Genomic DNA, 262,777 nt, shown 5'->3' on the forward strand with positions numbered 1-262,777 from the left:
TTTTTCTTCCATTCCAAAATGTATTAATTCATGGCATATTTTTAGTTATAATTCTCCATTATATACAATGACTTTCAAGGTCATCAGGCAGCAAACGACAACAACTGCAACAATAACAACAACGAATCAAAACGAAATGAAACTGACAGCGATCATGAGAATGAAGACAATTTGCTGGTGGTATTAAATGTAACTTTTATGGCACTTCCCCGGGCTTAATATATTAAATCACAAATGTTGTTGAGAGTGTGTGTGAGTCCCCTTGTGCGTGTGTGCTATATTTGTTATTACAAGGCAGCCGGGCTGGCAGTTCGGCAGGCGTGTATGATTGTGTGTTGTTATTTTTTGGATTTTTTGTGATTTATTTGCGTTAGACAGTGGTGACATGCAATAAACAACAGAAACACAACGAATGCCAACAGTAACAACAAAAACAAAAACATCAACAATTACATTTTCATTACACAATCCCAACGACAACACCGAAACCGAACAACAATCCCAGTCGGTTATGGCGTTTTACTTGTTTTCTTAATCTATATTGTATAGCATACCTTTGGGCTGTTAAAGTAAATAATTTAAACGAATAACATTAGGAACACTTAGAATTTACTTCTTTTCCATAAAAATGCTGCTTAAGCAAAATTTAATTTCCTTTCTTGAAGGATAGGAAACCCCATAACCGAAATAAATCCCTAACAGAAAAAAACCAAAGCACAATGTATTAAAATTAATTACAATAAATATTTTACGAAGATGTAGGAAAGAAAACAAAATAATTTCGGCTTTTCATTAGCCTAACTAATGGTTATGGTTGACATTGCCGGTGGTTTATATTGGCTTCCTATAGTGACGTCAAAACCAAATTGCGTTACTTTTGTCGCTGAGAAGAATATTTCTCTAACAGCATCATTAATTAATTACAAGGAATTTTTGGGTGTAACAAAATTGGCTATATAAGGAAATGAGACATTAATGAAGGAGAATAGAGTGAGAGATATAAATGAAGACATTTTTCAGTGCCTAAAGTAGGCCTCATTCTGTAAGGCAATGTTAATTTTATGTGGGGAAAATTTGGCTTAAGAATTTGACTAAAGTTTTTCTGTAGAAAAAATATTCGCTCGTTAGATAATATTTTCTATATAAAAAAATCATACAGTGAGCTGTTTGCTAGAGAGCATTTTCCAAAATAAAAACATAAGTACGCCCCATGCACAGGTTCTATGATGAACAGTTCACATAATGAATTGTTTCCACTGGAAATTCGCTGCGATATTCTAAAGGAAAGAATTCAACAGATAAGAAAGAGATCTGTTGAATTCTTTCCTTTAGAATAGTTCATCTGATGAACTCTTTTCTATAGACTAGTTCATCTGCTGAACTCATGCCTACAAAAAAGTTCCTATGAAGAACTCTTTCCTACAGAAGGTTCATCTGATGGACATTTTCCTATTGAAAAGTTTGTCTGATGAAATGTTTGCTGTAGAAAAGTTCATCTGACGAACTGTTTCATATAGAAAAGTTTATCTAATGGCCTCATTGCTATAGAATGTGAAATCTTTCCAATATTTCATCTGATGAACATTTGCCTAAGGAAAGGTTTATCTTATAAACATATTCCTATGGAGAAGGTCTTCTAAAGATCTCTTTGCTGTAGAAAATTCATCTGATGAATTCTGTCCTATAGATGAATTCTTTCCAATAGAAAAAATAATATGGTGAAATCTTTCTTATGGAAAAGTTGATTTCAAGAACCCTATTCCATAGAAATGTTCATTCGATGAAGTCGTTCCCAGAGAAAAATGTATCTGATGAAATCTTTCCTATAGAAAAGGTCATCTGATGAACATCTGATAAACTCTTCTATATAGAAAATTCAACCGATGAACTTTTCCATGAGATGAACTCTTTCTAATCTTTCTTTCTAATAAAAAAGTTTACCATCTAATAAAAAAGTTCATCTGATGAACTCTTTCCCAAAGAAAAGTTCATCTGATGAACTAGTTCCCAAAGAAAAGCCTTTTCTATAGAAATTTCATCTGGCGAACTTTTTCCTATAGAACAGTTCATCTGACGAACTCTTTCCTATAGAAAAGTTCACTTGATGAACTCTTTTCTATATAAAAGTTCATCTGATGAACTCTTTCCTATAGAAAAGTTCATCTGATGAACTCCTTTTTATGGAAAAGTTCATCTGAAGAATTCTTTCCTATAGAAAAAGTCCTCTGTTGAATTCTCTCTTTCCTATAGAAAGCTTCATCTGATGAACTTTTTCCGCTAGAAAAGTTCATCTGTTGAACCCTTTCCCAAAGAAAAGTTCATCTGATGAACTCGTTTCCAAGGAAAAGATCATCTGATGAACTCGTTCCCAAAGAAAAGTTCATATGATAAACTCTCTCCTATAGAAAAGTTCATCTGATTAAGTCTTTCCTATAGAAATTTCATCTGATGAACTCTTTCATATAAAAAAGTTAATCTGATGAAATCTTTCTAATAAAAAAGTTCACCATCTAATAAAAAAGTTAATCTGATGAACTCTTTCCAAAGAAATATTCATCTGATGAACTAGTTTCCAAAGAAAAGCCTTTCCTATAGAAATTTCATCTGATGAACTCTTTCATATAAAAAAGTTCATCTGATGAACTCTTTCATATAGAAAAGTTCATCTGTTGAACTCTTTCATATAGAAAAGTTCATCTGATGAACTCTTTCCTATAGAAAAGTTCATCTGATGAACTCCTTCTTATGGAAATTTTCATCTGAAGAAATCTTTCCTATAGAAAAAATCCTCTGTTGAACTCTTTCCTAATAAAAAGTTCACCATCTAATAAAAAAGTTCATCTGATGAACTCTTTACCAAAGAAAAGTTCATCTGATGAACTAGTTCCCAAAGAAAAGTCTTTCCTATAGATATTTCATCTGATGAACTTTTTCCTATAGAAAAGTGCATCTGATGAACTTTTTCCTATAGAAAAGTTCATGTGATTAACTCCTTCTTAGGGAAAAGTTCATCTGATAGCATCTTTCCTATAGAAAAGTTCACCTGATGAACTCCTTTTTATGGAAAAGTTCATCTGAAGAATTCTTTCCTATAGAAAAAATCCTCTGTTGAACACTTTCCTATAGAAAAATACATCTGATGAACTCTTTCCTATAGAAAAGTTCATCTGATGAACTTTTTCCTTTAGAAAAGTTCATCTGATGAACTCTTTCTCATAAAAAAGTTCATCTGATGAACTCTTTCATATAGAAAAGTTCATCTGATGAACTCTTTCATATAGAAAAGATCATCTGATGAACTCGTTCCCAAAGAAAAGTTCATCCGATAAGCTCTCTCCTATAGAAAATTTCATCTGACAAGCTCTCTCCTATAGATGAACTCTTTCATATAGAAAACGTCATCTGATGAACTGTTTCATGTAGAAAAGTTCATCTGATGAACTCTTTCATATAGAAAAGTTCATCTGAAGAATTCTTTCCTATAGAAAAAATCCTCTGTTGAACTCTTTCCTATAGAAAAATTGATCTGATGAACTCTTTCCCAAAGAAAAATTGATCTGATGAACTCTTTCCCAAAGAAATATTCATCTTATGAACTCTTTCCTATAGAAAACGTCATCTGATTAAGTCTTTCCCATAGAAATTTCATCTGATGAACTCTTTCGTATAAAAAAGTTCATCTGATGAACTCTTTAACATAGAGAAGTTCATCTGATGAACTCTTTCTAATAGAAAGGCTGATCTGATGAACTCTTTCCTAGAAAAAAGTTCATTTGAAGAATTCTTACCTATTGAAAAAACCCTCTTATGATCTCTTTCCCAAAGAAAAGTTCATCTGATTAACTCTTTCCCAAAGAAAAGTTTATCTGATGAACTCTTTTCCAAAGAAAAAATCATCTGACGAACTCTTTCCCAAAGAAAAGTTCATCTGATGAACTCTTTCACATAGAAAAGTTCATCTGATGAACACTTTCATATAGAAAAGTTCATCTGATGAACTCTTTCATATAGAAAAGTTCATCTGATGAACTCTTTCATATAGAAAAGTTCATTTGATGAACTCTTTCATATAGAAAAGTTCATCTGATGAACTCGTTCCAAAGAAAAGTTCATCTGATAAGCTCTCTCCTATAGAAAAGTTCATCTGATTAAGTCTTTCCTATAGAAATTTCTTCTGATGAACTCTTTAATATAAAAAAGTTCATCTGATGAACTCTTTCATATAGAAAAGTTGATCTGATGAACTCTTTCCTAGAAAAAAGTTCATTTGAAGAACTCATACCTATTGAAAAAATCCTCTTATGAACTCTTTCCCAAAGAAAAATTCATCTGATGAACTCTTTCCTATAGAAAACGTCATCTGATTGAGTCTTTCCCATAGAAATTTCATCTGATGAACTCTTTCATATAGAAAAGTTCATCTGATGAATTCTTTCCTAGAAAAAAGTTCGTTTGATGAACTCTTACCTATTGAAAAAACCCTCTGATGAACTCTTTCTCAAAGAAAAATTCATCTGATGAACTATTTCCAAAAGAAAACTTCATCTGATGCACTATTTCCTATAGAAAACTTCATCTAATTAAGTCTTTCCATCAGCTGATGAACTCTTTCATATAATAAAGTTCATCTGATGAACTCTTTCATATAGAAAAGTTCATCTGAGGAACTTCCCATATAGAAAAGTTCACCTGATGAACTCTTTCTAATAGAAAATTTCATCTGATGAACTCTTTCCTAGGGAATAGTTCATCGGATGCACTCCTCCCTATAGAAAATTCATCGTATGAACTCTTTCCTATGGAAAAGTTCATTGGATGCCCTCTTTGCTATAGAAAAGATCATCAGATGAACTCTTTCCTATAAAAAAAAAGTTCTTCTGAAGAACTCTTTCCTATAGAAAAGTTCATATTTAATTTTCTAGAAAAGTTCATCTAGTGAACTCATTCCTCTAGAAAAGTTTATGTAATGAACTCTTGAAAAGTTCATCTAATGAACTTTTTCATCATCTGTTGTATTTTTCCTACAGAAAACCTCATCTGGTGAACTGTTTGCTACAGACAAGTTTACTTTTTCCCATAAAAAAATGTTTTGTCTGATAAATTTCTTATTTCATTTGATAAACTCTTTCCCATGGAAAGTTCATGTGAAAAACTTCTTAAAGAAAAGTTGCTAATTAACTTTTTTTTCTACAAAAGAATTCATCCGATGAATTTTTTCCTATCGAAAAGTTCATTTGATGAACTGTGTCTTATGAAAAAGATCATCCTATAGAAATGTTCATCAGATGAACTCTTTCTGTAAAAAAAAAATTATCTGGCGACCTCTTTCCTTTGGAAAGAAATAGTGCATACTTTAAAGCATTAACTATGCACCAATACCAAAACATCTGCATACTTTTGAGAGAAATATTGTGCCGTTGATGTTTGTTTCAAATTTGTTTATCTGTTTAGTGAGTTTGTGTGTGTATTTTTGTTTGTGCAGAAGAAAAGTGAAATTAATCTTTCGTTTGGGGCTCAAGGCATTTTGGCTGAAAAGTTGTTAACATAATTTATTAATTATAATGTCCGAAACATGTCTAGGATGGGTGTTGCGTTCTTCTCTGTTGTTCATGCTACTAAATTGAGCAGATAATTGTATGTGGTATATTTAAAAATAATACGAAAATAAAATTTTGAAACTAAAAATGAAAATAAATCCTGATTAAGGGTTAATGTGAAATTCATACTTGTGGCCTTTTCTTCTTATAAATTTCATACACATTTCCTAAGGCTCTTCCCAAACTTAAGAGAAAAAAATTGGATTGGTTGCAAAAACAAAAAAGATTTATAAAAGGTCCAACAATTCAGACTAAAGGTTAACGTAAGGATACTTTTATTTTGGTATCGTTTTGCAAACCATTAAATTTATTTTTATTGCCTGTGAAACGTTCATACATTTTAAGTCCCTTCTGTGTGTTTCCAATAATTCTAATAATTAATAGCATACATTAAGGGTAATATGAAATCATTGAAACACATGTTGAATGCTACAATAATGCCAACAATTAAGTGCATACTTTTGGGTGTTAACAAGTATTATTATCGAGTGTGCTAAGCTTATGGCATTACCAGAACATCATGGCTATGCTAAGAGTGAAATAATAATCATTAATTTTAATGGACAAATTTGAAAATGAGAAAGGAAACTATTGCATACTTTTAGGTAACTCAGAATCTTATTATAAATACAGCATACACAAGGATATGTTGGGATAGAGACAGATAAATGTTAGCTAAAAATACAAGTCGTATAACGCTAAAGCACCCTTTAAGCTGTGTTCCTTTATAATTAATCCCTTTTAGGTGATTATTTATTTAGAAAATGAAATTTGTCTGTAAATTAAACAAGAACAACAAATAATGATGGCAACATCAATCACATTATTGCTTTCATTCGTTCCTCCATTCTTTCGTGTACTATACGATGTGAAAAGAAACCTATTACAAGGTTCTAAATATCCTTAGAATCAACAAAAACATTCTGACACACACCGCACTGAAGCATTTACATTTAACATCACGCCACAACGTGATGTAGCAGTGATAGTTGAACACAGCTATGAGGAACAGCAGCTTTTCCATTTTAATCTTCCTTGAAGTGCACTCAGATGTGTTTTATTTCACAAATCATTGAGTTGGCTCAAAGAACTATCAACGTCTTGCCTTTCACCCAGCACCACCAGCCACCACGTAGAGAAACGTCATCATCATTTGATATATCTCAGTGAATTATCAACAACATTGACGAATATAGAAAATGTCATTGAATAAATACAATAAAAGAAGCCCCGGTCCTCCCTTCAGTGGGTTCTTTGTTTGTGTGGTTGCTAATGCCCTTACTAGGGCTGGCCATCACTGGCTGTAGCCAGCAAATGTACTTTAGCATTTTAAGTAGAAGAACATCTTGAGATCATATTTTGTGCTGTCTATGTTCGACGAATGCAAAGAAAGTATCATCTGCTTCTTATTCTTCTGATTCTGATAAAAGTGTGTTAACGTTTCTTTAACGAGTGCCTCTGAATATCTTGTTGAGTGCTATTGGTTTTCCTCGGCCTTGTTTTTTTTTTGTATATTTTGTGCAGATAATGTCTTTAATTCGAAGAAAAGTTTGCAATCATATTAATCATATTTGTTTGTATGGGTGTTTTGATTTTTATTTAGATTTGTTGCATGGAAAAATCTATTTACAATTTCCAATAACCGTTACATTACTTCTTAGAAGAGGAAAACGTGTAAGTAATAAAGGTATTTCGAACAGAACAACAGTTCGAGGCTAAAGCTAAACTAAAACCTTCAAACTACAGATTAACTGGAAAATTCTTTGAACATTGGGTAGATAAAGTAGGATTTTGCTCTCTTGTGCTTGCGGTGGTACAGTATTCGGCTCTATGAGGATATATCGGTTTATGGGCTCGATTCGCATCAGATATTTGTTCGAAGGAGTGCTTAAAGCTTATGGCACCGCACTGAGACAATATGTGAGCGTACTAAGCCCAGGTAAATCTGGGATCTGCCTACGTGCCGATTATTAGCTTGCTAAGACCAGAAAACTAGACAGGATGTTCGCTGTGTTGGCCCGTAGTGTTTTAAGCCTGGGAGGTAGCTTGGAGCTATAAGAGTGTTAAACGAGAGGACTGGGCATAAGCCAATATCAATTGTGCAGTAGATTGAAACAGTTTCTCCTTTTTCAATGAATTTCCTGCGACCTTAAACATGTTTGCAAGAATTCTAGTTTGTTTTCCAAAATATTCAATCAAATGTGAAAAATTGTAATTTTTTGAAATTCAAATAATTTATATACATTTCCTTATTTTGCTTACATATACCGTTGACACTAACATTACAAACAAAATCAAATTTCTATGGGCTTGTTGTTGAGTTGTATTTCTTGTAGTATTTACTTTACCTTATTTATTCTACCATGGGGCGGGGTACTTTCCCTAAAAATCAAATGTCGTTCGTTGGCAATGGCATCAGTTGAGAACGGCCGGACCGATTTGGATAATTCTTTTTGCGAAATGTTCGCCATAACCCGACTTTTTATGTGAAGAAACTTTGACCACTCCCACTCTTACGCCCACTTTTTTCAATTTTCACTTTTTATCTTTTCTAAAAAACTACTGAACTGATTTTCTGAAATTGTCAGGGAATGTACAGTGATATGGTAGGCTGCATATTTTGTTTGATATTTAAAAAAAACCTTACATTTGTAATAATAATTTATCTAGAATCTAGGTGCTTCTTTTGGGTCTAAAGACCTGATCACGCTTACTTTTTTAAATATGTTATATCTCCAAAACTACTGAAACGATTTCCATGAAATTTGCAGCAAATGCCCAAGGTTTGCCGTGACAAGAAGTAAGGGTCTGAAGAAGGATGTTTACTATATATCCGGCCATTTCAGTCATGATACGTTCGTTAGAAGTGAGGTTGCTGTTTACATTCGTTGAAAATAACGATTGTATCAATCGCTTTCTTTTAATGTTCTCTCCTTCCCCATAGATATGAGGTGCCTTGCTAATTTTGTGTTACCATAAAGCTCTCACCTTGTTCACCTTATACTTCGAGCTGACGATTGATGTTTGGGTATAAAACGTTTTTTATACCCTCAGCCTTTAGGCTAAAGAGGGTATTTACACTTTGATACGGCCAAAAATGTGCCTCATCGAAATAATGGTTTTAGACCCCAAGTATGTTTGTACGATATCCGTTTCAGACAATTTTGAGTAGATCTAGCAATGTCCGTCCGTCTGTCTGTCTGTCTGGCTGGCTGGCTGGTGCGCACGATAACTCTCGAACGGATCAATCGATTCGGTTCAAATTTTGGGTATCGAAATATTTTGTCCAGATTTGATTTAAGTTCGAAGATAGGCCATATCGGTCCACTCCTTCAGGTATCTCCCCCACAAAAGTTCAAAAATGTTCGGAAAAATTGTTGCACGATAATTCTTGAAGGGAGTAACCGAATTAGTCCACACTTTGCACATCGTGACATTTCTACTAGACATAGATGAGGTTCCAATATGGACCCTATTAGTTCACTCTTTCAGGTACCTCCCACACAAAATTTTGCTTAAGTGCAGTTTAAGGCCTGTTCTCGAATCGCTTTGATTTTTGTTGCAGCCACTTGTATTCACTACCCCCATTACGACGGTATAATTTTTTTCAGGAGCAAGTCCATATATCCTCAGAAATCAGCACGAAAACTGCAAACAACCCATATAATACCATATGTCGTAGTTGGAGTGGACGATAACTCTCGAACGGATCAACATATTTGGTTAAAATTTTGGGTCTTTCAATATTTTGTCCAAACTTAGTTTAAATTCGAAGATTGACCATATCGGTCCACTCCTTCCGGTACCTCCACCACAAAGGTTCAAAATTTTTAACCAAGATTGGGGCATGATAACTCTAGGAGGGAATAACCGAATTGAGCCAAACTTTGCTATTGGTAATATTACTTTCAGGCATAGATCGAGTTCTAATATGGACTATATCGGTCCACTCATTTGAGTACCTCCCACACGAAATTTGGAAAAAGTATAGTTTAACAACTCCTCTCTGATCTTATTAATTTGTGACGCAGCAGGTTGCACTTGCGGCCCCTGTTACGACGTTGCATTTTTTTTCGTGGCAAAGTCCATACTTCCTGAGATAATGACCCAAAAAGGTCCAGAAAATCCTACCGGCACCACCTAAACTGGCTAATGTGTAAAATAACCCTTTAAGAGAGAAATCGATTTAGCTCAAACTTTGTAAATTGAAAAGTAAAATTGTAATATATCTATTTAAATTCAGAAAATTAAGTACAACATATTTAATTATATAGTCTGTAAGGAAAATATCCATAGACTAAACAAGAAAAAAATATTTCCTACAGATTTGTATTAGGTCCGAATATGTACTACATCGGATCACTCCTATGGGTACACCCTACCCAAAGTTTGGAAAAAAATGTACTCGTCTTGGATCATTCTGAATTTTGTTGTAACATGTAGTTTTTTGCGACCCTTTCCATCCTGCAAAATTTTCCCAACAGCTAAAAAACCTACAGTAGTATTGTGTTAACTTTTTTTCTTCGGGTACGTGGCTGAGGGTATATCTCTGTCGGCTCAGCTGACTGATACTTTCTTACTTGTTCCATTTTACTTCAATACAACTTGTGGTGGAGGGTATAACAAGTTCGGCCCTACTTGTTTAAATATGTTATATCTCCAAAACTACTGAACCGATTTCCATGAAATTTGCAGCAAATGCTCAAAGTTTGCCGTGACAAGAAGTAAGGGTCTGAAGAAGGATACTTACTATATTTCCGGCCATTAGAGTCATGATACGTTCGTTAGAAGTGAGGTTGCTGTATACATTCGTTGAAAACAACATTGTAATTGATACCATCGCTTTCTTTTAATGTTCTCTCCTTCTCCATAGATATGAGGAGCCATGCTAATTTTGTGTTACCATAAAGCTCTCACCTTGTTCACCTTATACTTCGAGCTGACGATTGATGTTTGGGCATAAAAAGTTTTTGTTGTTGAAGAAGTCATTGAAAAATAACTTCGGTGGAGAATATTTACAAACAAGAAGCAAGGGAACTGATGAGATCCTGAGGCGAGGATCGAAACTAGTCTTCCCTGCCTTGCCCCTTGGCAAAGAATGTCAAACTTTTTCCACTAATAAATTAGTTGTTTTAAAATATTAAAACAACAACAATGGGATTAAGCCAGAATATTTTGAAAAAAAAAAAAACAAATTTGTATCAGCTATCCCAATAAAAAACACCACCAATGTTCTATTTATAGCTCGCATCGTACACAGTCCGTCCTTGTGATCCATGTCGTACGTACATAAATGATGGTTTGGGCTCACCAAGACGTTTAGAAAACATTTTGAATATCGATGAGTGTTGGCTGAGTGTAAACTGCGAATGGTACGACACCTATTTTTGGAGAATCTATAATCCGGAGTACTTACAAAATGTGACTAGCATTTTACTTAAGGGTTTTTTAATCCCCGCGCAATATTGTTATGTTTACTGGCCTGTCAATTCAAATTCATGCATACAAAGTTCAAGGCAGGCACGATAGGCGTTTCAGCCTTCCAAAAAGCAAATTTCTTATTAATTTACAATAAAACGCCATCTATCTTCCCTATAAACCAAGTGGTTTCGTTATATTGAAGACAGATGGCGACACTCTACAGCTGTGAGTGTCTTCGATCATTGAGTTATGCCAATATTCCCAAGTTGGTGTCGTAGCTGGATCGTTTGGATCGCGATCGGCTATAAAAAAAAATACAGACTATAACGTATCTGTTGGGGATAAGAGAATAATAAGTTATAGCGAAACTTCGTTATGAAGACACTATTTAGTGTGCAAAATCATATTTTAGGTCAGACAATCTGTTACAAAGATATAATAATAACTGTTCTACAAACAACCCAGGCGGGACAAGGGAGACTTGTCTCATGTCAATGAGTGTACCCCGATTCATATTAGCTCAATGATATGGGACCTACAGTTTATCGCCGAGTCTGAACGGAGTGTCCTAAGACACCATTTGTAGAGAAGTTTTACATGGCTGAAATACTTAGGAAATGTCAACAATATTACTGAGGGGTATTTTGCCACCGTTGAAAATTTAATGTTGCCTAGCTGGGGAATCGAGCCAATGACCTTCTGCGTGCAAGGCGGGTGTGCATACAATTGCACCACGGTGGCACCGTTACATAATTGATATGTAAGATAATTTCCACTAAATTCCCTAGTGGGTCGTAACAGTACGCCACCTATATCATAAACAGCTTTTTCAGCCAGCTCTCCTATTGTCAGTGTCTGTGCTGATTGTTCACAAGTAGGTGGCGTATATGAACACATTAATGTGGAACTCAATCTATCTTGCCAAAAACAGCGCCTTCACCGAGACACCACAAACCAGCTAAAATGGACGAATTTTGGAAAAAGTAGTCAAGCTGAATAGATATTGAAGTTATTATATTAGCCACTACGGCTTCAATCAGATCTTGTCAAGTTTAAAGTCACTAATTTAATGATATTTTTGTTTACAAATAAGTGTAATAGAACGCTATCTATTACCACAAACTGTTTCACTTAAGCAGCTCTACAGTTGTGAGCGTCTTTTCTAATTCTCTGCTGTAATTTTTTCACAAATATGTAGCCTTTCTGGAACACATTAATGGAATTCAATCTACCTTTACCAAAAAACATTACTTGGATGTGGAACATTGTCAAACTGCCTAAAATGGACAAGGTTTGGAAAAATAGGTACTACTGGCAATCTAAAAAAAATTCAAATGGCTGTATTGTTCACTATGGCTGCTTCAAGGCTTTAGTCACAAGTAGGTGGCCTCTTGTGGTGCTAGTATAGCGCCACTAGGTTGTAATATTACGCCATCTCAAAGATATATAATACAATAAGATGGGACATTTCCATTGCGAGTATATATCGGCAGATTTCACTGGTGGTCTAACATAATGTGATGTATTGTAACATCACATTATGTTAGACCACCAGGTAACATAAATTATTTTATGTTTAACATAGTCCACATTGGTGTACGCTTTTGTTTCTGTTAATTGTCTGTTATACATAAACGCCCTCTATGATTGAATATTAAAATTAACGCGATTGTGCATAATGTCCAATCTTTACCATTGTATGTCTTTGGCCATCTAATCACAAAGAGTTTCCCCCAAAAATATATATTACAATAGGATGGGAGATTTCCATTGTTACTATACATCGGCAGATGACACTGGCAGTCTAACATAATGTGATGTTACAATATTGTGACATGAAATTATGTTATATTTAACATAGTTCACATTGGTGTAGGCTTTTGTTTCTGTGTTTATGACCTTATTATTATGTATTCAATAATAGTGGTTTCCACTGGGCTGATTAGGTCAATTGTTCGATGGAATAAATAAAACTAATTTATTTCATGATCAACTCAACGTTTCGTTGGCCTTTTTCCAACTTCATCAGGAGTTTTTATTTGAAAATCCTACGACAAGAATACATCATTTTTATTGCACAATTTTGGAATTTTTAGGTTTTTATCTTTTACTTACAATTAGTTTATTGTAACATGATTATTAATTATGTTCATTTTTATAAAAAAAAAACTGGACTTCACAAGACAGATATTTGTATAATTTAAAAAATAATCAATAATAATGTATAAAAAAAAAAAAATATTGCAGCAAAAGACTTAACCTATGTGTATCACAGAACCGTACTAATTTAAATGATTGCAACTGAATATTGATGTTTGATATTATCTTTATCTTCTTTGGTGTTTATAGATTTGTTTATTCTCTCTTGGATGCGTAAGCTCTCAAGAGTGTATCGTTTGTTCTCTCTTTTTTCTTTGTCTAATATTCTAACATTTAAAAAATCTGCAAAATGACCGCTCTCCTTTATGTGTTGAGATAATGCGGTGCTTTCTTTGCCTTTCTTTGCATCAGCTATGTGTTCGTTTATCCGGGTTTTTTGTTTCTGTTGTATTCTGTTAATAGTCTGTTATACAATAACGTCCTCTATGCTTGAATATTAAAATTTAACTCCATTGTGCATGATGTCCAATCTTTACCATTGTACGTCTTTGGTTTCCCTCAGCCAGCTCCACAGTTGTGAGTGTCTTTGCTAATTTTTGTTTGTCATTTTTCACATGTAGCTGTCCTTTCTGGAAAACATTAATATGGAACTCAATCTATTTAAAAAAACACTCCTTTATTTAGATCCAATGTGTATACCATTGACAATTTACTTTCGCGTGAGAGCACCAAACTGGCTAAGAGCAGGTTTTAAAAAAGTAGGTACCAGTGGGAATTTGAATATATATTGTAATGTATATATTCCTACTAAGGCTTCAAGATCTGCTTCAGGCAACTTTAAAGTCGCTAATTCATTGTTGTATTTCTTCACAAAAAGGTGGTCTTTTGTAAATGCTAGTGTAAGGCAACTAGGTTGTAAAAGAACGCCATCTATTACCACAAACAGTTTTCCTCAGCCAGTTCTACATTTGTGAGTGTCTTTGCTAATTCTGTGCAGTTATATTTGCACAAGTAGGAACTCATGAATATGGAACTCAATCTATCTTTCCCAAAAAACCACTCCTTCATTTTGATTTGAAGGTGTGGAGTTTCGTCAATTTTGATCTGAAGGTGTGGAGCTTCGTCAATTTATTTCCGCTAGTTGTGGTATCTCTGCTTAAATCGGCGAGGTGTGGAAAAAGTAGGCACTAATGGGGATCTGAATACATATTGCAAAGATTATATTACCCATTAAGGCTTCAATCAGATCATGTTAACATTAAAGTCACTAATTCAGTGCTGTCTTTGTTCACAAATAGGTGGCCCCTTAGGGTGTAATAGTACTCCATCTATTACCACAAACCGTTCGCCTTAGCCATCTCTACAGTTGTGAGTGTCTTTACTAATTCTGTGTTGTTATTTTTCACAAGTAGGTGGCCTTTTTGGGATACATGCATAACGCCTAATTCAAGTAGCTTTTTTGTTACTGAGGCACAATGGCACCAAATCTATTTTTTGCAAGAACCGCTCCTACGATTTGATCTGAAGATGTGCAGCATTACCAATCTACCTTCACTAGTAATCACGCTTAAAATATGAATTCTAATGTTTATATTCCCTACTAAGATTTCAAAAGCTGCGTAAGTCAAATTTAAAGTCACTAAGTCAGTTTTGTCATTGTTCACAAATAGGTGGATGGCCTTTAGTGGATGCTGGTATAAGGTCACCTGTGAAATATTGCGAATAGAAGGTACTACAGACAGGGAAGATAAAAAACAAGGGAACTGATGAGATCCTGTGGCGAGGATCGAAAATAGTCTTCCCTGCCTTATCCCTTGGCGTACAATGCCAAACCTTCACTAAAAAATTAGGTGTTTTAAATATTAAAAAACAATAATGGGATTAAGCCAGACATTTTTGAAAAATCATAAAAGATAAATAAATAAATTAAAAGAATCAAAATGATAACAAATTTAATTCGTTATAAAAATGGTATGATTCGATCTTTCGACATCGTTTGCAGAATAATGCTAAGTAGACATATGCTATATATTTGGAAATGTTTTGTCTAGCAACTCTAGCTTCGCCTGTAGCAGTACAACTTTTCCACTCTTAAGGCCTAGCTACCTTGCCTGCTTGCTTCTGATAAAAGAATAAAAAAGAAAAGGGCAACCCAGTTCGAAATTTTCTCTGCCTTCTTTTTTCTTTTATTTTTATTATGTCAGAAATGAAGCAGGAAAGCAAGACTATCAGGCGATGCAGCTTATGTACCCAGACCTTTAAAATTATGAAATAAATATTCCGAACATTCGATGGTTTAAAATCCACATTGATCTTCTTTTTCAACATAACAGTAACAATTCGTCGCCTATATCTGAAGTTCAGAGTGTCAAATCTAATAAGGTGCTATAATTTTCCCTGTGGGTGACTTTTCCAAACACAATCCTACTTGCGGAAACAAAAACTTCAACCTTCTTCTAAAAATTTTCACAAAACAAGCGAAATTAAGGTTTTATTCCGAAGTATGAATATAAGGAATCAACAATTCAACTTATAGTCCAAAATATTATATTTATCGAAAGTTATCGAAATTTTTGAAGGAATCTATTTTAGCACTTAAGTACCAGGAATGTCCCCTCTTTGATATTTTGCTGCATTATCTACCAAAAAAAGAAACAAATCTTTAAACAATTCTTCATAATATTCTTAGTTATCGAATGTTATCGATATGAGTGTAATGTTTTTCAGTGTTTATGATGATATGATAATATTCTGTTTTAAGTTCCACACACAATCCTAAATCTAGGGAAGTATTTCCGCCATATCTCATATCAATTTCGAAGAATTTCCACTTTAAATCTTGCGGTAGATTTCGATGCAAAGAATCAGTAGAAAAATCCTCTACAATCACGAAGAAGAAAACAGCTGATACCTTGAGCACAGCTGACTGGACAAATGTTTAACAGTGAATGGTGAGTGGCATGGCCTGGCATGAGGAAAACATTACCAAGTTTGGAGTATGCGCACAAAATCCTAGCAATAGAGACTTACTGGCCATAAAAAGAAATACCAAGAAAAGCAACAACAAAACATATCACATGTTGAGTAAGAATACTGCAGAAGTGTAATGTAATATCTACCCAATATGACACAGCAAGCCGTCAGGCAGGCAGACAACCATTTAGCCACCCAACAATGTTGTAATACAATAACCTCTTACCCCAATCTGCAGGTCCTTTCCTCTTCCCTCCCCCTCTCTGCTCGTTCTACATAAGCGAAGTAAATGAAAACTTTGTATGTACCGAACAGCTGGAGAGGAGCTCAAGAGGGGGTAGCAGCACACAACTGGCACAGAAAAAAAGCTTCGACCTGGTAGTACAACTGCCAAAAGCTATGGCCACCAATTCAGTATTAAGCGAACTGTGAGCTTAAAAAGGCAGAACCCTAAAAATAACAACAATTAAATCAATATAAAGCCGGTTAAAGGAAAAATATAGGCACAATAAATCTCACTGTATGTGTGTGGAAAATCCAACAACAACAAAAGAAATAAGAGAAAAATCTCTGCGATTCGAGTGTGTGTATATGCGATGACATAAAAAATATGTTAAAAATCTTGTGAAATTTTCCATTCTTCAAGCCAAAAGAAAAAATAAAATTCAGACTATTTTCCTTGGGAAAAAGACTGATGCTTGACTGTTCGATAATATATTACTGCAGCTGAAAAAAGAGACTATTTCCAAGGGGCAAAAGGCCAAGAAAACAACATTATACAAAGACCCCCCCACTCAGTTGAAAAAGAGTTCTATAAAGTTTAAGCAAATGCACTAAAAAAATCAATATCCGTCTAAAGTTTATTTCGGTTTCGTCATAAATAAAATACGAAAATACCACAGAAAAAATTATTTATGTGAATTCTATTTGGAACACAGAAAACCACTGCATAACCGAAGAGGAAAAAAAGAAATCGTAAAGAATAAAACCCCTTTAAAGCACACCTTATTAAAGTTGTATAAGAAGCAGCAAAGAAAAAAAACCCAGGATATTTCCAACCAACCAACCAACCAACCAAAAAAGTCCATTTTATGTGTTTAAAGCTTAAGTGATACAGCAAAAAATTTAATATTTAGTAAACGAAAAAAAAACCCAAAAATATTTAAAATAAAATATTTAATTGCCTAAACGCTTTAACGCCAGAAAAAATACATACATACAAATATACGTAAAATAGAAGCTAGCAGCAGCCGCAGCCAAAAAAATTAATGCTTTTTCTTCTCCATCCATTGTAAGACAATTTTGCGAAATTTTCGATAAATCCGCAAAGAAAAAACAAAAATCTAAACAGCAAACACCAGCATAATTATAATTCTAATTAAAAAACTAAAGAATATCAGCGTAAAACTAAGGTAAAATAAAATATAAATGTTAATAAAAACTCCCTTGCATAAGGTTTGCTTTTGCCTTTTCTTTCTCTGCTACTCTTTACATTGGTAGTCGCCAATCAGTTCGTTTTTTTTCTTTGCTTGGGGGTTAAGGTAAAGAAAAAATAATTCAAGCTAAACTAGGAAAGAAAAAGTTACAGAGAATTGCAATGTAGAGCTACAGCAGGTCTTGGTGAACTTTGCAACGAAAAAAATATAACATAAATTATTGTCATATTGTTGGTTCTAGATCAGGGATTGGGATTGCCATCATATATTCTTCGGCATACTTTAGGGAGCTATCATTGTGTATGCGTGTAGAGAAACATTTTCACTGAGATCTTATGACCCTCTTTTGTGTATCGATGTTCGGGATCCATTTCTTATCCTATGAATTAGGAAACTCATGAGGAATTCAGTGTCAGAACCCATTAACCCCATATGGAAGTCCTAAAAGTATGCACCATATACTAAATTTGTCATGGAATAAGGTGACCTGATGCTCATAGGCCGAGACATGTAAAGGCCATGAGATTTTTTATATGAATCACAATTTCTTATTGTAGAAGACCATAACAAATTCTAATAAGAACATAAGGTTTGCTCATAGGAGACCATTATGTCTCTTTGTGGAAGTCCAAAGGGTATATTTATGGAAGGTCTTGAGGACCCCTGCGTACGTCCCTGCATACAAGACCATAAGCCTTCTCATAGAAGAACATTAGGATTTCACTTAGAAGGCGTTCACACAGAAGGCTTCTTATAGAAGACCATAAGGTCTTTTTGTAGAAGACCATAAGGTCCTCTTATCGGAGACCATAAGGTCTTCTTATAGGAGACCATAAAGCCTTCTTATAGAAGACCATAAAGCCTTCTTATAGAAGACCATAAAGCCTTCTTATAGAAGACCATAGGGTCTTCTTATAGAAGACCATAAGGTCTTCTTATAGAAGACAATAAGGACTTCTTATAGAAGACAATAAGGACTTCTTATAGAAGACCATAAGGTGTTCTTATAGAAGACCATAAAGTCTTCTTATAGAATACCATAAAGCCTTCTTATAGAAGACCATAAAGCCTTCTTATAGAAGACCATAAGGTCTTCTTATGGAAAACCATAAGGTCTTCTTATGGAAGACCATAAGGTCTTTTTATAGAAGACCATTTGGTCTTCTTATAGAAGACCATAAGGACTTCTTAAAGAAGACCATAAGGACTTATTATAGAAGATCATGTGGTCTTCTTATGGAAGACCATACGGTCTTCTTATAGGAGACCATAAGATCTTCTTATAGAATACCATAAGGTCTTCTTATGGAAGACCATAAGGACTTCTTATAGAATACCATAAGGTCTTCTTATAGAAAACCATAAGGACTTCTTATAGAAGAACATAAGGTCTTCTTATAGAAGACCATGAGGTCTTCTTATGGAAGACCATACGGTCTTCTTATGGAAGACCATACGGTCTTCTTATGGAAGACCATACGGTCTTCTTATGGAAGACCATACGGTCTTCTTATAGGAGACCATAAGATCTTCTAATAGAATACCATAAGGTCTTCTTATGGAAGACCATAAGGACTTCTTATAGAATACCATAAGGTCTTCTTATAGAAAATCATAAGGACTTCTTATAGAAGAACATAAAGTCTTCTTATAGAAGACCATAATGTCTTCTTATGGAAGACCATACGGTCTTCTTATGGAAGACCATACGGTCTTCTTATAGGAGACCATAAAGTCTACTTATAGAATACCATAAGGTCTTCTTATGGAAGACCATAAGGACTTCTTATAGAATACCACAAGGTCTTCTTATAGAAGACCATAAGGACTTCTTATAGAAGACCATGAGGTCTTCTTATAGAAGACCATAAGGACTTCTTATAGAAGAACATAAGGTCTTCTTATAGAAGACCATAAGGTCTTCTTATGGAAGACCATAAGGTCTTCTTATAGAAGACCATAAAGACTTCTTAAAGAAGACCATATGGTCTTCTTATGGAGGGCCATAAGGTCTTCTTATAGAAGACCATAAGGACTTCTTATAGAAGACCATGAGGTCTTCTTATGGAAGACCATAAGGACTTCTTATAGAAAACCATAAAGCCTTCTTATAGAAGACCATAAGATCTTCTTATAGAATACCATAAGGTCTTCTTATAGAAGACCATAAGGACTTCTTATAGAAGACCATGAGGTCTTCTTACAGAAGACCATAAGGACTTCTTATAGAAGAACATAAGGTCTTCTTATAGAAGACCATAAGGTCTTCTTATAGAAGACCATAAGGTCTTCTTATAGAAGACCATAAGGTCTTCTCATAGAAGACCATAAGGACTTCTTAAAGAAGACCATAAGGTCTTCTTATGGAAGACCATAAGGTCTTCTTCTAGAATACCATAATGTCTTCTTATAGAAAACCATAAGGACTTCTTATAGAAGACTCTAAGGTCTTTTTGTAGAAGACCATAAGGTCTTGTTATAGAAGACCATAAGGTCTTGTTATAGAAGACCATAAGGTCTTCTTATAGAAGACCATAAGGTCTTCTTATAGAAGGCCATAAGGTCTTCTTATAGAAGGCCATAAAGCCTTCATATAGAAGACCATAACGTCTTCTTATAGAAGACCATTAGGTCTTCTTATAGACCATAAGGCCTTCTTATAAGAGACCATAAGGTCTTCTTATAGTAGACCATAAAATCTTCTTATAGAAGCCAATACGGTCTTCTTATAAAAGACCATACGGCCTTCTTATAGATGACCACAAGATCTTCTTATAGAATACCATAAGGTCTTCTTATAGAAGACCATAAGGACTTCTTATAGAAGACCATGAGGTCTTCTTACAGAAGACCATAAGGACTTGTTATAGAAGAACATAAGGTCTTCTTATAGAAGACCATAAGACCATAAGGTCTTCTTATGGAAGACCATAAGGTCTTCTTATAGAAGACCATAAGGACTTCTTAAAGAAGACCATAAGGTCTACTTATGGAAGACCATAAGGTCTTCTTATGGAAGACCATAAGGTCTTCTTCTAGAAGACCATAAGGTCTTCTTATAGAAGACCATAAGGTCTTCTTATGGAAGACCATAAGGTCTTCTTATAGAAGACCATAAGGACTTCTTAAAGAAGACCATAAGGTCTACTTATGGAAGACCATAAGGTCTTCTTATGGAAGACCATAAGGTCTTCTTCTAGAATACCATAAGGTCTTCTTATAGAAAACCATAAGTTCTTCTTATAGAAGACCATAAGGTCTTCTAATAGGAGACCAGAAGGTCTTCTTCTAGAGTACCATAAGCTCTTCTTATAGAAGACCATAATTTCTTCTTGTAGAGGACCATGAGATCTCCTTATAGAAGACCGTAAGGTCTTCTTATAGAAGACCATAAGGTTTTCTTATAGACGACCACAAGGTCTTCTTATAGACGACCATAAGGTATTCTTATAGAAGACAATAAGGCCTACTTATAGAAGACCAGAAAGCCTTCCCAGAGAAGACCGTGAGGTCTTCTTATAGAAGACCATATGGCTTTCTCATAGAAGACCATAATGTCTTCTTATAGAAGAACTAAAAGAAGTCCAAAAGGTCTTATTATATAAGAGGATACGATCTTCTTATATAGGGGCAAAAGGCATCTCAAAGAAGACCTTATGGTCTTCTTATAAAATATCATATGGTCTTCTCATAGGAGACCATAAGGTCTTCTTATATAAGACTACAATATCTTCTTAGAGAAGACAACAGTTCTTCTTATAGAAGAATATAAGGTCTGCTTATAGAAGTCCGTAGGAGTTTCTTATATAAAGTCTTCTGTTAGAAGACCACTTCTCCTCTACTTATCAGTTGAGGTAATTTGTTTTCTTACTTGGGTAATTGGATTACAGCGAGCGTCTTGAACTGTTATAATATCCAGGACAATTATAATCAGTCCCAGGCAGTTCTCTAAGGCGATAACGCAGTAAACCCTTTTCAATCGCCTTTGCTATGGTTTGGAATAGTATGGCATTCAGAGAAGCAGTGATAATGTGGCAGATTATTCTCTAACCCTCTTGAAGACCTGAGGAATAAAGTAGCTCTTCAGACTATGAATTCTGAATTCTAGACAATTCTTTTAATAAAGGAAAAAGTCAAACCCCAGTCTCCGCTACATAACCTAGCCCCAAACCATTATAACCCTCTCAATGTTCCATCACGGTAAAGGTGTTGATTATTTCATTCCTGTTTTGTATCCTTTCATTTTTATATCACTCTTCTGCTATCTGTTTAGTATTCTTGGGAAAATCTCTATATTTCCTTTACAGTCGTTATATACCGACTATAGCATACATGGCATAAGCCGAAACCTCTATGTATGTAATGGAAAACAATTCTTATTCGTTTTCCCTTATTCTCGGCAGCTAACAAAATTTTAAATTAATTTCCTTTTCAAAGAAAAGACAAACGAAAAAAATTAACATTAGAAACCTTTTAACACTTTGTTGGCCCAAACCATTAATTGACTCGGGGTCTGGCAATGGGTTGGGAAGACAAGAAAATGTAAAGAAAATTTGTGAAAAATCGAATTTCGTATTTCTTTCATTTCATTCTCTGTACTCAACCTATTTCAAATTTTTCTTTAAGGGTTTCTTTCTTCTATCTTTTGCTGAGTTCCTTCTTTGCCCACTTTCGGTTCGTTCTGATACTCCAAAAAACACTCCTAACCTATAACTCGCTGGTAACAATGCTGTCGTCATCATTGTCAAACTTTAACGAGTAGGTATGCGGCTTTTTTGTAGAGGGTTTTTGTTGCAAAAAAAAAAAAAAAACACAGCCCTTAAATCTGAGCATTCATGCAGAGGTAAGCTTTTCTGCCTTTGCTGTGTCTGTAAAGAAAGGCTGGAGAAGAACCACCAAGCAGGTGTCTGCATGTGTTTTAGGAAATGCCAAATACAGACGGCTGAAAACAGCTGTTTTCATAAACACATGTGAAAAATCGATAACAGGAATCAGATGGTCATGGTTGGATTTTTTGGTTTCTGCTGTTTCTCTTCCAAGCCTTCAATGCGAGCCTATTTACCCCCCTTATGAAACGCGGCGATGACTTGCCAAGTTGTCAGGGGTTATGACACAGAGACACCCAAAATGTTATAATGAGAGATCCAAAGGAATATTTAGAACGAGAGAAAAAGAGAGGGAGAACAAAAACTAGTTGTTAAAAATTAATAGCTGTAATAGAGACATACAACAGCTGTTGTGTTGTTTCCCAACAGCTGTAGTGTTTTAATTTTTATACCAATTCTGATTAGAAACAGGACGTTGAGAGAGACTCTTATAGAGAGAATAAATTTCTCTCTTTTGAGAAAAAAGTGGGACGTACCTTTTGAGAAAAAAATGCCGGCATTGTTAGTGTGAATTATAATAGATATGCAGAGAAACTCAACAACAAAAACAATATTTGTTGTAAGACAAGGAAGGAATGACAACTTAAAGTAGCGGCGATATTCCAAATAATAAGGATTTTTTATATAATGGAAGTATAACAAGGATTTTAAAGAGTTGCTTACTACTTTGAGGATGATTTACAACACAACAATGACAACTATTGTGTTTATAGCTCATTTTAAACATCTTAATGAGGAGACAGTTATTAAGAATTTGAGATATTTAAAAATACATTATTTTTATCCAAATAATTTAAGTGTGGGTTATAAATTAATAAAGTGACGAAGTTTAGTCCTATGAGGTGCTATTATAGGGAAAATTTATAAGTCGATAAACTATAAATGCTCACTTAAAATCATTTATCGAGTGTGATCGAAATACAGTATTGCGTTATGAAGCATTATGATGAGCAATCAAATATTTGTAGTTTACTCCGTTTTGCCTTCTCGATTTTTCCGTACAGTTATATCAAGAAAAAAACCTGGTTCTAAATTCCGATTAACTCCGATAAACTTATTACAGTAGAATCGCGACAATTCGTACCTCCATAATTCGAAATTCTGTATAATTTGTATAAGCTGTCGGTCCTTTGAAGCCATTTTCTTCGCATTTTAACCTCTCTAACGAAAACCTCGATAATTCGTATAAATTGGGGGGACCATTGGATTACGAATTATCGAGATTCTACTGTATATAACTAAATCGATAAATATGTAGTTTGGTGATTTCATTCTTACAGCCGAATTTATTATATTGTACTCCCAAGGGCCTTGCTCTTATTTACTACTCTAACTGATACCGAGTTTCAAGACCCTCTCCTTCACTTCAGCTTCCAATCGCAGTTTTTACCTTCTAAAACGACTTTTTTACTTTTTTTTCCTTTCACAGAAGTAGAAGAGTTTATTTCCATAGAAAACCTACAGAAGGATAACTTGTGTAGAAGGATAACTTGAAAGTGATGCAAAGGTGTCTTTGAAAAGTCTTCCTCTCACAGAAGATCTGTACTTCTTATAGAATACGTTAATAGATCCTCTACCACAAAAGACCTGTAGAGGATATTCTTTCCAGATACATAGGTATACATAGTTTATTCCATAGAAGACCTAGGGTTGACTCCCTTCCACAGAATACCTGTAGAAGGGCTTCTTTTGTAGAAGACCTGTAAAAAGACTTTTTTCCATAGAATAGCTCTAGGAGGAATCTGTCCATAGAAGACCGGTAGAAAGATATCTTTCCATAGAAGAGCTGTATATGGACTTCTTCGATAGATAACATCTAGAGGGACTTTCTCCAAAAAAGACCTGTAGAAGGACTTCTTTCCATAGGAGACCTGAAAAAGGACTTCTTTCCATATAAGACCTGTATAAGGAATCTTTCCATAGAATACCTGTGGAGGTACTCTTACACTGGAAAACCTGCAGAAGGACTTCTTTCCATAGAAGACCCTCAGACTTCTTTCCATAGAGGATCGGTAGAAGATAGTTGTTTCATTGATTCAGTTTTTGAGTTCAGTGTTATGGAAGAAAAGCTTCTTTCCATCTATAAAGGGACTTCTTTCCATAGAGTATCTCTAGAAAGACCCTTTCCCTTGAAGACCTGTAAAAGGACTTCTTTGCAAGGACTTCTTTCCATAGAAGACCTGTAGAAGGACTTTTTTTCCATAGAAGACCTCTAGAAGGAATCTGTGCCTAGAAGACCTGTAGAATGACATCTTTCCATAGAAGATCTCTAGAAAGACATCTTTCCATAGATGTGCTGTATATTGACTTTTTTCCATAGAGAACATCAAGGGGGACTTTTTCCAAAGAAGACCTGTAGAAGGACTTCTTTCCATAAGAGACCTGAAGAAGGAATTCTTCCCATAGAATACCTGTACATTGACTTCTTTCCATACGAGACCTGTAGAAGTAATTTTTTCATAGAATATCTGTGGGAGGACTCTTACTCTAGGAAACCTGAAGAAGGACATCTTTCCATAGAAGACCTGTAGAAGAACTTCTTTCCATAGAATACCTGTGCAAGGACTTCTTTCCATACAATACCTGTAGAAGGAATTTTTCCATAGAATACCTGTGGGAGGACTCTTTCTCTAGGAAACCTGAAGAAGGACATCTTTCCATAGCAGACCTGTAGAAGGACTTCTTTCCACAGAGGATCTGAGAAAAGTCTTTCCATCTGCAAAAGGACTTGTTTCCATAGAAGACCTCTAGAAAGACTCTTTCTCTAAAAGGTCTGTAGAATACCTGCGCAAGGACTTCTTTCCATAGAAACGTCTAGAAGAACTTCTTTCCACAGATGACCTCTAGAAAGACTTCTTTCGATAGAAGAACTTCTTTCCATAGAATACCTTATTTCTGTAGAAGACTTATAGACTGACTTATTTCCATAGAATATCTGTAGAAGTAATCTTTCCATAGAGTTCCTGTATAATGACTTCTTTCAATAGAATACCTGTAGAGGTCTTCTTTACATAGAAAGAAAGGAAGGACTCGTCCATTAGAAGACCTGTAGAAGGACTTCTTTCCATAGAATACGTGTACAGGGACTTCATTCCACAGAGAATCTGAGAAAGATCGTTGTTTCATTGAAGACATGTAAAAAGTTTTCTTTCAATGGAGGAAAGGGTTCTCTGTAGAAGATCTGTAAAAGGACTTCTTTCGACAGAAGACCTCTAGAAGGACCCTTTCCCTAGAAGACCTGTAGAAGGACTTCTTTCCACAGAGTACCTATGCAAGGAGTTCTTTCCATAGAATACCTGTAAACCGACTTTTTTCCTATTTCCATAGAAGATCTCTAGAAGGTTTTATTTCCATAAAACCCCTGTAGAAGGGATCCTTCCATAGAAGCCCTGTAGAAGGACTTCTTCCTATTGAAGACCTGTATGAAGATTTCTTTCCATAGAAGACCTGTAGAAAGACTTCTTTACATAGAAGACATGTCGTAGGTGCAAGGACTTCTTTCCATAGAATACCTCTAAAACGACTTTTTCCCTCTTTCCATAGAAGACCTCTAGAAGGTTTTATTTCCATAGAATACCTGTAGAAGGGCTCCTTCCATAGAAGCCCTGTAGAAGGACTTCTTCCTATTGAAGACCTGTAAGAAGATCTCTTTCCATAGTAGACCTGTAGAAATACTTCTTTACATAGAAGACCTGTCGTAGGTTTTCTTTCCATATGCGACCTGTATAACCTCTTTGTTCTATAGGAGACCTATCACCTTTTCCTAGGGGACTGGTAGATGGGGTTCTTTCTATTGAAGGCATGTAGAAAGACTTATTTCCAGGTCGTCTTTCCATTGCTGACCAGGAGAAGATCTTTTTTTAATAGAAGATTTGTAAAAGGGTTTCTTTCCATAGGGGATCTCTTTCCTCTTTCCATAGACATTTTTAAACGGTCTTCCATGGATGGAAGACCTAGAGAAGGCTTGTGGATCTTCTTCTTTTAGAAAATAGTTAACCACAAAAGTCACATGAAGGCCTTACAAGTTCCATCTTTCTATAGATGACTTAAGCGCGTCAATTACATATCTTCTGGTTGTAAGAGACATTAGAATGAATTTTTCTGTTCCCATAGAAAACTTGGGAAGGTCTTCTTTGAATAGAAGTATTTGGAGGGTATTTTAAAATAGAATACATTCTCTCCGAATATTTTTATACCCTCCATCATAGTATGGAGGGTGTATTAAGTTTGTTTTTCCGTTTGTAACGCATTGAAATAATCATTTGCGACCCTATAAAGTATATATATTCTTGATCAGCGTAAAATTCTGAGTCGATCTGTCCTTGTCCGTCCCTCCGTCTGTGGTAATCACTCTAGCATTCACAAAAATGGAGATATGACGCTGAAATTTTGGGAAGATGCGTCTTTTGTTTGCAGGCAGGTCAAGTTCGATGATGGGCTATATTGGTCTACGTTTTGGTATAGCCCCCATATAACTGTACCTCCCAATTTGAGGTATTTTGAAGTTTTTAGTCACATTTTCAAACCGAATTAGTTATAATTTGACATCTAGGGTTCCTAGTGATCAACAAACTACAAAGGATATGGGCATAGGTCCATGTTTTGGTATAGCCCCCATATAACGGTACCTCCCGATTTCAGGTATTTTGAGAATTTAAGCTACAATTTTCACCCGAACTAGCTGTAAATTGACATTTGAGGTTCTCCACCGAACATCGCCAACATAGGTCCATGGTTTGGTATAGCCCCCATATAACAGTACCTCCCTATTTTCGGTATTTTGAGAATTTTAGGTACAATTTTCACCCGAACTAGCTGTAAATTGACATTTGAGGTTCTCAGAGGTCATCAAACTTCTCCACCAAACATCGTCAACATAGGTCCAAGTTTTGGTATAGCCCCCCATATAACGATACCTCCCGATTTTCGGTATTTTGAGAATTTTAGCTACAATTTTCTACAGGGTCTACATTGTTTGATGGAACTACCCTCAATTTAATTTGACTTTTGAGGTTCTCTGCCGTTACAAAACTTTTCCACCAAAAATTATAAAGATAGTTTGACACTTTGATATAGTCCCGTAGGTGGTACCTTTCACCTGGCTGAACACATTTTTTAGATTAGATTTAATAATTAAGACAATTGGTGAATCTATCGAAAATTATTCCATTTTAATTAAGACTATTTTATGGTGGAGGGTATACAAAGTTCGGGCCGGCCGAACTTAACGACTTTTTACTTGTTTTTCTTTATTTTATTCCACTTGGGAACATAGTGCTTCTACAAGATTATTCCAACCTAATAATTTTTATATCATCATAAGATTTACTTATATTTTTTAGATCTTTTAAAATAGTTCTTCGCTACGTCATTTTCGGTCGACCTAGCCTCCAGCTTCCTTGTGGATTCCATTCTAGAGCTATTCTTGCGATACACTCCTCGTTCTTTGTGAGGTTGTGGCCAATCCAATTCCATTTTCGTCTGCATATTTGTCGCGCCATGGGTTTTTGTCTTGTCAACCTGAGCAGGGCCTCGTTTGAGATTGTGTTTGGCTCAAAAAAAAAAAATATTTTGCATATTATTCGTAGGCATTTGTTCACGCATCCTTCAATACAAAGAACTAAGAGAACTGTGGAACCAAGTGGCGTTGGACGAAACTAGTCTTCTCTGCCATCCCCAAAAGTAATCAATTTTAACTACATCCCACTGGGTTATGTTGTTGTTTATAGTTGTTTATAGGCCACGTTTCGCTTCCATACAACAGGGTCGATTTTACACAGGAATTGAAAATTCGTAGTTTTGTGTTTTTGGAGTTTTTTGTTGAGCGCCAGGTTTGGCTTAGGCGTCCAAATGCAGATCTTGCTTTATTTAGTCTGTTTCAGACATCGTCTTCTACTCCATTCTTTTTGACATTACACATCCCAAATAGCAGAAGCTTTCCACGTATTTTACATATTTTCTGTAGATATAATAACCAATGAATATAACCAATGAACTTTTTCTATTCATAGAATATCTTCAAAGGGAGCTTTTCACCATGTATGCAGGGTCGTCTATCCATAGATGATCTATAGATGGCCTTCCATCCGTTGAAGACCTCTAGAATGCTTTCTTTTTCAAGAAGGCCTGGTAAATCTATTATTTTCCATTAACATTTTTAAAAGACCGTCTTGCTATAGCAGATCTTAGTTGTCCTGCTATCAATAGAATACCTATACAAGACCCTCGATTGTATGAAAACCTTCTAAGGTCGTCATTAACTTAATTCATTGTTCCCATAATAACCATGTAAACCTTCCCTTTTTAGTTTTACGTCTTCAATAAAATTTTTGATGTGTGGCTTTGCCTCAATTCTTAAGAGTGTTAAACATTTAACATTCAGCAATTAGCTGACATAAAGCTTAAGAAATGTGGGTGTCTTTGTAGTTCTAATTTGCTACTCATCATTCTTATTGGTCATGCTTTTGGATCGTGACCCATGGCTGGATAACTAAATGTAGGCTACAACAATTTAGTTTTATTTTAAAAATACCAAAGAGAATGTAGAAAAAATAGGGGTTTTTTGGAATGGACAAAGGCGAGAGGTGGACAGTTGTTTTATTTTTTGCTCAAGGAAAGGATGCAAATTTTTTTAGAAGACTGCATTTTAATTTTGAAACATTCTTATTGTTTCTTACTATAATTTTAGTTTTGATTTAAAACAAAATTCCATTGAAAGAAAGGTGAATAGTTTCAGTCATTGTCTCTAGTTATCTTCCTTTTTTCTTGTTTGGGAACAAAAAGCTTACTTCTTACTTGTGTTGCATGAAACTGTAAACATGTGTCACATTCCCAGTGCCATGCACCCCTACTTGCTGGGAATCAACATAACATTGGTTGTACTAATAGAAAGGATTTAATTTTGCCAAGTATTATGTTTTTAAATAGTAAAAAAATATTTTTAAATATATCCATTAATTGCTCTAAAGAATGTTGTTGTCTCTATTTTAAATTTTCCACCTTGTTTTTTTTTCAAAATTTATTAACATGTCCTTGAAAACACCAAACACCCATTAAGGCAATTGTTTAAATACAAATTACCCTCCCCCCTTTCTCCCTTGTGTACCATCCACAATTGTCCTTTTAACAGTTAAAGCAATAAAAACAAATTTGTGTCATCTGTCAGTTAAAGTAATTTTCGAATTTTCTTGGAATGGAAGGATAGTTATCCTTAATTGTTTGATGGCTTTGTCACATGTTTAGCACACTTCGGATCTAAGCTCTAAAGCGGATGTGCAATATTCTCAAATGCATTCATCCCCAAATCCATAGAAGTTGTGTTTTTAAAACACACGCACACACACACTACTCTAAATGACAATCATTGTAAAAGGCGAATGGACTCGGTGTTTCACTTGTATAACTTGGTTTTTGGTAACTACCCTTACTGGATCAGTAGTAGCATTGTTCGCTCACACGCAGTGCAGATGACGTCATTTATTCCTTGGTGTGAAATGCATTGTGTCCATTATTTCGTTTCGTTTTTTGTTTTGTTTTTGTACAACCATTTACTACAGCAATGCATATCCAATGATCCGATCCGATTTCAAATAAGATTTCTTTTGTAGGGGGTGGAGGGTAGGTGGTGGTAGTGGTGCCATTGGTATTGTATTTATGTTTATTGTACGATTGTACCCATTGCGTTATGTTATGTTGTTTTGCTTTTTTTTTTTTGTCTTTTTACCCTCTTATTTGTACATTTGTGGACAATGCCATAACCATAATGGTAATGCGTTCCACAAGGATAACACAACGAAAATAAGGAATATGTCACGGAAACAAATGGTTGGAATAATACAAGGGAAAACATATTTGTTTTAAATTTGGTGGTTGTTGAAGTTTCGATACCCAAAAAGGAATATATTAATTTGTATATTACCATGATTTCCATGTTTTATTTTTTGTTTAGTTAGCTCAGTAGTGTGAAATCCATAATAATATCTGGAAAATTTCTACAATATACTAAATCGGTCTCGAAAGGAAGTTATAAGAATTTTCTCTCATTAGAAAGAGAGTTTCCATGTTACTAATCCTCACGAAACATAAGAGTTTTAAAATGTGTACCTCTTTTTCCCAAGATTTTGTCTATTCCTTTATGGTCTGTTCCTTTAATTTTTAAAATGGCAATAAAAAGTAGTAAAATTTGGAAACTGATTTCATATCAATTGTATGTTTTTTGAAGTAAGGGAAAGCTTTGTTTTTCGAGTAAAAATGGTAAAACTTGAAGGTCCTTGCACGTAAGGGAACAGGGGCTGGATTCTCGTTCTATGAAAATTTTTCTTTATAAAAATTTTTATTTGACATTTATTTCCTTTATAAAACTTTTCATTTTTTACAGAACAAGAATTGAGCCCCAGGTCTTAATGGTTCGAGCCTTTTAATGGTTGGTGTATTTGCTAATTGAGTTGTTGTCACTTTTCCTCATTAGATGGCGTTTCTGATCATACCCAATATGCTGGCAATTGGTGTTAAAAGGTTTCTAGTTGTTTCTAGTTCGTTTTGAAACCTCAATTTATACTAGAAGACAGGGAAATTGTTTTTTTGGAACTGTAAAATTTTATATAACAAGTAAAAAAGTATCAGTCGACTTGGCCGACAGAATACCCTCAGCCTGTGTATATTGAAACAATTTTTCCCAAAAAGCGTATGTATTTAGAGGGTTTTAAAAATTTTGGGAGTATGAACCGACAAAAATGAAAAAAACTTTTACCATCGTAATTGAGGCAGCGAATGCAAGTTGCTTCAACAAAAATCAAAGTGAATCGATAGCAGGTCTTAAAGTGAATTCTCCGAAATTTCGTTTGGGAGGTACTGGATGAAGTGGACAACTATAGTCCACTAGGATGTGTAAAGTATGTACCAATTCGGCTACTCCCTTCAAGAGTTAACGTACGAATAATTTTTCCGAACAGTTTTAAACTTTTGTGGGTGAGGTACCTGAAGGAGTGGACTGATATGGCTTATCTTCGAACTTAAACTATGTTTGGACAAAATATTACTAAGGCCAAATTTTGGACCCAATCGGCAGATCCGTTCGAGAGTTATCTTGCGCTCCAACCACCTCACACGGTGTCATAGGGGTTTTGTGCAACTTTCGGGCTATTTTCTCAGGAAGTATTGACTTGCCCCTGATGCAGATTATACTGTTATATGGGGGGCAGAGGATGCAAGTTGCTACAACAAAAATCAAAGCGATTCTTGAACAGGCCCTAAACTGAATTTTGCCGAAATTTTGTGTGGGAAGTACCCGAAGGAGTGAACCGATTGAGTCTTGACATTGTCAGTGAACTATAAGTATTTATACCAAAATTCATCTGACAACGCCAACTCCTTTTATATTTGACCACCGTTTATTTGAACTCGCGACATACATAGTGCAGCGTTTTTTGAGGTTATGCGCCATTATATCGGGAACTATGGACTTGCCCTCGAAAAAAATTACAATGACGTAACGGGGGCCGCACGAACATCCTGTTACAAAAATTTTCATTACGATTCATGAGGTGTCACTAAGCTGCACTTATTTCAAATTTTGTGTGGGAGGAGTGGACCGATATAATCCATATTCGAACCTGATGTATGCCTAGAGGTTGTATTACCATATGCAAAGTTTGGTTCAATTCGGTTACTCCCTTCGACAATTTTGCGACAATTTATGAACATTTGTGGGAGAGGTACCTGAAGGGGTGGACCTATATGGCCCATCTTCGAACTTAAATCAAATCCGGATATTTAGATACCCAAAATTTGAACCGAATCGATTGATCCGTTCGAGAGTTATCGTGCGCACCAGCCAGACAGACGGACGGACATTGCTAGATCTACTCAAAATTGTCTGAAACGGATATCGTACAAACATACTTGGGGTCTAAAACCATTATTTCGATGAGGCACATTTTTGGTCGTATCAAAGTGTAAATACCCTCTTTAGCCTAAAGGCTGAGGGTATAAAAAGAGCTATGTAATTATTTTATAGAAAGCCTATTCCTCTGCTATTGAAGGCTTCATATAATATAATAATATTACAACAACTTACATACAGCCGGTCGTCTTTTTATACGTGTCTCAAAGATTGTAAACATTCTCTATAAAAACGAAACATCAAGTATCCAGGTCATTTGCACCAGATGCCTTAGTGGATGCTGCATCATTGCTGTTGATATTTGGTTAATCTTGGTCGTTAAAGAAAAGTTACACCACATTATTCACAAAAAATTTTGCAGAAAAATTCTAATATTTCACTGGAAAGCTATACTTCAACTACCACCAATAAAAGCAAAAGGTAAACATCAGCTGTGCTTTTCTCTCAAACTTGTCCTACATCTTGCAATCGATAGGCAAGTCACTGTGTTATCGATATCGTTATCGAAATAGAATCATATGTTACCAAATAGCAACAGATGAGTGTCAAGCGCACGCTATTATCGACATCTCCAGATCACATTAACACTGCTCCCAAAAAGTTTTCGCCTTTTCAAAAAATGAATACAGATAGAAACCAAGACGTTTTCTCTTGGAGCAAACTGGGCGATATGTTGGACGACAAATTGAAAGATGTAGCTAAAAAAGAGGACGTTGCTGCAATCAAACAGGAAGTGGAAGATTTAAAAGCAGAAAACTTCAAACTGAAACAGGAGGTTGAAAAGCTAACTAGTCGCATTGAAGTTATAGATCGTAGAAGTAGATCATCGAATGTAGTTGTGAGCGGTCTACCACGCCAAAATTATCACTCTGCCAAGGAGAACTTTACAAAAATATGCAAAGAAGACTTAAATGTGGAGATTAATATAGTAAACACGAGAATGCTAGCCTCTGGAAAGTCGTATGTGTTTACTCTTGATATCCCTAGTCAAGTTCAAAGTATTATTGAAGCAAGGAGAAAACTAAGCGGAAAAAATGTATACATACAAAAAGATTACACGGCAGCTGAACAGATAAGTAGATACAACCTGAGAAAAGTGTCTAAGATTTTAGCTAATAGCCAAACCAAAACTAAGATACGCCTAGGAGAGTTTTGCTTATACATTAACGATGTAAAGTATATATGGGTTAATGGAAAAATACAATCGCCCACTCAGAAGGATACAGACTTCCTCACAAGCATTTTAACTGAGGTTGGTAGCCCGATCGAAGTTTTTTGTAAGCAGTCGAGCACCACAAATACTATTGATACAAATTCATCTACACAATAGCAGTTTCTTTCGTGTCATTTAATATCCTTCAATGTTTCAAACCTTCAAAGCTGCATTAATATGGGAAACTTTATAACGTTTTTAAATAAGTTCGATATTTTCTTTTTGTTTGAAACTCATGTCGTTCACAATAAAAGATCAAATTTTTCATCATACTTCCAAAATTATTACCTTCATTGGGTTGATGCAATTAAACTAAACCGGTTTGGTAGAGCAAGTGGTGGCTGTTTATATGGCTATAAAAAAGAAATTAAAAACAAATTTAAAATCGAGTTTATAACGACTATTGCTTACCCCTTATTAAAGGTTACTTTCCATGGAAATGATTTTTACCTAATACCTGTCTATTTAAATTGCACCAAATGGAAGAATGATTTTGACCAGTTTGAAGCCTTTTTGTCGAGTTTTGCTCCATCAAACTTTTGCATTTTTGGTGACATGAACGCGAGAGTAGGAAACAATCAGATCTTAGATAACAACATACTGCAAAATATATCCCATATCTATACTCATAGACATTCTAAAGATTCAATCGAAAATTCGCGAGGTAAACAATTGTTAAACATGATCGAAAATATAGGTGGCATTATTGTTAATGGCAGAGTAGATGGGGACATTGACGGAGAGTATAGTTTTTCTGGTATAATGGGTAATTCCTTAATAGATTATTGCATCTGTTCCTCTTCTTTCTTACAGTATATAGATAAATTCAGTATTCCTTTTAAATCATATTCAGACCACATGCCACTATGTCTTGAGTTGAAAATATTCACTCCTACAATAAACGAAAAAGCTGGAAAGTGTTTAGAAAGGTTATATTGGAATAACAAATATAAAGGACAATATGTTCAAGCCCTAAACACTATTTCTCTAGATCAAAGTGTTATCAATAATACAAGTATCGATGAGTTGGTGAATTTTATTACTAATTCAATTAAAACAGCCCAAAGTCGAAAAAGGAACAGAAAGTTCTTTGAACCAAGGCAAAAATGGTTTGACTGGTCTTGCTATCGTCAAAGATCAACAATGCTTAAACGTCTAAAGTTATGTAAAAGAGAAAATTCCCCTATTAACAGATCACTTTATCAGTCTGCGAAAAGCAGCTTTCGTAAGTTGTGCATAAAAAAGAAACATGATTATCTTAACAGTAACCTACAAAAATTAGACCATGTAAATAGTAGCAAAGATTGGTGGAATCTATGTAAATCCTTGAAGAACTCTACAAACAACAGTAAAGGAAACCTAGATTCTGATGACTTTAAGCAATATTTTAGTTCGCTTTTAGACAACCCCGATGAATTTCAAAGCATAAATTGGTGTATACCACTTATTACAGACCCCTTTCTGGACTCCCCTTTTGAGCTCATTGAACTACACAATGTTGTAAAAAATCTAAAATTGAATAAATCTCCTGGTCAGGATGGTATTCCCTATGAATTTTATAAATATGCTCCCCGTACCTTCCTGCAAAAGTTAATAAGCGTTTTCAATAAAATATTTCTTAGGGAAGAATTCCCATCGTCTTTCACTGAATCTATACTAATACCATTACATAAGAAAGGTGATGTAAATATCGTAAGCAACTATAGGGGTTTGTCTCTCATCGATTGCATATGTAAAATATTCAACTCAATACTGTTAAATAGATTAACAAATTGGCTATCAACTCATAATATTTTAAATGAATTCCAGGCGGGCTTTAGAAAGAACTATTCAACAATTGATAATATTTTCAATTTAGTTAGTATTGTTAACCTAAACCAATTAAAAGCCAAAGCGACTTATGCGTTTTTTGTTGATTTTTCTTCGGCTTTTGATTTGATACCAAGAAATAGCTTATTTTATAAACTCTGCGACTTAGGACTATCAACAAAATTCGTCACAATACTAAAATTGCTGTATAGCAATACTAAAAGCAAAATATGGGACGGCAATACTTACTCGGAACATTTTACCGTAAGCTCCGGTGTAAAGCAAGGATGTATCCTTAGCCCAATACTATTTTCTTTATACGTCAATGATTTGCCCAACATCCTTCCGGGTGGTATAAATGTTGCAGACGTCAATGTTAAATTATTACTATATGCCGATGACATAGTATTGCTTTCTGAATCGCCCAATGAACTGCAAGGAATGATCAATGTCCTACAAGATTACTGCTCTCTATGGAGCTTAAAAGTAAATTTATCAAAATCTAAAGTAATGGTTTTTAGAAAAAGTCCGAAATTACCTTCTAACCTAAAGTTCAAATACAATAACCATGACATTGAAATTGTTAATAGCTACACATATCTTGGTGTTGAAATCTCATTTAACCTTTCTTTTAAGAATCATTTGAAAAACAAGCTTTCAATGTCTAAAATGGCAATTAATTCTAATTGGTCAAATTATATGAAAAATCCTAGAATATCTCAAACAAACAAATTAAAGATATTTGATTCCTGTGCGAAATCAGTAATGTGTTATGCTTCGGAAGTTTGGGGGTATACTAAATATGATGATGTTGAGAAGTTATTTCGTTTTTTCATCAAGAAAATCCTGTATCTCCCTAACAATACCCCAAATTATATGTTGTATCTAGAAACTGGTTTAAAGTCCCTATTTTCCCATACACTAAAAATGCATTTATGTTACATCAATAAAGTCTTAAACCTCGATGCTAATCGACTACCTCGGATTTTAGCAGAGAAAATATTAGAGTTGAACACGTCATGGGCTGGTGAATGGTCATTATTGAGTCAAAATTTGAATTTTTATCCTGTTGACAACAGTCTTCCATTATGTTTATATTGGAACGATGTTATTGATACACTAAACATCAAAGAAAAAGCCGATTTTGAACTGTCTGCTAGAAGTTCCCAGTACCACGATTTATATCCACAACTAGAATATAATATGATCCCAGAACTTACTTCTAATCTTGCTGCACGTGCAAAAAGTTTGATTTTCAAAGCTAGAGCCGGTCTACTTGATCTGAATTCCAGGTCATTTTCAAATCTCACTGATGGATTTTGCTCAATTTGCAACACGAATGAGCCTGAAAATACTCTACATTTTATTGGAACATGTCCAATTTATAAGGAATTCAGGAAAATCCATTTTAAACGCACTACTCTCAATGAAATTGAAATCATACGTATATTAAATGGCACGAACTTTTCTGCTCTATATTTATATTTAGAATGCTGTATTAAATATAGAAAATTAATATTGAATGAATTTAACTTTTAATGTAATTTTTAAAACTAAATATTTATAATAGGCAAACAGCATTATGCTATGCCAAAAATAGATTTTAAAGAAATGATATTCAATTGTTTGTTATACATAATTGTTAAATTATCAATCTATTAATAAATAATAATAAATAATAATATAAGTGTTCTCTTATTAGACATTTATTATACATGGAGATTCTACGTTATTGGAGAGGTTAAGAACTTTATATACACAGAAAAAAAAATTGTAGCCATTTGATAAAGAAATTCAAAGATTCAACCAAAAATTTATCGATTTTCCGGCAATAAAAAAAATTGTCATATTGACAAAATTCGATAAACTTATTTAATCACAAAGTAAAAATACAGTTTGATAAAATAAAATTGTAATATTGACTAAAACATTTATCGAATTTGTTTATCTTGAACTGATAAAATATTTCACATATTGACAAAAATATTTATCAAAATATTCCACATTTTTCTTGATAAAAACAAAATATTTTCTTGATTAAAAAAATTGTTGAATGCATTTTTTTCAATCGATAAAAAATTTTCATATTTACAATTATTTCGTTGTATTTTTTGTTTTAATACAAACCTAAAAGCCACAAAGAAGATACATACACACATTTATAAATGGTGGTGGTGTTTATTTATTTAATTAAAAAGCATAAAAATAACAGATACATACAAGAAATAACAAATGAAAGAAAGAAAAACGGAATGGGATAATAAATAACAGAAGTAAATAATTATTTGGTGCCACACTTCAATTTTAATAAAAGAAAACAAAAAAAATTACTTTTAAATATAAAATACAGGGAACATCGTTGAACGCTTCTCGTTAGTTGTGAAATAAAGCACATTCTTCCGCCACATTAAAAATCATCAGCGGAAAAATGGATATCTGTAATTACAAATATATTACATACATTTTTCAAATATATAAAATGTATTGACGTTATTACCAATATCACATGCAGTTGCAGTAAAATATTCTTATTCTCCTTTTTCAGATACGTGAATTCAATTATAAAATGTATTGAGAATTTAATTTACTTGAAAGACACCTTTACCTTAAGAAAACACAGAAACACTGATTTATTTCTGCGCTACCGATTCACACAGAACGACTGCTTTAAAGAGAGACTGCCAAAATTAACCAAACTGACGGTTAAAAAATATTATCTGCCTAAATTAACCACCAAACAGAACAAAACATGAGAACTCGTACCATTTTTTCCTTCCCTCTTCGTTTGGTAGATTCATAAAAAACAGTAAGAAACTTATTGTATACATACAAGCCTTCACCCGAGCACAAGTAGATAAACAAACCAAATGCCAAACAAACGCATCATTCCTCCATTCCGCAAAAATGCCCATAAACATAGCAACGACACTCGCATCTCATAAAAAAACACAGCACTTTGTTGTAGCGCTCTCTCTCTCAATGCCTTAAAAAAGTTTTTTTTTCTCTCGCTCTTGAGAGCGGGAACATGCGACAAACGTTGAAACCCATTTTAACAACAGAAATTCATTAATAACCATAAACAAATTTCAATAAATTTTTTGTTTGAAATCGTTTATCGATCGCTTTCTAGTAACATTTTCATGTTTGATAAACATTTTCCCTATATATTCGTAATATTTTATCACCATTCGACAAAAATATGGTGATAAAGCTTTTAATCAAAATGTTCAGGTTGGCTTTTTTTCTGTGTATGAGGTTAATGTGGTCTTATCAGGAGTGAGTACGTGATAAAATATATATTTCACATATTGACTAAAATATTTATCGATTTTTTATATATTGAACTGATAAAATGGAATATGTGGAATATTTTATAAGTATTTTTGTCAATATGTGAAATATTTTATCAGTTGTATTTTTACTTTGTGATCAAATAATTTTATCGAATTTTGTCAATATGACAATTTTTTTTTATCGCCGGAAAATCGATAAATTTTTGATTGAATTTTTGAATTTTTTTTTATCAAATGACTAAATTTTTTTTCTGTGTGTGGAAGTTATGAAGACTCTTTACTGCTATCTACAGAAGATATTTATTTGGTTTTATTTTAAAAGAGGGCTTATTCAATCCATTAAAGATCTATAGAGGTTTTTCTATCTTATATCCAAAGAGTATCTGCAGAACGTCTTATATAAGTAAGACTTCTAAAAGATCTTCTATGCATAGAAGACCTCAGGAGATACTTCTATTCACAAAAGATATACAGAAGTTCTTCTATCCATAGTATGCCTGTGGAGGTTCTTCCAACCAAAGAAGTTCTGTACAATAATTTTCCGTATGGAATAACTCAATTGGAGATCTTAAGAAGGTTTTCGTCTATAGACATTTGGAGTTTTCTCTATCTTTTTTACAATGAAGGTTCTATCCACCGAAAATGTGTATATAGATGATTTTTAATTCGATGAAAATCTACAGACCTTTGAAATTTCTTCCATCAATAGACGTTCTATAGAAGACCCTCTACCTGTGTTATTCAGGTCTTTTGTCCATTGAATACATATATAGGTTCCTTTGTCCACAAATAGTCTTGTTGGCATAGAAGAACTTAATCTCTAGAAAACCACAAGAGACCTTTTGTTGTTTGTAGAAAACCTCAAGAGGTCGTCTGTTGTCTATAGAAGACCTCAAGAGGTCTTATGTTGCCTATAGAAGCCTCTAGGGGGTTTCTGTTGCCTGTAGAAGACCAAACGTGGTCTTCTGTTGTCTGTTGTTTATAGAAGACCTCTGGAGGTTTTCTGTTGTCTCTAGAAAATCTCAAAAAGGGCTTTTGTTGTCTATAGACGCCCCGAGAGGTCTTCTGTTATCTATAAGAGGTGGTCTGTTGTCTATAGAAGACCACAAGAGGTCTTTTGTTGCCTTTAAAAAACCTCAAGAGTATTCTGTTGTTTATAGAAGACCTCAAGACACCTTATGTTGTCTATAGAAGTCTCAAGAGGTTTTCTGCTGTCAAGTTGCAAGAGCTATTTTGTTGTCTTTAGAGGGTCACAAACGGTCTTCTGTTGTCTATTTGACAAGAAAGATCTGCCAAAGGTCTTCTATCCATAAACTTGGAAGGAAGAGCTATAGAATCTTCAATACACAAAAGACATATTTTAAAAGAAGTCCTTTCGTAAGTCTTGCATCCAAAGAAGATCGTTAAAAGATCTTACATACGTTACATATGATGTATTTTCAAGATATCAGATATTTCAAAGGAAACCTGTATAGTTTTTTTCCATCGATCAGACAATATTTGTGGTCTTTGGCCCCATACAAATTACTATGGTTGCCACGACTTAACCTTAACCGATCGCCACAAAATTTCATATATAAGGTTTTTAAATCAAATGGAAAAACTTTGGGGGTCTCTTTTTTTGGGTCACTCTAATGTACGTTTTCCTTCAGCAAAATAAGATAATAAGCAACATATACCCATGTACATATGTTTGAACGAAATCCGTTTTAGACAATTTGGAGTCGATTTAGACCTGTTCAACCGACCTTCTGTCTGTCTGACTGGAGTAAATGATAACTTTCGAACGAATCAACCCATATGGCCCTCGTAATATGTTGTCCAAACTTAGGCCAAGTTCCAAGATGGACCATACCGTTGCGCTTCTTTCTTAACTCTCAAACGGATCAACCGATGTGATCCATCCTTGTAATATTTCAACCAGTCATAGATCAGGTAAGAATATGGACTATATCGGTCAACTCCTTCGAATACCTCCCGATCCCGGTCGATACAATTTTTTTTTTTGTAGTGGGAATGTCCATACTTCCTGAGTTAATGGCCTTAAAGCTCCAGAAAACCCTGCTTACACCAACTAAGCACGATTACTTAACAACTAAGTATCCGATGTGGCCGAAATCTTGCACATCGTAAAATATCTTTCAAACATACATTTGACATACAATTTCCATGAAGGTCGGGCAACACCTTCGGGCACATCCCTCACAAATGTTCAAAATTTGAACTTTTGAAAATAAAATGTACACCAAATTTCTAAAAAATTACGATCATGACATTATCGTCGGTGCGCGTAATCATCATAATTATGACAACAACATTATATCACACTCTTTTGTTTGCTATGGGAAGACAATGCTTCCAGAGATATGGGCCCCGAAGTTATAACATCTTTTGGGCTTCTACTTTATACATCTCGCGCTTTAAAGTTTTTAGTAATCTTTGTTACACTATTATAATTTTATTCTTTGTCAGTGGAAAAATTATACCCACTGCACAGTGGTCCCACTCGTTTGGGAAGGTGCGACAAAAATATTTATAATCGTCGGATCAATCCGATTTTTTCAGTATATGTTAAAAATAAGTAAAAAATACTTTAGCCAAAAAATCATCAATATGGGTCCAGTTTTTTTCTATAGCTCCATGTAGCGGTACCACCCGATTTCAGGTATTTTGAAGCTTTTATCTACATTTTCGGCCCTAATTGACTGTACTTTGGTATTTGGGGTTCTGTAACGTGGTTTTGTCGTAGGCTGGGGTAGACTTAGTCGTGTCCAGGGTCGCCATAAGGGCCCACTAAACCTTACGGAATAATAAGACGAGTAATCTCCCTTTCCTGGGGGTTAAATCGGATATTTATTGATGTAAAACTAGTTTATAATCTACTGATGTTTAAATACGATAAGAAGGATAATTGGCTGGGGAATCGGCAACTTGGATTCAGTAAATGATTTGATGATGATCGGGAACTCGGTGATTCGCCGTTCGGTGGTAGGCGATCTGAAGATAATCGGGAACTCGGTGATTCGCTGTTCGGTTGTAGGCGATCTGAAGATAATCGGGAACTCGGTGATTCGTGTTGTAGATGTTCGGCCACTCGGGGTTCGTATGTGTTCGGCCACTCGGTGATTCGTGTTGTAGATATTCGTCCACTCGTTGTTCGTATGTGTTCGGCCACTCGGTGATTCGGTGTTTAGGGTTCAGTGTTCGGCCATTCGGTGATTCGTGTTGTAGATGTTTGGCCACTCGGAGTTCGTATGTGTTCGGCCACTTGCTGATTCGGTGCTGTAGCTGTTCGGCCACTCGGGGATTCGGTGTTCGGCTACTCGGTGATTCTGCACTCGGCTCGGCTGTTCGGGTTGTCGTTCGTTAGTGTTAGTTCTAAGTTAGTCTCTATGGTATTCTACGAGTACTGCCTAGTGGAACAACACCCGAAGGTGGAGTGAATGTATTAGTCACCGCGCAAAGGGGTAGCTCTCAAAAATACTTCCCAACTTCTTAACACTCTCGTGTCGGTTGGCGGACTACGAACACAACAATTGTACTCAAGCCCGTATGGCTGGCTCCCTGCAGTAGCAAGCCTCTCTTTCGCCAACGAAACTGGAATATTAGTGTGTACAGTCTCACAGAGCATTTGAGAACTACTCTGCAGTTGTTATGCTGTCGCTTGCCTTAAAATTGCACACATCCCACTGAAACGCAAGCGAACCCAACAGTTAATATGGATTGGCAGGTTGTGACTCTGTTGGGTAGTGGGGCTTTGCTGTTCTCCGTTGGCCGGTTGTAATGTTGTTGAGGTAGCGCTGTCGTTGGTTTTATGTATGTGATCAATTTGTCACGTTACAGTTCCCAATGGTCAAAAACCTTCTGCACCAAAAATTGTGGTCTTAGGTCCAGGTTTCGGTAAGCTCTCATATTACGATGCCTCCCGATTTCAGGTATTTTGAAGATTTTATCAACATTTTCGTCCCGAATTGGTTGTAATTTGCCATTTGGAGTTCTCATATTACGGTACCTCCCTATTTAAGTTATTTTGAGTCTTTTTTCTACATTTTCGGTTCAAATTGCTTGTAATTTGCTATTTGGAGTTCTTAGTGGTCAAAAAACGTCTCCGACTGGAATCGGGGACAGGAAAGGAAACAAACTATTCTATTTGAGGTCAGAATATTTCATGGTAGGGGATATATATGTAGCATCATACATATATCAAAAATATACAAATGTAAAAATACACTCATAAGTAGATCCCAAAACAAAAATGTCTGAATTTTTAAAGAAAAAAAACCCAAAACAAACAATTAGAACACAAAACAAAGAAGAAACTGAGAATACAGTAATACGACATATTCACTGAAGCGACCAGAGGCATCGTCAGTATTTTTAATGTCACACACGGAAATGCAAATATATGCAGCTGTAACCACATTTTTTGTAAACTTGACACTATTTCGAACATTTTTCAAAAAATTTGGAGAGTGGCGAATGATGGCGAAGTTAGTAAAACTCAACTTCAATTTTTAGGACTTGGAAAAAATCCGCAAAAATGTACTATAAAAAATGTGATTCCCAGCACATTTTATGCCAATAATGTGTACAAATTTTTATGTAAAAGTAATTAGAAAACCTTGTCCTAAATTGTTTATTTCGAAAAAAAAAAATAATTGTATTCTTTCAATTTTGAGTTACTTGCCTTGTAAGAAGTCACAACCTTACTGATGTTTTTAAAGTTTTTAAGAGATCATCTGTTTTGTTTTGTTAAATACCGCTATAAATAACAAAAACAGTGCTGGAATATTAAAATATGATATGTTTAGAGACAATTTTCTGAATTGTCGCAGAGATTTGCTGATATCGATTTTTCGATTTTTGTCGCAGGTTGGGACCAGTGTGCACTATTTTTGGTACCTACGAGTACCTCACAAATGTCGTAAAAATTACGCTGTAAATTTTAAAATTTCTTTTGTCACCTACGAAAATGCTATTTATTTTTAAAACTAGGGATCTGTACCTAACACATTTAGGTCTGCACAAAAAAAAATAGTAGCAGGAGCGATGCTGTTATTATTTGTTTGTACAGAAACAAGGTGAGGGATATCTCTATCGGCAAAGCTGGCTGATACTTACTTGTTTTTATGTATTTTGAGTACTAGGGCATATAATCGGTCATATAAAAAGATGATCATTCAACACTGCTTTGACTCGCTCTCAACGAAACTCCTCGATTTTACATATTTATACCCTCAGCCTTTAGGCTAAAGAGGGTATTTACACTTTGATACGACCAAAAATGTGCCTCATCGAAATAATGGTTTTAGACCCCAAGTATGTTTGTACGATATCCGTTTCAGACAATTTTGAGTAGATCTAGCAATGTCCGTCCGTCTGTCTGTCTGTCGGTCTGTCTGTCTGGCTGGCTGGTGCGCACGATAACTCTCGAACGGATCAATCGATTCGGTTCAAATTTTGGGTATCGAAATATTTTGTCCATATTCGATTTAAGTTCGAAGATGGGCCATATAGGTCCACTCCTTCAGGTACCTTCCCCACAAATGTTCAAAAATGGTCGCAAAACTTGTGCGCACGATAACTCTTGCAGGGAATAACCGATTTGGTCCATACTTTGCACATCGTGTAATTTCTACCAAACTTAGATGAGGTTCCAATATAGACTCAATCGGTCCACTCCTTCGGGTACCTCCCACACAAAATTACGGAAAAGTTCAGTTTAAGACCTGGTCTCGAATCGCTTTGATTTTTATTTACGCAAGTTGTATTTGCTGTCCTCTATACGACGCTATAAGTTTCATTAGGGACAAGTCCATACTTCCTGGGAAAATAGCCTGAAAGTTACAAAAAACTCTATGACACCGTGTGTAGTGGTTGGAGGGCAAGATAACTCTCGAATGGATCTGCCGATTCGGTCCAAAATTTGGCTTTCGTAATATTTTGTCCAAACTTAGTTCAAGTTCAAAGATGGATTATACAGTGGGTACACCAAAAAAATATTTGTCGTGCAGCAAAATGTCCGTTAATAATCAGCAGGACGTATTTTCATGGAATAAGCTATGCGAAGTTCTAGATGATAAACTGAAAGACGTTGCAAAGAAGGAAGATGTCAATGCGTTGAGAGGTGAAATCCAAGAACTTAAAGAAGAAAATGCAAAGTTAAAGGAGGATGTTGCGAAGCTTTCTAATCGTCTGGAAATATTAGATCGTAAATCTCGATCTACAAATATTGTTGTTAGGGGTCTTTTATGCGCAAATCCGCACCTGGCGAAAAATAATTTTTTGGATATATGTAAAAAAGAGTTGAAAGTCGAAATTAATATACCCCATACCAGATTACTGCCATCAGGCAAATCGGTCATGTTCACCTTAGACACATTTAGCCAAGTTCAGTCTATTTTATCAGCGAAATCCAAACTAAGAGAGCAAAAAATCTATGTCCAGAGAGACTACACCCCTGATGAGCAGAATACGCGCTATAACCTTAGACAAATAGCAAAGAATATGTCAACGAAAAAGGATCTTAAAGTTCGTCTTGGCGAATTCTGCATTTACGTTAACGACAAAAAGTACACATGGGCCAACGGTAAAATATTTGCAGAATCCGAATATGATGCCAACTTATTATCTGTTATTTTAGTAGATTGCGGTTGTCAATATGAAATCCTACATAAACCTAATCACAAATATCCATACGTTAATAACGATTCACAATAGCAATTCCAAACATGCCGTTTAGTATCCTACAATATTGCAAACCTTGAAAATTCATTAAAATTTGGTAACTTCATAACATACTTAAATAAATTTGATATTTTTTTCTTATATGAAACTCACGTAGTGAGGAGTAAACAATTTAAGTTCTCAGCATACTTTGAAAACTACTGTATACACTGGGTAGAAGCAGATAAAATACATAGAGCTGGTCGTGCTAGGGGAGGTTGCCTGTATGGGTTTAAGAAGGATTTAAAAAACAAATACAGCCTTCAATTTATAAACATATATGATCATACGTTACTCTCCGCTAAATTCAATAACACATTATTTTACTTTATTCCTGTATATCTCAATTGTACAAATTGGACAAATGATGCGGATAAGTTCGGAAAGTTTCTACAGAGTCTAAACCCCATAAACTTTTGCATAGTTGGAGATTTTAACGCTCGAATGGGTGAAGAACAAGTTTTAGACAGAAATCTGTTAAGCGATTTTCCGCATATAAATGAAATCAGGTACTCGAAGGATAGAATGATTAATTATAAAGGAAGAAAACTTTTGAACATGTTTGAAAATATCGGTGGTATCATTGTAAATGGCAGAACTGTAGGTGATGAAAATGGAGAATTTAGCTTTGTTGGAGTTATGGGTAACTCAGTCATAGACTACTGCATATGCTCTGTAAACTTTTTGAAACATATTAACAACTTCAGTATTGACTCAGAACCATTTTCAGATCATATGCCTTTATGCCTCAACTTAAAGATCCCATTACGTTCTAGCAGCTACAGAACTCAGAACAATTTTCAAAAATTGTATTGGAAAAATCAATATAAAGATCAGTATAATCATAAACTCTACTGCCTTTTTTGTGACCAAACGATGCAGAATGATACCACAGTGAATAATATGATCAACTTGATTACTGATAAAATAAGAAATGCAAATATAAAGCAACCTAAAAAGAAGTTCTTTGAACCAAAACAAAACTGGTTCGATTGGCAATGTTATCGTCTCAGATCCCTTATGCGCAAAAATTTGAAAGAATATAGGAAAAACCACAGTGTATCAAATAGAATTAGATATTATACCTCTCGTGCAAATTTTCAATCATTATGTGAGCAAAAAAAGCTGGTTTATCTTAACAATAATTTGAAAAAATTAGACTCTGTTACATGCAGCAAGGACTGGTGGCATTTGGCAAATTCTCTTAAAACCCCAACTACGTAACTAATGGTGGTCTATGCGCTGATGACTTCTTGCCACATTTTGGAACATTACTACTCGATAGTGAAGATACTCAGAAAATGAATTGGTGCATACCTTACTGGATAGATGCCTTTTTAGACTCTCCACTTGAAATGTGGGAGTTAACTACTGTTCTAAGAAATTTGAAGTTAAATAAATCTCCGGGTGAGGATGGAATTCCTTACGAATTCTATATATATGCTCCAGAATGTGTTCATAGCTATATGCTAAAACTCTTCAATCAAATATTTCTTCATGAGCAAATACCAATTACTTTCAAGCGATCGCTAATTATTCCGTTATATAAAAAGGGGGATCCTAGCATTGTCACAAACTACAGAGGTCTTTCATTAATTAATACCATATGTAAAATTTTTACCAATATTCTGCTGAATAGATTAACTCACTGGGTTACTAGGAATAATGTCCTGAACGAATTTCAAGCCGGTTTTAGGAAAGAGTATTCGACGGTCGATAATATTTTCAATTTGACAAATATTGTTTCGCTAAACAATCTCAAGCATAGCCGTACGTATGCGTTCTTTGTAGACTTTTCATCTGCTTTTGACCTTATCCCTAGAAATAGCTTGTTTTTCAAATTAGCCAGTATGGGTCTATCATCCAAGTTTGTTAGAATTTTGCAATCTTTATATCATAAAACTAACAGCAAAATCTGGGATGGCAATACTTGTTCCTCATGTTTCTCTGTTGAGTCTGGTGTGAGACAGGGTTGCATACTCAGTCCATTGCTATTTTCTTTATATTTGAACGACCTACCTGATATTCTCCCAGGCGGCATTAGCGTTGCAAATACCACAATTAAAATATTATTATATGCGGATGACATTGTCATATTTTCAAATACGCCACATGAGCTACAGGAGATGATTGACTCCTTACGAGAGTATTGTCTACATTGGGGTCTAAAAGTAAATTTGTCAAAGTCAAAAATACTCATTTTCCGAAAAGGGGCAAGAATACCTACTGATCTGAATTGGCATTTTGGCAATGAAGTGATTGAAGTTGTTAACAGCTACAAATACCTTGGAGTAGATTTAACATTCAATATGTCATTTACAGGTCACATAAAACAAAAACTTTCTTCATCGAAAATAGCTATAAATTCGACATGGTCCAAGTATCTAACTCATAACAAAATTTCACGAGCAAATAAGTTAAAAATTTTTGAGGCTTGCTCTAAATCCTTAATGCTATATGCTGCTCAAGTATGGGGTTACAAAAGATACGATGAAGTGGATAAGTTGTTTCGCTTTTTTATCAAAAGAATTTTATATCTGCCCGAAAACACACCTAATTATGCAGTCTATATTGAGACAGGATGGAATACTATGTTTGTCTCCTCGCTAAAATTGCATTTTTCATACATAAACAAAGTATTAAGGCTTGGTCCGCACAGATTGCCGAGAATATTGGCGAAGGAAGTTATAGAGAAAAATATTAGTTGGGCAAGTGAATGGACAAATCTATGTTCTACCCTACAATATTCTCCTCCATCTAACAATACTCCAATCTGTTACTATGCAAAAGAGATTTTAGAGTTACTGATTTTTAAGGAGCGGGAAGAATTCCACAGAAATGCTTCTAACTCTCAGCATCATGACTTGTATAGTGAACTAAGTTACAACGTATCGTCATTATATACAGACCACTTATCACCAAGAGCGACCAGTTTGATAATAAAAGCAAGGTGTGGCTTGCTAAATTTGAATGCTAGAAACTTTAGAAATGATAGAAATATTTTATGCTCTCTGTGCAACTTAAACGAACCAGAAAATACTTTACATTTCATTGGCATTTGCCCAGTGTATAGAGAATTTAGGTCTGCTTATTTTGGTAAAAGTACACTTAATTTAACTGATGTTTGTAGTATCCTAAATGGCTCAAATTATAATTTGTTATACAAATTTCTAGAAACTTGTATTAAATATAGAGGTTTACTTATAAACGAATTTAATTAATAAGTAATTTTAAATGTATATTCTTACATGTAAATGTAATTTAAAATGGCTCACAGCATTATGCTAGCCAAATATAGATTGAAATTTATATTATAAAATGCTATGTTATATATTATATGAAAAAATCTATTAATAAATAATAATAATAATAATAATAATAAGATGGATTATATCGATCCACTCCTTCAGGTACCTCCCCCACAAAAGTTCGAAAATGTTCGGAAAATTTGTGCGTACGATAACTCTTGAAGGGAGTTACCGATTTGGTCCATACTTTGCACATTATGAAATTTCTACCAGACTTAGATGAGGTTCCAATATGGACTCAATCGGTAAACTCCTTCGAGTACCTCCCACACAAAATTTCGGAAAAGTTCAGTTTAGGACCTGCTCTCGAATCGCCATGGTTTTTGTTGTAAAATCTTGTATTCACTGTCCCCTATACGAAGGTACAAGTTTCCTCAGGGGCAAGTCAATACTACCTGAAAAAATAGCCTGAAAGTTGAAAAACAAACCCTATGACACCATATGTGTGGGTGGAAGCGCAAGATGCCATTTCCGGCCAAAATTTGGCCTTCGTAATATTGTTTCCAAACTTAGTTTAAGTTCGTATATAAGTCATATCGGTCCACTCCTTCAGGTACCTACCCCACAAAAGTTCAAAAATATTCGGAAAAATTGTGCACGATAACTCTTGATGGGAGTGACCGATTTGGTCCATACCTTACACATTCTCATAATGTCTACCAGATATAGATCAGGTTCAAATATGGACTATATTTGTCCACTCCATTCCGTACCTCCCACACAAGATTTTAGATAAGTTCACTTTAAGTCCTGCTTTTGAATCACTTTGATTTTTGTTGAAGCAACTTTCCTTCGCTGCCTTAATCACGATGGTAAAAGTTGTTTCAGGGGCAAGTCCTCTTCTTGAGAGCAGCCCGTAGGGCACCCCCATGGTCTATGTCGGTCCATTCCTTTAAGTACCTTTTCCTCAAAATTTTTGAACTTTAATCCTAATCAACATTTTTGTCGGTTCATACGACCAAAATTTTGAAACCCCCTAAATGCATATGTTTATTGTGAAAAAAGGGTTTCAATTTGCACAGGCTGAGGGTATATCTCTGTCGGCTCAGCTGACTGATACTTTCTTACTTGTTTTAAAAAGCTTAGGGTTTCTTACAGGCAGCTCTCAGGTATTCTGTACTATATTTTTTGTTTGGCTAGCCCACACTGAATATTAAATATGAAAAATATTTCCTAGAATAAGAATAATGCTTTGGATTTCCTTTGCCTCAGGGTACTGGCTACTTCTAAGATTTATGTACAATGTTGCACAGCACTGTCCTTAATATTTCAAATGAATCACATGGATCTCCTTAAGCCAATAATAATGTCACATTCAATATTTAATTTATTTATGGTCACTTACATCCATCCAAACTAAAATACTTTAGAGTGGAATGTAGACTACTTGTCCAGTAGTTGTGGGCTCCTTAGAGTATATTCGTCTTCGTTAGCTAATATAAGTATTTACAACAAAAACAATAAGAAGAAGCACAAAATAAACAAACAAATAGAGGCAAGCTATACAAGATATCATTTGATGTTATCTCCTGTTTGGAAACGACTTTTATTGTGACTTCATTATGGCTACAAAATGTGCTGGTAGTATAGCAACAACATCAACAACAACACATACTACGGACATTATGAATACTATGATGGGTTTGTCCCCCTCAAGTCTCACTTTTCCCCCCAGCAACTTAATTTTATTGTAAAAAGCCACTTCAACAAGCAATTCTATTTGTCTTGAGCTTTTATACTTGTGTGGGTATGTGTGTGTAAGAAAACTCCTGACAATTGATGCATTTTCTTAAAGTTTTCTTTTAGCCATTTCGTTTTTCTTTATGTTCTTTGTGTGTGTTTTGTTCTTCTTCTACATGTTTAAAACTCTAGTTTCTGTTTTGGAAGTTTGCCGATTTCCAATTGTAACTGGAAATTGCGTAATTTTTATTCCACACTAGAGGAAAGAAAGAAATGAAGAAAATAATAAAAAAACAATAACAAATCTTAGTAGAGTTGAGTATTTTTGTTGTTGTGAACAACGAAGTTCTAATTTGAATCCTTTTCTTGCAAAAATCTATTCTCATTTATACCGAATAGAGTATAATATGCATGTGAGAGACCACCAATCATGTGCGTGAGTGTGTCTGTGTTATACTGAGAGTCCTCATATCTAGTATAGTTTTTAGTGTATGTGTGCTCAGTCATATGTTGATGTAAGAAATCCTTTTGCAAACAGAAAATCAGTTGTTCCAAAGCCGTCGTGAGTTCTACATGTCCGCTAAATAAGAAAAATATCAAATCAAAAGAGAATTTCTTGCACTTATTTGAAAGAGAATAATCAGAAATAAAATCTCAGCGAAAACCAAATTGTAAAATCGTTTACTCAAATTCAACGGAGGACTTCAACAGTTTACGTGTAACACCGTTGTCGTTAAGTCGCTTTAGAAAAAGAATTCGGTCTAACCGGATTTCTTTTCAAAACACGGGTCTACTTCGTTGAACTCTTGAGTTGAAGGTAATTTTGCCAACGGAAAAGTGAATAGAAGTTTCGAAGTGAACAAGTGCCAATGGGAATATTAAAAAAATTTTCGAGTCTTTTGGAGGATTTTAAATGAAATTGTTGATAATTTTAGTTGTTTAAAAAAAATTTTAAATAAAAACTATTACAAATATTGTTGAGAAACAGCTGACACTCAAAAACAATCAGCTGTTGACGAGATCCAAATTATATATTGGAGAGAATTGTACACAACCATAAAGAGTTTTAGCTAGTACTGAAGTTATTGCAGAGATCTTTTAGACCTTAGGAATGCCTTTTAAATTCTCATCTATACTCACTATGGTTATTCTATAGCCCGATTATTAAATATTTCAACAATATTATTCGAATTAGAAATAAAAATGCAACACTAGAAGAAAATGAATGAAATCAGCTGATTGGTGAAGCAGCTGATTGTGGAACAACGTTACGAAAATGCCCGAACAATCAGCTGTTTGAGATAATTTGTGGGGGTTTTGGAAATAGAACCATTATAATAAACGTATATTTCGGATAGAGTCTGAAGTATCTTCAAAATGATAACAATGATTCTGTATGGTTTTTTTTTTCTCTCTAATTCGCTATCAGAGAGTGATGCAGCTTTGAATTTATTGCCAAACCTCCATTATTGATTTTAGTCCTCAAACTAAGGCCTTCCTTCTTCCAATTTCTGGCTTATCAAAGGTCCAAACAGAAGTGAGAAGAAACAGTTGATTTGTTGCCAATTGTTCAGTAAGTCCCAAACTATATTGATTTCATTGAACAAATTGCATAAAATTATGCGGACCTAGGTCAAGTTCCATATTAGATCAATGCCGTTCTTTGGTATTGTTGAAGTTACGAAGTTTTTCGGCAATTCACACACGGCACGAACGCAACGAAAGAGCACACACAAGAGAGCAAATGTTTTGATTTGTTTTTGTTAGAGTAATATAATGAAATTGATGTAGTGGGGAACTCGATCTAAGAACGCCTAACTTCACGAAATTTTTCAAGGAAATCACTGTAGTGTGGACCCGGACTAAAGAGTTACTGATAAAAATAAAAAAATAATAATATTTTAGGTCATCTAATTTCTGGATATGATTTTTCTGGAATCATAAAATATCTAGAATTTCGATGATTTGGGGGATAGTTTTCCACTATATGGTTAGACATAGATATTCTACATTCTACATTACAGATATTCTGTAAATTTTTAGTCTCCATGAAATTTAAATTGACCACAAGGATTAAATGACTTCGAATTACCATCCATACCTACTGGCCCATGAGTAATCACAACAGTTTTCCTTTAGTAGTCTTCCTTTGAAATTTTGCCAGCGCATTGTAGTCAGTTAGACCAAGAACCATTGTTTTTCATCCAAAAATGCCAGTAACTAGAGGTCTTGCCTTCCCCCCAACCATGTATAAGACGAGCACATTGGCTATTTTCATTACTGTTAACTGAAATTCTTGGCAGAATATCAAAAAGTATGGTTTTTACTTTTAAAAACCGCAATAAAGGATAATAAACAATTTTCGTCATTAAAATACTGTCCAAGGATGGGACAATGGAAATTAAAATGCCATTAGACCAGTTAGTTGGAAGATACATAACTATTGAAATTATTACAAGCATACCACAATGTGGATTTAAAGGAACATAAAGGATACATCACTTAGCAGGCCCTAGCAAAATCTCAAAGAATTCACCAGTCGACAATAGATGAAGAAATCCAATGACTTCAAATACCAAAACCAATGAACTAAAATCTGTTCGCAGAGTCCTTCTTGTTTATTTTTGTTATTTTAAAACATAAGGATTCACATCCTCTTATGCATGACTCAATTAGTAGAAGAAGAAATGGTCAGAGGCTTCATCTCTTTTCACGGAACTCTTTGAAAAAGGGAAGAATTTACAGGGTTCTTTCTTATTTTGATCTAAGGATGTCCAAGTCAATAATTAAAAATGGCCACAAAACTTATTTGTATATGTTCGGTGTTTGCCAACTACAAAGAATTACATACATCTTTTCTACTAAGGAAGAAGGTCATAATACGAAAGAAAAACCCTGACCATTGCAAATTTATGGGTGTTATATCTACACGCAACCCTACACAATATTCTCAATTTAGAAGAGCTTTCCCACTTTTAGCCCTAAATACTGAACAAAATATTACAGCATCATATGAATAATCAAAAACGACCTCTACTGGGTAAATACTGAAATTAGCAAAGACATTCACCTCAGTTATGTGGTGAAGCTTCTGGTAGGAGGATTGTTACTCTTTCTGACATCCTCCTAAGCCATTATAGTTTGCATACAAAATTCAAATGGTTTTCTAGCGTATGCAGATACTTCTCCGTAAAAATGAAAATTAGCAAATATACCTACCACAGTAAACAGATAAATCTCTTCTATGTTTTGTTAGATGGCTCTTCGGTATTAGGTATTGTTTTGCCATGTCTGCCTACAGACTGCTATTGAAAAGTATTACCCATGAATATCCCTAAAGGGATAATGGTAGACTTCTCTCATACCAATAAGTTCAGTTCAATTCATTTTTAGTTCAATAATGGGACCTCCTTTTTGCTTTTTTATATCAAACATAACACTAAAGGGTTTTGTCACCGCTGAAAATTTCTGGTGCTGTTTGGACTGGGAATCTAAACCATGTTGAGCGTTCCGGGCGTGTGTTCTCACAAATTGCGTTTCGTAACCCACTTAGCGCCGAGAATTTTTTTGCGAGAAAACTTATAATTTTATATGAAAATGATATTTTTGAGATTTTTTAAGCATTTTTTTTAATAAATACATTTTTTCTCTAAAACGTATAGTTTACCTGCAATCGGTCCATTTTTTATACCCTCAGCATTTATGCTAACGAGGGTATATACACTTTCATACGGGCAAAATGTTTGGACGAAATGTGTTTCAGACAATTTGGAGTTGATTTAGCCATGTCCGTCCGTCTGTCTGGCTGGCTGGTGCGCCCGATAACTCTCGAACGGTCCTCCCTAATGGTACCTCCCCCACAAAAGTTCAACTTTTGTGTTAATTCCTAATCCACATTTTTGTCGGCAAGTTCAAAAGTTAAAAAAGGGCCACAAAATTCTAAATACAATATCTGTCCGTAAATGTAAGTTTCAATTTAGATTGGCTGAGGGTATACCTCTGTCGGCAAAGCCGACTGACACTTTTTTACTTGTTTAAGTCCCGAAAATTTTAAAGGGTTTTATATGTGTATTGTTCCATGCCAATACCTTGGTTTTTGATTGAGAAGATACTCTTGGTATACTCCTAACAAATTCCTGACTTTATATGAATGTAACATTTATGATTAAATTTTTATCGCATATTTAAATTTTTCCACCAAAAGTCGAAAATTACAAAAAGTTGATTTTTTTGAATTGCTTGCGTTTTAGGCCAATTGCCAAATAAGGCTTTATGAGCATGGAATGACAGATAACAGACAATACTGTAAGAAAATGCAAAAAAAAACCCACAAAAATGTGCAAAAATATCCAAGTTTTACGTCAATTTTTGCAACCATTTTTGGTGGCGTTTAAACGACCAGTGGCTTTATGTGGGTTAAACCAAATTTTTCCCTACTTATATACTTCAAAAAAGTTCCTAAGAGATATTTCCGCGCTTTCGCATAGAAGCTGACAACAATGGAAGCAGGAAACGCCACCTACTGTGTGGAAATTATAAGACATAAATTAGCAAAGAACTTCACCGGAAACAACCTAAAAGAAAAAGTTGTTTCTGGGTGTCAATAGGTGGATCTGTGGTATCATAATAAGGCAATGACTACACCAGAATATATAACAGATCTAAACTAGAAGAAGACTAGAAGTCCACATTCATTCTAATGAAATTGCTACACTTGAAGTAAGAAAGTACTTTAGCAGCACACTCGCTTCCTGGATAGGTGTCTCTCTCTTGATCCCTAACCTATTCTAGAATACTTTTATTTGTATTTAACGTTATTCCTGAACATGTCACCTACAAAACTACTTAGAACATCACAGACCTCTACTACAAAATAAGTGAATGAATATGGCTCGTTCAAAAGAAGTTTCAGATTTAACTGGAGAATGGCACTGATATGTCATCTACAGAACACTTAAATTAGCAAAGACTTCTTCCACAGCACCAATGCATGGAAAAGCCTTAACCCGATGAGGACAGATGACTCTCTGATAGCATATAGTGTCCCTAAATCCAATCTAATGCAATTGCAACACTTAAATTAGCAAAGACTAACACCTGAATAATTTACTGATAATTTATCCAATGACATACAATAGCAAAGATTGGACATAATGCAGTTAAATTTTACTATTAAACCCTAGGTGGAGCTTGTGTATAACAGAAACAAAACCGAACACAATAGAACAAATGTGAACTATAATATAATTTCAAGTCTATAACAATGTGGTGTCGAATGTATATGAAAAAACAAGCGAAGATTGGTGTAACTGCCGGAGGAGCACTTTGTCTCATTGTGATCTTATCTGATAGTTACATAACGTGTTGGAATGGAGATCACCCCTTGTGATCTTATCTGATGGTTATGTAACGCGTTAGATTGTAGATCACAAACTGAGCGATTTTATTGAATTTTGTTCTAGCTTAAGTACTAATCGTGAGAAGAAATAGTAGGGCGTAAAAATTTTCGTAATAGTTTACAGTTGCATAAAATGGTATATCGAAAGTAGTAATGGACATTAATGAGTTGTTTTACAAGAGTAGTAGAATAAATTATTTACATGGTAGCATTCTGTCAGTTAACTTTAAAATACAATGAATCAATCACAATGGGAAATAGGAATATTTACAAACTCACAACGACAAAGCTACAAAACTATGAAAATTGTTACTATTGAAATGTAGAGGGCATGAAAGTGTAATTGTTGAAATATGGATTGCTTCAATCTCCCCCTCTGATGCTGAAAGCGTCCCGATGAAGCATCAGAAATTACGGATTGTTGAACTTCTGTTGTAACCTGCATCAGGATTGTTGCATCTGCTTAGGATGGACTGCATCAGGAACAATCGGTTGTTGAAACTGCTATTGTGACAATAAGACTGTAGTAATTGCACAAAGATGGCGTTGAAGACTTTCTGCGGAACCTCCCCCTGGAGTAAAGGTGACTAACTAACGGCAGAGGTGGATGTATTTTGCCTCCCCCTTGAGTAAAACTGCATCGTACACGTACATTGTTGGTGATTCATCAAGCTACTTTTCCAACAGGCATTTTCTTCTTGTGGGTCATCTAACATAACATAATCCAGCACCATCTGCCGATGTATAGTAGCAATGGAAATGTCCCATCTTATTATGTTATATCTTTGATTTCTCTCTTTGGTGACGATACATGGCACTCTAGTATCGTAATTATGCTTTGGTAAATCAGATTATAAGATAGGACTAGGTATCTCACTCTAGAACAATTTTACAGACAATTTTATTATGTGTAAGTAAAGAACACGCTAACTTCTCAAGACCTCCTTCGCCGCACAACATAATGGGTGAGGATAGGTGGCTCTCTTGCATATATGAGTTAGAATGTAGTGCCACCAATTGCAATCGAGTAAATTTTGCCCCATTTCTAAAGTGTGTTTGTTATTTGACCTAGTTTGTCCCCTGTAAGCTCGGCTCTTCACTATTTAGAACCTTAGTAAAAACACATTTCGCCATAAGGCCCCTAATATGATGACACCTACTGTAGAAAATGAAAGTATTAACCAGAGCAAAGATCTTCACCACAACAGCTCGCTAAAGTGCGATGACTGTTAGATGGCGCTCCGGTAACATATTCAGTAGTGCGATTCTCGAACTCATGTTTTAACCGGCAAAAAAATCGGAGTCACTGTTCATATATGATGATGGAGGGTATTATGGAGAAACTTCTACTAGCTTTTGGAGCAGCAGTTTTATAAAATTGTATAGAAGGTCATCAGTATTTAGAGAACCAATTTTGTAATAGGTTTACTATTTGTGCCGAAAAGGCATGATGGAAATTTGTCCTTGAACGGTTCGAAAAATGTCATAAATTTGCCAATATAACGCCATCTACATTTCATATTTATTGAAACCAATTATTGACCCATTGATTAAAAGAGATGAACCTAGGCATTATCTAAAAATGCAGTGATATTGCTTACAAATTTGTTCTAAAAATAAACACATTTTTTGTTCTAATTTTCGAAACAACATCAAGATAAAGTCCCTTTGTGACATGTACCTCTGTACCTCACCTATGAAATTCATACACATGTATGTCTGCTTTAAAGAATTTCTAAGAATATATTCCTTCTCCTTTCTTAGATAACTGACAAGCCTAACTAAACTATAAAAAACTTCTTAAAATGTTGTTTCCGTGTCCCTTTGTCTTCGGTGACGGCTGGGCCTTTCTTTAGACACAAATAAATGCCATGGCATGCCTTTGTATCCTTTCGTTTAATGCGGCTCCATTTAGGCGGCTAAATAAACTATTTTCTTGGTGTTGTTGTTTTAGTTTCAACATTTTATGGCTGACAATTTTGTAAATTTGGTTTCCACGACTTGTTGTTGGCCACCGCTTAGAGGAAACACAGGAGATTTCGCCGGGGCAGGACGGTTGTGGCATTTCAGGACATTTCAAAAATCAAGCAAAGCTTATTTTGTCCTGTGATGATGAAGCAGCTGTTTTGGTGTTGTTTGACTTGCAAGAAACAATACCCGAACCATGCTGCCTGCCATGCCACCACCGTGATGAGTGTGATATTTTTGGCTTTTGGCCAAAAATAACACTTTGCACGAACATCTATAGGCAAACATGCCAACTTTTGTTTTTGTTGTTGTTTTTGTACACAAAAACTTACCACGATTCCAATGGGTGAAAGACAGCAAATCGTTCTTCCAATGGAAAATTGGAAAGCTGTCAAAGAAAAAGCACATGCTTCGTTGGAAGTGCACGAGACAAGACGAGACATGAACACGAAAGGATAACACCGCAATCACGAAGGCTGCCACAAAGAGCACATTCGGAACTATGAATGTTAGGAATTTTCAGTCTTCGTCGAGCTTTCACAACGGTTGCAACTGGAAAAAGAAATCAAGAGCATTTTTTCTTTCCAAGCAGAAAAATAAACCTCAAGAATTAAAAATAAAGCGGTGAAATGAATAACGGTAATGAGGGAATAAAAATAAATAAATAAAAATTTAAACAAAAAACTGTTTTACAAAAATTGAAAACAAACAATATTGTGCAATTGAAAATCTTTTGAAAATAATATTCAAAATAATAGTGAAGTTTTACATAATAGTGGCTCTAAAAACTTCCGTTTCCTATCGTGGCCTGCTTTCCGTTTTTCGTCTTTCTTTTCAACTCACAGTTGCTCTCTCACTCCAACTAACTCACCGAGAAGTTGTTGTTATTGTCATATGGTGGTGTGATATTTAAACTATGACTCAGTTTTTTCTTCTGCAACTTTAGTTTTTCCATAAAGGAGTTTTAAAAAGGAGTTGGCATATTTTAAGGCTACTGTGAAAAAAAACAAACCTGAAAAAGAAATTTCCTCTGCAATGCCTGAGGAAAAAAGTATCAGTGTCTGTGTTGTTGTGTAGAACGAGGCTCCTTTAAATGACTGTTTCGTGTTGTACGCCGCCGAGGGGTTAAGAGTGCATTTTGCCGATTTAAGGCTCGTGTTGTTGATAGTGGAGTTGTTGTTTTTCTTTTTCCAATAACTATCTCATTGAAGTTGTTTCACCACCAGCCCTGAGACATCCTGCTGGGCCACAGTGTGTTTGTGTAATAATAATTGTTGTTGTTGTTTTTCGAGAAAAAAAAACTAGAGCTGGTGTTTTGCCATATTGATTCACATAATGATCCTTTCTTCTGTCTTTGCCTTGCCGTTTGTTTTTTTGTTTATTGTGTGAAACATTTGCTCTATTGTTTGTTGTTTTTGTTGTCCTGTGTCTGAACCTTTGTGTATGCGTGTGTGTGTGTGATGTATTATAAAATAGCAGCAATACTATATAGAGTTTACACCCTATATGTTGGCCTGAAACAGAACTCCAATTGCACCCCATCCCAACCCATACCTCCCTCCTTGTCTCTGTCATTGTTGTCATGCTACGTGCACTGAAAGCGTAATCGTTGAAAAGGAGCTGTGAAAATAAAGTTGTCAGTTGAATTTTATACGCCGACGGGTGCGGTCCTTTTTTATGTTGTCTTATAAGCGTGTCGTTTGAACAGCGTGCGGTTCTCATTAGTGTTTTATTGAAGTTTCCCAAGAACAAAAGAAGCAAAATAAGTGGAATCCAATAAGAATTTGTAAGGGAGTTTTGTAAATTCAAAAAAAATAAAAATAAAACAAAATAAGGACATTTGAAAAGAATCTATACAAAGTGTGAACATTAACGACTGAAAAAATCAACCAAAAAGCTTGAATAAAATTTTAAGTGTACCAAATTCTAGTTTCAAATAAATGAAAAAAATCTGAATTTACTAATACATTCAATAAATGCAATTGGGAAAATGATTGAAAATTAAGCTATAAAATTTATTCGAAGTCTTTCGAAATGCAAATTTATTTTGCATCCAAAAGTTTGTTTAATTGAAAATTGTGCAACTTTAAAGAGACAAAGCATAAGTAACTATGTTCAAAGCCATCAATTTAAAACAAATCTAACTCCTGTTTTTGCATATTACCATCATTCTTCTGCTATTGTAGGACATGGAATAATTTCGAAATGAATTGATTGCAATTTTCATAGCACCTTAGAAAAACAAATTTCCAGACCCCCAACTATTCTAAAAGTGGTTGCCACATTTCTGAAACCAAATAATGTTCCGTTCATTTTAGAAAATATCCCAGAATTTTAAATCCTTTTTATGACTTTTAGTTCTAAAAACTTGAATTTTTAATTAGTATTGGATTGATTTCAGATAATTATTTATGTATATACTCGTAATACCCTATTCCTGCAAACATAAGCACTGGAACACAAAGTTCTCCAACTGTTTTTGCTACAAAAATTATTTGTGGTAACATCATAAATTCTTGAGGCTTAGTTTTCAGAACTACCTACTGCGATGCCTACTTTTAGGAAACTACAACAGTGAATGCAAATTCTAAGAGAGACTTACAATCAAGCTTCTTTGGAATACCTCATTAAATGTGAAAACAATTTATACAGTGTATACAATCAGGGCAATCATTAATAATTCCCTCGGAATTTTCCGCACGGAAAATAATTTTAAAAACTGAAATTCTTTTAAAATCAATATTTTAGAACTTTGAAAACAACTTGAGTCACTTAATTATGGAGTATTCTCATCGAATCGACAAACATATTCTCTTTTTGGACATAAATATGGAAATTAAAAATTGCGAAATTGGGGAAAGGGAAGAAATTCCGAACGGAATTTTTATTCACGATTGCCCTGAATATACACATTTTGAAATCAAACAATCATGAATTATTTGGACTACGACATTTAGTCGTTTACAAATTGCAATTAATGCCAACAATAACCACATCTAGATAAACTTTTAGAACAAAAATCCGAAAAAATTTCAAACGCGGTTCAAAATTTCGATATTTTTATAGTGGTGTCTAATAGTGTTTAAGCACTCATATTCAATGTTTTATTTTATAATTCTTTTATGTTATTAATACTCATAAAATTGTTCGAAATTAAAAGTAATGTCTTAAATACTCGTATTTGCTCTTTTCCAGAACCTGCAATATTTTTTTTGAATTTTTTGACAAATTTAAGAAAAAATTGTCGAGTTTCAAATATATTAAATTTTTTCGGTTTCTATAGTGTGAAATTTATTGGAGATTTATGCTTGAATTCTATAGTCCTTAACATCTGATAAACATGTGTTAATTAAAAGTATGTGCCTACTTTTAGGAGCTCTAAAAAAATAGACATGATTATAATTTCTCTGACCACTTGGTTGGAAACTATCTAGAAGATCTTTATAACTGATGATTTATAGGACCGATTTTGCCTTAGTCCTATGAACCATGATTTGTTGTTGCCCTTCTGAGGATATTTTGCCTTAATGTTTCGATGTCAAATATTCCTGGATCCACCTAGGTTCGTCAAATCATAGGGATGTGGAACTGCTACCAAATAATCTAAAACAGCGTTTGGTAAGAGAACGCACACGTGCTCTCAGTGAACGTTACTCTCTCTACACACACAATTGAACTTATTGAAAAAGCATGCACTCACATAATGACACCCCCTAAAGTATGCAATACAAAAATTCGGTGCCTATCGCTGATCTAAAAGTCTACATGATGCAATACCTGAAAATCTTGTGGAGAATATAAAATGTGTGCCTACTCAAAATAGACTTGAAAACATCCTCAAATACCCGAAAATGAGAGAAATTAATTTTAATTGATGATGGGCTTTACGTACAGGCCGTGGTTTTTCCCCTTACCCCACTTGCCAGCAAAAGTCTTTGACAAAGAGTATTTCCATTGTATTGGAGTAGGTTCCGCTTGTTTTGGCATAATGTCTTAGTTATTGGAAATTTTCGATTCTGTGGAAATTTATGGCCTGTTTTTTCTATGACGATTCGAATTCAAATTGGTTCGAATTACTACCAAACTCATATTGTTATAGGAAATGTTTGTTTGAAAATAAAAACAATTCAAATATTTTTTTCAAAAACAGAAGTTTGGTAGTAGTTCGAACGAATTTGTATTCGAATAATCTTAGTGAAACCGGCCATTAATGTCTTTTTTTCATAAGATATAACGAATCTATATCCACTTCCTGCATTCTAAAGACTATTTTACTATGACCCGCAATAGCAGGAAACGCCACCTAGTTTTGAAAACGGGAATAGCATAACTAGCAAAGCTCACCAGGGCTCAAGAGGTCCAATTGAGGTGAATACAGATTGCTATTTGGTATCGTTGTAGGAGAACCATAATGCCTAGTCAGTATAGGGCAATATAGGACGCAAAACAAATTTAATGGAAGCGAAATTGCATTGCCGACCAAGGTAAATGGTTTTGCAAGGAAAGAAGTTGCATCACGGAACCATTTACAAAGTCCATTTCCATTTTTATAAAGTAAAATATATTTTTAGATTTATTTAAAGACAAAGTAAAACAAAATTCTCTATTGTTTTCTACACCTTTACTTTCTTACCCGAAAACCTTGTAGAACTGAAGTGGCACTAAACGCCATCTATTCTTCAAAAATGTAACTCAGTAATTTGTGGTGACAGTTAGGTGGCAAGTAAAACGAAATATAGTCTAATTCCGTTTATTATGTGGGTTGTTGTATTAGCTTCTAGATGTATGTGTATGTCTTCATTGTATTGATTCGGCTCTACCTCCAGCTCATTGATGCTCAGAAGAGTTGGTGTATTAGTAGTGGTAAGATACTCTTCCCATTGCTAAACAGTGGCAAATCAAAAATAAAGACAGAATACACTTTTAAGTATGAGGGCGAGCATCGCTGCTACAGCTCCAAGTTCAGAAAGGACAACACCTGGATAGGATTAGTTCAAAGTGAGGGTGGAGTTAGATGAATCGGCTTCGCTAGGCGCTTAAAGAGAGAAGATATTAAGCGTTGTGCCATCAACCTTGGCCCAATAATCTTAGTTGTGTCAACATGACTCTCGTTTGCGTTGGTAGCTTTAACGCGGGTTAAAGTTCTTGTCATGGAATTATTCTGGATATATATTGAAATATATTGGTATCAAGACTATTTGTAGACAATCAGTTCAACGATCTCTACATTTTACCTTTTCCCCGGAAGGTCATCAAAAACGTTTAAAATCATTTAGCAATGATCAGAAACTTCAAAACACCTTAATTTGTGATAAGAGATATCTATCTTGGATACCAACCAAATCTTAATTATGTGGGGTAAAATTCTTGTTGTGGTGTTATTTTGAATTTACTTCTGTCTTTCCGTGAATATTAGCTGTATGATTACCTCTAATTTAAGTTTTAAGTTTTTACATTATTCCAGAACACCATCAAAACTATCTTGGAATGATAACTACTGTAGAAAAAAGTAAATATTACATTAGCAAAGATTTTCACCAAAATAATGCAATAACTCGATGCAGTGACGTATAGATGGGGCTAATGTATCAGAAAGGAAAAATATGTCCAAGTGAATCGTAGTAAACATGTTGTGACCAAAACTTTGTTAAAAGAGTTTTAGTACCACTCTCTTTGGCTTCGAAATTGTTTGGAGACCAAGATCGTTGTTAAATTATGTTCACCAATATAACTCGTTAATATAAAATGAAATTTAGGTGGCTCTATGGTATCAGAACGGAAAATTTATATCCACGTGAATCGAAATGTAGAGTGGCTCCAAACGTAGATTGTGTGGGTTAAATTGTGTGGGTCTTTTGGTGGAATAATTTTGAAAATATTATTCTTTCCGTGTATATATCATCCAAGACTATTTGGAGGCAATCCGTTCTATGTTTTAATTTGTAACTTTTTCCCTGAGGACCATTAAAACTTTCTTGAAACGTCATCTACTGGAGTAAATGTGAGCATTACATTTAGCAAAGAATTTTACCAAAATATCTTGATAATGCGATGTAATGACAACTAGATGGAGCTCAGGTATTTCATTGGCAAATTTATGTCCACGCAAATCGTGTAAACATACTGTCTTCAACACTTTTTTAAACGAGTTTCAGTTGAAGTCCTTGTATAGTCAGTTTCTCTTAAATACTATTTATATTCTAATTTTAATACTTTTTAATTTTTGATGCCGATAAGACAAACAAATTATCCACATAAGTCCAAAATTTTGTAAATAGTTTTATGGTGGATCGTATCAAACTTTAGGTAATTTTTACTTTTTCTTCTCTTCCGATGTATTTCTGATATTGAGTACGGCTACTTGTTAAAAATTTAAAGATTAGTCAAGCTCGAGGTCTACTAATCTATTGACTAATCTATCAATTTTTAAGAAAGGAAAAAAGGTCGAATAACAGAAGACACTTTGGTACGGCTATTTCCATAATGTCACCCCTTTATGGTAACCTCACTTTGATGCCTTTGCTGCAAGCTGATGGTGATGATTTGTTTAGCATTGAGAGGATGACAATAAATTCCCTAAATGCGCTTACAGGCTTTCAAACAAACCAGAGAAGTTATTTGCATTATGACTCAGTTCCACATTATTAAAAGTTTGATGAATTTAAATGAGGATCCTTCTCACAACATCTGTTCTTATTTATTTAGGTTTTGGTTCTGTTTTCTAGAACTCGGTGTATACTTTTAGGCGACCAAATGTTATTAAAAACATTGACATTGACCACCTCAAAGTGGTGAAATATCTTTGTATAAGTAGATTCATCCAAACTGACTATTGTCGAACTTTCTAGTCACAACTAGGATATCTCTTTGCCGCTATCCCTTGAGTTCTCTTTTTGGTTCTTAATTATGTGTATGGATTTGGGGTGTGTTACCCCATGTTGTTGTTGTGACTACCACCAAAAGGTGAATGCCCTTTTGTAGAAATTATGAACATAGAAACACAGGTGTGAATATGTTTTTTATGGCCCTTAGCTGACCACCAAACCATAAAAAAAAATTCTCTTCTTTTTTGGCTGCAGTTCATAGTTCAAAAGGTGCAGAAGAAAGCATACTTAAATTACTTTTTTTATTTCCTTTAATGATCCCCTTATATTTCCAAAAAGCCATAACTTGTGTTCCTGCCACTAAACACCCTAAAAATGAAATTATAGACATCATAATGGTGCCTATATGTGGTGTGTATGTTGATGTGTGTGTTTTCTGGGGTGACACTTTAAACCTCACCACAAAAAAACATGCACATTAGCATTAAACTCTTATTGGAGTTTTGCTGCAGTGCCATACAGAGAACACACAAGGAACGCTAGAGCCTGCAAGACTCCACTTGAAGTGTGTGTGGCACAAGAAGTACACAGACCATGGTGCCTGCTGTATGGGCAAAGCCGAAAAAAGTGACTCATAGATTTCTTGATTCGTTGGATATATGTGTGTGTGAGCTCCGTGTTGTTTGCGTTCATTTTGAATTTATAGTTCCAGCCTTATTTTGGAGGGCACTCCACTTCTTCTTAACATTGCAGACACATAACGGCGACACCCCAACCCCAGAAACAAGCAACAACAAAAAGCACACAAAATGTACTATTGCCGGGTTTATTATTAGCATGCGGAAAGCTGCTGCTGCTGTATGCGGCAATGTTTTGTTGCCATTTTTTGTTTGGTTTTCTTGTTGTCGTCGTTGTTTTTTTGCCAGAAAGTAAAAGGGCCTTTAATTCATTTATGCGATTATTACAATTTTGGATGGTTTCCAAATGAACGAAGCGAAAAGACAGACATGACAAAGATTTCTGACGACATGTGGATTATATTCCATAATAATGTTTTAGTTTTTCGCAGAGTATTTCCTTTGCTGCCGCCTTCCAACGAAATGGCAAAAATAAAATCTAAAGGAGGAAGGAGGCTGTGTGTTTGAAATCAATTTCAACGTATGTACATAAGAGACTCTTGATGGTGCTTCTTCCTGGTTACAATTGTGTGTGCGTGTGTGTGGGTTTGTTTCCTTGTTGCCTCTGATGATGACATGAAAGCAACGACTACTATGATGGACCAAGACATTGATGGATGAAATGATGTTGTTTGCACTGCCAGAGCGTCACCACAACCACCACTATTTTTATGGCCCCAAGACATTCGAATGTAAAATAAATGTGTTTTCCACCCTACGGCAGCAGCGGCAACAAAGCAAGAAGAGACAGTTAGTCAGTCACTCATTTTTGCAAAAAAAAAAAAAAAAAAAAATTGGAAAAAGAAAATAATATATCTTTTACATTTGTTCTAGGTCTGGATATGAATGTTTTCACTTTGTTTTGCCAACCAGGATATTTTTAGAAAATATCAATTCGTTGTCTATGTTTTTTTGTTGATTCCCCATATGTGTGGCTTTTGACCATTCCGTTTGGATGAAAGCAAAACTTATTTGTAATTCATATCAGATACTGGGAAAAAGACAAAATTAAATGCATTTTTCCAAGAAGGGACATTGGCTTTCCAGTATTTATTTATGATGGATTTCTCGAGAAAAAAACATAAAATATAAGTTTATCTCATCAATAGAGAACCCAATAGAAATTCACTCAATGTTGAGCTAATGAAATACACTCTGGGAGGCCCTGAGGAAACATGATGAACTTCAAACAATCCCATAGCTTTCCACACTTTTCCCCTTCCTTTGGGATTCTGCAAACATTTTACTTTTGTCACACCAACTTTTTTCTTCTCCCGAAGAATTGTGACATCTTCATCTCAACAAATATCTTGGGGTTTTAGCCGAAATTTGTGGCATTTCAGTATCTTGTTTCCATTTGCCATTAAAGTGTCTAGAACTTTTTCCACCAATGAGAAAAAGCAAAAATATAAAAAAGTTCTTTTCTACTTTCCAAGAACAAAATCCATGACTTTAGGAATCGTTATATTTTTAGTATCTTTTCTAGTTTATGACTCCATGAAAAGGTCAGAAAAGTGATACGCCAACCCAAACACCTCCTCCCTCCACACTGCCTCTCCAAGAAACCAAAAAGACACGAAAAAAGTACAAAAGTTATACAACAGCACTTAAAGTTTGACGCCACAACGACGACCGCCACGACATTTGGTGTGGCATGTGCCAGGCCCAAAAAGAACATTCATTGGCCGCTGGATTTTTGCCGACAACAACATCATCATCGTCATCTTCATTGTTGCCATTGAACACATTGGCGTATAAAACTTCTTCAAAATAATAGCCACAGAATATAAAAAAAATATTCGTATTAAAGTAAATGATGTGTGGACAATGGCCGATGTAATAAAAGTTTTAACAAATGTGGGAAAATTACCAAGAAAAATTATTTGTGCTTTTTTCCCCCAATAAAACATGTTTTTCTTTAGAAAGGGACATATGGGGATGAAAAAAAAAAAAAAAATAAATAAATAAAATTGCTGCCTTAAATATAAAACATTTTCAAAAAAAAAAAAAAAATAAATAAAATAATAATAATAATAATAATAATAATAATAATAATAATAATAATAATAATAATAATAATAATAATAATAATAATAATAATAATAATAATAATAATAATAATAATAATAATAATAATAATAATAATAATAATAATAATAATAATAATAATAATAATAATAATAATAAAAATTCGAAAAGCTTAAGCTTCTGTGCAAACTTAAAAATGTGGTGTATATGTTTAGGCATTTGCATTTTGCTCTGGCTCAGAACCTGCAAGTTTCTACAGGTTTCTCAATTTTTTTTTCAATTTTTTCTTTTAAAAATTTCGAAATGGAATTATAATTGTTTTTTTATATAGAATTAAATTTCTAAACAATAATTTATAGGCACAAATTTAAAAATGTTGGTCATACTTTTAGGTGCTCCATTTAAAAGAATAACAAACAATATTGAAAGCATAATTTTTGCTAAAATATTCAAATGATGAAAAAGAGGAAAAATACAAAGTTTTTGCCTTAATTTTAAAATATTTTCCAAAAAATTAAAGTTTTCGCAGAAACATAAGGTTTAATGCAAAGTTAATAAAGTGGTGTATACTTTTAGACATTTGCTCTGGTTTCCAAATGTTTTATAATTTTTTTCTTTTTTTAATTAAAAAGTTGTTTTTATATAGAAAAATACTTTATCCATTTCAAACATAAGGTTTACTGCAAAGTTAATAAAGTGGTGTATACTTTTAGACATTTGCTCTGGTTTCCAACATTTTTATAATTATTTTCCTTTGTTAATTAAAAAGTTGTTTTAGTAGTATATATTTTTATAAAAAAAAAAAACCAAAAAACCATTTCAAACAAATAATTTTTAGGTAAAAAATTAAAAATATTGGGCATATTTTTAGGTGTTTCATTTTAAAACGAATACCCAACAATGTAATTTTTGATAAAAACTTCAAATGGTAAAATCTTTTATTAATTAAAATTAAATTTCAAAATTAAATTATTTTAAAACATCAATAATGGCGACAAATTTAAAAGTTGGGCATACTTTTAGGTGTTATATTAGAGACATTTAATATGCTTTCCTTGAAAGAAAGATAAACAAATATTATTACATAGAGACTATATATGTATATTATACATAGACACTCAGAAGAGACAATCCTTAGCTATTGAGAAAATCAAAAGTGGTGCATACTTTTGGGGAACCATATGAAACCACCTAACAGCTGGGTCGAAATAAAGTAAAGAAATAAATTGTTCTTTATAGATTGAGAAATAATAGGTATTAATCGTATCTTTAAAATAAGCCAGTGGGAGAAACTACCCTAAGAGATTTGAATTCTTTTGGTTTAAAATTTATAAATAATTTAAAAAAATATATATTAATATATATAAAAATTATAATTAATTAATAATAATTTCAATAAAAAGCTCTTGAAAAAGCTGGAAAAAAGCCAGTGAAACGTCGAGCAGAAAATTAAATAAAACTCGTTTTTATTGCCATAAAAGCAATCTGACCACGAATAGCCCAACAAAATACATAATAAAAAATAATAAATAAATAAAGTTGTGGCTATTGATCGGCTATATCTCGAAAACTTATTCGAATTAAATGATATTAATCTGAAAAACTCCATCTAGTGACACAAACCCTTCAATATTTTGTGGCATTTGTTCACCTTAAATGACAATTTCTACCTGATAAATGTAAAAATTATTACTATTTTTATTTAACTAATTCCCCCTTCTTTCCTTTTCTTTCTTCTCTTTGCAGATTTACAAATTTTAAATGATATTTAGCAGCCAATACTTTATAAAGCAAAACAAAAACCTAACCAACAAATCCAACATCATAAAATAAAAAAAGAACAACTAAACCAAGCAGCAGTTATTAACCAAAAACAGAGCAAATATTCATGCAAAATTTTGAAAAACAATTTCAATTTTTCAATTAAAAACACAAATCAGCAAATCTCCCAGAGAAAGGCATACCAAATTTTCATTGAACAAAGCAAACATTTTAAAAAATTTAATTAGAAACTAAGAAGTCCAGTTTTTTTGAGATTAATTAAAGAATCACGCCATTTACAAAACCAAAAAAAAATTAATTAAAACACTCCAAAAAAGCAAAGTTTTAAGCTTCATAAAGAATATCTTATAAAAAAAATATTTAAAAAAAGGTGAAGTGAATTTTCCTATTCCAAAAAAGAAAATCCGAATAAGAGCAAAAACTCCCTGCAAAGCTCTTTCCAGCCAAAAACAAGAGAGCAAATCCTCTGCAAACACTAAACCAACAACAGCAACAACTGCAAAAAGAGAGAGTGTGTGTGCGCGCGAGTGAGTAGTGGCCAAGTGTCTTGTGTGCGGCATATTGCAACAATTTGTGGCAACTTGGAAAACAGTCTGCCTTAACAATTGCCGCAGATCGCAACTAAAAAAGCAAAGCAAACCAAAGAAGATACAACTCTTCAGTATTACAAACGGACACACCAAGTGTTAATCCAAACTTCTAAAATAAATTAATTTAAAAAAATCAGGTGAAATTGTAAATTTCCCAAAAAACACAAAATATTCCAAAGAAAATTCAATTTTCTTAGCGAGTGTACAAAAAAGTATTTTGAAAGAAACGTTTTTTTAAGAAAAGAACTGAACTGAACAAAGACTGATGGTTTGAAATTACTTCCCCAGGGAAATAAATTGTTGAAATATTCTGTTAAGAAAAACAAAAGAACATAACCTCAACGAATCTCTACACGGTTGATAACGAAAGTCAAACGGAATTGTGAGATTTTAAGATTTTCAAACAAAATTTACAAAACCAAAGAACGAAACCAAAAGAAAAAGAAACATTTCTAATTTTCCAAGCCATACCAAAAGACAACAAACAAACGTTCCTCTCTAAACAAAAGTGAAAGCCGGGTGTTTTTTTGTAAAGAACAACTTTAATTTCGTAAAAGAACAAAAAAAAAACGATCTGTGATGAGTGATCAGGTGAAAATGAATGGCAATGGTGGTGCTGCTGCTGATTCGCCTGCCATTGACCCTCATAATGGCAATCCCCAAGAAGCTGGGGACTCTGGCATTGACCAGGCCAATGGTAATGGTGGTGGTGTTGGCCAACAACCGCAGAGTTTGGATTTAAGCGGTGGAACTGCTGCTGCTAATGGTGCTGGTGTTGGAGGTGGAAATGGTGTTGGCGCGGCTGCTGGCGGTGATGCAGCTTCCGTGGCTGGTGACGATGCTGGTACCGATGCCGGTGCCAGCTCTATACCACCATCGGAAGCTGGTGGTCGTCCACCCTTGGATACGGTGGGTTCGGAAGGTGGCGGACCCTCAAGCATGGGTGGCATGGTTGGTCCACCAAGTCCTTTAACCGGTTGTTATTTATTGATCATTTTGGGTGAGCCGCATTCGGAGGAGCATAAGGATAACATTTTGCAGCATTTGCTAAAGGGTAAGTTAATGGAAGACTTTTAAAAATTGTTTTTAAGAAATCACAGAGATAGAAGAGGAAATTTCATAGAATCGATTGGTACAGCTCCAGTAGAAATGTTTAGGGTTGGGGAAAATTTTGCTGCTCGAGGCATGATTTTAAGACCAATGATGCCCGCTTTCAGAAGCCCAAACTAATCATCACTTTAACAAAACAAATTTAGAAAGAAACTAGCACAAATATCCTTACAAAACCCTTTACTAACCCATTATTTTAATAAGAACATTTCGCTCGAAATACAGTCGAACTTCTCTGTAACAAATACCTCTCTTTAACTATGTTGTTTTTAAGACACAGCTGAAAATTCCCACACAAAATAATCTATAATCTATATATAGAGAAGTTCGACTATATAATTGGTTATTTTTTTATTTATTTATTTTTTTTTAAATAAGTAGTTCCCAAAATAGCAATTACTTATATAACTATTGAGCACGACATGCCCTTGCTAAAATAATGGGTTTTGTAAGAGATATTTTTGCTGGGAACATACTCCTTTTGGATTAGGGGGATGTACCCACTCCCTCGGGTACATCCCCCCACAAAAGTTCAAAAAAGTTACCGAAGGAACTAACCGATTTGGTCCCTACTTTGCACATCATGTATCATATCGGTCCACTCAAATTGAAAAGTGAAAATTTTTGCTAAAAGGAAGTCACTGAATATGGGCTGTATCGGTTCACTTTTTTTTATGTACTTCCCACACAAAATTTCGTAATATTTAACAAAGCGCAGTTTAAGGCTAGTTCTCGGATTGTTTTGAAATTTTGAACATCGTCAAATTTTTTTCCAAACAGTGCAGTTAGCCAAAAAACAAAATGTCAATCTAATGCATAGTAATTTATAAATATAGAAAATTTTACATAATATCTGGAATCCTGGTCATTAGCTGGTAAACTATTAGGAGTCGATCCTAGCAAACAAATTTCCAATAATGTGCTCAGCAGTTCTTCATAACATTCATACATGCAACTCCAAAATACTTATTTCATTGTGTTTCAGCGGTCATACCATGGATCATATTTTTGGGATGTTATATTGCAATAGATTTCAAATAAATAATTTGGATATGGATGGTCTCGTAATGTTTTAAAATCGCTTTCGTTTGTTGTTAAATAATAATCTATGGGCATGTGTTTCCAAAAACGTTGCCATGTCTCAAATCCTAGTATCCATAGTAATCCTCACATCAAAATTATGGTTTCAGTCACTCGTCAGATAATTCTTTTATATACAGATTCATAATTCAGTAACATTTATTTTAAAACACATATATTGATCTTCTAGCTAAGTTGGAAGATTCTAGCTTCAGCCGTTATGTCTGTCATGAATCAAGAGTAAACTTTATTTGAAGATAGCGGCTTCAGTCATTCATTAGCTTATTCTTTTGTATATACATAGATTGAAAATTCAGAAACATTTATATAATAAATTTAATATACGAGTCATAGATTTCAAATATTAAAATCAATCTCCTAGCTAACTTTCAAGATCCCTGTTTTAGCCGTTATGTATAGTTAATAATGAAAAATCAATGTCCAGCAGAAGCCAACAGAGTTTATGTATGGTTCTCCCCACTTCATGATCCTGGCTTTAGACGCTTTGTCTGGGCCTAAATGATTAATCTATGGGCCAGTCATTCATCGGCTTACTAATTTATATACATATGTATATGTATGCAATAACTTATCTATGTATGTGGCATACTTTTGGGATGAATAAAATCTTTCCTCCAAAAAATGGCTTGCATGAAATTGACCTTTTAACATTTTGATTAAACAAATATTTGATTAATTTTTTAGAAAGCCACCAATGTGTATGAAGAAAAACAAACTGTAATCACAAATCCAGTTAAATATTCATTTAAGATTATTTAATTATTCGTGTTAAAATTGTCGAAACAAAATAAATGATAAACAAATATCATCATCATCATTAAAATGATGATGTAGATAATTCGCACAAAAAGCAAACTTTAATTATAAATTTTCCATCAAAGAATAAAGACCAACACCACATACATACAAACAACAACATTCAAACAAACAATGTACAATTAGATTACTATCGCATATCGTTTTGTTTTTTGTTGTTGTTTTCATTTGGCGGCACAAAAATCACAGCCATTGCTCAGTGCATTGCAGCACACAGAAGCAGTGCCATAAAGCATTAAAAGACAAAATACAGCTAATTAAAAAAATGCCAATCAAAGGAGTCGTATATATTGAAAAAATTGAGACATTATCATAATTGAAAAAATTAAATATATGAATTTTAATTTTATGAAAATGAAAACATTTTTAATCAAATTTGCATAACATACTTTCAGGCGATTGTTGCTTTAATCGTAACAGTTGTGTTTTATTGAACAAAATATATTTGAATTTTAAATTTATGGAAAAAAGAAAACAAAATATATCATATTTATATAGTATACTTTTAGGCTATTGTTTTTAAAGGTAATTGTTCTTTGAATACATAGATTTTAATTTTGTGAGACGGAAAAAATTAAAAAAAAAACATAATAGAAGTTGTAATAAGAAATAAAACAAAATTACATGTTTATATAGCATGCCTTTAGGAGAAAATTGTATTATTTTTAAAATATGTTAGCATTTAATGGGAAAAGAAAAATATAATATTTATATAGCATACTTCAAGGCGATAGTTTTTAATCGCGAAATTGTAATTGATTGAAAATGTATATTTAAATTTTAATTTTATGGGAAAAAAGATAAAAATAATCATATTTATATAGCATACCCTCAGACGATAGTTGTTTTAATGGTAAAGGTTGAGTTCTATTGAATTGAAATTAAATTTGTGGAGATAAGAAGAAAAAATACCATATTTATATATGTAGTATACTTTCAGACGGTATTTAATTGTACTTTAATTTAATTTTGTGAGACGGACCAGATTACTTCCGTGTTATGGCGTGATGAAGTTTTTGCAAGAGACCCTGTAAGCCATCATGAATTAGCATTATATGTTTGTTTGTTGTTTTTGTAGAGCACTTAAGCAACAGTGAACAAAGATATACGGCTAATTCCTGATGGCCCACAGGGTCTCCAACAAAAATTTCATCACGCCATAACGCGGAAGTTCGACTCACGGCGGATCTGTCCTTCGGGGTTCATAATATACTCACCAAGGCCTTTCTTCCCCAAGAGGAATTTTCCGTGCCCCAGACTTTCACCTCCAGTTTGTGGCACAGTGTTATCTAATCTTATCTAAAAAAATGTGTTCAGCTAGGTGAATGGTACCACCTACGGGGCTATATCAAAGAGTCAACGTATCTTTAAATTTGTTGGCGGAAAAGTTTTATAGCTGCAGGGAACTTCAAGAGTCAAATTGAGGGTAGTTTCATCAAAACAATGTAGACCCTCAAAAATGGACCCATGTTGACGAATTTTAGTGAAAAAATTTCGTGACTACTGAAAATTCCCGAAAACCGGGAGGTACAGTTATATGGGAGGATATACCAAACATGGACCTATATTGACGATTATTTTTGAATAGACTAAAATTCTCAAAATACCGATCATTACAGCTAGTACGGTTAAAAATTGCAGCTAAAATTTTCAAAATACCGAAAATCGGGAGATACCGTTATATGGGGGCTATACCAAAACATGGACCTATGTTGACGATGTTTCGTTGGGCATGTTTTATGACTACTGAAAACTTCAAATGTCAAATTACAGCTATTTCGGTTAAAAACTGTAGCTAAAATTCTCAAAATACCGAAAATCGGGAGGTACCGTTATATGGGGGCTATACTAAAACATGGACCTATGTTGACGATGTTTGGAGGAGATGTTTCATGAGCACTGAGAACCTCAAATGGCAAATTACAGCTAGTTCGGTTAAAAATTGTAACTAAAATGCTCAAAATACCGAAAATCGGGAGGTACGGTTATAAGAGGGCCATACCAAAACATAGACCTATGTTGACGATGTTTGGTGGAGATGTTTAATGACCACTGAGAACCTCAAATGTCAAATTGCAGATAGTTCGGTTACAAATTGTGGCTAAAGTTCTCAAAATACCGAAAATCGGGAGGTACCGTTATATGGGGGCTATACCAAAACATAGACCTATCTTGACGATGTTTGGTGGAGATATTTCATGACCACTGAGAACCTCAAATGGCAAATTACAGCTGGTTCGGTTAAAAATTGTAGCTAAAATTCTCAAAATACCGAAAATCGGGAGGTACCGATATATGGGGGCTATACCAAAACATCGACCTATGTTGACGATGTTTCGTGGAGATATTTCATGACTACTGAGAACCTCAAATGTCAAATTGCAGATAGTTCGGTTAAAAATTGTGGCTAAAATTCTCAAAATACCTCAAATCCGGAGGTACCCTTATATGAGGACTATACCACAACATGGACCTATGCCCATATCCTTTCGGATATAAGTTTGTTGATCACTAGGAACCCTATGTGCCAAATTATAGCTAATTCGGTCTGTAAATGTGGCGAAGAACGTCAAAATACCTCAAATCCGGAGGTACCGTTATATGGGGGCTATACCAAAGAGTGGACCGATATAGCCCATCTTCGAACTTGACCTGCCTATGGAAAAAAGACCCTCGCGTTCAAAATTTCAGCACTCTATCTCAATTATTGCGGACGCTAGAGTGATTACAACAGACGGACGGACAGACGGACATGGCCAGATCGTCTTAGAATTTTATTCTGATCAAGAATATATATACTTTATAGGGTCGCAAATGATTAGTTTGATGTGTTACAAACGGAATGACAAACTTAATATACCCTCCATGCTATGGTGGAGGGTATAAAAAGATCATGTTTATTTGTATACTTTCAGGTGGTATTTAATCGTAAATTTTCTATAAAAAATATATTGATTTTAATTTTGCGAGACGGAAAAAATTGAAAAAAAAAACAAAATTGAAGTTGCCATAACAAATAAAAAACGTCAATATTATTAAAAAAATTAATGTTTATATAGTATACCTTTGGGCGAAAATTTTACTGTTTTTAAATAAATATATTAAAATTTTATGGGAAAAAAACCCATATCATATTTATATAGCATACTTCAAGGTGTTAGTTTTTTAATTGCGAATTTGTGTTTGGTTGGGAAAATGTATTCGAATTTTTAATTTTATGTGGAAAAATATAAAAATAATCATATTTATGTAGTATAATTTCAGGCTGTTGTTTTTAGTCGTACAGTTTTATGGGAAAAAATATAAGAATTTTAATTTTGAGAGAAGAAAAAGAAATTTTTATAAGGGAATAGTAATTTTATAAAAAATAAACAAAAATTCGAAAAAAACGAAAATGAAAGCTGTCATTCCAAATAAAACTTGAAAAATGTCTAAAACATTTAACCCTATTTATATAGTACAATTTTAGGCGATAGTTGTATTAATTGATTTTAATTGCAAATATGAATTCCAATTTTACGAGAAAGGAAAAATAATTATATTTATATAGCATACTTCAGGGCTGTAGTTTTTGACGCAAAATTTGTTTCTAATTGAAAAACTGATGAATTTATTTTTACAAATAATTGATAATAAGGAGGGGCGGGAGAGAGAGAGAGTAAATACAGGTTATTCGACACTGTTCGACGATGGCAACACAACCCAGCAGAGAATGGGTGTTGAGCAGAAGCCCACAGACATCATATCGCCCATTTACTCAAATACTCGTAGTGACATATCCCAGATTGGAGAAAACGCGTTTTAAATTGAGGATCGTAATTTGACTTTCCAATTAAAAAAGATTACTGCCCAAAAAATAAAAACACTACTTGGACTCTAATTTGCAAACAGCTTGTCAGATATCAGTGACAAGTTTCTGTGCAAGATCAAGCATGTTTTGAAGTGTTGCAATGCTTTAATGATCGTAAATTAAATGAGCTGTTACTCGTTGAGTTTTAGAGATGAAAATTTTACACAAGTAGAAGTCAAAGAAAAATATAAATTGCTAACTCATTTAGTAAATGAGCTATATGTATATATGTACATGCAGTTCTTATCGATTGGGCCTTAAAATGTAGGGTACTAATGATTAGGATGCACGCAAACTTAGTTATTGGGTTCAAAATGCCACAAAATAGGATCACAGGATCATTTGGGTACGCTTTAAAAATAGTCTTATATTTTTTATTTATAACATAAACCAGTTTAATCGTAGATTAAGTATTTATTTATAATTCAAATTTCCTTCGAATAATTTCTTCTAAGCTTGCCCTAGCTACCTTTCTAACATTCTCCATTTGCCAAAGGCATAAAGCGTTAAAACACTTTTCTCTTACAATTGAATTGGTCAATTATTATCAAATTACAACAGCTAGCCATTGCCCTTACATGGAATAGCAAAAAAAAAAAATAAAACTTCTGCAGCCGTCAAAGTGATTATAATGCCATAATATTGGCACTTGTTCGGTGTGTGTGTTTTATTTTTTTGTTGGCAAACTAATTTCTAGTTTCCAAGGAACAAAAAAATAAAAACTAACACAACAGCTCTAATTGTTTCTTTCTCTAACAATAATTCCACATTTTTGTGGCGTTAGCCGGCATTCTGTGGCTAGTTGAGCTGATTATAACCGCCGCCAGCTAGAAACATTTACAAATAGAGACAAAGTCAAGCAAGCCAGGCAGACAGACAGACACTCAATAATTGTTGGCTACAAGGCAGCTGTTTTGTTAACTGTTCATATTATTATTTGAAGAGTGTTGGGTTTTAGATTGGATTTTGCGTTTTTTTTTTACTTGAAATTTAGTTTGAATATAAAAAGACAAAAAGCAAAAAAAAAAAAAAAATACACACCACATAAAGCCCAATGTTGCAGACACGCGACGTTAATTATTCAAGCGTTAAGCGTTTTTCTACTGCTTCTTTTATAAACGTACGAGTTTATTGAGCATTTAGGCGTTAAATCAAAAATAGTTTTACTTTGTTTTGTGGCATTCCAATTGTAAAGAGCTGTGATCTGTTTTTGATTACCATTTTATAGATTGTGGTTCTGTCAGAGATTATTTCTTTTTGTTATTGGAAATGTTTTTATATATAGGTCACAATTTAAAATAAAAAGAGAAGAGAATGAGAATTTAAAAACAGATATGGAAAACATGGATTTTATGCAAGACTGCACATCAAGAAAGGCATTGAAGTTGTTAATTGTTTAATAACAGGGTTAGTACATTATTGGTCTCTGTGAGGGGTGGGTTAATAGACAAATGACATCCACTGATGGGTTAATCAAAAAGTTCATAGCTGGCTTTGTTGTACCGTTCTAAGCATTTGTTGGTAGATTGGACTTCTGCGAGGTTCAATGCCTCAAAGTAGGTTTAAAAATATATCCATATACAGTTATCCTTAGAGTATGCAACAATTATTAAGATTTTCTACTTGTGTATTACATTTTCTAATTGGATTTTGAAATTAACTTTCCCCTTAACCTTTTGTTGCGTACTTTAAATTTTACCAATTTCCTAAAATTATTCTCTATTTAATATATTTTTGATTTGCCAAAAGTTGTTGATTTATCTAACTTTTTAATAGACCCTACTACGTTTCCATCTCTCACCAAAACTTTTCTTCTCAAACTAAACAAATTTTGTTTTTTTTTTCATTTTAAATTTTTGGGCGTTTTCATTTATGCAAATTTTCCATTTTAGCTTTGGGCAATGGAACGAACAAAAACTGGAAGAAAAACTTTTACTTTCAGGTTTGTTGATAATTCACGTTGATAAGATTTTGATTAGCCTGTAAAGCTAAGCAACACAACAAAAAAAGGTTACAACAAAAAACAATGCAAATATCTTGGAAACATGCAAATGTAATTTGAAAAATGTTTTTCTACTGCCAAAAAAATTCAAGCCGAAAAGAAAACTTGGAGAAAATGAGAAACGTGTTAACTGAATTTAACTAAAAAATTTTGCTGGCATGCACTTTAAATATTAAGAAAGGAAAGAATTTGTTTTGTATATTTGTTTCAAAATAATAATGGTAAATTGGATAGGTCTTGGCTCAATTTAATGCACACACATACTTGCTATTCCAACTGTCGCCCATCCCTTGGTCATAGGTAGCTATGGCATCTATCTGCAAACACTCAGGTAGGATAGAACAACTCTGCAGAATATTAACGACCTCGTAACATGATATGACCAATTGTTCTTGACCACTACGTGACCCCTGCATGGAGCAGTAACATGGAACTGCTGTTGTTTGTTCGTTTTTCCTACTCTTCAAACAATGCAGATTTGAATTTCCATCGTCCTGTCTTTTTTTGTTGAGCTGTTATTTCCTTGCTTACATATTTACAGTGGACGTTTGTTTAAATTACATTGTTAGCTTCCGAGACATGCATGCATAATACTTCGTGCTTATTAAATAAAGGCCTAAATGTATACTTCACTTCTACATGAAATATGTTATGGTTACAATACACATTAGTATTCAATTAGCTTACAAGCTAAACATGTTCACAAGTTTCTTGCGAACATTTGTAATTATTAATATTACAGCCTAAAAGTAGGCATTTATTAACAGCAAATGTTTTCGGCATAACAACATTTCTAATTAGAAAGTAAAAAAGTATGTTAGGAATGTTTGCGAACTTATAAATTCTGAGCAAAAACAAAAAAACGGAACATAAATTCAAGTTCGAATATTCTTAAATAACTTTGCCAATATCTCCACCACAGGATGGCCTCTTAAAGCAAAGCTTCCTTACATCTTCTTCTAGCCCTTTTCTTAAAGCCCAAATTTCCTTAAAATATTTTCTTCTTATAATTTTATTATTACGGCCCCTGCTTGAAATACCCTAACACCATCATCCCATTCCCTGTGTAAATTCTTCTCCTAAATGTATGCTTTAATTTGCTTATTCAAATTGTTTGTATTGGCAAGACATGAAATTTACATAATTTCAAGTGTTTGCTCTCCAAACCACGAAGTATACATTGAATACGAAACGAAGCCCATGCCAAGAAGCCACATTCCCACAATCTAGGCAAATATCGTTGATGAATTTTTATCTTATTCGGCGACAAAAAAGGAAGTGCCTATTGTTAGGCAGCTTTGTTTAACAGCTGGTAAATGTTTGATTATCTACATAAAGTATGCTATTGAGTTGATGCTGATGAAAGAAATTAAAGCGCAAATAATTTATAAGCACCCAAAAATAGGCTATATTGTAGGGAATTGCTTTAATGTGTGGTAAAACCATCGGGAGAGGTGGATAATATTCATAGGTAAAAAAACTAGGCCAAAATCATTCGAAAGTATACGAACCAATCCGCCTACAAAAGGAATATCGGTGTCATAGGACTAAACTTTCTGTTTTTTTGAACATCTCTTGTAAGAGGTCTTCTTTTCCGAAGGGGACCTTCAAACAGATCTTCTTTCCAAAGCAACCTCTAAAAAGACCTTCTTTTTCAAAAGGGACCCCTTAAGAGTTCTTCTTTTCCAAAGGGGTATCTTTGGAGGTCTTCTTTTCCAAAGTTTAACTCTAAACAGGTCTTCTTTTCCAAAGTGCACCGCTAAAGTGGCCTCCTTTAGCAAAGGGGAGCTATTAAGAGGTCTTCTGTTCCAAAGTGGACCTCTTAGGAGATTTTTTTCTAAAGGGAACATCTTAAGACGTCTTCATTCCCAAAAGGGTCTTTTAAAGAGGTCTTCTTTTCCAAAGCGGATCTCCTAAGAGGTATTTTTTTCAAATGTGACATCTAGAGAGTTCTTCTTTTCCCCAGGGATCCTTTTAGGAGGACTTTTTTCCAAAATGAACCTCTTAAGAGCTTTTATTTTCCAAAGCGAGCCTAATAAGAGGTTTTCTTTTCCAAAGGGGACTTCCTAAGTGATCTTCTTTTGCAAAGGAGAGCTTTTAAGAAGTCTTCATTTCCAAAGGGGACCCCTTATAAGGTTTTCTTTTTAAGGGGAGATTTTAAGACGTTTTCATTTCCAAAGGGGACTTCTAAACAGCTCTTCTTTTCAAAGGGAAACTCTTAAGAGGTCTTCTTTATCAAAGGGGGCCTCTAAAGAGGTTTTCTTTTCCAAGGGATCCTTTTAAGGGGCCTTTTTTCCTAAGGGAACCTCTTAAGAAGTCTTCTTTTCTAAATGGGGCCTTTTTAGTGGTATTCTATTCCAAGGGGGGCCTCTTAGGTGGTCTTCTTTTCCAAAGGGGACCTCTTAAGTGGGGTTTTTTTCCAAAGGGGCCGTTTTCAAAGGCGACTTATTTCCAAAAGGGCATCTTAAGAGGAGTTATTTTCCAAAGTGTAATTCTAAAAAGGTCTTCTTCTCCAAAGTAGTCCTCTAAGGAGGTCTTTTTTCTCAAGGGGACCTCTTAAGGGGTCTTCTATTCCAAAGTGGGCCTCTTAAGAGGTCTTCTTTTGCAAATGGGACCTCCTAATAGGCCTTCTTTTCCAAAAGGGATCCCTAAATAGGCCTTCTTTTCCAAAGGTGACATTTAAAGAGGTTTTCTTTCCAAAGGGTCTTTATTTTCAAAAGTGAACCTCTAAAGTGGTCTTCTTTTGCAAAGGGAAGCTTTTAAGAAGTCTTCTTTTCCAAAGGGTACCCCTTAGTAGGTTTTCTTTTTTAAGGGGAGATCTTAAAACTTCTTTATTTCCTAAGGGGACATCTAAAGACGTCTTCTTTTCCAAAGGGGACATCTTAAGAGGTATTCTTTGTCAAAGGGGGCCTCTAAAGAGGTCTTCTTTTCCAAGGGATCGTTTTAAGAGACTTTTTTCCTAAGGGGCTTCTTTTCCAAAGGTGACCTCTAAAGAGATTTTCTTTCCGAAGAGTCTTTCTTTTCAAAAGGGACCTCTAAAGTGGCCTTCTTTTGTAAAGGGGAGCTATTGTTGTGTTCTTTTCCAAAGGGTACCTCTTAGGAGGATTTCTTTTCTAAAGGGGACATCTTAAGGCGTCTTCTGTTTCAAAGGAATCCTTTTAAGAGGCCTTTTTTCAAAGGGAACCTCTTAAGAGGTTTACTTTTCCAAAGGGAACCTCACAAGGGGACTTCTTTTCCAAAAGTGACCTCTTAAGTGGTATTCTTTTCCAAAGGGCACCTCTTAGGCGGTCTTCTTTTCCAAAGGGGACCTCTTAACAGGTCTTCTATTCTAAAGGGGGCCCTTCAAGAGGGTGTCTATTCCAAAGGGTACCTCTAAAGAGGTCTTCTTTTCCTAAGGGACCTCTAAAGAGGTCATCTTTTCAAAATAAACCTCCCAAGAGGTATTCCTGACCATAACGAACCTCTTAAGGCGTCTGAAATTTACAGAGGAGTTCGAAAGACGATACTTTAAACAAAAGACCACAATTGTAGCTTTTACTAAGGTTCCTTGAACACATTTATAAACTCAAGTGAAGAAAATATCAAAACAAATTTTAGTTGGAGCAGTACAAAGGCCTTTATGCCCATACAAGTCCGGAGTGAGTTGGTCTAAAAGTATAGGCCTACTGTCCTACCCCACTAACATAGAAATATATAATTTTACTTGTTGTGTATTTATTTCAGCTATAGTCCATATTTTGTTGCTTCAAAATTTGAAGAAACAAAATGTTTAACAGTTGATAATGAAATTGATTACTACGAGCGGAGGCAGAGAATACTATAGTTTCGGAAGCAGCCAAACTTCCTCATCAGTTCTCTTAACCGCTGACTCGGTGTCGATAAACAGGTCAATAAGAGTGACCAGAAAATTAAACAGAACGAGAAATTTTCTGTATCCTCCTAAATCTGTTGACCGGACAATTGAGTCAGAATAATCAAAATCATATACCCACTACTGTTTTTTATGCTGTCTTTGCATCGCAAAGAAGACAAGCATAAGTAGTGTTGTTTGCAGTAAGCAGAGATCACAACAAAATGTTGTTTTTGCTTTATGCGTAGTCAACAAGTAAGGCCGTGCTGATTGCCTGTTATTGTTGTTGGCTTTGTATTGTTGGACTGCAAAATAATACTTGTTGTGTATTTATTTCAGCTATAGTCCATATTTTGTTGCTTCAAATTTTGAAGAAACAAAATGTTTAACAGTGGATAATGAAATTGATTACTACAGATTTAGGAGGATACAGAAAATTTCTCGTTCTGTTTAATTTTCTGGTCACTCTTATTGACCTGTTTATCGACACCGAGTCAGCGGTTAAGAGAACTGATGAGGAAGTTTGGCTGCTTCCGAAACTATAGTATTCTCTGCCTCCGCTCGTAGTAATCAATTTCATTATCCACTGTTAAACATTTTGTTTCTTCAAATTTTGAAGCAACAAAATATGGACTATAGCTGAAATAAATACACAACAAGTATTATTTTGCAGTCCAACAATACAAAGCCAACAACAATATATAATTTTATTCACTAGAAATTTGCTAAAAGAAAAAACAAAAATATCCTAAAAGTATGTTTATAATATTTTATACACTAACTCCTTAAATTATGCAATGAAATGTGATTACCTTAAATATTATTTTGTCATAAGTTTCTTATGTCGTATTTCTTTTACATCATCCATTTTTTTTCTTTGTCAAACCTTTGTTGTAGAAATTCACAAAAGATATAGCAAAGAAAAACCACTCCTCCTCTCCCCAAAATATGCTTTGTTTCTGTTTCTCTTTTTTGCTTTAGAATTTATGTTGAGCAACATCTGTGTCAACTTGAAATTTGAACTCTTTTGACATGTGTCATATAAAGATGTTTGTTAGCCAAAACACACACAAAAAAAGATTTATGACAAGCCTTGCTGATGATGTTCATAATTTTTAAGTAGCACCATAAAGTATGCTTTATGTTTCGGTTTTGAAAGATAGACAGTTTTAAGGGGATTTGGTAATAAATGTTAAAAGGAGAATGTGTGTTTTTACAAGTATTGTTTTTAAAGGTTAACAACTCATAAATTGGAAAAATCATAATTGAAACGAAAGATGGAAAGGGATTAATTATCCGGAGCTATATGGCATAACCTTAGGTCATTCGTTGCCTTCATTAGAATTTTTCAAATAAAAAATATTTTCCATAGCTTTAATTGGCAACAATTTTATGAGAAGTTGGTTTACTTTCAAAATTTTCCAGTTTGTGGGCGAGAAAAGGTTTTAAGAAGTAAAGATACTCCATTAGGTTCTCTCCTTCCTAAAAATCGATAATAGCCCCAACAAATTATATTTTGTCTCCCAAAATACGTGGAAAAAAACCAAGCGAATCTAATAGATACTCCCAGTAGTATGCTTTATTCAAATAATTTCCTTTGAATTTAATATTTGAATGCAATTTTATTTAAATTTTGTGGTTATTTAAAAAATGTGATAAATTTTTCCCACAAATTGACCTTGTCTAACCGTTAACAGATAACAATGCCATATGTCGTTGATAACCCCCAGAGTATGCTTGACCTTTTACAAAATAAAGAAAAATAAAACAAAACGCTTTTAACATATGGCGCTTGCTTCCTAAAAATAGATGCAAACATTGTCGGAAATACTGTGTCACATGAAATTCACATTAAAACGGTGTTGAAAATAACAACAACAAGAGCACAATACAAAATAGAATTATATTACTCCCAAAGGGCAAATTAACTTTAGTATAACGTAGGGTTTAGCAAACTATTAAAAAGTGCTGCCAATGATTTATGAAGTGATTAGGTTTGGGATTTTTATCACGAATTATTTTAAATTTGATTTTTATTAAGAAAAAATTTACAAAATTAAAATTATAAAACATTAATAATTAAAAATTAGGCTTGACTTTTCAGAAACATAATTGTTTCCATTAAAATTAATTTTACTGTAAATAGTTATTTAAAAATTGTTTGTTTCCATATCTTGTACCATAAAAAGGGCTTTTAATAAATTACCCCAAGGCATCGTCACTTTACTAATACTCTTAATTATCCTTGCAATTTAATTTTTCCCCTCGGTTTTGTCTGCCCCCTTTCTTCCGTGAATCCATTAAATTGCTCACATTTCCTCCACTCAGACAACATGTACTTGAGTGTTAACTATATGGCCCCTAAAACTATGCATGTTTGACATTTGTATCGTGAAACTAGTCTCCTCGTATCGATGAACATGACAAACATCGGCGTTGAATGTTGAGTTCACAACTGTTTTTCCGCCATCAATGTAAATATTTGCCTTAAGTCGTACATGATTGGTTATTTCTGCACGTTTGTTTTGTTGCGTAAATCAATTATCGTGTCAGTGTGATTGCAATGCAGCAATGCACTGCATACTTATAGGCAGCAACTATGGCACAAAATTACAAAATAAAATTATCGCCCGCCCCTCCCTTCCTATTTAAATACAATTAAATGTTATGTGTTTTGACATGAGCAATTTCAATGGCTTTCATTCAATCTCTTGGCTGATTAATTGTGAATTTTAATTAAAACTCATCTCCACATGTATATGGTGGCGACGGGGTGGCAACCACACATCACATGACTGTTGAAATCAGCCAATCATTGATTCGAAAAAAAACCGAATGCAATCATCACAAAATTGCAAAGGGGGGAATAGGGATGGACATCACACAGCAGTAGCAATCCATTTAATTAATAATTGAGGTTATTGAACAGCAAACTCTTGCATAAAATATAAATGTAGCCATAAAATAAAGCATGATTTTAGGAGGAAAATCTTTATTAAAAGCTGTTAAAGGAAAATAAATCGATTATATTTAAATATTAACAATTAGGGCAAGCAAATTTTAAATGGCGGCTTTCAATATTGTTATCTTTTACTTAATAATAAAATGATGAATAATTAAATAATGAAATGATTAAAGTAAAGCCTACTATAGGGGAGAAATTGTTGCTTTTATTCCATTCTAAGGGACGGGTGTAGTATAATTTCAATTGGAAACTAGGCAATCACTTCAAATTCAAAGACGTGCAAATCTTATAAAAGCAAAAGAAGTGGTGTTTATTTTTAGGATAGTACATAGAATTAAAAAAGTGGTGCCTACTTTTAGGTCAGTACATTATTTTGGAATAGTAAATAACTTTGAACTGCCAAAGCAACTGGTGCAATAACAGTAAACAAAAATACTAAAATGGTCCTCAAGTGGCACATACTTTTAGGCTATCATATATAATTTTCTAAGATCCTTTTGAATTCTTGTAGGAAGTTAAGTTCCAGTTGAAAATTAGTTTATAAAGAAATCTATCTAAGAGCAGTATAAAATAGTTTATCCCCATGGTTGGAAACACTGTGCAACATTTTTAAGGTGATCTTGTGCAAACAATTTGAACTGCGGATTTTTTGAAAGTACAGACCCAAACGACAAGAAACCCTAGTTGGGTTTTGTTTTGTCAGATCCAGCTCGGATTTTATGGTCCCATCTAAATATGGTTAAATATTGAGTTTTTAAAGAAATTCGGGGCTATATCTCTGAAACCAATGCGAATCTTCGTCTGACCTCTGAAGCAAATTTGTAGATAAGAACAAGAATAAAATATTTGGAGAAATAATGAACTCAAAAAACTACATTTATTGCCTCAAATTTCAAAATATATGCAAAAATTCCACAATTTTTATACATTTCGCACCGTATCTCCAAAACCGTTAATTTTTTCTGAATATTTTCTTTTGGAAAAATATTCCCTGGAATGTAATACACAACTCTTCAGAACATGTCCTTGTTGTAAAATGACTCTATGCCGTTGTTTTCAGCACATTTTTCAACGACGATTTAATAAAAATGTCAATAATGCAGTGAAATCCGAAATGCGAGAATAAACTGTTGGTGTGAACTGTGTTTGAAATACGCGTTGTAAAAGATATGATGCAAAATACCGCTGAAACAACATGAAGTAAGCACTTTAGAGTTTCAGAATGTTCTAAAGAATTGTTGAGAACTTTATTTGGAAGATTTTTGCAAAAGGTTACTTGGTTCAACTCCCAATAGTTTAGGCGATACTGACCAGAATTTCAGCAATTATGTAAAATTTTCCATATTTTATAGATTTTGATGCCCCAGATGGAGTTTTTCTTATGTGGTTTCTACTAGTTTAGGGCTACAATATTGCTAAAGACAGCAAGGCCAAATTCCTGTTCGTTTCTGAGATAAAGGCTGATCAGTGTAAAAAAAGTGTAAATTTAGTCCGGTTTAGATGAGGCCATAAAATCCGAACTGGATCTGACAGGACAAAACCCTACGAGGGTTTTTATAGCCTAAATATGTACTTTCAAAAAATGCACACTAGAAGTTGTTTGCATTTTCAGTGTTGCACAGTGAAATATATATATGTCAAAAGGACTTTTTCTGACTTCGAGGAGGAATGCAAAAGCAGTGTGTGGTGCATAATTTTAAGTTATATTCAATGGAACACTTTAAAAATAATAACAGTATTTTTCTATAGCCGGAAAAAATTAAAATAATTCGTAGGGAAAATCCCAACTCTAATCACCGTGGTGCATACCACTGCACACATTAGGGTTATGACTTTTTACAACCTCAGATCGCTGTATCATAGCGTGATGAGTTTCTACATAAAATTTTAATTATAAGGTGATTCGGTGAAAAAAACCTCACTCACCAAGTAATTTTAAAATTTAAGTTTATCAGAATTGTGGGCAATTTTTTGAAGTCATTGTAAGCAGATATAAAATTGAAAATGAAATTTAGAGCCATATGAGATAACTAAACTCACATAAGATCGGTTGCTCATTAATTTTCTTTAATTCTCAGAATCATATAAATGTCGTAAACGCTTTTTTCCAAAGATATAATTTTTATCAAGAAAATAAAAAAATATTTTTTTTTCAATATTTGAATGAAATAAACGTTAGTTTAGTTATGAGTAGGCTTAAATCTACTCATTCGTGCAACAGGAAATAAATTTTGAGATTTTTTTTTTTCATTTCATAAATTTTTTTTTCAAAACAATATTTTCTTAAAATCGATTTATGCGTTAACTTTTTTATATTTCAATGGAATAAATAGATGAATAGTGATTTATAGGCAAAAGTTTATTCATCCGTGCAACAAGAAATCATTTTTAAAAAAAAATGTGGAAAAGTCATAACGCTAATGCACACTCGCCTTGCACTCAGAAGGACATTTTCAACGGTGACAAAATACCCCTCAGTTATTTTGGCGACATTTCATGAGTATTTCAGCCATGCAAAACTTCCCTACAAAAGTGGTGTCTTAGACACGCCGTTCGGACTCGGCGATGAAAAGGAGTTCCCATGTCATTGAGCTAATATGAATTGGGGTGCAATCCCTTGTGCCTTCTGGGATGATTGTGGAATAATTATATACAATTATTATATATAATCAGGTCATACGTCACTCCGAACTTTTCGTAACAGTCAATTTAGCTCTCTGTCCAGGGCTCAATTCTGTTTCTATGAAAATGTGAAATGAAAACTTTTATAAAGTAAAAAACTGTCAAATGAAAAAAAATTATAATGAAAATATTTTTCATTTCAAATTTTCATAGAACAAGAATCCAGCCCCTGTTTCAGTTAATGTGCGTCCCCTGACACAAAAACTGGGAAATCTTTTGAAATATATAAAGGAGATTTTTTTGCCATTTTGTTGTTGTTTTCAACGCCTTTTAGCAAGAATTCCATATGTCATAGTATCACCTCCAAGTAATTAAAAGGACAAGCATTGTGTTGGTGCATACTTTTAGGTAAAACAAAAAATAAAAAGTGACACATATTTTACAGATTTCTTCAAAGTAAGACCTTAACGAACTTACTGCAAAACAAAGGTGTTGTTATTTTTAACTCAAAATATCTTTGAAATAAAATTTTACAAGTCTAAAAAATGTGCATACTTTTAGGCTACAATTAGCTAAAACAAGTGGCTTGGTAGTTTGAGTCTAATTTATGTAAGGGCGTTGGAGAGGAATTTAGTAAAATACATGATTAACCACATCCCTCTCTTTAAAGTAAACGGGAAATTTTTCAAATTGTGTACTTCCTCATCATAATCCCCCAATTCTTTAGATTTAAATTGAAATTTTAAACCGTCGTGACAGTAGCAAACAAACGATAAAATTACAGTTAATTAACAAATATAAAATAAACATAAATTATTACCAAAAACAACCTTAAGGACCATTTGCTCTCTCTCTTCCTTTCCATCCCCAATAAACACAATTCATGTAGTCCAAGTTTGCCCAACCTGACCGCAGTTAAGCTGTAATGGGATATCAGTTACATACAAGAAAAACGCAAATTTAACCGTGGCCAAATGTAAGCAAGCCAACGCAAAGCTAACAAATAGGGCAATGCGACAAACTGTCTAGCGAAAGAAAGGTGGTGGTTAGTTGGATGAATTAACACAAAAAAACAGAGGCCTGTAGGTGTTTGCATTGGTGGTGGTGTTGATATTGGTGTTTTGAATGTCAACGGAGTGGGTTTGGAGCCCACTTTGGTTTGTTTGCCTTGGTGGTATGGTTTCAGAGGCTTTTAAGGCACTTCCTCAAACACCATTGCTGAGTAATTATATTACAAGCGTTTTATGGCCTGTTTTTTTGGTGGGTTTCCGTTGTTTGCTTTTTATTTTGTTACATGTCGGTTGCTGTTGTTTTTTTACAAGAATGCCGTTGTTTTTTATATTTTTTAAATTAAAACTGTGGCTAGTTCCTTTTCCATTTATCCCTTAACCCCAACGATAACAACAATAAAAGGGATGTAGTATGGGATTAAGGAAAGGAAAGCTTTTAAAGTGGCAACGTTGTTAAAACTAATACATATTTGTTTCATTACATAAGTTTAGCTTATGTTGTTGGTAATAAAAAATTGTAGCAGACACCCACATGTACACACAAACACACCTTGTTTTGTGTGTAGCTGTGTGTTTGAAATGGCTTTGTGGCATGCAATTTTTTGCCCAATGACCAGCAGCTAAACGAAATTGAGTCACGTTCGCCTAACATGCGTGTTTTGTTGCCACAATAGTTTGGCGTGCCTTGGCCACATTGTTGTCAGGTTTAATGCGTTCCCTGGTCAGGTTGTCTGTCTCTGTGTGCATGGAATAGCTTTTGTGAGATATATTCCAATTATGGAGGAATTATGGCCAACAAAATAAAAACACATAAAATTGGTTATAAAGGAGAAACAAATTAGAGTCCAGCAGGAAAAGGAAGAAATTTTGGATAACTTCCCTTGGAGGCTATGCGAGAGATGGCCTTTCACAGGAGAATATAACCTTGCAAATCACTGGGAATTTAGGAAAATAGTCTTTGTAAAGTTTCTATAACAACAAAATCGAACTTTTTTTAAAATTACGAGAAACCCCGCACAGATTATGGAAGAGGACCGAAAAAAGAAATACACGTGTATCGGCGTTTTGAAAGTTTACGTCGGGAAGTAACCTAAATAGGCATGGCAATTTCCGCCCACTGCTACAGGTTTTGAAATATTCGACATCAGATTCCTTGGAATCCTGCATTTTAGGTATAAAGTGTCTCTGACAATCTTACTGACAACAATGCAGGTAATCTTTTTATGAAAAAAATTAACCCTCATGCGAGTCACTAAAGGGGTCTTTTTGGCCCCTTTTTTAAAAAACGTTTAAAAACTCCTTTAAAATGTGATCGTATCAGATCAAAATATTCTACAAAATTATTTGCCATAAAATTTTACTATAGGTCCCCGAATACACCAAAACTCTAAATCGTACCTTAACGCCAGGAATCTGCCAAAAGTAAAATCACGTTTTAGGGTTAATGTTGTACTTTATCTGAGTTTATTAAGTTTTGTCTCACAAAACTTCACTCCAGATAGAGGACGTCAAAGACAAAAATATTCTCCATTAAATTTCAATATAAGTCGCCGAATAAATGAAGTATGTAATTGCAATATACATCAAGAAAATATATACATCAAGTTTGCCAACAAAACACCGAAATGTTTTTTGAATAAATTTGTTTTGTTCTTTTTTCGAGTTGGTGCATGAAAGTAACATGAAATTTAGTTCTAGACGAAAGGTGTTAAAAAAGGAAATGTTCTACACAAAATTTCACTGTAAGTCCCTGAACAAACCAGATATCTAAGTAAAATAGTTTGGTAAGACAATGACGTTACAAAATTAGATATTATAGGTAGAAATTATTTGTTGCACTTTTAGACTCTTAATTAAAATATATTCCATACTGAGTCAAAATCTCCTAAAATACCGCACTTTTTGGGGGTTGTGTCAAAAGAAGAAATGTCCCAAATCAAATTTCATTATGAGTCTCTGAAGAAAAGAAATTTGTAGCTATGACATTTAACATCTCCAGAAGCTTACGCTTTTTATATATGATTTAGGACCATATTCTACCGTTTTTATTCACATTTCCGTTATCAGAAGATTATGTGTGCTCGATCCAAAACTGTTTTTGAAATATCTATGGTGACTATATATAGGGCAAATATTGATAACCCAGATCGGACTTTGACAAATTACGTATTTTAGTACTATAAACTAAAATAACGTCATCAGTATAAGCCATAGGATCCTGATATTGTATGTGAAAATGCGGGGATAGTCTACGGCTACTGTCCAGTGAATATACATATATCTGACATACGAGTCCTAACATCCATGGTTTTGACATGGTCCTAAATACTATAATGTTGGCAGCTACTCCTGCTCTGATAAAATTGACTGATGAGCTGCAAAACGAACAGCTGAACCAGGTCACATAATTTGGTGGTTGTTTGGGTTCGAATCGCCGGCTTTCCTTTTTTACATGCAAATATCTTCCATCATCAAGATCTATACTTTTCCATAAAATTTTGTACAAAAGGGTCTACTTTTAGGCAGTAAAAGTGTATTTCTATGACAATTTATTTATATTTTACCTTCAAGGACCATTTTGAAGTAGTACAGGGTCTTAAAACAATATTCCAGACATAGATGATGCAATTGCACAATTTTAACACATTTTTATGTTTTAAGGCAGGCTGGGAGAAAAGCCGCACACATACTCTCAGTAAAAGGGTCTCCCCACATACACAAAGTGTATCTACTAAAAATTCAGAGCAGCTGCCCATTAAAAAAATTAATTTTTATACCCTCCACCATAATATGGAGGGTATAATTAAATTTGTCATTCCGTTTGTAACACATCGAAAAATTTGTCGGAGACCCTATAAAGTATATATATTATTTTGATCAGCATAAAATTCTATGTGGATTTGACCATGTCCGTCTGTCCGTCCGTCCTTCCGTCTGTCTGTTGAAATCAAGATACAGCTGGTAATTTTAAAGATAGAGAGTCAAAATTTGGTACAGAAGTTTGTATTACTTGCAGGATGGTTGGTATTGAAAATGGGATATATCGGTCCACGTTTTGATATAGCCCCATAGAACGGTACCTCCCGATTTTCGGTATTTTTAAGGTATTAGCTTCATTATCCTACCAAAATGGCTGAAATTTGGTACGTAGTCTTCTTTAGGGGTATAAAACTTTCCCCCAGAATTTTGTCGGTATCGGTCCACACCTTCATATAGCCCCCATAGAACGGAATTTCCCGATTTTCGGTATTTTGAAGGTTTTAGCTTCATTATCCTACCCAAATGGCTGAAATTTGGTACGTAGTCTTCTTTAGGGGTATAAAACTTTCCACCAGAATTTTGTCGGTATCGGTCCACACCTTCATATAGCCTCCACAGAACGGTACCTCCCAATTTTCGGTAGTTTGAACGTTGTGGCCTAAATATTCCACCGAAATGGCTGAAATTTGATATTTAGACTTCGTTGAGGGTACTCAAACTTCCCCTTTAAATTTCTCGGTATAGGTACACGCCTTCATATAGCCCCCATGGAAATGTACCTCCCGATTTTTCGTACTTTGAAGGTTGTGTCTTCAATATTCCACCAAAATGGCTGAAATTTGGTATTTCGTCTTCAATGTGATATAAAACTGTTCGCCAGAAATATGTCTGTACGGATCCACGCTTTCATATTGTCCCATTTCTGACTAAAATTCGTCGGTATAGGTCGATATAGCTCCCATAGAACGGTACCTCCCGATTTTCGTAATACTGAAGATTGTGACGTCAATATCCAACCGAAATGGCTGAAATTCGTTATTTCGTCTTCCAAGAGTTATAAAATATTCCAGAAGAGTATTATCAGTATAGGTCCACGTCTTCCTTTATCCCCATAGAAGCGTGCTTCTTGATTTTCGGTATTTTTTAAGTTTTAGCCACATTCTCTTACTGAAATATAGGAAATTTGGTATTAAGTCTTCTTTAAGTCTAAAAACTTTCGATCAGAAATTTGTCGGTATAGATCGACGTTTTGAAATAGCCCCCATAGAACGGTGCCTCACATTGTTTTACCGAAATTGCTGAAATTTAGTATTAAGTCTTCTTCATATACGAAAGGAAACTATTCCATTTTACTTCAATACAACTTGTGGTGGAGGGTATAACAAGTTCGGCCCTGCCGAACTTAACGCCGTTCTTGCTTGTTTTTCTCATATTATGCTTCTATTTCCCATTTTTTTTATTAAAAAAATAGCATACTTTTAGACACACTATTAATTTCTACTCTTGGCAAATATTTAGGCTTAATAAATATTTTCTGCATTTTCATTTTGATTGATTTGTTCATTACAAAGTCTGCAAATTTATTTCAATATCAAGTAAAATTATTATGAATTCAATTGCATTTATTTGAAAGCAACGAAGTGTATCGTATATCAATAAATAAGAAATTGAGCTGCTCAATGATGAGTGGAATAAGAATAAAATAACATGAGTGTGTAGCTAATGTTTGAAATCATCAGAACCTACCCAACACCACTGCAGTTTCACATATTCCCCCAAAGTTGAAAGGGCCCTTGAATAAAATGTGCTGATCCGCTGAAATGTGACAATCTAAAAAAAGTGGGAGGGAATGGGTGGGCACCTAATGGCAGTGTTCAGCATCACAAGTCGATGGCAAAAGAAGCAGATATCAACATTCATAACATTTGACTCGTATTTGTATTCTTCGATAACAGTTTCACACCAACAAAAAATTACCCTTGAGAATTTGTTACTAAGCACCAGACTCCCCAATAAGCTAAAAAAAGCAGGCTCCTTAAATATGGCAGAGCAGCAGCAGTGGAATAAACAGCAACAAAAATAAGCAATAAATTAATTTTCTGTTCAGTGAATCAATTTTGTTACCATGCTTTGCCTCTTCCCTTGCACACTATATGGCAAAATATTGATTTGAAATAACAGCGTTTCAGTTCACCCCAGCGTTCTGGCAGAATTTCGCTTTAACGGCAATAAAAACTCACAAAATATTTTTTCAACACATCCCCTAGTCTGGCTTTTTGCAAGAGATAGCTTTGTTGTATTCAGCACTCATCTTGGAGATTGGATTATATACACATGTAATATATAACCATTTATCTGATTATCAATACACACATCTTGCAAGCGTATTTTTGTTATCAGCCTGGATGTATACTTTAATAATGGTTATTGAAATTCCATGATATGCATTGCATTGTATACTGTAAGGCTGTCATAAATAATAAAAAAACGGCAACAAAAATTGAAGAATCCACAAAAATGTGTTAGAACACCGTTTTTTGTTGTGAAGCAAAAAAAAAAAAAAAGAACGAAGGAAATAAGCGAGCAAGAAAATTTCTTTTGGTATGCTTAGAAAGTTTGTTTGTTTGCCAAAAAAACAAGCAACCAACCATCAACATATACAAATATTTAAGTCCTTACAAAAACGTTGCAAACCCCCTCTTTATTGCTGAGTTCTTTTTTTTTTTCCTGCGTTTGTTAACCATATCTATGCTTGTATACCTTTTTATAGTACACCTAAAATTATGCCATAAAATCATGTTTTGGCTTTTATTCATCTTTTTTATTTTTACTGCTTTGCAAGCAGCATCTATTCAGCTTTTTATGACAACAATTTCTTTATATCGTTTCTTTTTTTGGCCACAAAAGAGCGAGAAAATTTCTTAGATAAACATTTTTGTGGTGCATATTTTTAGGAAAACAAAAAGCTCTATGCAGTGGAATACATGATATTAAGATAATAATAATTTCAAAGCAAAAAAAAAATCCAAAAGAATTTGGTAAATTTATTGTTTTACAATATCCAAAAAAAAATGCTGGAGATAGTCAAAGTGTGTATGTAGGTTTCCATAAACATCCTCGAAAGGACAATGAAAAAATCAAAATTCAAAGGATGAGTAGCACAAATTTCAGTAGCATTTTGTGATCGCTAGAGCCTCGTTAACCGATTCAAAATGATTTGATAAAAACCTCAATTTAAAAAATAAAGCACAAGAAAAAGTATAAAACGACTTTGCCGACAGATATATATCCTCAGCATGGGTAAATTGAAATTTTCATCTATGGACAGATCCACACCAAAATCGTATTCCTCTAACATTATGTGTGGTTCGCAGAATTTTGCAACTCTTATTGGACGTATGCATTTTCGATAAAAAATATGGATTTGGATTAAACCACAAAAGTGTTGGAGAAGAGTTGCCTGAAGTAATGGACCATATTGTACATTTTAGAGTGCTTCTTTTTTAGTCATTCCTTTCGATAGATATCACGCCCACCAGTTGTTTCAGTTGGTCACGTATAATTCAGAGAATATGGACAGGACTTGCCCACGAAAAACATATTTGCCGTGGACAGAACAACAAGGAGCACCTGCGGTAAAAATTTCCAAATGATCGTCGAACTGAAACTGCACTTAAACAAAAATGTTGAATTTTTTTTGAAGGAGTGGCCCATTTGCGAACTTAAACTATGATTCAACATTTTAGCAAATATTTTGGAACCTTTGTGGGTGAGAAACCGGAAGGAGTGGACCGTTAAGCACCAACTTCGAATTTAACCTAATATTCGCCAAAATATCACGATAGGCAAAGTTACGAAGGACTTCTATTCTATGGATACCCCTACAGGTCTTCTATTCAATAGGAGATCTTCTACTCAATGGAAGACCCCTACGGAGGTCATATACTCTATGGAAAACCCATACGGAGGTCTTCTATTCTATAGAAGACCCCATACGGAAGTCTTCTATTCTATAGAAGACCCCATACGGAGGTCATCTACTCTATGGAAATACCCTACGGAGGTCTTCTATTCTATAGAAGACCCGATACGGAAGTCTTCTATTCTATAGAAGACCCCATACGGAGGTCTTCTATTCTATAGAAGACCCCATACGGAGGTCTTCTATTCTATAGAAGGCCCCATACGGAGGTCTTCTATTCTATAGAAGACCCGATACGGAGGTCTTCTATTCTATAGAAGACCCGATACGGAGGTCTTCTATTCTATAGAAGACCCCATACGGAGGTCTTCTATTCCATTCGGAGGTCTTCTATTCTATAGAAGACCCATACGGAGGTCCCCTACTCCTATTCTATAGAAGACCCCTACGGAGGTATTCTATTCTATAGAAGACCCCTACGGAGGTGTTCTATTCTATAGAAGACCCCTACGGAGGTCTTTTATTCTATAGAAGACCCCTACGGAGGTCTTCTATTCTATAGAAGACCCCTACGGAGGTCTTCTATTCTATAGAAGACCCCTACGGAGGTCTTCTATTCTATAGAAGACCCCTACGGAGGTCTTCTATTCTATAGAAGACCCCTACGGAGGTCTTCTATTCTATAGAAGACCCCTACGGAGGTCTTCTATTCTATAGAAGACCCCTACGGAGGTCTTCTATTCTATAGAAGACCCCTACGGAGGTCTTCTATTCTATAGAAGACCCCTACGGAGGTCTTCTATTCTATAGAAGACCCCTACGGAGGTCTTCTATTCTATAGAAGACCCCTACGGAGGTCTTCTATTCTAGAGAAGACCCCTACGGAGGTCTTCTATTCTAGAGAAGACCCCTACGGAGGTCTTCTATTCTAGAGAAGACCCCTACGGAGGTCTTCTATTCTAGAGAAGACCCCTACGGAGGTCTTCTATTCTGTAGAAGACCCTTACGGAGGTCTTTATTGTATAGAAGACCCCATACTGTGGTCTTCTAATCTATATAAGACTCCTACGGATGTCTTCTATTCTATAGAAGACCCCTACGGAGGTCTTTTGTTCTATAGAAGACCCCTACGGAGGTCTTCTATTCCATAGAAGACCCCATATGGAGGTCTTTATTGTATAGAAGACCCCATACGGAGGTCTTCTAATCTATATAAGACTCCTACGGAGGTCTTCTATTCTATAGAAGACCCCTACATTGGTCTTCTATTCTATATAAGACATCTACGGAGGTCTTCTATTCTATAAAAGACCCCTACGGAGGTCATCTATTCTAGAGAAGACCCCTACGGAGGTCTTCTATTCTATAGAAGACCCCTACGGAGGTCTTCTATTCTATAGAAGACCCCTACGGAGGTCTTCTATTCTAGAGAAGACCCCTACGGAGGTCTTCTATTCTAGAGAAGACCCCTACGGAGGTCTTCTATTCTAGAGAAGACCCCTACGGAGGTCTTCTATTCTGTAGAAGACCCCTACGGAGGTCTTTATTGTATAGAAGACCCCATACGGATGTCTTCTAATCTATATAAGACTCCTACGGATGTCTTCTAGTCTATAGAAGACCCCTACGGAGGTCTTTTGTTCTATAGAAGACCCCTACGGAGGTCTTCTATTCCATAGAAGACCCCATATGGAGGTCTTTATTGTATAGAAGACCCCATACGGAGGTCTTCTAATCTATATAAGACTCCTACGGAGGTCTTCTATTCTATAGAAGACCCCTACATTGGTCTTCTATTCTATATAAGACATCTACGGAGGTCTTCTATTCAATAGAAGACCCCTACGCAGGACTTCTATTCTATAGAAGACCCCTATGGACGTCTTCTATTCTATAGGAGACGCCTGCGTTGGTCTTCTATTTCTATAGAAGACCCCTACCCCCCTAATTTTAAAACTGTTTCCTCATGGCGAAAAGTTAAAAAAATTCCCAATCAACCATGAAACCATTTTCATGCAATTTTCCCAGCTCTCACATTTCTTTTCAATTATTTCTTATAAACCATATGTATTTTCTATTTTTTCGCTGCCTTAAAATATGCAATTAAAAATAATTTGAATCATATTTTTCCAGACCATAACCAATTTAAGGCTTAAGTAAATTGTAAAGCTTGGTGTCTCTCACACTTTAACCATGGTTCTTTTCTCTTCGTCTTACATCTGACAAACTATACAACCAGTATAGTATGTACTAGTATATTGGGTGGTAGTAAAACGTCATCAACGTTATATGTATGACCTTGTTAATGTTCACCTTATAATTCATTAAATATATTTTCTTCATGGACCAACCTTCCAAACAACCTTTAACGGCGGTGATGTGCCAAAACACACACTCTGCTTACTACTACTTACTTGCTATAAAAAAACATATCTCACATATAAACATTTTCCATGGCATATTTTCCGGCTGGTGATGTGAAATGAGTGTGCTGCCTGCTGATATAATGGTTATGGCGGTGGTGGTGGTAGATGAAATGTATTTGGTCTCTGACATTTAAAACGTCATTGTTGTTCTCGTTGTTGTTAACTGTGACAACTATTGTGTGTCTGAAATGGCAAAGAGACAGCACACCTTTTGTTATAGACAACACCTACTTTTCTTCTTCTTCTTGTCGTTGTTGTAACTGGTAGACAAAATTCGTTAGAATGGAAAAAGTAACAACAAAAGCAGAGAAAGAAACAAAGAAAGTGGCTTATAACCTTCTATACATTTGTTAATTTTCCTTCTTTTTTGACTTAACGTTCTGTTTTGTTGTTGTTAGTTACCAAAAATAGAACAGCTGTTTCCATTGCTGCAGAGGATTAATTTGGTTGTAGCCCCATCCTTGCTTCCTAAAATTGGTGATTCTTTATTTAGTTGTCATAAGAATTAATTGCCCAACAGGAAAGAAGTATTGATCACCAAACCCTTACCCTTCCAAGTTCAGCAGTTTTGCTTCGCTCTGGGTGTGTAATTCATCATCTTAAAGTATCACACAAAAACTTGACTTAAAGGTTAGCAATTTGTTACAGTTTTCCGGTGGAATGAAGAGGTAGCAGGTTTGGGCAATGATAAATCGTCGCACCAGCTGCTCTAACATTCGTTTGAATGTGTTTGGGAGAGATTATCTGCATTAATTTTGTTTACCTGACAATCGATAATATCGAACAAGAAATAACCAGAATGATGGCATACTTTTGGGAGGTGGCGGCATAACAATGTCTGTCAACAAAAAATATAGCACAATGGAAGGCTGTAAGTGTTGGAGAAAGAAGGCGCCGCCGACAGTATGCTTTGTTCTTTAGGGTTTTTTGCTTTCGCCGAAACAAATTGTGTTTGCCTACAAAAGAAAGCTGTGAATAAACCCCCCCCCCCCCCCTCCGAAGGGTAGGCATAAACTAAACAATTGTGTAATAAGCCCCTTTCTTACATTTATTGTGTGTAATACGGCGTCTTTGAAGGCCCACAACAAACCCAAGATAATGACGGTTTTTTTGAAAGGAAATTTTGCGGGGAATGAAGGTTTGGCAAGTCATTGTTGAAGATAGCTGATGGATATTGTAGCAATAAGTGGTTTTTATGGATGTATAATAAAGGGAAAGTAAAATTTGGAATTGTGGTTTTAGTTTTGGGGGAGGTATAGCATAAAATTCAAACACCAAAGGCTTCAATTTCAATTTCAAAAAAATGTAATAATGGTAGTCTGAGTGGTCTCTCAAGACGATACGAAGAGAATATTTTAAAGTCTATTGTAATAATTTAATCAAGAAGCCTGCTTTTAGGAAAGGGAAGTGTAGGCATCAGTTTTACTTGAATGACTTAGCACCGACTTCGTTAATCAAAACGCCTGCTTTTAGGAAAGGGAAGTGTAGGCGTCAATTTCTCTTGAATGACTTAGCTTTAACTTCTTTGGAGTCTTGTGTATAGTCCCCCCATATGTAGATAAGCTGTAGATGGCTGAAGTAATCAGGAAATGAAGTCAACATTACGCTGAGAGGCTTAAACACCGCACGCTGTTTTAGTAGTTGATGTTATTAAACAAAACCACATTTTCTGCCACCATATATCTTATTCTCCGCGCTTAAGGTAGCAAAAACATGTAAGAAAGTACCATTCAGCTGTTCCGACATAGATATACCCTCAGCCTCGGACCTAAAGACTTCTTTTCTTTACACACAATACTTCAGACGTCTATAGGATTTTTCCGTTTTTGGTTCAATTTCTCAGAAAGTATGAAGTTGCCTTAAAACAAGTAAAAAAGTATCAGTCGGCTTTGCCGACAGAGATATACCTGTGTATATTGAAACAATTTTTTCCCAAAAAACGTATGTATTTAGGGGGGTTTAAAAATTTTGGGCGTTAGAACCGACAAAAATGTTGATTAGGATTAAAGATCAAATGTTTTGATGAGGAGATACTAAAAGGAATGGATCGGCATTGACCATTACAGAAGTGGATCTCCAGCCGCTACATATGGTGCCTATGGGGTTTTTACACCCTTCGGGCTGTTTGTTCAAGAAGTATGGACTTGCCCCTGAAAAAAACTTTTACCATCGCAATTGAGGCAGCGAATGCAAGTTGCTTCAACAAAAATCAAAGGGATTCGATATCAGGTCTTAAAGTGAACTTATCCGAAATTTTGTGTGGGAGGTACCGGATGGAGTGAACAAATATAGTCCATATTTGAACCTGATCTACATCTGGTAGATATATTAGGATGTGTAAAGTATAGACCAATTCGGCCACTCCCTTCAAGAGTTACCGTAAGAACAATTTTTCCGACCATTTTTGAACTTTTGTGGGGCAGGTACCCGATATGGCCTATCATTGAACTTAAACTATGTTTAGACAAAATATTACTAGGGCCAAATGTTGGACCGAATCGGCAGATCCGTTCTAGAGTTATCTTGGGCTCCCACCACCCCACACGGTGTCATAGGGGTTTTTGGCAACTTTCATGCTATTTTCTCAGGAAGTATGGACTTGCCCCTTATGAAACTTGTACCGTCGTACGGGGGGCAGTGAATACAAGTTGCTAAAACAAAAATCAAAGCGATTAGAGAGATGGCCCTAAACTGAACATTTCCGAAATTTTGTGTGGGAGGTAACCGAAGGAGTTGGCCGATTGAGTCCATATTGAAGCCTTATCTAAATCTGGTACACATTTCAGGATGTGCCAAATCGGTTATCCCTTCAAGAGCTATCATGCGCACAAATTTTCCGAACATTTTCGAACTTTTGTGTGGGAGCTACCGGAAGGAGCGGACCGATATAGCCCATCTTCGAACTTAAACCAAATTTTGGGCAAAATATTACGAAAGTCAAAATTTGAACCGTTCCAGAGTTATCGTGCTCGCCAGCCTGACAGACATACGGACGGACATGGCTAAATCAACTCCAAATTGTCTGAAACAGATTTCGTCTAAACATACTTGGGGTCTAAAACCATTGTTTCGATTTATATAGGCTGAGGGTATAAATAGAAAAGTACTTGAAGTTGTAGCAGGGTTCCTGATAACAAATATATTTTATTTTTTCATAAATTCCTCCTTATATCTGAGCTGAATGATCGAATATGTTTTGAATGTTTGAGGGGTAACCCCCTCTCAAAAATTCAAAAATTGTATTTTGGCTTCGGATTCATTAACATTTTCCTTTCATTTCAAACAAAAAGCCACGTTTTTAAATATAACCCTAAAAGTATACTGTGTTTCCACCCATTTCTATTAATATTACTTATACGCCCCTTTGCCACAATGTTTTAAATTTCTTGTTTTAATTTCTTCTCATACGATTTTAAAATGTTAAAAACTATTTTAAAATGAGTCTGCTGACGTCCATGGTAAAATCGTTGTCTTTTTCTCTTTTTCCAAGGCATTAAGAAAACGAATAGTTTTTTGTGTACTTCCCTTCTTTTGTCTCTTGCAAGTTTGTTTATGGTATAATGGTTTTTAATTGCTGTTAAACATGACTTATTTTGCCTTCAGTTTTGTGTTTTCTGCCTCGGTTTCTTCTCTTTATGCTTTACAAACGTTGAACTTTGACCTAATGCTAGTCATCACACAGCCATACATTTCCCTGACAAGCTTGCTTCCGCGCAAGAAGAAAATCGTCTGTTAAGAATAAACTTTTCTCAATTGTTACGAGAAAAGTAATGTATTATGTTTATTGTTTTATGTTGGCATTGTTATTGTTGTTATTAAGTCTAGTACACATTCGTGACATGTAATGTCATGTTTATTGTCTATGCCAAATGTTACCAGTTTTGTTGGTTACAAAAATATATTCACTTGGCAACCAGCAAACAATTTTGCTAATGAGCCACTGCAGTGGCCATAAAAATTGTTTTTATCATCTTAAAGGAACAATTGAACAACCTGAAAGTGAAGCGACATGCAAATATAAAATCCGCAAAACTATATCCCAGAAAGTCGTTTGCAATGGCCAAATACTCGTAAATTGTTATCAACTGCAACTGCTGCAGTAGTATTTTGTGGTTGGAAAATGAAACCAAACCAAGTTTATTTCCTGTTATTCCGTTTGTTATGCGAATAACGTCCACCATGACAACAACAGCAACAACAACAAACAGTACCAATACAAACACAAAATATGATAAGTTGCATGCCAAGACAATGTGCTGAATTTTCTTGCTAAATGATGAGGTTTAAAATTCCTTTTGCCAGAGAGTAGTGAAAACCTAGCCTAAAAGTATGCCATACCATTTTCGACAGACACAATTTTAATGAAGTGATATTGGTAAGGAATTTGTGGTTGATTGTAGTAATTAATTTGATATTTCCTGTAAAAATTGTGGTGGAAAGGGGCAGAATGATATGACAGCATTTAAAATTTGCCTGAAAGTAGACAATAGCCAGAAGGATTAAACATATTTTAGGAAAATTTATAAAAAGAAATGTTAAACAATTTTTTAGCCTTATTGTACATATGAACGACACGTATGAAAATTTATGGATTCTTTGTCATTATTATTTTTTTGGGTTCCCAATCAATGGTTTTGGAAAAAGTGTGACATTATTTAAAAAATATATATTATAATTATTTTCCCATCACTGGAAACAATACGATCTAGATGCTTCCCATCAACCAACCCTTTGAATACACTAAAACCCCTTCTCACAATAATGTCACTAATGTACACAATTTTCTTAAAATCTTGATTTTACACAATAAAATATAAATGTAATTTTTTTTATTTTCGAAACAATACACTTATATAACCTCAATTATATTACATTAAGCCGTTAGCTTAAGTTTGTATCGATTTTTTTAAATATAATATTATTGTATTCTGTAATTTTAATTCTTTCTTTATCTTTTCAGGTAAGCGTGGAATTTTTGATTTAAATATGCCATAATACATTTTAATTGCTATTGCTAAGGTAAGAATTGAGATAAATTGTTGTATACTATAGCCCACTTTAAGGAGAAAAATAAAAATACAAGTAGTTTTGATGTGAAGCATGCGTTTGAGCACTGATAGGGAAAAAATTTTATGACTCTAACTGCCTTGAAATTTTTACTAATAACACTGTACAACTAAGTCAGTCAATTTTGTTAGAGCAGAAGTAGCTGCCATCATTATAGTATTTAGAACCATGGCAAAATCATGGCTGTTAGGACTCGTATGTCAGATATATATTCACTGGACAATAGAAGTGGACTATCCCCGCATTTTCACATACAATATCAGGAACCTATGACTTATCCTGATGACGTTATTTTAGTTTATAGTACTAAAATACGTAATTTTTCAAAGTCCGATCTGGGTTATCAATATTTTCCCTATATATATTCACCATAGATATTTCAAAAACAGTTTGGATCGAGCACACATAATCTTCTGAAAGAATTTATTATCAAAAAACATCAATAAAATATATTTTGTGACCGCAGATAACAAAAATGTAAATAAAAACGGTAGAATATGGTCCTAAATCATATATAAAAAGCGAAAGCTTCTGGAGATGTTAAATGTCATAGCTACAAACTTCTTTTCTTCAGAGACTCATAATGAAATTTGATTTGGAACATTTCTTCTTTTCACACAATCTCCAAAAAGTGAGTATTTTAGGAGATTTTGACTCAGTATGGATTAAATTTTAATTAAGTGTCTAAAAGTTATCCAAAAAATTTCTACCTATAATATCTAATTTTGTAACGTCATTTACTTAACAATGTATTCTACCTAGATATCTAGTTTATTCTGGGACTAACAATGAAATTTTGTGTAGAATATTTCTTCTTTTAACACCTTTCGTCTAAAACTAAATTTCATGTTACTTTCATGCATCAACTCGAAAAAAGAGCAAAACAAATTTATTCAAAAAATATTTGGGTGTCTTGTTGGTAAACTAGATGTATATATTTTTTTGATATATATTGGAAATACATATTTCATTTATTTGGCGACTTATATTGAAATTTGATGGAGAATATTTTTGTCTTTGATGTCTTCTATCTAGAATGAAGTTTTGTGGGACATAACTTAATAAACTCAGATAAATTACAACATTAACCCTAAAACGTGATTTTACTTTTGGCAGATTCCTGGCGTTTAGAGTTTTGGTGTATTCGGGGACCTATAGTAAAATTTTATGACAAATAATTTTGTAGAATATTTTGATGTGATACATTTTAAAAGAGTTTTTAAAAGTTTTTGAAAAAATGGACCTAAAATACCTCTTTAGTGACTCGAATGAGGGTTAATTTTTTAATAAAAAAGATACCCCGCATTGTTGTTGGTAATATTGCCAAAGACGCTTTATACCTAAAATGCAAGGATTCCAAGGAATCTGATGTCGAATATTTCAAAACCTGTAGAATTGGGTGGAACTTGCCACGCCTGTATAGGTTACTTCCCGACGTAAACTTTCAAAACGCCGATACACGTGTCTTCTTTTTTTCGGTCCTCTTTCATAATCTGGTCGAATTATATTGTAATTATTTTTTGTGGTGTACAGTGTAATTTAAAAAATAATTTATTTATTGCCAAACAATTTATTAGATGTTGCATACATTAAGGGGTCTATGTTTCAATAATATTTTACCACGTACTCCAGTTAAGATCTATTTCAGACGAGCCAACAATGTTATAAGTACCTAGAAAAAAGCTTTTCATATCTACCCGCTCAAAAAGACTTAATTTCAGTGCCTATTTGCTGGTATAAAAACAACAAATAAATATCGTATGAAAAATAACAAATATGACTTAAATTATTGATTATGTTTGTATAAAAAATTACAGCACATATGACATTGATGGCTCGTTTGAACTAGGCCTAAACGAGAAAAATTTCAAGGGATATTAATCATTAATTAATTAATTGATCATTTAATAAAATAAGCAGACTTTTAGGGATCAGATTTGTTATAGTTTATTTTTTATTTATATAATATTATTTATAAATACGGGACTAGTAATACTCTCTATCAGGTTAAAGACCATCACAGATTCCAATAGCCAGCAAATATGCATTTTTATTGCCCATTATTGAAGCTATTAAAACTTGTTTTTTTTAGAAAACTTTAAACATCAAATTATTTATATCTGTCAACAAAAAAAGCCCATATGTAACAACATACTTTTAGGAGCTGTAATTTCAAATAATTGAATTTTATTAAAACTTTTGTTTAAATAACGAACTTTAATTGATTTATATGTTCACTTTCAAAGGCAGATGTAACACAGCAATAATTCTTATTTATTTGTTAAATTCAATTCCAATCATGTTTGGTTTTGTCTCCATGCTCATCTACTTCAAAACAAAGTTTGTAAAATTTATTACAACATTTTATGGCCCATTGCAAAAAGAGAGCACAAAAAATGCATTACCCAACAAAAGCAGCAAACCAACAATTGTCTGATAATAAAACCTAAAATCCAATCAATAAATTTTGTTTTCATATTATCGGTCCCAAAAAAATAAAAAAAACGAATGGGCAATAACAACAAGACCAATAAAATAAAGAAAACGACCCAAATAAAAAATAAAACTATGGCAACAAAATACATTTTCGATAGACGTGGTGGCTGGCCAGGAAATGAGAAAAGAAAACTAGAGAGAGAATGAGTATACAAACAAATTGGCAAAATCGCATTAAAATCTAATAAACAAATAATCCAATTTACAATTTGTATCAAATAAATGGCCCAAACAGACGGGTTGACTAACAGACAACAGGCTGGCGGGCTGTCTTACTGGGCTACAGGCGGCATGTAGGACCCCACACTAAGGGAGAATCAAGCAATTTTTCCAATAAAACCAGGTGTTTTTGTTTTCGTTTTTCCCAAATGTAACTAGCCAACCGAATGTTGTTGTTGTTGATGTTACATGAATAGTAATTAACTGGGTTTAAAGGGAAATTAGATGACACATCTTCGTCGACTACGTGGAGGCCCAAAAAAGAACAGCGTGCTGGAGAAACAACCATCAAGGTAATTAGTTTACCATGGACATCAAATGGAAGCCGCCATGTAAGATAAACAGGGAAATAGGTGACACGTTTTGGGTATTTCAATTCGGCTTTGGCATTTGATAAGGGTAGACAGGGGTTTAAAATGAAATTTAGGGAAGACCTAAAAGTTTCAAAAGGAAATTTGCCATGGGCTGAGAAAATATTCAATTAACTGTTACACGATAATACACAAATTGGAAAATAAAATAATTTGAAGTATAATTTTAGGGATTTTGTTTTTATTGCTGTGTATAGCATGATTTTGGGAGTGAAAGGCACAAACTTCAAATTACATATATTTTTATTAAGTTTAAAAAATTTAAGCGGTAGTTTTTAATATAGTTATGTAGTTATTTGGGAAAGATCATAATTCCATTATTGAGCTATTGAGTTAGTACATTATTGAGTTAGTACAGGGTTTATCAACTATTTTAATTGTGAGTGTCTTGAGAGAAACGTTCACTAGGAACAAGTTTGCGTCCATTTGCTTGTCGCAGTCATGTGCTTAAACATGATAATACCATAAATTGGGACCGTGATGCACAGAATGTGGGTTCGAAATTTAATAAAAATGTTTACCAGTGAAAAAATACCTTCGTTCTCTCTTTTTTAAGGGGTTATGGCCACTTGCAAATTTTACTAAATCGAAAAAATTTTTTATAAGCTCATATTAAAGAATATGTAGAATAGAATAATTTGAAGAAAAAATTAGAGTCGATCGGCTTTAGAAAGGAAAAATTCATTGTGATTTGTGTTATATCGAAGTTTTAATTGATTTTCTTGAAATGACAATTTTAAAAGTGGTGTCCATTGTTGTTCGAAAACGGATGATCCGATCTTCATACGTTTTTTTTTTTTTGATTTGTTATTATTATACACATAAAAGGCTTGTCCTTAAGTGAGAGACTTTAAAAAAATGTTGACTGATTTATTGCGAAATCGAAATTGAATTTGACAGTGCATCATTTTTTTAATAAAAAATCTTATTTTTTAAACCGTTTCGCTTTAGGGCATGATAATTAGGTTCTTAATGATCCCGCAAAATCATTTGCTGTTTCGTAGGCAGCCATTTGTCATTTTTCAAAAAAAAAAGAAAAAATCCGATAGTAGTCCAATGTGTTACCTTTCAAATGAAACCTATGACGATTCGAATACAAATTCTTTCAAACTACTAAAAACTTCAATGTTTTGAAAAATATTTGATTTGTTTTCTATTTTCAATCAAACATACATTTTCTACAAAAACAGGAGTTTGGTAGTAATTCGAACGAATTTGATTTCGATTCGTCTTAGATACACAGGCCAAAAATCTCCTAAAAATGTTTGGTATATTTTTTGTAAAAACAATCATGAAAAATGTTTTTTTCGTACTCAATAAGCGTCCATAACCCCTTAAGAATCGGGCTAAATTAAAAACGGAACTCACTCTTACGAAATTGCATACTTTGTGGCATTTTTAATATGCCAGCGTATGCTTGCAAACTTGTAGACAATTAGAGTCTTCTATGAATTTTATTTCTTAGCTTTCAAGATTTTTTTTTTCAATTTATATGGGTTTTAAAGAAAAACATTTTCAACAAAAATAAAAAAAATTCGAAAGTAGTCCATTGTGTTATCTTTCAGATGAAAACAAAATCTTCTAAAAATGTTTGGTATTTTTTCATGAAAATTCATGAAAAATGTTTTTGTAAGTGACCTTATGAATCGAGCTAAATTAAAAACGGAAATCACTCCTGCACATGGGTGAGGTCTACGAAATTGCATACTTTGTGGCATTTTTAAATATGCCAGGGTATGCTTGCAAACTTTTAGACCATTAAAATCTTCTCATGAATTTTGTTACTCAGTTTTGAAGATTTTTTTTAATTTATATGGGGTTTTAAGAAAAAAATTGTCCATCGCCTTATTCAACGAAATTTTTAATTACTTCCTCTTAAAATCACAACATAAACGCCATAATTTTTTAAGTTGCATACTTTTAGGCCACATTTTAATTAATTACTAATAAAATTGCATACTTTTAGGCATTTGAATTATTTGATTTGCTATTCTTGCAACATTTAACTTTTTCCACACTATTGGCCTGTAATTTTATAGATAAATACACACACACCCACACAACATACATAGTAGTAAATTATTTAAATTCAATTAGATTAGTTACAAACTGCAATTAAATATTAATTTAGTTCTAGCTATGGCATGCCATAGCTTGCTGGTTGGCTGGCTGGTGTGTTCTGCTGACTAAGACTAATATTGCCAAGTAATTAAATGATTTCCTGCTGGGCTAATGAAGATATACGGCAGCAACAACAACAACAAAAAAAGTAAACTGAAATTGAAATTCACAGCCTTTTTTCACCAACACCACCCCTTCCCTTGCTTCTCTCAATCGATAAAAGTTAACTGGCTCAATAATGTTCGCAGTGGTACATGGCTGGCTGCAAGGTTGTTATCTAAAATGAGAAATTAAGGACAAATGTTCGAAGAGAAGTGGTGTGCATGCGTGTGTAAAGATAAACAAATTGTTCGAACAATGTACGTGGCAGAAATGTTTATTAGATACTAAGAGGATTATTTGAACAGCAGTTTTGCCATGGTAACCATTTAATGGACAATCGAAGCGGAGCAATTCATCTTAAAGACTTAGAGGGGGATGCTTTAAAAACTTTAGGGAGATATTTAGACTTTAAAAATGGAACAATATTTGGACATTTTAATCCCTTTAACCCACAAACCTCAGCGCATTTTAGACTCTGCGAAAAATTGAAATAAGTTGCCAGGGCTTTCCATGGGTTTCCTACACAAAACACCCCTTCTGTTTAGCGCGAGTCGTAAAAGTCATTGCAGGAAATAAATTTCAAGAGGATTATTAAACATTACCTCCACATTATTAAAGCAACACCTAAGAACTTGCCAATGTAAACACAAGTTTATTAAAAAAGCAAGCCTACTTTTAGGATGAAATTTCTCTTGTACACATAACAATGAATATTTAATTTTATACTATCAACCATAATGGCAAGTGACCCAAAATCTCTTTAAGGAAAATAATTTCCAAATTGCTTAAAACTTTTAAGGCTGTTGTGTCAGTCTCTTTGGTCTAATGAACTATTGCCTCACAAAATAATCTTTATAAACTAAGTTTTGGGCCAACAAGGAACACGACATCACGAAGTAGATAATTTATGGTATAAAATTAAAGGGATTATGCCAACAATATCTAATTAAGGCGGTTTTAAACAAATATTAACATTAAATCTTAGGAAAATGAAGTTTTTTGTCAGTGGTGGTCCCCACCTAAAAGTAGGCAGTATAAAGTATGGGAAATTATTTTTGATCACACTGCTAATGAGCGCAATTTATACAAGAGTAAGAATAAGAATTATGTACAGACAACGAAGTGCTGCGAAGTGCTGTCAATGTTTTGTCTTCAAAAAATCTAAAGAAGATGTGTCTTTCGGCCAGTTTAACGGTTTGTGTGTAAGCTACTGGTTTTAGTTAAACGAAAAATCTAAAAAATCTAAATTTTAAGTTTCAAGTCAATGCCTATATAGGGAAATTTGCGAGCAAAGGCCCTAATTCGAAGGAAAACAAATAAATAGTGTTCGGAATCATGGTAAATATCTAGGTCCAAAACCTGTTTGTCTACATCTGATAGAATAAGAAAAAATTAAAGCTTTCCTTATCTATATATAAGTTTGTCTGTAGTATGACACCAATGGTAGGTATATTCAGCCAGGCTGAATAGAAGTTTTCCTATGAAAAGCAAGGCTGAAAACATATTTTCCTATGGAAAACCTTATTCAGTCATGCTGTATAGATGTTTTCCTATGGTAAACCTTATTCAGCCAGGCTGAATAGATGTTTTCTTATGGAAAACCTTATTCAGCCAGGCTGAATAGATGTTTTCCTATGGAAAACCTTAGTCAGCCAGGTTGAAGAGATGTTTTCCTATGGAAAACCTTATTCGGCCTGGCTGAGTAGATGTTTTCTTATGGAAACCCTTATTCAGCCAGGCTGAATATATGTTTTCCTATGGAAAGCCAGGCTGAATAGACGTTTTCCTATGGAAAACCTTATTCAGCCAGGCTGAATAGACGTAATATGCTATGTAGGCAGTAATTCAAATTTGGATTCACTAGACCACATGGTTTATTGCAATGACATCTGCCCCAATTCGTTGAACATTTTAAGGAATAGGGAAGTTATTGCCTACTTTTAGTGTCCATTTAAATTCATTACTGTGTGCATAATTTCGGTTACTCTTTTTTTCATCTTCCTATTGATGCATCCTTTATGCAATAATTTAGTGTATGCATAATCTTGGGGACATGTTAATAAATAATATTTTGCATACTTTTAGACATGTTTTTTAAGACATTGAATATTATTTTCCCCTTTTATTTTTGTTTATATTTCAAAATATGTTTTAATTTCCCGTTGATGCCAACCCAATTTATGTAATACAAATATTAGTGAAGAAAATAAATGGAAATGAAACACAAATACAAAAAAAAGATCCAGTCATTCATTCATTCTTTTGCCAACTGTAAACGAGAATTTAAATTTCAAACTTGGCCCAACCATCATGAAAACAAAAAATCGTGAACGCCAAAACAATGTTATTGAGAATAAATGTAGTCTACAACTAATTTATAAAAAAAAGTTTTTCCATTTACGGTCACCAGGCAATTTGTTTGCTTTTCTGTTTTTTTTTTCGTTTCATTTGTTTACCCGCCATTCTTTCATTTACTCATTTATCCATTCAAACAAAATGAAATATTTACTCGTCAGTTGGTTTTGGTTTTTTTTTCCTGTGGCTCTTGTTCTCATTTGCCTGTTAAGGATTTCAGTGGTCTGGCCTGGTCCGGGTGTTAACAAAAAGTGCCAAATAATGCCTTCGGAGAAATGGAAAACAAGCAATTAATATTGTTGTTTTTTGTTTTTTGGTGGTGATAATGTTGTGGTCATTTATTATTTGAAATGTTTGTTTGGAAATGTTTTTATTTTTTCATTATGCCATAAAAGTTATTTATATGTTAATGCCAGGCAAAAAGCCGCATAGATTAATATATAACACCCCAATATACATATTCTGGCACCTGAGGTAGCTGGGCAGGGAAATATGACATAATAATCATTAATTTTGCATAAAATTAAAATGTGAAAATATTCAACACAAAAAGTCATTAAAAATGTGGCATAATATTTTAATGGTTGTCAATTGAGTGGAAGGCAGCAAGGCAAAATAATTGTATGAAAATAATTTCAAAGAGCCTAGAATTATGCCAGATTTTTGGATTTTAACTAAACCATAACCTTAAACCATTAATAAGGCCAAAATAAAACCATGCTTCGTTTATAATAAATAAAATAATTTATATGCAGAGTTGTAACTGGTTTAAAAATTAGCAACACTGTACCTAAAAGTATGCTTCAATTCTTGGGTCTCCAAAAAATTTGCTCAAAAATATGTACCTGAAAGTATGTATGAGATAAGTGCTAACACATGGACTGTGATAGACTTTACAATCCCTGAAAGTATGTTAAATATGTTGGTATTTTCTCATGCCCAACAGTATGTTCAGTTTTTTATTTTACTTAATACAAAACAACTATGCTTTAATTTATGTTAAATATAGTGTGTCTTTTCCCATCCATATACTTGGAAAACTTTTAAAATCTATAAGAGATTTTTGCTGGTTATAGAAATTTAAGAAATATTGATCCTAAAAGTATGCATTATTTGTCGTTATCCAAGAAGAATGCCTTATTTGTGGTTATCTTTGAAGTATGATTTTTAATAATATACCATATTTCCTACCTTAAGTCCATGACCCCATAAATATTTGCCACTTTTTCTGCCCAAACTTAAATATTAAACACCTTTCCCCCAACTATAGGAACCTTTCTCATTTAAACCTTGTGTGATAAACGACCTTCACTTTTAACACCCGCCCAGAGAACAGTTCATCAATGCGTGCGAAGGGCTAACATGCAACATATTTGCATATCGAAAATATAAATCTATCCATCCGTCCACACAAAAGTTTATAGCTGTCAAAAGATAAAGCTAGTTTTTTCGCCAAGCTCAGAGTTCAGGAATGAAAAAACATTAAAAACTAAAAAAACCCATTTATAAAAAATAATATTTATTTACATTGCCAGAATCGCCCTAAAGCTAACCGGAATTCTGAAACCCAACCTTTCTGCAATTTATGGGCTTTTCACAAAAAAAAAAAAAAAAAAAAACGGTGTTATGAAAGTGATAGTGTGTTTGTGTGTGTGGGGCTGTGTGTGTCTGCAATAAATCTTTACGTCAGGTAACTATGAACACAAAAATACTATAAAGCCTAGCTTTAGGTGTTGCGAAGCAAAAAGAGAATGAAAGCTACACAGATAATGAAAACGAGAAATAAAAAAAGAAAAACAAATGGTAGATGTAAAGTCAAGTGGAAAAAGTTTTTTGTTATTAAAATAACAAAAACAGGTTATGAAAAACAATTTTAACGGAAGCAAAAAATATGACAAGGTTTCTGGTGGATTTTTTGTGATAAATATAGACGGAATAAAAGGGAAATAACAACACAAGGACTGAAATATTCAAACCATTTTTGCATTTTTGCACATTCTCCTAAATGTATACTAACAAATTTCTTAGAAAATATATCGAAGAGGTGGTAAAGGAGTGGCCGCCCCAGAGCAATGTGAGGAAAAACTCCTCACGACATTTAAAAAACCAAGCCCTATAGGAATAACACAATGTGGGCCCCTACAAGTGTGATTCTGTTAGCACACCCTGAGCTTACTCTAATCAAGGGATATGCTGGTTTAGATTCGACATTGTTCGCATGGCTCCTTGAGATGTCCAATTTTAGAATTATATTTTTAAACGCAAACTTCCAGATTTATTTAACCAAGGGATACTGCTTTAAGAATTTTATAAAAGGAAGGCAACCTAACTTGGTTCTCGTGACTGCACATAAGCTTCAGACGTCGGACTGATTTAGCTTAGATGACATCAAATTTTACTTTCAATACAGTTAGTGTGGTGGCGGAGTTGGGACTGAGGTACTTTTTAAAGTTAAATATCATCATGTACTTAGCAATTTCCCCTTATAGCATTTTCTCAATTCTGATGGCAATACATGAGCCATTTGATTTCCCGCAAGAATTCCTTCTACTGACATTTTTGCATAATGGTCTATATTTACATACGTCACAAAGTTACTGCTTCTTCATAGAAGACGTGTTTACCACATTTCCAATTAATTTTAAAAAATGAAAGACAATATCTTTATATTATCATCTTTATTGTTTATATTTCATTCCTTTTCTTTATTATATTGATTGATTATATTGATTATTTTAAATACCCAAAAACCAAAATTAGACATTTCTATGAAAAATCTATTTACCAAATATCCACAACCTTAAACTTTGTTATTCAATTAAATCACTAGATTAAACATTTACTCGACTTAATTAAAGGGTTTTCTTTATTCAATATTTATTTTCCATAAAAAAACAAAAAAAACAAGAAACAGGAAATGTGCGTCTGTCTGTGTGCATTGTATGGAGTCTTCATCTTAAAATATAATTTTATTTAAAGGAATTTTACACATGATTGAGATTATTTGAAACACAAACACACCGCACACACACACACACACACACACACACACCAACAAAAGAAAGGAAATGGTATTTTAACAGTGAAATGAACAACAAAACCAATATTTTATTGGTTGTAGATATTGACCAAATGATTACACAAATAAAACGATTTGTGTTCAAAAGAAATCGAAGAAGAAAATTCTAAGAATTTCAAACGAGAAATGAAGTGGCGGGCAGGATTTATTAAATATGAAATTTTTGAGTGAATAAATTTGTTTGTTAAGAAGTACCAATGTAACCACAAATTTATTACTGGGAAAGACAATTTAAAAAATATTTTGTGGAGGATCTTGGCTATCCATCATTAATGTCATTGCAGTAACAGTCAAAAAGGATGTATGACTTTATTCGCATATTTTTCATATTAAATTATACTGAAATTAATATTGGAGCATTTGTGGCGTTTTTTTTATTGGGATAGCTCTTTCAATTTACAATTTTTGTTTTTAGGTGTTAGGCGAAAAATGCCAAATTTTCTCAACTAATTAATTCGTTGTCTTTATACCCTCCCCCATAGTATGCAGGGTATATTAAGTTTGTTTTTCTGCTTGTAACGCATAGAAATAATCATTTACGACCCTATAAAGTATTTATATTCTTGATCAGGGTAAAATTCTGAGGCGATATATGCATGTCCGTCCGTCCGTCTGTGGTAATCACTCTAGAATAGGCCAGGGCGATTTGTATGGAAGGAAAAAAGTGATAGTTGGCGACTGGAGTTTCTGATTCTTGGGATTGTACTGAGCAAAAAAGTCCACTAGATCCTATGTCTACGGTGAAAACCGAGCCACCGGATTTTGACTTGAAATTATTTTCAAAGATATTTTGGCCAAACCATTTCTCAGAAACTTGAACTATCCTCAAAATTTCCTTTTGCGTTCTTAGTACACTTACCAAGGCCTTTCATCTCCAAAAAGAAATTTCCAACCACTGACTTTAAGTCAAATTTTGTAGCACAGTGTAATTTATCGATATTTTCAGAAAAATGTGCACATTCTCGGGGCCATAACTGTCTGAAGGAGCTTTCCAATGCTTTTGCTATGTACTAGAGAGGTCTATGGTATTGTCTTGGCTACCATTTTTGTATTTGTGTTGGTTCGCAAATCTCAGTGGTTTGGCTGTTACATATATGCCAAAATATCCAAAAAAAAACCTTGAAAAAAACTTCAAGTCAAAATCCGGGGGCTCGATTTTCACCGTAGACATATTGTCTAGTGGACTTTTTTGCTCAGTACAATCCAAATAATCAGAAAATCCAGGCGCCCGTGGTGGTGTTCAAATCGACCCACCCTACTCTAGAATCCACAAAAATGGAGATAGAACGCTGAAACTTTGGGAAGATGCGTCTTTTGTTTGCAGGCAGGTCAAGTTCGATGATAGCCTACATCGGTCCACGTTTTCGTATAGCCCCCATATAACGGAACCGCCCGATTTAAGGTATTTTGAGGTTTTTAGTCACATTTTTAAACCGAATTAGCTATAATTTGACAATTAAGGTTCTTAGTGATCAACAAACTTACATTCCAAAAACTATGGGCATAGGTCTATGGTTTGGTATAGCCCCCATATAAAGGTTCCTCCCGATTTTCGGTATTTTGAGGAGTATAGCTACATTTTTTAACCGAACTAGCTGTTACTTGACATTTGAGATTCTCAGTGGTCACGAAACTTCTCCACAAAAAATCGTGAACATAGGTCCGTGTTTTGGTATAGCCCCCATATAACGGTACCTCCCGATTTTCGGTATTTTGAGGAGTATAGCTAAATTTTTTAATCGAACTAGCTGTTACTTGACATTTGAGATTCTCAGTGATCACGAATCTTCTCTATCAAAAATCGTCAACATAGATCCGTGTTTTGGTATAGCCCCCATATAACGGTACCTACCGATTTTCGGTATTTTGAGGAGTACAGCTAAATTTTTTAACCGAGCCTCCATATAACGGTACCTCCTGATTTTCGGTATTTTGAGGATTTTAGCTACAATGTTTAACCAAACTAGCTGTAATTTGACTTTTGAGGGTCTCAGTGATCACGAAACTTCTTCACCAAAAATCGTCGACATAGGTCGATGTTTTGGTATAGCCCCCATATAAAGGTACCTCCCGATTTTCGGTATTTTGAGGATTTTAACTACAATTTTAAACCGAACTAGCTGTAATTTGACATTAGAGGGTCTCAGTGCTCACGAAACTTCTCCACCAAAAATCGTGAACATAGGTCCGTGTTTTGGTGTAGCCCCCATATAACGGTACCTCCCTGTTTTCGGTATTTTGAGGATTTTAGCTACAATTTTAAACCGAACTAGCTGTTACTTGACATTTGAGATTCTCAGTGATTACGAAACTTCTCCACCAAAAATCGTCAACATAGGTCCATATTTTGGTATAGCTCCCATATAAAGGTGCCCCCCGATTTTCGGTATTTTGAGGAGTATAGCTACATTTTTAGCCAAACTAGCTGTAATTTGACATTTGAAGTTCACAGTGGTCACGAAACTTCTCCGCCAAAAATCGTCAACATAGGTCTATGGTTTGGTAAGCCTCCATATAACGGTACCTCCCTGTTTTCGGTATTTTGAGGATTTTAGCTACAATTTTAAACCGAACTAGCTGTTACTTGACATTTGAGATTCTCAGTGATCACGAAACTTCTCCGCCAAAAATCGTCAACATAGGTCCATGTTTTGGTATAGCCCTCATATAAAGGTACCTCCCGATTTTCGGTATTTTGAGGAGTATAGTTACATTTTTTAACCGAACTAGCTGTAATTTGACATTTGAGGTTCTCAGTGATCACGAAACTTCTCCACCAAAAATCGCCAACATAGGTCCATGTTTTGGTATAGCCTCTATATAACAGCACCTCCCGATTTTCGGTATTTTGAGGATTTTAGCAAAAATTTTTAAGCGAACTAGCTGCAATTTGACATTTGACTTCTCCACCAAAAATCGTCAACATAGGTTCATGGTTCGGTACATTCCCCATATAACAGTGCATCCCGATTTTGGGTAGTAAAATGGCATTTGAGGTCCTCTGTGGTCACGAAACTTCTCCACCAAAAATCGAACTAGCTGTAATATGACATTTGAAATTCTCAGTGGTCACGAAACTTCTTCACTAAAAATCGTCAACTGTACCAGCCGATTTTCGGTATTATGAGGGTCTTAGGTACATTGTTTGACGGAACTACCCATAATTTGACTTTTGATTGCCCTAAAAAATTAAATACTTGTAACATCTTTATGGAATGACATCTGAGAATCCTCTTTCCCCTATAACAATCTAATTCCATAAATAATATGAAATTGTTTTCTTTACTCATATTTGGTTCCATATAAATAGCAGCCCTTTTGATTTAAAATATTTCATATTTCCAATAATGTGACATTTTTCTTTATTAAAATATTTCATTCCATCGACATTTGCTGACCTTTACCTGTGCTGAAAATATCAAAGGTTTTTGTTTCACTTTTATCTTTTCGCAAAAACAAACAATTCAATTTTTGTCTACTGCCATAAATTTTACTTATGTTGTCAAGAGGAGGCAGAATCTATTTCAAAATGACACTCAAGTGCAAACAAATGCATATTTATAGGTGTTCCATAAAAAATAACATAAAATATGTGGCATAGTTATAGGGTGCTGACAAACAACTTTGCTAAAAATTGCGAGTAAAATAAATTTCTATTGAGCAGCATCTCAATGTGTACACTGCATGGTAATATTTTAGAGATTTATGTCTTACATTTTCACTTTTTTTATTTTCATAAATTTTACTTTTTACAATTTTCTATTACACTGCCATTAAATCTTGCTACAGATATATTATATGTATGTTTTTTCATATTATATGTATGTATATAACCACAGAGAGAAAAAAGTGCCACACTAAAGTAGGAAATGAAAATTTATATGTAGTATTTTACATGACAAACATGGCAAACGCGATGAAAATCATGTTGGGTTGCTTGGCACCTCAAGTACAACTAAAAAAAAAAAAAAAAAAAACAAAAAACAACCACAAGGGCTTGGCTTATATGACCGCAATCTTTCTTCCTTCTTCGTCTTCTTATTTTTCTTCATGTTCTGCTTGTAAAACATTGAACATATCAATAGCTCAAGTATTCGAACGTGTTGTAGTGGCCATAAAATATTGAACCCCCTACAAATATATGTATGTATCTATCTCTCTAAGATGTTTGAGGAGAAATCAAACGCCTCTGCTTCTTCTTCATCATCTATTTCTATGCTCCTTGAACTAAGCCAAGCAAGACTCCTTGAGTTCGATAAAAATCATTTGTAAAAAGCAACTATTAAGTATTGCAGTATATTTAGTTGCATCTAGCAGCCTTCCATTTCATCCATAGTATACTTTTAGGAGCACTAAATAGAAGACTTAATAAAATTGCTAGTTTGCAAGATTTACTTGAACAGAAAATTAATTTTATTGCTTTTCCTTAGAATTTATTCGAAAATTTTATAGGTTGTAGTTAATTTGGTAGCATACTTCTAGGGGCAAAGAAGGTGAAGAAATTCATTGCAGTAGAAACAAAATTCAAATAAAAGAAAATTCATTAAAATTGTCATTTATTTGTAACTTGGAATGTAAACATATATATTTCACAGTATAGCTTTGTATTGTACGAGTTTAATTTAAATATATATCCACAATATAGCTTTATATTGTGCGAGTTTAATTCAAATATTCTCTGAAAGAACCGCCAAACAAAAGTAAGATCATACAAAGAAGAAATCAAACCCAAGAGATATTACAGATTGCCAGGTAACGACATTTGTCAAAGTGGATGACACCTATTACTTATGTAAGGGAGTGTAGGACTGTTTGTCGGATTTCAAATTAAATCCTTTATTTTCATCATGTCTGTTCTCCGCTGTTTCAAAATAGAAGTTGTTTCGCCCTAATAAAAGATTTTTTATTACATGCTTCTGAAATTCTCATGCGACTGTTCTTAGAATTCCATACGCCAAAAATTTGTTGAACAATTGTCACCGGAATCTAATAAAATATGTATATTTTCTTCTTCTTCATCAAACCCCAAATATGCCAAATGGTATATCATTTACATACTTTTAGGCGTTTCTGTGAAAAGTATCAGTGATATTTATGTATGTAATTCATATGAATTCGTTCGCTATGCTCTTGAGATTTTTTTTAATGCAAATTAACATAGATTCAGGGGGAAATTGATGTCAAAAGAAAAGAAAAAAAGGGGTTGATATGAAATGAAAATAATGATAACAAAAAAAAAGAGGAAGAATTGATAAAGAATTACAGCAAAAAAAACTTGGCAATTTGTTCATAATATATGTTGCCGTTATGAATTGTCATTGAGACAAGCATGAATAGCCAGCCCCCTTTTTTCTTTTCATTGTTGCGCAGAAAGAAAACATATTTTTTGACACATAGTTTGTGGAATTCAGGGCCTACATTTAGGCATAGCATAGTTGTAAGGTCATGTGAATGATGGTCAATTAAAAAGAAAGGAGTTTTTGGACAAGTAAGGCAGCTATGCGAAATGAAAAATATAGTTTGAATTATAAAGAGAGGAAATATTAAAAATTCTTTAAAAAAATTTAAGCAGTTTTGTTTGGAAACTTGTTAACGTTCTGAGCCACCATCAACTTGTCAAAACATTAGTAGACAATAATTGGTGATCAAAATCTTCTAATATAGAAGAGCAAGTACTACTGACGTAGGTATAAAACCTACCATAGTATTTGTGAACATTGAAAAATGGAATTACCAAGCTGGACTATAGGAAAAGTTTGGAGTTTCAATTAACTGACATAATTATAATTTATGTAATGAATTGCGTATATATACTAGTTACCAAGCTTTGCCTTTGTCTGCCACAAAAACAACATCCTAATATGCCTGAAGATCGGCCTAACCACCCGTGAAACGTAGCATAATGGTTGGATGCGTGGGACTTCTCCTAATTTTTCAATGTATCTCTTAGGTCTAAACAGCTCAACTCGAAAGAGAATTAATTAAATAAATATCACTATAAATGACCTTCGCCTTAACAAGGCAAAAATAAAAAAGGAATTCGATTTATTTTAATTGATTTTCGGTAACATTTATCATTTTAATTAAAATCCCATGTTTGAAGAGCCCTTAAGCTAACATTATCCAATGGCCAGTATGTTTCCCTTGTACACAGAATGTCGTAATTTCAAAACAGCGGAAGATATAATAAGACAGGCTGAAGCGAATCTTTATAGAAGATCGGGAGTTAGTCTTCATGATAAAAACGACCTGAAGGAAGCCTTTATAGATGAGCTGAAGGTTTTTTTATAACGACCTAAAAGGAATCTCTTTAGACGAGCTGAGGGGATCCTTTTTATAAAGAAGGAAAAGTCTTTATAGGCGAGCTGAAATGGGTATTTATATGCGAACTGAGGAGAGTTTTATAAATCTGAATTGAGTCTTTATAGATGATCTGAGGGTTGAGAATCTTTATATCGAGGTTGACGAGAATCTTTATAGATGAGCTGACTACTTTATGGGTTTCTTTATAGACTTAACTTATGAGGTCTTTATAAAACTACCTGTAGGACTTTTTTACTACCTGTAGGTTAAAAACTGCGGAAAGATAGCCTCGTATTTTCAGTGGTGATTGGATGCTACCCAAATTTTCCAAGTAATACGACTGCGTTTTTATTAGTTTATTTCACTTCGACTTCTGCGAGCTTCGATATGCTATGTTCCACGGACTCGGGAATAAGAAATGTGCCCATATTTTCTTACTAAAGATGGAATTGAACAGCATTCAAAGATAATTTTTGTGGAATAAAATATTAATTTTAATGGCTTTATGACTAAGCCATGAGAAAACTTCAGGGCTATTTGGATTAATTATTCTGAAATTATGTTGCACCTGTGAAATAAAAAATAAATATTTTTTCAAAAGCATATAATTTTTTCCAAAATAAATTTTGATTCAGATGCTAAGATTTTCTGAAAAAATTTCCAGTTTATTTATACAAACAATTTAGAAAAGTTATTATAAGTTTTCTATTAGAAATGAACCAACCACTTGTAAAGGTCTAATTTCAATAAATACCGACGACTACCACATCCCCATAAATATGTATGTGGTCTCATTTAAGGACCCAACAAATTATCATGGCTTTTGTGTGCGGTTTACAGATTATTTGCCACATCAGTGATTTTTCCATTAGTTACAGCATATTATTTCAAATATTGCAGGTTTTCTGTTCTGTTCTGTTCTGTTCTGTTTTTTTTTTTTTTTTTTGCTACTAAAACTTGTGTCATCACCCACTCAAGATTTATAGTATACATTTAGGGGCTTTTTATAACAAAATAAATAAAACCGCATACATTATTGTTGTTGATACCCTTTTTATTTTCGGCTTTGCTCTGGTCTGGTCTGCTAAGACTTTAAGTATTATTTCCATTTCACTTTCACCATTTTCCCTGATGGCCATTTTAAGCTTCTTTACAAGTAAACAAGTAAAAGATTTAGATGGCATACCTTTAGGGGCTGGACTTTTAAAGGGTCCTTTTGAAAGATTTTAGTTAAAGAAAAAAGTTTTTATGTTGTCTGTAGCAAAAATTTGTTTTTTAAGTAAAATTTAACAACTTGTGGTTGTTGGAGAGGATTTTTATTAGGCCAAAATGTTACACCTCATTATTTAGGATTAGCCAAATTGATTGGAAAATTTCCACAAAATATGTATTTTTTTACATTTAAAATAAATTTTATTTAATTTCCCCCACCTACATTTACTTCCACACATTTTACATTTTGCATTTTGGTCTTGGTCTTGTAATTGGATTTCCTTCCTTCCTATTTTTGAGTGTATCTCTCAGCTTTTCACAAAATACCAGAGATTGTCACACATTCACATGTTCTTATGAAACACCATTTCGCTAAGGATGTGATGAATTTCATCACAGCATCCATAACACACATCATACATTTCAGTGACTTTGGATGGATGATGAAACTGCAGGAATAGATAAAAGTGACAAGCCAGCTCACACATCCCCTGCTACACTCTCTCTCTCTATCTCTCATGAACAGTAGAACAATATCTGTGGATTTCTCACTACTTTGACATTGATTTCATTCCATGTGTTGCCATGCAAATTTCTGTGTTAACGTGCCAAACAAGCGCCCCACCAAAATGAAAAGGTTTGAAATTGGTTTTATACAAAGAAATTACAACACATGATTTTTTTTTCTCCTCCTACACCCTTGTCCGCCCTTCTTTAATTTGCCTAGGTGGTGCCATGACAAAAAAATGGTTTTCAATTTATTAAAATTGCTGTGAAATTCAATTAGTTTTCAGTGAAAATCTTTGTCTGTTTGTCGGCATGTTGTGAACATGTCCCATATTTGTCCATAAGATTTTAAAGATATTCACAGGATACTGATGGTAATACTTTATTATACTCATCAAAAAAAGAAAGAAAAGAAGCGAAAAGTGATTGATTGTCGGTCCCATGTTTTTAAATGAAGAAGAGAGATAAGCCGCTGTTTTCAAATTGAAACGATAAATGGGCGAAAATCATTTAAAAAGCGAAGGAAAAAAACCACGACAAAAAAGTAATTATTTTCATTTATTTGTGGTGCTCTTATTTGACGGATAATGTTACAAGAACAAATTTTGTACAAAAGGAAGACAGATTTTTCAGAGAAGACAGTAGACAAAGATGGGCTTTACTTCCGTTTAGACAGTATGGGATCAATATGCCAGCATCAGAGCTGAAGAGAGTACTTCTAACGAGCTGAAGTAAATTTTTACATAAGCTGAAAAGAGTTTTCGTAGAATAACTAAATTGATTCTTATAGCCGAGTTAATAGAAGTTTTTATAAAAGAGTCGAAGGGAGTCTTTACAGACAAGCTGAGTTTTTATAGACCGGCTGAAGCGAATCTTTATAGACGATCGGAAGTTAGTCTCCATGATAAAAACGACCTGAAGGAAGCCTTTATATACGAGCTAAAGGGTTTCTTTATAACGGACTAATGGGAATCTTTTTAGACGAGCTGAGGGGATCCTTTACGTAATAGTTGAAAGAAGTCTTTGTAAAGGAGGGAAAGTCTTTATAAGCGAACTGAAATGGGTCTTTATAGACGAACTGATCTTTATTCTACCTCAAGGGATTCTTTATAGACTACCTGTATGGGGGTCTTTATAGACTACCTGAAGAGAGTCTTTATAAACTACCTGCATGACTTTTTATTGACTATCGGAAGGACTTTTACTACCTGTGATAGTCTTTATAGACGAATGACTTTTTACTGACTACCTGAGAGAGTCTTTATAGACCACCGAAAGAGACTCTTTATAGATGAACTGCAGGGGGTCCTTATACACGAGTTAACGGGAATATTTACAGATGAGTTGAATGCTTAATGACTTTTTATTGACTATCTGAAGGGCTATTTACAGACAATTCGACTACCTGTGAGAGTCTTTATAGACGAACTGAGACCGATTTTTATACACAATTGATCAGGATCTTAATAAAATAGCTGACTGCTTGATGCGAATATCTATAGACTACCTTATGGGGGTCTTTATAAACTACCTGTAGGACGTTTTATTGACTACCTGAAGAAGTTTTTATAAATGAACTGGCTACCTGTGACAGTTTTAATATACGATTGACATTTTATTCACTACCTGAGAGAGTCTTTGTAGACAACCCGAGAAGACTTTTTATATATGAACTGCACGGCGTCTTTATACACGAGGTAACGGGAATCTCTACAGGCGAATTGAAGGGGTCTTTATAGGCGAGGCGAATGACTTTTTATTGGCTAGCTTCTTTACAAACAAGTCTACTTTCTGTGAAAGCCTTTATAACCCAACTGAGGGGAAATTTTGTATGCGATCTGAAGTCAGTCTTTATAGACGAACTGAGGGCGGCGAGGATCTTTATAGATGAGCTGAGTATTTGAGGGAGTCTTTATAGACTACCTTATGGTGGTCTTTATATATTACCTGAATGACTTTTTATTAACTACCTGAAAGACCTTTTACAGAAGAAAGTTTTTGTAGATGAGCCGACTACCTATGATAGTCCTTATAGACGAATGACTTTTCACTGACTACCTGAGTCTTTATAGACTACTCGAAGAGACTATTTATAGATGAACTACAGGGAGTCTTTATACACGAGATAACGGGAATATCTACAGACGAATTAAAGGGGATCTTTATAGGCGAGCTGAGTGACATTTTATTGGCTAGCTGGAGGACCCTTTACAGACAAGTCGCCTACCTGCGAAAGTCTTTATAGACCAACAGGGGAGTTTTGTAGACGATATGAAGTGAGGAGTTTATTCAAGGGAGGGGGGTTTATTCCTTATTCACGAGTTGACGAGAATCTTTATAGATTAGCTGAGTATTTGAGGGAGACTTTATAGACACCTTATGGGGATCTTTATGAACTACCTGAAAGACTTTTATAGACTACCTGAAGGACTTTTTACAGACGATTTGAAGAGTCTCTTTATGTATGAAGTGCAGGAGTTAAGGGAATCTCTACAGACGAATTGAAGATGATCTTTATAGGCGAGCTGAAGGAATTTTTATTGACTAGCTGAAGAACTCTTTACAGACAAGTCGCCTACCTGCGAGAGTCTTTATAGGCCAACTGAGGGGAGTTTTGTAGACGATCTGAAGTCAGTATTTTTAGACTACCTGCAGAGAGTATTTATAGACGGATGACTTTTTAATGACTACCTGAGATAGTCTTTATGTAATACCCGAATATGATATAACTGGAATACCCGAATATAATATAAGGAACTGGGGAGTCTTCATTTACGAATTGACGAGAATCTTTATAGATGAGCTGAGTATTTGATGGAGTCTTTATAGACTAGATTATGGGTATCTTTATGAACTACCTGAAACACTTTTTATTGACTACCTGAATTACTTTTTACAGACGAATTGAAGGGGATCTTTATAGGCGACCAGAATGAACTTTTTTGACTAGCTGAAGGACTCTTTACAGACAAGTCGTCTACCTGCGAGAGTTTTTATAGACCAACTGAGGGGAGTTTTGTAGACGATCTGAAGTGAAGAGTTTATTCTTTATTAAGGGGGGGAGTTTATTCTTCATTCACAAGTTGAAGATAATCTTTAAGATGAGCTGAGTTTTTGAGGGAGTCGTTATCGACTACCTTATTGGGGTCTTTATAAACTATCTGAACATTTTTATTTGACTACATGAATGATCCTTTACAGGCGAGTTGAAGGGGGTCTTTATAAACAGCCAACTACCTGTGAGAGTCTTTTTAGACTACCTGCAGGGAGTATTCATAGGCGGATGACTTTTTATTGACTACCTGAGATAGTCTTTATATACTACCCGAAGATGATATAGATAGTTTTTACATGCTTTGTAGGGAGTCTTTATAGACGAGCTGAATGACGAGAATCTTTATAGATGAGCTGAGTATTTGAGGGAGTCGTTATCGACTACCTTATTGGGGTCTTTATAAACTATCTGAACATTTTTATTTGACTGCATGAAGGATCCTTTACAGGCGAGTTGAAGGGAGTCTTTATAAACAGTCAACTACCTGTGATAGTCGTTTTTAGACTACCTGCAGGGAGTATTTATAGATGGATAACTTTTTATTGACTACCTGATATAATCTTTATCTACTAGCCGAAGATGATATAGATAATTTGTACAGGCTTTATAGGGAGTCTTTATAGACGAGCTGAATGACTTTTTATTGACTACCTGATGGAGTCTGTATATACTAGCAGTAGCGAGTCTTTATAGACTATCTGTATGGATGAAGGGAGTATTTACTGACGGACTGAAGGCAGCCTTCACAGTCGAGATGAATGGAGTATTTATAGACAATCGGAAGGGAGCCCCATGATAAGTTAGAGCCACTGTATAAAGTAAATTGTATTTTATTATATTTATTGGCTTGTTCGTATAATTTAGGAACTAAACTTTCAAAAACACTTTACATATTTCTACGCTGATATAGAATACCTTGGCGTAGGGTTTTTTCTATTTCAGTCCCAACTTGTGGAGAAGAATAACACCCTTTGTCCTTACTCCTTGTTGTCCTCCTTGCAAAGCATTTTGTACTTGTTTTTTGTAAATAACATTGAAGAGACACCATCTGTTATTGTTTAGAAAATTTACATAAATCAATTCAATAAGTTCATGTCCTTATGTCGTACTACTACTACAACTAGTAATACTGTTCGTACTCGAACTATTACAACTATCTGCTGAAGTTTATTGTAAAGTTTTTCTATTTTTTTTTTATTATTATTTTTATTGAGTTTTGTGTATAAATATTATGTACATATAAATTATTTGTACTCCTCACTCTCTCTCTCTTCCTCACTCCCTTTCATTTTGCCTGTCAACATGCTAAAGACAATTTCAATATTGACTACCATATGTCTTCTGTTCTTGGTCACGACATTCGTCCAGGCCATGGAGAAGATATTTTCTGTTGTGTGTGTGAGGGGCAGTAGTGAAAGGGGATGTTATGTTTTACATATTGTAAACAATAATGGCAGATAACAGTTAAGATGTTGTCTTCCTTCAAATTGGGATTCGTATGCAATGTTGTTGTTACTCATGACTGAGTTTTTTTAATGACTTCAATGGCTTCTACTGCCCTGGAGAGTCTTTAGTTTCTTTCATTTTTAAACTTAGAAGGTTTGCAAGTAATTTTATATTTTCTTGTATATATTTACGGTATACATCGTTGTTTTAAGAGAATAGAGAAGTTGATCAGAGTTTGGAGGATTTTATCTTAAGCAACCGGGTCAATTCGAACGAAGAGTTTAATTTAAGCAAGAGATTTGAGGTTTCTAGGGAATAAAAAACTAGGTGTGGATTATGACATATTGGAGAGTTTTTATTTCCCATATTTTTTAATTTGTAGTTTCAAAATGAAGATCACGGGGTCGTATACATATTATCACACAATATTACTTATACGAAATGAAGCTCAAAACGAGAATAATTTTTATTAATTTTTCTTCAGAGTTGAACTGAATGATTGAATACATTTTGGCAACAAAGATGGATAGCGGCCGAGATTCCAATCTCTACACATAATGTAACCGGATCGGAGTTAGTTAAGCAGCTCATCAGACATTCAAAGAGTTCCCAGAGTGCAAACTTATATATCACCGAGGTGGAGTAGTAACCATGACCGCCTTGCAGGCTGAAAGCCTGCATTGTTCCTGTTCCACAAAAATTTGAAATAAAAAATAAAAATTCGTACTACGTTAACAATTTTTAGTTTATGCTTTCGAAAAATAGTTCCTTTAAAAATTTGATAATTTCACATTTTCATAGAAACAGAATTTAGCCCCAGATAGCATCAACACTTTTTCAACCAATGCTTAACCCCCTCATCGTCATTTTGAATTATATTTCCTCAGTACATTTACCCATTTTAAACCTCTCTATATGTGTAGAGTCAGAAACGATGTTCGGACTTGGAAATAAAAAGGATGTACTATTATTATTGAACTAAATATAGAAAAGAAGTTCCCCTTTGCTCTTTAAGGAAGCTCATGGGAAATATAATTTTTATCCTAATTTTATTTTTTTATTTTTTGTTTTGAACTGCATCAACATTTCCCAAGTCATCCAGTCAATATAAATTTCAATATCCTGCTGAACATTTTGAACATAAAATGCTTGTCAAAATTTGAAATAAAAACTGAAAACTTGTAATGAGTTTCTTAAATTTCTGTTATTAAATATCTCAAAAAATAAATTAAAAAATATTCTTTTGACATAGACAAAGACTGCAATTGTCGTTTGTCAATCACAACTCCTTCTGTCGCTAGAAATAGAAAAAATATATCTTTTTGAATGGATGCCAAAAAAATTGCAAGTTTTTTTCAATGTTTCCTTTTTCTTTGCATACGTTGCAATGAAGCACAACTAAAGGCCATGGCTGGCTGATAGATTCAAAACGACGCTCTGCAAAATTATAAACGTTTGCCTTGGTTTCCGCAGTTAGTTGCTGTTGCTACTGCTGCCGTTAGTTGTTCATGCTTCATTTGCCATGTCATCATTGTCATTGGGCAAGTGGAAAAGTGTCAGATGCACATGTAAATGCCAGACATTGTGCCATTGCAGGCGTACCAAGCATTTCCTTTGCACTTGCATTCACTTTTTTTGTTTTTGTTTTTGGTGTTTTGTATAGCCTGCCGCTGTCTGCAAGTTTATGGCATTCTATGGAGTTTTTATGGAAATTTCTGTGTTGTATGGAATATTTTTAGCTTGCTAGTTTTGCGTTTAATTTTGAATTGGATGACTTGACTTGTGTTGGCACTGCAGCTGCTTCTACAGTTGTTGTTGTTGTTGTCATTTTTTGCCACACAATGAAGCATGAAAAGAAATGAAAAAAAACTAAAGTAATGAGGTTTTCCATACCAACTAAAGTGGAAATTTATAACCTCAAGGGATTTCTTCATTAATCCATGAAAGAAATATGTTGGAAGAGGCTGCCGCAGCAGCAGTAATGCTTCATTAAAAAATATAAATGAGTAAAGGGATTTTCATGTGGTAGAGTGAATGAAATTAATGAACAAGAAGAGACGCTTTTTGGGCATTATTTTTAAACAAAAAATATTCTTAACAATAAAAATTTTAAATTAAAAGTTTACGCAAGGATAAACAAATTCTTAACAATAAAAATATAAAAAATTAACACGCTTTTGTTACGGGTATTCCACAAGGATAATAAACATCATTAAAAAATAAATTTAAAAATTCACTGGTATTCCAAACGAATAAAGTGGATCTTTGTATTCCAAAAGGCCCCGCATATGTTCTCCAACCAGCCATTGTTCTGAATTTAGTGTTCCACTCACATCTATCTATTTTCCAATCCTATTAAGACTTTGTGCTGCCTTCCCCAATCAAACATTGTTTTGCATTTTATGTTCCCTCCCTAGCTCTCCACCAGCATTTATCCATTTACCAATCCTCTTAAGTCTCTCAATTAATAGCATGTCCATTTCACTTAAACTGCTGACAAATCATACTCGTCAGTTACCACCATCATCATCATTTGACTAACCTTTGGTGATTTATCACATCTTTGCAGATCCATTGTTCTTCATCATTCATATTGTCATCATCATTTGCTGCTGCATCATCCAATAAACTTTATAATTTTTCATTGGTTTTGCTTGTTTTATTTATGATGGTGGTCAAGTGTGTTGAATTATGATGACGGTGTAGATGATGATGACGATGACATTGAAGATTATGATGGAATACTTAAGATCGCATGGCGTGCTATTGAAAGCACTTAAAAGATGGAGACGGCTTGATCAATATTTATAAGCATATGTTTTGTGGTCAAGCGAGGAATTTATTTGGAAGAAAAAAAGAGTGACTATATATTAGGTCAAGTACAGCTCAATGTAGCCTCTTTAAGAACAGCAGAAAGTTTTCATATGCCTCTTCTAAGTTACTATTTAAATAACATCCACATTTCCATATTTAAGAATTTTCTGAATTCTGAATGGATTTAGTGAATAGTTTACGGAGAGTATTTTTACATTAATTTTAATATTTTTTTTATTCTCTTCATCTTTAGCTGGTCACTGTTTTTCTATGTTTAGGACCAGAACAATAGGCGCGTATTTTTTAAGAAAATGTTCTCTAGGACCAATCAATAAGACTAAATCTAAGATTTGTAAGACAATTTTCTCTAGGACCAATAGAAGTAAAGGCTTGGATTTCTTAAGAAAATTTTCTGTACGACCACTAGCACTAAAGGCGTGGATTTTTTAAGAAAATTTTCTATAAGACTACCAAGACAAAAGGCCTGGACTTTTTCGGAAAATTTTCTATAAGACTCCCAGAACAAAAGGCGTGGATTTTTTAAGAAAATTTTCTATAAGACTACCAAGACAAAAGGCCTGGACTTTTTCGGAAAATTTTCTATAAGACTCCCAGAACAAAAGGCGTGGATTTTTTAAGAAAATTTTCTCTAGCACCACCAGGACTAAAGGCGTGGATTTTTTAAGATTTTTTTTCTCTAGGACCACCAGGACAAAAGGCGTGGATTTTTCGGAAAATTTTCTATAAGACTGCCAGGACAAAAGGCGTGGATTTTTTAAGAATTTTTTCTCTAGGACCACCAGGACAAAAGGCGTGGATTTTTCGGAAAATTTTCTATAAGACTGCCAGGACAAAAGGCGTGGATTTTTTAAGAATTTTTTCTCTAGGACCACCAGGACAAAAGGCGTGGATTTTTCGGAAAATTTTCTATAAGACTGCCAGGACAAAAGGCGTGGATTTTTTAAGAATTTTTTCTCTAGGACCAACAGGACTAAAGGTGTGGATTTTTTAAGAAAATTTTCTCTAGGACCAACAGGACTAAAGGCGTGGAATTTTTAAGAAAATTTTCTCTAGGACCAAAAGGACTAAAGCCGTGGATTTTTTAAGAAAATTTTCTCTAGGACCAACAGGACTAAAGGCGTGGATTTTTTAAGAAAAATTTCTCTAGGACCAACAGGATTAAGGCGTGAATTTTTTAAGATTCTCTAGGACCACCAGGACAAAAGGCGTGGATTTTTCGGAAAATTTTCTATAAGACTGCCAGGACAAAAGGCGTGAATTTTTTAAGAATTTTTTCTCTAGGACCACCAGGACAAAAGGCGTGGATTTTTTAAGAATTTTTTCTCTAGGACCACCAGGACAAAAGGCGTGGATTTTTAAGAATTTTTTCTCTAGGACCACCAGGACAAAACGCGTGGATTTTTTAAGATTTTTTTTCTCTAGGACCACCAGGACAAAAGGCGTGGATTTTTTAAGAAAAGTTTCTCTAGGACCACCAGGACAAAAGGCGTGGATTTTTTAAGAAAAGTTTCTCTAGGACCACCAGGACAAAAGGTGTGGATTTTGAAAGAAAAATATCCATAAAACTACCAGGACAAAAGGTGTGGATTTTTTAAGAAAAGCTTCTCTAGGGCCATTAGGAGAAAAGGCGTAGATTTTTTAAGAAAAGTTTCTCTAGGACCACCAGGACAAAAGGCGTGAATTTTTTAAGAAAAGTTTCTCTAGGACCACCAGGACAAAAGTCGTGGATTCTTTAAGAAAAGTTTCTCTAGGACCACCAGGACAAAAGGCGTGAATTTTTTAAGAAAAGTTTCTCTAGGACCACCAGGACAAAAGGCGTGAATTTTTTAAGAAAAGTTTCTCTAGGACCACCAGGACTAAAGGCGTGGATTTTTTAAGAAAATTTTCTCTAGGACCAACAGGACTAAAGGCGTGGATTTTTTAAGAAAATTTTCTCTAGGACCAACAGGACTAAAGGCGTGGATTTTTTAAGAAAATTTTCTCTAGGACCAACAGGACTTAAGGCGTGGATTTTTTAAGAAAATCTTCTCTAGGACCAACAGGACTAAAGGCGTGGATTTTTTAAGAAAATTTTCTCTAGGACCAACAGGACTAAAGGCGTGGATTTTTTAAGAAAATTTTCTCTAGGACCAACAGGACTAAAGGCGTGGATTTTTTAAGAAAATTTTCTCTAGGACCAACAGGACTAAAGGCGTGGATTTTTTAAGAAAATTTTCTCTAGGACCAACAGGACTAAAGGCGTGGATTTTTTAAGAAAATTTTCTCTAGGACCAACAGGACTAAAGGCGTGGATTTTTTAAGAAAATTTTCTCTAGGACCAACAGGACTAAAGGCGTGGATTTTTTAAGAAAATTTTCTCTAGGACCAACAGGACTAAAGGCGTGGATTTTTTAAGAAAATTTTCTCTAGGACCAACAGGACTAAAGGTATGGATTTTTAACGAAAATATTCATTTGGGTGCCACCGTGGTGCAATGGTATGCACACCCGCCTTGCACGCTAAAGGTCGTGGGTTTGATTCCCCGGCCAAGCTACATCAAAACATTTTTCAACGGTGGCAAAATACCCCTCAGTAATGTTGGCGACATTTCCTGGGTATTTCAGCCTTGTAAAACTTCTCTACAAGTGGTGTCGTAGACACGCCGTTCGGACTCGGCGATAAACAGTAGGTCCCATATCATTGAGCTAATATGAATCGGGGTGCACTCATTGATATGAGAGAAGTCTCCCCTGTCCCTTATGGGATGTTTGTGGAACAATTATATATTCATTTGGACCAATAGTACTAAAGGCAGGAGTTTTTTAAGAAAAATTTCCTTAGACCAATAGGACTTAAGATGTGGATTTTTTAAAAAATTGTTAGGAACAATAGGACTAAAGGCGGGGAATGTAAAGAAAATTTTCTCTAGTTTTGACAAATTTCTTTTGTTTAAATCTTGAAATATGCACTAGTTGTTGCGTGGGTTCCTCTAATTTATATTCAGAACAAATATACACCTCTCATAAAATAATATAATTTTCTGCATACATAATAATAACTGGCAACAAAATAACCCTTCTTTTTTCAAAGTAGTTTTTTTCTAACATAATTTGCTATCCTTTTACACAAAAATATAAATTTGCATAATTTACGGCACACATACACTCCCAATATTATGGGACATGTCACTGCTACCCATTTCTGCTTTTAATTTTATGACCACCTACGAGGATACATTTATCTGACCCAACCAGTTTTTATTTTTCCACATTTGCATATTGTTGGCTGTCCGTTATTATGGAAGTAGATATACATAAATGTCTGTATATAGTTTTTTATGATCATTTATGGTTATAAACTTAAAAATGAAAAGAAAAAAAACAGCAGGAAAACTGTTATACAAATATTTATTTCTGTCCTGTTTTGGTGCGAGCTCACTCATACATATACGCATAAGAAATGTGTAGCCGTTGTTCCATGGTTTTTGTTTTTATTTATACTCGTATTGTTCGCTTTCTCCCTTTCTTGATTATTTATGTGATTGTGGTTTTACTATAAACCACAAATGACAACCAAACTGGACTGTAGCTCATAAAAGAACATTAGAAACGTTTATAAATTATTGTTGTGCCTATATTGTTGTGTGTGTGTGTTTGTTTTATCTATGCAATGTGTGTCAGTATTGTATTGTTTATGATGGAAAGAAGCGAATAACAAAAGTGGTTGTGTTCTTCACTCTTCTTTTTTTCCATTAGAACTATTTAACTCATTGTAGCTTCTCTTCTATACATCAATTGTTATTTTTAATGTTTTTTTAATTTAATTTTCTATGGGAAATTTATATTACTTAATGGTTGCATTAGTGTTGGACTAAGTAATGCATAAACGAATGTCCCAGTGGCAAGATATGGAATACTTACAGTGTAAACTAAAATAGGAAAGATCAAAAGAATATGTACTGAGGCAAAATAATAACAAACCAAAAGGATCGGCTATTGACGATCGCTAATTAAATAGAGATATAGAATAGGTGGGTTTCAGAACAATTTTCGCCAGATATAGTAAAAACAAATAGGCCCTCGAACGGCAGAGATAAACTAACGGTGGTCTTAGTTTATATCAAATTGAAACAATAACTTGGTTTAATCAAAAACTAACTTCCCATCTTGTGAAAATTTAAAAAGAACCCTATTTCCCTAAACTTAGATCAAGAAAAATTGGCTTTATTCCATTTTTGTTGTAATTTTTTTCAACATTTCATTCCCAACGTTTTGAAGAGAATTTCATAACAATTCCCTTTCTTTAAAGAGTTAATTGTTCTGTCAATAACTCAACAATGTGTAATGTTGATGCTCCTTTCTCTGCCACACACACACATACGCACCTTCAATTTAACCAACTGCAAAAGCTATTAACTCAATTGCACTGCTGATGATGGATATAAAAATAGTTTCAAAGACTGGTTGAAACATGTCAGGTAAATGCATTTCATGTTCATTTCTTCGATCTGTGGTTATTTAGGAGAAAGAGAGTCGGAAGAGTTAAATAAAAGCTTTTAATGGCAAACATGATTGTAAAAAAAAGTAAATGGCAGAATGTGTAATGAAAATTCCTTAAATGGGTAAGATATGCTCCATAAAAGAAGTGGGATTAAAAATGCCATTTTGCCTTAAATGAGGACGTGTACCTTACCTTACCTTATTATACGTTTTATTTGTGAAAGTATTCGCAATTGTTACTGAAATGCAAATACAAATCAGGATTTTTAAGAAAATGGTGCGGCGGACTCTAAGTTCTAGGAGCATTAGGACCATAGGCGTGGATTTTTAATAAAATTTATTTATAATTATTAGAACCACAAGGACAATAGACCTCGACTTTTTAAGAAAATTTCCTCTAGGACCACCAGGCATGTATTTTTTAACAATATTTTCTCTAGGACCAGCAGGACAAAAGGTTTGGTTTTTAAGAAAATTTTCTATAGGAAAATTAGAACCGTATACGTGGATTTTTAAAGAAACTTTTCTCTAGGTCATCAGGACAAAAGGAGTGCACTTTTAAGAATATTTTTCTCTAGGACTACCAGGACAAAAAACGTGACGTTTTTAAGAAAATTTTCTCTGGGAACACAAGAACTATAGGTGTGGATATTTTAAGAAAATTTATCTAGCGCCACCAGAATTATGGGCTTGGATTTTTTAAGGAAATTTTATTTAGAACCACCATAACTAAAAGCTTGGATATTTTAAGAACAAATTCTATAGGACCATTAGAACCAAAGGCGTGGAATTTTTAAGAAAAATTTCTCTAAGACCACCAGGACTATAGGCGATGAATTTTTATGAAGTTTCACCAGGACCATTAGACTATAGGCGTAGATTTTAAAAGAAAATTTCCTCTAAGACCAAAATGCATTGATTTTTAAAGACAATTTTCTCGTGGATTATTTGAGAAAAAATCTAGGAACACCAGGACTTTATGTGTTAATTAGTAGAGAAAACTAATTGTCTTTTGGAACACCAGGACCTTATGCGTGGATTTCTAAAGAGAATTTTCTCTGGGACCACCAGGAATTTATGCGCGGATTTTTAAAGAAATTTTTGTCTAGGACCACCAGGACTTTATGCGCGGATTTTTAAAGAAAAATTTCTCTAAGAACGTCAGGAACATAGGCGTTGATTTTTAAAGAAAATTTTCACTAAGATCAAGAAGACCATAGGCGTGGATTTAAAAGGAAATTTTCTCTAAGACCACCCGGACTATAGGCGTGTATTTTTTAAGAAGTTTCACCAGGAACGTTAGACTATAGGCATGGATTTTAAATGAAAAATTTCACTAAATGAAAATTTTCTCTAAGACCACCAGGACTATAGGCATGTATTTTTTATGAAGTTTCACCAGGAACATTAGACTATAGGCGTGGATTTTAAATGAAAATTTCCCCTAAGACCTAGAGGACTACAGGCTTTGATTTTTAAAGACAATTTTCTCGTGGATTATTTGAGAAAAAAATCTAAGACCACCAGGACTTTATGTGTTAAGTAGTAGAGAAAACTAATTTTCTCTTGGAACACCAGGACTTTATGCGCGGATTTCTAAAGAGAATTTTCTCTAGGACCACCAGGACTTTATGCGCGGATTTTAAAAGAAATTTTCTCTAGGACCACCAGGAATTTATGCGCGGATTGTTAAAGAAAATTTTCTCTAAGAACATCAGGATCATAGGCGTGGATTTTAAAAGAACATTTTCTCTAAAACCACCAGGACTATAGGCGTGGATTTTTAAAGAAATTTTCTCTAAAACCACCAGGACTATAGGCGTGGATTTTTAAAGAAATTTTCTCTAGGACCACCAGGAATTTATGCGCGGATTGTTAAAGAAAATGTCCTCTAAGATCTTCAGGGTCATAGGCGTGGATTTTAGACCATCAGAACCATAGGCGTGGACTTTAAAAGAAAATTTTCTATAAGACCATCAGAACCATAGGTGTGGACTTTAAAAGAAAATTTTCTCTAGAATCATCAGGACAATAGGCGTGGATTTTTAAAGAATACTTTCTCTAGAACCGTCAGGACAATAGGCGTGGATTTTTAAAGAATACTTTCTCTAAAATCATCAGGACAATAGGCGTCGATTTTTAAAGAAAATTTTCTCTAGAATCATCAGGACAATAGGCGTGGATTTTTAAAGAATACTTTCTCTAGAACCGTCAGGACAATAGGCGTGGATTTTTAAAGAATACTTTCTCTAAAATCATCAGGACAATAGGCGTGGATTTTTAAAGAACATTTTCTCTAGAACCATCAGGACAATAGGCGTGGATTTTTAAAGAAAAATTTCTCTAGAACCATCAGGACAATAGGCGTGGATTTTTAAAGAACATTTTCTCTAGAACCATCAGGACAATATGCGTGAATTTTTAAAGAAACATTTTCTCTAGAACCATCAGGACAATAGGCGTGGATTTTTAAAGAAAAATTTCTCTAGAACCATCAGGACAATAGGCGTGGATTTTTAAAGAAAAATTTCTCTAAGATCATCAGGGCTTTAGGCATGGATTTTTAAAGAAAATTTTCTCTAAGACCATCAGGTAATAGGCGTGGATTTTTAAAGAAAATTTTCTCTAAGACCATCAGGACCATAAACGTGGATTTTTAAAGAAAAATTTCTCTAAGACCATCAGGACCATAAACGTGGATTTTTAAAGAAAAATTTCTCTAAGACCATCAGGACAATAGGCGTGGATTTTAAAAGAAAATTTTCTCTAAGACCATCAGGACCATAGGCGTGGACTTTAAAAGAAAATTTTCTCTAAGAACATCAGGATCATAGGCGTGGATTTTAAAAGAACATTTTCTCTAAGAACATCAGGATCATAGGCGTTTGTTTTAAAAGAAAAATTTCTCTAAAATCATCAGGACCATAGGCGTGAATTTTTAAAGACAATTTTCTCGTGGATTATTTGACAAACAAATTCTAGGACCACCCGGACTTTATGCCTGGAATTTTAAAGAAAAATTGCTTTTAGACCGCCAGGACTTTATGTGTGAATTTAAAAAAAATGTTCTCTAAGACCATCAGGACCATAGGCGTGGATTTTAAAAGAAAATTTTCTCTAAGACCATCGAACCATAGGCGTGGATTTTAAAAGGAAATTTTCTCTAAGACCATCGAACCATAGGCGTGGATTTTAAAAGGAAATTTTCTCTAAGACCATCGAACCATAGGCGTGGATTTTAAAAGGAAATTTTTTCTAAGACCATCGAACCATAGGCGTGGATTTTAAAAGAAAATTTTCTATAATTTTATTCTTTAGGTCCTCCAAGACTTTACTCGTAGAGTTTTAGAGACAAAATTTGTCTAGAAAAAATTTGTTTAGGACCTCCAGGACTATAGTTTTGGATTCTTACAGAAACAATTTCTCTAAAAAAATTCCCTAGGACCACCAGGACTATAGGCGTGGATTTCTACAGAAACAATTTCTTTAAAAAAATCTCTAGGTCCTCCAAGACTTTACTCGTAGATTTTTAGAGACAAAATTTGTCTAGAAAAGATTTGTGTAGGACCTCCGGGACTAAGTTTTAGATTTTTAGAGAAAAAATTCTTTTGGACCCCTAGAACTATAGTCGTGGTTCGTTATGAAAAAACAGATTCTCCAGCACCGCCCGCACTATAAAGAAATTTTTTCTAAAAAGACAGGACTATCTATTTTTTGCAAATCGTGTTTCGTTGGAGAATTGCGAAAATAGCCAATAGCATTTACAGGAATTGAGGCGTATTTCACATACAATACTTATACGCCCAGGTATACCATTAATAAATAACAATCATTCGCCATATATGTATAGCCATTTTTCCAAAATGTAATGTTTGCCCTCTGGGAGTCACAAAACGCAAATTTTAACAAAAGTTTCATAAATATTTTGCATAATTTTTCACAAAACCTCATATCTAGGTTTGGTTACTCTTTGTATGGATTTACAAAATTTCAAACCTAAGCTCGTGTTTTTTTTTTCTTTTTTTTTGTTTTGTATTCAAATTATTGTCCGACTATTGTTTAGTTTTGTTTTTGGAAATCCTTTTTTTTTGTATTTTGCATGGATTCTATTATCTGTGCTTAGGACACTAGCCGTTTATATTGTGTAAAAGACAAGGGTTTCACCAGCTAACTATGAACTTTTTGACTGGCTTTGAATGAGGAAAGGGTTGAAAAGAATTGCTTTATATTTTATCTCAAGTTTTGAACACATTATTGTGGAAATTTCTTCTGGTTTCACATGCCAGCTCACACACAATTGATTTGCCATTTATTATGATGCCAGACAATAGAATTTGACTTATAATGAAGTGATTGTAGTTATACAACCCAGGCGAACGAAGAATATAAAACTTAGTCACGTATTTATATTTCTTCGTGTTCTTTGGTTCCCTTTCTTTAATACAAAACTATGTCAAGTGTGTGAGAAGCATTCACAAATACATACATTATAATGCAAATATTGTATTGGCTGTGAGACATATGATGCTACGCTTTTAATTAAGATAAGATTCTTATCATTTAATTGCATCATTCGAGGGTTAGAAAGGGAATATACCAGACAATGACTTTATATAATACATATCACTAGTATTTGTTTGAGGGAAGCAACCACCAGTGAAAGGTGGATTAAAAGTGTGTCTCAAAAATTCAGTGGCAAATACAAAATCCCTTCTTGCCCCCTCATCTCTAGTGAGGAATTATCCTACTTCGTATTCAGGAAATCCTTTTCTGTTAATTATGAAATGTTCCTTCCTAGATTGGGACAAATTAAATATGTGTTTCTGCCTTCCTGACACACAGATGTTTCAAAATTAATTAAGAAATGTTCTTACTTGTTTTTGTTATCCTCATCAGCAGCAGCACCACGGCCACCATCATCTGTTTAACAATGCGATTTACCATTATTGTGATAATCATCTTTATCATCATCAGCATGTTTGTTATTTAGCAAAACTTTTGCCAGCAACAACAGGACACATGTTCATACATATGTATCATGATGCTGATAAATAATCCTCTGTTAACCTCACGTAATTTATCACGTCCTTCACTCTTTCCCTCTCTAAATGCTACCCGTGCCATTGGTATCTAATACCATGTCATCGAAACTTTTTTGCCACAACAATTATCGTGGTTTTGGGTTATGGAAAAGTTGTCGATGTCGTTATGATGATGACACAAAATAAATGCATGTTTTGTGTACATGTGTGGGTGTTTTCCTTGTTAAGTGATCCACTTGTATTTGTTAGAATGAACAGATCATCAACAAGAAACTTGGCACTGGGTGTGCTAAGGAGATAATTGGAAAAATGGAATTAACCTGATGAGCTAATGCAAAGGAAATCTGTGAAAAATCAATAATAATTTCCTGGTTCAGATTGATTTTTATGCTGTTAAAGATATTAATAGGAATTACTGTAAAACATACGCTCAGAGGTAAGGAGTGCTTAAAGGACATATTAGCAATTATACACCCCATACAGCCACAATAAAACTAATCACGCAAATTGGGCATTAGCGCATTAGAAATTAAAAAAATATACATTTAATATATTTGAAGATATTTACATAGATATTTCTTACCCATATTTCCTAAATACACATAAAGGATAAAATTGGGGTCGCGAGTTCCTTTAGTGGATTCCATCTAATATCTGCAATAATAACTTAATACAAACTGATTTAAATTAGCCGGAAGTTGACAATGAAAACAATGTTTATTATTAAGCATACGCCCATTGGTACTTAAAACTTACCTTAAATAATATTACTTATACGTCCCATAGTCCCTTCGTCAAAGAACGTGGTGAACACAATACACACTACACCTCTTTTAGAGATGAGTGGCATGAAAAATAAACGATGCTGACCAATTAATTCATCGCTGTGCAGTGCTAAAAGTAAAATTTTGGCTGTTTTGGTATAAGGGAATTGATTTAATTACTTTCCTTAGGACTGCAGCCAAAAGATAAGTCCAAATTATTGCACATACGCCTCCTTATTGCGTTTTCAGCAATTATTCTCTATTACAAACTTCTATTTTAAATTAAATAAATTTTTAAATATTTTTTTGATTCCATGCTGTTTGTTATATATTCTCCAACAAACAATAATTTTTGTTCCCACTATTTGTTTAACATTTAAATAAATAAAAAAATCTACAGCTATTTGCTTGTTTGTCTACGAACAAAAACAACATCAACAAAACAACACTACAAACAAGCTATAAACAATATTTGTTTAAGTCTAAAGCTTCTTTATTGTCGACGATGTACATGGCGGCGGATGTACACAGCAAAAAAAAAACGTTTGTACTAGCAACAAAATATCACTTTATTTATCATAAGTAAACATGTTCTACCCATGTACACCGCACACACACAAACACTGATTTCGCAAACACTTGGAGTCTATGGACTCCAATGTTCGTGCATTTGCATTGGCACCACCACACAAAGCTTACAATGACTGCCAAGCTGCAACTGCTGTACTTGTCGGGGCTTATGACTGACGCTTTATCATTCTAGCACCCACTACCAGTGGATTTAGAATAGGGAAAAATGACATTTAAACATAACAGATCACAACTCGACATGATGGCATAAAAAACCAACCAAACAACAACACAAAATCACAGTCCATGACAGTTTGACAGCTTAAAAATAACTACACAAAATAGAAGAAGAAAAACAACTTTGAGATAAACAAATAAACACTGGTGACAAACTAAATTCCACTTACCTATTAAATAAACAAATATTTTTTCGGCACATAGAGTGTGAGAGAGAGAGAAGAGTATCTAAAATGGACAATTTTGTAAAATTCAATTTACAAGTTTTTCAATTAAATGGCAGCAAATTTGAAAAGGAAGCAAAAAAAGATTTCAAATAATAAATATTTGTTTTTAATAGTGGAGCGTATGATTGCTATTAATTTATTTGCTAGTTGGGTTGTCGTGGCGTATGATTGATGGAGAATAATGTGGTAGATCACAATAAAACAGGGGTTTTGGAAAATCCTAGAAGCGAGCGTTGACATAGCACATATTCCATAGAAGTAATTTTTTGTAAGATGTGAAACCGCCATCTCATAGTCGCTACAAAACTCCATATTTTCTCCTCACCGCTTTCGTGAACAACTCCCTGCTTCTTGACATGACCGAAAAGTTTTAAAAATTCCACTTACTTTCGACAGGAATGAATCTGTAAATTAGACTTCCAATATGGGCGATGTCAGTCCATTCCCACAAAAATTCAACATTTTTGCTCTTTAATCCAGTTTAAGGCCTCATCTCGGAAGTGGTTGAAATTGTAATATCGGGTAGTCGTTGTGATCATGCTTACATAAAGTCTTTCGTAGCCTACAGAAGAACTCAAGCTGTTCTCTGTTGGGTATAGAAGTCCTCAATAGGTCTTCTGTTGCTTAAAGAAGACCTCACGAAGTCTTAGGTTGCCTATAGAAGACCTCAAGAGGCCTTCGGTTGCCTATAGATGACCTCAAGAGGCCTTCGGTTGCCTATAGATGACCTCAAGAAGTCTTCTGGTACCTATAGAAGACCTCAAGAGTTCTTCTGTTACCTATAGAAGACCTCAAGAGGTCTTCTGTTACCTATAGAAGACCTCAAGAGGTCTTCTGCTACCTATAGAAGACCTCAAGAGGTCTTCGCTTGCCTGTAGAAGACCTCAAGAGGTCTTCGCTTGCCTATAGAAGACATCAAGAGGTCTTCGCTTGCCAATAGAAGACCTCAAGAGGTCTTCTGTTTCCCATAGAAGACCTCAAGAGGTCTTCTGTTACCTATAGAAGACCTCAAGAGGTCTTCTGTTACCTATAGAAGACCTCAAGAGGTCTTCGCTTTCCTATAGAAGACCTCAAGAGGTCTTCGCTTGTCTATAGAAGACCTCAAGAGGTCTTCGCTTGCCTATAGAAGACCGCAAGAGGTCTTCTGTTACCTATAGAAGACCTCAAGAGGTCTTCGATTGCCTATTGAAGACCTCAAGAGGTCTTCGCTTGCCTATAGAAGACCTCAAGAGGTCTTCTATTACCTATAGAAGACCTCAATAGGTCTTCTGTTACCTATAGAAGATCTCAATAGGTCTTCTGTTACCTATAGAAGATCTCAAGAGTTCTTCGTTTGCCTATAGAAGACCTCAAGAGGTCTTCTGTTACCTATAGAAGACCTCAATAGGTCTTCTGTTACCTATAGAAGACCTCAAGTGGTCTTCGCTTGCCTATAGAAGACCTCAAGAAGTCTTCAGTTACCTATAGAAGACCTCAAGAGGTCTTCTGTTACCTATAGAAGACCTCAAGAGGCCTTCGCTTGCCCATAGAAGACCTCAAGAGGTCTTCGGTTGCCTACAGAAAAATTCAAAAATAACCTTTCTCTGTGATTGGGTTCATCTCCAAAATATAATCATAAAAGGCACGGAAATGTTCCTACAAAAGTTGGGAAGAATTGGAAGTTGCGAGCAATTTGCAACAAAGATCTCAATTCGTTTGTCATTTGAGCTTCCGTTTTGCTATCCGTCAACGTCTGTTATAAATAGCCCAGGGGGCGTATAATTTGTATTAATACCTGTGTACGTCAAATTAACTTCAAAAGAGGCAACAAATATACATAATTATCGGCCTGATTCTTTTTTGGAAAATATTCTTAACTCAAAATATAAAAATACTTTACAAAATTATTTGCCACGAACAGCATTTTTCGCTGCATTTGGCATGACATTTTTTCATTTTTGAACACAGTCCAAACAATTAGTGAATTTTTCCGCTTCCATTTGAGTTTAAAAGAAGCATACGCCCGAATCACAATTATTATACAAATTAATATAAATCATACGCTCCAATATCTAAAATAAATATTCGGTCATTTTTGGATAAATGATATTTGTATGACTGACGTTGATAATTTGTTTCTGCAGGTGGGCATTTGCAGCGTATTATTGTTCTAAAGCTTGCATGACGAGAAGATCGCTGGAAATCTTGAAAATAAAGTTTCCTCATTGCGTTTTGCTGGCTTTTGCTCACATAGTCGCTACAAAACTCCATATTTTCTCCTCACAGCTTTTGTGAGCTACTCCCTGCTTATACGCTCTAATATCTAAAATAAATATCCAGTCATTTTTGGATGATAGGATATTTGTATGACTGACGTTGATAATTTGTTTCTACAGGTGGACATTTGGAGCGTATTATTGTTCTAAAGCATGCAATTGATCGAGAAGATCGCTAGAAATCTTCAAAACAAGGTTTCCTAATTGGGGTTTACTGGCTACTTATTTTAGATACGGTAGCGCATGAATGATATTAATATTTGTAATATATGGAATTTGGGGCGTGTTATTAAACATCAGAAAATCTCAATGCATGATGATTTTATAACAGTTGCAAGTGTGGGAGACCTTGTATAATCTCAAATTATCTCAATTTTCCAGCTCTGCAAATCTCTACATTTTTCATTAAAACATCCACAATAATAATTCTGGTTTGGTGACGTATAAGTGCTGACAAAACGTATACGCTACATGCCACTATGGATTATACCGACCACAATGCGTATTATCTCTGACAATATGTATTCAATCTCCTACTAAGGTGGGTCCTTATAGAATATTTGTGCCATAAGAAAACATAAAACAAATCCTGATGATTTTATAACAGTAATAAGTCTAAGATACCCTATCAGAATATATGAAAGCACTAATGACACATAACAAGTGTTGCCGAATTTGACGATTTACTGTCCTTTTTATGATTTTTTGGCCCAAAATTAAAAAATGACGATTTGACGATTTTGTGGTCCAAAATGACGATTTTCCACGTAATCCAGAATAAAGGACGAGAACTATATTTTAACCAAAATTTCATGAAAGACTTTAAGGAAAGCGATCTTCCGAACTCGATTTTATGATCATTTTAAATTTTTATATCAATTTCCAGATAGATTGGCTATATTTAGGCACATATCTGGAATACAGGTATTTTCATAGTTTTTGCATCATCTTCGATTTACATTAGCTGAAAATATTAATTTAGGAATGTTAATGGATGAAAATCTTTCTTGAAAAGTTTTCGAGATAAAAACTTTCTACCTATGCTCTCTTTAACGACAGTTTTTGTCGATTTCCGACTGTCCATCGATCTTGGCATTAACAATTTAAATAAATTGAAATTGAAATGTATGTGTACTGACAAATATGGACGATCACAGCGACATTTAAGCTAATCTGTCATTCAAAATTGGCAATGCGTACCCAGATTTACCTTGCTACATTTCTGCAAACTCGATAACCATAGGGAAAACTATCATCTGCTGAAATCTGTGTTTATATCGGTATTTAAGTGAGATTGGGTTAGATTTATTGCTGCACATAACTCTCTTAATTCTTGAAAAATTATTTAAAAATCAGGTGGCTTTTGCCAAATATTCCTTTAGAATTCGCATTTATAAACGGTGCTATTTATTCTGAAATAAGTTCGAATTTCCAGCTTAGTACAGTTGTTTGACCTGGGTGCGTATTAGTTGTGACAATAGGTATACGCTCCACTTTACTCACATTACATAATTTCTCATTGAACATCAGGGTTTTATTTAATGCCTATGTGCCATAAGTGTAATTGTAATTAAAGTATTACATATTATAACATCTCAAAACATGCGAATTTTATATAAAAAGGCTTCAGTTTCAATTTGAAATGTTATTTCACTTAAATTTCTGCTGCTACAATCAACATAGAAGAAACACTTTCACATTTCATACTATACATAAAAATTAGGTGGTAACATTTGGAAAGGAAATGGCATGTACACATTTACATTTCTTATTCTCTCCACAGACCTTCCATCCTCTATCTAACCAAAAATTCAAATATTACCACCTAATTTGCATACATTAATCACCACTATACACATTGCTTTCCCTCTTCATGGATTCATTTTAAAATTCTCCAAATCCTTGCCTGCTGGATGGTCCCGGTTTGTCTTTAGCAAACACTTTTTTTGTGTTGGGTCAAAAAGAAAAAAAAAAGAAAACTTACCGAAAAAAGGGCAAAAAGAGAAAGAGAGAAAAACTTTTAATGAACCACTTTTTAGTTAAGTAAATATTTTACGATTTCTTGTAACTATTCGAAGAACTTTGTTAACAACAAATTAAACAATGAACGCAGCAGCACACAGATGCGGCGAAAAGGAAAAAGTATGGCAAACAGTTTTATGGAAGATGTCTTTTTTTTTGGGTGTGGTGGAACATTTTAAGGAAGCAGCTAAGGATATTGCTCTTACTTGCTAATGGATGCATAATTAGCTAATAGAAATTTTGTACAACAAATATTAAGGAGAGGAAAATTAGCTTGTTAATAATAATTAATATTATGTATGCGCATTAAATTACATGACATTTAAATAATTGTAAATAATCAAATATTCCAAAAGGCTTCAAGGAGGAGGAGTTTTATTATCGGCATGATTTGTGAAATTTCAGGGAAAATATGTAGCCTCACATGAATGTAATTGGTGTAACGTATTTTATTGCAAAACATCAACTCACAATATCGCCAAGATCCTACTGTGGTCCTTTCCATATGCCATGTTTTATTTTCTTATTACCTCTGGGTCGTATGATTTATTAATATTTTTCGTTCTTGCAATCACATTATTTCTACCTTAAATTAATCATACGCCATGCAGTATGTATGTATGTGAAAACATCATAAAATATATATGAGTTCATTTTCCCATTCCATGGTTCTCGTTCGCCTCATTTAGACATGGATGTGTGTGTGTGTGTGCGAATATTTGCCCTTAGGCAAACAGAAATATTGTCTGAGTAGCTTCATTTTATTCCAAATGATTGCTTATAAGGGTCACATGGAACTACAACCAGCGTAACATCAAGAACATCTCAACCATTGTTGTTCTTGTTAAAAAAAACGAAGCGTCTAAGAGCTTCAGTTTGCTCATTATATTCTTACTGTTTGTATGTTGGCTGTTTTTTTCTTTCTTTCGTCTTCTTTTTTAACTTCTACAAGGGAAAAAACCATACGAAACACCAAACACTTTAAGCGTTTTAAAGTATAAAACAAAGTGAGTAAAGCCAAAGCAAATCACAATAGAAGAAAAGAGGGGGAAGTGTGAAAAGGCTTTGCTTCGCATTTGTGCTTCAAATTGCCTTGGGTTAAAGTCAAAGTTAGAAGTGTGTCTTTTTTCACTTCTGTTTCCAGCATAAAATTACGTTAAATAAAAGGGTTGACTTCAAATTAGTCTCACAAGACTAATGTGCAAATTAAATGGACTGTAAATTTTTTTAAGAATTTTTAGTATTTGTTTTTCTTTTTCCAAGTTGGGGAAAAGGTAAGGACACGTTTTGAGGCAATAAAAATTAAGTAAAATTGGTGTTTTTAGAGAAGTTTAAAGAAAGAAGTTTAATTTGAATTTTACTTAAGTAACCTCTAGTTGGCCATTTGTCTTGACATACACAAATCATGAAAATCTTTTCCGATATTTCTCCAATATGAAAACAAGAAAATTACTGAATATGTCTGATAACTAACCAACCAAGATATCGCTCTCGAATTTGGAAAAAAATCCGTATGAAAAATATTCTTTTAGAATCCACATTCCTAAACCCATTGTCTGTTTGTCCTTTGATATGTATTCTCAACAAATTTCAAATGTCCAGTTCTGCAAATCTCTAAATTTTTCATGAAAACATCCACAATTATAATTCTAGTTTGGTGTGGCGTATAAGTGCTGACAAAACGTATACGCTACATGTCAGTATGGATTATCCAAACGCGACTGCGTATAAGTTCTGAAGTTCTGGAACACTTGCCACATAAGGAAACTTAGAATAGATTTTCATAATCGCAAATATTTAGTGTTTTTGTTCTAAAACTCTTCTATAGCGTTCCGAATTAGAAAAACACACAAAATATCTTACATTCGTATTACCATCGTAGTTTTGGTCCTGTATATAATATCGCCATTATGATGGTCATATTTTTTGTGGTGTTTTTAACATTAAAATAACTCAATATAATGGTCTAAAGGTGTTTGAAAATTATTCAAATTCACGTAAAAATATTGTTACGGAATTAGATTTAACTAATCTCCAGTAGACGTTGTTTTATTTCCCAGTACGATTTGTACTGGGATTACGTTTCTACAATGCTTTATTTACTTTATTACACTTATTCGGAACCGACTTTAATTACTAAGCACACAGCTTGTCTCTAGTTAGCACGCAGCTATTCATTAACCGATCTGTTCAGATCAACGCTTAAAACACAAATACTTCGTCGTTGATGATTCCACCTGTATTTATCTCAAAATCCCCTTGTTCAAAAATTCTCCAGACCACATCTGGCAACACCTCGAATCTGTGCAACGAACACACAGACGCACATTCGCATTAAGCGAACAACCACATTCACATACATGGTCTAAGATCAATACAAGTGGACAAGCACACTAATGACGTAATTACAAAAACAAACATAAAGAAAGCACAACGAAACAAATACAAGAAATGGCAAACTAAACGATAATTGCATGACTATAGCAAAACAAATGAAAACACAAGCACATTAATAAACGGTAAAGTAAGAACTAGAATGATGAAGAGAATTCTACATGGTAGTTGTTGTTGCTTAAATAAAGTAACTGCGTAATAAAAACTTTACGTTACAATTCAAATTTTTAAATTAACGGATATCAAACTAAATTAACTAAAACCTATCAGTTACATTCGTAACAATATTTTCGAATATTTAGCAAACATTTTTATAATTATTATTTTTTTTTTTTCTTCAAAAAACAAATTCCCCATTTTTGGCTATGATAGCTCTTCAAACTCGGTATAAATTAAACGCATACGCTACATATACCTTTACTGTAAGCATAGAAGGAGACAGTTTTTCGAGCTTGATAAAGAAGTTATTTTTCGGTCTTCAGGTCTCAAACATAGAATATATATTTTAAACGCCATAGAATATTGCCTGAAACATTTTTCGAATTTTTTCCCTCCCCTTTGTTTCCATATAAAAATCAAGTATTAAAACGGTGAACCAGTAGCGTATTAGTACTTACAAAACGTGCACGTTATTTTCGCTAGGTTGAGCACAGATTTTGGACCTTATTGCGTATTAGTTGTGACAATATGTATACGCTCCACTACCAACATTGATGGCTGCTCACTGGAAATGTCCCTTTTAACTATCCTCAAAAGAAACAAGTAAGTTTTAGTTGTGAAAATATGTACACGCTCCACCGGCAACTTCTATGCCTCCTCATTGAACATTTCCCCCATTAACCCAACTCAAAAGAATCAAGTAAGTTTTTTTTATGAATTGTCCCCAAGCCTTTAGATGTTTTGAATTCAAATAAAATTTTAAACACTACTTAAATATGGACACATGTCAATCGAAACCCTTTAGGCCTTTAATATATATAAATTCCATTCCTCCATCTGCCTGCCATTCCTCTATGACACAAAAATAGGCCTCCCATACACTTATATATTTCTTTTTTCATTTCTTCTTATTGTACGGTTGAGATTTTTCTTCATTTCACTTTTGTTTCATCTCTTGTTTTTTGCTTGCTTTGCTACAGAATTCTTAATGATTTTTATGTTCATTTATTTTCTGTCTGTCCGTTTTCTCTCGTTTTTTGTCTTTTGTGGAAAGTTACAGAAGGTACAAAAACAAAGTGGCAAAAGCTTTAAAAAGGGAAACAAACAATACATTCAAACGTACATACATATGAATGTTTGTATTACACCAAGGAATAATGTTATGTCTTTTTGTAGCATACTTTGGAGGGTTTAAGTTGTGATTGTGTTTTCAAAATCCATTATACAGACATTGTTGGGGAGGGGAACAGATTCCACGTGTCACATTCATATAAATATATGTGGTTGTTTTCTTCTGCTGCGTATTGCCATTTACGCATTTCAAGTTCTTTTTGTATTTCAAGAATCTATTCTCTGGTGCCTTCAGTTTCATGCCCAAGCTCATTTACATGCATAAATGTTTATGGGTTTTTATGTTGAGCCAGCCAGCCAGCCATTGTTTGGTCTTCTCTCTCTTCGAATGGTTGGTTGTTTCCTTTGCAAAGGAAAATATTAAGATTCTTCTTCTTCCTTTTTCCACTTTCTCCTTTGCTTATTACATTTTTGCATATAAAACTAAAACCATAAATATGTTTATTAGCTAAAATTGCCTTGTGCTTTTAGCATATTTCGAACATGTTATCTGTTAAACGTGTATCAAGATACATGTGTATGTGTGCCCTTACCAGTAGTCCAACCTGCTTAATATTTATTATTAAGCAAACACGCAGGAAAAATTGATTACTCACATTTGTCTTATAAAAATTCATAAACTAATTTCCCAGCTACTACTTTTGATCTGATACTGAGGGGAATCGTCCGGGTTAAATGAAAATCATGAATGTTAATTCAGTTGTAAAAATGTTGAAACATCCTTTAGGGGGGAGACTCAATTAGTTGCAGTTTTGTAGGGGAGGAATGAATGCATAAGACAAAAAATACACGTTGCTCTTGAACCAACTTTAAATGGAAAGTGCTTACAGCTGGGAAGTTTTTGCGGATTCTGAAACTACAATGGTCATAGATGAGAAAAATAAAAAAAAAACGAAATCTCAGGAATGGTAAAACCTACGAAAATGTCATAAAGGTCACATTTGTAGAGAATTATCACAGCTACAACATTTTCTCAAATACCATTTCAATAGGACTTGGGGATTCCAAGCAAAATAGCGAATACCTAAAAACCCTAAAAATGTGAAATTTGACCGAGATTTATTTAAAAAGCGCTCCGTCCACTTTTTTTATTTTTCTCATCTATGAACATTCTAGTTTCAGAATCCGTAAAAACTTCCCATTTAAAGTTGGTTCAAGAGCACCGTGAATAATGTGGCGAAAGAGCATATTAAATTACTATTAATGAAAGAGGGTGCGTATGATTAATATCAATGTGTTAAGTGATTTATAATGGGCCGTATGATTAATATAAATACATTGCCATAACGTTAACGACAACATGTCACTTGTTTACTCAAAGAGTGTCAAATCTCAAAAAATCAAATATCGAGCAAATCGCGTTTTAACTTGGTGATTGAAATTTGACGTCCCAACTTAAAAAGATTATCACAGAAAAAAGAATAACCATAACATCTTTTGTAAATAGTTAGCCAGATATCAGCGCTAAGCTGTAACTCGAGGAGTTTTAGAGATATCAAAATGGAAATAAGACACAAGATAAAGTAGAAATTAGGCATTATTTGGTTTACGTCACTCTTTGAGTACATGAGCGATATGCAAATTTCTCTGCATAAAGGTCTTCCAATATATATTTGTAAAGCTTTCGGGCCTTTCAGTGATCATTTTTCTTCTTATTTATTTATTTAGTTTTGGAAACTCCACAGGACCTTCCACTAATTCAATTTAAAGTGGTAGCCTATAAAGCTTTAGTTGCTTGTATGGTGATTTTGGGAAAACATTTTCTTAAAAACTTGTTCCCATAACAAAATCTATGTCCTGACGGTGAAATCAGAAAGTAATTCCACGTTTGATATTAAAATCCTTGGAACAAATTATAATTCTCCACTGGGACAAAGCTCTTATAATTGATATAATTAAATGGTTCGTATTTTTTCCTTATTTGTTTCACCTCTGGGTCGTATGACTAACATCATATCCCATACGCCCTATGGATCATATAACTAATAACGTCTCTTATTAATATTGGTTCTCAGATTCTTAATACCAACATGGGCAAAATTTTCTTAGGTAATACAAAATTTCATTAAAATTTCAAAATTTCTTTAATTATCTCCTCTAATTGAAAGTCGTAAATTTAATTTCAATTCTAATAAAAAAAAAATCAAAATGAATTGTTTTCCATGAATTTCTCCTCCCTTTAGAAGAGGTTAACTTATGGCTTCCTTAAGAATTCTATATACATACAAATGTATATCCCCCTTAATACAAGCCTGTCTGCGGTTTTGCTGTTTCGTAAATTTATTGACTTGTCATCACTTATTCCATCTTAAACTTATCAATGTCTGTGGCTTAACCAAGTCATCTGCAATGCAATTGGAATTTAGTATTTATATTAGTGTCGTCTTCGTTTTACATCTTACATCTTGGTTGAATGCTATCAATTTCAAATTCCCAAGTGGCCATTTCCAGCACACAAACAAACCTGCATGTGGTTTACTTGCATGAAGTCAAGCACCTTTAACATCATTGAAGATGCTTTCTATTTCTCTTGTCTTTGGTGAGAGAAAGATGTACACTTGAAGGAATGTTGTGTAAGGGAGGTGAAGTAAGGTAGTAGCTTACACAAAGTGGTTTGGGTATTTCCCCCTCTGCAAGAGTATGTAACTTTGAGTTGAACACGTACATTCACCATTCCCGTTAGAGCAACGAAATAAACCTCAACCCAACAGTGTAACGTGGCTGTGTAGTTCATATCAGCACCTTTAATCCCTTAACTTCTATATTAAATGATACATTTTATATGAGTACATACAAATATACACACATATGTATACATAAATATGTAACTACGTGTATAATAGAAATTCATTGTTACTTGTTTTTTGCAAACTGTAGTTGAGTGAATTCAACAAAGAAACGGTTCTCAATCAATGGGTGGTCAAAAGCAAAGAGACTTATAGTACGTTTATATATAACCGGATTTAACAAACCGACTGGGTTTCAAATGTCAATTACATTGCTTATATTTCAAATAAATCCTCATAAAAAAGGTAAACCCTTGAAATAGCTATAATATAAACATGACCTTATTGTGCAAAAACAAAAAATGACTGCTAAGGGATAATTGAAATTGTCAAAAGTAAAAGTTTATCTAAACGATTTATAGGCTTCTAGAATTAAAAAAAAAAAAAAAAAAAAACACAAAAATTCTTCTTCTCTACATGCACAAAGATGTGGTGTCTATGGGATTGCAACTGTTAAGGGGATAACTAGGCACACTCTTTGTGACACCTAAACCACAAAAATCTGGAAGCTTTCAAAACTACTTATGTCCCCTACGAGAATTTTACTTTCTTTTAAAATTAGGGGTCTATTTTTTTACAATCATAGGTCAGTTGTCGAAAAGGCCTTCATTTGTCGAAAAATCCTATAGATGCTATCTTTTTCCTTGTTCAAATAGATTTTCTCGTTTATGGACTATGTGGCGTATGAGTGCTAACTTACTCATACAACCCAGAGGATATAATTATTATTACTTATACCTCAACTGGGATCAACAGATTTTAATTCTTTGTTTCTCTTTACGGTTCTCAATCAATGGGTGGTCAAAAACAAAGTGACTTATTATGCAAAAACAAAAGGAAAAATGATTCCTTAAGTACATTTCGAATTGTCAAAAGTCAACGTTCTTCTAAACGATTCATGTGCTTTTAGAATTAAAAAAAAACAGAAAATTCTTCTCCTGGTTTTTACTACAGGTACTCCTTGTGGTGTCTATGGAATTGCAACTTTTAAGGGAATAACTAGGTACACTCTTTGTGACACCTAACCCACAAAAATCTGGAAGCTTCCAAAACTGCTTATGTCACCTACAAGAATTTTACTTGCTTTTAAAAGTTAGGAGTATATTTTTTGTACAATCATAGGTCAGTTGTCGAAAAATCCTACAGCTGCTTTCTTTTTCCTTGTTTAAATAGATTTTCCCGTTTATGGACTGTGTGGCGTATGAGTGCTAACTTACTCATACAGCCCAGAGGATATAATTATTATTACTTATACCACAACTGGGATCAACAGATTTTAGTTCTTTGTTTCTCTTTATTTAAGATTTTAACCTTTATTTTTCTATACTTATTTTATTAGTTATGCCATTTTGCTTTCCAACACCTCTTCTCTGCTTAGTCTTTCTTACAATTCTCATGCTAAAGTATATTTGTTTTTAGCCACATAAATAATTTATGCAATCTACACGTATTTTATAACATTATATGAGTTTCACCTTAACTTGTTTCTCCTCCTTCATTATATTCACTCGCCAAAGAATGCGAGTGGCAAAGTCAAAGGCATACATAGTGGAATCAGCAAACAGCCTGGCAAACATAATAAGAAGAGTTCATAACTTTTTCATAAACACATTTAATGGGTGGAATTTGTGTGTGTGTGAGTGATGCTGGGCCTTCCCAACAGAATATGCCTAACTAAGCAACAAGGAACCCCCAAGGAAAAAACGGCAACAAGGCTCATCTTTCTCAATAAAAGCATGTGTGTCATCATACATTTTTGTCATCTCCAAGAGCACCATTATCCCCCCATGGTATTAGATAGACTTGCAAAGACTTCTTGTTGTTAATCCCTAAGGAAAATGCTCAAAATTTTCAATTAGAGGTTGAAAAAAAGAAACAACAACAAGAACTACCTATGTTTTGTTTTTTCTTAAAGTAAAGGAATGCCAGTCAGACTGCTCGTTAAGGCTTTATTTTATGCTTGCTGAAATTATGGTTATTATAACGTTTCACTTCAGCAAACATAGGCAGACAGACGGGTAGAACAGCAACAACAACAACCGGGCACAAAAAGAGGCAATACAAAGGTAGACAAAGACAAGGAAAGAAATTAAAAAAACGTTACAATTGTAATAATCCACCAGCAAGGTTGGCAAGGTAGGGCGTCATGTGGGAAGAGTATTTTAAATGCCATAAAGTTGTGATTATTAAAAACAATGTCATAACTTGTCAGGAAAATCATTATTTCCCTGTGTAATCTCATTAAAATTAAGTATTGAAACATCTCTTCTCCGTACTACACGTCGAGGTGGATGAGTAATTTATGAAGATTAAAAAAATTACATATATAACTCATACGGTATGTGATGCTGTAGACCGACATATATATGTATGTTATTAAACTTAATGGCATTTATAATGAGTTGATAGGGAGAGAGATGAGAAATGAAAAGCTTAATTTAAGTGTCCATAAGGAAGTAATGTTTAAGATTTAAATGTTTTCTAAGATTTTAAATACGTTTTAATGGAAAGGGGTGAAAGGTGAGACCTTCCATTGGGTCGCATGATTGACATAAAATTAATATTCATATTTTTTATGGATGCACATAAGTGATATATTATGTATACTGCCAGAAGAATACTATTACCATAAACACCCTTGAAGAAAATGTTCGAAGGATTTGTTAATTATGAAAAGCTATACCAAACAGTGCAAAAGTCCTGTAAGGTCTTCTTGTGGATATTGCAAGAGCCGCTTGTCGCAGCCTGTAGTAGAATACCAAACATCGAACAGTTGTTTATTGCCTAAGTATTTGGAAAATGTGTCAATAATGAACTCATAAAGTTCTCAGGGCTAAAAAAATTTAACAAAGCTACCACACCTCGCATGATCATCACAAAACGTATACTCACACCTTGCACATGTACATATAAGTAGAGTTGGGCAATCTCGTTCACTTGAACGGTCCGGATCACTATCCTCGTTCAAAAACGAATGAGTAACATCATAAAAACCAACGTGTGAAATTACGTATACGCAGTTTTGTCAAAAAAATTACCGGTGTCCATTGAACGAGATAGTGATCCGGATCGTTCAATTGAACGAGATTGCCCAACTCTACATATAAGTACTGTATTACTCAAGTACTGTAGTACTGTACTGTACATAAAAACCAACGTGTGAAATTATGTATACGCAGTTTTGTGAAAGAAATTACCGGTGTCCATTGAACGAGATAGTGATCCGGATCGTTCAATTGAACGAGATTGCCTAACTCTACATATAAGTACTGTATTACTCAATTACTGTAGTACTGTACTGTAGTACTGTATTACTCATACGATATGTCTAGAATTCTTTTGCATACAAATGTTGACCTTAAACACAAAACAAACCATTTAAATTGAAAAGCTCTTTTGCTATGCTTTATAATCTTACATAACGAGTTGATCTCTCAGAAAAGGGGGCTTGTAAGACTTTCTTACCTTAATAAATCCTATTACCACATTTCCTAAAAAAAACTCTTGTAGGGTTGTTTGTAGTGTTTTATGTATCCCATGTCATGGTCTGGAAAAATAATAATAAAATTTATTAAATATTGCCAACAGTTCAAACCACACAGAAGGCATATATACACACAAAAGAAAAACACAGAAAAAGGAATGGTAACAAATACTCAGGCCAACACCACAAAAAACACTTAAGTCGGTTTGGGAGAAAAACAAAGCTGTTTAACTATTTAAGGATTAAATTGTTTATTTCAACATACAAACTAACGCATATTTCACACACACACACACACGATACGTAGAGAGCAAGGGGAGTTACCAACCAATACAGTTAGAAGGATTCTAAAACCAACCGAGAAAAGAATAAACAAACATATATTTACATGAATATACCAGTATCTCGTTATTGTCTACATATGTAATCCTCTGCCTAGTTTTTTTTTTTGCAAATTTCCAGGCCAACAATTTGAGGTTATGTTATTTGTTGCAGCGCCCAACTCATGTGTTATGTGAATATTCATATGTGTGGCATTTAGTTAAAAGATTAAAACGAATTGGATAACACAAAGGATAAACATGACATTTGTTAAAGCCAAAAAATGAAGAGATGCTTGTTGTTGTCTCATTATCCTTGTTGATGGCATTATGGCACTAACTAACAGATAATCTCGGTTAGCTTACAATTATTGTTTTGTAGTTGGAAGTTTTTAAGAGAAAAACTAGAATTCTACATATATGACAATTAGTGTCATATTTACCCTTTTATTTGAAATGTTTTCATTTGTAAACACATATTTTGGTAATTTACCTTTCATTAGTATTCTTCCAACTTTCGCTTTGTATGTAATTTTATAAAGAGAACTATGAAAATGCTTTATAAACATGTGGCAATTATGCTCTCCCCCTTTTGCTTAATTAAACCCCTTTGGGGAATTTACTATTTACTCTCTTCCATTCTCATTAAAAGGTAATGCGTATGTAGTATATTAATGTGAGCAAATGGGGTTATGTATGATTAATAAAAATAGAATGTAATGTAATGCGTATGATTATTATTAATATAGGATATTAAGGTTACGTTTGTTCAACTAAAATTGAAAATTATATATTAACTTTAATTTTATAATTACAAACATTTACTAATGAAATATTATTCCCTTTTCCCCGTATTCTTTACAGGTTTCCTCTCATGGGACGTAGCTGATTGTCATGTCGATTTGGAAGAGGAACTGAATACTATAACCAAACATGCACCCGAAGGAGAGGAAGCACGTTATGGTAAGTTTAACAAAGAAATTGCATATTTTGAAAGATAATTAAAAAGGGAAATATTCGTACAGATAAGAAACGATTGGGAAAGCTTTGAAAATGAAAATTTTGAAAATGTTTGAGAGTTGACTTCCACTCTGGCCATTTTAATATGTGCCAGGAAGATTTTCTGAGCTTTTGAGGCGGACGCAAACTGCACTTTTCCCAAATTTTGTATGGGAGGTACCCAAAAAAATGGACTGATATAATCCATATTCCAACCTGATACATGACTGGTGAAATAATACGATGCGCAAAGTTTGGGCCAATCAGAAAATCCCTGCGAGAGTTATCTTTTGGATTTGTCATTTTAGTTGGTGCCGTTAGAGCCTTTAGGCCATTATCTCAGGAAGTATTGACTTGCCTCAGAAAAAAATTGTACCGCCTGCTGAAAAAATTCAAAACGATCCGAGAGGAGCTCTTTTCCAAAATTCACTTTTCCTAAATTTTGTATGTGAGGTACCCAAAAGACTGGACCGACATAATCCATATTCCAACCTGATACATGACTGGTGAAATAATACGATGCGCAAAGTTTGGACCAATCAGAAAATCCCTGCGAGAGCAGGCACCAACTAAAATGAGAAATCCAAAAGATAAGGATTTCTCATTGTAGTTGGTGTCGTTAGAGCATTTAGGCCATTATCTCAGGAAGTATTGACTTGCCCCAGAAAAAAATTATACCGCATACTGAAAATATTTCAAAACGATCCGAGAGAAGCTCTTAAATTTCACTTCAAATTTCAAATTTTGTGCGGGATGTGCCTGAATGAGTGGAACGATATAGTCAATATTCGAACCCGATCTTTGTCTGAAAGGAAAAGTAGGATGTGCAAAGTATTGAACAAATCGATTGCTCCCTTTGAGAGTTATCGTTTACACCATTTTACAGAATCGGTTGATCCCTTTGATAATTGTCGTGCCAGTCGGCCAGACAGACAGACGGACATGGAAAAATCGACTCCAAATTGTCTGAAACCGAAATCAATATTTCGAAGAGGCACATTTTTGATCGTATCAAAGTTGCTAACGAGGGTAGCCTAAAGGCTGACGTTAAAATAACGAATAAGAAACCTATTCCATGAACAAGCAAGACGGAGTAAGATTGGCTTATATGAAACAATTGATGTTCGATTATATTTTAACCGAAGTGTTTTTTATTGCAATACATAGACTATATTCACTACAAATGACCACCTGGTGGTATGATTGTTATTAATTTCGTATTCGTGGCGTATGCGTCACATTTAAGCAATCCACAATCATTCGTCACCCTTGATAATGCAAACCATACAAAGGCAGATGAAGATAGTTGGAAAATATCCAGGAATAAAGAAGAAAACCCTCGTTGTACATTCGAAATTGGACCTTATTTAGATTTATAAAACCCCCTTCTGTTCTATTACATCTGAGAAGACTTTTGACGTATTCAACGAGTGCTAAAAAGGGAGATTTAAGATCTTCGATTATTGACTCTTCTTATCTGAGCATCTATAGAAAAGCTCTAAAGCTCTAAAGGTCCTCTGACATGTAATAGGGAAATAACATAGACTATTTTCACTACAAATGACCACCTGGTGTTATAATTGTTATTAATTTCGTATTTGTAGCGTATGCGTGATATATAAGCAATCCACAATCATTCGCCACCCTTGATAATGCAAACTATACAAAGGCAGATGAAAATAGTTGGAAAATATCCAGGAAGAAAGAATAAAACCCTCGTTGTACATTCGAAATGGGACCTTGTTCAGACTTATAAAAACTAGAGTTGGGCAATCTCGTTCAATTGAACGATCCGGATCACTGTCCTCGTTCAAAGACGAATGAGTAACATCATAAAAACCAATGTGTGAAATTAAGTATACGCAGTTTTGACAAAGAAATCACCGGTGTCCATTGAACGAGATAGGGATCCGGATCGTTCAATCGAACGAGATTGTCCAACTCTAATAAAAACCCCTTCTGTTCTATTACATCTGAGAAGACTTTTGAGATATTCAACGAGTCCTAAAAAGGGAGATTTAAGATCTTCGATTAGCGATTCTTCCTATCTGAGCATCTATAGAAAAGCCATCTACTGCCATATAAAGATCCTCTGACATGTTATAGGAAAATAAGGAGCGACGCTGATTTCATCTACTGACCTATTAAAAGCCTCTTAACTTTTCTGTTAACATATTGGAACTTCTTTAAACAATCTAATCCAAAATATTGTAACTGAATTAGGCTTAACTTAACCCCATGTCGGCATTGTTTTATACCCCGATACTATTTGTACCAAATAAAACGAGGGTCCTTTAGATTACAATGTCTTATTGCATTATTACTTCTTTACCAGCTAACGGTTTGAATTCGCGGTCTAATTTACAACTCACCCACCCACCTACTATTCTGGCGCTGAAGCATAGACTGGTCTAGAATCCTTAATCCGAAGGTTTTCAAATAATCCATAACATATCTCTCAAGTCACATAGAATAATTCTAAGACATTTAACTGGGTTGTATTACACCTATGATGGGTTCTACTACTGATCCAAAGTGATGTTCTTCGGACCTCTTCTCTTCTATCGAAGGCATCTTCTCCTCTAATTTATAGAAGGCATCTAAACTGACCCAATGAAGACTTCCATATTTTTTTAGGGCCTTTAAAACTTTTTTCTCGTCCACAAAAGACTTTCAAGTCCTTTTTCTGACATTTATATCTCTTTAGACAACCTAAAAACTGTTTAAAACTTCCTGAAGCTTTCCAATAGTCCATAACCAATTTCTTTAATCGTCTAATAAGCTGCTAACTAATAGAATATATCAGAGTTCTTCCGGCAGAGAATTTCCACGATCATTTTCTGTCTTATAAAAATCCCGAAAATCTCTGAATTAGCCGTAACAACTCTCCATAGTTACATATACAACTTCTAAGGCTTTCTGTTGACCTGTAGTGCTACCTGGTAATCCAGTAACTTTTTAAAACTTTCTAAGACATTTCCTTTGGTCCATAACATATCTCAGAAGTACTTTGGACAACGTTTGATGTCTATTTACTTACAGAATATATCAGAAATCTTCTAAGGAAAACATCCATCATATACTAATTTATACAAACCCCGAAAGTCTTCCAATAAGCCCCGATAGACCTCTAAGGTTTCTTGGAAAACCTCTAATAACTATTAACTTCAAAAATACATCTGTGGTAAGATTCTCTAACTCATGTTTTGAGTTACTGACAAAAATCGTTGCAATTAAAATGCTTATAATTTCTGTAATTAATGATATTATTCGGTAAGTTTGAGTTTTCATGCTACACTTTTTGTCGGTAACTCAAAAAATGAGCTAGATAATCGCACTACTGAGTATTTCTACTAATCCATAGAAGATATCTCAGAACTCCAATTGACCTTTAGACGACCCTTGAAATCTTCTTAGACATATAGTAAAGCTCTAGATGTTCTAATTACATATAAAAACACATGACTTTTTCTTCTGAGCTATAGAAGGCAATTCAATACAATTTTAAGGCTTCCAGATGTCATTCAATGTCCCATAACTGATATCTAAGATTCTATAGACAATTTTAGAATTCCTTTACTGGCACATAAAAGATTTCCGCGATCACCCAAATTGTTGCTAATGACTTATAACAGAGCACTAAGCTTCAAAAAGGTACTTCTATTGACTTTTGGTCAATTTAATGACTTTAAGAACCGCTGAGACCCTCAATTGCAGTAAAGAATATATTTGAGGTCTTCTGATGCTCACTCGGAGAGCGTATAAAGACACCATAATTCTTCTTGTGGTCAATTGAAACTGCCACAAGGATTTGCGGACTTCTGAGGTCATATACTGACTTACAGAGGATTTTCGAATGTTTTCCTTAGTTACAGAAGTCTTCAGCGAAAATATAAAAGACTTTTGAAATCTTCTAATTACTGAAAGAAGAGTTCTAAACACCAATGGTTTTTATAATTTACTAACTTACAAAAGATATCGGAGACTGCACTGTGAGATATGCGTGAAGTCATCTACTGATCCTAAAAATAGGTTTGTCTAATTCCACTGTTTTAGATTTTTTTGCACGTTTTCTCCCCATTTAAATTAAGGAACATTCGAGAAAATATCCAATGTTCAATCGGTCGTATGATTGTTATTAATTTAGTTTATGTGGCGTATAATTAATATTAATATAGTTCACAATCATACGCCATCATTTACTATTTAAAACAGAATTATATTTATGGGAATAACCGTTATTCTTTCATATTCTCTGTAAAGAAAGTGGAAAATTGTCCAATGAATAAAACCAAATATCTCAATATATATAAAACTAGCATGTGCCCGTTACTTCGTTAGCGGAAGTGACACAATTATAAAGAAAATCTCAACATTAAAACTATTTTTTTTTTTAATAGAAATTATTTCTGTTATTTCTGACCGATTTCTGAATTTAATACCCTAATTTTGTCTTCAACAGCATCTCATATGTTCAACAAACCAAACATTATTGAATGAATTTTTGTTTTAATTTGAAATTGAAAATCAAAATTTTTACAAATTCATCGTTTGTAATCATTTTTTGTATAACTGGATTTTAAAGAAAGAAAATCTTTTGTGCGACACCTGTTATGTGAAAACAAAATTATTAAAGAGACGTAAATCATTCGTAAATCAGAATGAAGTTTATACCATTATCACCAACTGCGACATCTGTTGCAATGAAAAATAACAACCTTGATTGTCTTTCCAATATATATTGGTTTACGATAAAATAAATGCGCCTAGAAGTAAACTACAAAATTTGAAATTGTTTGTGATATTTTACGGTATTAAGAAATTATAGCATTTAATTTGACAAATGGGTTGCCAACTAAGTACATAAGTAAGTAATAACAGTGAATAATAAGGATTTTTGTTATTATTATTTTTTGTGGTTCCAGGCCGAATTTTGAAAAACTCGGCCTTATCTCGCACTTTTGCACCAACAGTGACCTACTGGTAAAATTTCAAGCTCCTAGCTTTAGCCGTTTTAGCTGGGACGACTCGAATAAAAATTCTTTCGAACTATTACCAATCTTTTTAATCAAACTAACATTTTCCAAACAATAGTAGTTTGGTAGTAATTCAAAAGAGTTTGAATTTGTATTATCTTAGAAACACAGAGTATTAACTCCCAAGGGAAAACTCCTTTGTGTGTTATCATCACATTTTCTCCTCTCGCGAAACATCATCCGTGCATACATATACAGACAATCAGTCCATGTACCAAGTATACATTTGATCTCCAATAAAAAAACACTCATTTCCATTCCAATTAGTTCATGTATAACAGTAAAAAAAATTGTCTAAATGTATATTACATTTTAATAATTACTAATTATTTTTATTTATTACTTCAACAAACAATAATCTAATTTGGTGTGTATTATTTATTGCAATTTACTTTATTAATTAATTAAAAAAAAAACATCCTTGAACTCTTTACAAACAACAATATGGCTGGCTTTGTTGTTATTGTTTTTTCTTTTGTGTTTTTCAAACACAAAAACCCATTAATTATTACTCCATAACGTGCTTATAGGCGAATTAACGCAAACAACAGCTTTAATTATAACAATATACCACACACACACTCATACAGAGGGCCCACAGTATAAAGCTCACGCACAATATTGTCACGTAATCCAGACATAAGGTGGCATGTTCATGACTAAGGCAAGCCCACAATTATCGCTCTTTCTTTCAAAGTTTATGTAATGAGACATGTTTCTCAAAGTCTTTGCACCGCTGAACACTTAACATGTCTGTAACGTCTGCTAAGGGGGTGGGGAACTTTGCAATCATGTCAATCATTCTAATTAAAATTACTTTCACAAAATGTCTTACCTCATATTGTTGATGATGCCGACATTGGGTGGGCTTTGTGGCATGGAAGCCATATTTCCCCTCAATGCAAATCTATTCATCTATGAATTCAATACAATTTAGCAACAACTTCAAATTGTAACATCCAAATGAATAATAGATTATGTCCTTAAGTACTTCGTAATGTCATGGCAAATAGAAATTAAAAATTTATTTATTCAACATAGATTGGCAGGGTATGGTATGGTATGGATGTTGGTTGATCAATGTCAGTTTTATTCATTGCATACATATATGCTCATGTGAGTGTTAAGATGAAATAAATATCTAAAATGTGGCATAGTTTTAGGGAAACGATTTGGAGAGGGGTTTTGGGTGATAAGGCAGGGAGGAAGTTGAGTTAAATTGTAACTCTCAAAATGTATTGAGTTGTGGGCTTGATAATATGGATTGATAACAGTTTTTTGTTAACTAAAGTAAAGTTTTTTTTAACAGAAACATTGTTATACAAAATGTAAAACTGTTATACAAAATGTAAAACTGTTATAAAAAATTTAAAACTGCTATACGGCATGTAAAATATGCTAATAATGTGCTTTGAAAAAAACTGTTATACAAAATAAAAAACTGCTATACATAACTCAAAAAGGTTTTTTTCCAAACATAAAACTGTTATACAAAAGTTTGAAAATCAGAAAACTAAATTTAAAAAGTAAAATTACTTAAAAGATTTAAATGACTTAAATGCTTTTTAAAAATTTTGTTTGAAGAAAAACTGTTATAATGTTATAAATGTGCATAGAAGTATTTAGAAGACCCCTATGGAGGTCTTCTATTGGATGGAATACCCCTACCGAGACCTTCTATTGCATAAAGTATCTTTACGAAAATCTTGTATTGTTTAGATGACCCCTACAGAGATATCCCATTTCAAAAAAGTCCTATACAGAGGCCTTCTAATTTATAGAAGACCCCTATTGAAGTCCTCTATTTTATAGAAGATCCTTATTTTATTTAAATAAGGCCCCTGCGGTGGTCTTCTATTCTATAGGAGATCCCTGCAGTGGAATTCTTTTCAATAGGAGATCCCTGCAGTGCAATTCTTTTCTATAGAAGACACCTACGAAGCTGTTCTGTACTGTATAAGACCTCACAAGGACATTTTATTCTATAGAAGATCCTTACAGTGGTCGTATATGTACTCAAAAATACCCTTACCGAAGTCTTCTATTTTATAAAAGACGCTTACAAAGGACATCAATTCTATAGATGACCCCTACGAAGGACTTCTGTTCTATAGAAGACCCTAACGTAGATCTTCTATTCTATATAACACATTTACGGAGGTCTTCTATGCTAGGGGTCTTACGCAATCTTATATTTTATAGAAGACCCCTACGGACGCCTTATATTCTATAGAGAGGTCATCTATTTTATAGAAGGTCCCTACGGAGTTCTTCTGTTCTATAAAAGACACCCACAGATGCCTCCTATTCTAAATAAGACCATTGCAGAGGTCTGCTATTTTAAAGATGACTCTGTTATTTAGGATGTTCTCTATTCGACAAAAGCTGCGGGGATCTTCTATAGAACAGAAGGCCTCCGTAGGGGTTCTCTATAATATAAATGTCTTCTATAGTATAAATGTCCTCAAATGAGGTCTTATATTTTATTAAAGACCCCTACAGAGACCTTCCATTACACAGAAGACCCCAACAGAGGTCTTCTTTTATATAAAATAACCTTACGTGGGTCTTGTATTCTATAGAAGACCCTTACGAGGGTCTTCAATTCTCTAGAAGACCCTTACGGAGGTCATTTATAATATATAAGAACATAAATGAGGTATTATATTCTATAGAAGAACCATACAGAAGCCTTATATTCCATAGAAGACCCCTAATGAGGTATTCTTTGTGACTTTCTATTCTATGGACAACCCTTACGAGGGTCCCTGCGAAGGTCTCCTATTCTATAGAAGACTTCTACGCAGGTCTCTTATTCTATTAAAGACCCCTATGAAGGATTCCTATTTTATAGAAGACTCAAACGAAGGTTTCTGTTCTATTAAATACACATGCGAAGTACTCCAATTCTATAGAAGACCACTACGAAGGTCTTATATTCGAAAGAAGACCCTTACGGAAGCCTTGTCTTGTGCAGAAGACCCTTAAGAAGGCCTTCTATTGTGCAGAATAGGGCTTCTTCTCCTATTTTATAGAAAATCCCTACGGAGGCCTTCTATTCTATCAAATACCGCTCTGTTATTCCATAAAAACGCCTCCGGAGGTATTTTATTCTATAGAAGATACACACGGAGTACTACTATTACTCAGAAGACCCTTACAGAGAAAGCTCTTCTAGTCTATAAAGGAACTTTACATAGGTCCTCTATTACCTAGGAGTTCTTCTATTCTATAGAAGACCCTACATTAAATGAGCTCTTTTATTCTATAGAAGTACTTATGGAGGCCTTTAATTAGATAGTAGGCCCCATGGAGGCCTTCTATTCTATAGTAGAGTCCCAAGGAGGTCTTCTTTTATATAAAAGACACGCACTTCCTTCTATAGAACACCCTTACATATGGATTGATAACGGTTTTTTTGTTAACTAAAGTAAAGTTTTTTTTAACAGAAACACTGTTATGCAAAATGTAAAATTGTTATACAAAATGTAAAACTGTTATACAAAATGTAAAACTGTTATACAGGATGTAAAACTGTTATACGACATGTAAAATATGTGCTTTTAAAAAAAACTGTTATGCAAAATATAAAACTGTTTACATTACTCAAAAAGGTTTTTACCAAACATAAAACTCTTATACAAAAGTTTGATAAACAGAAAACTAAATTTAAAAAGTAAAATTACTTAAAAGATTTAAATGACTTAAATGCTTTTTAAAAAACTGTTATAATTCAAAAAAATTTAATTATGTAATTGTAAATTTAATACTATTTAATATTCATTTATCGACATGGCAAAACATCATTTGAAGCAAACTGTTATAAAGAAATAAAAGAGGAAAAATTGTTACATATTTAACAGTTAAATAAATAATTAATTACCTTTTTATATTGAATTTCTTACGAAAAGAATTTAAAATAAATTAAAAATCCTTAACATTAAAATTTTTACAATTTCATACATTTGTCCAACAATACTTAAACATCATCTCAACCATAAATAATGTATAGCCTTTTTTGAGCATATTGTGCCTTTCTTTTCTTGCGGAAAATCCCCCCCACACACACATAAAGATGTTTGGAGGGGCTTCTTCCAACGAATTATATGCTTCAATTTAATTCAAGTGCACCGTCACATTTCTAACTTCCTGTCATAATAAAAATTATTATATAATAATGTGCTTAAAGAATGTTATATAATTATGAAATGGTTCATAGTTTGAAGGATATGCTATTGTGTGTTGTTTTTCCCTCTCTCCCCGTGTTTAACAATTACACTAGGCAAAAGGGGAAACTAAAAAGCCAAACCAAAGCTTCAGGAACAATTTGAGGCTATATCCAAAGAGTAGAAAACAGCCAAATAAAATTCTTCATGTGTGGAAATTTTTAGTGGATTTTTACAATAGAGGCTTATTAATGACTAGTGATGAATGTCAAGCCAAACAAGCGCAGATGTTGGTCTTTAGGAAATCACTGTGCAATTTTTAAGGAGTATTTAAATGGGGGTTTTTACGTTATTTTCAAAAAAAGACATGCTACTTCTGGAAGCAGAGAAGTTTCCCTTGTCCCTTCAGGGATGTTGTGGGATCATAAATTGGAAGAAATCTCACCCCACCACCCCACGGTAAAGATGTTTCACATATTTCAAAATTTTGCCTATATATACTCTTTACAAGAACCTACAAAAATCTACTATTTTTAAAATTTTGAAAATCTTTTCATTTATAAATTTGTCAAAAAATTTAAAAGTAATATATTCTTGCAGGAATATTTAAAACATTTTAGTTTCCTTTCCACATCATAGGTAATTACAGTTTGTTTGTTTTGTTTCTCGCATACAATTTCCACATCAATGAGTTTACAACAACATACAAGTTATATCTCTATTAGCTTGTAAATAATATAAAACAAAATTTATTATTATTATTGTTTTTATGGAAGGTTAACAGCAACCACAACATAATGGGCCATAAACAACCACAAACCTGTAGACATGCCATTTTTTACAATCAATTGCACACACAATTATATTTATGGATATTTTCATTAGAATGAATGTTAATTTATTAAAATTGTCAAATACCCCAACGTTTGTTGCACATATTTGTTACCTAAAAATATGCTCCAAATATTTTACACATTGCAATTTAAAATAGATATACACACCTACATATCCATACATACGTGTGTGTGTATGGCCATCTATGTACGCCTGCAATAAGTGTGTTAATAGGTATGCGTGTTTGCAGTTATGTGTGTTGTTTGTTTTTGTCCACAAGGGCTTTTGGACTCTCAGCCCAAAATAAAAGAGGGTTGAGAGTTATTGTATGTGGCAGTTGCCTTAACTCTCGCCATTCATTTGCATACCCAGTGTATAGTGAAATGTTCTGTAGGCCCTTTCTTCAATAGTCATACATACATTAATTGTTGTTGTCGTTTGTACTATATACAAACAAAACAATAACAACAACAGCAACCAAGGCCCCAACAATCCAACGACATTAACAACAGCAACAGCTATATTTCACATAAAATCTCCCTTTTTTCTCTATCTATCTTTTCTGGTCCAAACACTTGGCACTCTGTTCTGTTGTGGCTCTCATGTATTGCTGTTAAGTATACAAAGACACTTCGCTAGGCATACACCACCCACCCGCACAGAGTCGCATACATATTGATGTGATGTGAGCATTCATGTTAGTATGAATGCCAGTATTCTCCAGGGATGGAAAATTAAAAAATTCAAACAGTACTAAAATGGTACTTTTTTCATTGAAAAGGTATTTTTTTAATATTTTTTTAGGAAAAAAAAATAACTGAAAATTGATACTTTGTATTCGATATAGATATAAAACACTCCTATAGAGAATGTGGGTATAGATGCACGTTTTAAATAGCCTAGAGCTGGCAAACTATCGTTAGTTCGACTATCGTTTTGATCGCTGGCGTAAAGCCTTGTTTATATTGGACTCTAAACAAATTATTTTTTAAATAATTCGTGACAGATAGTCCAAAAAAGTTTTGGTGGCCGATATAAACTTTGTTTTTCGTCAGTAATAAAAACGATAGTCAGACTGTCTTGGTTTTGTAGGACCAATATGGCCCCCATAGAAGAGATATTGCAGATTCTCATATTGGAATCATGGTAGAACAAACCAGGTAAAGTAAATACTACAACAAATACAACTCAACAACAACCACAAAGAAATTTGTTTTTGTTTGTAAACGTTAGTGTCAACGTACATGTAAACAAAATAAGGAAATGTCTATAAATTATTGGAATTTAAAAAACTAATAATTTTTCACATTTTATTGAATATTTGAAAAACATGAATGGAAACTCGTTAGATTTTCAATTTTAATGTTTCCATATCATTCCACTAAATGCATAATTTCTCGCAGAAAGTAGAATTCTTGCAAAAATGTTTGGGGTTGCTGGTAATTCATTGAAAAAGTAGAAGCTGTTTCAATGGTTTGCTTTTGAAAACAAAAAGGCACATGTTTATTAGGGCTTTATTATTTTCAAGTTTAACAAAATACCTCGCATATTAACAAATATTGTACCGCCTCTATAAGCGGTGTTTTAGTATATGGCATGTCGTTCGGACCTGGAGGAGGTTACATGTCAATTATATGAAGGAGTCTTTATGGGAAATAGTTTTTTTTCTGATGAATAAATTTGTTCTTCAAAAAAATATATATCCCTAATATACATCGAACATAGAAATAAATATATAAAATGTCGTATTGAATTTGACACTAACACTACAGCCCAGTTCAGTCAGCTGGGTATTGCTGCTACCTTTTCTTGTTCTACCATGTATTGGAATGTACTTCGATACCGCTCGATGTGAAGTCTTCTAAATGATTGATACCGTTGTGACTGTAACTTGATATTTCGGATTCTCAAAGAGTGGAAGAACTCCACAAAGAAAATGATCAATATATTTTGGTATGTTCCCAACATATATCCAGATTTTTAAAATTTCTAGTAAACTTACCTTGAATTTAGCATTTTTAGTTCCACATAAAATTTTTCTAGACTATAGTATGGAAATGGTACTTAATTGGCCGCGGGGGTACTTCGGTACTTTTTATAGTGAAATGGTACTGAAAAAATTACTATTGTACTGAATTTTCCATCCCTGGTATTCTCACATTATCATTGAGTGTTTGTTGTTATGGACAATTGTTGTAGTTGTTGATGTTGAGAGTATGGAAACGAGGAGAGTATGTACATAATGGGATAATGAAGAGAATTTTGATTTTTGTTGGCTTATGGAGATTTTCGCTCCAATAAATTAAATAATGAAAGTTAAAGGAACTAAACTAAATTTCCATAAAAAAATGTTTCATTAGCCATAAGGCGAGAAGATGAATAAAACTAAAAAAATACTTTACTTTTTTCTTCAATTGGAGCCAGCATATCATTTAGTGCCCGCATAACTTCTCTACCCTGTTAATTTTTATTTTCTTTAACTTATCACACCACCCTGCCTATCAGCTTTGATTGTTATATCCATTCATAGCTAAGGGTATGCTTAATGTTTGTTCACTTGGTTTGTCATTAATGTTGATTGCCCTTTTCTGTGAAATTCTGCGAAAACCCTTAGCATTTGTGGCCCGTCTAACCATTCCCCTCACCTACTTGACAACCTTTAGCCAGCCCTTTACCACCGCCTACACCATTTGCATGTCACACTCATCATGAATAGGGAATCATATTACAAATATGACACTTCAATGCTTTCATCTGCCATAAAATAGAGAACGACTTTCCCAACCCACTCCCTTTCTCCTCCTACCCCTACTTCCACCACCCTCCCAATGAGTGTTCATGATAGATAGTGAGTAAATAATCGAATTTCAATGCAAACGAAATTCTGCAATTTGTTTTCTTCATTAAACTGAACTTTTCCTCCATTTCAAAAGAAGAAGAAGCACCACAACAGCAATAGAAACTTCAAAAAAATATTAGCAAGAAAAATTGTTTTGTTTGTGTGTGTGAGTGTGTTCAAAAGTTGGTAAGGAAGTTCAAGTGATTGCAGGGTATTGTTCATTTCCAAGGTTTTTGCAAAAGAAATGCAAAAACCAAGAGAATGCATTGCAGAAGCAGTTAAAGTTGTTGATTTGTGAGAGGGACATAAGAGGAAATATAGAACAAATAAATTTGCTGTTATTGTCAGGACAAATGGCTTTCCAAAAGTTAAGTGAAAGTGAAAATTTGATAAATTGCCAAACATTTGGGAATTCAGCACAAAAAAACCAGTAAGGAAAGGATCAAAGTCGGGCGGGGCCGACTATATGATACCCTACACCACTGTGCATATGTAAAATATAAATCGGAGCTATATCCAAATCTGAAACGATTTCGATATAATTTAGCACATTTATTTCTAAACCGAATTCAGTCACACATTCCAAATTTCATCGAAATCGGAAATATATAGCGTGTTTGGTAAAGAAAATACGTGAAATCGGGCGAAAATATATATGGCAGCTATATCCAAATCTGAACCGATTTCGATATAATTTGGCACACTTTTTTCTAAATAGAACGAATTAAGTCAACCATTCAAAATTTCATCAAAATCGGACGTATATAGCGTGTTTGGAGCAGCAAATACGTGAAATCGGCCGAAAATATATATGGGTACTATATCCAAAACTGAACCGATTTCGATATAATTTGGCACATTTATTTCTAGACCGAATTCAGTCACACATTCCAAATTTCATCGAAATCGGAAATAGATAGCGTGTTTGGTAAAGAAAATACGTGAAATCGGCCGAAAATATATATGGGAGCTATATCCAAATCTGAACTGATTTCGATATAATTTGGCACACTTATTTCTAGACCGAATTCAGTCAACCATTCAAAATTTCATCAAAATCGGACGTATATAGCGTGTGTGGTGCAGCAAATACGTGAAATCGGGCGAAAATATATATGGGAGCTATATCCAAATCTGAACCGATTTCCACCAAAAGCAACAGCGTTCTTCCTATGGCCAAAAAAATTGTAGTCCCCAATTTTCAGCTAAATCGGACAAAAAATGCGACCTGTACGTTGCGAACAAAAATACATGGACAGACGGACGGACATGCATCGACTCAGAAAGTGATTATATGTATATCCCCAAAAGGAACTATGGATCTATTTCGTTTCCTTTTGCATGTTACATACAAATGCACAATGACATAATACCCCTTACCACAGTGTGGTGTAGGGTATAATGAGGCATATCTAAAGGCAATGGGATAAATTTTCAATTTCAATACATTTATAAATGTAGGGTTAGGCTGAAAGTGCTGGTATTCTAAATGCGCATAGTAGTATTTAGAAGACCCCTATGGAGGTCTTCTACTGGATGGAGTACCCCTACCGAGACCTTCTACTGCATAGAATATCTCTATGAAAATCTTGTATTGTTTAGATGACCCCTACAGAGGTATCCCATTTCAAAAAAGTCCTATACAGAGGCCTTCTAGTTTATAGAAGACCCCTATGGAAGTCCTCTATTTTATAGCTGGACCCTTATTTTATTTAAATAAGGCCACTGCGGTGCTCTTCTATTCTATAGGAGATCCCTGAAGTGGAATTCTTTTCTATAGGAGATCCCTGCAGTGTAATTCTTTTCTATAGAAGACGCCTACGAAGCTGCTCTATACTGTATAAGACCTCACAAGGACATTCTATGCTATAGAAGACCCTTACAGTGGTCTTATATGTACTCAAAAATGCCTTACAGAAGTCTTCTATTTTATAATAGACCCTTATGAAGGTCTTCTATTCTCTAGAAGACCCATGCGAAGGACTTCTGTTCTATAGAAGACCCTTACGTGGATCTTCTATTCTATATAACACCTTTACGGAGGTCTTCTACGCTATATAATGCCCTCTCCGCAATCTTATATTTTATAGAAGACCCCTACGGACACCTTATATTCTATAGAGGACTCCAAAATAGGTCATCTATTCTATAGAAGGTCCCTACGGAGTTCTTTTGTTCTATAGAAGACACCCACAGAGGTCTCCTATTCTAACTAAGACCATTGCAGAGGTCTGCTATTTTAAAGAAGACCTTTCTGTTATTTAGGATGTTCTCTATTCGATAAAAGCTGCAGGGATCTTCTATAGAACAGAAGACCTCCGTAGGAGTTCTCTATAATATAAATGTCTTCTATAGTAAAAATGTCCTCAAATGAGGTCTTATATTTTATTAAAGATCCCTACAGAGACCTTTCATTATATAGAAGACCCCAACAGAGGTCTTCTTTTATATAAAATAACCTTACGTGGGTCTTGTATTCTATAGAAAACCCTTACGAGGGCCTTCAATTCTCTCGAAGACCCTTACGGAGGTCATATATAATATATAAGAACATAAATGAGGTATTATTTTCTATAGAAGAACCATACAGAAAGAAGCCTTATATTCCATAGAAGACCCCTAAGGAGGTATTCTTTGGGACTTTCTATTCTATGGACGATCCTTACGAGGGTCCCTGCGAAGGTCTCCTATTCTATAAAAGACTTCTACGCAGGTCTTCTATTCTATTAAAGACACCTATGAAGGACTTCTATTTTATAGTAGACTCAAACGAAGGTCTTCTGTTCTATGCGAAGTACTCCAATTCTATAGAAGACCACTACGAAGGACTTATATTCGAAAGAAGATCCTTACGGAGGCCTTCTCTAGTGCAGAAGACCCTTAAGAAGGCCTTCTATTGTGCAGAAGAGGCCTTCTTCTCCTTTACGGAGGCCTTCTCTTGTGCAGAAGACCCTTAAGAAGGCCTTCTATTGTGCAGAAGAGGCCTTCTTATCCTTTACGGAGGCCTTCTCTTGTGCAGAAGACCCTTAAGAAGGCCTTCTATTGTGCAGAAGAGGCCTTCTTCTCCTATTCTATAGAAAATCCCTACGGAGGCCTTCTATTCTATAAAAGACCGCTCTGTTATTCCATAGAAACGCCTCCGGAGGTCTTTTATTCTATAGAAGAAGATAGAAGATACACATACTCCTATTACACAGAAGACCCTTACAGAGAAAGCTCTTCTAGTCTATAAAGGAACTTTACATAGGTCTTCTATTATCTAGGAGGTCTTCTATTCTATAGAAGACCCTATATTAAATGAGCTCTTTTATTCTATAGAAGTCCCTTATGAAGGCCTTTAATTGCATAGTAGAGCCCCATGGAGGCCTTCTTTTCTATAGAAGAGTCCCATGGAGGACTTCTTTTATATAAAAGACCCGCACTTCTTTTCTATAGAACACCCTTACATAGGTCTTCTAGTCTACAGCAATTCTTAAGGAAGTTTTATATTTTCTAGAAGACCTCCACCGAGTTCTTCTATTACATATAAGATCCCTGCAGAAGACTGCTGCCTTTAAAACTTTTTTTTAGTTTCCTTAATAATTTCCAAATTTGTTGTATTTTTGTTGTTATGTGGTCCAGTTCAAATTATTATATCCCTTCTGGGGATCCTTATCACAAAAAATCGTATTTATGTTCTGTTGCCTGCCTAGAAATGAAGTGTCTCTTCTTAATGGCAGCTCTTAAAAGTATTTAAATTGTGTCGTTTTTTGTTTATCTTTTGAAATGTTGAAACATGCTGCTCAAACACTTGCCAAATAAAACACAAAACTAGATGGCCAAAAGTTTGAATAAAAACTAAACAAAAAAATTAAATTTAAGAGAAAATTGAAATGCCGGAAGGAGATTGGCTGTTGGGGTGAAAAGTTTTCACTTTATTAAAATTAAAAATGACTCAAGTAACTAATTACTTAGCAATAACTATACTCACACACACATAAATAGGAAGGCTGGTAAATCAAGGTTTCACACACCATGACCCTGAAACTAAAAACAATGGTCATCTATTTTTTTTCTCATTCGTTTCATAATTCCTAGCCAACAAATAATGTCCACATTAAAAACAGGCCTAGTTATTGAAGAGGAACAAGAACACAAATTAATTGCAAATCCATAACAAAAAAATAACAACAAGAAAAATGAACAATGAGTGAAGAAAATTGTGATTAATTATAGGCTGGGGAAATCATGATTACGTTTTTTTTTTGTCTTCCAATCTTCCGTGGTAGGTATGGGATTTTAATACAACAAAGAAAAACAATAACTACAAAATATATGGGTTTTCCAAACGGTAGATAATTACTTTTGGGAATTGTAAATTATAATAAATATTTGTAATGAATGTGGATAGCAGATAGAAGTATAACCTAATTTATGGTGTAGAAAAAGTAATGCCTAATTTAGGGAGTAAGATAAAAAAGTCTGTCTATCTTATGCCAGACAAGGGGAGACTTCTCTCATATCAATGAGTTTAACTTTCCTACTTTTAACTTCTGTTTTGTAGACTCGACACTGAAAATTGTATATGAATTTATAGCTAAACGAAGTGAGGAAGGAGCTTCGTCATAAAACTCCCCAAATCTCAGAAATGTCTCCACGCTTCTTCAAGGTGATTTTAAAAGTAAATAAACTTGGTTTAAAAACAGTGTGCATACTTTAAGGCGTCATCATTATAACAGCTTCTCTAACGAATATTTAATTCGTAATAATTCCAAATGTCTTTCCTTAAATCACGATTTATTCAAATCAAAACTTTTAATGATTTGCAAACTAAATGTCCTTTAAGATTCACACCCAATAGCAAAAACAAAAGAAATGTTAACATTTTCAAATGTTGACAACCACATCCGCCAACAGATGTTTTGTCAAAACTACTCTCCACCCGCACAACAAAGTTCAATAAAGCTCCAGGCAACTGCCAATACCTAAAAGCAAACAGGATAACAAACATTCAGAGTAAATGAATGACAAGCGTTGAGTGAGTCATTCATTTAATGTTCCTTTTGTTTACGTGATAAAGTTTAGCATTTGAATTTTTAACGGTTACATGGATTTCCTTTTAAACGAATAGAATAGATAAAATGGTGGCCAAAGGATGTCGATGGAATTAAATGGACAGATGACAACACTTTCGAAGGTTTCACTCAATTGTGGTATCTAAAAACCAAGATAATGGTGTTGTTAAGCATTGTAGCCACAAACTGAGTGTCATCTTCTACGAGTCCCAAGCGATTGCTTGTACGACTGTGGTTTTCACAACAATTCGCAAGCAAGATAAGCATTCATCATATCTTTGCATTATACACTTGATGATATGTTGTACACCATTTATGGCAATTTTCACCTGTCTCCAACAAATATCCTTTATCCAAGGATATGTTTAATGTTTGTGCGTACCGAGAGAGATATGTACAATTTTAATCGTAAGCAATGATAGCAAAATTGTTATCGTTTTCGTGTCATTCAAGGTTAAATGTATATTGTGAAGAACTATAGCACACTTTAGGCAGTGGACGTTTTAAAGAAATATTTTGGGTTAGTTATCACTTTAAATTTGGTGCAGCAAAAATCTTGCCAAAAATTCATTAGAGAAAGCTAACATAGAAGACCGGCACATTTAGTCAAGCATAAAAACGCAGGAAGTGTGAAAACGCATTTCAAAACAATAAATGGCTGACAAATATTCGCCTATACCCCAACATGAATGCGAACATATGGTTGCCAAGGGATTGTAGGCGGCTATTAGGAAATATTTGGCAACGGTTTAATGTGTGCTATGATCACCAAATCTCATGGCCTGAAATGAATTTGAAACCCACACCCCGTTGAAAAAGGATAACAGCAATTTTCTTGGACATAAAACAAAACATTTGCATAGCTCTCAAATAATGCATATAAACAGTTCAATTTCTATAAGATTTGAAAAATATACAATCTGGACCACAATTATGACACAGGAATGGTTAGATTCTTCTATGGCACATGATATTTACTTCTGAATAGCTTGTACATACTTAACTATCTAAACCCTACATAATTCTCTCTCTCTCACCCTTCTACTTACAGGCGAACGACTCATTCAGTATGCTAGCGAAAATCTAGTCACTGAAGTTTTGATACATCCTCAATATAATACTCTTATACAATGTATGCGCAACATGTTGAGCAGCTTTACCAGGCATCGTCACATTATACACGCCGGTTATACCTTTTCGGGAAATGGTTCCTGGATACTACAGGTGAGTTGTTAGACCCCAACCCTCTCCCATTGAGATTTCCTCTTCATCACCCACTAAACTTTACTTTACAGGATGGAACCTTTTCGGTTGGTGACTTTGCTGAAGCTTTTCAAGAACATGATGTCCAAAGAGTTATACGAGCTTATGCCGATACCATTACCATGAATATCCATTGTGCTGATGCTGGTCTATGGCACACATTGCCAGATAAAAGTTATGCTCGCCTCTGCAAAATACGCATTAATCCAGTTGATGTCTTAGATACCAGCAGTGAGAGTATTAATGCTTTTATAGGTAAGTAGCTGAGCTCGTTAGTTCTAAAAAATGCATCTACTTTAATACGGCAATGTGATTCCTTGTAGACTATTTGGCTCCCATGCTGGTGCCTACATCTATACGCGAACTACTCGAGACCTCAGACGTTGTTGGCAATATACGCTTTACACATCCCACTCTTTATGTCTTCCCCGGCGGTCAGGGTGATGCTGCCCTATTTGGCATCAACGGTTTTAATATGTTAGGTAAGTGATACTTGACAGCACTCCATAATCTCACAGACTTTTTTCTAACTTATTTTATTTTTTGTCTACAGTTGATGGCGGCTTTAATCGCAAGGCCTGCTTTTGGGATTTTGTCCGCCATTTGGATCGCTTGGATGCTGTGTTGATGACCCGCCTTAACAACAGCAACATTCAGGGTCTCAGTTCCGTTGTGGAACGTAAACGGGATGCCCCCGTTTATCCCCAGATTGGTCATTTCTTTAGCAATATACCTGATCGCAAGGGTGGCTTGCCCAGTCCCGATGGTGATAAGGATCGTAATCCACTATTGATAGATCTCTTTGAGAGAGGCCATAATCTAGTCAGTGACTTAAAGTCGTTAGATTTAAAACCACAAACCTGTTATAGAGCACCCGAACCTATTAATTTGTATCACAAAGTGGGTCACGGTACCTTGGATATGTACGTCATAAGTCCTTCGCGTGATTCGCGTGAAGTCAAGGAATTCCTCCAGAAATGGAACTCTGGCGATCAACGACTGTTTGCTGCCCGAGATTCCAAGGACTTCAACTTCCCCCTGCAAAATCTGGTTTCGATTTGTGCCCTGCTTGTCTGGCAACCTGCCAATCCTGATGATACCATTACACGTATACTCTTCCCCGGTAGTACACCTGACTACAAGATCCAAGAGGGTCTGGAGAAAATCAAACACTTGGAATTTATGAAGCATTCAACATGCACTGCCAAATCAATTGCACCTGCCATACAGACTGTCGTCACCACTCGTAAAACTCTGAAATCCGCCATTGAGCCATCCGGACCCATGATGCCCTCAAAGCCTGGTCGATTTGTCCCACCAGCAGCAGCTACTGCAGCCACACTGGCCACCATGCAGCAGGATAATAAAATGAAGGAATCCGTTACCTCGGTTGTGGCCGAAGAGGAGAAGATTGAGAAAATCTATCAGGAGGAAGAGAAACTCGCTGCCTTTAAGAAGAAGGAAGACTCAATTGAGACCGCCGATGAACAGGCCGTGGAAACGGGCGATGAAGCCATGCCAGAACAAATGGCAGAGACAACAGCCAGCAAGGAGGAAGAGGATCAAGTGGACCAAGTGGACCAAGCAGAAGAGGTAGAGGTGGATAACAAGGAGAGTACAGAGAAGAAGGTGGAGGTAGTTATTGTCAAACCTCAACCCCAGGCTCCAACACCTGCCAAGGAAATCATTGAAACGGCCGCGGAACCCATTAAACCTGCCAAAGTGGCCAAAGCCAAAGCTGAAAAGCCCAGAGCTGAAGTTAAACCATTGGTGCGCTCCCGCGTCGATACTCGTCCTCCCAAATCAATGGAACGCAAAGTCGCCAAGAAAGACGAAAAGAAGAGTTCCCCAACTGCAACACCACGTAAACAGGAAGCTGCTAAGCCGCCGGCCAGAGAAGTGAAAGCCAAAATCGGTAGCCGTCCAGCCAAGGCCAGCCCAAGCAGTACCCCAGCCAAAAGCGCCAAGGAAGCCAATAACCGAAAGGTCTTCGAATCGAAACAACAATCCATTAGACAGACTTCCACAACAACCAGCACCCGAAGAGAAACATCACGCTCCACAGTTAGTACCGAGAAGCGGGATGCCAAAGCAGCTGAGCCCCGCAAACCCATATCTAGAAGACCACGAGGTGCATCACCTTCGAAACGTGCTCCAGGCAGTCCTGTTAAATCCATCAAACCCAAAGCTGCCGACCTCAAGAAGGCTCGTTTGGACAAAGGTGGTACCACCGACTCAAGCCTAGTATCCACTCCTTCTGCCGATGATGCAGCTGCTGCCAAAAAGCTGCAAGAACTGACCGCCTCCCAGGAGTTGGATGTAGAGAAACAGCGCGAATTGGACGATCTGAAGGAGGAACAGGAAGTGGTGCGAGAAATCGAAGCCGTATTCTCACGGGACGAAATGAAGCGGCACCAACAAATCAAGGCTGAAATCCGTGAAGTCACAAAACAAGACAGCACTACAGAAGCGGAAGAAGATGATGAATACCTGATAATCGAAAAGGAAGAAATAACCGAAGACTCCATTGTCGAACAAGAGGAGAGCAGTGTGACCAAAGAGGAGGAAATCCAAAAACATCAACGAGACTCTCAAGAATCTGAAAAGAAACGCAAACGCAGCGCCGAAGAAGAAATTGAAGCCGCCATTGCCAAGGTGGAGGCCGAAGAACGTAAAGCTAAACTAGAAACGGAGCCTAGTGCCCCTCCTTCAGAAACTCCCGAGCCTGATGAAACTGCCCAGGAAGTGGAAGCCGACGAAGAAGCCGAAGCCAAGGAAGAAGTAGAAGAGGCTGAAAAGGAAGCAGATGCTGAAGGCAAGGTTGAGCTTACAACTGCCGCCGAAACCGAACTAAAGGCGGAAGTCCAAGAAATTATAGCCACAGCCAAGGAAATTGTCACATCGAAAACTGATGAACATTTGGCCAAGACCGAAGAAGACATATCATCGGTAACACCCGATGAACGTATCAGCAGTGCCAAGAAGACTTCCGATACCAAAGACGACATGGTAGGCATGCCAGTCGAAGTTATACCAGCCAATTTGCAGGAAAGCTTGCCGGAAGAAAGATTCTCGGCCACAATAGAATCGGGGGCCACTACAGCCCCCACGCTACCCGAAGACGAACGCATACCATTGGACGAAATCAAGGAAGATCTGGCCATTGAAGAGAAATACGTCAAAGAAGAAACCAAAGAAGTTGAAGCTGTTGTTGCCTCAGTCAGTGCTCTAACATCCATTATTCCACCATCGGAAACCAGTGCCGAACCTAAGGAAATTCTGGCCCAGAAATATACCGATCGCATTGTGGCTGGTATTGGAACAGCCGAACGTATTTTGCCAATCAAAATGGCTTACGACGCCCAGCAGATGCGTGACGTAGTCAAGACACCCGATGAAGTTGCCGACCTACCTATGCACGAAGAGGCCGACATGGGCATGTATGAAAAAGATGCTCAAGAATCTGGCAAGTCAATTTCCCACAAAGAGGAATTGGCCAAAGAAGAAAAGGAGGAAGAAGAAAAGGTAACCGAAATTGAAGAGGAAGATGAAGAAGCTGAGGAAGTCGAAAAGGAAGCAACAAAGGCAGACGAGGAAGAAGCTCAAGAAACAGTAACAGCCGTCCAACAGGAAGAAGCCGAATCCAAAGAAAAGCCCGCTGCCTCAACAGAGAAAGCTCCAGTATCTCCAGGCGAAAAAGTTAAGGATGGAAAAGAAATTAAGGAAGAAGAAATTCAAATTGTCGAAGAAACAGCCACTGAGGTAAAGAAAGAAGAAATCACTGCAGTAAAAGTTGCCGAGGTTAAGGAAGCAAAGAAACTTCTGGCATCCCCCGAAGAAAAGGAAGTCAGCGAAATTACTTCGGAAGATGAAATCCCAGCTCAAATGCCATCAACAAAGCCTGGAACAGAGAAACACGAGGATACCGTTTCCGTTGAAAGTCCAGCAACAATTGAGGAGGCCATTGAAGTAGAAGTGCAAAAATCATTGCAGGCCAGTCGCAAAACATCAGTAGAATCTAAGGAGTTGTCTAGAAAAGCCTCAGCTGAAGTTTCCAAAGAAACTTCACGTCGAGAATCTGTGGCGGAAAAGCAAGCTGAATCTAAGGAAACTTCAAGACCTGAATCTGTAGTCGAGTCCATAGCGGATGCCGAGAAGACAACTAAGTCCAAGGAACCTTCTGAGAGTGCTTCAGTAGGTGAAGCTTCCCGCAAGAGTTCAGTCGAAGAAAGTGACAAGGCCAAGATATCTGCTGCAGTGTCAAGGGAACCATCCAGACCTGCTTCAGTAACCGAAAGTGACAAACAGGAAAAATCTGTGATGGAAAGTGAGAAGGCAGACCTTACCGTGGTTTCGCGAAAAACTTCGGTTGTAGAGACTGAAAAGGAACAAACGATTTTATCTGCCGATGTGTCGAAAGAACCATCTGAAACAGTATCAGCTGCCATTAGCGAACAAGATGACAAATCACCAGTTATGTCGAGGAAGCCATCTACAGCTGAGAGTGAGAAAAAATCTGCTGCAGAATCCAAAGAACCTTCCAGACCCACTTCCGTGGCTGAAAGCAAAGATGACGAAGACAAAAAAGAATCGGTGGTAGAAAGTGGAAAGGATACCAAGAGTGCCGAGGCATCGAAGGCGCCTTCTGAGGTTGTATCGGCAGCGGTCAGTGAAAAGGATGACAAATCACCCTTTGCTTCCAGAAAACCATCTGTAGCTGAAAGTGAAAAGGAACCTGCCGAAGAATCCAAAGAACCTTCTAGACCAACATCTGTGGCAGAAAGCAAGGAGGATGAAAAATCTCCAGTTGCATCAAGAAAGGAATCTGTGGTGGAAAGTCTGAAAGATGTTCTGTCCACTGAGGAATCCAAGGTTCCATCCGAAGCCGTATCTGCTACTGTCAGTGAAAAGGATGAGAAATCTCCTATCGCATCCCGAAAGACATCTGTAGCAGAAAGTGAGAAGAAATCAGCAGAAGAATCTAAAGAAACATCTCGTCCCACTTCTGTTGCGGAATCTAAAGAGGAAATTGTATCACGAAAGGAATATGTTGTGGTGGAAAGTGCAAAGGATGTCAAGGCAACTGAGATTGAACCATCAGAGACGGTGTCAACAGCTGTCAGTGAAAAGGATGAGAAATCTTCCATTATTTCTAGAAAATCATCTACTGAAGAAAGTGAGAAGAAGTCCGAAGATGATGAAGTCAAAGAAGCATCTCGACCAACATCAGTTACTGAAAGTAAGGAGGAAAAAGAAGATGAGAAATCCATTATTGCTTCTCGGAAGGAGTCAGTAGCAGAAGATGAAAAGAAATCAGCAGAACAATCCAAGGAAGTCTCAAGACCAACATCCGTTGCAGAAAGCAAAGAAGAAGACAAATCTCCAATTGCTTCCAGGAAGGCTTCTGTAGCTGAGAGTGAAAAGAAATCAGCAGAGGAATCCAAGGAAGCCTCACGACCAACCTCTGTTGCTGAAAGCAAGGAAGAAGAGAAATCCCCAATTGCTTCCCGGAAGGCTTCTGTAGCTGAGAGTGAAAAGAAGTCAGCCGAGGAATCTAAGGAACCCTCACGACCAACCTCTGTTGCTGAAAGCAAAGAAGACGACAAATCTCCAATTGCTTCACGAAAGGTATCATTAGCTGAGAGTGAAAAGAAATCAGCCGAGGAATCCAAGGAAGCCTCGCGACCAACATCTGTTGCTGAAAGCAAAGAAGAAGAAAAATCTCCAATTGCTTCCCGGAAGGCTTCTGTAGCTGAGAGCGAGAAGAAATCAGCCGAAGAATCCAAGGAAGCCTCGCGACCAACATCTGTTGCTGAAAGCAAAGAAGAAGCCGAATCTCCAATTGCTTCAGGGAAGGCTTCTGTAGCTGAGAGCGAAAAGAAATCCGCCGAGGAATCCAAGGAAGCTTCGCGACCAACATCTGTTGCTGAAAGCAAAGAAGAAGAAAAATCTCCAATTGCTTCCCGGAAGGCTTCTGTAGCTGAGAGCGAAAAGAAATCAGCCGAAGAATCCAAGGAAGCCTCGCGACCAACATCTGTTGCTGAAGGCAAAGAAGAAGACAAATCTCCAATTGCTTCGAGAAAGGCTTCTGTAGCCGAGACTGAAAAGAAATCCGCCGAGGAATCCAAGGAAGCCTCGCGACCAACATCTGTTGCTGAAAGCAAAGAAGAAGAAAAATCTCCAATTGCTTCCCGGAAGGCATCTGTAGCTGAGAGCGAGAAGAAATCAGCCGAAGAATCCAAGGAAGCCTCGCGACCAATCTCTGTTGCTGAAGACAAAGAAGAAGACAAATCTCCAATTGCTTCCAGCAAGGCTTCTGTAGCTGAGAGCGAAAAGAAATCAGCCGAGGAATCCAAGGAAGCCTCGCGACCAACATCTGTTGCTGAAAGCAAAGAAGAAGACAAATCGCCAATTGCTTCCAGGAAGGCTTCTGTAGCTGAGAGCGAAAAGAAATCAGCCGAGGAATCCAAGGAAGCCTCGCGACCAACATCTGTTGCTGAAGTCAAAGAAGAAGACAAATCTCCAATTGCTTCCAGGAAGGCTTCTGTAGCTGAGAGCGAAATGAAATCAGCCGAAGAATCCAAGGAAGCCTCGCGACCAACCTCTGTTGCTGAAGACAAAGAAGAAGACAAATCTACAATTGCTTCCAGAAAAGCCTCAGTAGCCGAGAGTGAAAAGAAATCCGCCGAGGAATCCAAGGAAGCCTCGCGACCAACATCTGTTGCTGAAAGCAAAGAAGACGACAAATCTCCAATAATTTCAAGAAAGCTATCAGTAGCTGAGAGTGAAAAGAAATCAGCCGAAGAATCAAAGGAAGCCTCACGACCAACATCTGTTGCTGAAAGCAAAGAAGAAGAAAAATCTCCACTTGCTTCCCGGAAGACATCTGTAGCTGAGAGCGAGAAGAAATCAGCCGAAGAATCCAAGGAAGCCTCGCGACCAATCTCTGTTGCTGAAAGCAAGGAAGAAGAGAAATCTCCAATTGCTTCCAGGAAGGCTTCTGTTGCTGAGAGCGAAAAGAAATCAGCCGAGGAATCCAAGGAAGCCTCGCGACCAACATCTGTTGCTGAAAGCAAAGAAGAAGAAAAATCTCCAATTGCTTCCAGGAAGGCTTCTGTACCTGAGAGCGAAAAGAAATCAGCCGAAGAATCAAAGGAAGCCTCGCGACCAACCTCTGTTGCTGAAGACAAAGAAGAAGACAAATCTCCAATTGCTTCCAGGAAGGCTTCTGTAGCTGAGATCGAAAAGAAATCAGCCGAGGAATCCAAGGAAGCCTCGCGACCAACATCTGTTGCTGAAGTCAAAGAAGAAGACAAATCTCCAATTGCTTCCAGGAAGGCTTCTGTAGCTGAGAGCGAAAAGAAATCAGCCGAAGAATCCAAGGAAGCCTCGCGACCAATCTCTGTTGCTGAAAGCAAGGAAGAAGAGAAATCTCCAATTGCTTCCAGGAAGGCTTCTGTAGCTGAGAGCGATAAGAAATCAGCCGAAGAATCCAAGGAAGCCTCGCGACCAATCTCTGTTGCTGAAAGCAAGGAAGAAGAGAAATCTCCAATTGCTTCCAGGAAGGCTTCTGTTGCTGAGAGCGAAAAGAAATCAGCCGAGGAATCCAAGGAAGCCTCACGACCAACCTCTGTTGCTGAAAGCAAAGAAGAAGAAAAATCTCCAGTTGCTTCCCGGAAGGTTTCTGTAGCTGAGAGCGAAAAGAAATCAGCCGAAGAATCCAAGGAAGCCTCACGACCAACATCTGTTGCTGAAAGCAAAGAAGAAGAAAAATCTCCAATTGCTTCCCGGAAGGCTTCTGTAGCTGAGACCGAAAGGAAATCAGCCGAGGAATCCAAGGAAGTGTCGCGACCAACATCTGTTGCTGAAAGCAAGGATGAAGAAAAATCTCCAATTGCTTCCCGGAAGGCTTCTGTAGCTGAAAGCGAAAAGAAATCCGCCGAGGAATCCAAGGAAGCCTCGCGACCAACATCTGTTGCTGAAAGCAAAGAAGAAGAAAAATCTCCATTTGCTTCCCGGAAGGCTTCTGTAGGTGAGACCGAAAGGAAATCAGCCGAGGAATCCAAGGAAGTGTCGCGACCAACATCTGTTGCTGAAAGCAAAGATGAAGAAAAATCTCCAATTGCTTCCCGGAAGGCTTCTGTAGCTGAGAGCGAAAAGAAATCCGCCGAGGAATCCAAGGAAGCCTCACGACCAACATCTGTTGCTGAAAGCAAAGAAGAAGAAAAATCTCCAATTGCTTCCCGGAAGGCTTCTGTAGCTGAGACCGAAAGGAAATCAGCCGAGGAATCCAAGGAAGTGTCGCGACCAACATCTGTTGCTGAAAGCAAAGATGAAGAAAAATCTCCAATTGCTTCCCGGAAGGCTTCTGTAGCTGAGAGCGAAAAGAAATCCGCCGAGGAATCCAAGGAAGCCTCGCGACCAACATCTGTTGCTGAAAGCAAAGAAGAAGAAAAATCTCCAATTGTTTCCCGGAAGGCTTCTGTAGCTGAGAGCGAAAGGAAATCAGCCGAGGAATCCAAGGAAGTGTCGCGACCAACATCTGTTGCTGAAAGCAAAGATGAAGAAAAATCTCCAATTGCTTCCAGGAAGGTTTCTGTAGCTGAGAGCGAAAAGAAATCAGCCGAGGAATCCAAGGAAGCCTCGCGACCAACATCTGTTGCTGAAAGCAAAGAAGAAGAGAAATCTCCAATTGCTTCCAGGAAGGCTTCTGTAGCTGAGAGCGAAAAGAAATCAGCCGAGGAATCCAAGGAAGCCTCACGACCAACATCTGTTGCTGAAAGCAAAGAAGAAGAGAAATCTCCAATTGCTTCCAGGAAGGTTTCTGTAGCTGAGAGCGAAAAGAAATCAGCCGAGGAATCCAAAGAAGCATCGCGACCAACATCTGTTGCTGAAAGCAAAGATGAAGAAAAATCTCCAATTGCATCCCGGAAGGCTTCTGTAGCTGAGAGCGAAAAGAAATCAGCCGAGGAACCCAAGGAAGCCTCGCGACCAATCGCTGTTGCTGAAGGCAAAGAGGAAGACAAATCTCCAATTGCCTCCAGGAAAGCTTCGGTAGCCGAAAGTGAAAAGAAATCAGCCGAGGAATCCAAGGAAGCCTCGCGACCAACATCTGTTGCTGAAAGCAAGGAAGAGGAGGATTCTCCTGCTTCGAGGAAAGCTTCGGTAGCCGAGAGTGAAAAGAAATCAATCGAAGAATCCAAGGAAGCTTCACGACCAACATCTGTTGCTGAGAGCAAGGAAGAAGAGAAATCTCCAATTGCTTCACGAAAAGCCTCACTTGCGGACAGTGAAAAGAAATCGGCCGACGAATCCAAGGAAGCCTCACGACCAACATCTGTTGCTGAAAGCAAGGAAGAAGAGAAATCACCTATTGCTTCAAGAAAAGCTTCAGTAGCTGAGAGTGAAAAGAAATCGGCCGACGAATCCAAGGAAGCCTCACGACCAACATCTGTTGCTGAAAGCAAAGAAGAAGAGAAATCACCAATTGCTTCAAGGAAAGAATCAGTAGCCGATAGTGAAAAGAAATCTGCTGAAGAATCCAAGGAAGCCTCACGACCTACATCTGTTGCTGAAGGCAAGGAAGAGGAGGAATCTCCTGCTTCGAGGAAAGCTTCAGTAGCCGAGAGTGACAAGAAATCAGTCGATGAATCCAAGGAAGCCTCACGACCAACATCTGTTGCTGAAAGCAAAGAAGAAGAGAAATTACCAATTGCTTCCCGGAAGGCTTCTGTAGCTGAGAGCGAAAAGAAATCAGCCGAGGAACCGAAGGAAGCCTCGCGACCAATCGCTGTTGCTGAAGGCAAAGAGGAAGACAAATCTCCAATTGCCTCCAGGAAAGCTTCGGTAGCCGAAAGTGAAAAGAAATCAGCCGAGGAATCCAAGGAAGCCTCGCGACCAACATCTGTTGCTGAAAGCAAGGAAGAGGAGGATTCTCCTGCTTCGAGGAAAGCTTCGGTAGCCGAGAGTGAAAAGAAATCAATCGAAGAATCCAAGGAAGCTTCACGACCAACATCTGTTGCTGAGAGCAAGGAAGAAGAGAAATCTCCAATTGCTTCACGAAAAGCCTCACTTGCGGACAGTGAAAAGAAATCGGCCGACGAATCCAAGGAAGCCTCACGACCAACATCTGTTGCTGAAAGCAAGGAAGAAGAGAAATCACCTATTGCTTCAAGAAAAGCTTCAGTAGCTGAGAGTGAAAAGAAATCGGCCGACGAATCCAAGGAAGCCTCACGACCAACATCTGTTGCTGAAAGCAAAGAAGAAGAGAAATCACCAATTGCTTCAAGGAAAGAATCAGTAGCCGATAGTGAAAAGAAATCTGCTGAAGAATCCAAGGAAGCCTCACGACCTACATCTGTTGCTGAAAGCAAAGAAGAAGAGAAATCACCAATTGCTTCAAGGAAAGAATCAGTAGCCGATAGTGAAAAGAAATCAGTCGATGAATCCAAGGAAGCTTCACGACCAACATCTGTTGCTGAAAGCAAAGAAGAAGAGAAATCACCAATTGCTTCAAGGAAAGAATCAGTAGCCGATAGTGAAAAGAAATCTGCTGAAGAATCCAAGGAAGCCTCACGACCTACATCTGTTGCTGAAGGCAAGGAAGAGGAGGAATCTCCTGCTTCGAGGAAAGCTTCAGTAGCCGAGAGTGACAAGAAATCAGTCGATGAATCCAAGGAAGCCTCACGACCAACATCTGTTGCTGAAAGCAAAGATGAAGAGAAATCACCAATTGCTTCAAGGAAAGAATCAGTAGCCGATAGTGAAAAGAAATCAGTCGATGAATCCAAGGAAGCTTCACGACCAACATCTGTTGCTGAAAGCAAAGAAGAAGAGAAATCACCAATTGCTTCAAGGAAAGAATCAGTAGCCGATAGTGAAACGAAATCTGCTGAAGAATCCAAGGAAGCCTCACGACCTACATCTGTTGCTGAAGGCAAGGAAGAGGAGGAATCTCCTGCTTCAAGAAAAGCTTCAGTAGCTGAGAGTGAAAAGAAATCGGCCGACGAATCCAAGGAAGCCTCACGACCAACATCTGTTGCTGAAAGCAAAGAAGAAGAGAAATCACCAATTGCTTCAAGGAAAGAATCAGTAGCCGATAGTGAAAAGAAATCTGCTGAAGAATCCAAGGAAGCGTCACGAACTACATCTGTTGCTGAAGGCAAGGAAGAGGAGGAATCTCCTGCTTCGAGGAAAGCTTCATTAGCCGAGAGTGACAAGAAATCAGTCGATGAATCCAAGGAAGCTTCACGACCAACATCTGTTGCTGAGAGCAAGGAAGAAGAGAAATCACCTATTGCTTCAAGAAAAGCTTCATTAGCTGAGAGTGAAAAGAAATCGGCCGACGAATTCAAGGAAGCCTCACGACCAACATCTGTTGCTGAAAGCAAAGAAGAAGAGAAATCACCAATTGCTTCAAGGAAAGAATCAGTAGCCGATAGTGAAAAGAAATCTGCTGAAGAATCCAAGGAAGCGTCACGACCTACATCTGTTGCTGAAGGCAAGGAAGAGGAGGAATCTCCTGCTTCGAGGAAAGCTTCAGTAGCCGAGAGTGACAAGAAATCAGTCGATGAATCCAAGGAAGCTTCACGACCAACATCTGTTGCTGAGAGCAAGGAAGAAGAGAAATCACCTATTGCTTCAAGAAAAGCTTCATTAGCTGAGAGTGAAAAGAAATCAGCCGACGAATCCAAGGAAGCCTCACGACCAACATCTGTTGCTGAAAGCAAAGAAGAAGAGAAATCACCAATTGCTTCAAGGAAAGAATCAGTAGCCGATAGTGAAAAGAAATCTGCTGAAGAATCCAAGGAAGCCTCACGACCTACATCTGTTGCTGAAGGCAAGGAAGAGGAGGAATCTCCTGCTTCGAGGAAAGCTTCAGTGGCCGAGAGTGACAAGAAATCAGTCGATGAATCCAAGGAAGCTTCACGACCAACATCTGTTGCTGAAAGCAAAGAAGAAGAGAAATCACCAATTGCTTCAAGGAAAGAATCAGTAGCCGATAGTGAAAAGAAATCTGCCTCACGACCTACATCTGTTGCTGAAGGCAAGGAAGAGGAGGAATCTCCTGCTTCGAGGAAAGCTTCAGTAGCCGAGAGTGACAAGAAATCAGTCGATGAATCCAAGGAAGCTTCACGACCAACATCTGTTGCTGAGAGCAAGGAAGAAGAGAAATCACCTATTGCTTCAAGAAAAGCTTCAGTAGCTGAGAGTGAAAAGAAATCGGCCGACGAATCCAAGGAAGCCTCACGACCAACATCTGTTGCTGAAAGCAAGGAAGAGGATGAATCACCTGCTTCAAGAAAAGCTTCAGTAGCTGAGAGTGAAAAGAAATCGGCCGACGAATCCAAGGAAGCCTCACGACCAACATCTGTTGCTGAAAGAAAAGAAGAAGAGAAATCACCAATTGCTTCAAGAAAAGAATCAGTAGCCGATAGTGAAAAGAAATCTGCTGAAGAATCCAAGGAAGCCTCACGACCTACATCTGTTGCTGAAGGCAAGGAAGAGGCGGAATCTCCTGCTTCGAGGAAAGCTTCAGTAGCCGAGAGTGACAAGAAATCAGTCGATGAATCCAAGGAAGCTTCACGACCAACATCTGTTGCTGAGAGCAAGGAAAAAGAGAAATCACCTATTGCTTCAAGAAAAGCTTCAGTAGCTGAGAGTGAAAAGAAATCGGCCGACGAATCCAAGGAAGCCTCACGACCAGCATCTGTTGCTGAAAGCAAAGAAGAAGCGAAATCACCAATTGTTTCAAGAAAGGCCTCAGTAGCTGAGAGTGAAAAGAAATCTGCTGAAGAATCCAAGGAAGCCTCACGACCAACATCTGTTGCTGAAGGCAAGGAAGAAGACAAATCTCCAACTGTTTCAAGAAAAGCCTCAGTAGCCGAGGGTGAAAAGAAATCAGCTGTTGAATCTAAGGAAGTCTCGCGACCAACATCTGTTACTGAGAGTAAGGAAGAAGAGAAATCACCTATTGCTTCAAGAAAACCCTCAGTAGCTGAAAGTGAAAAGAAATCAGCTGAGGTATCCAAGGAAGCCTCGCGACCAACATCTGTTGCTGAAGGCAAGGAAGAAGACAAATCTCCAATTGCCTCCAGAAAAGCGTCAGTAGCCGAGGATGAAAAGAAATCTGCCGAGGAATCCAAGGACGGCTCACGACCAACATCTGTTGCTGAAAGCAAGGAAGAAGAGAAATCACAAATTGTTTCAAGAAAAGCCTCAGTAGCCGAGAGTGAAAAGAAATCAGCTGATGAATCTAAGGAAACCTCACTACCAACATCTGTTGCTGAGAGTAAGGAAGAAGAGAAATCACCTATTGCTTCAAGAAAACCCTCAGTAGCTGAGAGTGAAAAGAAATCAGCTGAGGTATCCAAGGAAGATTCACGACCAACATCTGTTGCTGAAAGCAAGGAAGAAGAGAAATCACCAATTGTTTCAAGAAAAGCCTCGATAGCCGAGAGTGAAAAGAAATTAGCTGATGAATCTAAGGAAGCCTCACGACCAACATCTGTTGCTGAGAGTAAGGAAGAAGAGAAATCACCTACTGCTTCAAGAAAACCCTCAGTAGCTGAGAGTGAAAAGAAATCAGCTGAGGTATCCAAGGAAGCCTCACGACCAACATCTGTTTCTGAAAGCAAGGAAGAAGATAAATCACCAATTGTTTCAAGAAAAGCCTCAGTAGCCGAGAGTGAAATGAAATCAGCCGAGGAATCCCAGGAAGCTTCACGACCAACATCTGTTGCTGAGAGTAAGGAAGAACAGAAATCACCTATTGCTTCAAGAAAAGCTTCAGTAGCTGAGAGTGAAAAGAAATCAGCTGACGTATCCAAGGAAGCCTCACGACCAACATCTGTTGCAGAAAGCAAAGAAGAAGAGAAATCACCAATTGTTTCAAGAAAAGCCTCAGTAGCCGATAGTGAAAAGAAATTAGCTGATGAATCTAAGGAAGCCTCACGACCAACATCTGTTGCTGAGAGTAAGGAAGAAGAGAAATCACCTATTGCTTCAAGAAAACCCTCAGTAGCTGAGAGTGAAAAGAAATCAGCTGAGGTATCCAAGGAAGCCTCACGACCAACATCTGTGGCTGAAAGCAAGGAAGAAGAGAAATCACCAATTGTTTCAAGAAAAGCCTCAGTAGCCGAGGGTGAAAAAAAATCTGCTGAAGAATCCAAGGAAGCCTCACGACCAACATCTGTTGCTGAAGGCAAGGAAGAAGACAAATCTCCAATTGCCTCCAGAAAAGCCTCAGTAACCGAGAGTGAAAAGAAATCTGCACTGGATTCCAAGGACGCCTCACGACCAACATCTGTGGCTGAAAGCAAAGAAGAAGAGAAATCACCAATTGTTTCAAGAAAGGCCTCAGTGGCCGAGAGTGAAAAGAAATCAGCCGAGGAATCCAAGGAAGTATCTCTACCAACATATGTTGCTCAGAGTAAGGAGGAAGAAAAATCACCACTCGCTTCTAGAAGGGCTTCTGTAGCTGAAAGTGAAAAGAAATCTGCCGAAGGGTCCATGGATACATCCCGACCAGTGTCAGCAGCTGATATCGATAAGGACGTAAAATCGCCTGTCACTGTTACTGGCTTAACATTGAAGACAGTTTATCCAGTTATTCTTGATACGATTTCTTCCCCCGTTGATGAAGCTGGATCGGATATAAGCGATGCTAAACATAAAAAGGATGAATTTACTCTCGACCTACAAACAGTCGAACAGGTGGGTAAACTACAAACTTCTTCCAGCCCTGTCGATGTCGCTGAAGGTGATTTCCCAGCTGCAACTGAAGATTCAGGAAAAGATTCAGTACACCATGAAGGTTTCGATATTTCCGCTACGGCCTCAACACCTGTTGATAAAGCTGATGGTTTTACAGAAGAAATCGAGAAAATTATTTCCTCTGAAAAGACTTCTCCTGCCGAAAAGGTTTCGCCCAGTCATGTTGAAACCGTTTCATCACCAATTGATGATGCTTTAAAAACCGTTGAGGAAGTCATAATGAAGAAAGAGGAATTCTCATTAGAACTCACATCGGGTTCGGCTATTGGTCAATTACCAACATCCTCCAGTCCAGTCGACGTGGCCGAAGGTGATTTTGAGAAAGAAGTGAAGCAAATCGAGGAAAAAGCTGAAATGAAGTTCGCTGTGAGAGATACCGTCTCAACGCCCGTTGATGAAGCTGCGGAATTGATTCCAGAAGATGAGGATAAGGTTGAGGAGAAGAAGGAAGAAGATTTGCCATCACCAAAATCTAAAGGCATTTTCGAATCGATAACAGGAATTGTTAAGGATATCTTCACCAAGGAATCCGAAGCAGTCTCTGAAACTGCTACTGCCATTGAAACTTCCGCCGATAAGCTGGCTATGGACATGAAGAAAGCATCGGAAGAGACACTTAATGAACTTGCTAAGAAATCTGACGAATCCGAGCACGCACTTGAGACTAGGTTTGAAGACCTCAAAGACCATGCCAAATCCTTATTGGACATTTCATCGAAACTTGAAATGTTAAAAGACTCAGCCGCTCATGCTGCGGAATTGCATGCTGCCACTGAAAAAGCTATCAAAGTTGAAGAAAAGGCAGTAGAAATTCTTGAAACTAAATCCAAAACTGTAAAGGAAGATATCGAAAGTTTAAAGAAAACTGTTTCGGATCAAGTAGGAGACACAGTTAAGGACGCTAAGGGTGGTATCGAATCGGCGGTGACAACAATTCCATCAGAAATGGAAAAGCTTGAAGAAAAATCCCAAGAAGTTGTAAAAACTTTGGAAGAAAAGGTATCCGAAACCAAGGAGGCGATTGCGATCAAAGCCGAAGGTATTAAGGAAACATCTGTAACTGTAGTTTCCGAAGTCTCAAAATCGGTATCCGAAGCAAAAGACACAATTGCGGAACAAGTCGCTTCGGTGAAAGAAGATATCACCACAAAAGTCGAAGAAGTCAAAGATCATGCTCAGGAAGTTTCAAAAATTGTATCCGAAAGCGTTACTGAGAAGGTTGTGGAAACTGTGGAAGAGTTAGAAGAATCGGTTGTAACTTCAATTGAAAAATCAATTAAAGAAGCAACCGAGTCGAAACAAGAAGTCGTTGAGAAGGTTGAGGAGGCTGTGACTTCATCAGCTGAAACAGTCACCGAAAAAACAGCTTCAATTGTTGGAGATACCAAGACCACTGTGGAATCAGTTGTCGAAGCAGTTACCAAAGATGTAAAGGACTCTGTGACCGACAAAGTTGAAGTCGTCGAAGAAATTCTTAAAACAAAAGTTGAGAGTTTGAGCCAAGAAGTGAAATCTACAGCCGCTGATACCCTAGCATTCACTACCGAACTTCGTGAAACACACATCACTACTATGGACTCATCACCTGATCTGAAGATTACAATTGTCGACAAAGAAGAGCCCATTCTCCATGATATTAAGGAAGAGGAAGAAGAACATCGTACAAGTCCACCCTCAGATTATACCCCCGTTTTGGGAGAGGTTGCCGTACCCCGACCAGTATCTCCACGAGAGGTAGAAGTATTCAAGATTGTTGCCGATGTTGCCAAAGTTTTGAAATCAGAAAAAGATATAACCGAGATCATACCTGATTTCGACGAAAAAGAATTAGAAGAGAAACTTAAATCTGTGGAAGAACCTGAGGGTCCAACTGTTCAAAGAATGCTCGTTACAGCTAGTAGTGAAGATGGTGGTGAGGAAACGGAAATATGTCCCAAAGGTTCTATTCAATTTACCCCAGCACCGATTACTGAAGTACCCGGCGAAAAAGACAAACCTATTCTTGACAAAGTTCCAAAGACGGAAATTGAATCGGAAAAGTCCTCTCCAGATCTCAAATCATCTGGACCTGCTTCAATAGAAGAAAAAGACAAAATTGAAGAGTCAGAAAAAGCCCAGCTTCGGGGAAAACGAGATGTAAGTGGACGCAAAGAATCCACCTCGAGTATGGAACTGGAATGGAGAAGAGAATCTGCCATTAGCGCCTACAGTGAAAAGGATTTGACCAAAGATGAAGACACATTCGACAGCAAAGCAGATTTCTCGTCCAATCCATTTGAAGACAAGGAACGACCAGACTCTGCTGCCAGCCAGATCTCTTCAAAGGAAAAGGAATTACCACATGAGACTGAGGAATCAATAAAGGAGAGTATAAAGGAATCAGTTCTATCAACAGCAGCTGAAGAGGAAGAAGTTAAGGCAAGTTTAGTTTCTCCCTCGGCTTCTCTAACCAGCGAAAAAGATGTGAAATCACCATCTGGCCGAGAATCTGCACTTTCAGTAGCAGATAGTAAGGCTGGAGACAAATCACCTTCATCTGAAGCTAAGGAAATCTCACGTCCTGCTTCCGAAGCTAGCCACACAAGCATCATGGAGGATGTGGTCGTTTCTAGAAAAGAATCTGTAATATCTGCAGCTGATCATAAAGAAATTCCAAGGCCAGAATCAGCTGTTTCCCATGCTGAAAGCAAAGCAAGTGAAAAATCCGACGCATCCGAACCAAAGGAAGATGTAACTGATGCTGTGTCTAGAAAGGAATCTGTCGTTTCAACTGTGGAGGAGAAGGCCATCGACGAACGAGATGCATCTCGACCAGAATCAGTTGTCTCACAAGCCGAAAGCAAGGCCAGTGAAAAATCGGCTGCACCGGAACAAAAGGATCCTTCAAGACCATCATCGGCCACTAGTCACGCTGATGTTTCGGACGTCGCCGATGTCGTATCCAGGAAAGAATCAGTGGTTTCCACTGCTGAAGAGAAAATCACTGCAGATGTTGCCTCTAGGAAGGAATCAGTCGTATCCACCGCTGACGAAAAACTAGCATCTCGACCAGAATCAGTTGTCTCCCAAGCAGAAAGCAAGGCTAGTGAAAAATCGGCTGTATCAGAACAAAAGGAAGATGTAACCCAGGCTGTGTCCAGAAAAGAATCCGTTGTTTCAACTGCAGAAGAAAAGGCCAGCGACGAACGAGGAGCATCAAGGCCAGAGTCAGCTGTCTCACAAGCGGAAAGTAAAGACAGTGAAAAATCGGCTATCGAGGAAAAACTTAGTTCTGATGTTGCTTCTAGGAAAGAATCAGTTGCATCCAATGCTGACGAAAAACAGGTGTCAAGACCTGAATCAGTTATCTCACAAGCCGAAAGCAAAGCCAGTGAAAAATCAGCTGCAACCGAACAAAAGGAAGATGTTTCAGATGCCAAGTCCAGGAAAGAGTCAGTCATTTCAACTGCTGAGGATAAGGCCATCGACGAACGAGAAACATCACGACCAGAGTCAGTTGTCTCACAGGCGGAAAGCAAAGCCAGTGAAAAATCGGTTACGGAAGAGAAAGTTACTTCCGCTGTTGCTTCCAGGAAAGAATCAGTTGTATCAACTGCTGACGAAAAACAGGCATCAAGGGCCGAACCGGTTGTCTCACAAGCCGAAAGCAAAGCAAGTGAAACATCAGTTGCAGTCGATCAAAAGGAAGATGTAACTGTTGCTGTGTCCAGGAAAGAGTCCGTGGTTTCAACTGCCGAGGAAAAGGCCACTGACGAAAAACAAGCATCTCGACCAGAATCAGTTGTCTCACAAGCCGAAAGCAAGGCTAGTGAAAAATCGGCTGCACCTGAACAAAAGGATCCTTCAAGACCATCATCGGCCACTAGTCACGCTGATGTTTTGGAGATCGCCGATGTCGTATCCAGAAAAGAATCAGTGGTTTCAACTGCTGAAGAGAAAATCACTGCAGATGTTGCCTCTAGAAAGGAATCAGTCGTATCCACCGCTGACGAAAAACTGGCATCTCGACCAGAATCAGTTGTCTCCCAAGCCGAAAGCAGGGCTAGTGAAAAGTCAACTACATCAGAACAAAAGAAGATATAACTGATGTTGTGTCCAGGAAAGAAATCCGTGGTTTCAACTGCCGAGGAAATGGCCACTGACGAAAACAAACATCTCGACCAGAATCGGTTGCTTCACACGCCGAAAGCAAGGCTAGTGAAAAATCGGCTGCAGATGTTGCCTCTAGGAAGAATCAGTCGTATCCACCGCTGAAGAAAAACTAGCATCTCGACCAGAATCAGTTGTCTCCCAAGCCGAAAGCAAGGCTAGTGAAAAGTCAACTACATCAGAACAAAAGGAAGATATAACTGATGTTGTGTCCAGGAAAGAATCCGTGGTTTCAACTGCCGAGGAAATGGCCACTGACGAAAAACAAACATCTCGACCAGAATCGGTTGCTTCACACGCCGAAAGCAAGGCTAGTGAAAAATCGGCTGCATCCCGAACAAAAAGAAGCCTCACGACCAGCCTCCGCTATCAGCCACGCTGATGCTACAGATGTTGCTGGTGCCGCATCCAGAAAAGAATCAGTGGTTTCAACTGCTGAAGAAAAAATAATTTCAGATGACGCCTCTAGAAAAGAATCTGTCGTTTCCTCCGCTGACGGAAAGCAAGCATCTCGACCAGAATCAGTTGTCTCACAAGCCGAAAGCAAAGCTAGTGAAAAATCAGCTGCATCTGAACAAAAAGAGGACGAAACCGTATCTAGAAAAGAATCCGTAATTTCAACTACGAAGAGAAGGTTCTTTCTGAAGTTACATCTAGGAAAGAATCAGTTGTATCCACTGCTGACGACAAATTGGTATCGCGACCAGAATCAGTTGTCTCACAGGGCGAAAGCAAAACCAGTGAAAAAGCGGCCACATCTGAAGAACAGGAGGACGTAGCTGATGCTGTGTCCAGAAAAGAATCGGTCATCTCAACTGGCGAGGAAAAGGCCACTGACGAAAAACAAGCATCTCGTCCAGAATCAGTTGTCTCACAAGCCGAAAGCAAAGCTAGTGAAAAATCAGGAGCTTCAGAACAAAAAGAAACCTCTGTAGCAAGTCACGCCGATGTTGATGTCATGTCCAGGAAAAGAAATCTGTGATTTCTACAACCCGAAGATAAGGTTACTTTAGATGTGGCCTCCAGAAAAGAATCTATTGTTTCCACAGCTGATGAGAAACAAGCCTCAAGGCCAGAATCAGTTATATCACAAGCCGAAAGAAAAGCCAGTGAAAATCTGGCGTATCTGAACCAAAGGATGATTTAGCTGAAGCCCTGTCCAGAAAAGAATCAGTAATTTCAACTACCGAGGAGAAGATCTCCTCCGATGTGACCTCCACAAAAGAATCTATCGTATCTACTGCTGAAGAAAAAACAAGTATCAAGATCAGAATCAGTTATTTCACATGCCGAAAGCAAAGCCAGTCAAAAGTCGGTCGCATCCGAACAAAAGGATGACTCTCGCCCCATGTCTGTTGTCAGCCACACCAGCGAGATTGTTGGTGAAGCTTCTCGCAAGGAATCAGTGGTATCAGCTACTGAAGCTACAGAAGTTGTATCCCGAAAAGAATCCACAGTTTCTTCAACTCAAGAGAAAACAGTTTCAGAAGCTGGTGACGTAATTTCTCGCAAAGAATCTACAGTATCCACCACATTAGACCAGACATCATCGAGACCAGAATCGGCAGTGTCACAGGCAGAAAGCAAGACCAGTGAAAAGCCGAAGACATGTTGACCGTGGAGGAAGCAGTCAAATCAGAAGCCAAGGAAATATCAGCTACCAGTAGTACATCCATTTCCGAAGCGCCAAAGAATCAGCTGAAAAGATTTCCACAATTGTTACCACCACAATCTCAACATCCTCCAGCGAAAAACAGAAAAGCCAGGCATCTGCCGTCGCAACATCCTCCCTGGAAAGCAAACAAATTGTTACCGAAATAAGTCGTCTTTTGGCCAGTGATACGGCCAAGGTTTCAAGCGAGTCTCTTACTGAAAAACAAGAAAGCCAAGCATCTACCGTCGCCAGTTCCTCCCTGGAAAGCAAACAAATTGTTACCGAAACAAGTCGACTTTTGGCCAGTGAAACTGCGAAGGCTTCAAGCGAGTCTCTGAGCGAATCTCTAAAGAGCGTTAAAGCTGAAGTTGGTTCCCTACACGAGTCTCTTGCAAGCCTTGTCACAGACAAAGAAACCTCCAAGACCATTGAAAAAGTAGATTCTCTGTCACATGCCGAAGATTCACAAGCCTACTCTGAGGAATGCTCTCCGAATCGATGGTTAGTGAAATTCAAACGTCCACACAAACCAAACAGAAATCCGAAAGCTCTTCGGTGTCTCTGGCCGCCGAGTCTTCCGTTAAGGAGAGTCTGAAACAGACTGTCGAAGAATTCTTGGCTACTGAAAAAATCATATCTACCAAAGAAAGCATGAGCGCTCATGAAGCCATTAGCAAGTCAAAGGCTGGAACATCGGTCACTGTGACGACAACAACCACATCTGATAGCCGTCGCCCATCAGCGATGAGTCAAGCCAGTGAAGGACGTCAAACCCATAGCGACGTTGAAGATGAATCTGAGGATGATGATGAAAAGGCACACATCAAGGAGGGACGTTCCAAGTCGTTCGCCAACATAATGACCACCAGCATTTATAAGCCTTCGGAACAAGTCAGCGCTGCAGAAACTCTAGAAGAAGAAGAGACATTGGAGGAAACTTTGGCAGCACTGAGAACTTCCTCGGTGCACATATCTAGCACCCAACAGCAAGAACAACAACACAAATCTCAAACTCTTACACAAAAGGAATCAATGACATTGGCCCAAACTTATGAGCATGAATTGGCTGATCGCAAAACACCACCCACAGCACCTGTTAGCCCCGGCATTATTAAGACTACCACCACCACCACTACTGTGGCAGGAGGAGCTGCTACAATTGGCACTAAGGTCGCCTTGTCAGAGACCACCGCCACTACCACAACGACTGCTACTCACAGCGGACCCCTCTCACCCAAGGATATTAGCGGTAAGTCAAGCCCAGGCGCCTTGACTTCTGAAAGCCAATCAATACCAACTCCATGGGTAGAGAATCACTGACTGAAACCCCAGAATCTTCACCCAAACCCACATCACCCTTCCCCCGGGTCACTAAGGAAGAGTTATCATCATCAGCTGCCACATTTGGAGCTGCCGAACAGCATGTTGAATCGAGCGCCTCGTCAGCTGCCATGTCGGCCGCCATGACTACATCCATTTTGCGTAAAGACTATGAAGCCTTGCCTGACCTGCACGAAGTGCGGGGCATTGAAAAGACTGCCGCCCTCAGTGGCAGCACTGAAAAAATCATCACCACCACCATCACAACGGTAACCAAGGTCATCTCCACCGATGGCAAGGAAATCGTTACCGAAGAAAAGACAATCACAACCACAGACTCCACAGATCCTGAGGGCGAAAAGGTCACGGTGACCACCACACGTACCACCAGCGAAAGCGACAAGAGCGATGTAATATTGCCCAAAGAAGTTGCCATGCTGCGTAGCATGTATCGTTCTTCCACGCCCGGCAGCGACGACACCAGCGACGATGAAGTGCCTGCTTCACCACACTCCACCGGTTCCTTTGCTGGAGCCAGCTACGATTTGCAACGTTCCGGTTCGGGCGTTAGCAAACGTTCCGACTTTGAAATAGACGAAAGTCAGGACGATATACCACCACAATATGAAGAACTCTCTGCCGCCAGATCAATTACCTCCAGCAGTCATTTCGCCCACAAGATTGTTGATCCAATGAGCACCTCATTCTACGGAGCACTGCCAGACTCATTCGATACCAAACCAACACAACCCATAACAATTCAGGGCGCCACACAACGCATGCAGCAACAAGACTTTGCCGAGTCGCCAATGTCACAATCTTCCGGTTCGGTGGATAGCACACGGCACACGACAACGGCCGAAGATATCAAATTCCTCGAAGAGGCAGAAATGGGCTTCAAACAGGCCCTCAAAGAACATGTTGAGTTGCGGGGAGCTGATGTAATGTCCTCGGTGACCGCTAAATATTCCTACTCACCATCAAAGGCTGAAGAAGTTGAGCAAACGGTTAGCAGTGCCGAGCAACCCAAATTCCCGCTAAGCAGTGTACAAAAAGCAAAATTCTCAGAAGGAGGAGCAGCAACAAGTACCACAACAACCTCAGTGGAAACGACACAAGATGGTGACGGTAAATCGACAACAACCACCGTGACAACGGCAAGCAGCAGCCACTCAACGGTAGGCGGTGCCACAAGCCGTCTAACATCCACAGAAACCACAACATCTACTCAGTCTAGTTCGTCCGCAACCACAACTACCAGTGTTGATGACAAACTCAAGGAATGGGGCAAACCATTGGGCTTGCCCTCACCCGCCCCCATGGCTGCCGAGGGTAGTGGTGATGTACGCACCACCCCCAAAAAGGAGAGACGCCTAATGGCCACAAAGACTAGATTGAATAATGAAAAGAATTTGCGCAAACGTTCCGAATCGCCCAGCAAAGCTAAGAAACCCTCTCCCGTTTATGTGGATCTGACCTATGTACCACACAACGGCAATTCATATTATTCACATGTGGAGTTCTTTAAGCGGGTACGAGCACGTTACTATGTATTCTCAGGTACTGAACCCAGTCGTCAGGTATATGATGCCCTATTGGAGGCAAAACAAACCTGGGAGGATAAAGAATTAGGTAAGTTTGTTGTAGTCCGAAATGGATGTTGTTGGATTTGTGTAATGATTTGGGGTGTTTTGTTTTTTTTGCAGAGGTAACTATCATTCCCACCTACGACACCGATGTCCTGGGCTATTGGGTAGCCGAAAATGAAGAGCTCTTGGCCAAATATCGCATCGATCTGTCACCATCAGCCTCCAGATGTACCATAAATCTCCAAGATCACGAGACATCTTGCTCTGCTTACCGTTTAGAATTCTAGGCCACGGGGATGTTTGTAGCGTTTTCGGAAAATTAAGTTTCAAAATTCAGTTATAGAGACAACTTTGAACGAACAAAGAAGAAAAAAACAAAACCAAAAAGCTAGTAGTACTACTCTCTTAAGAAACACTTTACAGAATAACAGCAAAAACAACAACAACTCATACTCACTCAGAAGAAAGAAACACAAAAACAACTACTGCTGATGATAATGATGGCTTACGAAAACTAAAAGCTTTACTTTTAACGATGAAGATGAGATGATGAGGAAGACGACGCCGACGACGAAAAAGAGGGAAAGCAAAGCTTATTTTCGTAATTCAGTTACTCCAAGGCAAAACACAAACGAATACTGCAACTAGGCAAGCCAGTAAAGCTTTTGCGGGATGGCAAAAGTTCTATTGTTGCCGAAAACCGTTGAGAAAGCTCACAGGTCCTTTTGATATTTTCATAAAAACGAATATGGCGGGGTTTTATGACGGGCAAACAATTGAAGCTCGTTTTTGTTTCTATGTGAACCGCTTATTTGTTTTTAAATGCCAGCAACACAAGCAACAACAACAACAACTACAGAACAGAAGCGAACTTTAAGCTTCAAGGTATAGCTATTTTTATGATTTAAGAAATAAAGAATTTTGTGTTAATTTTTTTTTTATTATTATTTAAAAGAAAATAACAAAATAACAACTATACATAGAGCAGGGGCAAACCAAATAAATGAAAAAAAAAAGAAAAAATAGAAACAAGTGAATTAAAACAAAAGAAACTATTTTCATGTAGTCATTTAGTAAAGTAATTAAAGCAACAATAAACAAAATAATAATAATAAAATCAAATCATTTCCCAGTGTTAAATCACAACAGCATTTTCTATAATAAATTGTCACCCAAAACAAAGATTTATAACGAGCTAAACCCAAAGATGTCATCTATGATTTTCTTATAATCTCAGAAAAAAAAAATACACTCGAATATATATCCCCAAAATCAGGTCAAAAGTTATTGAAGAAAACAAAAAAATTAGCACCTCTACCAAAATGTTGTAACGACGATATTGAAATCCAAATCAAAAACAAAATGTAAACCAAATATATACATAAACAAATACTTATATATATACAAATACAATGTATGTGTTTGAGTGTGAAACAAAGTATTAAGAAATAATAAGAATATTGTAATTGGAAACTATATAAATTATTATTTTTATAATTTATAAAAATTAAAAAAAATATATATTTTTTAATATGCTTTTATAATTTATTAATAATAATATTTTTTTATAAATTATATAAAAATAAAAAATTTATGTTTTTATAATTTATAAAAAATAAAAATAATTAATTTTTTTTAAAAATATATTTTTTATATATAAAAGATTTAAAAAATTGGTTTTAATTATTAATTACAAATTAATTAAAAATTATAAATTTAAAAATATTCTTTTCTATACTACAACATTAAAAAAATTGCTTTTAATAATTTATCAAAAATTAAAAAATAATTAAGATCGTTTTTTTATATATTATAAAATAAAACAATTTTTTTTGTTTTTAATAATTTATAAAAATATATTATATAATACAATTAATATATTATATTGTATATTAAAAATATATTTTTTAATTTTATAATAATTTATGAATAAAAAGTATTTCATAATTTTTAAATAATTTGAAATTGGGAACATTTGAAATGCGAAGTTTAAGATAATGAATAACAAAATTTTCCCCTTATAGAGTATAGTTTCAAATTCGAACTTCAGTTTGTGTTAACAACAATATTTTCTATAAAAATTCTTGAGAAAAATATGGCACATATGTATATTAAAAATTACTTTGTAAATTGTTGTGAATCATGACGTATAAGTTTTTGACGCTGTGTATACATAGCGTTTTACCATAATTAATTTGATGGCTAGCAGAGAACGTTTGTTCAAACAGCCCGACAACAGATTTCGAAATATTCTTTTTTATTTAACTTTCCCATTTCCAGGAACATATACGTACCGATATCAGTTATACGCAGTTATATGAGACGTATACGTTGCGATATCAAATATACGCACCCGTGAACAATTTTTAAATATTCTGATCCTTTGATGTACAATGAATGCGCGATAAAAGAGATAAAAAACAAAAAGAATTGAAGAGAAAGTTATGAACATTAGGACTTGTAAAGGATTCTGAGAACTACATATATTTTTTAAAATTCCATTGAAATCTTTTGCTATTTTTTTATGATGGCGTATACGGCAACCGTTATATGCACCTGTGTGTTAGACGTTCCAAGAATTTAATACCACTAAGAATGAAGAAAACACTAAATTAAATAGGATTATTTTCAAAAGCATCCGCTTTTCCAAGGTTACCAGGGACGTATACGTTCCGATGACAATTATACGCAGCAGTGTACAGTGGACGAATAAAAATGAATTCGAGAGACAAATTGAATAAAATATTATGAGAATGAAGGCATGTAGAGGATTGGGAGAGTAAACTTCTTCTCTTGTGCATTTTTGAAGTCTTTCTAAGAGCAGAAAATAGAAAATATTGTAAAATCAGCTAAACCAATTCATTGTAGGCATTTACGAAAGCCAAATTTGACATCTTCTCTTAAACTTTGCATTTTAATTTTCCAAAAAAAAAAATATATTCTTTAATTTATAAATTATTATTTTAACTCAAAAACAAACCAAGTATTATTGCTGTACTTAAAAACCAAATATGTGTTGTTAAAAAAAACTCAAAAAAATAAACTACAACAAAAACTAAAATATTAAACAAAAAGATATGTGCCTCTCTTAAAGAAGAAGCCACGAATTTTTTTCTCTTAAAAATATTTAATATTTATTTATTTAATTTTTGTACTTATTTTATAAAAAAAAAAAACCTAAAACGAAAATACTTAAATGGAATGTAAACAATTTCATAGCTTACCAAAAACATTTGTGTAATAATTTTCAGTTCCTTTATTTTTTTGAAAAATATATATTTATCAATAAAAAGTAATTATAATTTTTTTTAAAAACAAAAACAAAACAACAAACAATTGGATTTTTTATTATTTATTAACATTTCAAAATGCTTTTTCTTGACAGATCAATAATATTATGATTTTTGCATGCATGAAATTGAAGAAACATGACGATGATGACGGCGTAGTTAGATATTTAACATATAAAACCAAGCTTAGGGTCACAGGTTAAGAATAAGAAAAAAAGGTATTTAAATACGGATTTTATTTTAGAGAAGGTTAAAAGCCAAGCGACAAAACAATAACCACAACGTAATACAAAAAACCAAAACTGAGGGATAAAAAATTGAAATAAACTCGTAAAGGTTTTATTTGAAGTTTTTATCCGAACAAAGAATCAACTTTTTTACATTTTTTCATAACAGCTTCAAGAAAATTGTTAAGGGATTAGTATGAAAGGACATTAAAAGAAATAGTAGTAAATCGCAGAAACGACACACATACATCACATTTTAAACATTAAAATCGTAATGTTTAAAACATTTTAACTTTGTCGAGAATGGAAAAACTTTGCTAGCTACACATTAAGGAAAGAGAAATCCGCAAAAGAAATGCACCATAAACAGTTTAATGGAAACAAAGAAATAAACAAAATAAATGAAAACAAAATAGTCTCTAAGTCCAAACACTTACACAAAAAAAAATTATCATACATACCAACAAACAACAACAAAAGGCTTTTTAAAAATGAAATTTTTTGCAGCAAAGGAAACAAAGAAAAAAAAATTTAGGTAACAAATTTAGAATTGAAATTTTATTAAAATACCGAAAAAAATAATACAAAAAAAAAGAAATATGAACACAAACCAAACTGGCTACCGTCCAGTACAGAGTTCTCAGAGTAACAGATGCCTAGGGCGTATGCATTGTGACAGCAAGTATACGCAGCAGTGTATCAACCATTTCCTAGCTTAAGTAGGAAAAAGACAAATACAGAAGAACAAAGGTACATACAGAAGAATTAATTGAGTCTGATTTGAAAGTTTGTAAACATTTTAGAGGCCTCAAAGTATGGTTAAGAGGATTTTTCGAATATCCCCCATACTTACCTTCATACATTTCTTTGTTCACAAGGATATGAATATGTATATAGATTTCTTAAAAGTTATTATGGCTTTAAAACATATTTTAGTTGTTTAAGGTACTGGACTATGGACGTATAAGTTTTGCGCATCTATTTATTATAAATGGAAATTTAATTTATTCAAGAAGCAAATTGTAGAGAACTCTTTCCCGTGAAGACTTTTAAATTATTCTTAGGGTGAAATACATCTCTCGACGTCTCTCTGGATTTTTTATGCACATTCTTATCGGAAATGAATATCATAGAAAATTCTATTAGAACAAAAATTAATATTAAAGTTTTATAAAAAGTTTAAAAGTCACAAATATTGGTTAAAATTATTTACATTGAAAATTCTTAATACCCTACAAAATGTGGAAAATTTGCGCAAAAACTCTTAACTCTGAAGCGTATACACCACCAAAACAATTATACGACAGATACTACTAAGAATGGGACTTATTAGCTGTGATATCAAATATACACACTAATGAATAATTTTCATATTTTGCATTTTTGATGTACTGAACCATGGAATTCTTCATATTTTGACTTTTTGATATACTGAACCATGGGCGTATACGTTGCGATGTCAGTTATCCGCAGCTGAGCACAATGATTGAAAAGAAAATTGAAAAGAACAGTATGCACATGTGGACATTTAGAGGATATTTATGATAAAATACATCTCTTGTGGTCTTTCGGGGATTCCTTCGAAAATCCTTATCACTAAAAAATATCGGGGATAAATTTTGAAAAGAAATCTCTTTGAATTAGATTTAATATGACAGTTTTATAAATATTTTAGAGGCCACGAAGAATGGTTAGAAGAAGGGATTCTTAATATCTACACTCGGAAGTATGGACAATTTTTGAAAACTCTTAGCAAAACTCGTATACGCCACATATACATCACGAAAACAATTATACGATACCTATATACGCACCTTTATTGATGTACGGCACCAAGGGCGTATACGTTTCGATGTGAGTTATTCGCCTCAGTGTACAATGTATGATGAAAAGGAAATTCAATAAGAAAATTTAAAAGAAAATTATAAACATGAGAATTTGTAAAGGATTCGGAGGACTACAAACATTTCTTGAGATTCTTTTGAGGTATTTTGTAATGTCTTTGATGAAGACGTTCAAAAATTTGATACGTTACAAAGATTTCTTGTGCGCCTTACACCTTATTTATAGTTTCGTTAATGTCTATAAAAGTTGGACTATATAAGACTATAATAAGTACCTTAAGGCCCACAAAAAACGTGGTATAAATCTCTTTCTCCAATTTTGGAGTATAGCAAATGCTGCTTATTTCATTGGCCGCAGGCCTTAGTCTTTGGCATAAAGAGAAGTCGTCCCTTATTCCTTCTGGGATGTTCGTATGAAATGGAAGCCTTCTCAACTCGGAAGATGCGCCAATGATGCTTCGGCCAGGTATAATGCTACTTATTTCATTGGACTATAATAAGTACCTTATGGCCCACAAAAAAAACGTGGTATAAATCTCTTTCTCCGATTTTGGAGTGTAGCAAATGCTGCTTATTTCATTGGCCACAGGCCTTAGTCTTTGGCATAAAGAGAAGTCGTCCCTTATTCCTTCTGGGATGTTCGTACGTCATGGAAGCCTTTTCAACTCGGAATATGTCGACAATGATGCTTCGGCCAGGTATAATGCTACTTATTTCATTGGACTATAATAAGTATCTTATGGCCCACAAAAAAAAACGTGGTATAAATCTCTTTCTCTGATTTTGGAGTATAGCAAATGCTGCTCATTTCATTGGCCGCAGGCCTTAGTCTTTGGCATAAAGAGAAGTCGTTCCTTATTCCTTCTGGGGTGTACGTACGAAATGGAAGCTTTCTCAACTCGGAAGATGTCGCCAATGATGCTTCGGCCAGGTATAATGCTACTTATTTCATTGGTCGTTGGTTTTAATCTTTGACATAAAGAGAAGTTTTCCCCTATCCCTTTTCGGGATGGTCGTACGAAACTTTATTTTCTTCAACATGGAAATATTTGGATAACGACTCTCAAGAACATAATCAGCGCACCAACTTCGTTTTAGAAAGTTGGCTTGTAATTATAAAATTGGATTGGACGAAATTGCTATTCATGTTCAAACTAAGGCGTATACGTACCCACGTCAATGATACGCAGTAGTGAACAGAATAATAAAAAATCAAAGAACTAAAGTCAGCCATTTACACTTTCTTTTAAGAAATTCGAGATAAAATTTGTGGATTGGAAATATATATCCTAGTTGACCAAACTTCCCGTTAAAAGCTGTGAAATTGGATAAAGATCGACAACTGCAATTTATTAAGTATATACTAGGGTACTTCCTGGTCGCAGAATCCACAATATTGTCAGGGTAAAAGCAAGTGTAAATCAAAATCTAATATTTATCGGCAGTAAAAAAGACTCCTGACAGCTTACAGCAGCGAAGAAAGATAACTGCGGAACCAAGCTGAACCCAAACTCCCTGTGAACATGCGACAGCTAGTGCTGACATAGTCGGGCTGTGTTCAAATATCACCATTCAAACCAAATTCCCTGTGAGACTATAGAATTAAAAGGTAAAGATAAGCACATAAATAGCTTAAAGTGTCAGAAGCGGTTCTACTGAAATGGCCGCCCGTTTATTAAGATAAAATTGAAGACCTGAGGGCGTATGCGTTACGAAATATAATACTTAAATTAACCATTAACATGGACCATGTGCCGTATACTACTTGTCAATAATTATACGTTCCACAGTACTAATTCGAATAACTAAACTTCATAAACCACTTCAAATGTATTCAAATATATTTTCCCCCAAACCCTTCACCACCTGAGAACTCTGATACAGTATTTAGAGCAACTCAAAATATATATAAAAACAAATTATAACCAAAATAAGCATACATATAACACAAAACAAATATTTATTTCTTCATAACAATTTTTTTAGAGCAAAATGTGATAATTTTTTGTATAACGCAAAAGAAAACATTTTTTCAGTATTTTTTGCCTAACAATTGAGGAGAATAAAGGAAAGAGTATTATCAATAGTTTACAAGAACTCATCGGATTATGATATTTTTTGCAGAGATACATTTTTTTAAATATTTTTTTTATTTTATTTAATTGTTTTAAAGAAAAAAATGAGGCAAAAAGCTTAGAAATGAATTTAGTAACAAATAATTAAGAAAAAAGAAAACAAAAAACTATTTATGATTGTTAAATAATAAGAATAAATTAATATTAAGAACAACTTAAAAACATAACAAGAACAACAACTTCAAAAGTCAAGGAGGATGAGGAAATGTTTTCAAAATGCAAAAGGTTTTACAACAGGGTTTTGAGCATTGAGCACAATGCACAGTAGCAAGGGGACAAAGATGTGAAAAGAGTAAGACGTAATTTATATTTGAAAATTAAATTAATAAAAAAACAAAAGCAAACGTATCAATGTCCTTAAATGTTATCTAACAACTGCAAGAAAAATATAATAAATTTTAAAAAATATATATTAAAAATTATTACTATATATTTACACAAATTCCATTTATTGTTTATGTTTCTTTGCCAATTACCAATTATTGCATTAAAACCAAAAACCTTGTTAAACCTAATAAACGTGTTTTGTTTTATCCACAGCTCTCTCCCTTACATATAAAAACAAGGGAGAGCAAAATTTTGTTAATTGAAAATAATGTTAGCTTAAATATTTATATTTGCCTAGGAAACCGCATAAAACCCCCTGAAGAACAACAAAAAAATTAACACAAAATAAAAACCTAAACCTAAACATATTAGTTGTTTATTTCTTAATGCCTTAATAACCAAAAACCCTCTCCCAATTTAAAACTCCTAACAAAAAAAAAACCATTAAAAAATTTGTTAAAAACCAGAATATTAGCTTTTAACAACCCAATGATAAACTTCATCAAAAGAAATTAAAACCAAAAAACTCCTTCAACATCTCTAAAAACTAAAAAAATGAAATTAAAAAAAAAAAAAACAAAAAAAAAATAAAAATATATGAAGAAACAGTGAAGAAAATATATATCTCCAAGAACACAATTAAAAATTTAACATTTTATGAAAAAACAAAAACAACTCCCCAAAAACAACCAACAAGCTTATCTCAGAACAAAAACAAACAAAATCCATTATATTTCAATAATTAATAAAAAAAATCAATGAGAAAAATAAATAAAGGTATTTATGTGAAAAATACATTAAACAAATTGAAGAAATGTTTTATTCTGTAATGGAAAGTAAGTAAGTGTATTGGTATTGGAACCGTGGGACGTATACGTTGTGACAGTCATTATACGTCTGGGTGGAGCGAAACAGAAATTTGACAAATGCAGACTTCATTTGTTTGGTACTTTTGCTTTGAGAACCACCTTCAGGAGAAAATAATTTGGCACCATGCAACAGACTAAGAGTATGAAGTCCTAGGTAATTGAGAAAAATAATTCTTCAGAACTTTTTTATATTTAAACAGCAACCGTTCCCTACCAGGATTTGCACTTACGAACTGCAGCGCAAATTCCTTAAAGCTTCTAATACTCCTCAAAATATATATGATGATAACGAATATCTATTGGGTGATAGTTCCCAAAGTGTGGAAAATACTAATAGTGGTAATGCCTTGCCAAGACGTGACCAAAGACAGTTCACATAAAGCGACTATCTACCTGTTAAAGAAACCTGAAGCTCTTCTTCTCAAAGATGAGAACAAATTGTATAAAATCTTCGATTCTCTCATTGTTGAAGTTGTCATTAAGGATATCAAGCCATTGAATATCAGAAAAATAATGCTGACCAGCAAGTAAAGTAACACTTTCCATATCGAAATCTGTCTCTCTCGCATCTGTGCTCTATTAGAAATCCTAAATCGATAATTAAAAGTAGAAAGTGTAGTACAGAGTTTTTATTAAATAGAGATCTAGGGCGTATGCGTTGCGACAACACGTATACGCTAAACTTTAAAAGGGAAGCATATTGATATGTCTACATGCCCCGGAAACTACCTAGACAGATATCAACTTATTCTGTTGTCTTGCAATGACCTTTGATCAGTCTTTTGATTTCAAACTTCCAAACACGAAATATTGGAATAATAGATAACCACTGACGGTATACGAGACCAAAGGGAACACGGACGGCTCCGGTTTTCAGGCTGAGATACTGGCCATAAAGGAAGCTTGTATTATACTTCTTCAGCATAACACATCAAACTCTATAGGAATTTTTGGTCGACAGTCAAGCGGGGCTTTTAACATTAAAACCAAATACTTTCATATCAAAGATCGGGAAAGAATGTAAAGAAGAACTTGCTAAGTTAGGCCGACTGTCAAGATAAAGATTGCATGTCATAAGGTAATGAAAAGCCGATGAACGGCTTGAGCAGCATCCGCCTCTAACCAGCTCTGGAACATGTCAATTATCAACATATATATGACCAAATTAAATCATTAAACGTACAATGTTCCTGATTAGGTGAAATCGACAGAACCTGGCATGACTTATTAACGTCACTGTGCTATTGGTAACGGACGACGTAGGGGATGGAAGATACCAAGGAACGGTCCTGACCGGTTTTAACATGGCAAAGCCCAGGATTTATCTTGGTCCCTCTTTCATCTCAAGTGGACACTGACCTCCCCGTGGTGTCACCTGGAGAACTGCCTTTAACACCAGTTAAAGGTAGTGAGCTAACATGTGCCGCGCGTTCCCCCATAAGAACGTTAAACACTTGGGTTTGGGCGCCGGGTTAGTAACCTTCCCCTAGAAAAAACAGCCTACTATGAAAATACGAAGGAAAAGAAAAACAAACCCCTCTAAGTTGACGAACCCCGCAAACGTTTTAAGGACCATGATCTGCGAATCTGCACCTGGAATCTTCGCACTCTTTATAGAGAAGGTGCAGTCTTCGCATTGGCAGACGTACTTGAAAAGTACAAGACCAATATTACTGCCATACTGGAAATACGATGGATTGTGAAAGGCGTCACAACAACACCTAAAGGTGACGCACTGTATTATAGCTGCCATGACGTAAAGCATGAGTTTGGTTGCGGATTCGTAGTTAGTCGGAGGCTAAAACATCTGGTATCAAGCTTTACACCAGTGAATGAAAGACTTGCTGCAATTCGAATAAAAGCTAAATTCTTCAACATCAGCTTTATTTGCACTCATGCTCCCACTGAAGAAAAGGACGAACAGACCAAAGATATATTTTACGAGCGCTTAGAAGAAACATATAACCGTTGCCCTGCCCATGACATTAAAATCATTCTAGGCGATTTTAATGCCAAAATTGGAAAGGAGAATATCTTTGGCCCAACAGTCGGGAAATTCAGTCTCCACAGTGAAACATCTGACAATGGTATGAGGCTGATAGACTTTGCAGCTGCAAAAAACATTAACTACCATTAAGTACCAGATTTAATCATCTCGATATTCATAAGGGCACCTGGCTGTCTCCAGATCAAAGAACAAGTAATCAAATTAATCATGTTGTGATAGATGGAAGACATTCATCGAGCGTGTTGGATGTACGATCGTTCCGAGGCGCAAACATTGATTCAGACCACTACCTTGTTGCAGCAAAGGTACGTACCCGTCTAAACGTTGCAAATAAAGCACGAACAGACACAACGCGGAAGTTGAACATCGATAGGCTGCAAACACAACAGATAGCCACAGCATATTCCACTCAACTAGCCCAATTGCTTAATACGAGCACTCCTTGCCCCGATAACATAACAACACAATGGCAAAATATTGCCCACTCCATGCAAACAGCCGCAAAATCCATACTTGGATTCCACAGACCTCCACAAAGGAATTCATGGTATGACCAGGAGTGTCGTGCTGCTACCGAAGAGAAAAATGCGGCATATAAAGCTACTTTACAGCAGGAGGAGGCATTGTGACTCACAAGAGAGCCAATGTGCTCTAAATGAGCGTAAATTTGTTATCGCTCACAGCCTGTGTAGATGCTAACACGTTGTGAACAACAACAAATTTACGCTCATTGAGAGCACAAGAGAGACCCAAAAATGTTCTCTGCCTCACTCTGCTTTACAGTCAGTAGCAACGCGTAGCTCACGAGAGAGATATCGGGAGAAACGGAGAGAAGAGAAACGTCTTTTCCGCAAGAAAAAGAGAGAAATGGAAAAGCGAGAGTGTGAAAAAATCGAGATGTACAGGAGCCAGAATGAAGTCCGAAAATTCTACCAAAAAGTGAAACATCAAACAGATGGCTTTGTTACAGGCACATCCTCCCATAGAGACCAGCAAGGTTATCTGGTAACAGATACAGATAGCGTGCTCAGGATATGGAAGGAACATTTCTCCAATCTGCTGGTATCCAATAGTAGCGAAGCCGATGATACCACAGATCCAATCCCAGAAGATGGTATAGAATGTATACCGCCCGGCCAAGATGAGGTAAAAACAGCAATCAACCGGCTGAAGAATAATAAAGCAGCAGGAACCGATGGCTTACCAGCCGAGCTGTTTAAAACCGGAGGCGACGCGCTGATAAGGTGTATTCATCAGCTAGTTAGCACCATCTGGCAGGAAGAACGCGTACCCGACGATTGGAACCTGAGCATCCTGTGTCCCGTCCTCAAGAAAGGAGATAAGAATGTATGCTCCAACTATAGGGGCATACGTCTACTCCCTATTGCCTACAAGATCGTGTCAGGGATATTGTGCGAACGACTGAAGCCAATGGTCAGCGAAATAATTGGACCATACCAATGTGGCTTTAGACCTGGCAAGTCCACCATTGACCAGATATTTACCCTGCGGCAAATCCTCGAGAAGACCCAAGAGATGCAGATCGACACATATCAACTTTTTGTCGATTATAAAGCAGCAATATCTGAATTTGGTATCCACGCAAAGCTCATCCTTGAGGGCATCTATAAATAACAGATGATCTCTTGATGTCATTTTGTACAACTGAAGGCTTCTTAAGGTCTTCCATAGACAACAGAAGATCTTTTGAATTCGTCTATAGACAAACAAGTGAGAAAAGGCTATAGTCGGTACTGGGCCGACTATGTGATACCCTACACCACTACCTCGGTGCATAATCTTTTCACTCGAAAACATTTCTTTTAGGGAGATACGAAAGTTTTCACCTATCTGGCTTTTATACCAAATGACTTAAGGCGAACTGAACAAAAATAATTAATATTTGACTACTATCGACATCACCAACATCAATTGGCTTTTATCTCTGTGAGAAAATTTCGTGATGGTCCGATCAAAATTCCGACCTGTAGTGTGATTGCAGAAAAAGTGGAAAAAAGGGATGTATTACCGACTATTGCAATATCTACGTTATTTGGTCACCTACGCCGACCTAGTTTGCATCATTGTAAAGATAGGATCTTCTACTTTCATAGTCAGGCTTTGCTTTTCAAAAGTCTCTAACCAAAGCTGTGATATTCGTCATTATAATTAAAATCGCAAGAATGAAAATTTGGGTTTTATTTGCCACTATTGTAATATCTCCATTGTTTGATCCCCTACGAGAACTTACTTTACATCATTAGAAAGGTGATATTTTCTACTTTTATTATCAGGTCTTGCTTTTGGTATGCCCCATATAGAAGCTGAGATATTCGCTTTGAAAAAAAAACGTTGTCTTTTTATCCACATAAGTTTTTTGCCCATTTCAACCCCTGGACATTATCTGACCATCACCAAAATCAATAGGCTTCTTCCCCTCATCAACACTCAAAATTTCGTGACGATCCGATCAAAATTGCGACCTGTAGCGTGATTACAAGGTTTAAAACCTCCTGAGGAATTCAAAAGATAACAAAAGCTCTCTTGAGGTCTTCAATAGACAACAAAAGATCTCCTGAGGTCTTATAAAGATAACAGAAGGCATATTGACGTCTCCTATATACAACTGATAACCTCAATAGGTTACAGAAGACCTCGTGAGGTCTTATAAAGGTAACCGAAGACCCCTTGGGGTCTTCTATAGACAACAGATGACCTATTTAGGTCCTGTATAAACAACAAAAGACTTCTTGAGGTCTTCCAAAACATCTGATGACCTCTTTAGACCTTCAAAGGACAACAGAATAACTCTGCTTGAGGTCTTCATTAGACAACAGAAGACTTCTTAAGGTCTAATAAAGACAACAGAAGCTCACTGATGGTCTTCTAAAGACAACAGAGGTCTTCTATATAAGACCTTTTGAAGTATCCTATAGACAGTATAATACCTCTTAAGATCTCTAATAGAAGGTCTTCTATAGATAACAGAAGACGTAAATGTCCCGTCGTTTATCAGTCCCCACTTCATGTCATCTATAGTCCATAGAAATTGTCTCTATTGATTCAGTACTGACATATGGCGTATACGATGTCATAACACTTATACGCCATAACGTATTTAAGATTGAATCTCTTACACAAAATGTGAAATCAATTTAGGCGTCCTGTTATATATCAGCAATTTTTCCTCTAACATCTGGTAATTGACTTATTAATGGAATTTGATTCATGCATAGATCGGGTTAGAAGCCGGACAGTATCAGTTCAATATTTGGAAGTTGCTCCCTTCGAGAGTTATAACTTGGTGCCCATGCCTATCCTATTATAATGGTACGATTTTTTCGGAGACAAAATCTACAATTTCTCTTTTAAAAAAAGTTCAAAATTTTCGCTTAAGTACAGATTCCTCTGTTAATTGACTTCTTAATGGAATTCAATTAAAATAATTATTCTGAAAACGGTGACAATAAAGGAATATACTTTTGGTCAATTAAGCCTTAATTGTCCTTATTTATAACTAATTTTCTGTTATGGCCAATCACAAAGAGCATTCCCTATCCTATGTCTAATTTTGTAATGCATTTTCTCCAACCGAACAAGAAGCAGAAACAAAAACAAATTTGAACTTGTTATTGTCACTAATGGAAAGTACGACTACCATGGTGGTCGTGGATTGATGGATGATAGATGGATTGTTTACTGACATACTAATTCATGGAAATGTGCTTTTCTTGTTTTGGCCTTAACTTCCATACACCAACATAGCAAATCTTAGCGTGCAGTCTGTTGTTACATTTCGAATAGCCCAACACTGGCGGCATTGCTACCGGCTTAATATCGCCACCAAACTAAATACGTATATATTTTCTGCTCATGTTATCGCTAATTTGTTTAACAATTCTCCCCATTTGAAATCCCAATTTCTCTCCCTAATTCGCATGTTTGACAATTATCTGGATAATTGGTTATTGTTTGTAAGCAGCAAAGATAAGAGCGTAACGCTTAGACAAATAAACGCTTTTGCCAGACAATATATTTTACCGAAAATTTCATTTTACCTTCGACCAGCGTCAGTGGATGAAAGCAATCGAAAAAGAAAACTATGGAGATTATGGAATCTGTGGCCATATTCCAATTAATTTATCAATTTGCCAATTTAACACCGTGGTCCATAAATCGTAAAACATGGACTTATGAACGTAGCCGTCTTTTGGAGTTTTACGGTGGAGCAGTTATTTTCATATCGACAGGCGTTCTGCTGCATAGTTTGTTTGGACAAAATGCCATAATAACCATTAATTCCAATGATATTGGCAAGACAGTGGATTTCATACAACTGGTTGGTATACGAGTGGCTCATATTGTGTCCATAGCCGAGGCCCTACTACGTAGAGAGGACCAAAAGATGTTCTATCAGCAACTAATGGAGATTGATAAGATTTTTGAAAAATCTCTAAATTTAGATGTGGAGAATGGGTAAGAATTGATGAGTCGCCGTACGGGATGAAAAAAAAAAACACAAAACACTTTTCCTACTCTTTTTAGAAAATTCAACTCCCTTGCTATAAATCGTTCCCTCATAATATCATCCGTTTACATTATATCCGAGATTTTCATACTAATTACCCACTTAATATCGGGCGATAATGAAAATTTCCATGTCTATTGGATATTCTATTTGCTGCCGTTGATAATTTGTGGTTTGCGGTATTTTCAAATATTCACCACAATACACCTGATACAGAGGCGGCTAAAGAAGCTGATACTTGTTATAAATGAAATCAATTTAAATAAACCCCACAAAGGTGATGATAAAGAAAAGGAGACATTCTTTCCAACCACACTGGAACCGATTAAAGTGACCACCGCCCATTCGGGATTGAGTGGATTTGACGGCTTGTCTTTGCAAAAACGTCTGGCAAAGGAAAATGTTGATTTGAAACGTTTACTAATTGTTCGGGATTTGTATAATCGCATTTTCCTGCTCACCGAAATATTCAATCGCTACTTCGGCATTTCAATGTTAATTAATTTGGGCAATGATTTCATTTCCATCACCTCGAATTGTTATTGGATTTTTATTAATTTTAAAAATTTTGCCTCCACAACAAAGGATTTTCTGCAAATTGCCGGTAGTTCGGTGTGGTCAATACCTCATCTGCTGAATGTTTTGATATTGGCCATATCGTGTGATAAAACCATGGAGAGTGTGAGTAGAATGAATGTTTGGGATTCATTGTTTGGAATATTCTTATGGGCTTTTTTCAAACATTTCCAGACAACTAATATGGCTTTGGGCTTACATCGCATAAACATCGATACCTTCAATGATAATCACAATTCGGTGGTAAGTAAAAAATAAAACTATTTCTCATGAATTTCACCATGGATATTCGAACGAGTTTGAACGACAACCATAGTACTACATCGCTTATAGAGAACGCTGAAAAGGTAAACAAGTAAAAGGTTAAAATTTGTCATTTCCTGTGCACAATTATAGGTGGACAAGTTTTTCGACCTATGGATATATGTTTACAATTTTTGGGGTAGAAATTTTACGACCACTGGGAACCGCAAGTTTCAAGTAATAGGTAGTTCGGCCAAAAAATTGGGATGTACAAAAACACGGACCTAAGTTGAAAATTTTTGTGTTATAATTTTGTGACCACTGGGAACCTTAAAAGCCAAATAACAGGTAGTTCGGTAAAAAAAATTTGGCTAAAACCCTCAAAACACCTGAAATCGGGAGGTAACGTTATATAGAGGCTATACCAAAACAGAGACCTATGCTGACAATTTTTGAAGGAGAAGTTTAGTGACCACTGGGAACCAAATAAGAGGCAGTTCGGTCAAAAAGTGTAGCTAAAACTCTTGAAATACATGAAACCGGGAGGCTATGGAGGCTATACCAAAACATGGACCCATATTGACAAGTTTTGATGGAGAAGTTTAGTGACCACTAGGAATATCAAATTACACATAGTTGGGTCAAAAATTTAGCTAAAACCTTCAAAGTAGTATAAAGATGGGAGTGCAGAATTTTATGGGGCGCCCCCTTGTAGTCAATAATGAACATGAATGGAGTTGCCAATGATAATAGCAGAGACACAAACCAAATGTTGTATCGCTAACAGTATTGCCACCTATAACAGCAAAGACACAAAAGGTGAATAATAGATATATTCAAGTAATGAGCACTAGGTGGCGCCCAAAATTTGCACTCCCATCTGTATACTAATCCTTAAAATACCTAAACTCGGAGGTACCGTTATATGGAGGCTATAACAAAATATATACCTATCTCGTCATTTTTTCATGGAGAAGTTTTGTGACCACTGGGAACCTTAAATGCCAAATAAGAGGCAGTTCGGTCAAAAAGTGTAGCTAAAACTCGTGAAATACATAAAACCGGGAGGCTATGGAGGCTATACCAAAACATAAACCCATATTGACAATTTTTGATGGAGAAGTTTAGTGACCAATAGGAATTTGAAATATCAAATTACACATAGTTCGGTCAAAAATGTTGTTAAAACCCTCAAAGTAGTATAAAGATGGGAGTGCAGAATTTTGTGGGGCGCCCCTTGTGGTCAATAATTGAACATGAATGGGAGTTGCCAATGATAATAGCAAAGTCCCAATCTAAAGGTTTTATTGCCAACAGTATTGCCAACGATAATAGGAAAGGCACAATTCAAAAGGTGAATATTAGATATATATTCAACTATTGACCACTAGGTGGCGCACAAAATTCTGCACTCTCATCTTTATACTACTCCTCAAAATACCTAAACTCGGAGGTACCGTTATATGGAAGCTATACCAAAACATAGACCTATGTTGACAATTTTTGATGGAGAAGTTTTGTGATCACTAGGAACCTTAAATGCCAAATAACTACCTGTTCGGCCAAAAAAAACGCAAAATACCTGGTTACCTTAAATGCCAAATAACAGGTAGTTCAGTCAAAAAGTGTAGTTAAAATCCTTGAAATACCGAAAATCGAAGGGTACCGTCATATGAGGGATATACCAAAACAGGGACCTATGCTGAAAACTTTTGGCGGAGAAGCTTTGTGACCAATAACAACTTCAAATGTCAAACAACAGATAGTTCGGTCAAATAATGAAGCTAAAATCCACAAAATACAGAAAATCGGGAGGTACCGTTATATGGGGGCTATACCAAAACATGGACCCATGTTGACAATTTTTTGTGTAGAAGTTTCGTGATAACTGGGAATCTCAAATATCCAATTACATCGGTCAACAATTTTAGTTAAAATCCTTAAAATGCCGAAAATCGGGAGGTACCATTTTACGAGGGCTATACCACCCCTTAGGCCTATGTTGACAAATATTTGGTGGATTCGTTTTGTGACTACTTGGAACTTTAAATGTCAAATAACGCGTAGTTCGGTGAAAAAATGTAGCTAAAATCCTTAAAACCCCTAAAACCGGAGGGTATTGTTATATGGGGGCTGTACCAAAACATGGACCTATTTTGTCTTCCTTTGGTGGAGAAGTTTCTCAGATGTCAAATAAAAGATAGTTCAGTCAAAAATCTAGCGTTCTAGCTCAATAATTGTGGACGCTAGAGTGATTACAGCAGAAGAAAGACGGGCATGTCTACATCAACTCAGAATATTATCCTGATCAAGAAAACGGAAAAACAAACTTAATATACCCTATGGGGAAGGGTATAAAGAGATAGGCTAAAACGTCTATTCCAACAATCAGGACTTGGCATATAGAGCCTGGTCTACTTACACAGGCTCTAAGCCCATCGTCACATCGAAGTTCTTAGTTAAAATACTGCCGAAGAAGATGTTTCCTTCTGGTGAGAAACTTATCGGCATAAACTTTCCGTCAACTCAAACTCTCTCTATCCCTTAAAAAATTAGTTACCCTTCGATGAGTTTGCTTATCGAAGACAAACGATATAATTTTATATAAAATTAATATATAAATAATATATAATATATAAAACTTATCTGTCCTTTATCCTATGGCGAATGTCCGTATTTTCGTCATAAAAGCCTCCGTTATATATGCTAAGAAGGCTGCTAGGGCACGGGGTGTTGGAAATTCTGCACAGTAAATATTTGAACAAATTCCTATAGGTCATAATTAAACCCATCTTTGGCAACCACGCAGGTTAGTATCTGCTCTGGACTTCGTGAAAAGTTCCAATTATGCTATCTTAAAACAACCGAACAACGATAAGAAAAGGAAAATGAATAACTGTTTGTTCTATAGCATCCACGAAGATCTCCGGGCCTTGAAATATTGAAGTGAAACCTTTCCTTAGAGACATTTCAGAACGTATGGCGAAAATACTGCCTGCGCTTCGCTTTTTTAATCGCGTTAGAAACATCAATTTCTAAAGGAATATGAGAACCACTCTGTAACTCTACTGTCGGTCCACTTTTATAACTCAGCTTCGACAAAAAATGAAATGTTATTTGTGTTACAATTGAACCATAATTGATTTGAGTTATCCTTCTTTTCCAGATCCAACAATTCTCCTTGCAGTTGTTACATCAAAAAATCATCATAACCGCAGCTGGATTTTTCACAATAGATTGCAGCCTCTTGTATACGGTAAGCCTTATTCATATCATCCAAATTCGTAATTGGATACAAAAATCCTTTGAATATTTTTTTTTTAATTTATTTACAGATTGTTGGAGCAACAACAACTTACCTCATTATTCTCATACAATTTCATCTCAACGAAGAACTGGAATCTTGAATATCAAACGAAGCGAATCTTTATGAAATTCAATACTTTTTATTTTATTAATTTATGGATCTTAAAATATAATCAGATATTTGCTTGATAATTGCATAATGAAAAATATTCTGGAATTTTCCGTTTGCATTCACTTCCCAGCTTTACTAACAAAATAGATTCGACTAAAATTACAATTTTCAAGTTCAATCCTGAATCTTCAATTATCCATTGATGCATGAACCTCAGTTTTATTAATGTTTACACTGTTATTGTCACTTTTTGTAAACTGAATGAGAATTATAAGATGTGTGACAATCAAAACACAAATCTATAAAGAAAGTAAATATTAAAAACTGCATAGGTTATAATGGATACCATAAATGACAAATGATTCTTCTATAGAAGAGCATCTTTCTCTACGAGAATTCTTATATCTTGTACTTACCCCAAATATACATTGCAAATCGAAATTAAAGAAGCGCTTGCCAGTAACCACAATCTTTTGATGCAGCAATTGCAATGAAAAATCATGGACCAAACTTTTATAGTCCCTCTGCAACTCCAAGCAATTACAATTAGCGTCTGAGACATATAAACGTGTGACCAATAAGGCTGTGCGGCGGCACTATAATTATGACAATAAAAATAGAGGATAAAGACAATAATTTGATAAGTCGATTAGAGGTAAACAAGTCCACATTTGGTTATCGAAAAGCGAGTCTTTGACTTAAGCTGGGTACACATTGTTAATTTTGAATGACAGCGTTGCTCATATAATCGGATGCTTGCTAGTGAATGAATCATTTTTGTTATTCATCATGCAACCACAAAATATTTTGTGGTTGTTGGACGGTTGGACAGTTATCGATAATTGCAAAAATCAACCTTCAAAACTGAAAACATTCAACGTACTTTTAGGACAATTCTTTGGAAAATAACTATTGTTTTGCTACATTTGTTTTAAATACAATTGCTCTGTTCCAGAACCTGCAAGAAGCCACTATTTTTTACTACGATAACATTTTTTCCTCTATGTTATCGAAAAAAATAGTAGAAATTATTAGGTTCTTGCAGTACTGGAACAGACCAAATATGTAAAGTATTATTTAGAGATTAGAAAAGCAATTATTCTGCTAGATGTTGATATTAATGAATTACTCCCCGCTTTCAATTTCGAAGCAAAAACGTCGAACTCAAGTTGCAGTTCTGTTTAAACGATAATACAGTTCTGTTTAAACGATAATAATTATTTTATGTATGAAGAAAACTGCTACTCCCAAGTATATGGCATGCCAATGGGGAATCTACTATCTCCAACAATAGCTGACATAGTTTTATATACTCTCTTGACGCAAATATTACAAGATCTGGACAAGGAAAACATTCGCTTTAAATTCTTGACCAAATATGTGGACGATATGTTTGCCATAGTTGAACAAGGAGAGGAAACAAGAATATTGGAAGTGCTCAATAACTATCACAAAAAGCTAAAATTCACTATTGAAACAGAGGAAAATAATTGTATACCATTTCTGGATATAAAAATTCATAAAATTGGAAACAAACTTTATACTGATTGGTATACAAAACCAACCTCATCTGGACGAATTATGAACTTTCACTCAACACAACCCCTACAACAAAAATTAAACACTGCGATCAATTTCATAAATAAAGTATTAACACTCAGCGATGAACAATTCAAAACCAAAAACATATCGAAGATCAAAGAAATACTTAAACAGAACTGTTACCCGAAAAATTTAATTAACAAACTTGTCCAAAACGCAATATCCCCAAAAGAAACTGAAAATAAACAATCTGGCAACACCAAATACTTCAGGCTCCAATACATCCCAAAACTCTTCATCACAAATTATGGATGAAGAGGGAATCGCTGTCGCACACAAACCCTATAATACCAATTCAGCATTATTCACCAAAACAAAAACGCGCATAGAAAAAACTGACCAAAATAATGTTGTTTATGAAATTAAATGCAAAGGGAATACTGAAGATAAATGCGGCAAACTATACATAGGCACAACAAAAAGAAGCTTAGTCACACGAATGACAGAACATAGCAACGACATACAAAAATGTAAACATACGACTGCGTTAGCGCAACACTGCATAGAATACGGACACTCAGCTGATCTAGTCAATGTAAGGATACTAGATAAAGAGAGAATCGAGAACAAAAGGTACACACTCGAAAGCTTGCGAATACAGCAAAAAATGGAATCTTCGATTAATAGAAAGGAGGATAAAGACAACACAAATGCAGTTTACACCTTAGCAATAACTTGGTCGTATTCAAACACTGTGATAGCTAGTATTAAGAAAACTGTGATTTTTACATTAATTTTTATTTATTTTTGCATTTATACACTAATATAATTATTGTGATATTTTATTTTTACAAAAACCCCCCAACTTGACAACCATAAATGTAAAACTGACGAAAGATTATTTGTAAGTATTACTTTTCTTAATACCAGTAACACAAGAATATGTAAGAATGTGCAATTGGTCTGTTCCTTTACTTTTGAAAATGGTAAAAGTGGCAAAAGTTGTAATCTACTTCCATGTGAATTGTACGGTGTCTGAAGTAAAGGAACGCTTTTCTAGTAAAAAGTTGTAAAACTTGAAGATTCTTGCACGTAAAGGAACAGAGCTAATAATAGAATACTAATAAGAAAGACCAAAACTTAAAACTCGACGCCTGACGTGTGCGTACAAAAATACAAAAACAAAATACATGTATTTGTTTTTGTTTTCAATTTGAAATACATGTATTTTGTTTTTGTATTTTTGTACGCACACGTCAGGCGTCGAGTTTTAAGTTTTGGTCAAATATTATATATTTATGTCGTTACCAGATTGAATAAAAATTATCCCTGAAGATGTTGGCAAATCCCAACGAAACGTCGGGTAGAAAAATGAAATAAATAGTCTTATTTTCATTGAAAAACAAAAGACCTTATAGCCCAAAAAGACAAAGTTTTAAACATATAAATAATCGATGGTTTGATTGTTTGTTTTTTTTTTTTTAATTTGTTATATTCTCCAACTTACCTCTTGTTTCACCAATTGGCAGGTATAGCAAAATTTATACGTATTCAGGGATAACGGTATTATCGTAATGACCGACGAAACAATACTACCCGCTGGGAAAAGTTTATCTAAAGCCAATAAACACCAATAGATGTGACAGGTACAATCGAGAAAATACGAAGCGGTAACAGCAAACATTGATGCCTGGCCAAATTCATTGAGGCAATGGAATGCTTCATAAATACTCGAATACAACTCTTTGATGTGGTTCAAATATTCCAAAGTTTCCAAATGTTTATAATCAATATCTAACAACTGTCCATCGTGGTTGGTCTTCAACGACACCACTTGTTGTAATTTTTCATTTAAAGACCACAAATAGTGGTTCAATAACTCCACATACATCTGCAGCTGCAGAAAACGTAAACGCATGGCTATAATGGCAAATAGTGCCCAATAAAAATAACCCTTATCATCCATAAAGGCTGTGGCGTTTACACCAAATATTAGCAAGCCGCTCATGGATATTGCAGCCAAGGTAATGAGAATTATACGCACTTTCTTTGCTATTTCACAGTTAGCAACATCGGATCGAAGCTTTATCTTGAATGTAATCTCAATCTCATTCAAGAGTCTCAAGAATTCCGTGTGTTCTTTTTGTTTGGCCAAACATTCCCACATCATAACGACATGACTAAAGATTTGCGACACAAAAACGAAAGCAGACACAAACCATGAAATGATATAATCATTTTCCAGCGGTGTCAAGAATACCCCCAAAACACAAATTGTGCAAAGCATTATCATTAGAAAGCTGGTGTAAATGGTACAGCCAATACTCAAGCGACGGCAATACTTGGGTTGGGGTATATATATACCAAAAATTGCACAGCAATTGAGAACAAATTTCAAATCCTTGTCCATGCCGGAAGTAATTCTTGAAGGTAACTAAACGAACCAAGGGTATTTGCCAGTGTTCTTTGTCTGTCGGTGTTTAAAGTGTGAGCTACTCTTTTCTTGATGGGCAGTTGGGATCATAGGACAGTTTCGCCACATAACCACAAATTTAAAGAAACCTCAATAAGACAATGAAACATTCCAACAGCTACTGTAGTTGTGTTCCAAAACTAACAAGATTTGTGGCTTTGCTAAGTAGGGGATGGAAGATACCAAGGAACGGTCCTGACCGGTTTTAACATGGCAAATCCCAGGATTTATCTTGGTCCCTCTTTCATCTCAAGTGGACACTGACCTCCCGCGGTGTCACCTGGGGAACTCCCCTTAACACCCGTTAAAGGTAGCCGCGCGTTCACCCATAAAAACGTTAAAAACTTGGGTTTGGACGTCGGGTTAGTAGCCCTCCCCTAGAAAAAAACCCTCCCCTACTATGAAAAATCGTCTAAAGTTGACGAACCCCGCAAACGTTTTAAGGACCATGATCTGCGAATCTGCACCTGGAATCTTCGCACTCTTTATAGAGAAGGTGCAGTCTTCGCATTGGCAGACGTACTTGAAAAGTACAAGGCCGATATTACTGCCATACAGGAAATACCATGGATTGGGAAAGGCATCACAACAACACCTAAAGGTGACGCACTGCATTATAGCTGCCATGACGTAAAGCATGAGTTTGGTTGCGGATTTGTAGTTAGTCGGAGACTAAAACATCTGGTATCCAGCTTCACCCCAGTGAATGAAAGTCTTGCTGCAATTCGAATAAAAGCTAAATTCTTCAACATCAGCTTTATTTGCGCTCATGCTCCCACTGAAGACAAGGACGAACTGACCAAAGATATATTTTATGAGCGCTTGGAAGAAACATATGACCGTTGTCCTGCCCATGACATTAAAATTATTCTAGGCGATTTTAATGCCAAAATTGGAAAGAAGAACATCTTTGGCCCAATAGTCGGGAAATTCAGTCTCCACAGTGAAAAATCTGACAATGGTATGAGGCTGATAGACTTTGCAGCTGCAAAAAACATGGTAGTTAGCAGTACCAGATTTAATCATCTCGATATTCATAGGGGCACCTGGCTGTCTCCAGATCAAAGAACAAGTTGGAAGTATTGATTCTCCCCTAACGCCTTTGCAACACACAACTCATTATGCTAAGCAACAGAGTATGATCGCACACACAAGATGTGCACATGTGTAAATAGCCCTAGCATAAGTTTTCATACCTAGCAGTTAAGTTGTAAATATTCTTGTTATGATCACTCTCAATAAAGCAACCACCAGAGAACAGAAGTGTGTCTTCTTATTTTATCATCGGCAGCAACAAGAATAAATAAAATAGTTTCAACAGGTTATGGGCCCAGGAGACTCTGAATGACAATTCTAAAGGAAAAACGTATTGAACACTCGTAATAAAGCACTCAACAGAGCAACACGCATCGTCTTTCATTTTACCCGCTGCAGTCACCACCAAACAAGAATAAGTTTCAACAGGTTATGGGCCCAGCACGCTTCCACTGCGCACAAAATGTCTTCAATGTTCAGTATCGAGAAATTGGCTGAAGATAATTATGAATCGTGGAATCTTCAGATGAAGTCCGTGCTTGTCCACCAAGACTTGTGGGAGGTGATATCCAATAGTAGTGATGCTGCTGAAAAAAAGACTGCCGAGTGGAAGAAGAAAGATGAGAAGGCGATGGCGACGATAATTCTATGCATCTCCCCAGTGCAATTGTCGTACATCAAGAAGTGCAAATCAGCCAAAGATGCGTGGAATTCTCTCAGCGATATTCATCGACCAAAAGGGCCAATAAGGAAGGTGTCTCTCTTCAAACAGCTCCTCAATATGAAAATGGAAGAAGACGATGCCGTACAAGAATACCTGTGCCAATTCGCGTGTGTCGCAGACAAATTGGCAGAGGCAGGTATTGAGCTGAGTGAGGATTTGTTAGTCATTATGATCCTCGCCAGCCTGCCCAACTCGTTTGAAAATTTTGTGGTTGCGTTAGAGTCACGAGACAATTTGCCCAAATTAAGTGCTCTAAAAGCAAAATTGGCTGAGGAAAATGAGAGGCGAAAATATGCGTTGGACAAAGAATACGGTAATTCCACGATGGCATTTATGACGAATAGTAAAAGTAGTCCCAACAACAACAACGACAGAAGAAGAAATCACAACGCACATCAGCGGAATCCCAACAACAAGAATGCAAGAAACTACGACGCAAATAGACAGAACCCCAACAACAACACAGGTAGCAGGCAAAGGGGATCGCACACAATCAACAACAACAATGTGAAGTGCTACAATTGCGGAGGCAGAGGCCATTTCGCTGCACATTGTAAAAATGCACCAAGAAAGGGTGAGCATGCGTACACAGCATTGACGACGGTCCACAACAACAACGTCAATAAAAACACATGGTGTTTTGATACCGGTGCTTCATCGCATTTATGCTCTAAACGTAATTTGTTTACGAGTTTTGAGGAGCACCATGAGGAAATCTCCCTAGCTGATGGCACAAGAATTCAAGCGAAGGGGAAGGGGAGAATTCATTTAAATGAGGGTGACGTTGTGCTGAACGATGTGTTGTTTGTGCCGAAATTACAATGTAACTTCATATCGATTGGAAAAGTAGCTGTAAAAGATCATGTGAAATTTGGAGAAAAATCTGCGACAATAATAAACAAGGGACGAGTGGTGCTGAAAGCAAGGAGAGTGGGAAATATGTTTTTGTACAGCGAGCCGAATAAAAGTGTGTCTATGGCGAATGCAAAAAGAAATCAGATGAAGTCCCGTTACGGTCACCATAATGGGGAGAGCCCAAAACAACGACAACGAAATTCGAATGTGTTTCGAAAACAAAGAACAGTTAGGTCAAAAACTGTCGATCCCTTGTAACTGAAGCAATATGCAGGAGGAAAAAAACAGATTGTTTGTCAATCCTATTAAAAGAAATGGCTTAGCATAGTTAATAGAATACTGTGTGTATTTATTGTATTTTGTAATTAGTTTGCAAAATTAGTTTGGAAAAATAAATAAAGATTTTTTTGAGTTATTGTTTTTAAAGATGAGTAGGTGTGTTGAGGAGGAGTGTTGGAAGTATTGATTCTCCCCTAACGCCTTTGCAACACACAACTCATTATGCTAAGCAACAGAGTATGATCGCACACACAAGATGTGCACATGTGTAAATAGCGCTAGCATAAGTTTTCATACCTAGCAGTTAAGTTGTAAATATTCTTGTTATGATCACTCTCAATAAAGCAACCACCAGAGAACAGAATTGTGTCTTCTTATTTTATCATCGGCAGCAACAAGAATAAATAAAATAGTTTCAACACAAATTAATCACGTTGTGATAGATGGAAGACATTCATTGGGCGTGTTGAATGTACGATAGTTCCGAGGCGCAAACATTATTCGGACCACTACCTTGATACAGCAAAGGTACGTACCCGTCTAAACGTTGCAAATAAAGCACGAACAGACACAACGCGGAAGTTCGACATCGATAGGCTGCGAACACAACAGATAGCCGCAGCACATTCCACTCAACTAGCCCAATTGCTTAATGAGAGCACTCCTTGTCCCGATAACATAACAACACAATGGCAAAATATTGCCCACTCCATGCAAACAGCCGCAAAATCCATACTTGGATACCAGAGACCTCCACAAAGGAATTCATGGTATGATCAGGAGTGGCGTGCTGCTACCGCAGAGAAAAATGCGGCATATAGAGCAATGGTGAGCAAAACATAATTTAAGAGAATTTAACATTTGTCGTTTTTCATGGATTTTCTAAATTGTTTTTTATTGTGAAAACACAATTTTAATCTAAGATCGTGGATGAAATTATTTATTAAGTAATAATTACAAAAAATATTTAAACGTCTGAGTTTTGTTGAATTAATAAAAGTAAGACTATTTTACAGCAGCCACCAGTGGATGCCCGTGCACAGGGCTGATATAGAGCTACTTTACAATCAGTAGCAACGCGTAGCGCACGAGACAGATATCAGGAGAAAAGGAGAGAAGAGAAACGTATTTTCCGCAAGAAAAAGAGAGAAATGGAAAAGCGGGAGTGTGAAAAAATCGAGATGTACAGGAGCCAGAATGAAGTCCGAAAATTCTACCAAAGAGTGAAGCATCAAACAGATGGCTTTGGTACAGGCACATCCTCCTGTAGAGACCAGCAAGGTAATCTGGTAACAGATACAGATAGCGTGCTCAGGGTATGGAAGGAACATTTCTCCAATCTGCTGGTATCCAATAGTAGCGAAGACGATGATACCACAGATCCAATCCCAGAAGATGGTATAGAATGTATACCGCCCGGCCAAGATGAGGTAAAAACAGCAATCAACCGGCTGAAGAATAATAAAGCAGCACGAGCCGATGGCTTACCAGCCGAGCTGTTTAAAACCGGAGGCGACGAGCTGATAAGGTGTATGCATCAGCTAGTTAGCACCATCTGGCAGGAAGAACGCGTACCCGACGATTGGAACCTGAGCATCCTATGTCCCGTCCACAAGAAAGGAGATAAGACTGTATGCTCCAACTATAGGGGCATAAGTCTTCTCCCTATTGCCTATAAGATAGTGTCAGGGATATTGTGCGAACGACTAAAGCCAATGGTCAACAAAATAATTGGACCATACCAATGTGGCTTTAGACCTGGCAAGTCCACCATTGACCAGATATTTACCCTGCGGCAAATCCTAGAGAAGACCCAAGAGATGCAGATCGACACATTTCACCTATTTGTCGATTATAAAGCAGCATTCGACAGTCCCCTCCGATCAAAGGTATTCCACGCAATGTCTGAATTTGGTATCCCCGCAAAGCTCATCCGGCTTTGTAAGATGACTTTAACTGATACTAGGTCCTCAGTTAAAATTGGAAAGAACCTCTCCGAAGAATTTTCGTGTGACCTATTCAACATTTTGCTGGAAAAGGTAATACGAGATGCAAATGTCAAAAGAAATGGCACAATTTACACCAATAGCCACATGTTACTTGCTTATGCTGATGACATATACATCATGGGACGATCAGTAAAGGAAGTAACTGATACAACTGAAGACCAAATTGATGGTGTCGACGCGCAAAGCGTCCATAGAGCTCGGACCAACTGTGGAAGTTGGTACCTACAATTTTGAGGTAGTTAAAGACTTCGTCTACCTCGGCACTGCCATAAACACAACAAACAACATCAGTTGTGAAATAAGAAGAAGAATTGTATTGGCCAACAGATGCTACTATGGTTTAAGTAAGCAATTTAAAAACAAAGCCACACCTCGTCAAACAAAAATAACACTATACAAAACGCTGATACTACCCGTGCTAATGTATGGCTCCAAAGCATGAGTACTTGCGCAAGCAGATAAAGCAGTGCTTGGCGTGTTTGAGAGAAAAAATCTTCGAAAGATCTACGGACCAATCTGCGTTGACGGTGAATATCGACGTCGCATGAACCACGAGCTGTATCTGCTATACAACGACATCAATATTGTTAAACGTATCGAGATGCAGCGATTGCGTTGGCAAGGCCATATCATAAGAATGAGCGATGATGAACCCGCTAAAAAGGCGTATAAACACGGACCGCTTGGCGGTGCACGCAGAATTGGCAGGCCAAAGAATAGATGGCGCAAACAAGTGGATGAAGAGATGACAAGGCGCGGTATTCCAAAAAGCAAAGCACTAAACAGAGAGACTTGAAGATCTTTTCTTATTTCGGTCTATGGAACAAATGTTCTGTAATGGGCCAGCTAAGTATGTATTGAGAAATGTATAAATGTATTGGTAAAAAGGTTTGTATCTTTTCTATTGTCTGCTCAAAATTGTTTGTGCGTTAACGCCGGATTACTAAGATTGTCTTTGGTTAGTGGTCATTTTATGCAATTTTTTATTCCATCAACTCCCACTGGAGCATAAGACGCTCTGCTATATAGAGCAATAATAGTTCTGCTTATATCTACAATACAGCTCTCTTTAAGATTTTAATTTTGATAACCAATATTATGGATGACCCTTCCCACAATAAATAGGTGGCAATAATTCATTCACACTACACGGAAGATAAGAAAAAAATTACGAATTATTAAACTTACTCTGCTAGGAACTAATCTACTTCGTAATTTTCATTTATGTATGTTTGTGGTCATACCTTATGTTAGTCTAAGTAATAACAATATGCCTGGACCGAATTACGTACTTCGCTATCACGACAGTAGACAATGAAGGCAAGGTTGGTATGTATAAGGTGACATAGTCTACTGGTTTAAATCCTGGACCACACAAAAGCATGTCCGAAGCCCCATGAAATTCCTGATGGCCCATAGAATCTGATGCGTTGTCGATTAAAGAAATTGGTTGGTATATTTAATTATATTATTCTTAGATTATCCGTAGGCGGTCATCAGACCATCTGCTTTTTCAAATGTAGCAGCTCACTACTTCCTTTTCTATATCAAGTATTTCCTGGTAATATCAAACAGACAACCGTTTGTTGATAGCTAGAATGAGAAGGCGACCCGTTCGTTGGCAACCCCAACGATAGGATCGGACGCTGTGCCCAATCAGATTACAGAAACATTAAATGCCCTATCTCTACTTGAATTCGATCGGAAGTACTGCTGCGAGTAGAGAAAACAAATCGAGTATACTCTATTTTCCTCGAATAACTCGAATAAGAGCGTGAATGCTTTGCACGTTTTTGAGTAGAAGTAAAATACGCTCGAAATCGAGTAGAATCTACTCTTGTCCAATACGGTTTTTAAGTGGAAGTAAAATGCGCTCGACAACATCAAAACCAGTTAGCCACTACTACACTACGTAAATTTATTTTTCCATTCAACTTCACTCTTAGAGTACACTACTATTATATTAACGTCGTCTAGTCCCCCAAGGTCTAGAAGGAAGCAGTATTTGTACCGATTTCCAGCAGCAGAGCTTAAAAAGATCATGGATAAAATGAGGATATTGAGAGACTGCACTAAACGTATGGTTTCAAGACGAAAAATACTGGATTTGACGAAAGTCTTCGTTACTCAAAATCCAATTATTAAATGAACAAACTTGGCAAGTTCTCCCGAGAAAAGACCAACAATGCAAGTAAGAGTTGATGAAAAATATCAGTATAAAGACCGGTCTATGTAGACATGCCTGATATAGCAGGATTCCCTAAACGATTTGATCTTCCTACACAGAAAAAATATTTCAAGAATTTGTACATATCTTCGTTCATGATTTAGTTGTTTCATACTGTACAGGTACCTCACATAAGATACATGTGCAGTTTCTTTTATCAATCCGAAAGCCACTATTTTTTCAAAAATATGTAAGATTCTCATGAGATGCAAAATCACTTTCCTATTTTTTCCTATTTTTTCCTCGGGAGAAATTGCTGTAACCATTATTTCCTCTCTTGTTTGGTAAATGCTCTCAACTTTGTTCTCTTTTTCTTTTGAATGGTCTCATCGTCTCACCATCACATTGACACTGTATCAAAAAACCACAACACAACAACAGGACTGAACTACAGTTAAACGTGGTTTTTTCCTCCCTACCATCACCATCGTCTCACCATCACATTGAGACCAGGCCAAAAATTTTTGCCGATGGCTCTGATATCCGATTTTTTTCCGAGATTTCTTAACCTTTTTCCGATTAGTTTTCGAGTACTCTGCACATACTCTAAAGGGAAATTTTAATTAGTTTTTTTCCGATTAGTTTCCGAGTACTCTGCCATTATCTGCAAAGAAATGTTGATTCGTTTCTTCTTTTCGTGAGCAAAATTCGCGAATTTCGGTTGAGAGGGAAATTTTTTTGGTTTTTTTTTTTCATATGCTGTAACTTGTGTTTTTCGCAGCAGTTTAGTGAGTAAGACGTAGCGGAACAAATTATTGTGTTTTATCAGAAAAGGCTGATAAATACAACTAAAATACATACAACTAAACAGGGATGCCAACTGTTCCGAGGTAAAAATCGCTACAGCCACATACGCACCATAGGTTTGTAGAGATTTTTACCTTAAAACAGTTGAGATTACTGCTTAAACAGTGGTTTTTGTACGTCAAAAATCACCACAAGTAGCGGGAAAACCACCAACTTGGCACCCCTGCAACTAAACGCTTTACGCTAAACTACCCCTGTCGTACCAACTGACAAACCAAACAACTACAGCGCGTTTGGTGTCGAAAAAAACAAAGTGATTGGCTGTACTATATAATCCGCATCTACAATTTTTTAATTTTTTTAATATAAAGGCAACATCTAATATCTCAACCTAGTGCTGATAGACTCAACATGTATGTATATTAGGTCTATAACCAAAACAATACCACGCCAGTACCATGTGCGGAATAGTGTCCTGATAAAGGAAACGTGTGTTTTAGTTCGATTCGGTGAAAAAAGTTTCCGCACCGACTGCGCCTAGGGTCCTTATGATATTTTTTCTATTTAAAAATTTAAATTGGCATTGTTTGAATAAACATAGAAAATAAATACGATTCTCACAGGCAAATTCATTAAAAACAGTCTGTAACTTTCACGAATTCGTTGCAAATAATCACGTATTCTCTTGTCCGATAGGTACAATAAATATAAACATAAAATTCGCGAGTTTATAAAGAAAAGCAAAAAATTGCAATATTGTCAAAGGTATTGTTAAATGCTTTGAAATATCGCGATTTGATAACAAATTGGTCCAGAATCGGTTGATATTGATTTTAAATTAGATAAAAATTATGAAGAAATTATTACGAAAAACGTATATGACATTATAACAAATAAAATTAAATAATGCATTACTGGGGCCTAATTATGTGATTGGATACCGAGTTGTTTCGAACCGAGTACTCAAATTTGTAATGACAACATTCATTATCGAGTAAAATTATGGAGTTATTGAGCAAAAATTTGCGAGAAATTACTCGTAGCTAAATTGCCTATCGTAAACCAACAAAATGAAAGAATTCTTACCCCCATTATTATAAGTCTTCTTTTTACCGAACAGATTTATAGCTTTCCGGTTAACATAAAGTTAAAAGTGATGATTGAATTTCAAGGAGGAACTTCTTGGCAATAACTTTCAATTTAAAAATTATATTTTTAATGCCTCTAAATTGGTTTATTTTGCGTTTTCAAATTCATCAGATAGTAAAAGAACACATATAATAATGGCCCTTAATGTCTTTTTGTATAAAATGTAAAAATTGTTGTTTGTTGACGGTTTTAGAAGAAAAATAAAATTAGTAAAAAATCTCAGCATTTTTTTAAACACAAAATAACAAGAAATATTTATTCATTCATTTGCTCTCCTTTGAGAAATAGTAATAAAATTTGAATTAAAAAAATATATACAAATTTATGCATTCATTAGCCAAAATTTACTGTTTGCAGTCTTTAAAAATTATTTTAAAAAAAGTAAGCATTTCCGCAAACAAAAAAAAAAATAATATTATGGTTTGTTCCAGTACTGCAAGAATCTACTAATTTTTACTATTTTTTCCGATAACATAAAGGAAAAAATGTTATCGTAGTAAAAAGTAGTAGCTTTTTGCAGGTTCTGGAACAGAGCATTAATATCCTTTTTTATAGGTGAACAGCATTTAATAGAATACACCCGCCGTTGTTTACCAAAGAAACGCCTGTCTCAGAGAGGCTGAGCATTTATTTTGAAAGAGAACTATTAATGTAGATGTATTAGCAATATGTTACAACAAGGTAAAAAAGATTTTGTAAACATAGATAATTTTCTTATTTTCTTAGCACTACTTCATTCCGAAATTATTATTCAATGTATTATTCATGGCACAATTACCCAGGTAGTGGCATCGTAAAATTTTAAATATGTTATGTCAAAACTTTCTTTATGTTGCTGGGGAAATTACAACAAAAATATTTTTTTATAAAGGGATTTGACTTTTCATGTTCGATCAGCTGGTGTGATACCACTACCTGGTATTTCTGCCATGGTATTATTCTACAAATTCCACAAATATTTACATTTTTCATTCATAATTTTGGCTTTTAATTTTTGTTTTAAAATAAACACATTTTTTCCCTGAAGATTACCTGATCGATTACCGGTTACTACCGAAAAAAAATCGATAACATTACTTGAACGTTTTCGATCGAGTTTTGTCATGCCGGTTTTTATCGTGTCGAAAACTTATTCACGAGCAAATTCTCGATCGAATCGAATCACGTAATTAGGCCCCTGAACTCCAATGCATTTGGTGCGGAAAATTTTTTCGCTATAGAGAGGAAATGGCTCCATTTTTAATAGTAGTTTTTTATAATCTACACGGCTATGCGGTGGTATTTTTGATATTTGCAAAAATTGCAAGAAGTTATAACCCTAATGTATATATGGTTCATAACATAGCAGAATGTTCAGAAGACGATAACACAACTACAGTGAAAATCATTTGAAGAAACGGTAAATTACAATAATACAAAATAAAAGCATTAATAAAAATCAGCGAAATTTGTCTCTGGTTGTTGTTGCAACAGTGTTTTATTATTATGTTTGTGTGTTCGTTCTCCTGTTCAATCTGGCTCTGGCCCTGTTCCAGGAAGTTGGCTACTTCGATGGGATGTAACCACAGATCCACTGGAGTCAGATGAGTACTCGTAGGATTGGCGGGGCAGTTGAATAGGTGCTTAGTATCGTGCGGGCCCATGCCGCATACTGGCAGATGCACGGTGTGATCGATTCCCGCCCAATAGGAATTTAGGCGACTGCAATATCCCGAGCGTAATTGAGCCAAAACTACTCTGGTTTGTCGTGGCAGCTGACGCTCTTCAGCTGCGATAGATGACGGATGTGCTCCTATGACTGCATTCACAAAATAATTGCTTATGGTCTTAGCAACTGTGTCCGTGTGAATGCTGTTCAAACCTGCCTGATATGCCTGTTGATCTAGAGGTTCTCTCCTATATTGTTGGACCTTCGTCTATTGATATGCCTGGGTGTAACTTTGGCCAGCAGATGGTGATTGGGATGGCTCTCACGGTAACACCCGAGCAAGTACTGCAACGAAAGCATCTCATTATGTTGTCGTACTGGAAGAATCATTGTCTCCTCATGTAGATGATCCACTGTAGATTTGAGGAGGCACCCTGTTGATGTTCTCAGGGCGGCATTCTGACAAATTTGAATCTTATCCCACTGCGTGTCACATAAATTCGGGGACCAAACTGACGCCGCATAGCTTACCACAGACCGACCTATCGCTTTATACGTGGTCACAAGGTTTCTTTATCTGCACCCCAAGTGCTGCCGGCTAGGGACTTGTGGACCTTGTTCCTACATTTCAATTTATTGCAGATAGCTGTGGCATGCGCGGACGACGTGAAAGTGGTGTCGAATGTGACCCTGATATTCAACTCTCTTCTATACTGCGCCGTCCATGTGGTGAACAGAGTGGCCGTCGATTTAGTGGCGGATATCTGCATGTTCCTCGCGTGGAAAAATGTGGTAAGATCGGTTAAATAGGAGTTCAGTATATAACAGATGTCATCAGGGTAGGTACCTGACGCCAGGATTGTACAATCATCCGCATACGTTACGATCTCAATGCCGTCTGGAGCGGGCGGAATAAGGAAAGATAGAGGTTAAACAGTTCCGGAGATATCACCCCTCTTTGGGGAACTCCCTGTTTCACTCTACGGGGCTAGGATTTCTTGTTCCTGAATTCCACATACGACTGGCGACCACACATGTAGTTGATTATCCAACGTTTCAGACTTGGCCGGAGGGTTGTTTGCTCGTTGCACTCGAACAGCGTGGAGTGCTTGACAGTATTAAATGCTTTTGATAAGTCAAGCTCCATCATCACTGTTCTATCACACGGCCGCTCCTGGTTCAGTCCTAGACAAATATGTGTGGAGATGGCGTTCAGCGCTGTTGTCGTGCTGTGCTGCTTACGGAATCCATGCTGATGATCGGCAACTTGATAGCTATTTCTAATGCTGGGGAGGACTAAGGATTAGTTTACACTATATGTAAATGTCATATGACACGAAATAAAAACATTCCATATCTACACAGCAGGCAATGGGGAGACGTGATTTTATTACATTGTTGCTGGTGTGAACGCACAAAGTAAATGACGTAAGGAAAATCCCCAATATTGCATATATTAGCGACGATGATGGAAAATTTCATGTCATATGACATTTACATATAGTGTAAACTACCCCTAAGGCCTCAAGGGTCTTCGGTGACAAAAGTGAAATCGGCCTGTACGATTCACCTTTGCTGTCTTCAGTAGCGGGACCACCCTGCCCATTTTCCAGACTTCGGGAACAATAAGGGTGGCTAGCGACAGGTTGAGAACTTTAGTGAGATACTCCACTCCCGGGTCATCCATCTGTTTCAACATTACCATGGAAATTCCGTCAGGGCCCAACGCTTTGGATGATTTAGCGTTCCTGATTGCATTCGCAACATCATCCATTGTAATCTGTGGTGGTTCCTCCTCGGCAGGAAGAGATCTGATGCGACGTAATACTCTTCTCTTCGCCCTGTCACTGTCGATTGAAATATCTTGCGCACCTCTTCGGGTCAGTCAACATAACGTCGCCAAACGTGACTGGGGTCCTATCTTCCCTTCTTCCAGGGTTCGAGAGTGACTTAACCGTTGCCCACAATTCACCTATACCCGCTCCAATGTTGCAACTCTTCAGTTGATTTAACCACTTGTTCCGCTTATGCTCGCCGACCAGCATGTTAACTTGCAGTGTCAGCTCGCTGACTCTGGGGTCATTGGGGTTGGTTCGGCGCAGCTCATCTTGCTCATTTGGTAATCCCGTCGCCTCTGCTGGGAAGTTTGGTCTTACTTCGGGTATTCGACCAGCAGGGATATGGCGAGCGGCTGCAGCAGTGATGATGTCTCGGAACGTCCTTTCCGCTACCCGAACATCAGAAGGATTAGGCAATTCTCTGAAGCGGTGATTGATGAACTCTCTGAAACTCGGCCAATCAGCTTTCCCATGATTGACGAATGTGCGGCGTTCAGAGGTGATGAAATCGGGTGGTCTCCTGATGGAGACAATTATGGGGAGATGGTCTGATCCAAGGGAAATGACGGCTTGCCAGGTGACGTCATTTGTCAGACCAGGTGACACGATGGTTATGCCTGGCGAACTGTGACACGCTCCTCTAATTCATTGACCGAGCAAAACGTAGAGCTATCAATCTGCTCAGCCAGCGCTATACCTCTCTGGTCGTTTTCGAGGGCCGAATGCCACATCTCATGATGCGCATTAAAGTCCACCAGGACCAGACGATTATGACCTTCCAAAAGCGGGCTAATGTCAAGCTTATAATCTGAGATTCAGCTACTTCTCGGCGGGATGTATACGTTCAGCAACTCTATCTCGGCAGTTCCACACCTGACCGCTACCCCCATACATTCCATGTCTCTGGTGGTGTGTGGTGGTTGTTAGTCAATAAAAATAAAACAATTCACCAATTTTTTTTTTTTTCAATCTCTCAGAAGAAACCAATATTTCTTTTTTGCTTTATGAAAGGCGTTCATGAAATGCAGAAATTTGAACCTTGGCAAGACTTTATGAATACTATTCCTAAAATGCAGTATTTTTTTCTTTGTATGAGCATTGTAAACTCGCTTTGGAAGCACTCTGAAACGAAGGCCAAATGTGTATCAAAGATATAAATACAATAATATGGGACATTTCATCGCTGTTATAGATCGGAAGATAGTGCTGGAGTCTAACATAACGTTATGCTACAATATTGTTAAATGTTATGTTATATTTAACATAGTTCAGATTTGTATAAAATGTATCCGGGTTTTTAAGATCGCTCTGGAATAGATTCTTGAATCCATATTTTTCATTCCAGATACTTTTGTTACTACAGTATTTTATAGCGATTTTTAATTAGCATATTTCTGTCATGTTTCTATGCATTTTGGTTAGATTCTTTTGTACACAAATAGTCGAATAAACCCCGATCCCAATGTATTGAAAGTCACATTCGAAAGTTTGTTTAACTCGTCCGCATATGCACAGCTATCTGCAATAAGATAAAAAGTAGGGAAAAGGTTCTCAAGCCCCTAATTGTCAGCACTTAGATTTCGAAACTGCTTGCATATGGCTCACTATTGAGGAGAAGGTGCATAAAATGAATGGACTTTAGTGCCAGCATTACAAAAATATCCGAAATTTTGCACTAAATAATAAAGTGCCATCTATTTTTCATATTCATCATTGTTATTGGACTAATGGCCTGAAGCAACAAACTTTTGAGCCTATAATTAGGCGAAATACTTAAAAATATCAAATTGTGGGATTTTCTGTTCCAGTCTGGTCCTAGGTAGGACGCCTCAAATTCCATACATTATCAGATCTAATTTATCTTTTCCATATTCCAGAATTATTGGCAAGTTATCTGATAAACACAACTTGAAGTGCCTAGTTTTAGACCAAGTATTAAAAATAGCACAATAATTAATTTTATAAATTACTCAGACGATCAGACATTAAAAATAACACATGGAAATGTTTAGCTGTTAGTAGACAGCGGAGGTGAAGGTGTTCCCTTTCTCCATTCTTACCAAAAAATCATTGTCTGGCACAAGACTATGACAAAAAAACTAGGTTTATCCTTGTGCTGGAAAAGTATTAGTTCCCATTCTTGGTCTTTGATTTGTGAAGGTTCCTCCTGCCTTATACCCACTCCAATACAATGATTTGACTGCTCTATATATTTGCATTTAATATCCGTTGTCCACTTATTTCCCCTTAATGGCATATAAAATGGTTTGAAGTTTTGCAATTCATTCAAAATAAATAGAACTATGCTTTGGCCATCAACGCTTAGAAGTAATTGCTTAAAAATGATGGATGGATCCATTCATGTCTAGTTCTTCTGGTTTTTGTATAGCCATTTACAAATCTTTGCCTCAGTTCTAACGAAACTTTCTTCGCGACTAAAAATGGAAACCCTAATCAAGATTGTGCGCATTGTACTAATGTTACTGATCATAGTTTGTGGTTTCTATCCTTTGCATCGCTTTCCATGGCTAACATTTGTGTGGCGGATTGGCCTCCTTGTATGGCTATTTTCCACAATTTTTCTAATATTTTATCTAAGAATGACCGGTGGTGATACTTCAATTGGCGGACTTGTGGGTACAGCATCATTTGTATGCAATGGTACTGCAAATATCATCATCATACTGGAGGCCATGATTCGTAATAGTCATGAAAAGGATCTAAAGAAATTGGAAGATGAGGTTGCCTATATAATTAAGCAAAATTGGGAACATGAAATACTGCAAATGGAACAGCTCTTTCGGAAAATGACAAAAGCAATGTTGGTGATTTTCTCTATCCAAATGACATGTATTGGTTTCAAGCTATGGATAAATGCCACATCGAAAGTTCAACCTGTATTTTGGTATGCATTCCCCACCTCTATTGCCCTGAGGGCACGTTATATACAAATTTTAGCCATAATTATAAAACTAAATGGTCATCTGGAGATATTTAAACGTTCCTTGGATGTGGCTACGAAAAAGAAAACATCATTCCATACTTTGGATATATGGCAACCCTATAAAGATGAAGAATATGTGCAATTGAATGGTAGACGACTGGTTTTCATACGCATTTGGGAAATGTTAAAATGTGTCAATGATGCATTCGGTTGGTCGATGTTGGTTCTGTTTATGACATCGTTTTTTGATATTGTCTGCAACTGCTATTGGACATTTACGGCTGTTTATAAACAGCAGTCGTATCATAAATATGTTTTCAATGGAGCCACGTCGATATCCTTGGCCAGTTTGGTTATTATTCTCTTCTATTTTACTGATGCAAGCTATGAAAATGTAAGTAAAAGCTATGTATAGATAAAATAATGTGTTGTGAGTGACTGGCTAATTTTCAGGGCCAGAGTTAAATGGCTGAAGCTAAAATCTTTATTTAACCAATGCTTTTGAAAATTCACACTATGCTCCATATAGGCATCTAGTTGTCGAATTTTGGTTGTTATGCTTTCTCTGAAACTCAAAAGTTGCTGGGGCATACTTTTAGGCGGAATATATAAAATTGAAATGTCATAAGTTTTCTTAGTCCCAATTTACATTAGGCGAGTTTACTTGCGGCAATTGTCAGTTTGTGGGTGAGAGAGGGTGTTGAGAGGCAAAGGGTTACCATATACCTCACCTCTCTCTCCATCAAACTGACAATTGCCGCAAGTAAACTCGCCTAATGTAAATTGGGACTTAAATCCTCACTACATATTGCTCATTTAATCAAAGAGTGACACATAAAATCTAGTTTCGAGAAAAACGAGTTTTAAGTTAACGGTTGAAATTTGACCTTCCAACTTAAAACGATTATTACACAAAAAATAAAATAACTACTTGGACCATATTTTGTAAACAGCTAGCAAGATATCAGTTCTAAATTTTTGTGCAAGATCAATCATGATTAGTGCTGATGATGATTTTTAGAGATATCAGCATGAAAATTGGACAAAAGATAAAGTAGAAGTCATAGAAACAAATAGAAATTGCAAACTCAGAAAACGCATTTTTTGAGTTATGCCACTCTTTGAGTAAATGGGCGATATGTCTAGAACATCTTTCGATAAAAAGGGTCACACGTGCCCGCGGAGAGTTTCTCTCAACAAACTGAATAACCACGCATTCACACAATAACAGCTCCTTAAAGTATGCAAAAGAAACAAGTAAAAAAGCATTAAGTTCGGCCGGGCCGAACTTTTCATACCCTCCACCATAAAATATTCTGAACTAAAATGGAATAATTACTTTTCATTCCTGTCCCCAACTTTAAGTGGGTACGTTAAAATGTCAGATAATGTTTATGTACATTTATGCTTCATTCGGGAGGCCCTTTTTTATGGTGCCTATATTACTATAACTATGTATGTTGACAATTTTTGGTGGGCTAGAAATTGGAGGTACTGTTATATAGGGTATAACCCCTATAAAACATGGGCCTATGTTGACAGTTTTTGATGGGAGCCTTTAATGTCAAATAACTCCTAATACGGTTAAAAAATTTAGCTAGAATCTTCAAAATATCGAAAATCGGTACATAACGTGGGAACTTCAAATGTCATTAACAGCTAGTTCGGAGGTATATGGGCTATACGAAAATATGAACTTAAATGAACCGTTATATGGGGGCTATACCAAAACGTGGACCTATGTCCACAAGTTTTGTCATATAAGTTTATTGACATTTAAGAACTTTAAATGTCAAATTATAGCTACATCGGTCTGAAAATGTAGCTACAAACGTCAAAACACCGCAAATCGGGGGTACCGTTATATGGGGGCTATACCAAAACGTGGACCCATGTCCACAAGTTTTGTTATATAAGTTTATTGACACTTAAGAACCCTAAGTGTCAAAATATAGCTAAATCGGTCTGAAAATGTAGCTAAAACTGTCAAAATACCGTAAATCGGGGGGTACCGTTATATAGGTGCTATACCGAAACGTGGACCTATGTCCACAACTTTTGTTATATAACTTTATTGACATTTAAGAACCCTAAATGTCAAATTATAGGTACATCGGTCTGAAAATTTAGCTAAAAACGTCAAAATACGGCAAATCGGAGGGTACCGTTATATGGGGGCTATACTGAAACGTGGACCTATGTCCACAACTTTTGTTGTATAAGTTTATTGACACTTAAGAACCCTAAATGTCAAATTATAACTATATCGGTCTGAAAATGTAGCTAAAAACATCAAAACACCGTAAATCGGGGGGCACCGTTATATGGGGGCTATACCAAAACGGGGACCTATGTCCACAACTTTTGTTATATAAGTTTATTGACACTTAAGAACCCTAAATGTTAAATTATAGCCAAATCGGTCTGAAAATGTAGCTGAAAACGTCAAAATACCGTAAATCGGGGGGTACCATTATATGGGGGCTATACCAAAACGTGGACCTATGTAAACAAGTTTTGTTATATATGTTTATTGACACTTAAGAACCCTAAATGTCAAGTTATAGCTAAATCGGTCTGAAAATGTAGCTAAAAACGTCAAAATACCGCAGATCGGGGGTACCGTTATATGGGGGCTATACCAAAACGTGGACCTATGTCCACAAGTTTTGTTATATATGTTTATTGACACTTAAGGACCCTAAATGTCAAATTATAGCTAAATCGGTCTGAAAATGTAGCTGAAAACGTCAAAATACCGTAAATCGGGGGGTAACGTTATATGGGTGCTATACCAAAACGTGGACCTATATCCACAACTTTTGTTATATAAGTTTATTGATACTTAAGAACCCTAAATGTCAAGTTATAGCTAAATCGGTCTGAAAATGTAGCTAAAAACGCCAAAATACCGCAAATCGGGGGGTACCGTTATATGGGGGCTATACCAAAACGGGGACCTATGTCCACAACTTTTGTTATATAAGTTTATTGACACTTAAGAACCCTAAATGTTAAATTATAGCCAAATCGGTCTGAAAATGTAGCTGAAAACGTCAAAATACAGTAAATCGGGGGGTACCGTTATATGGGGGCTATACCAAAACGTGGACCGATATATCCCATCTTCGAACTTGATCTTTCGACGGCTAAAAAAATGGTATTCCCCAATTTTCAGCGAAATCGGTCAACAAATGCGACCTGTATGTTGCGAACGGACGGACGGACTGACGGACATGCATAAATCGACTCAGAAAGTGATTCTATGTATATCCCTAGAAGGAACTATGGGTCTATCTCGCTTTCTTTTGTATGTTACATACATACAAATGCACTAACACATAATACCCCTTACCACATAGTGGTGTAGGGTATAAGTATGGCGTCGATACATAACCTACATAACCTGAAACAGCTGTGCACTGTCTTTGCAATTCTGCCACCGATATCCATTATAATTTGGCTTCGACAAACAGAGAATTCGGATTGTGTTCGAGGCGTTATTTTTTAAACTTTTCAACGAAATACCAAAAACGTGTTGTGTATGCTCCCCAAAAGTATTCTTCTTAGCGTTATCGACCAAGTGGAGCACGAATGTTCTATACATCTTTATATCAAACAAAATCTGACAATATTTTCTCCCTCATATTTATAATTTTTTGCTCTCACCTGTCCTTGACAAAGAATGGATTACTAAAAGCTTTCATTTTCCATGACAAGCCATTTTTCCCCATAGCGAGGAAACCTATATAAACCTTCTATACACTTGCACTGGGACATTATTTAGTTTTTGTAAGCGAACAACAGCAATGTTTAGTACGGGTCACGCTGCATTACGTGGAATTCCCAACCACTTGGGCTATAGGATGGGAATATTTTTTACCTACGTCCTATTGTGGATATTTGGTTTAACACCATTTACCAAAAATCCCATCATCTATTTGTTATATATCTCCTGTGGATTTGCTGCCATTATCGGAATTTGTTATCGTGTCATAACACATCGTCTCATCGGAGACAATGATGGTTTGAATGGATTTGTTAGTGTCATACTGTTTATGGCTCACATGTGTGGTCATTTTGTGGTTCTACTAAATTGCTGGACTATGCGTAAACTTCGTATACTCATCTATAAGAAATGCTCTTCGATCAGTGGTACACTTCACAAAGTTACTCATGTTCCATACCAAGCCAAAAGAATTATCCATGAATTCCTAGCATTTGCCATTGGATTTAGTTGTTTGTTGCTATTCGGTCATGGTTTTATTATAGCGACAACTTTCAAGACCTCATCAGCTGCTGGAAGCCTTTATAAATATTCACTATTCAGTTCATTGGCTCTACAATTGAAAACATGGGAGTTCCTCATACTCATTATCCACATTAACTATTACATAAGGCTAATGCGTGAGAACATCAATGAAATGGGAGAGCGAAACATAAAGAAAATGTTCTTCAATGGCTCTTCACATCCCATGCAGGAAGCGCCAATGAATGTAAAATTTATCAGTGTTATGGCCTATCGTCAGGAGGAAGTTGATGAACACCAACTGGAATTGTTGAAACAAAGTTACAGTGAAATCTATAATTTATTTCAAATTATTAATCAAGCCTATGGTTGGACGCTGTTGGCCATAACGGCAGTGTCTTTTGTGGAATTTGTCTGCAACTGTTATTGGGTCCTATTGGCTCTCATTACCCAGGCATATAACTATTATGAACTATTTCAAAATGGTTGCTTTGCCACATTGTCGTTTGTATTGCTCTCCATGTTATGTTGGTTGTGTGATACGGCTAGTTATGAGGTATGAAGATAATCTGACAAGGATTCTGACAAGATAATCTGGACCAGATTTGGGTTTGAGTAACTCAACTCTTCTTTGTTCTTTTCTTTTGCAGAGTCGTTACATTGGCTGTTTGATATCGAAGCTGGTTAAACAACCGCTTGGCAATAAACGCTATAACGATTTGGTCAGCGAATTTTCCGTTCAAACTTTACATCAGCGTTTTGTGGTAACAGCCAAGGAATTTTTCGCTCTAAATTTGAGTCTCTTGGGAAGTGTAAGTATATTTTGTCATTTCAAATATCAATCAGAATCAGAAACTAGCATGATCGCCGCTATTTACGTACTTTGGGGAAATGCAATTGATGAAAGTTTTCAGCCATGTAGAAGTGGTTTCGTAAAACACACCGTTCAGACGCGTCTACCCGTCGCATTTGTTCCTTTTCCCCAATTTTAGAATTTTTTATTTCCGCATTTATGTAAAAAAGCACCAATGTAGCCAACGGAGGCCCGGGGGCCGGGATACGACCAACCAGCGACAGCATTGTTTGATCTCGATGTGTAGTTTAATATTTTATATTTAATGTGGCGCCCAACGTTCTCGTACATTTTGTAATGTAAAAAATGATTAATTGTAAATAGCGTTCTTGCTCCGCATCTTTAGAAATCCAGTGCATAATTGGAAATATCGTCATAGATTCAGGAGTACGGGAAGCTGACTCTAAACTTATCTTAGGGAGACAAAAATTCGAAGGGGATGGATAGATAATACAGCTGACTTCCGTATCCTCATTTGCTTTGTGTTGTTTAAACTTTGTTAAAATATTTCAGTTGCACACTCATGCATTGTACTCAACAATGCAACTGTGAGCATTGTTTACATTGACGATTGTTGTATTATGCCTGTTCGATAACTTCGCAAGTAAAAAGTATTTGAAAGTTCTTGCGACTATTTGCGAGTGCTTCTGATTTCTCTTTTACTGAAAAAGTTTGTTATCGAACAACATTTTGTAAAAGTTTGTACAAATTTGTACAAACTTTTGAGTTATCGTACAGACCTATAATTATATTGAAAGACAAAGTAATAATCAACTTAAAAAGTGTTTTATTATTTCAGTTTTTACAGCATGGGTTGAGAATAGACAATGACGAGTAGAGACTTATAACTGGTGATCTATAATTCTAGATACTTAAATGATAATTACTTACTTAGCTGGCCCATTACAGAAAATTTGTTCCATAGGCCGAACTAAGAAAAGATCTCCAATTCTCTCTATTTGTTGCTTCGCTTTCTGGAATACCGCGCCTTTTCATCTCATCATCCACTTGTTTGCGCCATCTATTCCTTGGCCTGCCAATTCTGCGTGCACCGCCAAGCGGTCCGTGTTTATACACGTTTTTAGCGGGGTCATCATCGCTCATTCTTATGATATGGCCTAGCCAACGCAATCGCTGCATCTCGATACGTTTAACAATATTGATGTCGTTGTATAGCAGATACAGCTCGTGGTTCATGCGACGTCGATATTCACCGTCAACGCAGATTGGTCCGTAGATCTTTCGAAGAATTTTTCTCTCAAACACACCAAGCACTGCCATGTCTGCTTGCGCAAGTACCCAGGCTTCGGAGCCATACATCAGCACGGTTAGTATCAGTGTTTTGTAGAGCGTTATTTTTGTTTGACGAGATGTGGCTTTGTTTTTAAACTGCTTACTTAAACCAAAGTATCATCTGTTGGCCAATACAATTCTTCTTTTTATTTCACAACTGATGTCGTTTGTTGTGTTTACGGAGGTGCCGAGGTAGACGAAGTCTTTTACTACCTCAATATTATAGGAACCAACTTCCACAGTCGGTCCGAGCTCAATGGATGCATTGCGCGTCGACACCATCAACTTGGTCTTTTCACCGTTTACCGCCAGACCCACTTTAGCAGATTCTCCTTCGACCTTTATAAAGGTATCAGTTACTTCTTTTACTGATCGGCCCATGATGTCTATATCATCAGCATAAGCAAGTAACATGTGACTACTGGTGTAGATTGTGCCACTGAAGAGATCACACGAAAGGCTGTCTCCTTGTCTGAAACCTCTTTTGGTACCAAACTCTTCGGAGAGGTTCTTTCCTATTTTAACTGAGGACCTCGTGTCAGTTAAAGTCATTTTACAAAGCCGGATGAGCTTTGCGGGGATACCAAATTCAGACATGGCTTGGAATACCTTTGAACGCAGCGGGCTGTCGAAGGCTGCTTTATAATCGACAAAAAGGTGGTAGGTGTTGATCTGCATCTCTTGGGTCTTCTCCAGGATTTGCCGCAGGGTAAATATCTGGTCAATGGTGGACTTGCCAGGTCTAAATCCGCATTGGTATGGTCCAATTATCTCGTTGACCATAGGCTTTAGTCGTTCGCACAATATCCCTGACACGATCTTGTAGGCAATAGGTAGTAGACTTATGCCCCTATAGTTAGAGCATACAGTCTTATCTCCCTTCTTGTGGACGGGGCACAGGATACTCAGGTTCCAATCGTCGGATACTCGTTCTTCCTGTCAGATGGTGCTAACTAGCTGATGAATACACCTTATCAGCGTGTCGCCCCCGGTTTTGAACAGCTCGGCTGGTAAGCCATCGGCCCCTGCTGCCTTTCTATTCTTCAGCCGATTTATTTCTGTTCTTACCTCGTCTTGGCTGGGCGGTATACATTCAATACCATCTTCTGGGATTGGGACTGTGGTATCTTCGTCGTCTTCGTTGCTATTGCATACCAACAGATTTGAAAAATGTTCTTTCCATATCCTGAGTACACTATCTGTATCAATTACCAAATTACCTTGCTGGTCTCTACAGGAGGATGTGCCTGCACCAAAGCCATCAGTTTGATGCTTGACTCTTTGGTAGAATTTTCGGACTTCATTCTGGCTCCTGTATATCTCCATTTTTTCACACTCCCGATTTTCCATCTCTCTCTTTTTCCTGCGGAAAAGACGTTTCTCCTCTCTCCTTTTCTCCCTGTATCTCTCTCGTGCGCTACACATTGCTACGGATTGTAAAGTAGCCCTATATGCCGCATTTTTCTCTTCGGTGGCAGCACGACACTCCTGATCATACCATGGATTCCTTGGTGGAGGTCTCTGGTATCCAAGTATGGATTTTGCGGCTGTTTGCATGGAGTGGGCAATGCTTTGCCATTGCGCTGATATGTTATCGGGGTGAGGTGTGCTTTGATTAAGCAATTGGGCTAGTTGAGTGGAATATGCTGTGGCTATCTGTTGTGATTGCAGCTTACCGATGTCTAACTTTCGTGTTGTGTCTGTTCGTACTTTGTTTGCTATGTCTTCCATCTATCACAACATGATCAATTTGATTTGTTGTTTTCTGATCTGGAGACAGCCAGGTGCCCTTAGGAATATCGAGATGATTAAATCTGGTACTGCTAACTACCATGTTTTTTGCAGCTGCAAAGTCTATCAGCCTCATACCATTGTCAGATGTTTCACTGTGGAGACTGAATTTCTCGACTGTTGGGCCAAAGATATTCTCCTTTCCAATTTTGGCATTAAAATCGCCTAGAATGATTTTAATGTCATGGGCAGGGCAACGGTCATATGTTTCTTCTAAGCGCTCGTAAAATATATCTTTGGTCTGTTCGTCCATTTCTTCAGTGGGAGCATAAGCGCAAATAAAGCTGATGTTGAAGAATTTAGCTTTTATTCGAATTGCAGCAAGTCTTTCATTCACTGGGGTGAAGCTTGATACCAGATGTTTTAGCCTCCGACTAACTACCAATCCGCAACCAAACTCATGCTTTACGTAATGGCAGCTATAATACAGTGCGTCACCTTTTGGTGTTGTTGTGACGCCTTTCCCAATCCATCGTATTTCCTGTATGGCAGTAATATCGGCCTTGTACTTTTCAAGTACGTCTGCCAATGCGAAGACTGCACCTTCTCTATAAAGAGTGCGAACATTCCAGGTGCAGATTGGCAGATCATGGTCCTTAAAACGTTTGCGGGGTTCGTCAACTTTAGAGGGGTTTGTTTTTACTTTCTTTCGTTTTTTCATAGTAGGCTGTTTTTCTAGGGGAGGGTTACTAACCCGCCGCTCAGACCCAAGTTTTTAACGTTCTCATGGGTGATAATTAGGATACCGATTACTTATACTGATAGTAATGACAATTGACAGTGATGATACATTAGGTCTGTACGATAACCCAAAAATTTGTACAAATTTTCACTGAATACTGTTTGATAACAAAATTATCCAGCAAAACAGAGCGAGTTTGGAGAGAGTTTTGTGACTGAGAACTTGCAAGTTTTTGCTGGGAAAATTTGTCTGATCAGCTGACTTTTAATCACCTGTTCAATGTAAACAACTCGAAATGTTAACATTTTTGCCCAAGAAAATTTCACAATTGCACATTTTTTAGATTCGAAAGCGTTGTGGATAGTATTAAAGATTAAATACTTTAAACTGAAATTCTAAAATTTATGTTTTTGATCCGTTTGGTTTAAAATATCAAAAGAAACAAAAACAAATTTCATACATTTTCGAAAACAGCTAACTTTCTTGCAGGACGACACTTATATGCATATAATAGGTGTGTACGATAACCCAATAATTTGTACAAATTCGTACAAATTATTGCTGAATGCTGTTCGATAACAAAATTATCCAGCAAAAGAGAGCGAGTTTGGAGAGATTTTTGGAGAGTTTTGTGACTGAGAACTTGCAAATTTTTGCTGGGAAAATTTGTCCCGCAAAAATTTGCAAGTCTGATCAGCTGACTTTTAATCACCTGTTCAATGTAAACAACTCGAAATGTTAACATTTTTGCCCAAGAAAATTTCACAATTGCACATTTTTTTTAGATTCTAAAGCGTTATGGATAGGATTAAAGCATTAAATAAGTAAACTGCAATTTTAAAATTTATGTTTTTGTTCGATTTGGTTTAAAATATCAAAAGAAACCAAAACAAATTTCAAACATTTTCGGAAACAGCTGACTTTCTTGCAAGTTTTTGCAAAATGCTGTTCGATAACTTTCTGCAATTTTTCTTGCTTGAGAGAGTAAAATTCACTGAGAGAGGTTGCTGGAACTGACTGAGTAATTATTGCTGGGAAAGTTATCGTACACACCTATATTCTGAAAGTAGACTTCAAATGCACCGGGTCTCCATATTAGATATTTTGCCACATGACATTTTCGGGTTCCCTATGCAAAATTTGTCAAAATTTCTTATACGGAAGCTCTTTTGCATATAATGGTTAGATAGACTTGAATAGCTTTCATTTGCATTGGGTCACCATGCTGCAACCATTTTAGATTTTTCTTTTTTACCTGTTATATTCTGGATATTTTGGGGGCAGGTCATTCAAGTCACTTTGTCTCAACATCCCCATTAAAAATATCTTTTTTTATCGAATATTTTCTTTCCAGATGGTTGCGGCCATTGTCACTTACTTGGTAATTCTTATCCAGTTTATGTTTACCGAAAAAAGTAATGAAGAGTCGAAAAGTGATGATGCCTTCGATGTTACAACAATTGCAACCTCTCTATTTACCACCAAAGGAATTGAAATGAACTCAACTATGAACTGAATACGTTGAATATATTTTATATAACAATTTTGAAACTAAGGAAACAGATCAACACGTTAAGGTGTCGATTATGGACCCAGCTCGAGTTGCGTTGCCCCCAGCAAATTCAATAATAGAAATTTTCATTTTCGCATTGAATTTTATAATTTTTTACTATTAAATTAATAGCTAACTAGGCGTTTACACACAGACAGTATTGGCAAGACAATAGCAAAGTTACAAACCATTTTCACCAACACATTCATACTTTTCTCTACACATACCCCCCATACCATTGCTATCGCAAACGATCCGTTTTCGAATGTTTTTCGATAGTTTTGCGGATATTTTGTTCGAAAACGACACTCGAGAACGAATTAAAAACGATTCATTCGTCGCTCAGTTTGTGGCAGGAAAACCTTCGAATTCGAATGTCGTTAATAATATTATTAGCGAATGAAAGACGATAGTTTTTACAATAGTGCCGCCGAAAAAGCATTTTTGTCGGAGTTTCGATTTTATGACATGTTTAACTTTATCTGACGTCTCTTGATTTTTCTGTTAAGGGGAGTACACACCATCAGTCAAAACTGACAGTCAACGAACTTTTGCTACAATTTTCTGGCAAATAAAAACTTTTGTTTAGGTAATAATGCTTGATATACAATATGTAAAGTATTATTTAGAGATTAGGAAAGTAATTATTCAGCTAGACTTTGACATTAACAAAATAGAACTCGATGACTGTCAGTTTTGTTGGCCGGTGTGTACTATGCTTTATGATTCAATGCGTGTAACAGTTTATAAACAACATTATTGTCTTGTATTTGTAACCAAGCTATATGTTGTGTTTATCATCACTTCTTGTTAATATTATAAGTAGCATTTATATCGAAAATATTTGAAAAAAGCAAATGGGAATTTTTCACGGACTACATAAAATTATCGTTTTCGAAAGTTGTGCCGGACATTCGAATAATATCCGCACTTGGTATGGGGGGTATTTAAAGACTTATAAATGTATTTGTGAAAAAGGTTTGTATTTTTGATATTGTCTTGCCAATACTGGCATTTGTAAACGCAAGGTTAATGTTCAAAACACTGATATTGAATGAATTTAACAATAATTTCTGTCTTTTACTCATTTTAATAGTAGGATTTTCTCTTCTGGCAACGCAACAACGATTGAATTGCTATCCATAATCAACCCCGAAATGTTTGCTGATGAAGAATAAAAGAAATAACACAGATTGTTTGGCTGACTTTCGTGTCGTCAGATTCTTTGTAGTTTTTAAACTTCGTCAAAATATTTCAGTTGCACACTCATGTATTGTTCCTCGAAAATGCAACTAAATGCATCAGAAATAAAAATGATACATGTTTGCTTTTTACCTGTGTTAAAAATGTGCAATTGTGACGTTTTGAAATACATAGGTTCGCATTTGTTAAGTATTACGGTGTTATGAAACACAATACTTCGGACATTTGCAGTCATTTGCCAAGCATCTGACGATACGGAAGTGTGCCTTTTTATGGCGGTTGTGTGGTATCTCTATTGTTTCTTTTATTTGAATACAATATTCCACCACTTTTGCTGAAATCAAACATAAATAAAAATAAAATTTCAAATGTCTCATATATTGTAATAAATACCTACCTTTTACAAATAATTATCTACGAAAAATAAATTACTTTTTATTTGTATCTGTTCTAAATCAAATATTTATTTATTTTTTTACTTTTAATAGATCTGTTTGTTTGAAATACAATCCAATAATTTTCAATATTTTTCTGTGTATAATTTGATATTTTTGTATAACATTTTTCTTTTTTTCAATTTTACGAATTCATATAAATATATTTTTGTTCATACCTTTTATTTATGTATTTTTTTATTTGTAATAGATTTGTTCAATATTTGTTTTTTTATTATTTGGAAAATAATGGGCCGATTCCGTACAGCGAGGCGAGTCGTGTCGCTTTGCCAGTTGGAATTTTTCCATTACGTATGGCAAAAGTCGCACCACGACGTCAAATTTTGTCGCCGTAATGTTCATTTTCCGGCGACAACAAATTATCTGTCGCCGTTCATTTTTACTAACGAATAAAAATAAAATAAAAAAAATTATTATTTTCTATCGCTGCACTATAGGTAATTTGCCCTGTTTTTGAGACAAAAATTAATAACAGCGGAATTAAAGGATTTTTTAACTTTTTAAATTATTTATATGTAAAAGTGAGATAAAACAAAGATTTTTACAGATAAATTCGGATATAACGAACAACGGTTATAAGCAACTACGTATATAACGAACAAAGCTATTTTTTCCAATGCAATTTTCATTAGTTTTCTTATACACAACAAACTGTTGAAAACGATCATGGTAGTAAGAAACAAAAATTTTGTCCCCGCGAGTAGATTTTCCAATGAATTGTTACTACAGTTTGGTATACTTTTTGAATATACGTTAATAAAGACGAGTTTAGTACTGTCCTAAGCTGTATCAATGATTAATATGTAATAGAGAGATAAAATAAAGCTTACTACTGCCGCACCGTTTATAGGAAACCACGGATATACCGAACAACTTGTCGCCATAACTTATTTTACTTGCAATGAAATTGTAAACAACAATATTTTTACGTTTATTGTTTCTTTCCTCAAATCAAACTTCCACAATTTTAATACTTTTTATTGAGAAGTAACCTAATAAAATCTCATAAATATCAAAAAACGGGCAAAATCGGGTTTTGAAACCTAGTAATACCAATGCAGAAGACTTTCAGTAATGTGTTCTAGGTGGCCAAATCACGGCCAAACACGGCCAATTTAGTATAAGTCTATATGAAGTAAGTTTAAGAAAAATAAAATATTTATTTCTGACTTTTTGTGTTTTTTGGTCGCTACCCAAAATATTTAAGATATATTATATATTTAATAAATTCCTCTCGCAATTGCCAATCTATTCCATTTAACATATATTTATATTTGGTTTATTTTTCTGCGGTTTTAAATACATTGAAATATGCCTTACAATGTATATTTTTTTAGTTCTTCTTCGAAATTCTCACTTTGAATGCAATTTAAACCGCGATAATGACGCTATTTTGAAAAATATCATTCATATTAATAAATTTTGACATGTTCTTTTTTAAATGCCAACTAAAAAAATGTTATTATTATAAGTTGCAAAATCGACTTTTTGCCTCAAAAACTGGGCAAATTACCTATAGTGCGCTGTACGTAGTGCATTTTTTAAATTTTGTCGCAGAGACGATAGACGACGCGACATGACTCGCCTCGCTGTACGGAATCGGCCCATAATTGTGGATTATTTATTAAGTATAAAAAAATGGTAAAAGAGAAAAGGATGCTTGTAGAAAAATAAACAAGGAATATTGTCACGGTTTTTTGTAAAAAAATCTAATAGTTCTATGATATTTCAACTTGGCTTAAAGAAGGTCTGAGACAAATTACTTTTTTATCAACAAAGTTGTCTCCAACAAAGTTGAAACCGAAGAAATACATACCATAGATACATATCTTCTTTGTGCATTAGCAGATTGTTTATAGTAAAAAGAGTTTGAACTTTGGGAAGTCTGTTTATCAGGGTGATCATGAATGTCAACTCCCCGTCAGTCTTGCCTTTGTGCCGTTTCAACTTAAAGGAGAAAATGAGAAAACTCACGGTTGACATTCATAATTGGGCTGTATATTAAAGACCTCAGAAATTCTTCCACCAACAATAAAAATCCTTCAGTGAACAATATGCGGTATGTGTACATGTCCTTGGGTATGTTCTTTGTGTAAAAGAAGTCCATGGGAGCTCATTAATGGACATTACCTTCAACATCCTCTAAAATTCAAAGGTTCTCGTTTAAGTAATAAAGGCGTTATATGCCATTCTTTTATAGTTTTCGTTCTGAGACAACGTGGAACAAGTTCTCTTTTAGCCAAGTTACAAAAAAAAAATGAAATGAAGGAGATTTGCTTTAATTAAAAAATAATTGTGTTTTATTAAACCAAATATTATTGGCATAGATATTTCGAAGAAATTATTCATATTGATGATTTTTTTCTTCTACACAAAAATTCCAATTACTTGGACCATTATTCGAGGGAAAATAACAAAATTTTGAAAAAGTGAATATACATTTATATAAAACAAAATAAATAATATATACATATAAACAAAATAATGATTGAAAAAGAGAGCTTAAATGAAATAATACAATATAAACACAAAATGATTATAACTAAAAAATGTATTTACACAACTAAAAATTAGAAAAAAACGTTTTAAAATACAAAATAAAGAATAGCTGAATTTTACAAAAATGTACATAAATATTTAAAGTAGAGAATTTTCTCGCCCAATATTTATTTTCAAAATTGTTTTGTGGGGATATTGATATTTTTTCTTTGCAAAAACAATGTTTTTTATCACAAACAAATATACGAAGAATAAGAAAAAAACTTATAAAACAATAAACAATAAATCTTTGGCACAGTCTATGACTTAATTCGTATTACAAGTGAATAAAATTATTGTTGCTGTATTGTTTGTGTATGTATCAAAAGAATACTATTTTGTTTTTGTTAAATGGAATTATTATAAAACGGACATTTTTTTATCGTGTAAATTATTCTTCATTTTTTGCTTTTCTTTTGCATTAAAACGTATTGATATGTTATTTCGTTTTTATTGTTTCCAAAATATGAGAATCTATTTTTAAAATGGTGATGATGATGATGACAATTAACGATGATGAGATGTTGTATGGAAATTGTGATATGACCCTAAATGTTGTCGCCTAATGGAATGTGTGATGTGTTTCGTATTTTTGTTTCTTTGTTTTTAGCTTAAATTTTCGTTAAAAATACCTGTAATATTGTAATGTGCTGTAAGAAAAAAAATAGAAAAATAAAGAAATAAAAACAAATTTGAACAAATAATTTAAAATTCACAACAAAAAGGCGAAGAAAAGCGTTTAAAGTTTTTTTTTCAAAGATTTTGAGTAAATAAAGCATTTAAATATCTGTTTGTGCCTACAGCTAAAATGGAGCAATTTACTGATTTGTCTTTCGGGAAATCTTATTGAAAAGTGCTACGTTCCTGAATCCCATTGTATCAAACACAACCATTACAAATTCAAATTCTTATTACACGTTAAGTTTGAATACGAAATAAGAAAACTTCTCAAATATTTATACCCTCCACGATATAACTCCTCGAAATTTTAGATCCCACAAAGTATTCAAATAAATAAATAATATAACTAAAGCTATAAGCACTACTCCACGTAGAGAACGCTTGCTATTATACAAGTGTGTTTATATTATCTGGAATGCGACCTTCAGTTCGCAATCTATTCAATGTCACCCGCATTATGCAGAGTTTCTTAAAAAGTCCCATGGTCTTTATATGTTTTCAGAAGCCCATAAGGCATGTTAATTGGCCAATAGAAAACATCAAGTATACAAGAAGTATTCGCGAAATCGTCTAAACAGAATACTTGATGACTTCTATGACATAAAAAATCCACAGGCATCCTTTACGAACAATAGAAATCATCAGCGGTATATGGTGAAAGGTAGAAGCCTTAAAGCATGCATGTATGTACTTAACCTTGAATACACAACAAAATTCCTTAGGAAGACGTCTATGGGTAATTCTTCAGGAGGATTTCATGCGCTATAGAGGTCTTCAGGGAGAATTTTTTAGCGCATAGAAAGAAATGTAAAAAGATTTTAGGCTAACTTCTAAGGTAAACAAAAACTGTCACACAGACTTATTTGATAAATATAAGAACCAATGACAAGTAAAGCTAATTGGGTAATCTTCTATGGTAAATACAAACCTGCCTACAAAACTAGAAGAAGCCTTCTAAGATCAGAAAAAGCCTTAAGGAACTGGAACATAATTGTGTATATGTACAATATAATGCGATCAATATATGCGATCAAACGAAAACATCTTCTATGAAAAATAAAAATTACTAGGAGGCCTTCTATGTACGTTCAAAGTCTTAAATATGCTCTCAGCAATTTTGTTAGATACTGTAGGGGTCCTTCTATAGCAGCAATGGGCAACGACACACATCCGTAATACTTTTATATGCTCTTCTATAATCTTCTACGGTCATCAGGTGTCTTCCCCCATCCTATGAAAAACCCTCAGGATATGTTCAATATTTAAAAAAAAGGTATTTTCTGATGACGAAGTATTAGTTTTGAGTTTTGAAAAATTATTCAAAATCTTTGAGTTGTGGTTCAAAATAAAATGTTAATAAAATATTGGAGAAAAAAACCTTAAAAGAGATAAAAAAAAATATTATTGAGCAAAAAAAATGGAACTCCGTAATTTTTCATTGGATTTTAACTACAATTAGCAACAAATGTTTGTTATGCATTTTATATTTTGTTGTTACCGATCTGATTTTGTGCTAAGACCTAAAAACATGTTATTGTTTGGTTGATTAGCGACACTGATGTGTTTTGAGGGGGATATTCTTAGAAATTTAATTTTTGTTTATTTTATTAACAACACTACTCTGATTAGAAAACAATATTTTTGTTCATATACTTTTTGTTAGTTTGTTGGTTAATTGCTAAATATAGCTACATAAATATATAATATATAAACGTCTATAGATTTTGTTATTTTATTTCAATAATTAAATTTTGTATTTATGTATATGTAACTAGTATTGTTAAGACAAATATGTATGCGTGTGTGTTTTGAAGAGAGTGTGTGGCATTGGTCAGAAAAAATAATTCATAATTATGTAAAAAATACCCCAGAAATGTTTTGAGATTTTTCTACTTTTCCTGCTCCTAGTTACTTTTCTTTTGGTTTCAAAAGAGACTCATATATGAATGTCTAATTAATGAAAACCTTAATAGGAATGTATGGGGGGCATGTTAGGTATACCTATTAGTGTGTAAATGTTTATAAAAATTGAGTTTCTTTTTGGAATGTATAAAAAAATAAGGAAAAATTAATAAAAACTATAAAAAGTAGAAGATGTGTTTGTTTAAAATACCAAAAAATGGACTGATGGAAGCTCCAATAGTTTAATAATTTGTTGTTTTTTGTTTGTTTTTCTTTGTCTTTTGTAAACCACTATCATTTAATTAAGGCTTTAATGTATGTAGGTGTGTAGAGATTATTTGTAATTCAATCAAGGCTTGTGTGTTCTTCTTAGACAACATTTCAAAACAAAATTATGAAAAGTTGTATTTTGTTATAAATTTTCGGATAACTATTTAAAAATTTCACTCTTTTATTTTTTTCTCTAAAATTTCCGTTAAAATTGTGTTTCTTCCTTTTTCTGTCCTTGTTTTTGTTTTGTTGTATATTCTATAGTTTATCTTGCTTCATTTCATCTCAACAACAGCTAAAACTGGTTAATTCTATATATAGTAGGTAAATATTTTGTGTAGGAGTCAGTGTGTGTCTTCGTTAATCAATAATAAATCAATTTGTGAAATAAAATCTCAGGGGTTTTGATTACCAAAAAAAAGAGAGTCTATAACCCTGAACATTTGTTTCAGGTTTCTTTCTACATCCATTATAATAATGAAATTTTATAAAATACTTTCATTGTAATAGTAATAATATAGTTTAGTTTTGTATAAGAAAGACAGACAATGTAATTGATCCATAAATTTCTTTCAGAATTGTTCGTTTCTTTTTAGTTCAAGTTTTGCGGTTTTTGCATATTTTTTTCTTTAAAGACTGACTTACTTAACATTTGGATTGGCTGCAGCAGGTGTGGCCGATAAAGCCATTTTCGACAGGGTAGCTAAGGAACGTTTTTGGAATGTTGCTGAATTAGCACCACCACCACCGCTACCATCATTGGTATCGGAGAAAAGTTTGCGGAAACTGGAAAGGAAATTAAAAGTATTTATTATTATCAACAATACCTGACTAATGATATAATACTTTAAAGGCCTTTCTTGTACAGATGCTTTAAGGCATTTTATATAGAAGGTCCGTTAACTCTTCTACGGAATAGAAAGCATTTTAATACCTTCTATGGGTATGAAGCCATTTGAAGTTTCCCTTTAAGGTCTTTTATTGGGCAGAAGCTTAAGGCCTTTTATCCGAAATAAAACTTTTAAAGGGGTTCTATTGTATAGACTCCCTTTATGGTCTTCTATTGAATAAAAGCCCCTATTAAGGTATTCTATTGTATAGAAAACTTTTAAGATCGTGTATTGGATAGATGCCTTTTTAGTATAACTATAAATTATAATACAATCGTATTATTTACTTACAATTTACGAATACCAGATTCGTTCGATTTTTTCCAGGGTGCATCATCAGGTTCATATGGTAGGGGACCTTGTACCGGAGCATCATGTTCTGGAGGCCTAAAGGAGAAATATTTACATTTTACTCATTTTCAAAAAGGTACTCAGTTTTTTTACTTACGTTTCTGTTTGATCGCCCAACTTCTGACTATCATCATCACCCTCAGCACCCAAACCATCATCATCTTCATCTGAACTAGATTCATCATTTTCAGTTATTTCCGTTGGCTTTAGTGCTCGCAATTCTTCATTTAGATTTTCAATTGTTGTTAATAATTCATCTCGCTCGTTGATCAGCTCTTTCAGCTCACGTGTAGTATAACGTGGACGATTCGGATCATTGGGATCATCATCATGTGACATTACTAAATCTTCATTTTCCTTTTCTGCCAAACCAAGACGTTTGCGTAAGCTGTTAATTTCACGTTGTTGGTCTTGTAGTTGGGCCAAGAAATCGGCACGTTCTTCACAAAGTGTTTTAACTTGAGTTTGTAGCATTGTGCAGCGACGACGTGTGTCACGTCCAGATGCCTTAAAACGTTCCAGTTGGATGGTCATCTGAAAAATACAAAACATTACAATGAGAAAAAGGACGGGGGGTAAGGAAACAAAGTTATGTGATACAAGCTGCTAAATATTTAAAAGGGAGAATGTTGTGTTAGAACTTTTTTTGGTAAGTAAAATTGTTTTCTAATTGTTTAACTATCCTCCTAATCATGACTGTAAATGGTTCCTTTTGCAACGTAATGAAGCCATAAAAACCATGATAATGACCATCAGACAACTTTACTATGTTTGTATGTTATTGTGTGAGTTTGTTTTGTTTGTAATGTTGCTTAGTTTTGCTGGCCGTGACTGCTAAGTGATAACAAAGTTAAAGAAAATTATGCTGCAAAACTTTTATGCAGGTTGTGGGCAGAGCAACATTTAAACTTTTAAACAGCAACATACATTAATTTTTATTCCAACAATTGTATATGTCATAAATGACAATGAAGTGCGCATCAAGCTATTTTCGCATGTAATTCGAACGAGCTTTTTACGGATGACATAATTCAAAGCAAGACCTGAATGTCAAAGATAATATTTTGGGAAGTCTTATACGATCCAAAAATGTTTCCAAGAACACGTATATTACAAACAGGCGTACTTGGATTATATTTTAGGAACAATAGAAGATGGATAGATAGGTAATGGGGTAAACAAGTTGAAGATGAGATCGCAAAACACCGTATTTTAAATTGGAGAAGTAAAGCAACTAATAGAGAGGAATGGGAATCTTTTCTGTGGAGGGCCAGCTAAGTAAGAAGGCTTTAGGAAATATTAGTCCTCAGTCCTAAATGTTTTCGGAAATTCTTTTGCCGTCAATGGAAGAAACGAGGGACACTAGAAAAGTTTGCGGACTAGGCAACGCGCATTGTCGCCAGGCGTCATTTGACATTTTTTGGAAAGCTTGACTGTTTTTAGTTTGACATACGACAATGTGTTGGGTTGTTTACACATGTTCGTATGTCAAACTGTCCGGAGTACGCTTAGGCTAAAAACAATCAAGCTTTCCAAAAAATGACAAATGACGCCTGGCGACACTGCGTGTTGCATACGACGCAAACTTTTCTAGTGTTCCTCGTATTAGGATATTTTCAGTGGAAACAGAAGTCGTCAAATAGAAGCCATAGGAACACTTGGCAACAATTCTAGTTTATCTAAGGCCCACAACACACTTAATTAGTTCTCGAACACAACTTTTATGAACATCAAAATTTATAAGATTATCTGCCATAAGAAAGACTTTATTGGGAAATAAAAGTCCTTAATTAAACTCAGTACCTCTAATACTAAGAATTTTTATTGGTGGCAGGTAGTAGACGTGATTTCCATGTACCTATTTTTTCCAAATCAACGTTCCACGGCTAATTAGGATCTTACGGATTAGTGGGAAATCTAATTGCTATGTTAACGGCTTGAAGGCACATATGGATGATTTGCCCTCTTATGTTTCGAAAGCAAGTAGCAAGCCCATTTGGATTAAGTGGCAATGGAAAAACTAATTGAAAATTTAACGGTTTAGCGGTTGGCACATTATTCCTTTATGTTATCAGTGGTAAATTTTTGCACTTAATCTATGGAACAGATAAATGTCAATATTACCCCGTATATATTAAATACGTTTTCTAGTTTATCAAGCAAATTGACTGTTTTTTTTTTTAATACAACGTGACTATGGTCTCATCATCACACCAATATTATCTTTTTTTGCCAACTTATTGCAAGTGTTTTTATAGTGCTATCGCAAATTAATAAAAAAAAACAGCAACCTGTGTACTATTATCTTGCGTAAATACATATATTGATATATCACTTACGTGTTCAATTTCTTTATATTTGCTTTGTAATTCCCGTTCCTTCTCCTTCAAATCATCTCGTTGCCGATAGATTTGTTCCTTGAGACGTTGCAATACCTGGGTATCGCTTAAAGCACTGTGTAATTCATTATTGGTAATACTGATAATGCTTTCGGTTAGGCTAGCACCCAAACCTGAGGAATGGGCTGAAGAGGATTGCAAATCTTGAGTTTGTTTAACCAAACGTTTATTCTCTTCCTGGAGCGAAGTAACCAAATCGGCTAAATCATTGGTTTCCGTACGCCATTGTTCCTCTATCATTTCCAATTCCTTTTCAAAACGTCGACGAAATTCGGCTTTTTCATTTTTCTCGCTTTCCAACTGGGCAATTTTTTCCTTCAATTCTTGGATTGTGGCATTTTCACGCTCATTTTTTGTGGCTAATGCCTCAAGCAATTCCAAGGTGTTTATGATTTTGGGCATGAGACCTGTAGTCAATAAAAAAAACTCATTTCATAATGTTTTTCCCAAAGTCATCACTTCACTTACCTGTCGCAGCCTCTGTCCCAAAACGATCTATTATCTTTTCATATTCCTTTCCAATATCCGAAGCTAAATCATAAACATCCACTACTCCAATGTCATCAATTGCGTCCACCACCATTTCTCCAAGTTCATTGAAGTGAAAACCTGGCATGAAATGAAAAAGATGTTTTTCTTCAGCTATTCAAAGCCTGCCTCCTGCCTGCTTGTTTCTATTGGTGTGAGCTGTTAATTTGTTTGATGCTGCTTTCGGATGATCTAATCAAATTCTGAACCGATTTACAACCAACCCCCTTTGCACACACAGTAAGCAGGTGAATTGGTGATACGTAGGTTTGTGGATTGTGTGTAATGTTAGGCGTCAGTTTTCACACTGATGGTTCTCACTGTTTGAACTTTTACTTATAAATAATAAAACACTTTTTGCCTGCGGTTGCAGAAAAAAGAATTATTTTCTCCTGCCTTGCCCAACCGACTCGCACAGATGATTTGATGATTTTGTGTATATATCAGCTACGCAAAATTTTGCACCTTTTACAAAAATATTATTTTTATAGAGAAAAGAAATTTGTAAACAAATATTGTTATTGGCTTAAAAGAAAATTGACGGCTCGCAGATAATTGGAAGGATTTTTTTGAAGCTGATCAATTTTAGTAATATCCCACAGAACAACACGGATTTTTGGTATTTGTCCTCCACACTAAACGAGATGATGAAGAATAAAAGTATTTGACATTTTGCTGTGGAAGAGAGAGAGATGGACGAGGGAGGCATTTATTCAGGTAGATGCACAACAAACATTTGTGAAATGTCAACACTTATAAACAACCCAGCAAAAAAATTAAAAGTAGTGTCTGGGGCTCAATTTTGAAACAAAAGAAATAAAAAAATGTCAAATGAAAAATATAAAGAAAACATGTTTCATCTGAAATTATCATACATAGAACAAGAATCCATTTTTTCATTTGGCATTTGTTTTCATTACAAATTTTCATTTTCATAAAAACTGAATTGAGGAATCTTTAAAGAAAATTTAAATGCCAAAACTATATGGATTTTTTAACTTTCCCCGCTTAATTCTAGGTAATAATAAATAAATAAAAAAATAAATAAACTTTTATAAAGAAAAAAAACTGCCAAATAAAAAAAAATTATAAAGGAAATATTTTAATTTTCTATGAAAATTTGAAATGAAAAATATTTTCTTTATAATTTTTTTCATTTCACATTTATTTCCTTTATAAAATTTTTCACTTCACGTTTTCAGAAACAGAATTGAGCCCCTGGGGCTGGATTCTTGTTCTATGAACATTTGAAATGAAAAATTTTTCCTTTATAACGTTTTCATTTGACAGTTTTCTCCTTTATAAAATTTTTCAATTCAAATTTTCATAGAAACAGAATTGAGCCCCGGGTCTACATCTAAACAGGCAGTTGAATCAAGACACAACATAACCCCATTAAATTAAGATCTGCATTTAATTTTACCCTGACAGACAACAAATTCTGCATCTACGGAACACCTGATTGCTGGTTAACATGTATTTTGTTGTTGTTTGCACTGCAAATTTTTAAGGGTAGTTTACACTATCTATCAATGTCATATGACACGAAATAAAAACATTCCATATCTACCCACGCAGGCAATGTGAAGACGTAATCTTATTACATGTTTGCTGGTGAAGACGCACAAAGCAAATGGCGTAAGGAAAATCCCTAATATTGCACATATTAGCGATTATATAACGATAGAAAATTTCATGACATATGACATTTACATATATTGTAAACTACCCCTTAAGGGCTGTTTACACCATATATCAATGTCATATGAGCTGTCATTTCTTTCACCCATTCGACATTCTCTATGTTCGTCAAAATTGACGTCATCCATACAACCATGGTACAATAATTCTTAGGTAGGCCACAGCTAACAGCTGATTACAATTTTTTTTTGTTATGGCTTAATCTGTCAAAACCGTGTTGACATGCAGAGTTGATATTTATTATTGATCAAAAAATGCAACTCTGTTTTGTTTTCATTTCAACATTTCGTTCTTCTTCTTCTTTGTTTACTCATCCGTTATCATTCATTAAAACAATTTTGACGTTTTAAGCCATAGCGACAGGGTTGTACTTGTTTGGCGATTCTCATACCTGGCCTACCTATGAATTATTGTACCATGCATACAACTTTCAATTTGTGCGTTCATACCTACAAGTGTTATTTTCGCATGACATAACCTATAAATATAAAAACAGCTGTTTTTGTCATTGTTTACATTTTTTGTTGAGTTGCAAATTTGGGCAAATTTTAATTTTGGTTCAAGGAAAATTAATATTAGCATGTTTGTTGTGGTAGAATAGGTTTTTAGGGTTATATAGGCATTCATGTTTTTGCCACAAAGAAATCATTTCTAAGACTGCTTCTTTCGACCAATCGATCTGAAAATAACATTATAAACACCCTTTATTTACTTTTCTAAATATTTAAATATACATAACTTTCCATTTTCTTTTTTAAATGATTTTGTTTTTCAATTTTTTGAGAATGCCAGAAAACAGCTGATAAATTTATGTTTACATACGAGAATGCCGTATCAAATAGAGCGCCCCCTAAATGAAAAATGTACATATGAGTTGCCAAATCATTTTGATAGATGAAAATTTTCATAGTGGTCACACTATGTGTACAACATTCGCAGGTAGAAAATTTGACATCTCATACGACATTGATAGATGGTGTAAACAACCCTTTAGTTGCACTGTTTTATCACATTGCACTGCAATATCCATTTCTTGTTACTCAGTGTAAATCAATAGAATCTTGCTACAGTAGTTCTGTTCCTTTACCTTCAAGTATCTTTAAGTTTTACCACTTTTTACTCGAAAAGCGTGCCATTACTTCAGACACCATACAATTCATATGGGAGTCGTTTACAACTTTTACTACTTTTGTCAGTTTTACCATTTTCAGAAGTAAGAGAACAGTATTGAGATATTAAAACTTGTAAATGCAGATTAAATTCAGTTCGATTTTGTGCATTAAGAATGTGCATAATGCATGAATTGGTTTAAATTAAGGGAGTTAATGCAAATTAACTTGTCGTTTACACAATACAGTCTGTCTGCAAATACAACTCTGATTTACTAACACATTCATACTGTTACGGAATTAGATTTAACTAATCTCCGTGTAGATGTTGTTTTAGTCCCCAGTACGATTTGTACCAAATAAATCAGGGTTCGTTTTAGATTACGTTTCTACAATGCTTTATTTACTTTATTACACTTATTCGGAGCTGACTGTTATAGCTAAGTACACAGCTTTACTTTACTTCCTTACTAGTCGATGTTTACACTTCGGTATAAAATTCACAACTACTCCGTCATTGCCATTTCCCCGGTAATTTATATCCCAAAGTCTCCCTGTTCGAGAAATATCTAGAGCATATGGCAACACCTCGAATCTGTACAACGAACACACAGACGCACATTCGCACTAAGCGAA

The 262,777-nt window shown here is 35.5% G+C and overlaps 6 protein-coding genes across 8 annotated transcripts; 4 read left to right on the forward strand and 2 right to left on the reverse strand.

Moving 5' to 3' along the window:
- The first annotated feature begins 16,503 nt into the window (after nucleotides 1–16,503).
- Nucleotides 16,504–194,612, forward strand: futsch. 3 transcript variants are annotated; one of them, XM_073975287.1, is made up of 7 exons: nucleotides 16,504–17,503; nucleotides 68,985–70,664; nucleotides 155,946–156,044; nucleotides 175,061–175,233; nucleotides 175,305–175,527; nucleotides 175,596–175,754; nucleotides 175,826–194,612. In XM_073975287.1, exons 2-7 carry the CDS (start codon nucleotides 70,190–70,192, stop codon nucleotides 194,128–194,130), a joined length of 19,434 nt encoding a protein of 6,477 aa, XP_073831388.1. In that variant the 5' UTR covers nucleotides 16,504–17,503; nucleotides 68,985–70,189; the 3' UTR covers nucleotides 194,131–194,612. The 3 variants fall into 3 exon arrangements, with proteins under 3 accessions (XP_073831388.1, XP_073831390.1, XP_073831389.1); XM_073975289.1 differs by lacking the exon at nucleotides 16,504–17,503 and adding an exon at nucleotides 50,876–51,160; XM_073975288.1 differs by lacking the exon at nucleotides 16,504–17,503 and adding an exon at nucleotides 58,123–58,348.
- LOC141396881 (uncharacterized) lies at nucleotides 194,444–196,875 on the forward strand. The gene is made up of 2 exons (XM_073972570.1): nucleotides 194,444–194,506; nucleotides 194,798–196,875. Exons 1-2 carry the CDS (start codon nucleotides 194,444–194,446, stop codon nucleotides 195,176–195,178), a joined length of 444 nt encoding a protein of 147 aa, XP_073828671.1. The 3' UTR covers nucleotides 195,179–196,875.
- On the forward strand, nucleotides 195,152–200,042 carry LOC141398091 (microtubule-associated protein futsch-like). Its single transcript, XM_073975290.1, is given in 3 exon segments — nucleotides 195,152–197,150; nucleotides 197,153–198,802; nucleotides 198,877–200,042. Coding segments are annotated over 3 exon segments (2,637 nt in total). The 5' UTR covers nucleotides 195,152–196,333; the 3' UTR covers nucleotides 199,047–200,042.
- An 8,677-nt stretch (nucleotides 200,043–208,719) lies between these two features.
- On the forward strand, nucleotides 208,720–218,319 carry Gr2a (Gustatory receptor 2a). The gene is made up of 5 exons (XM_073972530.1): nucleotides 208,720–213,935; nucleotides 214,005–214,668; nucleotides 214,738–214,806; nucleotides 217,973–218,062; nucleotides 218,142–218,319. The coding sequence occupies exons 1-5, from the start codon at nucleotides 213,562–213,564 to the stop codon at nucleotides 218,211–218,213; spliced, it is 1,269 nt and encodes a 422-aa protein (XP_073828631.1). The 5' UTR covers nucleotides 208,720–213,561; the 3' UTR covers nucleotides 218,214–218,319.
- Nucleotides 218,286–222,373, reverse strand: LOC141396856 (putative gustatory receptor 39b). Its single transcript, XM_073972531.1, has 4 exons — nucleotides 222,131–222,373; nucleotides 221,274–221,686; nucleotides 218,641–218,820; nucleotides 218,286–218,523 (listed from the first exon to the last, which is right to left on the reverse strand). The coding sequence occupies exons 1-4, from the start codon at nucleotides 222,174–222,176 to the stop codon at nucleotides 218,413–218,415; spliced, it is 750 nt and encodes a 249-aa protein (XP_073828632.1). The 5' UTR covers nucleotides 222,177–222,373; the 3' UTR covers nucleotides 218,286–218,412.
- A 29,671-nt stretch (nucleotides 222,374–252,044) lies between these two features.
- On the reverse strand, nucleotides 252,045–260,044 carry Rilpl (Rab interacting lysosomal protein like). Its single transcript, XM_073979279.1, has 6 exons — nucleotides 259,272–260,044; nucleotides 258,744–259,210; nucleotides 256,502–256,938; nucleotides 256,345–256,440; nucleotides 255,809–255,949; nucleotides 252,045–252,960 (listed from the first exon to the last, which is right to left on the reverse strand). The coding sequence occupies exons 1-6, from the start codon at nucleotides 259,417–259,419 to the stop codon at nucleotides 252,933–252,935; spliced, it is 1,317 nt and encodes a 438-aa protein (XP_073835380.1). The 5' UTR covers nucleotides 259,420–260,044; the 3' UTR covers nucleotides 252,045–252,932.
- Between the last annotated feature and the right edge of the window lie 2,733 nt (nucleotides 260,045–262,777).

The sequence above is a fragment of the Musca autumnalis genome, unplaced genomic scaffold (genome assembly GCF_047663935.1).
Source record: "Musca autumnalis isolate F117 unplaced genomic scaffold, ASM4766393v1 scaffold_3, whole genome shotgun sequence".
Classification (NCBI taxonomy): domain Eukaryota; kingdom Metazoa; phylum Arthropoda; class Insecta; order Diptera; family Muscidae; genus Musca; species Musca autumnalis.

Bases quoted from the DNA above. Each gene is read 5' to 3' on its own strand.
- Rilpl (XM_073979279.1), bottom strand. From the start codon at position 259,419: ATGCCAGGTTTTCACTTCAATGAACTTGGAGAAATGGTGGTGGACGCA. The intron at 255,950-256,344 runs GTAAGTAAATAA...TTTCCTTTCCAG, and splicing joins GAATCTGGTATTCGTAAATT to TTTCCGCAAACTTTTCTCCG. The intron at 252,961-255,808 runs GTAAGTCAGTCT...TTTTTCTTACAG, and splicing joins GCAGCCAATCCAAATGTTAA to CACATTACAATATTACAGGT.
- Gr2a (XM_073972530.1), top strand. From the start codon at position 213,562: ATGGAGATTATGGAATCTGTGGCCATATTCCAATTAATTTATCAATTT. The intron at 213,936-214,004 runs GTAAGAATTGAT...TACTCTTTTTAG, and splicing joins AATTTAGATGTGGAGAATGG to AAAATTCAACTCCCTTGCTA. The intron at 214,669-214,737 runs GTGAGTAGAATG...AAACATTTCCAG, and splicing joins GTGATAAAACCATGGAGAGT to ACAACTAATATGGCTTTGGG.
- futsch (XM_073975287.1), top strand. From the start codon at position 70,190: ATGAGTGATCAGGTGAAAATGAATGGCAATGGTGGTGCTGCTGCTGAT. The intron at 156,045-175,060 runs GTAAGTTTAACA...TTCTACTTACAG, and splicing joins AGGAGAGGAAGCACGTTATG to GCGAACGACTCATTCAGTAT. The intron at 175,528-175,595 runs GTAAGTAGCTGA...GATTCCTTGTAG, and splicing joins GAGTATTAATGCTTTTATAG to ACTATTTGGCTCCCATGCTG.
- LOC141396856 (XM_073972531.1), bottom strand. From the start codon at position 222,176: ATGGACAAGGATTTGAAATTTGTTCTCAATTGCTGTGCAATTTTTG. The intron at 218,821-221,273 runs GTAAGTTGGAGA...TCATAATTATAG, and splicing joins GCCAATTGGTGAAACAAGAG to TGCCGCCGCACAGCCTTATT. The intron at 218,524-218,640 runs GTAAGTACAAGA...CTTTCTTTATAG, and splicing joins ATTTGCAATGTATATTTGGG to ATTTGTGTTTTGATTGTCAC.
- LOC141396881 (XM_073972570.1), top strand. From the start codon at position 194,444: ATGGCCACTGACGAAAAACAAACATCTCGACCAGAATCGGTTGCTTCA. The intron at 194,507-194,797 runs GCTAGTGAAAAA...AACCGTATCTAG, and splicing joins CTTCACACGCCGAAAGCAAG to AAAAGAATCCGTAATTTCAA.